Source organism: Podarcis erhardii (assembly GCF_964252035.2).
Source record: "Podarcis erhardii genome assembly, chromosome: 13".
Classification (NCBI taxonomy): Eukaryota; Metazoa; Chordata; class Lepidosauria; order Squamata; family Lacertidae; genus Podarcis; species Podarcis erhardii.
Window position 1 is genome coordinate 33,982,984 of NC_138502.1, and position 287,494 is coordinate 34,270,477.

The 287,494-nt window shown below is 47.2% G+C and overlaps 5 protein-coding genes and 1 long non-coding RNA gene across 10 annotated transcripts in view; 4 read left to right on the forward strand and 2 right to left on the reverse strand.

Moving 5' to 3' along the window:
- The first annotated feature begins 3,303 nt into the window (after positions 1 to 3,303).
- On the forward strand, positions 3,304 to 91,961 carry ITGA3 (integrin subunit alpha 3). 2 transcript variants are annotated; one of them, XR_014150686.1, is made up of 26 exons: positions 3,305 to 3,926; positions 51,867 to 51,994; positions 52,730 to 52,812; positions 57,642 to 57,891; positions 59,218 to 59,307; positions 59,630 to 59,837; positions 59,930 to 60,123; positions 61,133 to 61,221; positions 61,999 to 62,132; positions 66,119 to 66,205; positions 68,248 to 68,315; positions 69,707 to 69,843; positions 70,911 to 71,057; positions 73,688 to 73,785; positions 73,970 to 74,135; positions 75,171 to 75,239; positions 76,326 to 76,405; positions 77,394 to 77,471; positions 78,616 to 78,718; positions 79,829 to 80,011; positions 80,640 to 80,756; positions 81,953 to 82,066; positions 83,059 to 83,157; positions 84,262 to 84,387; positions 86,829 to 86,990; positions 90,564 to 90,703. XR_014150686.1 is itself a non-coding variant. In XM_081837652.1 (25 exons), exons 1-25 carry the CDS (start codon positions 3,697 to 3,699, stop codon positions 90,723 to 90,725), a joined length of 3,240 nt encoding a protein of 1,079 aa, XP_081693778.1. In that variant the 5' UTR covers positions 3,304 to 3,696; the 3' UTR covers positions 90,726 to 91,961. The 2 variants fall into 2 exon arrangements, 1 of the variants encoding a protein (XP_081693778.1); XM_081837652.1 differs by lacking the exon at positions 86,829 to 86,990 and having other exon boundaries at positions 3,304 to 3,926; positions 90,564 to 91,961.
- Positions 89,991 to 156,996, reverse strand: SAMD14 (sterile alpha motif domain containing 14). Of its 3 annotated transcripts, none has more exons than XM_081838070.1 (10): positions 156,307 to 156,987; positions 151,507 to 151,558; positions 143,888 to 144,024; positions 138,256 to 138,565; positions 136,608 to 136,695; positions 136,365 to 136,439; positions 134,128 to 134,287; positions 132,030 to 132,158; positions 130,759 to 130,914; positions 127,312 to 128,363 (listed from the first exon to the last, which is right to left on the reverse strand). In XM_081838070.1, the coding sequence occupies exons 2-10, from the start codon at positions 151,544 to 151,546 to the stop codon at positions 128,205 to 128,207; spliced, it is 1,254 nt and encodes a 417-aa protein (XP_081694196.1). In that variant the 5' UTR covers positions 151,547 to 151,558; positions 156,307 to 156,987; the 3' UTR covers positions 127,312 to 128,204. The 3 variants fall into 3 exon arrangements, with proteins under 3 accessions (XP_081694197.1, XP_081694196.1, XP_081694195.1); XM_081838069.1 differs by having other exon boundaries at positions 143,888 to 144,045; XM_081838071.1 differs by lacking the exons at positions 127,312 to 128,363; positions 130,759 to 130,914 and adding an exon at positions 89,991 to 90,086 and having other exon boundaries at positions 131,943 to 132,158; positions 143,888 to 144,045; positions 156,307 to 156,996.
- On the forward strand, positions 97,491 to 122,319 carry PDK2 (pyruvate dehydrogenase kinase 2). Of its 2 annotated transcripts, XM_081838077.1 has the most exons (12): positions 97,491 to 97,708; positions 101,885 to 102,026; positions 108,610 to 108,681; positions 109,353 to 109,537; positions 110,304 to 110,393; positions 112,438 to 112,515; positions 113,071 to 113,100; positions 115,690 to 115,766; positions 117,044 to 117,142; positions 117,763 to 117,870; positions 117,973 to 118,086; positions 120,427 to 122,319. In XM_081838077.1, exons 1-12 carry the CDS (start codon positions 97,588 to 97,590, stop codon positions 120,565 to 120,567), a joined length of 1,257 nt encoding a protein of 418 aa, XP_081694203.1. In that variant the 5' UTR covers positions 97,491 to 97,587; the 3' UTR covers positions 120,568 to 122,319. The 2 variants fall into 2 exon arrangements, with proteins under 2 accessions (XP_081694203.1, XP_081694204.1); XM_081838078.1 differs by lacking the exon at positions 113,071 to 113,100.
- LOC309328341 lies at positions 122,863 to 124,590 on the forward strand. The gene is made up of 2 exons (XR_014150795.1): positions 122,863 to 123,110; positions 123,154 to 124,590. It is a non-coding gene; the product is annotated as an uncharacterized lncRNA (long non-coding RNA).
- An 11,047-nt stretch (positions 156,997 to 168,043) lies between the features above and the next one.
- On the reverse strand, positions 168,044 to 251,739 carry PPP1R9B (protein phosphatase 1 regulatory subunit 9B). Its single transcript, XM_081837755.1, has 11 exons — positions 251,624 to 251,739; positions 249,548 to 251,496; positions 211,277 to 211,409; positions 207,747 to 207,867; positions 199,812 to 199,916; positions 194,397 to 194,532; positions 191,106 to 191,258; positions 184,993 to 185,046; positions 180,957 to 181,186; positions 177,075 to 177,171; positions 168,044 to 170,962 (listed from the first exon to the last, which is right to left on the reverse strand). Exons 2-11 carry the CDS (start codon positions 250,988 to 250,990, stop codon positions 170,909 to 170,911), a joined length of 2,526 nt encoding a protein of 841 aa, XP_081693881.1. The 5' UTR covers positions 250,991 to 251,496; positions 251,624 to 251,739; the 3' UTR covers positions 168,044 to 170,908.
- Positions 251,740 to 283,795: 32,056 nt separating this feature from the next.
- Positions 283,796 to 287,494, forward strand: part of SGCA (sarcoglycan alpha) — a 23,838-nt gene continuing 20,139 nt past the window's right edge. The window contains exons 1-2 of the mRNA XM_081838101.1: positions 283,796 to 283,850; positions 286,661 to 286,795. Coding sequence (XP_081694227.1) covers positions 283,811 to 283,850; positions 286,661 to 286,795 — 175 coding nt within the window. The 5' untranslated portion in view covers positions 283,796 to 283,810. The remainder of the gene's footprint in view (positions 283,851 to 286,660; positions 286,796 to 287,494) is intronic.

Sequence of the window (287,494 nt, forward strand, 5' to 3'; positions counted from 1 at the left end):
CCAGGGAATCCTCCACACCTGCCCGCCTCCTGTCCCCCAAAAACAGTACTTCTGTCTTGTCAGGATTCAACCTCAATCTGTTAGCCGCCATCCAACCATCTTGATTGATGCCCTGTTCACAATCCCTCCACTGCTAACGGGGAAAATCAAGGATTCTGCACCGAACCTCTGGAAGGCTCTACATTTTCTCCTGCCTCCATTTCCTCTTTTCTCTACTTGGAATCCCAAGATTATCAGGCAGAAAACATCCAGCAGCAATTAATGCATTCCATTCCTCAAACAGAAGAGCTTGCAATGATATGCAAGCAAATTTCCTGGGAACAACTTGTGGTTAAGAGCAGGGAAATGTAGATATTTCCCTTTTGGGTTTGAAAGTCCTTTTTTTTTTTTTTTTTTTTTGGCCACCCAAAAAAAAGGGTGGCCTGTGTCCTATCACAGACACAACTGGAAGCTGAAGCAAATTCTTTCCCCACCCCCGAAGTTCTCTGGTGTGAATTTCGAAGTTGATTGTTCTCCAGATATTCCCCGGTTGCTCAAATATTTGCTGTCTGTATTTGCCAATATGTGGACATGTGATATGTGTCGCTGGCTGCCTTGCTCCTATCGGCATCAGCGCTGACCACAGTTTGAAACACAGAGAGCGCAACAGTAGTCCGTTCCGAATGTAACCAGTTCATGGGTCACTAGAGCTTAGAGCACCTTTCTCAACCTTGGGTCCCCAGATGTTTTTGGCCTACATCTCCCATCATCCCTGACCACTGGTCCTGTGAGCTAGGGATCAGGGGAGTTGTAGGCCAGAAACATCTGGGGACCCAAGGTTGAGAACCACTGGCTTAGAGGGAAAGCACATGTACCTATTTACCGTATTTTTCGCTCTATAAGACGCACCAGGACACAAGTTTTTGGAGGAGGAAAACAAGAAAAAAAAATTCTGAATCTCAGAAGCCAGAACAGCAAGAGGGATCGCTGTGCAGCGAAAGCAGCAATCCCTCTTGCTGTTCTGGCTTCTGGGATAGCTGCGCAGCCTGCATTTGCTCCATAAGACGCACACACATTTCCCCTTACTTTTTAGGAGGGAAAAAGTGAGTCTTATAGAGCAAAAAATATGGAATTTAGCATATTTCTGTCTCGCTTTTCAGTGCAAGCGCTCACAAGGCTGCTTACAGTGGAAATGTTAAAACCCAAACAGCTGAGTGTTGGACATGTAAAGAAGTAGAGAGCACATTTTACCATATGTGGTGGACGTGAAAGGAGCTATGGACTTTTGGGAGATGATTTATAATGAGTTGAAAAAGATATTTAAAGCAACTATCCCCCCCAAACTAGAAGCTTCTTCTTCTTTTTACTAGAGATAACTGGAGCAGATATTCCCCCAAACCCAGATAAATCTATTTCTTTACACAACCATGGCAGCACGAATATTATATGCGCAAAAATGGCATTATGAGGTGCTCCCTACTGAAGAAGAATGGCAGCTGAAATTGATAGACTATGTAGACCAGGCAAGTTTGACGTGCAAAATTAGAGTTCAGAAAGAGACTGATCTTAAAGAAGATTGGAAAATATTTGCAGAATGCTTAAAAGCTCGGTGTAAAAATGTTAGAATGCAAATAGGATTTGAGTAAGAACAGCAGTGGAGGGTGAGCTTTTTGTTTTTTATGTGAGATAAGGTGAAGGTATAGAGTAACAATAATATGCAGCATAAATTGAAATTTTGAGGGAAACACGGAGGGATGAAGTCGTAGGTGGAATGACTGATTGCTAAATTTGAAATGTTGTTGAATTGTTTATTTGTTGAAAATTTACAAATAAAATTATAAAAAACAAAACAATTTAATGAACATACAATAAAAGCAGCAGGTTATAAACGTAACTTCACAAATCAGAATGAAAGCTCAATAAAAAACGACAGCCAATGTTTTCTAACCTTCCCACAAACTTGGTGCAAACAAACCAGTATGAATGCTTAGTAAACATACAACATCTTTGAACCAACCTGCAGAGTTTATGCAAATAAACCAGAACAAATGCTCAATTAGAAGGTCACCTGGAAATAACTTATATGTCACAATGATGAATCAGCTAAGGGGTGTGGTTTTGAAACTATGAAATCTATGAATTCGGAAGAATACATGTGCACACACAGAGAGCACTTTGAAATACAAACATCCGAAGTTGAAAGCCATCTTAAGGAGAACCAAACAGCATAGCTAGATTTTGATATACACACACACACATTTTAAAATCCACAGGTTAGAATCAGAGATTTGTAGAATTGGAAGGCACCCTGAGAATCATCTAGTCCAGGAATATGCAGCTGTCCCATGGGGGCATCGAACCTGCAACCTTGGCGTTATCAGCACCATGCTCAAACCAACTGAGCTATTCTGAGATGTGGGTGTCTGCTTGCCACATTTGAAAGCTGTGAACCTGAGGGAGGAACCAGCCTCTCTCTCACTTTAAGTTGTATGAAATTCCAGTGCAGTTTACTTGACTGGGGGAGGGCTGGCTCAGCAGGGATCAGTCCCGGAACCTCAAAACTAGAGAGCAAGTGAGGTGGAGTGGCTAGGATGTTGAACTTAGACCAGGGAGAAGCAGCTACTAAGCTCTGTTTTGCAACAAAGTTCACTGGGTGATTTGGGACCACTTTATTACCTCCTACCCTATAGGGTTGTTGTGACACTGGACTTGGGACAGGCAGAGAGTGAGATGAGCATCTTGGCGAAGGAACAGGATAGCAATGCAATAACAAAACAGACAAACCTCACAGCACCAATGGTAGGGCTTTCCCAGGGCTGACTGAGGGAAATGCAAGGGACATCTGGTAAAATATTTTGATCCAGTGATGGTTCTGAGTCAGGCAAACTTCTGCTTCCTTTAGATAAGCCCAGCGGTTTGCCCAGGAAAGCCGGCAAGTGCGCCAGAACCGGCTCTTGTTATTCCTCGCGCGGCGCCATAATAAAAACAAGGGCCCCTGAGTGCGTGCAGAGTGCATCCCCTTGCCCGCTGACTAAACGCAGCGCGCCCCAATACACCTGTGATTACGGAGAGATGCGCTTCGAGGGGAAAGCGTGCGCCTGGAAACCTCCAGGCAAATCTGTGTCTTTGTACCTTTAAGGTACTTTTTTTTATAAAAGAAAAAGAAAATACTAGCAAGAATGAAATCAGTTCCCCGGCCTTTTATCTGCCCTCGTCTTTGTTTGCGCGCTGGGCAGGTGTCCAACCTGTCCGGGGCCCCTTTAAGAACCAAGCGCTTGTCACTCCTGCTCGCTCCGACTGTTTCTTTTTCCCCCGGAAGAAAAGTGTAGCCAGAGCGGCTGCTCAGACTCTGTGCAAGGTGGGGAGGGAGGTAACCAAGCAAGCACGCGCGCGCCTCGCTTGTGCGATACCAGCCACAGAACCGGCTCCATCCGAGCCTTTTGCGCGTAGGGAAGAACCGGGTGGAGAGGAAGGAATCCCCGATCGCTAAGCAGGGAGGCTGCTGCTGCTGCTACAATCTGCAACATTCGCAAAGGAGATTGGAGAGAGGAGGAGGGCAAAACTCCAGGAACTGAAAGCAACAACAACAGCAAGCCGGGTTCCCCCCCCCCAGCCCCCAGCAAAACGAGCAAGCCACCCGCAAACTCCTTTGCAGAAGGGCGCAGCGGACTCCTGGGAAGCAAAAAAAGAAGGAGAAAGAAATCGGCGAAACACGACATGGGCGCTAGCCAGTTCCACCTTTGCAGACCCGCAGGACGCAAGAGCCAGCTTGGGAGGCAGAAAGCGCTCCTGCTGGCATGCGCCCTGTGGATTTCCCTCTGCGCCCCGAGATGCGCGGCTTTCAACCTGGACACGAAATTTCTGATCCACAAGAAAGGCAAGACCCCGGACAGCTACTTCGGACTCTCCGTGGCTCTGCACCATCACATGGACGGGCAACGATACCTGTAAGTGAAATAGCGTTGGGACGGGGAGCGTGCAGTGTTTGGTATTGTGAGAGGCGCCCTTTTCTCCGGAGCCTCCCACTCTCTTTCTGAACTTGAGGTTCAAACCGGAGGCATAAAATCTGCAGTAGTTAAGAGGGGAGCAGGCATTCGAATCACACAGAACTGTCATGCAAGCAGGGATCTGAGATTTAGAAAGCTGTCCGATATTTAAGCTGACATCCCTTTTCGTTCCTCCCTCAGGAAGCCCCATCTGAACTCTGTGGGACTTACTTTTGAGTAGACCTATGTTATACTGAGAGGCACACTCTTTTTCCCCTGCCCATTTTTGCCTAGAACAACAGGTTGGCAAAGCCCCCATTTCTGCGCTCATTCCCCCTCCTTGCCGCCAACAAAGTTTGGCAGTTCCCCAATCTGCTTTTAATTAAATGCCATATTCTTGATTCCTTCTCTTGGGAATGGAGATCTAGCATATTTTTGTGGTCTCTGGTTAGCAAAAGGGACTCTTATAATAAGTGTCTGTGAACTAATGGAGAAGTTACTTGCATCTACCCCCCCCCCCCACCCATGCGTGCTGCAATTCACATCTGTTTGTGCCATTCAGCTTGTCAGCTTTTTGGATTTAGCTGGAATTCATCTGTTCCTAAACTTGATGCCTGTTTGCGTGCGTTCGAGAGCAATTTATGCCCTATTGTGTTGGGGTTGTACCACATGTGGCCTGCTGCGTCCAACATCAATTGGCCCTTTCCTTCCGAAGCGAGATGTTGATTGAAACCAGGGAAGGGGCTGCAAATGTGATGGTTAATGCTGTTTGCTGACAGGAAATATATTCAGGGTCACTGAATATTGGTGGCCACCAGTAACACAAGACCGGCGGTTGCCAACATGCTGCTTGTGGGTGCCTATGAAGGTTTTCCCTGGTTGTCCGAAGGGTTTTTTCCACACAAATTAGGCTTGTAAGAAGCATTCCTTTGTAGCCAATATCATGTGTTGCAGAGTGTGCTTGGTTGTGGTTTGCAGATATGTCCACAGACCCAGAAAGATGGCAACTCTTGCAATTAAATTCAAGTCTACCCAGTGGCACATTGCAACCTAATCAGAAAATGCAGTGTTAGAAACTCGGATGAGCTAGGATCCAAAAAGCTTCTTAAACCAAGGTTACAGTTGCCAGAACAGAATGTCTAGTTTGGGGGTAAGATGGCTCTAAAGTCTTATTTTTACAAATGATGGATGACTGACAGTGATGGATTCTCAGTTAAACATCTGGCTAGTTCAGATGACCACCTTGAGCCAGGTTAAGAGCTCTGAGAACTTAGGGAAGAAAAGTCACTTTATCCAGGGACAGTTCACATGTACAGTGGTACCTCAGGTTAAGTACTTAATTCGTTCCGGAGGTCCGTTCTTAACCTGAAACTGTTCTTAACCTGAAGCACCACTTTAGCTAATGGTGCCTCCTGCTGCCGCCGCGCCGCCAGAGCACAATTTCTGTTCTCATCCTGAAGCAAAGTTCTTAATCCGAGGTTCTATTTCTGGGTTAGTGGAGTCTGTAACCAGAAGCGTATGTAACTTGAAGCGTATGTAACCTGAAGTACCACTGTATATCTGCTCCAAACTCTTTTTCTTAATGATGACTTCTGCTACTCAGGCTGCACAGAAAATGCATTTGGTTCCAAAAATTCATTCTGATTGTGCAGATAATATATAACTGATAGAATTCTACAGGATGGGGGCATGGGTGTGCAAAAAACAGTCCAGATTCAATGATCCCCAGGCATGCACCTTCCAGATGGTGGAGATGATATTTTATGTGAATTGCCCTGAGACCTTCGGGTATAGGGCGGTATATATAAAGTAAATAAATAAATGATAAAAATGTCAGGTGCCATCCTGGCACCCAGGCATCTTCACTTGGTTGCAAGTGGTCAAAAGCCAGGTGCAAAAGGCTCCTGGCACCTGGCTAATTTCGAACACCGACAGCACGTTGAGATACCTTACTGGGGAGCAGTGCAACTTTACTGCAACATACCCCTGAGCAGAATAAAAAGGGCAAATCAGAACTTAAGGTAAAGGTAAAGGAACCCCTGACCATTAGGTCTAGTCGTGACCGACTCTGGGGTTGCGGCACTCATCTTGGTTTATTGGCCGAGGGAGCCAGCATACAGCTTCCGGGTCAGATGGCCAGCATGACTAAGCCGCTTCTGGAGAACCAGAGCAATGCACAGAAATGCCGTTTACCTTCCCGCCGGAGTGGTACCTATTTATCTACTTGCACTTTGACGTGCTTTAGAACTGCTAGGTTGGCAGGAGCAGGGACCGAGCAACGGGAGCTCACCCCGTCATGGGGATCCGAACCACCAACCTTCTGATTGGCAAGTCCTAGGCTCTGTGGTTTAATGCACAGCACCACACTTAGGGACAAATCCTTACTGTCCCAAACCTGCTTAATTCAGAGCAGCACAGTTTTGTCTGGGATATGCATGTGAGGGCGAGGCTCCCTTAGTATTCAGTGTGCGTTTCCCTGGATGAGGCTCACTTCTTATGCCAGTGGCAGCAGATAACAGGTGCCAACCAAACCAGTGCAACATTCTGTTGGTTCACAAGAAGCCTTTTGAAACCCTATCCAGCAAGGATGCAGTACTAAATATTTAGTATGTATGTCATACCTTCTTCTTTTTTAATGGCATCAGATGGTTGCAGGAATGCTTTTATTTCTTCTAAGAAATTTATATCCCACTCAGTATTTATTTAAGTAAAAAGAAACCCAAGAAACTTCTTTTTTTAATTAAAAAAAATCCATAAAATATTTTATGCTATTATTTTCATTTATATGCCATTTTTTCCCTCTGTAAATTTGCACAAACGCAACAGTACCTCTGTTCAGAGAACTGCCCTGGTTGCCCATTTGCAATTTGGCCTAATTAAAGGTGTTATAACAATAACAATTATTATTATTAGGGGCCTGCCCATTTGTTTGGGTTTCCCCAGCCACTCGGGGCGGCTCCCAACCTCACTTCTCGCAGCAACCTCACTTCTCGCAGCGAAGGAACTGCCAAGAAGGCCCTTGGAGCTGGACCTCAGTGTTTGGGCTGAATGATGGGGGTGGAGACACTCCTTAAAGCCCTTAACAGCTTGGGACCAGTTTACTTGTGAGATCGCTTTACCCCATATAGGCCCATACGACCGCTTCAGTCTAAAGAACTGGCAGTGTTACAGGTGCCACATAATACTGATTCTGAACTTCTTGTTGTTGGCACCCATCTAAATAAATCCATACACAGTGGAATTCCCTGCCTCTTGACATTAGCCAACCACCTTCGCTGCTCTTTTCAACACCTGCTTAAAAAAAAATTTTTCTAGGCAAGCCTACCCAGACAGGCAGAAATCATTGTTGAAACACCTCAGTCTATTCCAGCTGGTTAAAATATATGTGCTCCACCAGGAATCTGGTGGCATTGTTGACGGGGGCAAGATCTGTCAAGATGGGCAGTTTAGGATGCATAGATGATCTTTGGCTCTGCTGGTGTTAAGTAACCAACCTGGCTTAGCCAAAAATACACCAGCATAACATAATAATAATAATAATAATAATAATAATAATAATAATAATAATATTTATACCCCCACCCATCTGGCTGAGCCGAGGCCAGTGCAAGATGCCCAAAATGGACATTCTGGGGGTGTGGTTTGGGCAGCACCGGGGGTGGGGAGGGCCGAATCCTAAGCTTGTTCTGCTCATTCAGATGATTGGCAGCCCTCCATAAAACACTATTTTAAAGGCATGTTCCCCCTCTTCCAGGCTTAGGCAGAGCAGCTGCAGCGGCTCCACAGCTGAACGGGATTTGGCTCTGGTGTACCTTTAGGGCAGTTTAACTTAACACCGGCTTGTATTACGCCAAGCTTCTTGTGTGCATAGGATTGCTTCCTATGTCTGGTCCACACTTCTCAAATGGGTAGTTATAAAAAATATTTAAAATAATAATATTTATTTATTTACCGCTCGTAGTTACGCAAAACTCTTAAGCGGTTTACAACACAGGCTAAAACACCTTAAGTAAACAGCAAACCAAAACAAAAAGGAGGGAATTTATACATTCGATGAAACGTAACTCAATAGAGCATCCTCGTCGGTGTCAAAATAAACATTGCCACATAAAAAAATCAGCTGCAAAAAAAATGCGAGGAAAATCCATAGTAAAAGGACTAAATCCAAGCATCCTCTAAAGATCAGGCAGCAAAATAATTAACAATGAAAATGAGCTTAAAAGTATAAATTTCAGCTTTTTTAAAATAACAAACCCCAAACCTGATTAGCAATGAAGCAAACTGACTCATTCTTCCCCACCACCATACATCAGTCAATCAATCGATCATCCCATTAAAATCACGAAGAAAACTTAAAAACAGTCACCGTTAAGAGCCATAAAAATAAAAAAAATAAAAACACAGAGGCAAGAGAGATATCAGCCTAGTGGCTCAAAAGCAGGCTGCCATGGAATAATGCAAGGAGGATAGCTCAGTTGGTTAGAGCTTGGTGCCATTAAGGCCAAGGTTGCAGGTTTGATGCCCGTATGGAACAGCTACATATTCCTGCATTCCGGGGGGTTGGACTAGATGATCCTCAGGGTCCCTTCCAATTCTGTGATTCTATATGAAGGGGCACATGCTGGATTTCCAAGAGCCATCCCCTTGGGGCATGTGAATTGGAAGCTCTTGGCTCTGTTCCCGCCTCCTTTTTTGCACGTGGCACACCCTGGCCTGCTTTATCCCTTTGAGTTTGTTCTTCAAAGCACATGCCTAGTCTTGCAGATGCTTCCCTGTGGTTTGCGCCTCCTCCTTCACTCACGCTGCCTGTCTGCCATGCAGAGAGAGTCATCTGGGTGGGGTGCAGGTACCTAGTGAGTTGGTAGTTTAGGGCTGTTTGAGGAGCAGCTGATCTAAGGTTCTGATCCTACGTTTACTTACTGGGCGGAAGGGGGGGCAATGGAGGAGAAATTTGAGTCAGTACACCTTTAAAGCCAGATCTAACAGATCCACGCTTTCTGGAACAATACGAGAACTGGAACGCAGCTCGTCTTTGAAACGTACATTTGTCTGAATTTTGCGGTGCTGTTTTCCAGCCCAAAGTATACAAAAGCGCATATGATAGTGTGCCCGAGAATGAGGATATTAGATACAGCAGCACATTCTATTCAGGAAAAATCGCTTGCGAAAATGTGCACATCAGTCTAAACTGTGTATGTTCATTAGCAGAATTCTGCGCTAAAACGCTAAGGACTTTTCCCCTCAGTGGAAAATTTCTGCAAATATGTGGAGAACCCGAAATGAAGGTTTGAAAAAATGAGAAACTGAGAGAATGGAAATGGATAGATCATTCCAGCCCTACCTGGGAGTAAGGCTTGTTAAACTCAATGGGACTTACTGCTGAGTAGTGGTTTCTTCTTGAAACAATGCTGAGCTGAATGGACCAGTGATTTAAAGCAGTTTTCTCTGCCCTTACGATATGAAACACCGCACAGTAAAGCATTGTATTAATTCTCTCTACATGGCTGGCAAACCTTACTGACTATCTGAGGCTGGCATTGAAAAATCTGAATTTTTCCTCCAGCCTTCCTAAGCAGTCTGTTCCTCTGGCTTTTGTTACCTGTCACCCACATATTGTGTGTGTGTGTGTGTGTGTAAATACACTTACAAAGCACTGAGACAAATTCCAGCCATGTGCAAAAGGTTAAATGGAAAGGTATTGCCCTAATGCACAAAGTACATATGCAAAGGTGATGGGGAAAAGCGAAATCAGTGGAAATTCTTCCCCCACAGAAGTCTATTTTCATATGCATTAATTATGCTTTTGTCTCATGTGGCTCGGCTCAGGATCAGCCAGAGAGCTTCATGGCTCAGAAAGATTCGGATCTGAGGCTTTGCAGTCCTTAACTGATCCGCTTGCTGTCTGGCGTGCTGTTTCCAAATCATTCTTGGAAAACCCCAAGCGGTTGTAGTTCCAGGAGCCCTAGAGCACAGCTCCCCGCCTCTCCCCATAGCCCGTCTCCCTTTCCTTCTAACTCTGGGTGTAGAAACCACTGTCTCCAAGAGGGAAGAAACAGGCAAATAAGCAACAATCGCTCCTACTAACACTCACTTACCGTATTGGCCCGAATATAAGCCACACCCGCAAATAAGCCGCACCTTTAAAATGGGGGGGGGGGAAGAATACCCAAATATAAGCCACTCCCTTAAAATTGGGTTACACGCTGAAAGTCGCTGTGGTTGGTAGAATTTTAACTCGGAGCCAATTTAAGCCTTTGATTTTCTAAGCCTGCAAAAGTTACCGTACAATCGCTGAAATCGCAAATCGCTATTCAGTTGGCTACAATTTCCGCAGGCACTCACACCCGTAAATGGCACATGAACAGTCTCAAGCTCAATAAAACATTTACCGTATGTCTGTTTAAGCAGCGATATCGTAAAAAGGCCAATTTTTGTAAGGTCACGAATTTAAGCTGCACTTTAACTTTTCATGGTTGGAATTTGGGGGGGAAAGTGAGGCTTATATTCAAGCCAATACGGTAACTTCATGGAAGTTCAGCAGCAGTTTAGTGGACATTTCCCCTAACTGACACACAATTGTATGCAATTTTGCCTAAGACAAGCATTCCTGCAAGGCGATTTCCCTGAATGTGATGCATATTTTTTTTTGCATGTCCTCGTCACTAGTATACACATTCAGGGTTGCCATATGTCCTCTTTTTCCAGGACACGTCCTCCTTTTCATGGGTAGAGTTGTCATAACGACCCATAGTTAAAAGTTGAAATTGTCCCAGGTGTCCTTCTTTTGCTCTTCAAAATATGGCAACCCTATTTTCTTTCACACTTCCCCACGGCAAATGCATCCCTGTACTTGTTAGTTTGCTGGAAAACTACATTGCAAAATTCGGACAGGTGTGAATTTTGAAAGACGGCCGTGGTTCAGGCCTTGTAGTGTTTCAGGAAGAGCGAATTGTGTAGTTTTGCCTTTAAACGTGGACCATATTGAATTGCTCCCCACTCCCTAGTGGAACAACCTTGAGCTTTTTCTGATTTTGATTTGACTTTCCTTCCTCCCCACCAGCCAATTTGAATGTTTTGATCCAGAGCGATGGCCCAAGTGTATTTCTGAGGCCCAAGAGTATCTCTTCATCCAGACCCAGCCGTGAATTGTTCATTTACAAACAGAGGCCTATCCTAGACCAGTCTCATCCTTGAGGGTCAAGGTGTGAGGTTCCCATGGACCTGTTAACATTCTTGTAGTTCTTTGATGGATTGGATAAATTCTACGGTGCTTTACAAAAGACCTTTTCAAACCACCGGATTTTTCCTCTTGATTAACTAACTCTCTCTCTTAGCTCAGGCCTCCGTTCCCATGGAGACGTGTATTATGTTGTTTAAGTGGCAGGGTTTTTTCCACACACCCCCTTCCTTACTTAGCCTTGGTATAAATCACGGCTACTTGCACTAATTCTAAATGTACTGATCTTCTAGATTGCGTTTCAGCCGGAGATCTGTTTGTGTTCTTCTGTTCTTACTGAGGCTGCGCAAGGATGGGTGAATCCGTCTGTTTCTGTTTTTCCAATCTTAAATTCAGCTTTCGACATTTGCACATAGGTTGGCGATTTTTATTTTGCAAAAAGGATTTCTCTTCATAAGCACATTCTTGTAGGCAATTTTGCCTGAAATAAACCCTTCGGAAAGAGATTCCGCTTACTAGAATGCATGAAAATGTATTTTATTTTCACTAATATATGCATTTATAGGTGCCCTTTGCCAGGGCCGGCCCACACATGAGGTAACATGAAGCAACTGCCTCAGGCGGCAGGATCCACAGGAGCAGCAGATCCCAATGCAGATCTTTATTCCACCCCCACCCCCATTCCTGATGTAGATCTTCACTCACTCCTTCTTCCCTGGCAGGGAGTGGGGACGCCATTTTGTGGTTTACCTCAGGTGCCAAAATGTCTTGGGCTAGCCCTGCCCTTTACGCTAGCATAGCTAGTTCCAGGACCCATTTCTAATCTGAACATACATTTAGGGGCCTATTTCTTAACCTTTTACCACATATTTGCATGATGGTAGCGCTCCTGTTGTGACCCACCATGGATCAGGCCGCAATCCAGTACTTGGAGACCAGCATGCTAGTAAGTCCAGTGCACTTTCTTTGACTGGAGAACTGCAATTCAAAATTCAGAGAAGTGACGATTTCAAAAAATGGCTGCGTTTTGGTTTGCATATTGTTTCAGAAAGAGAAAATTAGGTAAGTTCGTTTTTAAAGGCGATCTAAATCTATGCCATGTTTGGTGGGGAGTCCTGTTCCTCTGCCTTTAATAGTGGTCTTCCAGGCAAGCATTTATTAAAGCTTTTCCTGATTATATTATTATTATTGTTAGTAGTAGTAGTTTGCCCAAATGCCTGGGTTGCCCCAGCCACTCTGGGCAGCTTCCAACATAAACAAACATCAACATATCAGAACATTACAAGCGCCTTGATACAGGGCAGCCTTCAGATGTCTACAGGCAGTCGTATAATTATTTATCTCTTTGACATCTGATGGAAGGGCTTTCCATGGGGCGAGAAGGCCCTTTGCCTGGTTCCCTGTAACTTCGCTTCCCACAGTGAGGGAACCGCCAGAAGGCCCTCGGCGCTGGACCTCAGTGTCCGGGCTGAACGATGGGAGTGGAGGCGCCAATTCAGGTATACAGGACCGAGGCCATTTAGGACTTTAGAGGTCAGCATCAACACTTTGAATTGTGCTCGGAAACGTACTGGGAGGGGGAAGATGGAGAAAGATGTCACAAATTTCTGTGCATCAGGTGTTAATAATAATAATAATAATAATAATAATAATAATAATAATAATTTATTATTTATACCCCGCCCATCTGGCTGGGCCTCCCCAGCCACCCTGGGCGGCTTCCATAGAAAGCAAAAATACAATAAAATATCACACGTTAAAAACTTCCCTGAACAGGGCTGCCTTAAGATGTCTTTTGAATGTCAGGTAGTTGTTTATCGCTTTGACATCTGCTGGAAGGGCGTTCCACAGGGCGGGCGCCACTACAGAGAAGGCCCTCTGCCTGGTTCCCTGTAGCTTTACTTCTCGCAATGAGGGAACCTCCTGAAGGCCCTCGGAGCTGGACCTCAGCGTCCGGGCAGAATGATGGGGGTGGAGACGCTCCTTCAGGTATACTGGACCGAGGCCGTTTAGGGCTTTAAAGGTCAGCACCAACACTTTGAATTGTGCTCGGAAACGTACTGGGAGCCAATGTAGGTCTTTCAAGACCAGTGTTATATGGTCTCGGCGGCCACCCCCAGTCACCAGTCTAGCTGCTGCATTCTGGATTAGTTGTAGTTTCCGAGTCACCTTCAAAGGTAGCCCCACGTAGAGTGCATTGCAGTAGTCCAAGCGGGAGATAACCAGAGCATGCACCACTCTGGCGAGACAGTCCGCAGGCAGATAGGGTCTCAGCCTACGTACCTGATGGAGCTGGTAAACAGCTGCCCTGGACACAGATTTGACCTGTGCCTCCATGGACAGCTGTGAGTCCAAAATGACTCCCAGGCTGTGCACCTGGTCCTTCAAGGGCACAGTTACCCCATTCAGGGCCAGGGAATCCTCCACACCTGCCCGCCTCCTGTCCCCCAAAAACAGCACTTCTGTCTTGTCAGGATTCATCCTCAATCTGTTAGCCGCCATCCATCCTCCAACCGCCTCCAGACACTCACACAGGACCTTCACCGCCTTCACTGGTTCTGATTTAAAAGAGAGGTAGAGCTGGGTATCATCCGCATACTGATGAACACCCAGCCCAAACCTCCTGATGATCTCTCCCAGCGGCTGCATGTAAATGTTGAAAAGCATGGGGGAGAGGACAGAACCCTGAGGCACCCCACAAGTGAGAGCCCAGGGGTCTGAACACTCATCCCCCACCACCACTTTCTGAACACGGCCCAGGAGCAGAACCACTGTATGACAGTGCCCCTAGCTCCCAGCCCCTCAAGACGGTCCAGAAGGATGTTATGGTCGATGGTATCAAACGCCGCTGAGAGATCCAGCAGAACTAGGAAACAGCTCTCACCTTTGTCCCTAGCCCGCCGAAGATCATCAAAAGATCTGAAAAAGAAAGAAAAGTTATTTTATTAGACATCTGGCATTTAGGGGGCGGGGCATTTCCTCCGTGCACTTATTCTGAATCAGTTTGGTAGCAGTTTAATTCTGCAAAGTGCTCCATGGCCATAATTTCTTTCGGCCTTGTGACTCTTTTCCAATTTTGCGTAGGAAGCTACCTTATATCAAACCAGACCGTTAGTAAGCCCAACTCAAGATTGGCTGCTGCCCTCTCCAGGTTTTCAGACTGGGTTCCCAACTCCACCCTGGAGAATGAATATGGGATCTTCTGCATTCAAAGCAGCAGCGTGCAGTGAAATTTTTCATAGGGGAACAGTTAGGCCGGAAGCGCCAGCTTGTGAGGGTGATGGGGGAGAGGGTGACATCATGTGTGTGATGTCTCAATGTCCTGACATCAGAAGCATGAGCATCAAACCTTCCTCCCTATAATAATAATTATTATTTATACCCCTCCCATCTGGGTGGGTTTCCCCAGCCACTCTAGGCAACTCCCAACAGAATATTAAAAACACAACAAAACATCAAACATTAAAAACTTCCTTAAACAGGGCTGCCTTCTGATGTCTTCTAAAAGTCAGAGAGTTGTTTATTTCCTTGACATCTGATGGGAGGGTGTTCCACTGGGTGGGTGCCACTACTGAGAAGGCCCCCTGCCTGGTTCCCTATCACCTCACTTCTCGCAGTGAGGGAACCGCCAGAAGGCCCTCAGCGCTGGACCTCAGTGTCCGGGCTGAACGATGGGGGTGGAGACGCTCCTTCAGGTAAACTGGGCCGAGTCCATTTAAGGCTCCCTGGGATGGACAGAAGCTTTTCAGGGCTTCGGGAACATGGCACCAGGGGAACATTCATGGGGCTAGCCTAGTCCTCCTAGTCCACTGACTGCACACCACTGGTTCAAAGGCATGTGTTCTACTACTGATCTGTGAACTTTCTCGAAAGGGATGGAGCAAGTGCGGCTGGACATTCATGGCTCGCTCAGAATACGTGGATTGTTATTGAATCTGTTGCTGCTGCTGTTTAGTTCCAGGAGTAAGCCATGAAATAGTCAATGAGGAGCTTGCAGCCTTCCGGATTTTGCTGGCGAAACATTGGCCATGTTGTCTAATGCTGATGGGAGTTGAGAAGCCCAACAACATCCTGAGAGCCTTGGGTTCCCCATCCCCGGTTCAGAGCACACAAAATCCTGACAGCACTTCTGAGCATATGTGAAGCACCTTTCTGAGGCCACTGAAACAAGGCAGCCGGGCTCTGTGCATCTGGAATGAGCAGCGAAGCCTTCCAAAGCACATGGCAGGACTTCTAAAGAGCTGTGAGCTCCGGTCACCTCTCGGAGTTGAATTTTGCAATAGGCCTTGTTTGCTCACGCTGCGGTACCTACTAAAAAAAATAACAAACATATTAACACCACCAAGGCAATAACAGTGGGAGAGCGGGGGGGGGGGGGGGGATGAGAGGAGAGCCAGACTTCTTGGCTTTTGCATTTCTGAGACAGCTGGAGGGTCTCCCTCGCTCTCCTACCCCTTTGACAAGGATGTCTTGTGCCCTGGAGAGGATTTCTGACGGCAGCAGCTGCACGGCTCGGAAAGCATCTGTGGAGACATTCCAAAGATTCATTTGCAAAGCTCTTGATGAAGTTGAGGGCTTCTCTGTCGAAGGCAGTGGGCAATTCTGGTCCCCCCCTCGTTTTTCCTTCAAGAACAGCAGACCCCCCACCCTCACCCTGCAGCCTTTAGGTGAAAAAGGGGGGAAGAACAGCTGTGCGCTGTGGAACATGTGTCTGCATGTGGAAACACTGTGAGAAAGTTGGGGGATTTGATCTGCGAGCATTGTTTTAGGAAAGGGGCAGCCCCAGAGTTTAATTTCACCCACAGCTCACCCTTGAAATCAATTTTGAATGCACGGGGGTTTTGCTTTCTCCTAAAAATCCACAGCAAAGGGGCTTAGAACCCTAGAATCATAGACTTGTAGAGGGACCCTGAGGGTCAACTCATTCAACCCCCCAGCGGCACCTCTAAAGGCTTACACATTTATTGGAATCCATCCTTTACTAAAGGACTAGCGACAAGGGATATTTTGGCGACGGTTAAAAATGACGGGCCTAACCTATAGCTAAGGATAGGGGGAGAAATGTGATTCCGTTCCCATTTAATAGAATCATAGAATCATAAAATTGTAGAGTTGAGAGAGTCGTCTAGTCCTACCCCCCAGCAATGCAAACTTAACCCATTCACGCTTCCCAAAACAATGTTCAAATTGAAACACATAGGCCATCCTTTGAATTTTACACTTCTCCGAATTTTGTAATGCCCTTCTCCAGCCAAAAGCATCATGTGTGTATAAGTTAGTGCAATGGGTGCCTCTAAATGCACGTAACTAGTGAAATAACATACAAAAGCGCATTTCGTTAGGGGAAATTGCTTTGCAAAAAAAGAAGAAGTGCATATCAAGAGCAATTCACTGACAAATTTTGATGAGGACTTTACAAAACAAAACAGAGTATCAAACAGATGTGGAGATGTGCAGGAATGAATGTGAGACTGGAGAAATGAGAAACCGAGAGGAAGGGAAGGGGACATTTCTGCCCTTCCTTACTGAGCATGCTCTGCCAACCAGGTGATTGCTGGGAGATGAAGTTCCTTCTGGGTATTCGTAAAGGACTCTCCCCACCCTTGAGAAATGTAAAGTCCAAAGGGTAAGTCGGTTTGTTTGGAGAGTGCTGCTCTGCATCTGTCCTTTGCTCCCTCCCCCCACCCACTCCACAAATAATGCCTTTTCACCTTTGAGAAAGGGGTAAGGATGCTTTCTAAAGGCCGGTCTTCCGTAACGTCAGGGCCGGCCCACCCATGGGGCAAAGTGAGGCAAGCGCCGCAGGTGGCAGGATCCGCAGGGGGAGCAGATTTGACCTTCAAATAATGCATCGCCGGCTGCTGTCGCTGCCGTGGCAGTGGCAATGTCTGCAGTCCACTCCTTGGAGGACAGATCTTCTGTCTCTTGGGCAGCCCCCCCCCCCCGTGGCATAGCATGGATGGCCAGCACCCAGGGCCACACAGAGGGGGTGGGAGGGAAGCAGATGGAGTACCGATGGACATTCAACTGCCTAATGGCGCTTGCGTCGCCCAGGAAATCGCAGCCACAGAGATGAGAAAAGAAGAGTTGTTCTGTTGTCTGGAGAGGTCACTTCCTGGTCTGCATGGAGAAGCCATTTTCAATGGAGCCCAGCGACAGAAGCACGCAGCTATATTGAGGCAGCACTGGGCGTTGAAATTTTGTGCCCCCTAACAATTTTGCACCTGGGGCAACCATCCCTGTGCCCCCATGATATGCCTCCTCCCCAGTTTTGCATCTACAAAGGCCTCTTGATGAACAGAAGGTGCTGGTGGTCTCTTCGCACCCCAAGGGAGAAAATGTCAAGGGCTTCCCTTGGGGGTCTCCTGGGATCTGCAGCCACCTGGTTTGATTCAGAGCAGCCCCCCCCTCCCAGTGATAGCCTTTGATTCCCTCTTCAGCCATTTGGTAAGGATGATCTGATCCCCCGCCCTCCTCCATTGTTCCCGATGTAGATATTTATTCCCCCTTGTTCCTGATGTAGATCTTCCCTCAACCCTTTTCCACTGGTTTGCCTCAGATGCCAAAATGTCTTGGGCTGGCCCTGCCTACACCTGTGTGCCCAGGTGCATGACTGGCGCAAGTGTCTTCGACTGGACCAAGTAAATGGAGATCCATTGTGTGCATTTTTCAAGATAGCTATCCTGAATTCTGAACCTCGAAGCAGAATAGGGTTGGGCGATATATCAATATGTCGTCCAAAACCGGTTTGAAGTCCGCATCGTGATATTGGTTTCATCATTTTTGACCTGACAATATATCGCAAATCATGACATGTGTATGTGTGCATGCGCTATGCAAAAATCACAATGTGGGGAAAACCGTGAAGCCAGCCAATGCCTCTACATAACTCCATCCTTATTTCAGACATCATGCTATATCAGTATATCACAATATTCAGCTGGTGATCTATCATGATGTTGAAAACCAGGTATCACCCAGCCACTAAAACAGAACTTAAAATCCGCCGCTTTTTGCACAGATTCCTGAAAATTTCAGCTTTTGCATACAGCAGGTCGGGAGCAACACCCATAACATCTCTCGCACTATATAAGGCAGGGATTCAAAATCTATGGTGCTTCAGATGTTGTTGGACAGTGATGAATGGAGTTCCAATGCAGGAACATCTGAAGGGCAAATGGTTCCTCTCCTCTGGTATTATGAGTAAGCTACTTCCGCCTTCAGGAGGAGGTGGGGTTGTGGGCTTCATGGCCCCTCCATGCGCGGTGGGTGGGGATCAGCCCTGCACGATTAGGGGGGTTCCCAGCCATGCCACCCCCTAGCCGGCCAATTGGCTGACTTGGGGGCGTGGCCTGCCCTATACAGGCAGAACGCGGCTGGGGATCTCCCTCTTTGCCACCTGCCAGCTGTTCCGGTTTTCCCACCCACCCACCTATAAAGTTTTCGTTCTTTGACCTTGCTATGGACCTTGGTTGGTCGCCGTTGAGGGGCCTGGTAGGGATTTTTCCACTTGGCAAATTGGCACCAGCCACTTGGTTTTCGCCTATCTTGTAGAAATTGTCACGACTTCCTGGGTATTGGCGGTTAGGCATTGGTATAGTTCTGTAGATGGAAGAGGGGAGGAAGCGCCATCACCTGCCCCGCATATTGAAGGGTAGTCCGATAAAGGATTCTGGGGGGCGTGGCTCTGTCTGAAGCCTAGGGAGGTGAGGGCCTAAGGCACACCCCCTATTGGTGACCCCGGGGGGAGTTCCTAGTTGATGTGCATCAGCAGGACTCCCCCGACTGGTGGTTAACCCTTCCTGGACTTCAAGCGGACGGGCTGAAGTCAGATATAGTCAGTTAGGACCAATGCCAAAGCTAATACCACTCATCACCTGTAACCAATAAAGTTGTGGCCTTTTTTAGCCCATTAACCTTAATAATTGTGTTATGTGTCATTATTTCCACCTGGGGGGGGGGGAACTTGCCACACAATCTTGATTTCCTGTTCTATACAGCACTGAGCACATTGGGGCTGCTGATTAAACAAGGGGGTACAGTTTGAAAACGGGGGGGGGGGGGCAGCACAAATTTGCAGAGGCTGTGGCTTTTGCAGCATGTCTATGCAAAACCATGCCAGCTTTAAAGGCTAGACATTATTGTAAGGGGAAGCTTTTACGAGCAAGGATGGGACTGTGTGGCGGCCTGCATGTCTGCGGAGCTTTTTCCCCCTTCCAAAAACATTTATAGCTCCTGTAGCAGCAGCAATTGTTGGGTAACTTTAGGAAGCACATCTTGGGCTCCTTTCAGAAGATGTTTGCACTGACCTTTGCAAAATTGACAGAAACTTTCTGCTGTTTTTTTTTTTTTTTAAAAAAAGTTGCATCCTTCCTTGTTATGCTTCTTGGAAGGGGTCCCAGGTCAGAGAACAAAACAAAGGGAACAGGTGTTGGGGGTGGGGCTTCTTCAATGCAGCTTTGGATTAATGATAAAAGTCAATAAATGGGTGGCTTTTCTTAGTTGCTGTGATTCCTGGAAAGAGAGCTTTGAAGAGAGACTCCCTCGCCCCAAATCACCACCACAACGTTTTTCTCCTTAAGGAAGAGACTAGATTAGGGTTTTCGGATGACAGGGGAGCGGGAGGGAAGCCTTGATCAAAGTTCAGGTGTGCTGGCTAAAATTTTGAAATTCAAGAGGCTTAGCTGGCCTTGAAAGCTTCCCCCAGGTTGGAATATCTGAATCTAGGGGTGGCTATTCCTTTAGCTTTGGAACTGGTTTCTTTTTAACCCATAATTCCGTTCTGTTTCTGCATTAATCTGTGATTTATTTCTTTTGTTTAAAAACCCTGTTCGAATGCATATTCAGGTGCTTCTTTTGCTGCATTTGAGCCATCAACACCTGAGCAACATTCACAGAGGTGTGAAATCAGATGAGACAGCTAGGTTTTCCAGTCGCGCATTAGTCCGTGACATGCAGATTGGGTGTGTGTGTGCGTGTGTGCAGGAATTTGCAAATATCAAGTTTCTTAATCCTCCCAATTGAAACATCTACCCTGCACATCTCCTTGCCTATTTCTCATGACTATGAATCACTGCTTGCCCTTTGCATCCCTTCTTCTTCTTTTAAATATTTTTTATTAATTTTTTAACAACAAGAACAACAAATGTCACAATTCCAAAACAGGAGCTGTAAAACATCCAAATTGGAATGTTCATAATAGTAGGATGCACATTAAACGATTTGGTGTTCAGCCAATATTATATACCGTAGGTAAAGGTAAACGGACCCCCGACCATTAGGTCCATTCGTGACCAACTCTGGGGTTGCGGCACTCATCTCGCTTTATTGGCCGAGGGAGCCGGCGTACAGCTTCCGGGTCATGTGCCCAGCATGACTAAGCCACTTCTGGTGAACCTGAGCAGCACACGGAAACGCCGTTTACCTTCCCACCAGAGCGGTACCTATTTATCTACTTGCACTTTGATGTGCTTTCAAATTGCTAGGTTGGCAGGAGCAGGGACCGAGCAACGGGAGCTCACCCCGTCGCGGTGATCTGAACCGCCGACCTTCTGATCAGCAAGTCCTAGGCTCTGTGGTTTAACCCACAGCGCCCCCCCTGTCCCTCAGCGCTGCCCGCGTCCCTCAATATTATATATACAATTATAAAAAGATTGCGCCAGAGTACTCAAACTACAAATAATATATGCTAAATCACTAACATAGTACATACATTTAGTGCATAGTGCTAAACATAGTACAGCCCTCAACCAATCTGGAGGGCACCACGTTGGCAAAGGCTGCCCTAGTATCTCTTCCCTCCATTATTACCCAGGACCCCACACCGGCCTTGATATGGCCCAGTTTCTTGACTGCTCAGTTGGGCCACTGTTTCATGTCAATTTCACATCCATGCTGCGGCAAAACAGACAGCACATCTGGCTGTTTGAAAGTGGCATTGACCTCGCCGTAAATCCCGCTGGCTTCTTTTGACGCAGAATATTTGATTTAGGTTTGTTCCATTTGTAGCTTCGAATATGAGCCACGGCTTCAGTAGTCCTTTTGCAACACGCACCTGGTTTGCCTTAATTAAACCAGCGGAGGGGAGCTTCAGCAACTAAGCCCTGACAGAGCTCACCTTGGCTAGAGTCAACAGCCCATACTGTTGTGCTTTTTTGCACTTTTGTACCTTTGCTTATCTTAATTTATTTACGGTGCAATCTAGCCAAGGTGAAGAGCTCTTCTTCCCCCAGTTTTCAAGGAGAGATTTAAACCAGCACGTTAAGAGGATTAAAAAAATGCTTATCTTTGGACAGTTCACGCGCTTGCAGAGCAGCTCTTGCAAAACATATCAAGTCAGCTTATCAGCTAGATCTACCATTTTCTGCACATGTACATGGGCAAATGACTTGGAGCACTCCAATATCTTCTTTTGGAGTAATAATAATAATAATAATAATAATAATAATAATAATTTATTTATACCCCACCCATTTGGCTGGGTTTCCCCAGCCACTTTGGGTGGCTTCCAACAGAATATTAAAAACATGATAAAATGTCAAACATTAAAAACTTCCCTAAACAGGGCTGCCTTCAGATGTCTCCTAAAAGTCAGAGAGTTATTTATTTCCTTGACATCTGATGGTAGGGCATTCCACAGGGCGGGCGCCACTACTGAGAAGGCCCTCTCTGCCTGGTTCCCTGTAGCCTCACTTCTCACACTGAGGGAACCGCCAGAAGGCCCTCGGAGCTGGACTTCAGTGTCTGGGCCAAACGATGGGGGTGGAGATGCTCCTTCAGGTATACTGGGCCAAGGCGGTTTAGGGCTTCAAAGGTCAGCACCAACACTTTAATTGTGCACGTAAACATATTGAGAGCCAATGTAGGTCTTTCAGGGCCAGCGTTATATGGCCTCGGCGGCCGCCCCCAATCACCAGTCTAGCTGCTGCGTAGTGTTTTCCTTGAAGTATGTCGCAGAAGTTGCACACCATTTTCTTGAAACTGAAGCAGCCCTTCTGCTTTCAATGTTCCTAAATGTGCAGCTTGGGAGCATACAGAAACACTCCTCCCTGGTGATCTCCTAATGCGCTTTCTCCGGAGTGACCCCAGGAGCCAATCCTCGAGGGCGGACTCTTTTTCACTCTGACTGGCTCTAATCAGCACAAACGGTGAGAAGGCTTATTCTCAGTGGCAAAAGGATTCCCTTCCTTGCTCATTGGGCGGCACTTAGATTCTGGAGATGGTGGCATATCAGTGGTTGTTGGTGCCCGGGGCAGGCAGGTGCACACCAGACAAGGGGCACCAGCCCAGCCCTTGCTGCTGACGCCACTGGAGCAACCCCACCCACACCACAGCAAAGTGGGGCAGAGCTGAGCCACTTCCTTGCCTGTGCAGGGGGGGGGGCTTGGCAGACAGAGAGGAGCACTGGGCCAGGACACGCTGGGGGCACCTGGTTCATGCCCCCTCAAAAAATGTGCACTGTGGGCCACACACACACACCCCTGACACACGTGCACACACACCAATACTATGCCCCCTGGCTAGAGATTGGGACCCTGCAGGAGAAATAGTCATGGGTGTTGACCCCAGGCAACCCCGAACCGCTGCACCTATGGAACCAACCCTAATGCTTGGCGTGTTTGATGATATATGCAAATGTCTTGAGGTAGAAGCTGACACTGCCCACAGTCCAAATGTGTGTGGGATTCTAAGAAGGTAGACACAATAATAACTTTTCTTAACGTCCCTCCAAAATCTGTTTGACCCACTCCCTCTCCCCAACAAATCTTCACATCCTCAAATCCTCGCTCATCTTCCTTAGTAAATATACATATATTCGGCCTGGTGCTGTTTAGTTTACTTGAGTTTATTTATATGTCAGTTTTCTCCTTTGGAATGCGCTCAAAGGCGCTCGCCGTCGACCTCAAATAAACATCCACCCAACGTTTGGAAAACAATTCAATTAACAATTCATAATAGCATGTCAAACAAATGGAAATGAAGTCATCAATTCAATAAACATACCATAAATGTAATATTTACAAGGATGACATACAGTCCACTGCCTCATTTTATTTTTTTTAGTTCATGTTTACCTCACTTTCCCTCCATGGGGTTCAAAGAGACGTATGTGGCCCTTCATTTTATTCTCACAACAACCCTGCAAGTAGGATAGACTGAGAGATAATGAGTGGACCCGGTAGGCTTTGAAGCTCTAATTTGCAGTTCATTAATATTTAGCAATTGGATACAAAACTAAGATCTAAATTAGCAGCAATAAAATAAAATAAAATAGCAAAACCAACCCTTACTGCTATTGCTGGTTTTGGGATCCTTTAGCAGCCTGGACTTAAATATAGTTTGGGATCTTGCGAGGTTGGGGTCACACTGGGCTAAATCAGGCCTCTCCAATCCTGGTGCCCCTCCAAACATTTTGGACCACAACTCCCACCAGTCAGCTAGATGGTTCACAGCTGGCTCCCTCAACACTCTTCCAAGGAGGCATTTCATCAGATCCTGTTGGTGTTCCAGCCCAGTGCAGGTGGTCTGCCAATTATCCTGGTAGCATTCCCATTAATCCGCCATGATCCAATTGCAGGACTCAACGGCCAGCTGGCATGTTGTCAGGCAGTATCAAGCAGAGACCCTGATTCTTGTGGGAGGTCATGCAGGGACACGACAATTCCACCAGAGATGAGGAATCTTCCCATCTCGTTCGGAAAATCATTGTGTCAGGTGTGCATGCAGGAGCCAGGCCCTGTGACCAATAGGACTTTGCAAGACTGGGGCCTTCCTAAGTTTGTTCTGAAAAGGCAAGGTGCGGCCACACACGTGAGGTCGATTAGTAATTCACAGCACCTGGTGGCAAAAGCCGAGAAGGGATATAAGGTCAGCATTTCCCTTCGGCTCTTTGCCACAGCTACACGTTCCCTGCCTTGGGCTTCTTGCTTCCTGATCCTTGAACCTCGGCTTCTTGACTCCCTGCTTCTTGATCCTCAGACCCTTGACTTCTTGACCCCTTGCTTCCTGACACTCGGACCCTTGGCTTCTTGACTCCCGGCTCTCTGACCCCCCAGACTCTTGGCTCCTTGACTCCCAGGTTCTGGACCCCCATTCCTGCTCCCACCCCGCCATCTTGCCCACGGTCCTGACATCCCCTGCCGGGACTTTGATGACCCGTGAACCGGACCGTAGCACCTTGGTTCTTCCAGGCATCTGAATGTGGCCCTTGATGATGGGGCCTAGACAACAGGTCAGCAGGACAGCATGGATCTTGGGTAGAAATAGGAAGTGGCCTTGCAGTAAGCAGATAACTGGTCCACTGAGCTCAGCCTTGTCTGTAACCAGAGTGAGGAACCTGTGGTCCTCAGATGTTGTTGGACTGGAACTCCCATCATCCCTAGTTTGCAGGACCAGTGGTCAGGGATGGTGGCAGGTCTAGTCCATCTGGAGACCCAAATTTGAGAAACACTGTCCTCCATCTCTGGTCTGCATATGGTACGGCTGGTGGTATCACCCCAAAGTTTCAGCCAGGACCTTTTCAAAACATACCTGGAGATGCCAGGGATCAAATCTCTGCAAAGCATCAAATTGCATACTCAACTATGACCCAACCCAGTTGTTTTAAGTCACAAAACTTGTTGGGCTTGGAGCACCAGTGGCAGACGATGCCCATTGAGACTGGTGGGGTAGGAAGCACGGATCCCAACAGCAGGTGGCGCTGGAAGAAAAAGAAGAGTTTGGATTTGATATCCCGGCTTATCACTACCCTGAGGAGTCTCAAAGCGGGTGGCTAACAATCTCCTTTTCCCTTCTTCCCCCACAACAAACACTCTGTGAGGTGAGTGAGGCTGAGAGACTTCAGAGAAGTGAGACTAGCCCAAGGTCACCCAGCAGCTGCATGTGGAGGAACAGGGAATCGAACCCGGTTCACCAGATTATGAGTCCACTGCTCTTAACCACTACACCACACTGGCTCTAGAGCCAATGGTGGGCGGAACCAACTAATTCTATTTTTGCCCCCATTATCCTGCAGTACAAGGAGAACACTGAGGCTAAGGGCGAGGAAGCAGACAGCTGCAGCCACTCTCTGAACCTGTTGTAAGTAAGAAAACAGGTGGTCTTAGAGGAATCAAGATGGAAGTTGGTTGGGCAGCACCCCAGTTGTCCTAATGGACTGGCCTCCACTGCCTTGTAGGTCTTTTGCCGGCTGTCATTCTTACAGGGAATCGGCTGCCTCCCATGGGGCAGCCCAGAATCAGAGAAACAACAAGAGTTCTTACCAAGCAATTTATTCAATAATTCACAGAGAACGAAGAAGGAAAGCAGCCTTCCTAAAAATGGTGCTGCTCCAACTGAGCTCCTTTCCCCTCCCTTCCTAGCAACAGCACTTCCTATTACGGCGGCCACTAGGGGCTAATTGTCTCTGAGTCCTTTGCTCTTCCACTTTCAACACACGCCGGGTTCTGGGAGAAGGGGGGGTCAGAAATGCTCTCCCCGGTGATAACGTGTCAGCTGGCTGCTCAGTCTCTGTCTCCCCCTTCTCTTCTCCCAACACCTCCTATTCACCTGTCTCTGAGCTATGACCTTCCTCAAACCACTGCTGTAATTCAATACAGTGGTGCCTCGGGTTACAGACGCTTCAGGTTACAGACGCTTCAGGTTAGAGTCTGTTAACCCAGAAATAGTACCTCAGTTTGAGAACTTTGCTTCAGGATGAGAACAGAAATCAAGCAGCAGTGGGAGGCCATATTAGCTAAAGTGGTGCTTCAGGTTAAGAAAAGTTTCAGGTTCAGAACAGACCTCCAGAACGAATTAAGTTCTTAACCTGAGGTACCACTGTACTGCCTTCCTCTTCTCTGGGAAGTTCAGGAGGAGGGGCGGTGGTCTCCACCATTCCTCCTCAGTCTTAACACCCTCAATCCAGTCCCTGACACCGGCTTTCTGGGAATCTGTCTTCTTCCTTTTACAGATGCTTCAGGTTGCGTTTTTTCGGGTTACGGACCGCCGAAACCTGGAAGCACCGGAATGGGTTACTTCCGGATTTCGGCGGTCGTGCATGCGCAGAAGCACCGAATTGCAACCGTGCATGCGCAGACGCGCCGCTGCGGGTTGCGAACATGCATCCCGCACAGATCATGTTTGCAACCTGAGCGTCCTCTGTATGTTTCTTTACCGTTCTTCATGCTTCCTCCCTGCTTGGAAGTTCTAGGTAATGGAATGGTTTCTTTCTGACTTATGAACTCACCTGCTTGCACATGCCCGGGGAAACAGGTATCATTCCACTTCATTACTCTTAGGCTCCTTATTCATCATCATGACACACAGAGCAGCACAGGCGCCAGGCAGGAACGCTTCCAGCTTCAAGTTCCTTGGCAACCGCCGTGAGGCTCTTGGCTCAGAACTGCAGCATCAGCTGCTACTTATCATTGCAGGGTAGCAACGCGGGCCGCTGACACAGGTACCTGTTGAATTGGCCAGAGATTACCCATTTTACCTCACAACCCAAAGCCAGGCTTTGCTGAGTGGCAGGGCCACATCCACAGAGCATGCCAGCCGGGTGTCGAAGGTGGCAGGGGGACAGGCAAATTGCTGTACACACCAGTGCGAATCTCACCCGTGCTACTTCCACCTGCCTGGATTTTTTGGGTGCGTGGAGCACCCCAACACAAAGATGCTCCAAGGAAAACCCCGGAGACAAATTCCCACTCGGCAACGCTTGCAATAAGTCTTCCACCTTTATGTGTTAGCACAAAGGACACTGGGGTCCAGCTTCGAGGGTCTTCTGGCAGTTCCCTCACTGTGAGAAGTGAGGTTGCAGAGAACCAGGCAGAGGGCCTTCTCGGTGGTGGTGCCTGCCCTGTGGAACACCCTCCCACCAGATGTCAAGGAAATAAACAACTACCTGACTTTTAGGAGACATCTGAAGGCAGCCCTGTTTGGGGAAGTTTTTAATGTTTGATGTTTTATCGTGTTTTTAATATTCTGTTGGGAGCCACCCGGAGTGGCCGTGGAAACCCAGCCAGATGGGTGGGGTATAAATAATAAATTATTATTAAATATTATAAAGGGGGGTGGCTAATATGGCGCCCTGAGTGAGGAAAACATTTGGCACTCCCACCCACAACCACACTAAATATTTCTTTTTTTCACAAAAATTCCTTTTGGTGCAGTTGCTGTTTAAATGAATCTTCTCAGTAGGTAACTGTATAAATATAGGTATTATTATTATTATTATTATTATTATTATTATTATTATTATTTATTATTATTATTATTATTATTATTATTATATTTTGTGCTCCCTCAGCTCAGTGCCCTGCCCACCCTCCCCTAAATACAGTGCTATAATGACTTTGTGACAGACTCCCTCATAAAGGGACTGTGTATTAATTCATTCTCTTCAAAATGTGGTGAGCTAGTCCTGTTGAATTTTGAAAGCGCTTTCCTGTTCATTCTGCTGAGTGGGAGCTCCCCCAGTGTCCCGGCCTACCCGTGTCCCTAATATGGTTTCAGGTTATTTTAGTGATTTTTGGTGCTCTTAGCCATCTTACGGCTTCCACTTCATTTGCGTCCGGTCATGTGAAGATTACTTTATCTACCTATCATCCAGCAATCTTTCCATCTCTGCATCCGCCTATCTCAGGTTTCACATAGCTTGGCCTTTGCTTCCTGAGGAAACCACAGCCAAACCTGCTGCAAATTTAAAGCTCTCTAGAGTGCCCAAGCATTAGCATCATAGAAGGGACCCCGAGGGTCATCTAGTCCAACCCCCTGCAATGCAGGAATCTCAGCTAAAGCACCCATGGCAGATGGCCACCCAACCTCTGCTTAAAAACCTCCAAAGAGTCCACAACCTCCCGAGGGAGACCGTTCCACTGTCAAACAGCTCCCACTGCCAGAAAGTTCTTCCTGGAATCTCCTGACTTGTAACTTGAAGTCATTGGTTCGAGTCCTACCCTCCAGAGCAGGAGAAAACAAGCCTGTTCCCTCTTCCACTTATGTCCCTTAAGATATTTGAAGATAACTATCATATCTCCATATTAGAGTAGGAGCACCCCCTGTGTAGGGTGTGTGACCAGGATAAAGATGTATGCAGCTGTACATAATTTTAGCATTGAGCCTTGCACTTGCTGTGGTTTAGCCAGACACATGCATGTGGGTTAGAGAGAGATGCCCAAACCTTTCACCTGCATCCTCTGGTCTCTCACTGCATCTTCCCACTTCCTTTCTTGATGTGCTGCAGCAAGCCACAGAATTCTACAGTTGAGTGTAGTTTCTCATTACTGTATGAGCAAATTGGGGGGGGGGGCGGGCACATGCTGTGGTTGCCATGTCAGAACACAGCATCTTAAACCACTGTCTGAAAAACTTTTTAAAGGGTCTGGCTCATTCTAAGGCTAATAATATAGTCGTACCTTGGATCCCGAATGCCTTGCAAGTCGAAGTTTTGGCTCCCGAATGCCGCTAACCCAGAAGTGAGTGTTCCGGTTTGTGAATGCTCTTTGGAACCTAAACATCCGATGCAGCTTCCACGGCTTCCGATTGGCTGCAGGAGCTTCCTGCAGCCAATTGGAAGCCGTGCCTTGGTTTCCAAAGGTTTTGGAAGTCAAATGGACTTCCAGAACGGATTCTGTTTGACTTCCAAGGTACCACTGTAATAGCAACAACAACAACAACAATTTTATTATTTATACCCCGCTCATCTGTCTGGGTTTCCCCAGCCACTCTGGGAGGCTTATAAAAGGTAAAGGGACCCCTGACCATTAGATCCAGTCATGGCTGACTCTGGGGTTGCGGCGCTCATCTCGCTTTACTGGCTGAGGGAGCCAGCATACAGCTTCTGGGTCATGTGGCCAGCATGACGAAGCCGCTTCTGCCGCACGGAAACACCATTTACCTTCCCACTGTAGCGGTATCTATCTACTTGCACTTCGTGCTTTCAAACTGCTAGGTTGGCAGGAGCAGGGACCGAGCAACAGCAGCTCACCCCGTTGCTGGGATTCGAACCACCGACCTTCTGATTGCCAAGTCCTAGGCTCTGTGGTTTAACCCACAGCGCCACCCGCGTCCCATCTGGGAGGCTTACAACTTATCTAAAAACATAATAAAAATATCAGTCCTTAAAAACTTCCCTAAACAGGGCTGCCTTCAGATTAACAAGAATAATTTATAACAATAATAGTAACCAGGGCAGGCTCCAGAAGGTGGACATTTGCCCAGGCCCTAAGACCAGTAGAAACTCAATTGTCCTAACAGTCCTTTTCAAATTGCATAGGGAATACAGGAAGATAAGATGCAGCCTCAGAGATTTCTCAGTTTGTCTCTCACACCTCTTCCCAATCTTGGGGAGCACTGAGGACCCCCAAAATCTTGGAGCCAGGACTGCCAGTAACCATTATTTTCCAGCTTGGATATAACCAGAGGCACCGCTAGTAGTTAAAATATTTAAAATATTTGGGCTATGGACCTATAGACAGAAATTTACATCTATTCATATAAATTAGCATATGCATAGCTTATGTAAATTTAAAAGAGTAGAATTTAAACTTCACAAAAGCCAAACCCCCAAAATTCCCATTCAAGTCACCGCAGAGAAAGTCTTCCTTTAATTTTTCACCACACCCTAGATCAATTCCTTTTCAATTAATTCTCTCCTAATTAATTTCCTAATAGGTCCTGCTTCAGATCAGTTCCCCTTCAGCTACCTGCTGTCACCACCGTCAAATCATCGATAGATAAAGCCATGTGAAATTAATTTATTTTCCTCCAAATTAATATCCCACCAGCAACCCAGATCTCTCTCCCTCTCTTTCACATACACCTCATTCAATTATTCCCAAATGCATTAGCAATCCAGAACAACTTGATAAGCTTCAAAAAATATTTCTGCATTTTGCCCACCCTGGCAACAGCCCTGTAAACCATGGTGAGTTGAAGGATTTTGTGGTTAACTATAGTGCACTGAAGGGACGCGGGTGGTGCTGTGGGTTAAACAACGGAGCCTAGGATTTGCCGATCAGAAGTTCGGCGGTTCGAATCCCTGTGACGGGGTGAGCTCCCGTTGCTCGGTCCCTGCTCCTGCCCACCTAGCAGTTTGAAAGCATGTCAAAGTACAAGTAGATAAATAGGTACCGCTCCGGCGGGAAGGTAAACGGTGTTTCCGTGCGCTGCTCTGGTTCGCCAGAAGTGGCTCAGTCATGCTGGCCACATGACCCGGAAGCTGTACGCTGGCTCCCTCGGCCAATAAAGCGAGATGAGTGCCGCAACCCCAGAGTCGGCCACGACTGGACCTAACGGTCAGGGGTCCCTTTATCTTTGCACTGAGAAAGGAGGAAGGGGTTGGTGTGCCCAAGCAAAAGGCTCGTTCATATTTTGATATATTAAGCATCAATGTCTTCTCCTCTGGATCAATCATGGAGAAAAATATTGAAGCTTCCATGTACAGCAGTGAGTGGCCAAGAATGGAGATATCATTAATCTCTCTCCCCCCCCCCCCCCGGCTTCTTTACTAAAGCAGTTTTCTCAGTGCTTAAAATTGATTCTACTACTTAATATTTCTAAGGGAAAAAAATAGGGTGGGGTAAGTTGCATGACGTCTGAGCTCTTGGGTGCCCCAAGTGAGTAACAGCATTCACAAATGAGTAGAGACTTTGGTGGTTGGTTGTGAGAGTTCATGTGTGTGCTAGGGAGGGAGAGAACTGTCCATTTCTGTTTCTCTCCATTTCTCATTTCCCCCCAATCTTAAATTCAGTTCTCCACACTCCTGTAACAATTCACAATAAAACAAACAAACCAACAAACCGTCCTGAAAATCACCAGCGTTTTAGGTTGAATTTCTCCTAGAATGCAAGGCTGGATCTAGACAGCAAAGAAGCATTTCAGGAAAACACATTGTAAACCAGGCTTCTTCAAACTCAGCCCTCCAGATGTTTTGAGACTACAATTCCCATTATCCCTGACTACTGGCCCTGCTAGCTAGGGATCATGGGAGTTGTAGTCCAAAAACATCTGGAGGGCAGAGTTTGAGGAAGCCTGTTGTAAACTTTGTATGAGAAATCACGTTGGCAAAAGCGGAACTCCACAGTGCCGTCTGAGGTCACAGTGTTACCATGCATCTACAACACATATAAAATGTTTTTACCAATCTAGCTGAGTCCAAGGTTTGTATACAATTCTGCCTAATATGCACTCTCTTTTTTTTGCAAAGCCATTTCCCCTAAAATAATGCATTTCTGTGTGCTCCTTTCACAAACACATGCATTTTAATGCACACTTTGCAGCGATATATATGCATTTTGGCACATGTAGAGAACTGCATTGCAAAATTCAGAGGAGCGTGAATTTCAGAGTTGATATTATTGTTTCAGAAAGTGTGGATCTGGCAGATTCACCTTTCAGTAGGAACGAGATTGGATTTCTTCCCCCATCCCATGTGTGTGCCAGACACACAGAGGAAGGTCATTCCCATTTTGACCAATGAAAAAGTGAGGCTGCAAAGAAGCAATTTGCCCAAGGCCACCTTGCAAGTCCTTGACAGAGATGGCATTTGAAAACAGGTCCTTCACATACTACGAGACATCGTGTACACTCACACTGGTGGGACATGCTGCCTTCTCCTAGATTTCGCAGATTGAGGATGGAGAAAACATGAATCTTCTTGCCATTGTGGTGGGGACATTTGGACCCCCTCTCTCAACCCACAAACGAATAGGGGCAGGGGTTGTGATTCAGAAAGGCTGCTGGGTAGACCGAGTCCACTTTGTACCTGCACAGCTTAAGATCTCCCATACATCACATTCCCTTTGTTCTTCGGTCTTGCCCCTTCGGTCTGAACCGTGGGTGGTCCAGCTGGACAAGGAGTGCAAAGCCATAAAGGCACGGAGTTCTCTGGGAAGGAGCTAACGTGGAATGAAGCCAGCCTGCTGGTGCCAGCAGCCCAGAGCTGTTAATCTGGGGAAAGGAGGGAGCAACTCGGCTTTTCCCAGCTTTAGACCTTCGCAAGCAAGAGGAGCCTCCGTTGTCTCTTCTGTGTTGAGCATTGCCTCCCTCACCGTGAAGGCTCACTTCCTTTCCTTTTTTAAAAACATAATAATTTTTGTTTGATTTTACAAATATAAAATTATAACAATCCAAACTACATATCCATATTTAGAGATTCCTGCGAATCTCCAGACTTCCCGCCTTCCCCTCCATGGATCCCATTGTACACCTTCTCAGCTGCATATTATTTTGTAATCCATATTTTATATCTATCCATATTGTCCATAATACAGTCATACCTCATGTTACGTTTGCTTCAGGTTGCGCATTTTCAGGTTGCGTCCCGCGGCGACCCGGAAGTAACAGAACGGGTTACTTCTGGGTTTCGCCACTCATGCATGCGCAGACACGCAAAATGACATCAAGCGCATGCGCAAATGTGGAGAATCACGACCTGCGCACACGCAGAAGCGGGTTGCGTTCTGTTAAGGTTTCAAACGGGCCTCCGGAACGGATCCCGTTTGCAACCAGAGGTACCACTGTATTTGCTACATTACAAGTGTTATTAAAGGTAAAGGTAAAGGTACCCCTGACCATTAGGTCCAGTCGTGGCTGACTCTGGGGTTGCGGCGCTCATCTCGCTTTATTGGCCGAGGGAGCTGGAGTTTGTCCACAGACAGCTTCCAGGTCATGTGGCCAGCATGACTAAGCCACTTCTGGCGAACCAGAGCAGCACACGGAAACGCCGTTTACCTTCCTGTTTTTGAACTGCTAGGTTGGCAGGAGCAGGGACTGAGCAACGGCAGTTCACCCCATCGCTGGGATTCGATCCGCCAACCTTCTGATTGGCAAGTCCTAGGCTCAGTGGTTTAACCCACAGCGCCCCCCGCGTCCCATACAAGTGTTATTAGGATCCTGTTAATGTTTTCATCTGCTTACAGTGGTCTCCTAGATAAATTATAATCTCTCTCCCCCCCCCTCAATTCTTTATTGAAATTTTTATCTTCTTGGTTCCTGAGCTTTCCGGTCAGTTTTGTCATTTCAGCATAGGCCAACATCTTGGTTTCGCCATTCCTCTCTGGTCAGGACTTGGTCTCCTTTCCATCTCTGGGCTAGTAGCACCCATGCGGTTATCGTCACATACATAAAGAGTTCACTTCCAAGCAGTTTGCCACCTAGCAGCTGAGGTTTAGCAAAGTACAGACGAGCTGAAAATAACCTTGCAAAATTGCTTTGTTTTGATCTAACATGTTTGAAGCTGCTGATGGGAGGTGACTTCAACCCAGCTTTCTGCATGGCTAGGCTCTGCGGGCATCTTCCCCATGGGGAACTCAGCCTCAAAGCCAAATCTCTACCTGCCTCTCTCCTGACATCAGTCGTGAGACAGGTGGGCATGGTTTGGGGAATATGGCCTTGTGGACCACGTTGGGCCATGTGCCTGGTCAAATTTCTTTTAAAAAAAATTCATTTATTGCCTTTTTATCTCACCTTTCCTTCCAAGGAGTTCAAGGCAGTGTGCACAGTTCTCCTCCTCCCCATTTCTTCCTCACAACAACCTTGTGAGGTAGGTTAGGCCGAGAGACAGTGACTGGCCCAAGGTCATCCAGTGAGCTTCATGGCTGTGCGGGGATTCGAACCCCGTTTTCCCAGGTGCTAGCTCAGCACTCCAACTATTATGCCACACAGGCCGCAGGCTGGGGGTTCCCCACCTCTGCCCTAAACAGAGCTAGGCAAGAGACTTTGTAGAGGTGCTGACTGGCCTGATGTAATAATAATAATAATAATAATAATAATAATAATAATAATAATAATAATAATTTATTATTTATTATTTATACCCCGCCCATCTGGCTGGGCATCCCCAGCCACTCTGGGCGGCTTCCATAGAAACCAAAAATACAGTAAAATATCACACGTAAAAAACTTCCCTGAACTTCCCTTAAGATGTCTTATGAATGTCAGGTAGTTGTTTATCGCTTTGACATCTGCTGGAAGGGCGTTCCACAGGGCGGGCGCCACTACCGAGAAGGCCCTCTGCCTGGTTCCCTGTAGCTTTGCTTCTCGCAATGAGGGAACCTCCTGAAGGCCCTCGGAGCTGGACCTCAGCGTCCGGGCAGAATGATGGGGGTGGAGACGCTCCTTCAGGTATACTGGACCGAGGCCGTTTAGGGCTTTAAAGGTCAGCACCAACACTTTGAATTGTGCTCGGAAACGTACTGGGAGCCAATGTAGGTCTTTCAAGACCGGTGTTATATGGTCTCGGCGGCCACCCCCAGTCACCAGTCTAGCTTACACATTCTGGATTAGTTGTAGTTTCCGAGTCACCTTCAAAGGTAGCCCCATGTAGAGTGCATTGCAGTAGTCCAAGCGGGAGATAACCAGAGCATGCACCACTCTGGTGAGACAGTCCGCAGGCAGATAGGGTCTCAGCCTACGTACCTGATGGAGCTGGTAAACAGCTGCCCTGGACACAGATTTGACCTGTGCTTCCATGGACAGCTGTGAGTCCAAAATGACTCCCAGGCTGCGCACCTGGTCCTTCAGGGGCACAGTTACCCCATTCAGGACCAGGGAATCCTCCACACCTGCCCGCCTCCTGTCCCCCAAAAACAGTACTTCTGTCTTGTCAGGATTCAACCTCAATCTGTTAGCCGCCATCCATCCTCCAACCGCCTCCAGACACTCACACAGGACCTTCACCGCCTTCACTGGTTCTGATTTAAAAGAGAGGTAGAGCTGGGTATCATCCGCATACTGATGAACACCCAGCCCAAACCTCCTGATGATCTCTCCCAGCAGCTGCATGTAAATGTTGAAAAGCATGGGGGAGAGGACAGAACCCTGAGGCACCCCACAAGTGAGAGCCCAGGGGTCTGAACACTCATCCCCCACCACCACTTTCTGAACACGGCCCAGGAGGAAGGAGTGGAACCACTGTATGACAGTGCCCCCAGCTCCCAGCCCCTCAAGACGGTCCAGAAGGATGTTATGGTCGATGGTATCAAACACCGCTGAGAGATCCAGCAGAACTAGGAAACAGCTCTCACCTTTGTCCCTAGCCTGCCGGAGATCATCAACCAGTGCGACCAAGGCAGTTTCAGTCCCATGATGAGGCCTGAATCCCGACTGGAAGGGATCCAAATGGTCTGCTTCTTCCAGGCATGCCTGGAGTTGTTCAGCAACCACTCACTCAATCACCTTGCCCAAGAATGGAAGATTTGAGACTGGGCGATAGTTGGCCATCGTGGCCGCATCTAAAGATGGTTTTTTAAGAAGCGGTTTAATAACCGCCTCTTTTAGCGGGTCTGGGAAGGCTCCCTCACGGAGGGAAGCATTCACCACCCCACGAAGCCCATCGCCCAGTCCTTCCCGGCTAGCTTTTATAAGCCAGGATGGGCAAGGATCCAGGAGATAGGTGGTTGGTTTCACTCGTCCAAGCAGCCTGTCCACATCCTCGGAGGTAACAGATTGGAATTGATCCCACACAACTTGACTAGACAAAACTCTAGCACTCTCCCGCCCCGGCCCTGCTCCCACGGTGGAGTCTACTTCTTCCCGAATCTGAGCGATTTTATCTGCAAAAAAACTTTGCAAAATCATTGCAAAGTTTATTTTTAAATATTATTATTATTATTATTATTATTATTATTATTATTATTATTAATACCTCACCCATCTGGCTGGGATTCCCCAGCCACTCTGGGTGGTTTCCAACAAAATATTAAAATACAGTAATGCATCAAACATGTGGCGGCAGCGGGAGGCCCCATTAGCTAAAGTGGTACTTCAGGTTAAGAGCAGTTTCAGGTTAAGAACGGACCTCCGGAACAAATTGAGTACTTAACCCGAGCTACCACTGTACTGGACCGAGGACATTTAGGACTTTAAAGGTCAGCACCAACACTTGGAATTGTGCCCGGAAACGTACTGGGAGCCAATGTAGGTCTTTCAAGACCAGTGTTATATGGTCTCGGCGGCCGCCCCCAGTCACCAGTCTAGCCGCCACATTCTGGATTAGTTGTAGTTTCTGGGTCACCTTCAAAGGTAAGGCCTCTTCCCATCTCCCTACCTCAGAGCATCTGGGATTGGGGTCCCAGCAGAAGCTGCTGCTTTCAGGAGAACCCGAAGACTCCTCTCTCTCCACAAACTGAGCCCCGTTTTAACTGGACTGCCCAGCCTCAAAAGGGATTATTCTAGGCAGGATTTTGGGTCTCATTCAACAGAGGTCTGAAGGTTTAAATGAAATCTAGCAGGGCTCCTGTTTTTCAACCTCCCTAGCCTCGTTCATTGGGACATGGGTGGCACTGTGGGTTAAACCACAGAGCCTAGGACTTGCCGATCAGAAGGTCGGCGGTTCGAATCCCCGCAATGGGGTGAGCTCCCGTTGCTCGGACCCTGCTCCTGCCAACCTAGCAGTTCGAAGGCACATCAAAGTGCAAGTAGATAAATAGGTACTGCTCCGGCAGGAAGGTAAACGGCATTTCCGTGCGCTGCTCTGGTTCGCCAGAAGCGTCTTAGTCATGCTGGCCACATGACCCGGAAGCTGTCTGTGGACAAACTCCGGCTCCCTCGGCCAATAAAGCGAGATGAGCGCCACAACCCCAGAGTTGGCCACGACTGGACCTAATGGTCAGGGGTCCCTTTACCTTTACCCTCGTTCATGCCATGCCCACGCCCCAGGGCAGGACTTGGTGTATGGATCAATGAGAGTCAAGAGTGCAAGAAGGACACTGCTAGGACTTGGGCACCAGTTTCTCCTCTGTCCAGCCTGTCTTGTCCTGAAGAGCAGGTGCGGGGAGAGTTGAGGGGAAGAAGCAGAGCTGAACTGCTACCCTAAGGGTTCTTCAAGTCCTGGAAGGGGACTGAGCTCTCATCCTTCTGGACTGCTGGCAAAGAAGGGGCTTTTTCTGCTCCTGTGGGTTGACTAAGGAAGGTTCTCTTCGCAGCTTTCTATCCAATTAAAGTGGCAGCGTTGAGAGAGGGTCCCTGCCCTGCTCTGCTCTCGCTGTCCAGTCTCCTGCCTGTAATCTCCGTTTCGATCTTTCCTCCATTCCTCCTTAGCCAGAGCCAAGCTGCCTCTTTAAGCAGATGGGTTAATGGGAAATGACATTTGGCCAGAGTTTGGCTCTCTGAATGCCCGCCATCTCTCCCTCCCTCCCTCCCTCCCTCTCTCTCTCTCTCTCTCTCTCTCTCTCTCTCTCTCTCTCTCGATGCAACTCCCTGGCTGTGTTTACACTTGGCTTCTCTGGCACCAGTGCAGATCCCTTTTGGACTAGCTTTACAATCTCTGCCACTGCTGGCGCCAGGGGAAGAGGTGCCCATAGGGGGCACAGAGGACATCCCCCCCTCTCTCTCTCCTCCAGTCTGTCCTCCTGGTGCATTTTTGTGAGTGCTGAGCAAAACTTTGCCTAAAGTCGGGAGAGTAGAAATATATATACTGTATATATATTTGAAGGTGGTGGTGGTGGAAATGAGAGCATGTAAGTAACCTAGACGGCATCTTAAAAAGCAGAGACATCACTTTGCCAACAAAGGTCCGTATAGTTAAAGCTACGGTTTTCCCAGTAGTGATGTATGGAAGTGAGAGCTGGACCATAAAGAAGGCTGATTGCCGAAGAATTGATGCTTTTGAATTATGGTGCTGGAGGAGACTCTTGAGAGTCCCATGGACTGCAAGAAGATCAAACCTATCCATTCTGAAGGAAATCAGCCCTGAGTGCTCACTGGAAGGACAGATCCTGAAGCTGAGGCTCCAATACTTTGGCCACCTCATGAGAAGAGAAGACTCCCTGGAAAAGACCCTGATGTTGGGAAAGATGGAGGGCACAAGGAGAAGGGGACGACAGAGGACGAGATGGTTGGACAGTGTTCTCGAAGCTACCAGCATGAGTTTGACTAAACTGTGGGAGGCAGTGGAAAACAGGAGTGCCTGGCGTGCTCTGGTCCATGGGGTCACAAAGAGTCGGACCCGACTAAACGACTAAACAACAACAAAAGTAACCACACCCTGAAGATAATGCAAAGTCACACCCTCATTCTAAAAAAGGACAAGCAGAGAGAAGTGAATTTTGGAAGAGTAGGACATCTCTGTCCCCAGCCCCGCAGGCCACAGTGCGTCCAAGAGGCTGCAGGGAGGCTGGAGGGGAAATTCAACTGCCTTGTGCACCTTCACAACTCTCCATCGCTTCCACTGCTCCTGGCTTATATCATTACATCCACTTATAGCTTTCCTTTCCTGTGTGTCTGAGGGGGGAGGTTCTCTCCATGGGGCAGTGCATTCAAAGAAAAGGAAGAAATCTCACATCTTTGCCAAGCTCAGGCATTCTGTAAGATTATGATCTTGTGTGCTGGATTTTAAATTCCATAGCATCAGAGTCAGTGCAATGGGACCTAAAGGCCATCTCAGTACACTCCCTGTTAGGAAGCAGGTCTACACACACACACACACACACACACCACTTGCACTGTACTTTTAAAGCACTATGAGGCCACTTCATACAGTCATGGCTGTTAAGTTGTGGGTGAACCTATCAGACGACACAGCGATTCTTCAGACAGCTCTTGTTTATTCATAGGCCAGAACAGAACTGAACTGAAGGGTTCAGCCAACCTGCTTATATAGAGCTCCACTACAAAGCAACAGTAACAACTTTCTGTAACTATCCAATCACTGAATGTCACTTTCAATTCCTTATTTGCATATGTGGACTTGAGTGAAAACTATCTACAGTATCCCCCTGCTGGCTCAGGGTGAGAACTTCAGTACATAACAGTGGCTCCCCCAAAGAGTTCTGGGAAGTGCAGTTTGTTGAGGGTGCTGAGAATTGTTAGGAGACCCCTATCCCCACTCCCGGAGCTACAGTTCCCATAGTGCTTTAACAACCAACCCCTCTTCCCAGGGAACCATAGTTCTGCGGGGGCATCAGGCTGCCTCAGTGGGGCAAATGGGGGGGCAGAGCTTGCCCCACCAGCTCTGCAGCAACAGCCCAGCCCCACCAGCCCTCCTCCCCCTCTGTAGCCATTCTACCAGGCTGTCTCAGTGGGAAGCAGGCATCTTTCTATCAGCTTTGCCGAAAGCTGTGTCAGGTACCTCCTACCCCTGAACTGAGCCATTTGGCCAGTAGAAGAACAACTGTTTAGGAATCGGTGCCTGTGTTTGAAGTTTTCCTCCTCCCTCCGTGTCCCTTTCCTCTTGTGTGTCTGTCTGTTTGTTTTAAGCCTGTGGGCAGGGACTGTCTTCTTCACATTGTAAGCCACTCTATGTATAAGTGCCTTTTTGGCTGACTGGTGGGTTACAAATGCTATAAAGTATCTAAATAAGTTGGGATGCAGATTGAGAAATTCTAAATGTGGCGCTAGCAGCGTGGACCCTGGGGGCTATTTTCTTACAGTGCTGCAAGCGAGCGGCACTGTGTCTGTTCTGAATTAGCCACCCCTGAAGCCTGTCTCCTGATTTAGCACCAGGGAATTTTATTGATGGGAAATCCATTTTATCCTGTTCTTTGTCTTTTAGCTGTAGCAACCCTCAGTAGTGAAAGTGGAAGGAGAGAGGGTTGGTTTTAGCTGGCTGCTGACAAATTTCCAGGCACTAAGGACTTTGTTAGGAGGTATCCCAGGGGCCTGCAACTTAGAAGAGGGCTTGTCGTTGTCTTTTGCACTGGGCGTAGATTCCCCTGCTCCTTTCATCCCTTTTCAAATGTACAGACTTAAAAAAAAAATTGAAAAATTGCTCCCAGCTGGACTTGATGCAAACCACAGCACCCTAGTGTGCAAAGCAGAAACTAGGGTTGGTGGGAGTCATATAGTACGGTGGTTATAAGGTTGAACTAAGACCTAAGTATAGGGATGCGGGTGGCGCTGTGGGTTAAACCACAGAGCCTAGGACCTGCCGATCAGAAGGTCGGCGGTTCGAATCCCCACGACGGGGTGAGCTCCCGTTGCTCGGTCCCTGCTCCTGCCAACCTAGCAGTTCGAAAGCACATCAAAGTGCAAGTAGATAAATAGGTACCACTCCGGCGGGAAGGTAAACGGTGTTTCCGTGCGCTGCTCTGGTTTGCCAGAAGTGGCTTAGTCATGTTGGCCACATGACCCGGAAGCTGTGCGCCGGCTCCCTCAGCCAATAAAGCGAGATGAGCGCTTCAACCCCAGAGTCGGCCACAACTGGACCTAATGGTCAGGGGTCCCTTTACCTTTACCTTAAGACCTGAGTGACCAGGTACAAATCTCTCACTTGGCCATGAAGCTCACTGGGTGAGTGTGGGCCAGTCGCCGCCTCTCAGCCCAACCTACCTCACAAGGTTGTTGTGGGGATTAAAGGAGAAAGAGAATCATCCACACACACCCAAAAAGCCCCCAAATTTGGAGGGCACTAGGTGGGTGAAGGCAGCTCTGGAGAATTCTGCAGGGCTTCCCTGTTCCTTCCTTCCTTCCTTCCTTCCTTCCTTCCTTCCTTCCTTCCTTCCTTTCTTTCTTTCTTTCTTTCTCTTTTTAAAATTTTATTATTATTACTTGACATCCATATACAATCTTAAGGACATGTACAAAGAAAAGGTAAAACTGATAATGATAGTAATAACAACCTTCAATAATTATAATTATACTGTTAAATATTGATTTAAACTTGTGCTTGCACATGCTCTTTTCTTATAATTTCTAGCTAAAGAAAAAGAAACCAAAGTAAAAATCCAATAAACTAAATTATATCAAAACAGACTTCCTGTTATTTCCTGATGTTAAGTTACCACATTGAATGTACTTACACTTCTTACCTTACTCTTACTATAATTTCTAGTACTTTCTTATAACATATCGTGCCGTTTTTCCTTATTTAATAGTATTTGATTTACACAAGGGTCGTTCAAACGCTTCCCTAGATGTTATATCATTGGTATATTTTTTGTAGGTATTTCTTGAACATACCCCATTTTTGCGTAAATGATTGGTTTGTATTTCCCCTTAACCTATTTGTCAATTGAGCCATTTCTGCGTAGAACTTATTCTACCATTCCCTTACTGTTGGTACTTTCCCCCCTTTCCAGTTTGATGCAGTTAATGCCTGGAAGCTTGGGGCTCCGTTCTGGGTTAAGCTGACATTTGTGGCCTCCGTTGTACTTCCTCAGCCCCCTCCTTCCTTTGCAAGTCTCTCTGCGATGCACAAAAAGCCACATTTTTGACCCCGCAGCTACAGAAGCCCGAGGGCTGCTGATATATAAACGGAGGCAGGAGGAGGAGGAGAAAAAGTTCCTCTCCCTGATTCTGGCCTTGGGATTTTCATCTCCCTCCCCCTTCTTCCTCTTCCTTAACAGGGTGGGTTGGTACTATTGCTGGCACTCGCTCAAAGCCATTGTGTTTTGTCCCAATGACTTCCTTGTCATGCCAGTTGGACTTCCTGGAGCTGCCAGATTGACTGAGAGCAGAAAGCTGGGCTTGCCGAGAGACCACAGGCTTTATAAAAAGATACTATGTCCACTTATAGGTAAAGGTAAAGGGACCCCTGACCATTAGGTCCAGTCGTGGCCGACTCTGGGGTTGCGGCGCTCATCTCGCTTTATTGGCCGAGGGAGCTGGCGTACAGCTTCCGGGTCATGTGGCCAGCATGACTAAGCCGCTTCTGGCGAACCAGAGCAGCGCACGGAAACACCGTTTACCTTCCTGCCGGAGTGGTACCTATTTATCTACTTGCACTTTGAGGTGCTTTTGAACTGCTAGGTTGGCAGGAGCGGGGACCGAGCAACGGGAGCTCACCCCGTCACAGGGATTCGAATCGCCAACCTTCTGATCGGCAAGTCCTAGGCTCTGTGGTTTAACCCACAGTGCCACCCGCGTCCCAATGTCCACTTATAGTACTCTGGCAAACAAGTGGTTATTTCCCGATCCCAATTAAAATACAAGCCTAAAGCTTCAAGCTGCTTTCGCATGTGCTGAATTTTACTTTGTGTCCAGTCTGCTGGATGCAAGCCATGATCAATGGCCGCATTCTCGGCAGGTAATCCAAAAGCATCCCATCCCAGTGGATTTATCACCCCGGTTGAGAGTCACAGGACTGTCTCATGCAACACCTAGCCTACAGTTCTATAGCCTGACTGACAGCATGAAGCAGCTTTGCCCCTGAATCTCCCCAAAGTGGCTTGGTGTAGGCTAAGTGTGAGCCAGTGAGAGCCAGTGTGGTGTAGTGGTTAAGAGCTGTAGTCTCGTAATCTGGGGAACCGGGTTCGCTTCCCTGCTCCTCCACATGCAGCTGCTGGGTGACCTTGGGCTAGTCACGCTTCTCTGAAGTCTCTCAGCCTCACTCACCTCACAGAGTGTTTGTTGTGGGGGAGGAAGGGAAAGGAGAATGTTAGCCACTTTGAGACTCCTTCGGGTAGTGATAAAGCAGGATATCAAATCCAAACTCTTCTTCTCTCTTCTTCAATTGATCATGGCTTGCAGTGGCGCCCACCCTGTGGAACGCCCTCCCATCAGATGTCAAGGAAATAAGCAACTATCTGACTTTTAGAAGACACCTGAAGGCAGCCCTGTTTAGGGAAGTTTTTAATGTTTGATGTTTTATCATGTTTTTAATACAGTGGTACCTCAGGTTACGAACCCCTTGGGTTACAAACACTTTGGGTTACAGACTCCGCTAACCTGGAAGTAGTACCTCAGATTAAGAACTTTGCCCCAGAATGAGAACAGAAATCGTGCGGCAGCGGCAGGGGGAGGCCCCATTAGCTAAAGTGGTACCTCAGGTTAAGAAAGGTTTCAGGTTAAGAATGGACCTCCGGAACAAATTTAGTTCATAACCAGAGGTACCACTGTATTCTGTTTGGAGCTGCCCAGAGTCCAGCCAGATGGGCAGGTATAAATAAATTATTATCATTGTTGTTGTTGTTGTTGTTATCCATGCTTCCACTTGTCCTGCTGCTTTTTCCCTGTGGGAGAACCATTGTTTAGCGCTCAGTTGGAGCCAATCGCACTGGCTTGACTGCCGCGATTGAGGGGGCCGGCACCACATGAAGTGCACTTATGACAGCAGCACATCGCATGGTGTGTTCACGTCCCTCGCATGTGATGCGCAATGTGTGGGTGTGCATGCCGCATGGCTTGCGGGCATGACGTGACCAGGCTGCGCGGCATGCATGAGCGACATGAGCACGCCACATGACATGCTTGCATCATGCACGCATGTCACTAAAGAACATTGAGCGGGCCCGGTCCCCTCCTTCAAATTTGGGGGGTCCTTTCCCCTAGGCAAGCAGACAACCAGCAAAAATATGGATGAGCTCTTAGAGGGCTACAGGGGAAGGAGACCGGTTCAAATGTCCACCTGGCTCACCTTGGCGACGTTGCATTTTTTCAGCCTAACTCAAATCTCTCCACCTAAACCACAGGCCTGCTTTGAGCATGAAAGGAGTGACACCGACACCGCCACACAGGCACACACACACACAACCTTCTTGGAGGAAGGGCGTGACAGAAATGTGAAAGGGTGTGAAAGAAATGTGACAAAGGCCGCTTCCTGTCTGTCACGTCCCGGAGCTCGATAGCAGAACAATTTGTCTTAATAAAACAGTTTGTCTTGGCGCGGGGTCCGTTTTGACATCAAAGGATCCCAGTCTGATGACGGCCATCTTCGAGGGAGGGGCCCATAGTTTGGTGGCAGCGGAGCACATGCTCTGCATTGCAGAACGTCCTGGGTTTGAATTCTGCCATCTTCAGGCAGGGGTGAGAATTATCCCTGCCTAAGACCCCGGAGAAGGGACGCGGGTGGTGCTGTGGGTTAAACCACAGAGCCTAGGACTTGCCGATCACAAGGTCGGCGGTTCGAATCCCCACGACGGGGTGAGCTCCCATTGCTCGGTCCCTGCTCCTGCCAACCTAGCAGTTCGAAAGCACGTCAAAGTGCAAGTAGATAAATAGGTACCACTCTGGCGGGAAGGTAAACGGTGTTTCCGTGCGCTGCTCTGGTTTGCCAGAAGCAGCTTAGTCATGCTGGCCACGTGACCCGGAAGCTGTACGCCGGCTCCCTCGGCCAATAAAGCGAGATGAGCGCCACAACCCCAGAGTCGGTCACGACTGGACCTAATGGTCAGGGGTCCCTTTACCTTTTTACCTTTAAGACCCCGGAGAGTCAGTGGCAGACCTGGTTGGGAAATGGGTCTGATTTGGTTTGAGACCAAATGCTCCTGTTCTATTCAAACACCTGCATTTTTTATTTTATTTTTAAGCAATATAAAAGAGCTGACTTGAAAATATGGGCTTGTTCTGTACCATTTTCCTCCCCACTTTCCCTTGGCTGAGTTCTCCACCCATACATACTTCAGTCGGCAGAGCAGGAGACTCTTAATTTCAGGGTTGTGGGTTCAAGTTCCCTGCATTGCACGGGGTTGGGCTAGATGACACTTGTGGTCTCTTCCGATTCTATGATTCTAAATAAAAGGATTCTTGTTCGAAACTTTGCAAAGATGCTGCTGTTGCACTATTCTCTGCTAGTTACCTTCTTGCCTATGCCTGGAACCCCATCACGCAGGAATATTTATCTTACTTTGCAGCAGCACAACTGCCGGTGTGTTGCATGCCGCTGCTACATCTTTAATCCCAGTGTGGTGTAGTGGTTAAGAGCGGTAGACTCGTAATCTGGGGAACCGGGTTCGCGTCTCCGCTCCTCCACATGCAGCTGCTGGGTGACCTTGGGCCAGTCACATTTCTCTGAAGTCTCTCAGTTCCACTCACCTTGCAGGGTGTTTGTTGTGGGGAAGGAAGGGAAAGGAGAATGTTAGCTGCTTTGAGACTCCTTAAAGGGAGTGAAAGGCGGGATATCAAATCCAAACTCTTCTTCTTCTCCTTCTTTACCAGGATCCTGTTGGACTACAGTCCCCATCATCCCTGCCTATTGGTCATGCTTCATGAAGCTGATGGGAGCTGAATTCTAGCAACTTCTGGAAGGCTATAGGTTAGCTAGCCCTGCCACACACAAATATTACTATGATCCCTTTACCCCTTCTCCAGGTAGCCAAAACACATAGGGTCTTATGATACTGTCAGATTTAGAATTGTGGAGCTGGAAGGGACCCCAAGGGTCATCTAGTCCAACCCCCTGCAATGCAGGAATCTCAACTTAAGCATCCATGAGATCCAGCTCCGAGGGCCTTCTGGCGGTTCCCTCCCTGCGAGAAGCAAAGCTACAGGGAACCAGGTAGAGGGCCTTCTCAGTAGTGGCACCCGCCCTGTGGAACGCCCTCCCATCAGATGTCAAGGAGATAAACAACTACCTGATGTTTAGAAGACATCTGAAGTCAGCCCTGTTTAGGGAAGTTTTTAATGACTGATGTTTTAATGTATTTTTAATCTTTGTTGGAAGCCACCCAGAGTGGCTAGGGAAACCTAGCCAGATGGGTGGGGTACAAATAATTTATTATTATTATTATTATTATTATTATTACTACAAATGGCCATCCAACCTCCTGGGAAGGAGAGTCCACAGCCTCCCGAGGGAGACTGTTCCACTGTCAAACAACCCTTACTGTCAGAAAGTTCTTCCTCATGTTTAGTCGGAAACTCCTGTCTTGTAACCTGAAGCCATTGGCTGGAGTCCTGCCCTCCAGAGTAGGAGAAAACATGCTTGCTCCATATTCCATGTGATATTTGAAGATGGCTATCATATCTCCTCTCAGTCTCCTCTTTTCTAAGCTAACCCTACCCAGCTCCTTCAACCGTTCCTCATAAGGCTTGGTTTCCAGACCCTTGGTCATCTTGGTTGCCCTCCTCTGTGCACGTCCCAGCTTGTCAACCCCCTTCTTAAATTGTGGTGCCCAGAATTGAACACAGTATTCCATGTGTGGTCTGATGAAAGTAGAATAGAGTGGTACTATAACTTCCCTTCATCTGAACACTAAAAAGGTAAAGGTAAAGGACCCCTGGATGATTAAGTCCAGTCAAAGGCATCTATGGGGTTGTGGCGCTCAATTCACTTTTAGGCCAAAGGAGCCAGTGTTTGTCCACAGACAGTTTTCTGGGTCATGTGGCCAGCATGACTAAACCGCTACTGGTGCACGGAGGACCGTGACGAGTGCCAGAGCGCAGGGAAATGCTATTTACCTTCCTGCCAGTGGTGTAGCGTGGGTTGTCAGCACCCGGGGCAAGGCAAGTAATTTGCGCCCCCTAACCCATGGATTTGCGTCCCCTAACCCATGGATTTGTGCCCCCTAACCCTAACCCCTAGATGTTGTGCCTGGTGCGGCTGGCCCCCCCTGCACACCCCACGCTACGCCACTGCTTCCTGCCACGGTGGTACCTATTTATCTACTTCCACTGACATGCTTTCGAACTGCTAGGTTGGCAGGAGCTGGGACGGAGCTCACCCCATCACGGGGATTCGAACCGCAGACCTTCCGATCAGCAAGCCCAAGAGGCTCAGTGGTTTAGACCACAGCCCCACCCGCATCCAGCATCTGAACACTACACTTCTGTTGATGCAGCCTAGAATAGCATTAGTTCTTTTTTTGCTGCTGCTGCTGCATCACACTGTTGACTTGTGTTCAGATTCTGGTTAACTAAAACCCCAAGATCCTTTCCACATGTACTACAGCTGTACCTCGGAAATCAGACAAAATGCATTCTGGAAATCCATTCGACTTCCAAAACGTTCAGAAAATCATGGCACGGCTTCTGATTGGCTGCAGGAAGCTCCTGCAGCCAATCGGAAGCCTTGGAAGCTGTGTCAGACATTTGGGTTCCAAAGAATGTTCACAAAGTGGAACAATCACTTCCTGGTTTGCGGCATTTGGAAGCCAAAAAGTTCGACTCACAAGGCATTTGGGATCTAAAGTACGACTGTACTACTAATGGTGGTGCAAACGGATTTGGACCCCCCCCCCAAAAAAAACCCCAAATGCACTTCAAAGGGCTGCACCTGTGCTCCCCTCCCAGGTGTAGGAAGCAGCAGTTTTAGCATAGAGATACGCCGGGCAGACGTGTGATAAAATTGTGCCCTTCAGGCACTCTCTCTTACACACAGTCAGGATATAAGAGAGAAAATTACTAAGCGCTGGCAGGAGCAGGAGGGGAAGTTGCCGTTTGCAAATGATTCACGGATTGAGTCAGGACAGGTGAGAGATGCCTGCCACTCAGCTTCCGTTTCTTACCCATTCATTGTTGGGGGGCTAGGCTGGCTGGATGTGGCGTCCCTGCGGGAAGCCGAAAAGCATGCTTCATCTGATGACTCATGTACCTTTTATCTGGGAGGCAAAATATTTCCCGCACAAATCACATCTCTCGAGCACAAAGGGCACGATGATTCACAGAGGCAGCATCCGTATGTGAAGAGGTCTCTTGGCAAAGCTCGCCAGAGCTGTGCCGGGGGGGGGGGTCCTGGATTAATCCAAGGACATGGGCTTCCCCGCCCTTCTTATGTTTTGCCCTCTCTTTTACATGATCCTGTTTTTATACATGCAGCTCGAGTGCATATAATGATCTCGGTTTCATGATTATGACCTGGTGATAATATTGTGCATCGTGATAGCTGGTTTTGTTGTTGTTGTTTGGTCGTTTAGTCGTGTCCGACTCTTCGTGACCCCATGGACCAGAGCACGCCAGGCACTCCTGTCTTCCACTGCCTCCCGCAGTTTGGTCAAACTCATGCTGGTAGCTTTGAGAACACTGTCCAACCATCTCGTCCTCTGTCGTCCTCTTCTCCTTGTGCCCTCAATCTTTCCCAACATCAGGGTCTTTTCCAGGGAGTCTTCTCTTCTCATGAGGTGGCCAAAGTATTGGAGCCTCAGCTTCAGGATCTGTCCTTCCAGTGAGCACTCAGGGCTGATTTCCTTCAGAATGGATAGGTTTGATACTCTTCCAGTCCATAGGACCCTCAAGAGTCTCCTCCAGCACCACAGTTCAAAAGCATCAATTCTTCGGTGATCAGCCTTCTTTATGGTCCAGCTCTCGATAGCTGGTTTAGCTGGTGATGTATCACAATGTTGAAAACCAGATATCGTTCAGATATTGTTGGGCACTGAGCAGGTTCCTTTGCCATCGCAGTGAGAGCATCATCCCTCTGTCTTTGCTCCAGCTCCCCAATACTCTCTGCCTCCACTTTCTAGCCTAGCCCTTCAGTTCTAATCTCTCACATGTGAGCACTGGCACAAAAACACTCTTCCAATCTGCAGAGACGGCCATTTGTACAAACATCTCAGCCCATCTTCTGCCCCATCAGCTCCACATGACCTTAGGGGCAAGTCCACAAATGACTAAGGAATTTGTAAGGAAATTTCTAAGGAAAGGCTGGTACGTATCCCAAATATGGGGATGTTTCCTAAACTGAAAACAGTGGTGATGGTATTTTCTGGGTTCTTGAGGTGGTGATGTCAGAAATCCTTATTTGGCAACTTTCCTACGCTGCCCATTTAAACAAGTCAGGAATAGCTCAGTCGGTACAGAGTAAGACTCTTGATCTCAAAGATTCCTGCATTGCAGGGGGTTGGACTAGATGACCCTGGTGGTCCCTTCCAACTCTATGATTCTGTGAATGCCTATTTTGTCCTTGTAGATGCAGGTTGGCAGTAGGTACTGAACCTGTACCTAATAATGGAGCATCTAGTTGTACCTATTTACCTGGCAATATATTTTGCTCAGTTTGGCATGCAAACCAGGCCGTTGAGCTCCACAGTTAAACAATGCCCTGGGAGAATAAATACTTCTTGCTTATACAATGGTACCTCTGGTTAAGAACTTAATTCGTTCTGGAGGTCCGTTCTTAACCTGAAACTGTTCTTAACCTGAAGTACCGCTTTAGCTAATGGGGCCTCCTGCTGCCACTGCGCCGCTGCCATGCAATTTCTGTTTTCATCCTGAAGCAAAGTTCTTAACCCGAGGTAATATTTCTGGTTAGCGGAGTCTGTAACCTGAAGCATATGTAACCTGAGGTACCACTGTATATGGTTGCTGTCCTCAAGTAGTGATACATTCCAGAGATCTGGGAATTTGTTCCCTTTGGATAAGAGAGCACTGGAGAATTAAGAGGCCTTTGCAATGTTGCCTGACATATACAAGAATAGCCGACATGGAGGCATAAGGCAATTTTGGGACCCCATAGCAAATCCCCACAGAGAAAAGAGCCCAAATTCGGCATCTCCCACCTCTCGCCTTCCAATGTGCAGTGTGGGCAGTCTGATAAAGGTAAAGGGACCCCTGACCATTAGGTCCAGTCGTGGCTGACTCTGGGATTGCAGTGCTCATCTCGCTTTATTGGCTGAGGGAGCCAGCGTACAGCTTCCGGGTCATGTGGTCAGCATGACTAAGCCGCTTCTGGCAAACCAGAGCAGCGCACGGAAGCGCTGTTTACCTTCCCGCCGGAGTGGTACCTATTTATCTACTTGTACTTTGATGTGCTTTTGAACTGCTAGGTTGGCAGGAGCAGGGACCAAGCAACGGGCGCTCACCCCGTTGCGGGGATTCGAACCGCCGACCTTCTGATCAGCAAGTCCTAGGCTCTGTGGTTTAACCCACAGTGCCACCCGCGTCCCTGGGCAGCCTCGTAGCCCTCCCCTAAATCTCAGGGAGCCCCAACCATTTGGGATCCACTTGGAAATGTGATATGAGGCATGCAGCTGGAAGGGAAGGGGTTAGAAAATCGATTCATTCCATGTTTGTCCTTTTAGAAACAATACAAGAATGAAAATTCAGGTTGTCCTGCGAAATGTGCACTTCCCCAAATTTTGCAATGCGCTTTTCCAACCAAGTGTGTACATAGATGCATATACTTAGGGTGAAAGTTGCATTGATGTACGTGTTAGTGGAAAAAGCAGACAAAGAAGGACAATGAAGGACAATTGCTTTGCAGAAATGGGACTATCAGGAGAAACCTGCACTAAAATGCTAGTGAATTTTCACGAGGACTTCCCCAAAAAATTGCAAACCCATTAAGAAATGTGGAAGACTGAAACTAAGGTTGGTAAAATGAGAAATTGAGTGGAACCAGAAACGCAGTGGCTGGTCATGAAGTGGGTGCCATGGCAGTTTGGTAAGGACTAGTAACTTGCTCAAGAAATTGAGTACTGTGGAACTTTGGTTTTCAAACGTAATCCGGTCCAGAAGACTGTTTGAGTTCTGAAATGTTCAAAATCCAAGGCCCAGAGGGCGGTTTGCAAATCTAATAGAAAAAAATGAGAAAAATACAGTGGTACCTCAGCGGAAGCCGTTTGACTTCTGAGGCGTATTCGAAAACGGAAGCATTTACTTCCAAGTTTTCGGCATTTGGAAACTGAAATGTTAGTCAACGGAGACATTTGAAAACTGAGGTAGCACTTTAAAAGGCAGAGCCCCAGATACCAGCGCATATTTTTGGCCCATACGAAGCACACTAAAATGCTAATTCTACATCCAAACTGTCATTTACCTGTGCGCCCTCATGCATCAGTTCATACCCTCTCTAGTTCATATACATACATTCCATCCATCCATGGCTTTTGTGCTTAATGTTTTCCTCCCGCCTGCCACCTGCCACTGTGAAATGTTCCCTTGGTGTATTATTTTGCTTTCTTTCCTTTGTCTAGCGCGAGAGGCGCCTTGCCCACAACATTGAAAAAATACAGCTGTGTTTTTAGAGTGCGGTGGAACGCATGCCCCAGCTGCCTCTGTGCCAGGATGGAAGTAATATTTTGCTGGAATGGAAGAAGCCTCTCCTCACAGAGGACTAGCTACTTTGACAGGCTAGCTGATGCTGCTGTTGTTTCATGCCTGATCAAATTTGATATGAGTTTAAAGATTGAGGTGGGCAACCTCCGTCCCATGGGCCAAATATAGCACTCCAAGACATCTCCCTCTGGTACCTCAGGACTCTCCCCAACAGCCTCCCCTCGCTTACATCTCTTACCATTCCTTCTTCTTACCCTCCGTGAATGTTTTTTGCCTGCCGGGAATGTGGGTTGCTTTTAGAGCTTGATGTGTTTTTAATTTTGTGTTAGGGTTAATTTTTCTTTTTTTTACTTCCGTTACGAGCCACCTGGAGCTTTACCAAAGATCAGGAGGGATTAAAATGTTCTTTTTAAAAACAAATGCGGGGAGGGAGGAAGAGCAGGCAAAGCGTGTTGCTCCAAATGGCGGCAGTTTGGAGGTCAAGTCGCTGGTGTGAAGTGGTATTTGATTTCCAAAATAAGAAGTGCTGAGTTTCAACTTGCTTGGAAGTTCCGCTTTATGAGCCGGGAGCCGTTTCCTGGAAACACCAGTCACGGATCAGCAAGGAAGGAAAGGCACCCTGCTCTTACCCCAAAGCATTTTCGTCTCTCTCAAAACATGAACTGAGGTGGGATAGACCTAGCATTAAAAAAAAAAACACAACCCAAGATTTTGTTGTGATGAGCAGTTGCCCAAACTAAGCCCCAAAGTGATCAAGACGGGGAGTCCTTTGCGTGAAAAGCATACCATCTCTTCCAAATTACCGTATTTTTCGCTCTATAAGACGCACCAGACCACAAGACGCACATAGTTTTGGGAGGAGGAAAACAAGAAAAAAAATATTCTGAATCTCAGAAGCCAGAACAACAAGAGGGATCGCTATGCAGTGAAAGCAGCAATCCCTCTTGCTGTTCTGGCTTCTGGGATAGCTGCGCAGCCTGCATTTGCTCCATAAGACACACACACATTTCCCCTTACTTTTTAGGAGGGAAAAAGTGAGTCTTATAGAGCAAAAAATACGGTACATTGCAGCCGTGTTTTCTCATTGTGAGCAAGTGCTCCCCTTCCGCCAACTCTAATTCAACATTATTATTATTGATTCTCCCTTTCTTCAGGCTGCTTGCTGGAGCTCCTCGCGATACGGCTACAGGGATGGAGAACGCCACGCGAATGGGCGCCATGTATGCTTGCCCTCTGACAGCAGCCACTGATGACTGCGAGAGGGTGGACATCAAGGTGAAAAGTACGTGGGCATGTGCAAAGGAGAGCCCTCCCGCTAGATTCACAAAATGTTTAGGGGTATGAGTACCCCTACATCCCCCCCAGAAAAAAACCCTGATTATTATTATTGCAAATGAAGTGATAAACAGCAAGCCCTGATTATTCCTCTGCTGGTTCCTGTTAGGTTTCCAGATGAAACCTGCTTGAAGTTGCTTATCAATTATCAGGATATCTCTATGCTCTGTAGTGCCTACAGCTTTGATTACTGGTTTCAAACAAGATCCATTCATATGTGATTTTTATCTTCCTTCCTTCCTTCTCTCCTCTTATATACTGCTTATATTCCAGAACAACTTCCAAGCGGTTTATAACTATTAAATTAATCCGTAATTAAACTATACAATAGTATCTGTCTTTCTGCAGCTATGAAAACTGCATCCCTTTTTTTGTGTGAAGCCTAGATCTGAAGAACTTGTAGCCCTTCAGATGTTGGACCACAGTTTCCATGCTGGCTAGGGAGGTTGGAATCCCTGCATCATCTGGGTGGCCACAGATTCCCCACCTGTGCCTTAAAGGACCTGGCAATAATCCTTTGTACATTTATGGGGGAGGAAGTCCTATTCCACTCAACGGGACTTACTTCTGAGTAGGCATGCATAGGATTGCATGGCAGGGGTGTTTGGAACATGGTGGGAAGGTGGATCGTGTCCTAACTGCATTTCTCCCTCTTCCTTTTGCCCCTCTGTTCTTCCCGCAGGCGACCCCCACAGTAATATTGTTGAAGACATGTGGTTGGGGGTGACGATAGCAAGCCAGAGAGAGTCTTCAGGGAGAGTGATGGTGAGTAGTTTGTATTTATGGGGCAGGGAGCATTTCCATGGCAGGGATGGGGAACCCGGTGCTGCCTGGATGTTGTGGAGCTTCTTCTTTCGTGATCACTCGTAGCTGAGTAAGATTGTCTTCCATAAACACGGTTTTAAAAGTGAGTCTGTGACTGTGGAGGCCAATTCTGGATCCACACGTCCTTCCACAGTTGGGACATAGGTTTCTGGGCGGGAGTTGATCACGGTGTGGATTTGCTAAGCGTGCTTTTCTCTTAGCGCATTTCTCCCTTTTGTCCTGAATTCAAGCATCTTCAAAGCCCATGACACCTTTGGTAAAGGCTGTTCTTCAACTGGAGCGCTCGCAGGCCAGTGTTTCCCAGCTGTCAGTCTTTATACTACATTTTTAAGATTTGCCTTGAAAGAGTCTTTAAACCTCTTTTGTTGACCTCCAGCATTACGCTTACCATTTTAAAGTTTGGAATAGAGCAGTTGCTTTGGAAGACGATAATCAGGCATCCGCACAACATGACCAGTCCAAAGAAGTTGAAGTTTGACACTGGTGACCTTTCCTTCTTCCAGTACACTTCCTAGGTGATGTGCAAGATACCTTCCATCTGTTAAAATGCTATTAGTATGGCATGCCCAATCCAAGGTGGGTCAGAAGCTTTTGGCAAAACTACATGTTACACTTGGCATGAGGCTGTCACCCAAAAATGGCCCGCCAAATCCAGTTCCTTTCCTCTCCCCTGTTAAAATGAAGGATGACCCCTATTGGCATTTATTTTTCTCCCATATTTGCTCCATTGCATTGGTTCTCATGGGCATTATAGCTCTAAGGGTGGATTCAAAATGATAACACTGTTTTCACAGCTGGCTCCTATGATAGAATCAGGGGCTATAACATCCATGACAGAGGGCCATGGCATGTCTGCACATTCATGGCTGAAGACGGGAGATGGCACATCAACTTCATGAAATATTCTTCGCATTGATTTTAAATTGCATTTTAAAAAAATATTGTATTGTACAGTGGTACCTCGGGTTACATATGCTTCAGGTTACATATGCTTCAGGTTACACACTCCGCTAACCCAGAAATAGTACCTCAGGTTAAGAACTTTGCTTCAGGATGAGAACAGAAATCGTGCTCCGGTGGCATAGCTAAAATGGTGCTTCAGGTTAAGAACAGTTTCAGGTTAAGAACGGATCTCCAGAACGAATTAAGTTCTTAACCAGAGGTACCACTGTATTTCTTTTCTTTTTTTAATTTTAATTTTTATTATTAGTTTTATTAAATATTACAAGGTAAATAGAAAAGAAAAATCAAAACGAAGTCCATACATAGCAATATAAACACAGTCGTCTACATATTTACCAAATGCAGACTAAAGAAGAAGAAAAACAAAAGATAAAAGAAAAGAAAAAAGAAAGGGGGGGGGACTACTTTCCATAATCAATAGTACCAAATTTATACTTTAAACATTACATTTTTAAAATCCTAGTTAAAATATTATAAAAGACTTCCACCGCATTTACCACACGTCTCTTAATTTCTAGTTCACCTTTATATCTGTTCTTCAGTCACTTCCTTTCCTTAAGTTCTTTCATAGTCCATCAATTCTTTGTATTCTTTATATTCTTCACAAAGTTAGTCTAAGCACAACCAAACTTTCGTATTTGAGCCCTGCTTGCGTAAATATCTGTTTAGACAATCCCATAAAGATATAATAATAATAATAATAATAATAATAATAATAATAATAATAAATGTATTTTATTGTATTGTATTGTGTTGTATTGTATTTCATTGTATTGCGGTATACAACATATATACAATGCTGCACAATATACATGAAATAAAAGATGCAACCATAATACAACTAAAAATAATACAGCAACTCAGTGCATTACAAATTCCACAAGAGGTGGGAAAATCAATAAGTGGTCCACCAAGACCCTCTGTAATTTCCAAGTGGTCTGAGTGGGGGAGTTTGGGAGCCAGTGGGTCGGACCCACTAAGAACCCCACTTTTCTTTCCTGCTCCTTCCCAAATATTGCAAGCAGGAAAAATCTGTTGCTATGCACATCCATAAGATCTTCAGAAACCTGCTACTAACTGGCCCTCCGTTTACTGGTACATCTTAGATAACATCCTCCCGACTTCTGCCCCAAAGCCCTTTGCATCCTTGAATCTCTCCCGGTAGCTATTTTGATCCTCTGCTACATCAGCACCTTTAAATGGTTTAAAAACAAAGATAAAAACCCCCACCAATCTCCACTGGCATTTGCTGAAATTCAAGAAATAGCTTTGGGCAGTGGCAGCCAGACGGCCAGGCACCTTGGAGATCAGAATGCAGGTGCCAGTTCTTTTTTGCTTTATAAGAAAATGCCAGCGGTAATTCCTTTTCGGGTGGGTTTAAGTTTCTTGAGAAGCTTGCTGCCTCTATTCCATTCCTTTCCCTGGCTTATTGGATACGTTACTAGTTTTGTCATCCACTGTCTCCATTGTGGTCCCTTGCAGCTAATTTTATCCTGGGTTAGGCCAGGAATTTGTTTTCCTTGCCAATCACAAGTCCCAGAATAATCAATGCAAGGAAGGTTAAAGTTTCTCTGAGCATGTACAGAGCACTCTTGACAGCATCATGGAATTAGAAAGCATCCAGCGAAGAGCTTAATTTGAGCACAGGGTTCAGTCAGAATTAGCCTGTTTGCAATACCAGCGGTCAGCCTGGTAACATACAATGAGAGAAGAGAGGACCTGTAAGCATGCGCAGAGTGCCTATCCCTCACTACTGAATAATCACAGCCAGCTCAGGATGGGAGTTGGAAGTCATGGCCAGAGCCGTTCGATGGTCGGATTCCCTTGGAAGGTAGTGGGTTCTGGAGCTGCGAATAATAATAATAATAATAATAATAATAATAATAATAATACATTTTATTTATACCCCGCCCTCCCCAGCCAAGGACAGGCTCAGGGCGGCTAACAACCAATAATAAAAACAAGTTGAATGAATACAACTTAAAAACAAGATTAAAATACAACATTAAAACATTAAAACATTTAAATGACTATCAAACTTTGAAAAGCTGGTATCACTGAATCAAGTTCATAAACTTGTTGGATTAATTAAACTAATGTCAAGGCTTCAGAGAATCCTATCCCTTCCCATGGTGCAATGCCAAGAAGCAACAACAACAACAACAACAACAGGAATTCTTACCAAGTGGTTTATTCAATATTCACAGAGAGAGATGAAGGAATGCAGTCTCTCTTAGATAATGGTGTTGCTCCAAGGAAAGTCCCACCCTCTCAGTCCCTCCTATTCTACATCACCCTTGTGTTGGTTGATCTGTGTTTTCTGTCTCTGAGCTTTCTCTTCTACTACCCTCAATGCCCGCCTGGTCCTGGGAGAAGGGGGGTCAGGAATGTTCTCCAAGGACACTGAGTCTGTCGGCTGTCTCTCCCCTGGCGCTTTTTCTTATTCCTGCTGTTCCTCTCCCAATATTTCCAAGCTCCTCCCCTCTGCAGCCTCTGAACTATGCCCTTCGGCAAACCGCTGTTCTAAATCTATACTGTCCTCCTGTTCTCGGGAAGGTGCAGGAAGGGGGGGCGGGGAGTTCCCACCATTCCTCCTCAGTCCAGCCCCTGAGAACTAAATAGTTTTAACTGAATTCTGAATAAATGTGCAGTTGCCATATTTTTCCATGTATAAGGCTAGGTTTTCCCCCTCAAAAATAAGGGGGCGTCTTATACACAGATAGTGTCTCCCCCCATTTTCTTAAATCTGAGTCCCCCAAAATAGGGAGCATCTTATACATGCTTATAGATGGAAAAAATACAGTAATTGCTCCTGCTTTGAATTTTGTTGTGTCGTTATCTTCTTTAGTGAGTCGTGCAAACCGCTGTTCTGAATGATGCTCTTTATAGGGTAGGGGCCACTGGGAATGAATTTAGGGAACTAAGGGCATGGTGACCCAAAAATGTTTGGGAACCTTAGGCTATGGAAAGGTTTTCAGTGCTAAAGCTGAGTATGCACGGACCATGCATACATATCTCCAAAGTACCTGGAATCATGGGTATGGCATACCCTCCAACCGTCCCTATTTTCCTGGGACATTTCCAGAATTACAGAAGCCATCCAGGATTCTGATTTGATCCCAGAATGTCCTGGGGATGAGCTAGAGTGCCGTGTGAGCTAGAGTGCAGCAGTGCCGTGATCTTGCATGAGCCAGCTTACTCGCATGGCACCGACAGAAACACATCCCAATTGCCGTCAGGAGAATGACGAAGGCTATGGAGTGGACTTAGAAAGGCAGAAAGTGTCAGGAGTTCAGCCTACACTCAAGTAGGACCCTGGCAAAGATACATGCCCGACCGGCATGTTCTCTCCCTCCTGGTCGATCATTCGGGAGCTTCAAAAGCTTTCTTCTGCCCGAACATCACAGCAACTGGTGCCAACAGACACCGGCACACTTAGGGATCCACAGAGTTTGCACAACTTGCGTGACAGACCTCAGCAACTCGGCATTTTGGCTAATCTACTTTATTTACATATAAACACACACGGAGCACTGCAACATGGCTTTCTCTCTAGCATCAGACAAAAAGAGAAGAACAAAGGACAATAGACCCACTTCACGGAACACAGTAACACAACCTTCCTGTCTTCGTCACTTCCCACTCTGTGGAGTTAAAACATATACCGTCATGTGAATGACAACAATCCCATGACTGCAATCATGGAGCAGGAATTCTAACAGAAAGCGTGCCTTCAAGGAAAGGCCGGAGCCTCACCCCACCCCGTTTCGGCGCAAACTAAAGCCTTGTCCGCTTGACTTTGCTAGGCTTGTGCCCACCGGTACACCCGAGTTTTGTGGGCTGGCAATGAAGACCAGAGGCGCATGGTTGGGAAATGCTACGTCCACGGAAACAACCTCCAGCTGCAGGAGCAGGATGAATGGCAGCATTTCCACAACGAGATGTGCAACACCAACAGCGACTCGGACGTAACGGGCATGTGTCAGATGGGCATCAGCGGCGGCTTCACCGCCAACAGCATTTATTTCGGAGCCCCCGGTGCTTTCAACTGGCAAGGTTTGTGACACTTCCTCAGCCCTTCCTTCCTGTGTCGCCATGTAAATATGTGGCTTAATGGGTTAATTCAGCCAGAGACGAAACCAAGCAGGTGGGAAATTGCCAAAAGCACATTAATTCGCAGGCCGTGTACAGTCATACCTCAGAAGTCGAACAGGACCCCTTCCGGAAGTCCGTTTGATTTCCGAAACGTTTGACTTCCAAAGCGCAGCTTCTGATTCGCTGCTGGAAGCCAATCACCCCACACCTTGCAGAGATGGGCCGACGCTGCCGACGGGCCCTGCACCCCTTGGCAGCATCCAAAGGCCCTGACCCACTAGGTGCCGGGGTGGATTGCACCCTGTGGCTTGCAGAGTCAAGCCCAGGCTGCCAACAGGCCCAGCAATGGCAGCAGCAACAAGCAGCTCTGGCTTGCCCAGACCTACCCATTGCTATTCCACCACTGCACTTGCCTGACCTCGGGGTTCTGGATCACAGGCTCTACTGGTCAAAGTAGAGCCCTCTCCCACCAGAAACAAACCAGGACTGCTCCAAGAAAACGCACGTTTGTGATTGGCTAGGCAGATAGCCAGCCATTTTTTGGGGGGGGACATTTCCCCCTCCTTCACTTCTCACTTCCCTTTATGGCCCCCTGACCTTGTGCTATAGCCCCCCATTTACACATTTTTCATCTGTGGCCCCCTTGGAATATCCTGGGGGGGGCCAGGGGTCCATATGGGTGGGGAACACTGAACTAGACTGTTTTTTGGACTACAGTTCCCGTCATCCCTGACCACTGGTCCTGCTAGCTAGGGATGATGGGAGTTGTAGTCCAAAAAACGGCTGGAGATCCAGGTTTGGGAAACTCTGAACTAGAGATTTTTTTAAAAGAGAGAGAGAGAGAGAGAGAGAGAGAGAGAAGCAGACAAACTGAAACGGACAGAATCGCCCATCCCTAAATAAGCCCTGTCCCATCACATCTCTTCCTTGTGGTCAATGACCGGTGTTAAATAAGCCCCATTAAATTTAGTGGGATTTACTTCTGGGTGGACAAGGTCAGGAATGCAGCTTTACCTGGTAAACTAAATGATTAAATAAAAGCGGCCGCACAGAGCCCAGTTGAGGGGAAGACATGTGCTCTCCTTTTCTTCTGTGTTTAGAGCCCCTGAACCTCCGCACACACGTCTGGGTTCTGAAACACAGGGAATAGCATCCAGGCAGGATTCAAACCCAGGACCCCTCTCTCTGGAAAAGCAAGTGGCTCGATAGACACCGGGCAGAAGGAAGCGGTGGGTCTCTTTGTCTGTGTTGAGTTAAAATGTCACAACTTTCCTCTTTCTGGCACAGGAACCGATTACATGATCCTTCGAGGGGACCGGGAATGGGACCAGCAGGATTACTCGTATCCAGATCAGAAGTACAGCTACAGCTATTTGGGTAACTGCAACTGATATGGTTTTTCCTGGTCCGCTGCCCTGTTTGCCTGCCTACATCGCCCTTCTTTCCTCACTTGCATACAAACATGGTGGTAGGATCACCCCCCCAACCTAGCTAAGATTTCTTAATGCAGGAGTTTCCTGCAGCCAATCAGAAGCCATGCTTTGGTTTCTGAACGTTTTGGAAGTCAAACAGACTTCCGGAATAGATTCTATTTGACTTCCAAGGCATAGGACTGGAAGACAGTGAGTGAGAATTATGCTTTTGGAAAGGGGGTGATCAGGATAAGAAGGAACTCATGCACTTCCCCTCGTATCTATAGGCTACACAGTCGAAGCAAGAACTGAGGTTCTGCGCAAAAATGAGACCACCTTAGTCAGTGGAGCCCCTCGGTTTAACCACACGGGAGCCGTCTTCCTGATGGCAGCGGACAGCGCCACGACCCTTCAGGGGAAACTGATTATCTATGGGGAGCAAGTGGGCTCCTATTTTGGCAGTTCTATTGCTCTGGCTGACCTCAACAATGACGGGTGAGTCTGCTGGCCGGCAAAGCTAGTGGGAAGCAATGTCTCATTTGCCCAGCGGAGGGGCTGTGATCACACCTCTCTCTTCCTATCGGTAGGTGGCAGGACCTGATTGTCGGAGCACCCTACTACTTTGACCGGAAAGAGGAGAAGGGTGGGGCCGTCTACGTGTACATGAACCTGGGGGGAATGTTCCACAGCAGCCCCAACATCACACTGACAGGGCCCAGCAGCTCTGCCTTTGGCTTGGCTGTGGCCAACATCGGAGACGTCGATAAGGATGATTTCCAAGGTGGGGGGGGGCTTGCTCCTCCGACTGTTGCCCCCATGCATACATTACTGGAAATGCATTCTGTTAGGGGACATTGCTTTGCAACAATGTGTATTTTTGGGGAAAATGCATATAAAATGTATTTATACAGTGGTACGGTGGCGCTGTGGGTTAAACCACAGAGCCTAGGGCTTGCCGATCAGAAGGTCGGCGGTTCGAATCCCTGCAATGGGGTGAGCTCCCGTTGCTCGGTCCCTGCTCCTGCCAACCTAGCAGTTCGAAAGCACGTCCAACTGCAAGTAGATAAATAGGTATCGCTCTGGCGGGAAGGTAAACGGCGTTTCTGTGTACTGCTCTGGTTCGCCAGAAGCGGCTTAGTCATGCTGGCCACATGACCCGGAAGCTGTACGCCAGCTCCCTCGGCCAATAAAGCGAGATGAGCACCGCAACCCCAGAGTCGGCCACGACTGGACCTAATGGTCAGGGGTCCCTTTACCTTTACCTTTTACCTTGGTTCTCGAACTTAATCCGTTCCAGGAGTCCATTTGACTCCCAAAACAGTTCAGAAACCAAGGCGCAGCTTCTGATTGGCTGCAGGAACTACCTGCATTCAAGCAGAAGCAGTATCAGACGTCCGGCTTCTGGAAAACATTCGCAAAACGCAACACTTATTTCTGGGTTTGCGGAATTCGGGAGCCAATTTGTTCGGCGACTAAGCCGTTGGGGAACCAAGGACTACTGTAATTAGGAGGGAATCGTGGACATGGAGAACTGTAATCATAGAGAAAAGGTTTAGCTTTGCCCTCTCTCTGTTGTTCTCATTTTCTACATCCAGAAAGAGTTCATGAAATTGTTGTTGTTGTTTGGCCTAAGGAGAATATAGTTCTACACTTTGGAGGCTGTTGCTGGCAACGGGAGATTTTAGTGAGATTTGTTTTGAAGAGCAGCTGTAGGTTTCTTTTAGATGCCTCCTTTGGGAAGCCGACGAACGAGGCCACCTGACCCTTATCCTCCCTCCTTTCCTCCATAGATATCGCAGTTGGAGCTCCTTTTGAAGGTTCAGGGAAGGTCTACATCTACCACAGTGGTGCAGGAGGGCTTATTGATAAGCCCCAGCAGGTAAGCTCACCTTGCTTGTTCCTCTTCATCATTTTTCTCCTCCATGCTAGGCAAGGAAACTGCCTCTGATCGCATGCAATGCCTTCCCCACATTTTGCAGCTAATACAGCAAGCCTGCAGGCATTAGGAAGTCAGGGACTGGGTTTCAGCAGAGCTTGGCCCCACAACATGGATCCGCTGCAGGGGCTGCAGTTCTAGGCTAAGTGCCCATGATGGATCTGCACCATCCCCAGCTACAGAAGGGTCATAGCTCAGCGGTAGAGGACATATTTTGCATGCAGAAGGCTGTGAGTTCAATTCCCGGCATCTCCAGATAGGCCTGGGAAATAAGAACCATATATTTTTTGTACCCCACACATCTGACTGTGTAGCCCCAGCCACTCTGGATGGCTTCCAACAGAATATCCAAAAACACAACCTGTCTTTAAACAAAATCCCTGTCTAAAATTCTGGAGAGCTGTTTGCGTAGACCACTGTTGTTCGATCCAGGGTCCCCAGATGCTGTTGGACTACAACTCCCATCATCCTTGACTACGCTGGCTGGGGTTGTTGGGAGTTGTAGTCCAACAGGGTGTGGATGAAGAACACTGGTTGCAGGCAATCTCCGTTTGAAAGCAAGGTATAGCCTGGTGACATCAGTGGCAGTCCTGCTCTCTCCCACACCAACCCAACCTGCTTGGCCAAGGCACCATCAACCTTGAGGCACAGCTCACAACATAGATCTTTCTCCTTTTGATGGCTGCCATTCCTCCTCCCTCATTTGCTCCTCCTCTGCAGGTTATCAGCGGCGAAGACGTCGGACCCGGAATCAAGACCTTTGGCTATTCCTTCAGCGGCGGAATGGATGTGGACGGGAACTCTTACCCCGATCTCCTGGTGGGCACACTCTCAGAAAACATCCTACTGCTCAGGTGAGAGGAGACTTAAAGAGGGACAGATAATGTACTCCTGAGGGTCTACAGAATTCTTTGCCCTCATGGCTGATTTGTTCAAAGCCACTGCTGATGTTGGGGACTATTTGGGTTTATTATTGTGTAGTAATATCCACCTTCCTTCTGTGAGGAAGTCAGAATGGCATGAATATTGCTTAATAATAATAATAATAATAATAATAATAATAATAATAATAATAGTTTATTTATACCCCGCCAATCTGGCCGAGCTTCCCCAGCCACTCTGGGTGGCTTCCAACAAAATATTAAAATACAATAATGCATCAAACATTAAAAGCTTCCCTAAACAGGGCTGCCTTCAGATGTCTTCTAAAAGTCTGGTAGTTGTTGTTCTCTTTGACATCTGGTGGGAGGGCATTCCACAGGGAGGGCGCCACTACCAAGAAGGCCCTCTGCCTGGTTCCCTGTAACTTGGCTTCTCACAGTGAGGGAACCGCCAGAAGGCCCTCAGCGCTGGACCTCGGTGTCCGGGTAGAACAATGGGGGTGGAGACGCTCCTTCAGGTATACTGGACCGAGGCCGTTTAAGGCTTTAAAGGTCAGCACCAACATTCAATGAGGTGAGCTTCTTTTTTTTACTATTTCCACTAAAACAGTAATTGCATTTTATATGCATTATTGCACACACGATTGTACGTACTATAGGGACGTGAGTGGCGCTGTGGTCTAAACCACTGAGCCTCTTGGGCTTGCCAATCGGAAGGTTGGCAGTTCAAATCCCCGCAATGGGGTGAGCTCCCGTTGCTCTATCCCAGCTCCTGCCAACCTAGCAGTTCGAAGGCACACCAGTTCAAGTAGATAAATGGGTACCTCTGCACAGTGGCGTAGCGTGGGTTGTCAGCACCCGGGGCAAGGCAAGTAATTTGCGCTCCCTAACCCGTGGATTTTAGCACTTGAGTGCGAGCGCCCCCCCAGATGTTGCGCCCGGCCCCCCTGCACCCCCACGCTACTCCACTGCTTCAGGCCCCCCAATAAAACATTTGAGGGGGCCAGTCCCCCAGTTGATGGGCATTGCCAATGTGGTAAACTATGCAGGGCGGGGCTTACCTGCCTCCCCCCCCAATATCATACTGTATTCACGTTGGCACCCCTGATGAACTCAGCGGGGCTTACTTCTGCCCCACAAGCCTTTGCACCTCCGCGTCTCCTTTCCTCTCTATATGTAAGAGGGTGAAGGTCAGGCTGGCAGCGCGAATAAGGCCTCTCCCGCCACGACCTCCTGGTCTACAGGCAGGGCAAGAAAGTGCCTTTTCCTTGGGGGGGGGAGTCTTAAATTTCAAACCATTATTATTATTATTATTATTATGAATATCAAATGTGCGTGGTTTCTCTACCTCCACCGACGACTCGCCACGTGCGAGGAGGAAGGCGGGCTCCCTTCACCTCCCCGTTCCCTCAAGGGAAAGGGAAAACGACGTGAGGGAAAGCAACGCGGGACAGCGAGCGAGGTTCTCCCCAGAGCCTTTTCCCGCCGCCCCCTCGCAAGACAGCCCTGAAGCCGAGCGCGGAGTGAGGGGCGGGGCCCGGCAGAGTCTCGCTGCCCCCCAACGCCTCTCGAGGGGGCATGAGGGGCGCCGCGTCAAGGGCGCCCGTGGGCGCAGCGGCGGCTCCTGTCAGGGCACGAGGCGGGCGGGGGTCCCTCGCGCAGCTGCCGCCGCCGGCTGACCCCGCCTCACCCGGCGCCTCTCCCCCACCCCGTCCGCCCACCCATATCCCGCTCAGGAGGGACCGGTGGGCTGGCGAGCGCCTCACGGCACCAGCACCAGAGAGAGAGAGAAGTCCGCCTCCCGCCGCCGCCTTTTGTTAAACAGACATTTTAAATCGGTTTAAACTGCACACTAACCTAGCAGTAACACCTCCCCTCCCAAAACTGGGCTGGTCGGGTGTGGTTCTCTCCCGCGCTGAGCGCTGCGCTGGGCGGCCGCTGCATTGTCCCTCCCCCAGATAGTCCCTCCCTCGCTCTCTCTCTGCTCCCGCTCCGCACCGCAACGCGGGCAGCTCGGATTGGATTCGCACAGCCAACACTGTGAGAGAGAGTGAGTGAGCCAGGTAGGGGCAGAGAGCTGTGAGTGCGCCCCCCAAAATGTTGCGCCCGGTGCGGTTGGCACCCCCTGCACCCCCCACGCTACACCACTGCCTCTGCAGCAGGAAGGTAAACAGCGTTTCCGTGCACCAGAAGCTGTTTAGTCCTGCTGGCCGCATGACCCGGAAAGCTGTGTACAGACAAATGCCGGCTCCCTCGGCCTAAAAGCGAGATGAGCGCCACAACCCCTTTGACTGGACTTAACCTTCCAGGGGTCCTTTGCCTTTACCTTTTTACCTTACGTACGATATTACGCATGGATACATTCCAGGTTTCCTAAAGTAACCAGCGTATAAACAGATATGTACTATAACCACTTAGAAGCCAAACAAGAAACAAAACAAAAAAAAAACACCAAAAAAAAAACTGTATTAAAAATACTTCTGTTTTGCTACTTATACCATTTTGCCAAAGGTATATAGTACTGCATGGGACTTGATCTTTGTTATACAGTGGTACCTCGGGTTAAGTAATTCATTCCGGAGGTTCGTTCTTAATCTGAAACTGTTCTTAACCTGAAGCACCACTTTAGCTAATGGGGCCTCCCGCTGCCGCCACACCGCCACAACACGATCTCTGTTCTCATCCTAAAGCAAAGTTCTTAACCTGAGGTACTATTTCTGGGTTAGTGGATTCTGTAACCTGAAGCGTATGTAACCTGAGGTACCACTGTATATACTATATACGTTTATAACATTTGCATATAGTTAATCAGGCTGCTTTTTAAAACACTTGCCTGATGTGCAAACGTCAAGTTACAAGAAAGGAGATTTTGACGAATCATCAAGAAAAACTTTCTGACAGTAGGAGCTGTTTGACAGTGGAATGCAGACTTGCCTTCCTTGGAAGCCTTTAAGCAGAGGTTGGGTAGCATCTGTCATGGATGCTTTAGCTGAGATTCCTGATTTTCAGGGGGGTTGGACTTGATGACCCGTGGGTTCCCTTCCAATGCTACAGTCCTACGATTCTGTAAGCAGGTGCTTGATGCAAATGGCAGTCCAGTGCAACCAAAGCTCAATTAGTTCAGAACCACCAAATTCCATGTAAAATGGACTCCGCCTCAATCAATATGAACCTACCTGGACCCTGAGATCATCTTCTTCATGTGGCTCCTCCTTGAAAGGTACGGAGGGTGGCAACACAAGAACAGGGCCTTCTCTGCAGTGGCTCCCAGTCTGTGGAATGCTCTCCCCAGGGAAGTTCACCTGGCACCTTCATTGTACACCTTTAGGCACCAGACAAAAACATTCCTTTTTAACCAGGCCTTTGCTTGATCTGATTTGCATCCTATGCCCTTTTAAGATGTGTTTTGTTAGGGGGCGGGACTACTGGCTTGTTGTTTTAATTTTTGTTGTGTATTTTGTGGTTTTATATCTTGATTTTATTCTGTGAACTGCCCTGAGACCTCCGGGTATAGGGCCGTAAAGGTAAAGGTAAAGGGACCCCTGACCATTAGGTCCAGTCGTGACTGACTCTGGGGTTGCGGCACTCATCTCGCTAAGGGAGCCGGCGTACAGCTTCCGGGTCATGTGGCCAGCATGACAAAGCCGCTTCTGGCAAACCAGAGCAGCGCACGGAAATGCTGTTTACCTTCCCGCCGGAGCGGTACCTATTTATCTACTTGCACTTGACGTGCTTTCGAACTGCTAGGTTGGCAGGAGCAGGGACCGAGCAACGGGAGCTCACCCCGTGGCGGGGATTCGAACCGCCAACCTTCTGATCGGCAAGCCCTAGGCTCTGTGGTTTAACCCACAGCACCACCCGCGTCCCTATAGGGCGGTATATGAATTCAATTAATAATAATAATAATATCCTTAAACAGTACCCCACTCATTTCCCTTTTGTCTCATATCTCTTTGCAGAGCCCGTCCAGTGATCAACATCTTAGACAAGTCGTTCACGGTTACCCCGACCACATTGGACCCAAACAGCTGTAGCGAAGACTCTTGGTAAAAGCTTCCTTCTATGTTCTCTCCTCACCGTTTTTTCTCCCCACCCGCCTGCCCGAGTGCCAGGGCTCTTTGAAAGGCGTGCGAAGGCAGAAATGCGATGGAACTGGTTATATTTAGCCTAAGGAAAGGAAGATGAAAGGGGAGCACACTGCCAATTTTGAGCTTGTTTAAGGGGATGTCGGAAAGAATCAGGAGAACAATTGTTTGCCCTCCCTGCCGAGTGCGGGACAAGAAGTAGGAGTGTTTACACAAGAAAGGGCGGGATTCAGATTAAATGTGAATGAAGAAAACATCTGTCGCTAAGAGCAGTATAGCGCACTGGAGCAAGCTTTATAGACATGTGGCAGAGTTGCCTCCTTTGGATTATTTCAATAATAATAGTTATTAATAATAATAATTAATAAATAATAATTTGTATACCACCCTTTATCCGAAGATCACAGTCGACAACATAAAAATACAGAATGAAAACACAAAATACATAATAGAGGAAAAACAAACCAATAACACCCTCTGTCCCACAAACACATTTAAAAGATAATCATCATCAACATCATCATCATTTATACCCCACCCACCTGGCTGGGTTTCCCCAGCCATTCTGGGTGGCTCCCAACAGAATTAATGATAATGATAATGATGTCATAAAACATCAAACATTAAAAACTTTCCTGAACATAACTTGTTCAATCAGGCAAAGGCCTGGTTATAGAGAAACGTTTTTGCCTGGCACCTAAAGATATGTAATGAAGGAAAGGGTATGAATTGTGGATTAATAATAATAATAATAATAATGGAGTTCCCTCTCCTGCGGGGGAGAACTCCTGCTCTTTAAAAGAAAACTCCATGCCCCCGAAATACCACTTACTGCTCAAGAAAATTCATCACAGCCCTATAACAAGAGCATCCAAGGAATGCATTTCACTACAAAACATCTTTAGGCTGCCATTGTACACTGGGTGTTTAGAGTAGACCCTTCCAAGGCTGGTTGCTGTGGCTTCAGAATAGGTTTGTGCTTCTGCTCCTCCCTTTAAAAAGTGATCACTGCTCTGTTTTGGTTTGCCTGGAGGCAGTAGCAAACTGAGAAGTGCAGGTTCCTTTCTAAGAGTCACAACCGCGCCCCTTCTAAAATAATGCAATAATCTTATGGTTAAATAATAATAATAATAATAATAATAATAATAATAATAATAATAATAACAACAACAACAACTTGCGATGCAGTGCCACAATAAATGCAAATCTCCATGTGCTCAGAAAACATCCTACTGCTCAGGTGAGAGGAGACTTAAAGAGGGACAGTTAATGTACCCCCAGGCATCTGCAGAATTCTTTTCCCTCAAGGCTGACCTATCCAAAGCCACTGTTGATGTTTGGGATTATTTGGGTTTTTATTATTATTGTGTATGAATATCCACCTTCCTTCTGTGAGGAAGTCAGAATGGCATGCATATTGCTCCATAATAATAATAATAATAATTTATTATTTATACCCCGCCCATCTGGCTGGGCTTCCCCAGCCACTCTGGTCGGCTCCCAACAAAATATTAAAATACAGTAATGCATCAAACATTAAAAGCTTCCCTAAACAGGGCTGCCTTCAGATGTCTTCTAAAAGTCTGGTAGTTGTTGTTCCCTTTGACATCTGGTGGGAGGGCGTTCCACAGGGCGGGTGCCACTACCGAGAAGGCCCTCTGCCTGGTTCCCTGTAACCTCACTTCACACAATGAGGGAACCGCCAGAAGGCTCGGAGCTGGACCTCAGTGTCCGGGCTGAACGATGGGGGTGGAGACGCTTCTTCAGGTATACTGGGCTGAGGCTGTTTAGGGCTTTAAAGGTCAGCACCAACACTTTGAATTGTGCTCGGAAACGTACTGGGAGCCAATGTAGGTCTTTCAAGACCGGTGTTATGTGGTCTACACCCCTGCCTGGAGGAATCTGTGTTTACTCCCATCTCATCCTGCTCCAAGACTTCCAGGTCAATCACATTTCTCTCTTTCTTTCTCTCTCCTTTCCCTCCCTACCTCCCCGACTAACAGCATCAAGGTGCAGATCTGCTTCTCCTATTCCCAAAGTGCAGGAAACCCAACATACAAGGAAACCATAAGTGAGTAGAAGTTCCATTTGAGAGGGATTTTATTTTTCAGGAGAGAAGATCGGGGGCTCATCCTCTGACAGCCACGCAAGCTCTGAGCTTGAACTGTCGCTCCTAAATGTATGTGGGCATTCCAGATATGCCCAGAGGCACCTTCCTCTTTCAGTCTTGCCTTTTCCCGGGTTCAGGTTAAACCGTTACCAGCACTGCTTCGGGAGGAACAGCAGGGCAGAAATTGAAGGATAGATAAATATATAAATTGCACCCAGAGCTCATTTTCCGTTCTGGAGCTTTCTCAGAAATTCAACTTGAACCCAGCCCTTACCAGGGGCTTAGGCCCAGAATACAACAGCCGAGCTGAGGTGGAGGCAGAGTGAAGCAGATGCCTCAGGTGGCAGAATCCCATAGAGCACTGACCCCACGGGCACACAGCCTGCCCCTGCTTCCACTGGGGTCACGTGGCAGCGGTGGCTGCGGCTTCTGGCGAGATCTCGTGAGAGTTCTGCGAGATCTCACGAGATCTCGCCAGAAGCTGCCAAGTGATGGAGAAAACAATAATTTCATAAACTGTATCGTTTTGGTTATTCCGTTTTCTTTTCTACGGCTCACACTGAAAAGGCCTGTGCCTGCCTACTTTTTTACAGTACAGAACTGGTTGTTTTCAGGCACTGTATGTAACAAATGTCCCTAACAGAACACGGAAAAAACACAAACTGTTAGAATCTATAGCAGCTGTTGCACGCAAGAGAAGGGAATCATGTAGGCATGGTCGTTGTGATTAATCTTGAATTGCCGACAAAAGAGGATAGTGGGAGACATTTAATGAACAGGAAAATGAGCCAAAGTCTTATTAAAGACATTGAAAAATGATTTTAATCACAGGATGTTACAACCAGGGCTGATCCTGCAGACTAAAATGATATCGATTGGTTCAGAATGGTAACATTTGGTGGCAACTGCCGAGATTGCTGTAATCCTTTGACTGGAGAAATGAAATCACCAAGGGTGTAAGAAACATTGCTTTGCGTGCGATTCTTCCCCACCAACTCCTTATTTTTGAGGCCGTCCCTCTGCCTGTTTGTATTTCAATAAAGGCTTCTGTTTTCACTTGGAGCCTGCATCCTTTTCGATTGGGTTTCTGGGAGGGATACCTCCAATCGAGGAACCCCTTTTTAAATTTATCCAACACACGCTCCCCCGGTAAGCGAGGATTCGGCAGGATGGGGGGTGGAGACGACGGGAGCAGCGCTTTCCTGTTTTGCCTCAGGCGGCAAAATTGGACAGGCTGCTTCTAGGTGGATGGAGTGGGGTGCACATGTTCCTCAGTTTGCCTGCTGAGTCTTGGCAGTGCCTCCGGCCTGTTTTCCCCACCCTATCACTTCCCCCTCTGTGTCTCATTTCAGAATTGAACTACCTGGTGGAAGCTGACCGGGACCGCCGTCCTCCTCGGGTATATTTTGCCAGGACACAGTCCGCTGTCTACAAGGGACAGTTTTCCATGCCAAGGGAGAAGTGTCAGACCCTGGAAGTCCTCTTGCGGGTAAGGCGAGGGCAGTGGGCAATTTAAGTGATACATTTGGATGGCTGGGTGTGAGCGAAATATGGAATAATAATAATAATAATAATAATAATAATAATAATAATACAGTGGTGCCTCGCAAGACGAAAAGAATCTGTTCCGCGAGTCTCTTCGTCTAGCGGTTTTTTCATCTTGCGAAGCAAGCCCATTAGCGGATTAGCAGATTAGCGCTATTAGCGGCTTAGCGGCTTTTAGCGGCTTAGCGGATAAGCGGCTTAGCGGCTTAGAAAAAGGGGGGGAAAGTCGGAAAAACTCGCAAGACATTTTCATCTTGCGAAGCAAGCCCATAGAGAAATTCGTCTTGCGAAGCACCTCCAAAACGGAAAACCCTTTCGTCTAGCGGGTTTTTTGTCTTGCGAGGCATTTGTCTTACGGGGCACCACTGTAATAAAAATAATAATAATTTATTATTTATACCCCGCCCATCTGGCTGGGTTTCTCCAGCCACTCTGGGCTTAGTGGTGCATTGCGCCAGGGCACTGGCCTCTCAGGGGCGCCTCAGCAAGTGGGGGAGCTGTGTGCCTTTGCCAGCACCCTCCCCTTTCCCTGCACGCCCACCAGCTGCACCCCGCCAACCATAAGGCTAGCGGGCTTGCAGCTTCCCTCCCAAGCCTCCTCAGGAGGAGATTGATCCCCGCGGAGGCTTAGGATGGAAGCTGCGCCTCGCCAACCATATGTGTGGCGGGCGCGCAGCTTCCCTCCCAAGCCTCTGTGAGAATCACTCTCCTCACGAGGAGGCTTGGGAGGGTCTCAACTTCACTCCCAAACTTTTGCTGGGATTGCTCTCCCGCAGTGGCATGGGGGAGACTTGCGGGGGCCCCCCCATGGCTAGCAGTGCGCAGCTACGGCCACCCCAACACTATCCATGGTAATTTGGAGGTGCTAGGCCGATATTTGCACCCCAGCGCCGCATCTGCTAAAGTCGGCCTTGGAGATGACCCTCTGAGCTTTCAAATTCCTCGTCAGAGTACAATCACTCAGAATTGGGTGGAGGGCTTTTTGCAACGAACTCTTCCCTTGCCCTGCAGGCTGATATGCGGGATAAGCTGCACCCCATTGCGTTCTCCATGAACTATTCTCTTGCCGAGAAGCCCATGCGGTTCCAGTTGGGCCTGCGCTCGCTCGATGCGTTTCCTGTCTTGAACGAGGATCAGTCCCGTGAGAATCAGACTGAGGTGAGCGCCATGCAGTAATCCAAAGCATTTCCCCTCCCCCACTTTGCACAAGCTCATTCGCTGTTCAATTTCTTTGTTTCCTCCCCCTGCCTTCTGCCTTCTGCTGGGTTGCTCAGTGTGACGGGACAGCTCGCTTTTCCCATACTGCTCTTCTTTCTGCCCCTAGGATCTCCCCACTTTCTGCTAATTGCACCGACCTTTCAGTTATGCCGCAGGCGCTGCTCTATTTGCCAACATTCTTTTTTAAAAAATTTGTTTGTTTATTTATTTATTTATTTATTTAAATAATACAGCAAAAACAGAACACCAACAGAAAAAAAGAAATTTACAAAGGGGAAAACATTGAAAACAAATATACTTGTGGTACAGTATTCCCTCCACCCACCCGCAGCTTCCCTCCGCCACAATTAGACTTCTTTAAATTTCTATCTCCACATTTATCCTTGCATTCTCCAAATATGTCATTATTTGTCCTTCTTTGATCTCTTTTCTTTTCCAGTTCACACATATACTTTACATTTTTATTGTAAGCATATTAGCATATCTTTCTTAGAACAATACTTTAACGTATAATCTTTGAAACATTTCCATTCCTTTTTAAATTTTTGATTTGACTGATACCTTATAATTGATATTAGTTTTGCCAGTTCTATTTGCCAACATTCCTTTTGCTGGCTCCTTCCCCCTCATCAGTTAGAATGTCTGTGCACATTCCTAAATTTGGTCCAGCAGCTTAAGTTTAAGCAAACTGCAGGTCGGGGTCTCTTGCAAACGGGTAACACATGCACACTAAGGTGAGTTATGTGCATGCACACCCATATGTACAAACGCATACAAATATCTATGAGAAATCGTCTCTGGTTTCTCATAATCAGCCTTCATAGATCCAGCATCCAATTTGCCCTCTGGCACCATCTGGTGGGAAAGCCTGTTCACCATCATTTTAAAGACAAAATAAAATAACATCCTGAAAAATGAGTTGCCGGTGGACTAGTTTGCTGTGATGCTGGCATTTGTGCAGTCGTTGTGCGATGACTTTGACATGTGCTCGTGTTTCGCATCAAATATGTCAAGTGGGCCAGCCAAAATTTGGGAGACCCTTCACAGCGCAATATTTATTTTGTTTGGACGGTTTATATCCCGCCATTCAGTTGACTGATCTTCAAGATGGCTTGCAAGTAAGCTTAGGGCCCCAATCTCTTGGGAGTCCCCAAAAAATGTAAAGGAAAAAAAAACTGGATATACATTTCCAAAACAAATAAAACGAAACCTACATATAGCAACAGTGTTTTGTGTTGTGTAGATTCCTGTGATGTAAGTAATGGGCCTCGCCTGCTAGCCTGCTCCCTAAAATATCACTGGTTTGCTCATTTCTATATATAGGGTGCCTACATTCTTCATGGGCTGGCTGCATGGCAACATGTGCAAATGGCTTGAGATACCTATTAGGTCCATAAATTACCATAGAGCATATATTCAACACAAAAAGCAGTGACAATTTGTTGTTGACAAAGGACATATAAAGGGCCCCATTACCTTCAGTAGCTTAGGGCCTCATCAAACCTCAGTCTGGCCCTGCTTGCAACATATTGCCATTTACACCACCCACACATCCCAGCAGCTCTTAGTTCTCTCGATGATTGATGGGGTCACAGTGGCCATCACAACTACTCTAGGTGAATCCTGGCTTTGGAGAGACTGGCTGGCTTGCTCCGAAATAACATGGTGGTTCCATTCACTGATACACCTCTCACCTCTGTGGCACACATACAAACATTCTTACCTAAAGATTGAGAAATAGTTTTTGTTGACCTTTTGCAGGTTTGGATGGAATGGTTAAGCCCAAGATGCGGCTTAGCTCTGGGTAGCTCAGAGGCAGCCATTTTTCCTCTTAGTCCCCAAACACCTGCTCGCTCCATTGTTCATGCTTGGTGATGGTTTGGCTTAGTGCTATGTGTGAACCAAGGAGCCAATCAGGGACTAATCTACACCGGTCAGTTAAAACGTTAAAACGCGTTATAAAAATGTAACACCAGAGGGTGCTGTGGAGCAGCGATCGATCATCAATGTAAAGTTGCATTGAGAACTAGACTACTTTTTATATATATACCGCTTTCCAGATCATTGTAGATCCAGCCCAGGGTGGTAGGACTGCATGGGAAGCCTCTTAAGCCAGCTGGTTAGATCAGCTACACCATGCCGGTGTGCCTTGTTCACATAAAGCAATGGAGCAAGTCGAAATATTATGGTAGTACAAGTGGCACGTTGGTTGTCAAACTTAATCCGTTCCGGGAGTCCGTTCGACTCCCGGAACCATTCGAAAACCAAGGCGTGGCTTCTGATTGGCTGCAGGAGCTTTCTGGACTTAATTGTAAGCTGCGTCAAATGTTCAACTTCCAAAAAACGTTCACAAACCGGAACGCTCACTTCCAGGTTTGCAGCGTTCAGAAGCCGATTTGTTCGGGAGCCAAGCCGTTTGACAACCAAGGTACCACTGTATATAGATTATTATTGTATGTATAGGTACTAGTTTGATACATTCTGTGGTTTACTGGTATATAATTGTTGGTACAGAAATGAAAAAAACCCCAAATCGATTGTAACAATAGCAACAACTCTACCACTTTCAGATTCAGTTCAAGAAGCAATGTGGAACAGACAACAAATGCAACAGCAACCTGAAGATTAAAGCTGTCTTTTTAAATGACCAGAACCAGAAGTTGCCCAGGTGAGAAATACGTTCCCTTTGCACCCTCACTGGCTCGCCACTAGGGGCAGCAGCACACAGACTTTGCACGTCTGACGTTCTTTCCCTGGCACCTCCAGAGAGATAACTAGGAGGTGGGTGGGTGGACAGCCCTGCTCTGCCTCTGGTCACCCCTCCCCCATCTGTGCCATCTCCCCCAATGCAGGCGGAATGGGATGCAGGTGTTGCAGTACAGCCGAGATGTCAAGAAGCTGAACCTGGGCATCAGCGTCACAAATATACCGTCATCACCCACGAATGGAGAAGATGCTCATGAGGCTTTTCTCAACATCACATTCCCGCCCTCTCTGCTGCCTTCCTCTGTTCGGCCGGTGAGAGACCCCCCTCCTTTTAAATATAAAAATAAGGAGAATATATATATAATTTTTTTAAACCCAAAAACAATTATAAAGCAATAAAGTGATTCAAAAAGAAAAAAGTACACAAAACACTGTAAAGAGGAATACACACACACACACACACACACACACACACACACACAAAGATGCCCTAATCCAGGCACAGGCAAACTTGGCCCTCCAGAAGTTTTGGGACTACAACTCCCATCATCCCTAGCTAACAGGACCAGTGGTGAGTGGCATAGAATAATAGTATTCAGCTGTTAGGTAGGTTCATCTGGCAACCTGCCTAAGGCCATCCAAGGACTGGGAAGGAGGGTTTGGATTGGGGTAAGTGGGGAAAACCTTGGACCTTCCATACACTGCCCCATCATCCTTGGCCATGGCTTGATGGGTGTCACGAATGAGCCAGCTCCCAGGGATGGTTTGCAGCCAGCTGAAGAAAGCAGCCAGGAGCAGAGAGGGTTAACTGCCATGCAGGATGAGCATTGGCTAGTGCCAACTCCCCCACCCCCTTGGAATGCCGGCTGATAAGGGAATGGCCGAGAGCAGGCTAGAACGCATTCAAAGAACAAACAGGCGGGAAAGAGACAGCCTCTCAGAGAATGGGGAAGAGGCGGGAGCTGACACACTGAGTCCGAGGTTTCGCCGAATGGGAGGGCTGCAAGATAGGAAGCAAAACAAAAGACGTATGAAGCAAAAGTTCAGTTGCTTCTGGTCATGCCGGAAGCAGTCTTCAGAAGGGTCATCTTGATTGATGATGGCGGAGGCTGTGTTAAAGGCGTCCAGAGCTATCTGTTTGCTTTGACAATAAAGCATCCTGTTTAGTTAACTACGCTCACTGTGTTATCAAGCCGGGAACTGGACTCCTGACAGTGGAGCTGGTGGAAGTTGCCCCTGTCTGAGCGCAACATTTGCTGCACCACGTCGAGTCTGCTCTTGTACAGAAGCGTCAAATTGCCGACGAAATAAGGCAATATTCAGCAAGGTGGCCTTTTCTTTCTTCAGAGCGGCACCTGCAGGTTCGAGGAGACGGTGATATGTGAGCTCGGCAACCCTTTCAAAATGGACCAGCGGGTGAGTTGTTTTGGGTCCAGGTGCTCCAGAAAGGCAAGGGTTCCAAAGTGGGAGACCCAAACTGTGATGTCTCATCCAGCACAAAAGATGTGTTCAGGCCTTGGCCCCCTTAGTGACCCTTGGGACTTGGAAATAACAAAACACGGGAACCTTTGACCTGCTCCCAGCCTGCATTCACATTTAAAGCACTCTCTCGCCCACACAGAGAATCCCAGGGACTGTGGTTTGCTAAGGGGGCTGGGGAATCATAATTCCGTGAGGGGTAAACTACATTGCTTAGAATCCTTTGAGTGGGAAGCCCTGTGCTCTAAATGGGTGTTCAATGTTTTCTCAATGTATGGTGTGGGTGTTCATATTTTCTGGGGTAAACGACAATTTCCAGGATTCTTGGCAGGAGGGGGGTGTCTTTTAAATGTATCGTGTGTATGCAGCCCCAGTGTGCCATTGAGGAAGAGCAGACATACGGTACCAGATTCAGATCACATGTAATTATTCCTCAGGAATGATTTTTGTAGATGGGGAATATGCAGAAGAAACAATTTTGAGGAGATAAGGAAGGTGTTTGTAGAATTTGTACTGCTAAAACGGAAAGGGTTCAAACCATCGCAAGAGGTGTTGAAATTTTGGGAGCTTGGATACTTACAATGGAATGGTCTCAGTGGTGGGGTGCACATCTTTATTTTTATTTATTTATGTGGTTGTATTTTTTTAAAGGAATGGTTTTCGTTTGTTCCCGCAACATTTTTGCACCTTACCCATCCGATCAAAAAAGCACAATAGTTTAAAACCTATCAAATCCCATCAAAGTATCACCCATCAGTGGTAACAGAGTACTATACCACACAATGGGTAAAATAAAAACCACTCCCTTTTATATTTAAAGAGTGCTGCTGAGCGCGGGGTGAGGGAAGATAAATGAATATCTACTAAGAGGGAGTTCCATATGTAGGGTGTTGCTGCTGCAGTGTTAGGTTTATATCCCCTTATTTGATCAGTATTTGAAATGCTGGTTCTTCTGATTTGCTTCTGCAACCTGCAGCAAAGCATGCTGGGTAACCAGCTTGTGCACTCTTGCCTCCTTTCCAGGCAGAGCTGACTATCACGTTTGAAGTTACTGGAGTTACGCTAAACACTCAAGATGTCACCGTGCAGGTGGAGCCTTCCACGTGAGTCTTCTCCCCGGAGCTAAATAGTTGTGGTTGGAAATGGGAACCTGCATCAGGAAGCCCAGTCAGTACTAGTGTACTTTGGTATAGCAGTTCGAAAGCACGCCAGTGCAAGTAGATAAATAGGTACCGCCGTGGCAGGAAGGTAAACGGCATTTCCATGAGTTCTGGTTTCCGTCACAGTGTTCCATTGTGCCAGAAGTGGTTTAGTCATGCTGGCCACATGACCCGGAAAGCTGTCTGTGGACAAACGCTGGCTCCCTCAGCCTGAAAGCGAAATGAGTGCCACAACCCCATACTCGCCTTTGACTGGACTTAACCGTCCAGGGGTCCTCCACCTTCACCTTTACCTTTTACTTGGGTATTGACTGAAGGGCTGCAGGGCCAATCCACCCATGTGGCAAGGTGAGGCGACCGCCTTGGGCGGCAAAATCCACATGAGCCACACAAGGAACGCGTCGCCCACTGTTGCTCCATTGCTGTGGTGGCAGCGACGGCTTTGGTGCACTCCTTGGAGGCTGGATCTGTCACCTCCTCGGCAACCCCCAAAATACAGAAGGTTCTTGGAGAATAGGAGGTGCTTCCAGTCTTCTCCTAAATGGCAGGGGGTGTCCTCTGGGGTCTCCTAGGGTCTGCACCCACCTGACATGATTCAGGGTGGGTCCCTTTCCCTGCAACAACCTTTGAGTCTCACTCCAAACATCTGGCAAGGTTGAGTTGATTCCCCGACTTGTTCCCAATGTAGCTCTTCACTCACTCCTTCTTCCCTGGTAGGTAGGATGCCATTTTGTGGTTTGCCGCAAAGTCTTGGGCCAACCCTAGAAGGACTGGTGTGGGTAGGGACCTCTGTGTGGACTCACCCGACATGGCCTGGGGCTTCTCGCGTGACTCTACTGAGGATGGAAGGGACACTGTTTTGGTTGACTGCTAAGCATCCCATCTGAGAGGCTCCGACTGACCTCTCTGAACGATGTATTGTCTCTCATAGGATCAGCTATCAAGAAGATCTCGCACCCGTGTCGGCAGTCCTGTTGGTAGACTACACCATTGATGCTTCCCTGAGCATGTGCGTATCCACCGCAATGTTTGACGTGGGTTTAAAAAAGAAGCGATACAATCAAATCTTGGTTCTGGAATGTAATCTGTTCTGGAAGACTGTTCGACTTCCAAAACATTCGACAACCGAAAACTGAAAGCGGAAGCCTCAATACAATAGGGAAACTCAAAACGGATTCCGCGTCCGACAGTCGGCTTCTGAAAATCATTCAAAAACCAGAGCACTGACCTCCAGGTTTTTGGCGTTCAGGAGCCAAAACGTACAATAACGGAGGCATTTGGGAACCAAGGTTTGAGTGTATACAAATGCCTCTCAAGATGAGATTGTAAAGTGGGGTGTGTGTTATGCTGAGACCTCTACCTCCTTATAACAAAACCAGGGAGCTTCCAGACTGCCGCAATTACCCATGCCATCAAACTCACTTCGGACACACACATACACAAATAAGTTGTGTAGTTCTTCATCTTCCTTGACATCTGATGGGAGGGTGTTCCACAGGGCGGGTGCCACTAGCAAGAAGGCCCTCTGCCACTCTGGGTGGCTCCCAACATAATGTTAAAAACACGATAACACATCAAACATTAAAAACTTCCCTAAACAGGGCTGCCTTCAGATGTTTTCTAAAAGTCAGATAGCTGTTTATTTCCTTGACAACTGATGGGAGGGCGTTCCACAGGGTGGGTGCCACTACCAAAAAGGCCCTCTGCCTGGTTCCCTGCAGTGAGGGAACCGCCAGAAGGCCCTCAGTGCTGGACCTCAGTGTTCGGGCTGAACGATGGGGGTGGAGAAGCTCCTTCAGGTATACTGGACCGAGGCCATTTAGGGCTTTAAGGTCAGCACCACCACTTTGAATTGTGCTCGGAAACGTACTGGGCACCTACTCTTGACTCTCATGGTTCCCCATATTGTTTTATGATGTTGCTTGAGTTCCCAGGATTCCACGATTAGCAGATTTGGTAGTGGAATAGGCCTGACAGCAGTATAAATCTACATTGCAGACATTTCCTAAATGAATTCTAACAGGTTACACTTCCCATTGACTAAATTAGGAAAGTGTGACCCACTCATCCAAGTTGTGAACAGAGCCTGGTTCCTCACTTTGTAAACTTTTCCATCCTTCTCACCTCTCACTGTGTTCCTCTCTCCATGGCAGAGTCAACCGCTGGCTCCAGACGCATTTCAGTGGGACAGTCATGGGCGAGTCAGCCATGAAGCATGAGGAAGACGTAGGCAGTCCCATCGAATTTGACTTCCAGGTAAGGATCTTCCTTGAGAGGTGAGGCTAATACTCTTAAAAATTGAAGCATAGAATCACAAAGTTGGAAGGGACCACAAGGATCATCTAGTCCTGGAATCCCATCTTCTACCAACTGAGGTATCCCAGAATTGCTTCTGAGTCTCTTCATGGTTAAAACCCACATGGGCTTGTTTACTTGAGCTGGATTCCATAGGGGGCCATTGATCCCTTGTCTAGAAAGCAACGAAAACACAATCCAGGATTGAATCCATCCCAATGCGATTTGTTAATTTGTAGAGTTGAGAGTACAAGCACAAGACAGAGGGTTCCTGAAGGGCATGTGTGTCGGCTTATTTCTCCCAGTGCAAAATGTTAAGCCAAATATTTGAAAAGATCTCTTCCTGTTTGTGCCTGAAAGAGAAGGCTGAAATGGATTCTTGACATTTCCCCCCAAATCTGTTCTTCCAAGATACTTTGGGAAGGGCAATAGATCTGTGGTTGAGAATCAGTCCTGCATGCGACCTATATAGGGCACTATATAAATTTAATAAATAGTAATGAAATAATAATAATCCTTGACATCTCCAGGTAGGGATAGGATAGACCTCAATCTGAAAACCTGGAGAATGGTTGCCAGTCAGCCTGGACTGAACTGGATTCACCAACTCAGTATAAGGCAAATTCCTTTATGCTCTTACACCTTGACCTTGATTTTTGAAACTGTTGTATTGGCACTGATTTATTACACCTTGTCTTCCCAAATATGTTTGGCTCTTTTATCTTTTATTTTGGCTGTGAGTTTTGCCATTTCTGGATAGTCCATTTATTTTTGAAGCTTACCTCCTTGGTTGGTACTTCTCCTTCTTTCCATTTCTGAGTGTACAGGATTCTGGCTGGTGTTGCCACACAGACACACCAACAGTTTAACTATCTTTTTAGCTGAAATTGAATAATCTTGACACCGAGTGTGTTTTATAAACTCCTGTCCTGTCCCCACGCTTTTGCCTAGGGTTTTCTTCAGGGCGACCTCTGCTCTGCTGCTCTCCGAGTTGTCCTTCTTTGTACTGTTTCTACCACAACCTGAGGTTGAAAAGGGGCTTCAGCTTGTCACCTTGCCTTTGACTTTCAGGTGACCACGAAAGGCGAGTCTTTAGGATCCTCGGGAACAATCACGCTAGGCTTCGAATGGCCTTATGAGGCCAGCAATGGGAAATGGCTGCTGTACCCAACTCAGATCCTGGTGAAAAGGAGTGGGAACGAGAGTCGGCTCTGCGTACCCCCCGGGGAAGTCATCAACAACCGCAACCTCACAGTGAGTCTGATCTCCAGCGTGAGCCCTTTCTCCCTTCTGCATTCTCTCTCTTTTTCTTTGTACCCTTTTCAATGGGCTACACCTTCCACCTTGGCCTGCCACCATGTACTGTGTATAGCTATTTCTACTAGCTATACCTGGGATGCAGGTGGATCTGTGGTCTAAACCACTGAGCCTCTTGGACTTGCCGATCAGAAGGTCGGCGGTTCGAATCCCCACAACGGGGTGAGCTCTCATTGCTCTGTACCAGCTCCTGCCAACCTAGCAGTTCTAAAGCACACTAGTGCAAGTAGATAAATAGATATTGCTGTGGCGGGAAGGTAAACGGCATTTCTGTGAGCTCTGGTTTCCGTCACGGTGTTCTGTTGTGCCAGAACCAGTTTAGTCATTCCAGCCACACGACCCGGAAAGCTGTCAGTGGACAAATGGCGGCTCCCTTGGCCTGTAAGCGAGATGAGCGCTGCAACCCCATAGTCACCTTTGACTGGACTTAACCGTCCAGGGATTCTTTACCTTTACTAGCTATACCAGTGGTTCTCAAGTTGTGTTGTGCGACAGGAGAGGATAGTCTTCTTGAGTACATCCTTTTTCAGGAAGAGAAAGCTGACCAGTTCTTCTCCTTTCCCAGCTACACGACTGGAGCAGGACCTCAGCACGGAGGAAGCGCGATCTGCAAACATCTCCAAAGCCTGAGCTTCCCGTCACCTTGCCAGCTTCCAAGAAAGCCAAGTCGGAAACGTTACTGGTGAGCATTTTGGCCATCTTGTGTCATTTCCACTTCTGCTGAGGAGGGCTTTTCAGGAGCAGGTATGTCGCAACCTGGAAACTATGGTTAAACAGCTTCAGGAACAAGCCATATTCTGGAACCATTAACCATTGTTTCCTCATTTGGGCGATACAAGAAACCATGGTTAGCTGAAGACTTCCTGGTTTGTTTGCTCAGCCAGCATGAAGAGAGGGGTGAGTCAGCTGCATCCATGGGCACAAATCTTTGTCAGATCAGAGCTTATTAAATCAAGTTATGACCATCCAAATCTAGTCAGTGAGTGGTTGGGTGGGAGTGGTACATTTTTTCAGGCAGGAAATAGCTTAGTAGTTCTAGGGATCTGGGCACCCTTTTCAGCTCTGGACTATTTTCAGATATAATCTTCAATTGGACTATATCCCCATGTCCTATAGGGCAACTGGGGAAAAAAATGCAAATGTTTCAGATTGTACCTATGGGAAGGCCTCCAAATTAATAACCGGCCATTTATTCCTACACCACACCTCCAGATCATAGAATCATAGTGTTATGTATCTGGTGGGTCCTGTGTTTGCCTGAGTCTGGACTAAGGATTATGAGCCCCTCTATTCCAATTCAATACATTAGATCCAATCACAGAACATTTCAGGATTTGGGCCTCTGCCATTGGCCCTTAAACTCTAAGTCATGATTGGCAACTTGGAAGTTTAGACAGCCAATCACGTTGGGAGTGGGAGTGGCCCAGGCCTTCAGGAATGTATATAAGCAGTTGCTTTGCCCCTGTTGTCCAGTTCTGTTAGTTCAATAAAGGTTCTTGCTGTTATCTCTGTGTGTTGCCTTGTGGGAACCCACCTACATTTCACATAGAATTGTAGAGTTGGAAAGGAACACAAGTCATGTAGTCCAACCCCCTGCAATGCAGGAATCTTTTCCCCAATGTAGGGCTCACACCCCTGACCCTGAGATTAAGAGTCTCAACCTCTACCATCTGAGCTACTGCATTTGGTTTAGGAAGAAAGGTGGGGGGACCTAAGAGAGATGTACAAAAGAGTCCCTGGTGGTGTGGAGAGACTTGTAGTTTTCCTGGGCTGTAGCTCAATGGTAATGTTCCCAGGTCCAATCCCCGCTGTCATCTCATGGTAGGGCTGGGATTGTCACCTGTCTGAAATATCCCACCCCCCTTCCTTTGTTTCCAGAGCTGTTCCAAAGGAACATGTCGCTGTATCTGGTTCGAGTGCCCCTTGTGGGATGCTGCAGATGTGACAAACGTGATCGTTCGTGCCCGGGTCTGGAACAGCACGTTCATCGAGGTAAACGCTTGTTCTGTCCCCTTGCAAGGATTTTCTCTGGTTAACGAGAGAGGGAATGTTCTTGTCAGGCAACTGCCCCCCCCCCCCCCCCGGCAGTTGATAAGAGATCAAATGAAAGAACGCCTTACCAGTTAGAATCTTTAATAATCACAGCTAGAGAACAAAGACCTCCTAGAAATGGCGGTGCTCCCAATTAAGGATCACACTCCCCCCATCCCTATTAATCTACGTCACTTCTATGTCTTGTAATCTGAGTTTGTAGCCTCTGCACTTTCTGTTCTGACACTTTCTGAGCTCTCTGGGAATTTGGGGGAGGCGGGTGGATTCTGTCCAGAGACTGTGAATCTGTTAACTCTCTCTCTCCCCCAGTCTTTCTTCTCCTAGCTGTTCCCCATCCAGTATTTCCCAGCTTCTGCCTTCTGAACTATGCCCCTCTGCAAACCACTGTTCCAAATCTATACTGTCCTCCTGCTCCTGGGAATATTCAGGATCAGGATCAGGGGAGGGGGAGATTCCCACTATTCTTCCTCAGTGCAGCCCTCCTCTTCATGGTCCCTGACAGTTCTGGAACATTCCAGAACATCCACTTTGCGCAATTTAAAGTGGGTGAAAAGGCATCCTTCTCCCTAGTACAACAAACCCACTATGAAAAAACACACAAACTGAGACTTGTGGCTTAGAAAGTGACTGGGATGAACGAATGATGGGTAGGGAAGATTCATAAAAGCAAATCAGGTTGAATGCAGGACGGATGCTGGTCGCCGTATAACTGCCCTGTAAACAAACCGAAACAAATTTCGCAATAACGACAGAATGTAATCTAACCTCCAAGTGAGCTGTTTGTCAGCAAATCAGGATGTTCAGTGAAAGGGTCTCTCATTCGAAGGCATCTTCCTGTGTTCAGTGAGTGGGAGTACATTGAAAAAAGAGTTTATGTTGCTGCTTTTTGATATGCCCGCTCTTTCCTATCCACCCCCCCCATGGAAATGTAGGACTACAACAACTTTGACCGCGTGAAGGTGGATGGGAAAGCCACGCTGTTTCTCAGGACAAACTCCTCCACCATCAACATGAAAAACGACACTGTGTGGGTGAGTGAGACTGGATTTGTTGGGTGAGGAAACTTCAGAAAGTCCCGAGGTCCAACTATCAATCCCAATGGAAGGCCTCCCAGTCGCCATTCCTTTCTCTCTCCCAGTTAAACTCCCATAATTAGCAAACTCCGTCAGTTCTTCTTGAGCAGCAGCTTTGTTAATTCAAATGAAATCAATTTATTTTCAAAGCAAACAAAGCTGCCCTCACATCCCCGTCTGTAAACTCAGGCCTAGGCATGGGATGGTTTGCCCAATGTTGATGAATTAATCAACCCAGATGAGAATACGAGGCCTGAGCTAGGAGCATTTGAACCCCACTGTCTACCTCAGGTGTGGCCATGTTGATCTCCACACACCAGGTCGATGACGTTTTAGGGGGTGAAACTTAATTTTTGCACATTTCTTCAGTGGGGATGGGAACCTTAAAAATATATTTTTGGGCGTGAGGAATTCAAATCTGCCCTTGTTTTTATGACTGGACAACAATCAGCTTGGTAAATCAACATTTGATGAAGGAGCACGTGAACTGCTCTCGGGAAAACCAAAGAATTTCCCCTTCTGACAATTCAGGTAATGCTAAATAATAACAGTATGGTAATAAATAATAATATCAGTACAGTGGTACCTCAGATTACATACGCTTCAGGTTACAGACTCCGCTAACCCAGAAATATTACCTCAGGTTAAGAACTTTGCTTCAGGATGAGAACAGAAATCGTGTTCCAGCGGCATGGCAGCAGCAGGAGGCCCCATTAGCTAAAGTGGTGCTTCAGGTTAAGAACAGTTTCAGGTTCAGAACGGACCTCCAGAACGAATTAAGTACTTAACCCAAGGTACCACTGTACATCATATAACCACAAGTACTTGGCAATCATTTTTTTTTAATGATTTCTGTGCAACTTGACACACATTTTACTTACCAAGCAAAAGTAAATTATACTCATTTAAACCAAAATACCTTTCGAATTCCCAAGTCACGTTACACCCCTCGTTTGGGGAAGTTGAAAGTTGAAAAATTCAGCGCTGAGTCAGTGTCCCCTCCATTCTGCCCTTCCTCCCTTGAGGCAAACCCATCTCTCCCCTTTCCCCCCCTTCCTTCAGTTCTCGGTGACCATCGACTCTGAGCTGATCGAGGAGCAACCAACCGAGATTGAGCTCTGGCTGGTGCTGGTTGCCGTGGCAGCTGGACTTCTGCTTTTGGGCGTCATCGTCTTACTGCTGTGGAAGGTGAGAAGAGGAGGTTTTTTGAAATTGGAGAGCAAGAGTTGACAGGCTAGAAACAGCAGCTCCTTCCTTTCCTCTCTCTTGGCCCCCATATTTGTAGAGAGACACTCTCAAAACTGCTTCTGCAAAGCCAACCCGGGCCGCACAAAAGAGAAGAAATCACGCAGCAACCCACACAATTTTCTGTGGCAAGCTCAAATGCCTTAGCGGTATTTTCGGGGCTGATATAAATATGCTATAGGCGGGCTGGCCTCGCTGGAGAACAAAATGTTCAGGCATTCAGCCATCGCAGAAAAAACAAACAAACTAGCCAAGCCAGTTTGAAATGGACCAGGCAGGAAGTTAACTGCTTCCCGCCCCAGCTTTATCCAGAAGTGATGTAATCTGCTCTGACTTGGGTGCTTGCATTTAGCTTGTGCAGTTAATATTGGAGAACAGCCAAGCAGCTCATTGTATCTGTGGGATGCTTGCTATAGCCCTTTTTGTCACCATAGAGAAACCGGTTGGACTGGGAGGAAAACTATATTTAGAACCTGATTAACCAAGGCATCAGCTGAGTATTTGGGATCCTTTGGTGCATACCTCAAGATAAGATGATAACAGTAGTCATCTGTATTATGGTCGGTCCTTCACCAACTCATTGAGAGATTAGATAGATAGATAGATAGATAGATAGATAGATAGATAGACAGACAGATAGATATGATTTTTAAAAATATAAACATACGGCAAAAAACAATTCAAGATCCAAATATCAAGATTGCTCTGAATATCTTAACTTCCCCCCATCCCCTCCATGGGTCCTAGTGGTAATATTTACAACTGCATATCAATACTATCCAAGTTTTATCCTTCCAAATTATCCATACTTTCGTTAGTTTACAAGTGTGGTTAAAATCCTGCTAATGTTTTAACCTGCTTACAATGATCTTGTAAATAGATTGTAAACTTTTCCCATTTTTAAAAAAGTTCTTGTCCTCTTGATTTCTGAGCTTCCCAGTTAATTTTGCCATTTCAGCATAGTCCATCAACTTGGTTTGCCATTCTTCTCTGGTCAGGGTTGTTTCTTCCTTCTATCTCTGGGCTAATAGCATCCATGCGGCTGTAGTTGCGTACATAAACAGTCTTTTTTGGTCCTTTGGTATCTCGGTACCTGTAATTCTTAATAAGAAGGCTTCTGGTTTTTTAACAAAAGTTATTTTAAATATTTTTTTCATTTCATTATATATCATCTCCAAGTATTTTTTTATTATTTTACACGCCCACCACATATGATAATAGGTACCATCTTTTTCTTTACATGACCAGCGGGTATCTGAACTTGTTCTTAAGCAGTTTACTTCGTTGTTGCATGGAGCATGCTGCGTACTGCCTGTGTGCCTGACCCTTTTCAGAAATTCCTTAGTTGTTGGCATCCGTCTGTCTCAGGAGACAATGGAGTGCACCTCCAGGGGTGAAGTCAAACTGCTGCATTAGCAGTACCAAAATGACCTTCCCGGGGCGCAAGCCTAAATTGGTCTGTTTTTCCAGAGCAATTCCAACCATTACCTTGTCATTGAGGGAATGTGTGTTTTCAAGCCTCCCTCTGCTTGTATTGGTTCCCAGAAAGAAATAAAAAATGGATTCATACCTCCTGTTCCTAAAGTACCAAATGCAGATTAAAAATGTGGAGACAGTCATGGCTTACAGAGCACTTCCAAAGCTAAGTCTCCACTAGTTCTGTGTTGCATTCCAACTCCCAGAAATAACTGGCCATATTCAAGTAGGAAGTTTCACCAGCCCAGCTGAAGTGGCAAAAAGCATCTCATTTACTCTAGTGACAATTGAACACAGGAAAACAACCACCGCCCGAGAGGATGTTTTCCTGCTCCTCCCTATGGCTTAATATCTTTGTGTGCTGCAAATTCAGCATCCAAGATGCTCAAAATATAGAAGGTGAATCCTGGAAGTGCTCTCCAACTGTGGTTGCCTGTATTGGCTGCTGGGGAAAGCTCTCCTCCGGAAGATCACTACAGGCAAGATGGGTCATGAATATACCTGCACCTTTCTTAAGAGGGTAGCATGGAAGTTGACCTTTGGTTCTGTGCAGGTGAATGCAAGGGAACGCTTGAAGTTTTGACCACTGCATGTGGCATCCTTGGGGCACCAGATTCGCCATTTTCTCAGTGGTGTCAGCCCACTTATCAATTCTGCTTGATATTTTTTTGCCTTGGAATTGTAGCCTTGCGGAGGAGCCCACAGCAGCCCCAGATTGTGTGCATTTGGCAACCCCCAAAACTATCACTCTTGGCGCCTGGCAATAAAAGGAGACCAATCCCATCTGCATGTTAAAAGTTATATCCTTTGCAACAAAGGGGCTGGAACGCATGAGCTGGTCGTCTCCCCAACCCATTGCGCATTGTTTCCTTGTTGTGCTTGACCTCTGACCCCCTGCTTCCTCATAGTGCGGCTTCTTCCGGCGGGCAAGCACACGAGCCATGTACGAGGCCAAGGGCCAGAAAGCCATGATGAAGATCCAGCCATCTGAAACTAAGCGGCTGACCGACAGCTACTAGCTCCTGTCTCAGGGGGAGGGGAAACTGCCCACCCCTTGGCCCTGTCTCTTGGTAAATCAAGCTCTTGCAGCAGGTCTACTCCTCTTGTTCACTGTCTCTGTCCACCTCTCCACTTCTTAATCCTTCCCACAAGACCCTGGCGTTGAGAGCTGTGTCCTAGTGCTGGTTCAGGGAAAGTGAACTTTATACTGTTAGAGTTACAGTCAAACCTCGGTTCTCGAACAGCACCGTTTTCGAACGTTTTGGCTCCCGAACGGTGACAACATGGAAGTAAATGTTCCAGTTTTCGAACGTTTTTTGGAACCCAAACGTCCAACGCAGCTTGAGTGCAGGAAGCTCTTGCGACCAATCGGAAGCCGTGCCTTGGTTGTCAAACATTTCAGAAGTCGAACGGGCTTCCTGAATGGATTATGTTTGACAACCAAAGTTTGACTGTATATGGGACTAAGCGCTGGCCCATTTAAACGAACGGGCCAACTTACGTCCGCTCCACTCACAGAGCACAACTAATAACCACAATAATCACTATTCTTAGCCACTCCCCACCTGGGGGCAAGTGGGGCTGTGCTGCACCTCCTGCCCACCCGCACAGGGGGGAGCCCAGTTGGCCAAAGTGGCCCTTGCCAGATGAATCCCTTGCCCATCTCCCTCCATCCACTCTCACTCACAGTCTGGGGAGTGCACCTAGCAGCCAGGCCAAGCTGGGGCCCAGAGACCCCCGGCGTTTGGCAGGGAAGAATTGGGAGCTGGGAACAGCAACCCCCCTGATGTGTCTGGGCAGGATGGGTGTAGGGGTGCCTGGTTCACGCCCCTTCAAAATTGTGTGCCAGGGGCTACAGCCCCCTTGGCCGCCCACTACACTATGCCCCTGTATGGGGAGGAATGGTTAAGCATCCCCACCACACCTCTGCTGCTCTGATCAAATTCAGAGATGCCCCTGCCTCTTTTTAAAGCTTTTTTCAAAAGGAAATCTGATTATGACTCTCCTGTGTGACTGGGCCCTAAGCCTTGGCTTTATTCTAATGAGCTACTGTGGGTGCTCCTGCTTCAGAGCCCTCTTTCGGCGCAGGAGGAACTGCAGGTGTGCAACACGGAGCCTTGCGATTGGGAGGTAGTACAAAGCCCCTGGATTGGCTGTGCCCAGTAGGAAAACCAAGAGCCTACCCTTGTTGTCTATGGGGCAGAGAATTCTGCCTGTTCCTTTCCCACCTCCCAACTCTGACTATCGAAGGCAAAGACCCTGAGATAAGAGTCTGGATTTGCAGGTGGCAGAGAAGCACATCTGGCCTCAGCCCTTGTCCAGACATTTCTCTCAGCATCCAACATCTGAGGTGTCCAGATTTCCAAAACCAGCCCTCTCAACACCAGTTAGCACCAGGCACTGCAGGCCCTCCCTCTCTTAGTTGTCTTCAAGGCATGTTCCTCACAAATTGCGCTTAATGCTCTCCCCCAGGTGTCTCCAGGTGTCATGTCTGCTGGCCTCTTTGTTTTACCTGTCCGTCTCACTAACCCAAATGTGTTTCTTTTCCTAGGCTTTAAGAACCACCTATGTTTCAGGTGGCTTCTGAGGTGGCACCTCCTCACTCTGACAAGGGACTTTCCTCTTTCTCTCTCTTTACCCTCAATTTTCTTTCCGTTCACTAGGCCATTCATTCCAAGTGACCCGTTCTGAGGTGGTGCTGAGTTGGCGACACTGGCGGGAGTTGACTTTGATACAGGAGAATGCTCTAATACAGGATTTCCCAAATCTTGGGTCTCTAGATGTTTTTGGACTACAACTCCCATCATCCCTAGCTAGCAGGACGAGTGGACATGGATGATGGGAATTGTAGTCCAGAAACAGCTGGAGACCCAAGTTTGGGAAACCGTGCTCTAATATATACCCAGATTGGTAGCTCACCCTCACATATTTTGAGTTGTTACACACACACACACACACACACACACACACACACACAGAGTTTTGCTATAGAATCATGGCAAGTGTCAAAGATCAGTGGCAATTCCCGGTGTTAAACCATTTAATCCATCGTGCCTTCGCCACACCACCGCTGAAGGACAACATAAAAAAGAATTAGCAAAACTTTGAACCAAGTTTCGAACTAATTTTGAACCAACCTTTTGGTTGCCGAGTCACCATTTTGTTGGCTCTCACTCAGAAAACAACATGGCGGGCCACATCACTGCCGCCTTTTCCTCCCCAAGCTGCAAAAATAGTCTTACCTTAGGGCTGTCTATGGCAAACAACTACTCCCAACACATGAGAGGGGATAATGAGATCATTCTTTTTCTCAATTTCGATTGAAGCTGGTTTAGAGGTAAAAAAGGGTAAAGGACCCCTGGATGGTTAAGTCCAGTCAAAGGCGACTATGGGGTTGTGGTGCTCATCTCCAGGGGCGCCGACTTATAAAAAATATTGGGGGGGCGGGGGCCCATACCGACTTATAAAAAATATTGGGGGGGCCCAAGACCTCCAAACCGCTGCTGCTGGGGGAACGAAAGGGGCGAGCCCCAGGCTGCCCCGACCTTAAGTGAACCTGTGAGGGCTGTGTGGGCGGTGAATATTAATGAGCTAGGGGGAATCCCCGCTTCTCGCGGGGCTGACACCAGCCCCGCGAGATTGTTGATGGGTCGAGAGCCCGCAACCCCACCCCCTCTCTAGATCGGGAGTGGCTTTGTTTTAACTCATTACTGAATGTATTTTAAAAGGTAACTATCGTCAAACAAGGAAAATAAAAAAATACCAACATAATTTTGTGATTTTACAAAGCATAATATAACTAATAATTTTTGAGGGGGCTCGGGCCCCCTCAGGCCCCATGGAGTCGGCGCCTATGCTCATCTCGCTATCAGGCCGAGGGAGCCGGCGTTTGTCCACAGACAGCTTTCTGGGTCATGCGGCCAGCATGACTAAACCGCTTCTGGTGTAACAGGACACTGTGACAGAAACCAGAGTGCACGGAAACACAGTTTACCTTCCCGCCACAGTGGTACCTATCTATCTACTTGCACTGTCGTGCTTTTGAACTGCTAGGTTGGCAGGAGCTGGGACAGAGCAATGGGAGCTTACCCTGTCGCGGCGATTTGAACCACCAACCTTCTGATCGGCAAGCCCAAGAGGCTCAGTGGTTTAAACCACAGCATCACCTATGTTTGGGGCATAGCTGTCAACTTTTCCCTTTTCTTGCAAGGAATCCTATTTGGAATAAGGGAATTTCCCTTAAAAAAGGGAAAAGTTGACAGCTATGGTTTGGGGCAGAGGTTTAGTTTGGGGCAGAGGGACACATCAAAATGCAACCTTTCATAAGAACCGACAAAACAGAAACAGGTTGTGGTGAATACTGTGTGCACACGACTTCCCAAACCACTGGAGGCAGATTAGAGTGTGTACAAAACCCTTGTTTCTCCATTTTGGAAACTGATTTTGAGCCTTTTCAGCCTGTCAGCCGCCACAGGAAACTGGTCCGATGAACTGGCCTTCTCCGCTACCTCCCCGCTACCCTCTCGCCTTCTCTTTCGCCTTGCCTGTACTCTCCATAGCGTCCCTTTGCTTAAATCCCCAACTTCGGTCAACGTGTCCCACCACTAATGCATCTCTTTTCCCCTCCCTCTCTCCCCGAACAGTGCAACTTTTTCAAGCGGACCCGCTACTACCGAATCATGCCCAAATACCACGCCATCCGGATCCGGCAGGAGGAGCGCTACCAGCCGGCCGGCGGCTTCCTGGCTCCGAGGCACAAGAAGCAGTGGGTCACAAGCTGGCAGGAGACGGGGAGTTACTACTGATGCTTGACTTCCTCTCCCCCACCCCTTCCACCCTCGCCAGCTGCTTCACTCCCTTCTGGACTTGACGTTGAACCAACGACAAAACTGCTATTGAAACCCTAAGTTACGTGACCCAGGTCGGTGACCACGACCCAAGAGCTTTCTCTGGACGCAGCGATCGTAGGGAGGGGATGTCCTCTGCTGGGATGAGGGGTGGAGAAGCTTTTTCAGTCTTTGTGGGGCAGCCTGGTGGGGCCCGAGGCAAAAAATGGACAGAGCGACAGGTGCGATTCTCACCTTTGTGCAACAGGCTGTGTTCAAAAGCTGGAGGCCTCCTAACTCTCCATCCTGGTTCAAGGACATCTGCCAGCTAGGAAAGGGACTGAGGAGATGAGGGAGGCTGTGTCCCAGTGAAAGTCTGGAGGGGTCTGCATTTGGCACCTGGGCTTGAGTCCCTTTACCCTCACCCCCCTGAAATACAAAGCTCAAAGGGGCAGCTTTTTCACTTACACCAGTTATTTATTTCCCCACCCACAAACACCACCACCAGGGTCCCGAGGACAGCATTTCTGTGAGGTATGACAATCAGCTTAGCTTCATTCTGGACAGATCGACCCAAGTCAGCTGTGTTGAAGTTGTCTTGGTAACCGAAACACAAAGACATCTCTCTCTCTCTCTCTCTCTCTCTCTCTCTCTCTTTCTTTCTCTCAGCTGTGGCTTCTCAGATGCCATTGTTGTTCCACACGACCACTGCTTCTTGCATTTACACTCCGCTTTCCCTCCGGAAGGGACGCGGGTGGCGCTGTGGGTTAAACCACAAAGCCTAGGACTTGCCGATCAGAAGGTCGGCGGTTCAAACCTTGCGATAGGGTGAGCTCCCATTGCTCTGTCCCTGCTCCTGCCAACCTAGCAGTTCGAAAGCACGTCAAAGTGCAAGTAGATAAATAGGTACTGCTCTGGCGGGAAGGTAAACGGCATTTCCGTGCACTGCTCTGGTTTGCCAGAAGTGGCTTAGTCATGCTGGCCACATGACCCGGAAGCTGAACGCCGGCTCCCTTGGCCAATAAAGCGAGATGAGCGCCGCAACCCCAAAGTCGGTCAAGACTGTACCTAATGGCCAGGGGTCCCTTTACCTTTAGCTTCCCTCCAGAAGGCACGGAGCAATTTCCAAATGGCTCTTAGTCCACCTCCCATCAGAGGTGTACCTAGGGGTTGGTGAAAGCAGCCCCCACCAGGAATGCAGGCCCAGGGTCCTCCCACAAAAACCACCTATGAGACTAGACTGTGTGACATATATGTGACGCACTGCCACTGTTGCGGTGAGATCAAACGCAGGAGAAGATCCCCATGCTTCATGCACTGTAGAACAAAGGCTTACGATTATTATTATTATTGCCTTTCCTCCTCGCTTTGCCCTCACTCCACACACTTTTGAGTACACGGGTTTCTAAAATGTAGCAATTTCTAATGTGGCAATTGCTTTAAAGTGATTTCTTTTTTTCTTGTGGGGGGAGTGGATACGCAGACACAGCTCCTTGTCGAGGGCGCAAGGGGTCCCAGGTACGCTTCTCACTCCCATCCCAGCAGCTTACAGAGTCATGCCAGCTTAGTGGTGAGACCGTCTCATAGAATCGTAGAATTGGGACTCCGGGGGGTCATCTAATCCAGTGTTTCCCAACCTTGGGCCTCCAGCTGTTTTTGAACAACAATTCCCATCATCCCTAACCTCTGGTCTTGCTAGCTAGGGATGATGGGAGTTGTAGTCCAAAAACAGCTGGAGGCCCAAGGTTGGGAAACACTGAAACCCCCTCCAGTGCAGGAATCTTTTGCCCAGTGTGGGGCCCTGAGATTGAGCATCTTGTACTCTACCAACTGGGCAACCAGAAGGTTCCTCTTACGCAGACGTTGGAAACATAGGAAGCTGCCTTGTATTGAGTCAGATCCTCGGTCTATCTAGGTCTGTATTGTCTACACTGACTGGCAGCAGCTGCCCAGTTTCAGAGAAGCGTCTTTCTCAGCTGCACCTGGAGGTGAGGTTTGAACCAGGCACCTTCTGCAGACACTTGTGCAAATCCTCTTGTGCATGGACAGTCACATGTGCAATGGTGTGAGTTAGCTTGGCTAATGCAGATGCGAACAAGCAAGCTTTCGTGTACTTTTCGCCGATAGCATTATCTTTGATGTTTACACTTTCTTTCTCCTCCCCCTTTGGTTCATTTTTTTTATCGCTGACAAACCAGGGATTCCGACATCCTTCCTTTGGGGCCTTGCTAAAGATGACACCCATCTATCTTAATTCTCTTCCCTCCGACACATGCACCCAGGGCCTTGTTATAGACATTACACTCAACGCAAGCCATCTCGGCACATGTACAAGTGTTTGTGTGAAAGACTGGACGCAACTTGTTGATTTGTACAGCTCAGCTGTTGCACGCATAGGCTGCAGGGGGGTGCCAAGTTGAATACAATATTGTGGGCGCCCAGGTAAGCCCCACCCTGCATAATTGATCATATGATGCAGTGCACACACCTCATTTGAATGGGAATGCCAATCAACTTTGCAGGGGCCCGGCCCCCCATATATTTTATTGTGGGGACCAAAGCCCCCACAGCCCCTAGGAATTGGCTCCAATGATAGACTTACAGTACACTTACTGAATTTGAGTAACTATGAATGTACAAATCAGCTACTTACATACACCGATTGTACACTTGTTGGATGTAATGTGGGAACGTCCCTAGACTAAGCATAATTTGGAGAGAAGGTTGAACGGACTTCAGTCCCTGTGCTATGGCTTCAGCTGCCTCCTTCCCCAACTCCATATTGCTATACCGCAAAAACACTGGATGTATTGCCACTGGAGCTCTGACCATGCCAAAAACTACTGATCCTTTTTTAATCACTATGTCGTTTCTTGTATCCCCTCCACGATTCTTTGGAGGGAGAGAATGTGGTTTTTACTACTTACTGCAGTCCAGCTTCTTAAGGAGCACAAAGGAGACTTCTGAGCTTGAAAGGCGGGGAGTGGGCAGAAATATTATGATTCCTTTCGAAACCCCTTTCTGCTCATTCTGTCGGAAAAGATGTGAAGCCACTTTCTGCACTTTGGGGAATGCCAGGGCAGGCTTTGTGTCTGAGGAGGCCCTGGGCAATGTACTCTTTGGTGGGTTCTCTCCTCGATCTGCGAGCCCCAGTTGGCTTACCTCTGGGGCAGGGATTGTTCTCAAGCCAGCGGACCAGATCCTGGGTTCCCCCACTCCCGCCAACCCACTCAGACAGGTGGGTGAGGCCACTTACCTGTCAGTCACCAGATATCACCATGGCATCAGGTGACCCGTTTTTCGTAGCGTGGCTTGTGTTCGAGTTACATTGCCAAGGAAAACCCAAGCCGGGCTTGACGTCACAGCTGATCAGCTGGTTTCAAGTCATGCTTCCCAAAGGGATCTGTGCTGTGGAGTTCAGGCTTGATCAGTAGCACCTAGCAAGCCCCGCAGCAAAGCTCATCCCAGTGTGCTTGAAGTCAGCACCTGCCAGCTGATCGGTGCTGGGAGCAAACACCCCTTGCTAAGGAGCTACTGGGAGCACACTTCAATGCCCCTCTATTATGTCCTCAGGGGTGCGGCTGGTGGGCATAGTTTGGGGGTCAAATTGGGACCCAAGCTGGACCTAGTTAGGCCCAGGAAGTTGCCCACTCCTAGTTTACTTCTGGGTGACCATGCTACAAGTAATATGGGGAGCTGGGTCTAGCCACCAACTTAATTCCTCACAGTGCCCCACAGGAACACAATGCCATGAATATTATGTGAAGTGTAAATGGTAACTAGAGCTGCTTTGAGTGCCTGGGCAGGTTTTTTGTTTAATGAAGAGTTCCAGAGGAAGTGTCATTCATGGGCCCTACTGAGGCGCTAGCTGCCCCAGGATGCTGGTGGTCTTGGCCTAAACAATTGGCCCTGGAAGGTGTGTTAGTAATAAGGGTGTCTCTCTCTCCCAAAACTGACCAGCTGCAGCCAGTTCATGGGGACGGGGTGTTTATGAATGCCAAGAATGGGCAAGCTTAAAGCTCCCGTTTCAGACATTACTCAGTGCTCAGGAGAAAGGATGGGATGGTAGGGACAGCCTGCATTTCAGTGGAATACAGCAAGGCAGAACGAGACTTGCTCCCCGCTTCTCCCCCACTGCCCAGCCGCCATTTTGAATCCTGAGGAAAAGTTGGCCTCGTATGCTCCACGTTCTGCATCAGAAAGGGGCAGGGTTTGAGGGCAACTGCTTCTGCGATTGGGCAGCACAGCCGCCTGTCTTGCCAAGAAGTAGGTGCCCATGGGAGTTCAGTCCGCGATGCTTTCATTTCAAAATGTCCCTTGCCCGCGTCTGACTCGGAGAACTTACTGAAGCTGGATTTGGGGTTCTTTATAAAAGCATGTTTCCATTTTCAGGTTTCATATCTAAATATCCAAAGTGTTGACCTGTTCGTAAGACACAGTTCCTCACTGTTTTACAAGTGTGGTTGGAACCAAAGGACACTACTGATCTGGGCTGCAAAAAAAAGGGGGAGAGAAAATCTGAAATATCCCCTTCCACACATCACAGTTAAGGAAACTACGGTTGGGTTGAATATCAGAGAATGAGCACACCCCCTCTGCCCTCTGCCCACCCTCATTTCCCAGCTGTATATTAAATTATTAAGAATGTACTTAACTATATCTATGTGTATATAAATATATATATATTTGTTGCTCACTGGAATTTACCACTGTTTATGGTACTGGAGGTCTGGAATCATTGTGCCTTGGTTGTAAATAAGCTTGAGTGGCTATTTTATTTTATGAATAAAGAAATGACTCTGATTTGTAACTTGTGGCTTCCGGTTTTTGTTTTAATTTAATGAATGAGAATCCCCAAGCTCACTTCAGCAGCCTCTGATTTATGTTTGCGCATTCAAAGGAAGGCAGAGTTTGCTGAAAAAGTGTGGTTTTGCTGGCGATGGCTTGAGGTACACAGAAGTATTCCATGAACGCAGGATAGCACCCCTGTTTTGAGTTGATCGCCTCTAAACTGGGGCTCCCAGTGAGAAGGCAATTTGGACAAAGGGCTTAGCCAATCCGTATAGCCCAGCCAACACACCCAGATCAAATAGAACCAGGGTAAACAATCCTGGCTCTCCCTGTAAATCTGGGAAATGGTAATGGTCTTTAGCACATAGGTAAAAAAAGGTAAAGGACCCCTGGACAGTTAAGTCCATTCAAAGGCAACTATGGGTTTGCGGAGCTCATCTTGCTTCCAGGCCGAGGCAGCCAGCATTTGTCCACAGACAGCTTTCTGGGTCATGTGGCCAGCATGACTAAACAGCTTCTGGCACAACGGGACACTATGACAGAAACCAGAGCGCACGGAAACGCTGTTTACCTTCCTGACGGAGTACATAATTATCTACCTGCACTGGCGTGCTTTCGAACTGCTAGGTTGGCAGGAGCTGGGGCAAAGCAACGGGAGCTCACCGCATTGCGGGGATTCGAACCGCCAACCTTCTGATCAGCAAGTCCTAGGCTCTGTGGTTTAGACCACAGCGCCACCCACGTCCCTTTAGCACTTAAGCCTGTGTGTCTCTCATTTTCATAGCTGTCAACTTTTCCCTTTTCTTGTGAGGAATCTTATTGGGAATAAGGAAATTTCCCTTAAAAAAGGAAAATGTTGACAGCTATGCATTTTAGATATCGGTGCATAGTATCTAAAAAGCTCTCTTGGGGCCCCCCAAAACATTTAAAGGAAAAATAACTGGATGTACGAGACACGGGTGGCGCTATGGGTTAAACCAGAGCCTAGGACTTGCTGATCAGAAGGTCGTGGTTCGAATCCCCGCGATGGGATGAACTCCCGTTGCTCAGTCCCTGCTCCTGCCAACCTAGCAGTTCGAAAGCACGTCAAAGTGCAAGTAGATAAATAGGCGGGAAGGTAAACAGCGTTTCCGTGCGCTGCTCTGGTTCGCCAGAAGCGGCTTAGTCATGCTCGCCACATGACCCGGAAGCTGTGCGCCAGCTCCCTCGGCCAATAAAGCGAGATAAGCGCCGTAACCCCAGAGTTGGCCACGACTGGACCTAATGGTCGGGGTCCCTTTACCTAACTGGATGTACATTTTCAAAATATAAGATAAAAAACAAGTAAAATAAAACCTACATACAGCAACAGTGTTCTGTGTTGCCTAGGCTCCTAAGTAAGTATGATGTAAGGCCTGCTAGCCTGCTCCCTAAAATATGCATTTCTATAGATAGGGTGCCTGCATTCTGCATGTGCAAATGGCTTTAGATACCTATTAGGGTCCATAAATTACCATATAGCATATATTCAAGCCAAAAAACAGAGACAATTTGTTGTTGACAAAGGACAGCTGGACATACCAAGGGCCCCATTGCTTTCAGTAGCTTAGGGCCTCATCAAACCTAAATCCGGCCCTGAATATAATAAATGTAAGAAGCGACAAAAATGCAATTACAAATCGGACGACTTCTAGAACAGCACCTTACGACGACGGCAACAATAACAGGCAGAAAAAAGGAAGGGTTAAATCGGCGTGTCTCAAGGGGGGGGGGCGCACCGGAGCCTCCCCCTTCCTTTTCCACGTGGTGCGATCGCCTTCCCATTGGCCGGCCACGTCTTGTTTTTTTTCCGCCGCGGCCGCCCGTCAGAGTGGGTGGGCGGTCCCACGCCTCGGATTGGCCGGGAGCAGGTGAGGGCGGGGCTGTGCCTTTCCGGGGTTGGCGGCTCCTCCAGGGCTGTTGCCAGTCGCTCTCTGAGCCGCCCGAGAGTGCGGGTCGGCTCTTGCAAGGCGGGAGGGCCGCTGAGTTGGCCTGCCGGGGCCTGGCTGGTGCCAGTGCAGCCGCCGCCGCGATGCGCCTCCTGCGCTGCCTGCTGAAGGGCCATTCGGCGCTGGCCGGGGCGCCCAAGTACATCGAGCACTTCAGCAAGTTCTCGCCGTCCCCGCTTTCCATGAAGCAGTTCCTGGACTTCGGTGCGTGGACGGGCAGAGGGAGGCGGGCAGGCAGGGGAAGGAGGCGCATTGACCCACCAGCCGGGTCTCCCTGCTGTCTCCAAAAATAACAAGCCAATCCGCACAAATGTGTGTTTAAATCTCTTTGCATATGCTCTGTTGCTACTTAAACAACAGCGACAGACAAGAAGTTTTTTTAATGGTAAACAAAAGGGGTGGGAAGCTTTGGTTGCGTTTCTTCTTTGCTTTTGCTCCATAGATTATTATTATTTTTTAATGGTGAATTTTGAGGGAGGGGGAGTTTTGGAGCACATTCCTGTCTTGCGAGTGCAAGGAATGACCTGATTTGAGGGGGGTGGGGACTTGCTCCCAGGTAAGTGCATGTAGAGTTGTAGCCACTGGTTGCTGCGTTGTTTTTCTTAGCTGCCTTGGGTGTTTTGTAGGTGGGAAAGTGGGATAATAAGCATGATCTAGGGAAGCGAGAACCGGCTGTCCCCCACCCTCCTGCGCCCAGCTAAACTGGATTAAGGACCCGCTTCTCCTTTTGCCTCCCTAACCTTGTTAAGCCCATCCCCTGCCCTTGGGACTTCATCAAAGTTGAGTTATTCTGTTTCAGGTGTTCTGAACAGGTTTGACATGGTGGTGGTCTTGTGCAAGTGTGAGTAGAAGCAAGTCCTGTTGAGTTGAGTGGAATTGGCTGCCAGGTCAGTTTGCCTACAGAATTGCCACCTGGTAGATCAGTTGTGGATCAAACAGTTCAGTGTAACCAGGTGAATCATGAGATGACCTCAGAACACCCCTCCTCTGCGTAAATATACCAAGTAACACTTTAATCTGGCTCTCTGAACAGCATTCCCTATTTACCTATGGAGGAATGTCCGGCAGCCGGAACAGGTGATCTTTCCTCCTGTTTGTTTGTGTGTGAGAGAGAAGATTGGGAGCAGAGCTCACTTTGTGTGCAAAAGGTCTCGGGTTCAGTGACATCTCCAGTTAAAAGTTTATATAAGTAGATAAACATTCCTATGCACATGCAACTCCCCACCCCGCCGCCATAAGCGTGCAGGCACCCAACGTTCCTCAAATTTAGCCTGTTCTTTGCCTCCCGTGCAGTCCAGTAAATCTCTTCCGCCTGCGTGCTCCCATGCCTTTAACACACACACACCCATTTCCACAGCTAGATACTTCAGGCTGATCTCTGTGCTTCCACAAGTCACAGAGTGCACTTCCATAAGTAAATATGTCCTGTGTGTCTCAGATAAATGTAGTAACCCCCAAAAGGGGTCTGCATTGTTCCCGTTTCTGTATGTAAACATTCTGTTTTGTAAAGGGTTCTTGTGCCCTTCGTTGCCAATCCATTGCCATGTTTCTGAGAAATTTGTGGTGTGCAGAAGGCTCTGCTTAAATGCGGGACCAGTGTTTCCTGGGGGCTAAAAGTGTATATATATGAACTAGGGAATTGCTGCATTCACCCCTCTACTCCCCCCCCCCCCAATTGTCATTTGGTTCAGCAGTTTTACCTGCAGGGGGCTAGTATAGTTTCAATGCTGCTAAATGACCCAAATCTGAGTGGTGACAGCATCACCTTGTCCCTCTATCCACAAGGTTGCAAGTCAAACACCTGGATTAAATCTGGGCAGGTACAACTTGTAAAGTTCTGTTCCCAACAGTGCCCCTTTTGCCAGGATTTGCTCACTCGTCCACCTGGATTGACATCTCCCCAGACACACTGCTTTTTTGAAAGGACATCAGAGATGAATGAGAGGGAGCGGGCAGGACGGACAATATTTCAAAGTTCCCTGATGACAGAAGCGGTTCTTGTGAATTGCAAAGAGCTTGCCTCCTCGCTCTGGGTTTATGCTGCTGAGTTGGGAGGGGGGGGGAGTTTTGTGTGATGCCCTCTGAAGGATATGAAGGACAAGCGGTGCTGATTGGGGGATCCTCAGCGTCAAGACCTCCCTTAGCCCCACTTGCCAGTGGGTTTTTTGGCCAGTTCCCCCCTCCCTCCGTTTTCCCTGCAGTGCTTCATTCTTTTCAAAACAGCGGGGCTAAATAAAGAACTCCGCACTCTTTGCCTCAGTAGTAAACGGAAACATGCACAATGGATTCCTTGTCTCCCTTTCCAGCAGTTGCTTGCACAGCTCAGCTTGCTGCTTAGTTCTTTGACCTGTGTGCAGGTTTTCTTCGGGGGAGAGTTTGGATGGAAGGGGTGGGGGCGGTGGGGAAAACCTTTGGATGTATGGGGCCCAGCTTGCCTTCTCCTACATCCTCTGCTTGCTTTTCTGTCTCCTCTGTTTGCTGAACAGCTCCCTGTTTCCCTCTCCTTGCCCAGCGCTCTCACCTTGGGTTCCTCCTCCTTTTTTTGACAGCATAAATTGCTTCCACACATCTGCTTCAGTAATAAACACATCACGTTCCTGCTGTCTGCAGACCTTCCTCCTGTTAGTAGAGAAATACCCTGTTTCCATACGGTTTGATTTATAGAATTCAGAGGTGGCAGGGCTTGGAAATAACACCATCCAATCCTGTGTGTGTTTTTGGAAAGCTGGTTCCCCACCCCCACCCCGTGCTTCTTACTAATGCATTACAGTGGTTTCTGCTTTTCTTTTTTTTAAGCTCTCAAGACTTTTGTAAAATAAGCCGGGTATTTTCTTTTTAACCACCTTGGATTTCAAGGTCAAGCTGCGCCACCGAAAACAAATTCCAGCAGTTGCATGTGAGGGATTAAGGCCTGCTATGCTAATTCATTTGCCTGGGAGTAAGACGCGGGTGGCGCTGTGGTCTAAGCCACTGAGCCTCTTGGGCTTGCTGATCAGAAGGTTGGTAGTTCGAATCCCTGCGACAGGTTGAGCTCCCGTTGCTCTGTCCCAGCTCCTGCCAACCTAGCAGTTCAAGTAGATAAATAGGTACCGCTCCGGCGGGAAGGTAAATGGTGTTTCCGCATGCTTCTCTGGTTTCGCCAGAAGCAGCTTACTCATGCTGGCCACATAACCCGGAAAAAGTGTCTGCGGACAAACGTCAGCTCCCTTGGCCAGTAAAGCGAGATGAGCATCACAACCCCAGAGTCGTCTGCGACTGGACTTAACTGTCGGGGGTGCTTTACCTTTTAGGATCCTTTGAACTGAAGAAGACTTACTTACGAGTAGATGTGGTTAGGTTTGTGCTGCTTTTCTCCGTTCCTGCGCTTCCATCTACCCCAGTAAGGGAAAGCATTGAAATCCAAGGTAATCCATAGCAGATGTTGGAAATCCACCCCAGAAATGGAGCAGTAGCACCTGGGTGGATGGATTTGTCGGCAGCTGAAATGGCAAAGTGTGTGGCTATACAATATCTTGGCGCTTGAATCTATCATTTGGTTTCTAAATCTTGAGCAGAAACTTGCCCCCCTTTTCTTTGCAGTTTGTTCTCTGCAATCATGAGTCTAGCAACTTTCAAGGAGCAGAGCCTGAGCAGCTAGCTTATTCCGTGTTTGTTATCTTACTCCAACATAGCAAAAGCAACAGAGAGCTGTTAAGACACCTTAAATACTAAGAGCGTCACCTGAGCTTTCCCTGATGAGAACCTTTGTCATCATTAAGTATGGAGGGGACAGTGAAGGAAGATATATAATTTGTGTGTGTTTGTGTGTGCGCATGCATGCATGTTGCGCTTGTAATACTGTAGGTACATGGGAACATAGTTAATTGCAGGATCTGGAACAGGCATTGGCAAACTCAGCCCTCCAGATGTATTGGGACTACAACTCCCATCATCCCTGACCACTGGTCCTGTTAGCTAGGGATGATGGGAGTTGTAGTCCAAAACATCTGGAGGGCCAAGTTTGCCGCTGACTGATCTGGATCTTACAAGGCTAGAATTTTATAGATTATGCTCTGATTAGGGGGCCTTCGTTGGGGATCGCAGGCTGGTTTGCAATAACCTTCCAGAGTGGCACCTGGGATCCTGACCAGGGTTCAAATCCCCACCCGACATAAAGCCTTGGGCCGGTCGCTGCCTCTCAGTCTAACCTACCTCACAGGGTTGTTGTGGGGGCTATTTGAGGAGAGGGAGAACCCATGCATAACACCTTGAGCTCCTGGAGGAAAAAAAAAAAGAAGGGATAGAAACGCAGCAGTCAAATAAATAAATATTGGCTGGCGTAACCTTTTCCATGGGGCGTGCACCAGAACAGCTGATAGCAGGGTGTGTGGTTTTTTTCAGGATCCAGCAATGCCTGCGAGAAGACGTCGTTCACTTTCCTCCGCCAAGAACTCCCTGTCCGGCTGGCAAACATCATGAAGGAAATAAACCTTCTCCCAGACCGTGTGCTCGGCACCCCTTCCGTTCAGCTGGTGCAGAGCTGGTTAGTCCCTTCCGTTTATTTAGATGCTTATGGGCAGATAAAATCACAATATATATAAAAAAAACACCATACACAATAAAAACAAGAGCAAAAACGAACTAATAATACGCTCCCTCCCACAGCACATTTAAAAGTGCATCGGATGTCAGTCACCCTACCTGAAGAGGAACAATTGCTGCCTGGCACCTAAAGGTGTATGATGAAGGTGCCAGCCAAAACTCCCTGGGGAGAGCATTCCATAGACAGGGAGCCACTGCAGAAAAGGCCCTGTTCTTGTGTTGCCGCCCTCCAGTCCTCTCATGGAGGAGACACACGAAGATGGGCCTCGGAGGATGATCAGAGGTTCCTTTATTATACAGCCTGCCAAACCAAAGTGACTTTCCAGCCCTGGAGGGGATGTTACTCAGCTGGAGGGATAGGTCTTCTGGCTCGATATAAGGCAGTTTGACAGTGCCTGGCACCCTTTAGCAGTTGCCTGGGGGCTTCTCATTCACAGGGCTCTTTTACAGAGCCATTCTGCACAAGTCTACTCAGAAATGTAAACTCGGTGTTCGTCCTCTGTGGCCCTTCTTCATGTGCCTCCTCTGTGTAAGGTCTGGATCTGGTAACATGAGAAGGGTCTTCTCTGTAGTGGCTCCTCATTTGTGGAATGCTCTCCGCAGGGAGGCCTGCCTGGCGCCTTCATTATATAGTTTTAACCTCTGGGCAAAAATGTTCCTCTTCAACCAGGCCTTTGGCTGATTAATACTCTACAGCCTTTTAAATATGTCTGCGCAAACTGAGGTTTTCTTTTTTTAAAAAAAATAATATTTATTACTTTTAAACACTACAAAAAAAAGGGAAAGAGAAAAGAAGAAAAAAGAAAACAATACAATACAATGTATAAACATTACACAACACAACACTAACACAATAAACTAAACAAAACCAAACAAAAACAATTTAAAACACACATCTTACCATTTCAATATCTTATCTTTCATTCACTTGTTTCAACGACCTCCTCACACCTCCCTTTTTGTATTCTACTTCTATTAATTGTTTCAGCAAATCCTTTCCATCTTCCTCTATTTTCTGTCATCTTCCTCTATTTTCTGTCATCTTCCTCTATTTTCTGAGGTTTTCTTCTTGTTGTTGTTTTGGTTTAATTATTTTCTTGTGTTTTGTCTTGTATTTTATTCTGTCAATCGCCCTGAGATCTTTTGATGAAGGGTGGCATATAAATTCAATTAAATCAATCAATCAGTCAGTCAGTCAAACAATCAGTCAATCAGTCCTGTTCAGTTCAAAGGGGTTTACTCTAGGGTAACCCTGTGTAGAAGGGATGCGGGTGGCGCTAAAGGGTTAAACCACAGAGCCTAGGACTTGCTGATCGGCGGTTCGAATCCCCGCAACAGGGTCAGCTCCCGTTGCTCGGTCCCTGCTCTTGACCACCTAGCAGTTCAAAAGCACGTCAAAGTGCAAGTAGATAGGTACCGCTCCGGCGGGAAGGTAAACGGCGTTTCCATGAGCTGCTCTGGTTCACCAGAAGCAGCTTAATCATGCTGGCCACATGACCTGGAAGCTGTGCGTCGGCTCCCTCAGCCAATAAAGCGAGATGAGCGCCGCAACCCCAGAGTCGTCCGTGACTGGACCTAATGGTCAGGGGTCCCTTTACCTTTACCTTTTAACCCTGTGTAGAATTGTCATCTTGGCATCCAAAAACCAAAGCAGAGAAACTTTTCTCTTCGGGGCTTGTCTTTTTGTATATCATGACTCACACACAGAGTTTTAAAAAGATGTACAGTGGTACTTCGGGTTACAGACGCTTCAGGTTACAGACTCCGCTAACCCAGAAATAGTACCTCGGGTTAAGAACTTTGCTTCAGGATGAGAACAGAAATCATGCGGCAGCGGGAGGCCCCATTAGCTAAAGTGGTACCTCAGGTTAAGAACAGTTTCAGGTTAAGAACGGAACTCCAGAATGAATTAAGTTATTAACCTGAGGTACCACTGTACAGACTGTGCTTCCTTGCGTTTTGTGGCCACCTGTGCCGAACTGTTCACGAGTTTGTCTTTCCAGCCATTGTTTGTGTGCGTTTAAAAAATCATCTCGCTCTTATCTGTGTAGGCCAGGGATAGCGACCCTGTGAGCTTCCAGATGTTATTGGACTCCAACTCCCATCAGCCCCAGTTAGCAAAGCCCAGTGCTCGGGCCACGACATCTGGAGGGCCACGGGGGGTCTCTATTTCTGCTATAGGTCCAGGAAAACCCTTCTAAGTGTGGGTTTTGCTGGCCATCACTGAAGGTTGACAGACAAGAGTGGTTTATCCGAGAGGCAGTGGAAGTAAGTTCATAAGGAAAAGTAGCCTGTGATGAATGCAGCCACAACTGGTTAGCTCCTGATCTAAACCCCACCCTGCTAATCCCCTCTACCTCCCCGCCACCCGCCTTTAGCATGACATGAACACTTTATGCAAACATTGCAGTCCACAAGAGCTTAAAGGTAAAGGGACCCCTGACCATTAAGTCCAGTCATGACCGACTCTGGGGTTGCGACACTCATCTCACTTTATTGGCTGAGGAAGCCGGCATACAGCTTCCGGGTCACGTGGCCAGCATGACTAAGCCGCTCCTGGCGAACCAGAGCAGCGCATGGAAACGGCGTTTACCTTCCCCGCCAGAGTGGTACCTATTTATCTACTTGCACTTTGACGTGCTTTCGAACTGCTAGGTTGGCAGGAGCTGGGACCGAACAACAGGAGCTCACCCCGTCACGGGGATTTGAACCGCCGACCTTCTGATCGGCAAGTCCTAGGCTCTGTGGTTTAACCCACAGCGCCACCCGCATCCCTCCACAAGAGCTTACGTTTCAATAATTGAGTTGTCAAGGTGCTCTCCCCCCCCCACCCTTTTGCCTTGGAAGCACACAGGCTTTTTGCAATCTCTCAAACTGAAAATAGGGCTGCCGTTCTTTTCTCTTTTTTGGTGGTAAGGGGGCAGCTCTGAGTTAGAAGGACCGGTGGTTTTGGTGGAGATCAGGGAGCTGTTATGTGAGAAAAACAAGAAACAGCAGAGGGAGCCACAGATGTTGCTGGACTACAGCTCCCATCATCCCCTGAATTACAACTCACATCAGCTGTGCTGGCATCCTGCTGTCAGGGGACTGGCTGCTTGGGGCCATGTAGAGGGGTTTAGGAATAATGATTTGGATAACACAGTGTTTTTCTTGCCCTGATCTGCAAAAGTGTGTCTGTGTCTCAGAGTGGAAATAGGTTCTAAGCAGGGTGGATTTGATTTAAATCACGATTTAAATCACTAGTCATTAAGACTTGATTTAAATCACTAGTCAGTAAGACTTGATTTAAATCACTAGTCATTAAGACTCGATTTAAATCATTTTTTTACAGATAGACTCACTCTTGCTAGTATAATCTTAATATTTACAACCAGATGAAGGTTTCATTTTTGGAATAATAAATTCTCAGAGTAGTTTTTACAGTTATATCAAAAATTACTGATTTGGTTATACTGTTAGAAATACATAGACAGATAATTATGAAATTATTTTCAGGTTTAATAAGTTAGCTGTTTATATTTGGACAACTTTTCTGCTGTACTTTATTGGAAGGAGAAAAACAATCATTTCCTTAATAACAATTTAAACAATTTATTTAACTAAAACAGTAACATTATAGCATATGTATCCATGTTTGTTAACTGATGTGGTTAAACATTGTTGTTTTTTTAAAAAACAGACTGAGTTTTAGCACACATGAAAAACTTAAATACTTATTCCCTGATGAATAGCCTCTGGACTATAATGTAACTTAAATAGAAAACTATCTTTAGAAAGATTTTTCCTCCAAAAGCATTTTATTTTAAAAATACAATTTAAATTTTAAAAATCTGATTATTTTTTTTTTAAAAAATCATTGATTTTTATCCACCCTGGTTCTAAGGAGGGATGTGGCATGTCTCAATGGGGCTGAGGAGGGATTGTCATGTAGTTTGTGCTCTAAAACACTTTCAGCAGCTGTGAGCCTTTGGGTGGGTGAACCTGGCGGCTGACTCTTAAGAAATACAGTGGTACCTCGGGTTAAGAACTTAATTCGTTCTGGAGGTCCGTTCTTAACCTGAAACTGTTCTTAACCTGAGGTACCATTTTAGCTAATGGGGCCTCCTGCTGCCGCCAGCCCGCCGGAGCACGATTTCTGTTCTCATCCTGAGGTAAAGTTCTTCACCTGAGGTGCTATTACTGGGTTAGTGGAGTCTGTAACCTGAAGCGTTTTTAACCTGAAGCGTCTGTACCCTGAGGTACCACTGTAAACATACAAGGGAACAGGTGAGGTCTGTGCTTGGAACCTGATGCCGCAATAAATCTGTTGGCCTTTAAAGCATCCATCGCCAACCCGGTACCCTCCACATGCAACTGCCAGCAGCCTCAGCCAGCAGAACGGATGGGCATTTCTGTCCAGGTACATCAGGAGGGGGGCAGGTTGGCAAAGGATGCTTCACAGTGCCACAACACTCTGTTTTGTTTTCTTGCTGTGGCACACTCACCCTACGCGTCCTCAGAAAAGTGTAGCACCTTGTCAGATTCGGTTCTCGAGGAAGGAAGATGCTTGGCCGATTGCATGCCTGAGTCTTTTAACTTCTCTTTCCCTCATTCCCCTCCCCCCCCCTTTTTTAGGAAAGGGTTTTGGTTTGGTTTTCACTTCGCCTGAAGGTGCCGCTGCTTTTAAGCGGCTTGCACGAACTTTGTCCTACTTTGAGGGAAGCACGTGATGAGGGACTGTTTGTTTGCTTCGCTTCGCCCTGTTCTCAACATCCCTTCGCAGTTGCCGGAGAAACGCGGCGTAGGAAAACCGCGATTCCCCCACTGCAGAGCAAAGCGGCAAGTTGATTGTAGCAAACCCTCTCTCCCTCCCTGCACCCACCCAGTGCCCAAGCTGGCGTTGAAACCTGCCTGTTTCCTTATCAGCGCCTCCCTGCTACACTTTGTTATTAACAAATATGCTTCTTTCCTTCCATGCAGCCATCTCTCTTTCTCTCTCCACCCCCCACTTTTGTTTTAAAAGTTCCATTTGATTTCCCACAGATCAAAACCTGAAGGAGAGATGCAGGTGGAATATAGGTGATGCCTTTGTGCATGCACATTCACACAAACACAAATACAGTCATACCTCAGGTTACAGCTGCTTCAGGTTGTGTTTTTTCGGGTTGCGGACCGCCGATACCCAGAAGTACCAGAGTGGGTTACTTCTGGGTTTTGGCGGTCGTGCATGCGCAGAAGCACTAGATTGTTCTTTGCGCATGCGCAGAAGCACTGAATCTTAACCTGCGCGTGTGCAGACGCGGGTCGCGAACTCTGTGGGTTGTGAACTTGCATCCCACACGGATCACGTTTGCAACCCGAGCGTCCACTGTACGCATTTACAGTGGTACCTCGGGTTACATATGCTTCAGGTTGCAGATGCCTCAGGTTACAGACTCCACTAACCCAGAAATAGTACCTCGGGTTAAGAACTTTGCTTCAGGATGAAAGCAGAAATCGTGCTCCTGCGGTGTGGAGGCAGTGGGAGGCCCCATTAGCTAAAGTGGTGCTTCAGGTTAAGAACAGTTTCAGGTTAAGAACGGACCTCCAGAATGAATTAAGTACTTAACCCGAGGTACCACTGTATCAATATATGCATAGAATCAACAAATCTTAGAATTGTAGCGTTGGAAAGGACCATGAGGGTCATGCAAGTCCACCCCCTCCCCTGCAAGGCAGGAATCTTTTGCCGAGCGTGGGGCTCAAATCTACAGCCCTGAGTGTAGCTCAGTCAGTAGCGTACGAGACTCTTGATCTCAGGGTTGGGGGTTTGAGCCCCATGTGGGGCAAAAGATTCCTGCATTGCAGAGGGTTGGACTTGAGGACCCTCACAATCCCTTCCATCTCTATGATTCTTTGATTCTGTGGTCTAAATATATGTGTCTCTCCTTTAGCCTCTTGCCCTAACACTAATAATAATAATAATAATAATAAGAAGAAGAAGAAGAAGAAGAAGAAGAAGAAGAATTTATTTTTATACCCCACCCACCTGGTTGGGTTTCCCAAACCACTCTGGGCAGCTCCCAACAGAATATTAAAAACACCACCTCACATTAAGAACTTCCCTAAACAGGACTGGCTTCAGATGTCTTCTAAAAGTCAGATAGTTGTTCATTTACTTGACATCTGATGGGAGGGCATTCCACAGGGCGGGTGCCACTACCAAGAACGCCCTCCGCCTGGATCCCTGCAACCTCATTTCTCACAGGGAGGGCACGGCCAGAAGGCCCTTGGAGCTGGACCTCAGTGTCTGGGCTGAATGATGGCGGTGGAGACACTCCTTTGGGTATACTGGGTTGAGGCCATTTAGGGCATTAAAGGTCAGCACCAACACTTGGAATTGTGCTCGGAAATGTACTGGGAGCCAATGTAGGTCTTTCAGGACCGGTCTTATGTGGTCTCGGCGGTCTTCACATACCCAGTCCATGAAGGCTGCAGGCAACTCTTCACAAACTTCTTCTCCATCCAAGTAGTCCCTACTCTTCTTTCTTTCTTCCTTCTACCAGGTACGTGCAGAGCTTGCTGGACATCATGGTGTTCCTGGACAAAGACCCTGAGGACCAAGGGACGTTGGGACAGTGAGTTTGGGTTTTGGGGGGGAGGGAGGAGGCTGTTGAGCACAGCGCATACAAGAACCCCACCTCAGAGCATCACTGCAAAGCCACTTTTTATGTGACATCTTTCCTGCATGGAGAATGTCAACAATCTTGTCTGGAGTTGTTGCAGTATTGGGCTTTGGTCTGCTCTCACTGGAACGTGACTTGGGAATTCAAAATAATATTTTGGTTAAATCAATATAATTTAGCTTTGCTTGGGAAGCAAAAGGTTTGTAAAATTGCATAGAAATCATTCAAAATGATTGACAAGTACTTGCAGTTATGTGTTAATATTTTCAGAAGGTAAAATTAAAATCTGAAAGCGGTTTTATGTGCATCTTCATCAGACATAGACCTACCACAAAAATAATAGCAGATTGTTATTCCTCACGCCCCAAAAAACATATTTTAAAGACCCCTCATAGAAGAAATCTGCAGAAATTATGTTTAACACCCCCCACCGGCCAATGAGATGCCCTAATGGGGCAGAGTGTGTGATTTTCCTCTAGCACACAGTGAAGAGTAGGAGACCTGGGCCCTTGCCTAGTCAGAAAAATTTGAAGGACGTTGTCCCGCTCTCAGACAGAAGACCTACCTCCCGTTTTTGAGATTTATTCTTCTCCCCTCCTCCTTTGTGGCCTGTCTCCTACCAGATTCACAAACGCCCTGGTCACAATCCGTAACCGCCACAACGACGTGGTCCCCACCATGGCGCAGGGTGTGATCGAGTACAAAGAAGCTTATGGGGACGACCCCGTCACCAACCAAAACATCCAGTACTTCCTTGACCGCTTCTACCTGAGCCGCATTTCCATCCGCATGTTGATTAACCAGCACAGTGAGTTCAGTGGCAGCCATCTTGGATTCCTGTCCAACCCTAAACCTCCTTGTTCCTGGTCTGTAACACTGCTTCTGCAATTCCTTTTTCTTTTTCAATACAAATCTAAAGTTGTCTCCCCACCCTGTTTTTCGCAGCAGTTTCCTTCTTTCCCCTTCTTGCTGTATCATAGTAGTGGTGCTGTAGTCTAAACCACTGAGCCTCTTGGGCTTGCCAGTCAGAAGGTTGGCGGTTCGAATCCCCGCGATGGAGTAAGCTCCCGTTGCTCTGTCCCATCTCCTGCCAACCTAGCACTTCGGAAGCACACCAGTGGAAGTAGATAAAGAGGTACCGCTGTGGCGGGAAGGTAAACGGCATTTCCGTGTGCTCTTGTTTCTGTCCTGGTGTCCCGTTCTGCCAGAAGCGGTTTAGTCCTGTTGGCCACACAACCCGGAAAGCTGTCTGTGGACAAACACTGGCTCCCTTGGCCTGAAAGCAAGATGAGCGCCACAACCCCATAGTTGCCTTTGACTGGACTTAACCACCAGGGGTCCTTTACCTTTACTTTTTACCTACATACTTCCCAATCCTTTACTTAAAACAGTTTAAATTTTTATTCTTCTGCATACCCTGGGGCCTGTCACTGCCTCGAAGTGAAGTCGCCCATGCGTGGGGCAGCCCGACCCCCGTTCCTGGTGTTCCAGGATCTCCTCATTCCTGTCCTGTCATGGTTACCACATGCCATGGTTTCTGCCTTTGTTTACTTCACCCTTTCCCCCCCTTACAGCCTTGATTTTCGACGGCAGCACCAACCCGGCCCACCCCAAGCACATCGGCAGCATCGATCCCAACTGCAACGTCTCAGACGTGGTCAGAGGTCGGTGGGCTTTTATCTTCTGCGTCTCCCCCCCCTTCCTGAAAATGAATGAACTGCAGCTAAAATGCAGTGGAACCTCGGTTTTTGAACGTCTCCGTTGACAAACATTTTGGTTTTCAAACACTGTACGGTGGTACCTCGGGTTGCATACGCTTCAGGTTACAGACTCCGCTAACCCAGAAATAGTACCTCGGGTTAATAACTTTGCTTCAGGATGAGAACAGAAATCGTGCTCCGGCGTCGCGGTGGCAGCAGGAGGCCCCATTAGCTAAAGCGGTGCTTCAGGTTAAGAACAGTTTCAGGTTAAGAACGGACCTCCGGAATGAATTAAGTACTTAACCCGAGGTACCACTGTAAACCCGGAAGTAAATGCTTCAGGCTTTGAACACGCCTCAGAAGTTGAACATGCCCTGCGGCTTCCGCATTGTGTTTTTCATATTGAGGCTTCCATTTTGAATTTTTGAATATTCCGGAACTCGAATGGTCTTCCAGAACGGATTACATTTGGAAACTGAGGTACCACTGTATTATATTCATTTTTCACATGGTCTAGTCCTTCCCCTGCTCACCCCCCTAATATTCTTAGGGAAGGTCTCTTCTCTTCAGAGAGCAGCTGGAAGTAGGGGAGGAAAACGGTCCTTGTTTCCTTTCACTCTGCAGTTTTCATCTGAAATCTTTGGCGCAGTACTGCGCCCAGAGTTCAGAAACTCACCTCGTTAATGAAATTCCCTGTCGCAAAATGTGCCTAGAACAATGGGAGTTTCAAACACGGCCCTCACCTGAGGGCAGTGAGGGGGATTGCCACATGAGAACAGGCCATTTCAGGAGTCTGTGGAATTCTCTGGCGCCGTCCTTGTCGATGATTTCCTTGTTGTCGATTTCCACACCAAGCGAAGACTTTTCCTGTTTATCCAAGGCCTTGGGTCTATTAATGTTGCCTCATTTGCAACAGTCTTCAAGGGCAGCCCCACATGCAATGCTTGGTAGTAGTCTAACCTGCAGGTTACCAGGGGCACAGACAACCGAAGCCAGGCAGTTCTTTCATAGCTGAGTTTGAGTGTTCCCAAAGAGCAATTCAAAGGGAAATATCAAGAGAAGCGGAGGGAGAGTCCTCCGTGGCAAAGAAGCAGAAGCGATACAACTCACATTGCCTCCTGTTTCTCTTTTATTACTTGACGAATGGTGATTTTATTTCTTGGGGGGGCAGCTGGGACTTTAAGGGGAAGATCAGGAAAAAAATACTCCCTAATCCCATCTCCTAGCAGCCATTCCTGGTAATTCATACCAGCGTGCAGCAAAACCATTATGTTAAAAGAGTTCCAAAAGCAGACTGGGCTAATTAGATCTAAAGACTTGTTAAAACAAGATTTTGAGTCATCTACCAGACTGAAGCGGGACACGGGTGGCGCTGTGGGTTAAACCACAAGAGCCTAGGACTTGCCGATCAGAAGGTTGGCGGTTCGAATCCCCACGACGGGGTGAGCTCCCGTTGCTCGGGCCCTGCTCCTGCCAACCTAACAGTTCGAAAGCACATCAAATGCAAGTAGATAAATAGGTACCACTCCGGCGGGAAGGTAAAGGGCATTTCCGTGCGCTGCTCTGGTTCGCCAGAAGCGGCTTAGTCATACTGGCCACATGACCCGGAAGCTCTATGACGGCTCCCTCAGCCAGTAAGGCGAGATGAGCACCGCAACCCCAGAGTCCTCCATAATTAGACCTAATGGTCAGGGGTCCCTTTACCTTTACTGGAGACTGACTAATTGATAAAACGAAGATGGACAATCAGAATTATGAAATTAGAACCAACAAGCAAGAAAGCAAAATGTAAATAAAAGATATTACCTCAAGAAACCAGAACATGAGGAATCCCTGGAAATTATTTAATTTGGAATTTATAATTGGTGATAAATGTATATGAATTGATCTGATTTGTTAATAATTGGAAGATTTTTACTGGAAAATGAATACAAATTATAATTATTATTATTTAGCATACTGTGCTCCTGCAGCAACCTAAAATGTTGGGTCTCTCTTCCTGCCGCAGATGCTTACGACATGTCCAAGCTGTTGTGTGACAAATACTACATGGCTTCTCCCGACCTGGAGATCCAGGAAGTGAACGGTGAGTCCTGCAGAGCTAGAAGGCAGGGCAGCAAGATTGAAAAGAGGGTTCATTCAAACTCAGGGTGATAAAGGAAACATGGGTGCTCCGGTGGTGTCTAGGCCAAGAGCTGGTGGGCATCGATGAAGGCCGTTGTCCTAACTCTGCTTTACCTGGGAGCAAGCCTGTCGTACTCAGCAGAGCTTACTTCTAAGTAGATATGATCAGTACTGTGCTTGCAGGCCAGCTGTGGAAGGTCCTCTCGACTGCAGACAGGTTTCGCAAGGCTTCCTGATAAACAGAGGTGTTCCTCCTCCACCTGAATATGAGGCTCATAATCATAAACGTTGCAGAGACGGGACCTTAATTTACGCTGGAGTGTAATTTTGGGGAAATGGGCTTCGTAATAGCATTCTGATGGGTGGAAAATGCCCCAGGGTAGTCTGTTTCTGTTTTGGACTTCGAAACTTTCTCTCCAGGCTTCTCTTTTTAAATGAAATAAAAGAGAGAAAGTCCATCCTTTCAGCTTGTAGAGGAACTCTTGGCCTCATTCATTTCCTCCCCCTTTTAATTCAGCCTCTGGAACAGGACCTCAACCGTGGCCTAGTAAGTAAATCATTCAGTCAGCAGGCTGTCCTGAAGGTTAGCATTGTGGCTCAGTGGCTAAAGCTTTGCTAGAATCCCGGCTTCCTTCCTTGTGGCTTTTTTTTTATCGCCTCCTAAACCAAACGATAGCAGCTCCCGTCCCTTTACTTGGCAGCATGGCATGGAGAATTCAACAGGTGCAGCTCTTTGCAATGTGGAAATCGGAGTAATGGGAAATCCTAGTTAACGGACAACTTAGAGTAGATGCTTAACTTATCTCTTTCATCAAGACTTAGGGGCATGTTTGCATTTTTATTTTTTTGCATTCAGGACTGAATCGGTTCAATAAGGATATTGAATAAGGATATTTTGCACTTCTCCAGCATTTTCTAATAAATACAGAGCAGCCTTTGGGACAGAACGCAAATACTGATCTTGAATTAATAAAAGACAGAAAAACACAAGCTCTAGTTTGCTATTTTTCAGTGGTCATTTGCAGTCAAACAATCTCCCCCTCACAATTATGCAGCCCATCGTGTTCATTCTGGAAGGAAGGAAGAGCCCTACAATTTATTAACAATAGGTCTCTTTTTCCTGGGTCTGTGGTGGGAGATAAGCAAGATAAACTAGACAGGGGCAGATAGTGGTTCTGCTTCTCAGGTATCACCAAGGGATAAACAAACCACTTTCATCGCCCATGTATTAAAGCATCCAAGTTCCACTAACTAACAGCAGGCAACCCCGATTCACGTAGGAGAAGTCTGTCAAAAACTATGAAGCTACAGTGGCTAAATTGAGCGAGCTTCCATGTTCATGAGCAGTATACCCCGGATTTGAGTTTGAATGGTAGGGCTGTTGCAGTCATGCTTGGCTTGTGGGCTTTCCAAAGTCATCTGTTCGGCCCACGATGTTGGATTGGAGGGATCTTTGGTCTGTTTCAGCAGGACTCTGCCCAGGATGGTAAAAGCATTTAGCTCACAAGTGGACCTTCCCAACCATTCAATAGTATTTGGGGGGGAGGGAGAGTCCAGCTCATGAACAGGGAACACATATCAGCACACAATTGATATCAGACAGCCAAACGGTTGCATTCTGCCACTGAATAAATGTGCATAACCTCCAACGCTGCTTTATATTAGCTTGCAAAAATCTGATGGTTCTACAGCAACTAGAATTACGTACAGTAGTATGTTGGTTTTTGAATAGTCTAGTTCTCAAACGTTTTGGCTCCCAAACGCTGCAAACCCGGAAGTGAGTGTTCCAGTTTGCGGACTATTTTGGAAAGCCGAACGTCCGATGAGGCTTCTGTGGCTTCCAATTGGCTGCAGGAGCCAGTGGTTTCCGAACGTTTTGGAAGTCGAATGGACTTCCAGAACAGATTCCGTTCGACTTCTGAGCAGGGCCGAATTTAGGTTTGATGAGGCCCTAAGCTACTGAAGGCAATGGGGCCCTTTATATGTCCAGCTGTCCTTTGTCAGCAACAAATTGTAGCTGTTTTTTGTGTTGAATATATGCTATATGGTAATTTATGGACCTAATAGTTCCATACACAACACAAAACACTGTTGCTGTATGTAGGTTTTATTTTATATGTTTTTTATCTTATATTTTGGAAATGTACATCTTGTTGTTTTTTTCCTGTAATTTTTTGGGGGGCTCCCAAGATAGTGGGGCTCTAAGCTATAGCTTGTTTAGCTTATATGTAAATCCGGCACTGCTTCCGAGGTATGGCTGTAGAAGCATTTGGGGATTGTGCTTGTGGGAAATGGGAGCAGTTTTGTGCATGTCAAAGTGTGTGTGGGGTGGGGTGGGGAGGACTTGTGAAGAGCAATAGAAACGCTGACATGTCAGCCGATAAAGGTAAAGGGACCCCTGACCATTAGGTCCAGTCGTGGCTGACTCTGAGGTTGCAGCGCTCATCTCGCTTTATTGGCCGAGGGAGCCGGCGTACAGCTTCCGGGTCATGTGGCCAGCATGACTAAGCCGCTTCTGGCGAACCAGAGCAGCACACGGAAACGCCGTTTACCTTCCCGCCAGAGCGGTACCTATTTATCTACTTGCACTTTGACGTGCTTTCAAACTGTTAGGTTGGCAGGAGCAGGGACCGAGCAACGGGAGCTCACCCCGTCGTGGGGATTCAAACCGCCGGCCTCCTGATTGGCAAGCCCTAGGCTCTGTGGTTTAGACCACAGCGCCACCAGCGTCCCAATGTCAGCCTGATGGGGAGCTAAAAGAAGGAAGTCTTGGAGGGCTCCTAGCCAGCCAGGGAGCCAACCAAGGAGCCAGGGGAAAGGCTTCGGGGAGCAGGGAAATGCAAGGAGTCTCCTCTGCTTGTGAGGCCTTCTCTGCTTGGTTGAGTAGCTGAGGCGTCCTGTATTTTGGCATGACGGCATTGGGGGTGTGGCGTCTTGGGGGCAGCACCTGACATGAGCCAGAACATCTAACCTTGAACATGGAATCTGTGTGGCTAAAGCAGCATTTCTGAAAACTGGCAGGTAAATGCAGCAGGAAGCATGGACGATTTGCACGTGGCGGGTTGGTGGAAGGGAAGGTAGAGAATAGCAGTCATTTTGCTTTTAGTGACCTCTCCTCTCCTCTCCTGCTTCCTAGCTAACCACCCTGACCAGTCCATCCACATGGTCTATGTCCCGTCTCACCTGTACCACATGCTCTTCGAGCTGTTCAAGGTAATTCTTCCCTGCGGTTTTGATAGTAATAATAATACCTGAAGGAGCGTCTCCATTATTCAGCCCAGACACAGAGGTCCAGCGCTGAGGCCTTCTGGCGGTTCCCTCCTAGTGAGAAGTGAGGTTACAGGGAAGCAGGCAGAGGGCCTTCTCGGTGGTGGCGCCCTCCCTGTGGAACACCCTCCCATCAGATGTCGAGGAAATAAACAGCTCTCTTACCTTTAGAAGACATCTGAAGGCAGCCCTGTTTAGGGAAGTTTTTAATGATTGATGTTTTATCGCTTTTTAAATTATTGTTAATATTTTGTTGGGAGTTGCCCAGAGTGGCTGGAGAAACGCAGCCAGATGGGCAGGGTATAAATAATAATAATTTATCTATTTATTACAGTCCAATAATAGCCTCATTATAACAATGCCAAATTATAATACAATTACTAATACCAGTCATTGGAAGTCCCTCTTTTCGTCGCATATTCTGGCAAGGGAAGTAGTCTTGTTACTTTTGATAAATCAAAATCACACTTAGGAGATTCATAACCATTTTTTTAAAATTCTCAAACACACATGTCTCTTTAATACAATAAATATTACTGAGCAAACAAGCAATTGGAGGAAACCAATTGCTGGAGGATTTCCAGTGGAATCCTAATCCCTTCATGGATCCATAACGAGTTGTTGGAACGGGCCTGTTTGAGTTACCTTGATGGCAGTCGGCCATTTTCCCACCCGCATTCCTTTCCTTGTCGTCCTTAATGGCCGACTGCTGAGGTACATTCTAACTGCAGGAAGCAAATATGTGGCAGTTGGGTGTTCCCTTTTAGGGGCGTGAAGCTTAATTCTTCCAAATTTATTCAGCGAAGGGTCTTAAAAAATATGCTTCTGGGTGTGAGGAATTCCATTCTTCTGTTACTTTTGTGGTTGGACAGTGTTTAGCTTGCTAAGTCTAGGTTTGATGAAGAATCACCTAAGCTGCTTTTAGAAAACCAAGTAATTTTGATTTTACCTTCTGAAAATGCCAGGTCATGCTAACTAATAATAATATATAACTGCAAGTACTTGGGGATCATTTTTAATGATTTCTCTGCAATTTTACCTGCAGTTTACTTACCGAGCAACGCTAAATAATATTAATTCAACCAAAGTGTCTTTTGAATGCCCAAATCTTGTTGCAACATTTTTTGGAATTTGAAAGCTGAAATATTCAACCCAGTGGGGCAGGGAGGTCTGGTTTAGAAAAATCTGGCTAAGGGAGACCTCGTTTTTCCGTTGTCTTCCAGAACGCCATGAGAGCCACCGTAGAAAGCCACGAGTCCAGCCTCACGTTACCGCCCATCAAGGTGATGGTGTCCCTGGGCCAAGAAGACCTCTCCATCAGGGTAAGCAGGGAGACTGGGAAGGGAGGAGTTTCAGAAGGAAATCGTTCAGAAAGAGTGGCTGCCGGGACCACATAACACCAGTCCTGAGAGATCTGCATTGTCTCCCAGTACGTTCCTGAGCACAATTCAAAGTGTTGGTGCTGACCTTTGAAGCCCTAAACGGCCTTGGTCCTGTATACCTGAAGGAGCGTCTCCACCCCCATCATTCACTGAGGTCCAGCGCCGAAGGCTTTCTGGAGGTTCCCTCATTGCGAGAAGTGTGGTTACAGGGAACCAGGCAGAGGGCCTTCTTGGTAGTGGCACCCGCCCTGTGGAACGCCCTCCCCATCAGATGTCAAGAAAATAAGCAGCTATCTTATCTTTAAAAGACATCTAAAGGCAGCCCTGTTTAGGGAAGTTTTTAATATCTAATGCTGTATTGTTTTTAACACTCGATTGGGAGCTGCCCGGAGTGGCGGGGTATAAATAATAAACTCAGCCAGATGGGTGGGGTATAATTTTATTATTATTATTATTATTATTATCATCATCATCATCATCATCATCATCATCTAGCAGCAGTAACTGCCCCCCCTACCCCATCACAATTGATGCTATTTCCCCTCCCTGTCTTGGAACAGATGAGCGACCGCGGAGGTGGGGTCCCTCTGCGCAAGATAGAGCGGCTCTTCAGCTATATGTATTCCACAGCACCCAAGCCAGAGTTGGGGACCGGAGGGACGCCCCTGGTATGTGCTCTTAACTGGGCCCAGAGTGGTGGGAGGGAAAAAGAGAGAGAGAGAAGACCATTTACTAACCACACTCCTGTCCTTTCCTCCTGCTAAAACCAGGCTGGCTTTGGGTACGGCTTGCCAATTTCCAGACTCTACGCCAAGTATTTCCAAGGTGACCTTCAGCTCTTCTCCATGGAGGGGTTTGGGACTGATGCTGTCATCTATTTGAAGGTGAGTTGGTCTCGTCCTTTGTCTTCCTTCCCCCACCCCGCAAATGTGACTTCCTTCTTTTGGGTGCTCACCTAGTTTCTTCACATACCGACCCATTGAGGAGCTGTTCCTTTCCTGCTTCTCAGGAGAGATGAACGTTATAATAATCATAATAATACTTTATTATTTATGCACGTCAGAGTGCAAGTAGATAAATAGGTACCGCTCTGGCGGGAAGGTAAACGGCGTTTCCGTGTGCTGCTCTGGTTCGCCAGAAGCGACTTAGTCATGCTGGCCACATGACCCGGAAGCTGTACGCCAGTTCCCTCAGCCAATAAAGCGAGATGAGCACCGCAACCCCAGAGTCGGTCACGACTGGACTAATGGTCAGGGGTCCCTTTACCTTTACCTTACATCTGGCTGGGTTTCCCCAGCCACTCTGGGCTGCTTCGAACAGAATATTAAAATACAATAGTCTATTAAACATTAAAAGCTTCCCTAAACAGGGCTGCCTTCAGATGTCTTCTAAAAGTCTGGTAGTTGTTGTTCTCTTTGACATCTGGTGGGAGGGCGTTCCACAGGGCGAGTGCCACTACCGAGAAGGCCCTCTGCCTGGTTCCCTGTAACTTGGCTTCTCGCAACGAGGGAACCACCAGATGGCCCTTGGAGCTGGATCTCAGTTCCTTTTAACACGCTTGTCTTTTTGTGGATCTCTCCGCAAGAGGCTGTAGTTGCCGTTATTATCATTATCAGTTTGGTTTCTTTACCCCTCTGTTCATCGTAAGGTCCCAGGGCACAGGTTGCCACAATTTAAAATCCAGTATTAAAAGCAGATTGAAACAATATTTCTCAATCAGGTAATTTTTTTAAACCACAAGGAAGCAGTGGATTGGTTAACACGGCCAGGTAATGAAAAGCGTAACACACGTTCGAAACGAAAGCTTAGGGATGTTTGCTCTGCAGGCCATCTGCTTTGGAGCAGCTCAGCTGAGCCAAGGCCCAAGGACTTGTGCACCTTATGCTCCTGAGGTCATTTGCCTTGGAACAAAACCAAGGGCAGAGAGTCCACGAGTGACATCAGTTGGGTCATTGCCTCATAGTGCCTATGAAAGTGGGCGTGGTAGGGAAAGCCACTTCCGAGGACTCGTAATCTTACTAGTTAGGTGGTGGCTTAAAGGATGGGCGTTAACTTTGCCACACGTGTTACAGTGAGGGGGGGAGGTATTTGATCCCCTGCTAAATTTGCCCGTTTGCGTAATTTTAATGGTAGGCTAATTGTAGCTGTGAGAGACAGAATAACAATATTTTACTGGAATTTAGTCTTGTAGCCCAGTCCAGCCTTGTGCATGTCTACAATCTTGTCCCTGACATCCTTGGACAACTCTTTGGTCTTGGTCATGGTGGCTACTTTGGAATCTGCTGGATTGATTGCTTCTGTCGACGGCTGTCTTTTTTACAGGTACTGTAACGAGCTGGGATTACAGGTAAGACCTCTTCCTTACAGCAGGTGCTTCTAATCTCAGCTCGTTACATACAGTGAAGATACCAGGTAGCCTGACATCTGGCTGGTTGATAGGGGATCAAATACTTATTTCACTCATTATAGTGCACATCAGTCTCTGACTTTTGTCTTCTGGGTTTCTGGGGTTTTTTCCTGTTGTTGTTCTGTCTCTCACAGCTGCAATAAACCTACCATAAAAATGATGGGCTGGTCATTTCTTCATCAGGGGACGAACGAGCAAATTTAGCAGGGGATCAAATACTTCCCCCCCTCACTGTACTTTCTTCCGAAAGCCCTGAAGTGTCACTGGGAATTCCAAAAGAAGCCCGGGCGAAGAGGACCTTTGTTTTGGGTGCATGTTTGGGTTAGGAGAACCTCTACGGGAGTTTTTGTGACCCTTCTTCAGCCGTTGACTCTGTACAAGAACTCCATGAGTCTCCTGTTGCTATTAAAATAGGGACTGTGGGAAGGCTGTTAACTTTTTCTGTCTCTCCCTCCCCACACATACCTTACAAAAACACACACACACACCCCAAAGATACAACCTGGCAGTGGAAAAATCTATACTGCTACAATGCCCATCTCCCTGAGCCAGTTTGGCCAGTGGCTGAGGATCATGGGAGTTGTAGTCCAGCATCTGCAGGGCACCACACTGGCTCTCCCTTTTGGAGTGAGCTCCCCAACTTGCAGGGCCCACAGTGGTCACCTGGTGGTCCCTGTGGGCACTGCCAGGTACAGGGGGTTGAACGCACGGTGAATTGGGCACTTACAGCCCCAGAGCCGCCATTTGCGGCGCGTTGGCCGTGCACCTGGCCCTGCCAGGAGCCCCTCATCCCACACTGCTTTTGTCCCTTTCCCAGGCCTTGTCAACAGACTCTGTCGAGCGGCTTCCGGTGTACAACAAATCGGCTTGGCGCCACTACCAGACCATCCAGGAAGCCGACGACTGGTGCGTGCCCAGTACAGAGCCCAAGAACACCTCCACGTACAGGGTGACCTAAGACGGAGACTTCTGCTCGCTCGAGGGAACGGTGTCTCGACGCCCGGCCTCATCGACGGAGGCACTGAAACTTTGGGGCGGGAAAGAGAAACACGGGATGATCATCACCAGCACAAACCCACCTCGTTCTGCAAGAGCTCGTGGTTGGCCTGGCCTGGAGCCTGGCAGCTTCTCAGATTCGATTTTTGGAAGTACGTAGCCTAGATCTCCTTCACAAATATTGCCGCAGCCCCGCATGGAACTTCTTCTCCTTCTCCTTGCCCCTCAGAACTGCCCTCTGGCCTAGCCAATTGGAGTTTGCCTTCCACGAGTGGTTTGGATCATACTTAAGTGTTTTGCACACCATCTATTATTATTATTATTATTATTATTATTATTATTATTATTATACCTTAAAATGGAAGAGCTTAAAGGATTGGGCACTTAAGATTTAGAGAAGAGTCAGAAAAGGATGGCAGAGCAGCTGGCGCATGTGGGGTGTGTTCGTTTCCTGACATGGCGGACAGAGGGGAAGTGTCACCTACAGGCAGATAAACCTATTGAAACGAGCAGGCAAGCTTGAGAAAATTCAAGGCCGCCTGGGTTGCTTCTCAACGCAAGCAGAAGAGGGAGGGCAGCTTCTGGTACACAGAAACCCTTGCATTACATTCTGTACCTTTCCCAATGTGTATGACTCCCCAGCTAGGGAGGACGTGACATGAAAAAGAGGCCGTTTGAACTGCGGGTTGGGTAGGTGGGAGATGAGTACCCAGACTAGGGGCAGACAGACTGTAGGTGTGCAGTGGGATCTGTGCCAGCCTTGGAAGGAGATCTCAGAATTTCACTGGTGGCTCCCTACTCAGTCGGCTTGTCCACCCACCATTGGCTGAAATGGTTCCATGGCTGAGCGCAGATCTGCTCCCAGTGAGGCTGATGCTGACATGCTTCCCTTCGTGGTGGGGAAAAAAATCCTGCGCACCCTGTTTTCTGCGAGCCAAAGCGTTGCCCCCGAACGGGGTGGGCAGTTTGGGGGAGCCTTGCAATGCCAGAATTCCCACGTGATGCTTGCAGGAGCCACACGGAGCTGCTAGGTCGCTTGAGGCGCTGTAGCAAAGCCTTGTGGGAAAAACATGGCGGCGTAAGCAACTGGGCCTAGTTCAGTGGGTTGTGGTGGGTGAGGGAGAGGCTGGGGTGGGGAGTGTTGAGGGCTTCCCCCTTCAACTCCGGTGGAGCAAGTGGGGGTCTCTGCCCAGAGAAGAAAAGGATTGTCTCCTTGACTATGGTGTGTGGAAGTGATAGGCAGGAGTCGCTGTTTGCAGTATTGGTGCCCAGTTTGGGAGGTGCAAAGACCTCCTCTGCCATTCCTCCTTCCTTCTCCTGTAGCTCCTGCCAGGGTCCCTCATTTCTGGTCCTCATTCGAAGCAAATGGGAGTGGTGATGGGTTTGTGGGCAAAGCGTCCCCATCCGACTCCTGCCATTGCTTTCCATTTCGATCGCTTCCCCAATTCATCTAAGCAGGAATCGCCTGCGCCCCTCCCCCAAATTCTTCTGATCTCACCTTGTGGCTCCCCAAGCAACTGCCAGCCAGCCTTTGCTTGGAACCTCCTGCATGGCACGCTCTCGAATTGTCTGGAAGTTTCCATGTACATATATATATAGATAGATAGATCTATTTTATTCTCTGGGTGGAACCACGGACACACAAAAACGGCCGCAGTATTCTTTGCTCGCTGACGAACCATCGGGGGAAAGAACCATTAAATTTTAAACCCTACCTCCCTGGTTGTGTGACGCGTTGCTTCATTGTGGATTGACCTTTTGGTGTTGGGTTTTCGTCGCCCCACGTTTACTGACTTTTTAAGGAATTGTAGAATAGAAGAATGCTCCGTTAGAGTCTTGGTTCACCCCCTTTTGCTTTTGAAGCTCAGATTTGGATTCTGTCCCTGAAATGCCCTTGGCTAGCAAGATGCAGGTCATTGGACAGATTCTTGGTCACTGGTTCCTGTAATGGCGCTTTCCCCTTCTCTTTGGTTTTTGAAAGAAGCAGCCGCTAGGGTTGTCGTGTGAGAAACACAACATTATACCTCAAGCTGCATGTTCTTATCACTTTCCTCTGTGCTTCGTGGCTCGAGGAGCTGCAGAGTGAGGGCTCCATTAGGTGTGGCAGAAAGTGGCAACAATCCTGACTGTAAGGCTTGCAAAAATGGCACCACCTATTCACCGTCCGTGTGTGTGTGTGTGTGTGTGTGTGTGTGTGTGTGTGTGTGAGAGAGAGAGAGAGAGAGAGAGAGAGAGAGAGAGAGAGAGAGATATGAATGTATTAAGCATTGGCTCAAACCATGGTTATGTTTGAGTAATCAAAATCATCTCTCCGAAAGTCTTCCCATGTGGTAGAGCATCGTACAGTGGTACCTCGGGTTACAGATGCTTCATGTTACATACGCTTCAGGTTACAGACTCCACTAACCCAGAAATAGTACCTCAGGTTAAGAACTTTGCTTTAGGATGAGAACAGAAATCGTGCGGCAGCAGCGGGAGGCCCCATTAGCTAAAGTGGTACCTCAGGTTAAGAACAGACCTCTGGAATGAATTAAGTTCTTAACCCGAGGTTAAGAACAGTTTCAGGTTAAGAACGGACCTCCAGAATGAATAAAGTTCTTAACCCGAGGTACCACTGTAAAGGCTTTTGGAGCGATGATGTTGATATACCCTGATGCCACGTGGTGGACCTTTTCATGAAAAATGGTTTACAAATTGTTTTAAGAGGATGAATGATGTTACAGTCAAACCTTGGTTCCTGAACGGCTCCATTTTGGAACATTTCGGCTCCTGAACGCCAAAAACCCAGTAGTAAATGCTTCGGTTTTCAAACTTTTTTGGAAGCCAAACGTCTGACACGGCTTCTGCTTGAGTGCAAGAAGCTCTTGCAACCAATCGGAAGCCGCGCCTTGGTTGTTGAACGGTTTGGAAGCCGAATGGGCTTCTGGAATGGATCACGTTCGACAACCAAGGTTTGGCTGTGTATATTGATCCAAGCAGGCATTGGGAACACACACAGGCACAATGCAAGTGAACAAAAGGCCTGTCCAGTAACACACGAGAGCCACTGGGGCTTGCCGGCTTCTCTGGACACCTGTGATTGTTCCGTTGGCAAGAAACACAAAAATACATGCAAGTATAAATACCCACCCCTGTTATCTTAGAGACTGAGATCATATGGCCTTTCCAATGACGTCGGACTACTTTGGCTTTAGCTGACATTAGCAACGGCCAGGAATGACTGGCGTTGGAAGCCCAGCACCATCTTGAAGGACACGCTGTCTCCCATCCTGCTTAGAAACCGGGACAGTTTGATGATGCAACATTCGGGCATGCAGAAAGATCCATGCCATTGATATCCCATATAGTTGGGCTCCTTCGGTGAGGATTGAGTTACGGATTTGTGCTTTGCTTTTGTCATCCCGTGGAGAAGAAAATAAAAACTCCCCATGGGAAAGGGGCTGTTCCTTCCATGGACGTCTACTCTGTCCACCGTCTCTTTTCAGGCCTCTCTGACCCAAGGGGCAGTACACTTCAGTCATCGGGACACCCTCAGGAATCGATGTCCCATCAGCAAGCTGCCAGGTATGGCTTCCCTTGTTTCAATTTTTTTTATTCTGGAGCAAAGTCACTGAAGAGCACCCAGTCTTGGCACGTTCTTCCTGGTGACGTGGGCAAGCTGATGAAGCATTTTAGGGAGTGTCCTTGAAAAGGGACTCCTCCTTTCCTGTCCTTTCTTTGGATGCCGAAGGACGCTCTGCAAGGGCAGGCTTCTGAGACGCAATGTACCCAGTGCAAAGGCCCTGTTGTGTCTCCTCCCACGACCACTGGTCCCAAGGTGTGTCTTGAGTTGGTGCTTTGAGTCCCTTTGATCCGTTGGAGCTCTTTCCTGTTCCCTGCAGCTTTGGCTTCTGTTCTCTGCAGACGCCAAACTCCCAGTGTCATATGCATGGAATTATATTTTTTTTTTAAAAAAAAAGCTGAGTCCTCTTATTCAGCCAGAAAAGCTCTTGTGTTTGTGCTCCTTTATTGCATGGAGTTGTGTTCTAAGAATGAATAACCATGGAACGTGCTCCGCATGTGTGGACATCCCTCTGTGGACTATTGTGCCTTGAGCTTTGAAGAAATAATAGATCCAAATTACCACATTTTTGGGGGGACTCAGTTTTAAGAAAATGGGGAGAGATGGCCCCATGTATAAGACACCCCCTAATTTTAGACATTATTTTTTAGGGGAGGGGACCAGACTTACACATGGAAAAATACAGTATCTTTCCACATATTGCGGGTTCAAGGTGTGACAGTCTGTGTGGGTAGGATCCTAGAAGCTAAAAGGCACACACTTATCCATTGTAGAATCATGGTTCAGTCCAACCCGCTGCAATGCAGGATTCTCAGCATCCATGACAGATGGCCACCCAACTTACGCGATCAACTTATTTCTACTTTTCAGCACTTGCAACTGGTGAGATCATCGAGTGAGATCACAGCAGCCCAGGCAGTGACAACTTGTGCCTGTCATGTGTCTTTAAAAACACATATGTGAAATTTTTCATATATAAATCACACCGCAGCCTGACATTTCCAGCTCTAAAAATAAAGCAGGCTGGAATTCACACTGTGATGTAGGGACAGGAGTCTGTGTCCTTGCTATGAGTTCATAGGGAAACACAAGACCTAAGCTAATAATAACAACAATCATAATATTTATATCTGGCTGGGTTGCTAAAACAAAGACTTTGCTAATACTCTTGGTGGGCATGATCTGCAGAGTCTTGAAGAGACGAGACTTAACTGTTAGAAAAAGGGCATTGTTTGCAACACTTTAAAAATCTAGGTTTCTAGTCCTCATTGCAGCCAGGAGAATTCTTTTTGAAGGTGTGATGATAGGAGTAGGAGCAGAGAAGGGAGGCCCAGAAATTCTCCAGCAATATCCTAAAATTAAAACTCGGCGCATCAATGTTCAGAACGCTTTAAGAGGCAGAACCTGCCCATCAACTGGATATGGGGTGAGAAACCACCTGGGGACTGGCAGCTTGTGAAGCATTGCATAAGGGACTTTTGATAGGTGTCAGTCACCAGATGTCAGATAACTTGACAAGGGGGCTGTCCCACCCAGCTGCTGAAGTTGATGCACAGAGATGAGAGAAGATAAGGACCTGGCCCATCAAGGTAAAAACAACCGCCCGCCCCATCCATGATGTAGTTAAGGTTAGGTAAAGGTAAAAAGATCTAGAAAATGCGTACAAGAAAACATAGCTAGAGTTATGAGGTCCTGAAGACAACTGCAGCCATTTGAAACACTGAGGTGGTGAGAGAAAGGCCAGAGAGGGCGAGTGGATATTTGGAATGAATAATAATAATAAAGTTTCCCCTCCCATTTCTCTTCAAGCTCCTGAAAAGACTTTTCGAGCTTTGCTCTTCTGCTTTGAAAAGGCTCTTTGCTACATTTGCATGTACCTGTGTAATGTGCTCTACGTGGGGCTACCTTTGAAGGTGACCCAGAAACTACAACTAATCCAGAATGCGGCAGCTAGACTGGTGACTGGGAGCGGCCACCAAGACCATATAGACACCGGTCCTGAAAGACCTACATTGACTCCCAGTACGTTTCCAAGCACAATTCAAAGTGTTGGTGCTGACCTTTAATGCCCTAAACGGCCTCAGCCCAGTATACCTGAAGGAGTGTCTCCACCCCCATCGTTCAGCCCAGACACTGAGGTCCAGCTCCGAGGGCCTTCTGGCGGTTCCCTCACTGCAGGGAACAAGGCAGAGGGCCTTATCGACAGTGGCGCCCGCCCTGTGGAACGCCCTCCCATCAGATGTCAAGGAAATAAACAACTATCTGACTTTTAGAAGACATCTAAAGGCAGCCCTGTTTAGAGAAGTTTGTAATGTTTGATTTTTTTACTGTGTTCTTAATGTTCTGTTGGGAGCCGCCCCGAGTGGCTGGGGAAAACCAGACAGATGGGTGGGGTATAAATAATAAATTATTATTATGATTGATTAATTGATTGGATGATTGGCCGGCCTCTATGCCTGACTAATCTGTGCCAACTTTTCCATTGCAAACCTTTTAAAATTGGAGTAGCCAACCCTGAGTGATTTTTCTTGCCACCCTCTGCCCTCCGCACTAAATAACTCAGCAGTTTCAATGACGGGAAAGGAAAACAATAAAATAAAACTGGAGACGGCACTTTCTGTTTTGCTGCCCCTACCCTGCCACTGGAGAGCTGGACCATAAAGAAGGCTGATCGCCGAAGAATTGATGCTTTTGAATTATGGTGCTGGAGGAGACTCTTGAGAGTCCCATGGACTGCAGGAAGATCAAACCTATCCATTCTTAAGGAAATCAGCCCTGAGTGCTCACTGGAAGGACAGATCCTGAAGCTGAGGCTCCAGTACTTTGGCCACCTCATGAGAAGAGAAGACTCCCTGGGAAAGACCCTGATGTTGGGAAAGATGGAGGGCACAAGGAGAAGGGGACGACAGAGGACAAGATGGTTGGACAGTGTTCTAGAAGCTACGAACATGAGTTTGACCAAGCTGTGGGAGGCAGTGGAAGACAGGAGTACCTGGCATGGCAGTCCATGGGGTCACGAAGAGTCGGACATGACTAAACAACAACAACACCCCGCCACTTCCCCTTCAATGCAAAATAATAATAATAATAATAATAATAATAATAATAATAATAATAATAATAATAATAGGAGCACATCCTGGGAACAATTTAAAACTTTCTTTTATTTCTTGTGGTTCCTCATTGTGTATTCACCAGACATCTGTGGCTCTCTCACACAGTTCTTCCTCTCGGCTGAGCCTGCCCCTGCCTCCCCCTGCCCCCTTTCTCCGCAATGCAGGTCGCCAGGTAGGTGGAGCGGGGGTGGGGAAGCAGTCAGGCCTGAGTAGACCTGATACAGAACCCGTTCAGGAGGGAGGATGCAGGGCTGGGGAGTGGGGAGAGACAGACAAGGTAGTGGTGCTGTGCATTCATCTCGTCCTTTTCCGTTTGGGGTAATCGTGTGTGAGTGTGTTTGTGCGCACAAGTGTACCTGTGGCTTGTGTCTCTTGAGGCAGCCGTGGCCCGCCTCGCAGGAACGAGGCGGTGTGAGGGGACACCCAAACTGCACCGATCCGGCACGGACACATCCGGGCCGCTGGAGGGAACGGAATGGAGTCGACGGGAGATGTGATCGGAAGGTGTTCGCCGGTCGTGGATTCGGTTCGCATCTGCGCCACCGCCCTTCCCGCATCAGGAGGGCTCGTGGGCCCACTGAACATGCGGTTGGACTGTCCAGGCGATGAAAGGGGGTGAGGTTGCCACTGGGCAGAGGTATCGCCTTCTCCGTGGCCCAACTCGGCCATTGGCGGTGCTGTCCGGCTGCCACCGCCATCTCCGTCATGCCCGGTTCCACAGCAGGTTCAGCCCCCACCCAAACCCTTAACCTTTGCCGGCAGTGCGCTGCCTGCTTCTGGTCCCTCCCCCGTCCGTTTCCTAGTTTGCAGATGATCCATCCCACCCCACCCTAGAAATGCTCCATGGGTGAAGAGGGTGTGAGCCCCGTGCGCCTGGAAGCGGCCACCCCCGTATTTCCCGCCCCCCACACTCCGTTTAGCTTAGCTCTTCTTCTGTTCCAGTTCCCGCTCTTTCTTCTTCTGCTTCTTCTGCTTCTCTACTTTCTCCTGAGCTTTCCTCTCCTTCTCGACGGCCGCGTTTAGCTCCTTCAGCTTCCTCTTCAGGAGGGAACGGTCGTGAGAGTTGCTGACGCCGAGAGCCTGCAGGGACGTGGCGGGAGAATTTGGAACATGCAAAGTTCAGAAGTTTGTGTCCTCAGCGCGCGCACGCACACACACACACACTCACGCACACACACAAACAAATATCCACATAGGTGCCAACTTCCTGGGGCCCTGGGTGCCCGAGCACCCACAAAATTCCACACAAATATCCCCATAGGTGCCAACTTCCTGGGGCCCTGGGTGCCCAAGCACCCACAAAATTCCACACAAATATCCCCATAGGTGCCAACTTCCTGGGGCCCTGGGTGCCCGAGCACCACAAAATTCCCCATGAAGGGGCTGGGCACCCACAAATTTCAGTGCACACTGCAAGGCACCCATGGCCCCAGGCACCCACAGTCATGGGCCCAAGTTGGCACTCCTGAATATCAGCAATAGCATCGCTTTCTGTATCTCCGTTCTTCCTGCAGTGGAGGTCAGGGCTCAGACACCACCTTCACAGAAAAGGTTCTTAAGCTGGCTGACTAGGCAGTAAGCTGAGGTCAGACACTCAAATGTGCGTCAAGGGCACTTCGCAGCCAAATGAATGAACATGGCAGGTAGTTAAGTCTCTCTTGTTGAAGATAACCCTGCCACTTCTGCAGCTCTGAATAACTACGCACAACAATCTAGCGTCTAGACCATTCCCTGGTCCACACTCTATGGAGCAGTTACAGCAACAGGGGGCCACTCTCCCTCCACCGGTTTATGTACCTCCCCTGAGGAGCTGAGACTAGGCCTGAGTGGAAACTTCCTCTGCTCCTCCCTCTTCAGTCCCCTCCTGGTTCTGGGGAAATGGTGCAGGAGAGGGTGGGGAAGCACCTGGGTCCTTCCTTTGCCTGACCTGCCTCTTCTTCCCCTTCTTCCAACCTATCCTGTGCTCAACCCTCCAGCTCTGAAACTTCCCCTGCCTCTGATTTCCCCCCAAATCAATGACCCCTTTTCCCAAGTCAGACTCCAGTCCTCCTTCCCAGTGGCCTGTCAGTCTCTGACATTATGGTACACCTGCTCTTCTTTCTCCTTTCTCATCCTAGAGTGCCATCTTGTCAAAAGAAGAATCCTATACTCAACCCCTGGCTTCAATGGTTTAAAAAAATCAAATGGCAGGTGTTGAAAAAGCTGAGACCCTGTGACAGTCCCTGCTGGTACGGCTGGCCAAGGGTATCCACAGTGATACCCATCCCGATTTTTTGAATGATGACTCTCATAACCCCGAGCCAGTGTTTCCAGCAGGGATGATGGCATCATCCTGGCTACGGCTGGAACAGACAGCACTGGGTTACATGGACAAATATTCCAGACAAAACAGCTTCATGTACTCCTAGGATTCCTTGCCCGTTGAAAGTTCCTGAGTTCATTTTAATTCTGCAGGTGCCGTCCTAAATAACTTTTGCCACCTTTTTTTGCAGTGTCTGCAAAAGTTAATTAGGTGCTCGCTAGTAAACACTAAAAAAAATAGGTTCTGTGTATCTGTATCAAACCTTATCTGCAAGGGGGATATTATTATTATTATTATTATTATTATTATTATTATTATTATTATTTTATTTGTTGAATTTATATACCGCCCTATACCCGGAGGTCTCACGGCAGTTCACATAAAAGGATCACAGTATATAAAATAAAAATAAAAGCAATAATCCAATAATACCTCCCCCCCCCCCAAAGAGCCACATTTTAAAAGGGCATAGGATGTAAATTGGATCAACCAAAGGCCAGGTTAAAGAGGAACATTTTTGCCTGGCGCCTAAAGGGGTGTAATGAAGGCACCAGGTGAACTTCCCTGGGGAGAGCATTCCACCGACGGGGAGCCACTGCAGAGAAGGCCCTGTTCTCGTGTTGCCACCCTTCTGACCTCTTGAGGAGGAGGCACACGAAGGAGGGCCTCAGAAGATGATCTCAGGGTCCGGATAGGTTCATATGGAAAGAGTCGGTCCTTGAGGTATTGCAGTCCTGAGCCGTTTAAGGCTTTATAGGTCAAAACCAGCACTGTGAATTGGGCCCAGAAACTAATTGGTAGCCAGTGCAGTTGGACCAGGATTGGTGTAATATGCTCAAGCCGTCTTGCTCCGGTGAGCAACCTGGCCACACCAGCTGAAGTCTCCGAACCGCTTTCAAAGGCAGCCCTACGTATAACACATTGCAGTAATCTAACCTTGAGGTTACCAGAGCATAGGCAACAGTGGTTAGGCTACCCCTAGCGACCATGTCAGAGCCAAACCCACCTTAGTGGTATAAACCAGCGGCTCACCAGCCACCCACTGGTCAAAGAAAGAACCCCAAAGCTCTCTGCAGTCCACTAAAGCAGAAAAGCATTGCCACCCCGCCAGCAGAGATTGCAAAGCAGGAGTGTGGCTGGGATGCAAACCCCCTCACCCCTCTTTTCCGTCACCTTCAGCTTGGTTCCATCGAGGAGGAGCAGCTGCTGGCCGTCCACTTCCTGGGCGGCAAATTCTGCCATGTATTGCTCCAGGTTCAAGCTCTCCAACCACTGTCCCACTTTCTGACTGCTCCACGTCGAAGCTGCACTCAGAGGCTCATCCAGGAACTGCAGAGAGGATTATGAGAGTATACAATGAATGATGATGATGATGATGATAATCAGTGTTGCTGTTGTTTTCTGGGGTACTCAGGGGTACATAGTATCGGCACCTTTTTCTGCTAGAAGAAAAACACTAATAATAATAATAATAATAATGCATCTTGATGTTTTTGTTTTTACTTATTTATTAAATTCAGGACCCACAACCCCGATGGAATGCACTGGAACTCAGTTCCGGCACCTCTCAGGTGGGCACCATTGTCATTCTAAGAGAATGATGAATTCTGGCACTATTTTTCCAAAAAACCAGCACTGATTAAATTTATCCATCTGAGGATCGCAGGGCGGTTTACAGTATAAAAGGAGAGACCACCATCCAGCTTGGGCTGTCGTCGGTAGCGAGTGGTGTATTCTGACCATGCTCAGAGGCCTTGATTCTTTTATTAGTTGTTCACATGGTTCAGCAGTGGTGAGCCTTTGCGAGTGGTGTATTCTGCCCATACTCAGAGGCCCTGATTATTTTATTAGTTGTTCACATGGTTCAGCAGTGGTGAGCCTTTGCTGAAGATATCGGCTCTCAGAACAGCAGGTTGAGCCAAAGATAGGTGCATTCAGGATCCAAGAGAAAAAAGTTACTAGTCCTCATTAAAGGGCAGACTGGAGGGAGGTAAAAAGGTAAAGGACCCCTGAACAGTTAAGTCTAGTCAAAGGTGACAATGGGGTTGCAGCACTCATCTCGCTTTCAGGCCGAGGGAGCCGGTGTTTGTCCACATACAGCTTTCCAGATCATGTGGCCAGCATGACTAAACTGCTTCTGGTGCAGTGGAACACTGTGATGGAAACCAGAGCAGCGCACGGAAATGCCATTTACCTCCCCGCCACAGTGGTACCTATTTGTTTACTTGCACTGGTGTGCTTTCAAACTGCTAGGCTCGGATAGAGCAACTGGAGCTCACCCCGTCGTGGGGATTTGAAGCGCTGACCTTCTGATCAGGCAAGCCCAAGAGGCTCAGCAGTTTAGACCACAGCTCCACCCACGTCCCTGGCGGAGATATCGGTGGCATTGCGCAGATGGTTCTAAAGACCCAGGTGACCAAGGCATCACTTGCCAGGGGACTTACCTCATCAGACGACTGGGACAGGGTGTGGTAGGGGTAGGAGCACTTTGTCGTCTCAGGATGAGCTCCACTCAGGGTCTTGGGGCTGCTGCTACTGCTGGGAGGGGTGGAGTCATCACTCAGGGTAGATTCCTGTTGGGAGGACAGAGAAGGGTTAAGGAAAACTCCTGCAAGGCGACTCTGAGCCTGGCCCTTTTTGACCAGGCCGGGGGGGGGGGGGGCTGACTGACTCCAGCTACAAAGGCTGCTTCAGCTACCTATGGTTCCTAGCAGAAAACATCGGGGTGAGATATCAATTAGGGGTTGCTGCTGGAGTCAAGGTTCATTTTGGGATATGTGTTCTAGTTTGCTACTTATCCACATCTTATTCTTTATTGTTAGCTCTTGCTATCGGCGAGTGTTTTACTGAATATTTATTCATAGGAGCCTAGGACCCTCGTACCTATGGGACCGCCTCTCCTGGTATGCCCCGCGGAGGACCTTAAGGTCCATAAATAGCTATAATCTAGAAGTCCTGAGCCCTAAGGAAGTCAGATTAGCCTCAACAAGGGCCAGGGCCCTCTCAACACTGGCTCCGACCTCGTGGAACGCTCTGTCTCATGAGACCAGGGCCCTGCGGGATCTGATTTCTTTCTGCAGGGCCTGTAAGACAGAGCTGTTCCGCCTGGCCTTTGGCTTGGAACCAGCCTGATCCCCTCCCCCTCTTTCTTTTTCGTTCTGTGACGGAACCCCTATTTGGGGACTTCCCTGGCTTTTTTCTTTTTTCTGGCCCACGTAGGACCAGTCTGGATAGTTGGCCTTGGTGAAGATTGGATGTTTTCTCACCCCAAAACAGATTTTGATCTGGGCTTCCACTGAAATGAGGCTGCATTTTAAGTTGTACTTTAATCCTGTTTTTAAGTTGTATTTTCATCAATTGTTTTTATAGTTGATGTTAGCCGCCCTGGGCCCGGTCTCGGCCGGGGAGGGCGGGGTGTGTGTGTGTGTAGTGTGTGTGTGTGTGTGTATAATATTGTTTATATTTGCATTACTGTTTATAAATGTTGCGGTAGATTGCAATTCTTACAAAATTAGCTGGTTGTTTTGATGGCATGCGGTACATTGAGCATGGTTTACTGCAGAAAAGTGGCATGTGGACAAACAATTATTGTACCAGAGGCGGGGGGGGGGGGGACACACACGGACACACCAGTCTTATGCAGGAATAACACCACTCATGCGGGGGTTATATTCTGGAGGCCTGGACACATATGCGAAAATCATGCAAGAGGTTAATAGGCCTCTAAATGCCTGTTCCTTTTTGCTCTTACTCCTGCTCTCTCTCTACACACAACTCTCCCCTCAGCTAAAACTGCTGCGCTACTCCATAAGCCAGTTGCTAGTCGGGGAGGCTGAGCAGCCTAAATAAAGCCCCACGGGGCACTTCTGGTCTCTTTGGGCTTCTGCTGCCTTCATTGACATCCTCTCTGGGTTCCAGGGAGGATGTCCTCTCAAGCACAAGGACTCTCCGGCTCTCCATTTCCTGGTTTGAACCTATTTATTTCCCAGTGCCACGCGTATACGTGGTTGCACACGAGTTGATCACGTGTAACCGGGGGGGGGGGGGGAGCGACGACACACAACGCCTGCGTGCACCAATTGTATGCAAATCTGGGTCTCCTCATTTGGCATTGAATTTCCCCGTTTCCAATAACCCAGCTCACGCTCACTAGGAAAAGCTGCCCTTTCTCAGCCTCACCAAAACAGCAGAAGCTGTCAGTGGTGTAGTGTGGGTTGTCAGTGCCCGGGGCAGTGCGGAGAGGGTGGGTGGGAGGGAAAAGGACGGAGTACACATGCACATTCAACTGCCTAGTAGCACCAACAGCACCCAGGAAGTTGTCTGGAAAGGTCCCTTCCTGGTTTGCACAGAGAAGCTGTTTTCAACGGAGCCCAGTGGCTGTTTTGAGGCAGCACCGGGTGCTGACATTTTGTGCCCCCTAACAATCTTGCACCTGGGGCAACTGCCCCTGTGACCCCCTACACACACGCTACACCACTGCCAACCATGCCCTAGTATGGGGCTTAGGGTACCAGCCCATTACCCATCAGACGGACTCATAACCTGCGAGGCAGACTTCTTGCGGCTGAAGGCCTCGTTCTTGGGGGAGGAGGTGGGGGAGGCAGTGCTTCCTGAGGAGGCGGAGCCTTTGCCGCTGTCCGTGAACCAAGAGAAAGGCATGAAGGTGGAGGCAGAAGAGCGGCTGGGGCCCTCCATCAGCTCCCTGCAGGAAAGGGGGACAGGTATAAACAGCAAGGAAATGGGGTTGCAAAGCTGACAATATAACTTGCGATAAGAAAAATCTGGGGAGGTTGCGGGATTTAAAAAGAGACTCCCACTGGAATACTGACATAGGTAAAGGGACCCCTGACCATTAGGTCCAGTTGTGACTGACTCTGGGGTTGCGGTGCTCATCTCGCTTTATTGGCCGAGGGAGCCGGCGTACAGCTTCCGGGTCATGTGGCCAGCATGATTAAGCCGCTTCTGGCGAACCAGAACAGCGCACGAAAACGCCGTTTACCTTCCCGCCGGAGCGGTACCTATTTAACTACTTGCACTTTCACGTGCTTTCGAACTGCTAGGTTGGCAGGAGCAGGGACCGAGCAACGGGAGCTCACCCCGTTGCGGGGATTCGAACCGCCAACCTTCTGATCTGATCGGCAAGTCCTAGGCTCTGTGGTTTAACCCACAGCGCCACCCGTGTCCTTTGTGCAATACTGGGATCAGAACTAAGTACTAAGGTGCTGGAAAAGCAGTATTGGAAACAATTTCAGTCACGCAAGTGAGAAATGATAAATAATCCGAACTGATACTTAATCATTATACAGTGGAACCTTGGTTCTCAAACATAATCCATTCAACTCCTGAAACTGTTCAGAAACCAAAGCGCGGCTTCTGATTGGCTGCAGGAAACTCCTGCAGCCAATCGGAAGCTGCGTTGGACATTCAGCTTCCAAAAAACGTTTGCAAACTGGACCAGTCACTTCTGGGTTTGCGGCGTTTGGGAGCCGATTTGTTCGACAACTAAGCCATTCAGGAACCAAGGTACCACTGTAGTGTTAAAAGAACCAATAAATTGTGTGGTATTTTGTTGCATTTAGCTATATTTCCTTATTCTATCTGTACAAGATTCACTTAAAAAATAAATCTTAATTTTTATTTATTTTTATTGTGATCAGGATGGGGAGCATGAATCCAAATATGAAACATGGTCAGAGACGGATTAGTTTCACACATATGCCTCAACATAGTTGTGAAATTTCCAGGAAAACGAGCCCTAATTCAGTGATTCCCAAACTCTCCCCCCAGATTTAAGTTTCATGAGGCCCTAAGCTACTGAAGGTAATGGGGCCCTTTATATGTCCAGCTGTCCTTTGTCAACAACAAATTGTCACTGGGTTTTTTTGTGTTGAATATATGCTATATGGTAATTTATGGACCTAATAGGTATCTAAAGCCATTTGCACATAACAGAATATGTATTTTATCAAAGTAATTATTGAAATGAAATACAGTTAAGAAGTATATTAATACTGAAATAATTATTAAACTCTAGCCTAAAATGATTTTTTATTCATAACAAAATAATGCAAACACATTGGTATTTCGCAATAACAAAAGTTCCTTTAGAAACGCAATGTACAAAGACTCATAATCTAGTCTCTAGAAACTTGCTATAACATGAAATAATAATAGGTGTAAGTATATGATGCAAACTACTACTAATTATGAATAGCAGAATGTAGGCACCCTATATATATAAATGAGCAGACCAGTGATATTTTAGGGAGCAGGCCAGCAGGCGGGGCCCATTACTTACATCATAGGGGCCTACACAACACAAAACACTGTTGCTGTATGTAGGTTTTACTTGATTTGTTTTTTATCTTATATTATGGAAATGTACATCCAGTTTTTTCCCCTTTAAATTTTGTGGGGGCCTAAGCTATAGCTTGTTTAGCTTTGACGTAAATCCGGCGCTGCTCCCACTGTTTGGGGACTACAATTCCCATCATCCCTGACCACTGGACCTGCTAGCTAAGGATAATGGGAGCTCTAGTCCAAAAAGACTGCTAGAGACCCAAGTTTGGGAAAACCTGTAAAAGCTATCACTAGGGGCATCTTATTCAGACACAATTGCATGGCACTTTTTCGGGTAGATGTTTGTGACGCCCCTCTATTATGTGTGTGTGTGTGTGCGCGCGCGCGCATGTCTGTGTATCACCCACCTTCCACATAATTTACAGGGTTCCACGAGAAATCAATTTGAGAGGAGCCTCAGGAAATTGCCAATTACTTACCTGTTGCCCATGGAGAGCCGATTGCCCCCTTTTTCTTTCCTGCTCTTCCCAGAAGATGCCCTTCTGAGGGTGACCCTGTGCATCGGGAAAAGGACAATTAGGCACATGTGGAAAAACCAGGTGCAGATCTGAGATATGTAGAAAGCACACAAGCAGAGCGGGCTGTGAAAGAGACTCCAAAGATACAAAATGAATCAGTGTGGTCCACTCCTTGTCTCTGAATAGCCAGCTTTCAAGACTCACCCTAAATCCAGAAACTTCCGTCGGGTTTTCTTGTCGAGACCGATAGTTGGGCTTGCAGGATCTGGCGGGCTCGTGTCCCGGCTGTCATCTAGAAGGGGAAACGGGGAGGTGAAAGGGAACAGTGTTTAATTTCTGAAATGAGAAGTGCTTAGGCCAAAGCCTGATACACACATAATGTAGGGATTTTAACCACTTTTGAATTAGCCTAAGGGGGCCTGTGTTTTCTGACTGCTGTATGGAAAAGCACATGAACCTGACCTTTGAAGAGTTTGTAAGTAACCATTTTTAGCTTTCCAAATGTGCGGTCTTTTTCTGTACTAGGGAAAATGGAAGACTGGGAGGACCTTAGAAGAGCATATTTTAAAGGCACAGTAGCCTATATTTACATGCTTTGCTTTGTTGCATATTTTGTGATTTTAAATATTTACTGGGGTTCTTTCACCAAAGATTTCTTGCACCCAAAGCTGGATCTTGGCATCCGGGGAATTCTCCTTTTTATATTCCCCCCCCTCACAACCAACTTTCTGCACATGCTCAAGAGCTCCGTTGTTTTTACTAATATTTCCCGTGTTCTGCGCATATGGCCTGGGGTTGGAAAACTAAGCTCTGAAATCAAGCCCTGGCTGAAATGAAGCCTTGGAAAGATGTGCAAGGAATATTATTCAAGAGCAAATATTTTACAATTTAGTGTATTCATTTAAATAACGTTAAAATATCAATGACTTCCCTTCTTTTCTTTCCATGGTTCATTTTGCATAACATAAGTCTCTGCATATTTTACGTAAACTTCAGTGGCACTGTGGTCTAAATCACAGAGCCTAGGGCTTACCGATAGAAAGGTCTGTGGTTCAGATCCCCGTGACGGGGTGAGCTCCCGTTGCTCGGTCCCTGCTCCTGCCAAACCAGCAGTTCAAAAGCACGTCAAAGTGCAAGTAGATAAATAGGTACCGCTCCGGCGGGAAGGTAAATGGCATTTCTGTGCGCTGCTCTGGTTTCGCCAGAAGTGGCTTAGTCATGCTGGCCACATGACCTGGAAGCTGTCTGCGGACAAACGCCGGCTCCCTCGGCCTATACAGCGAGATGAGTGCGCAACCCCAGAGTCGTCCGCGACTGGACCTAACGGTCAGGGGTACCTTTACCTTTTATTCCATTATTACATCCATCAAAACTTATTTACACTGTTGAATTTATCTTAATGCTGCCAACGTTTTCAAGTGTACACAATTTCCCCCATATATGCAGTAAACATTTTCCAATCTTCTTTAAACTTATGTGCTTCTTGTTCTCCTATTCTATATGTTAGTTCCGCAAGCTGCACATATTCCGTCAGTTTAAGTTGCCATTCTTCTTTAGTTGGAACTTCGCTCATTTTCAATTTTTGGGCTAACGAAACAGGGGCCGCAATAGTGGCATACAGAAATAACATTTTTTTTGAGGTTATTGTGTGTTTACTTTCTTTAAGAACTTACAGGAGGATGGAGGCATAACCTTTTCTGCATCAAATCAATCTAGGGAGAGCTGCAGGTAGGTTTGTGCATCTGCAGACAGGTTATGTGCCCTTTAGGCACTTCTTTCCTCAATGATGACATGTGTTGTGGCAAGGTCTATGGTTTCCCCCAGCCCCAAGCTGCCCAGAGCCCCTGCTTACCTTCACTGTGCCTCTCCCTGCGTGCATAGATGGGTGAGCTGTCTGAACTGTGGCAGGACTTGGGTGAGGAGCTGGTGGGGGTGCCCCCTAAGGCCTCCTGGGAGGAGGTGTTGGTCAGAGGTCGGTAACGGATGAGGGGCGACGACGGCTGCTCTTCCTGCTCCACCGACCTCCGAACTGTCGGGGCATCAAAGGAGAACTCGCCGGCGCGAGTGAAGGGCGAGGAACCGGAGAGAGGAGATGAGGCCTGGAGGGAACCATGGAGAGGAGACCTCAGGCGGTGGAGAGGGCTTCCACAGCTATCACCCGCCTGCAAGGAGAAGCAGATAGAAAAGAACCCAGCTGCCTGGGCATTCAGACTGCAGACGGACTTGCATGCCCAGTGGACCAGGAGGGGGGACTCAGAGGACAACAACTGACCACCTAACCATCCATGGGAACAATAGTAATAGTAATACAGTGGTACCTCGGGTTACAGGCGCTTCAGGTTGCATACGCTTCAGGTTACAGACTCCGCTAACCCAGAAATAGTACCTCGGGTTAAGAACTTTGCTTCAGGATGAGAACAGAAATCGTGCTCCGGCAGCGCGGTAGCAGCAGGAGGCCCCGTTAGCTAAAGTGGTGCTTCAGGTTAAGAACAGTTTCAGGTTAAGAACGGACCTCCAGAATGAATTAAGTAATTAACCCGAGGTAGCACTGTAATAATGATAATGATGATAATGATAATGATAATGGTACAGTGGTACCTCTGGCTGAGAATGGGATCCATTCCGGAGGACCGTTTGCAACATAAAAAAGAGCGCAATCTGAAGCGCCATATCTGCACAGGTGCGCGGCATGATTTGGCGTTTGTGTGAATGCGCAAGCGCGATTTAGTCCTTCTGTGCATGCACGAGCGGCGAAACCCAGAAGCAACACTTTCTGATACTTCCAGGTTGCCGTTACAGATAGGTAGCCGTGTTGGTCTGTCATGGTCAAAACAAAATAAAAAAATTCCTTCCAGTAGCACCTTAAAGACCAACTGAGTTAGTTCTAGGTATGAGCTTTCGTGTGCATGCACACTTCTTCAGATACACACCTCGGGTACCCTGTGTATCTGAAGAAGTGTGCATGCACACGAAAGCTCATACCTAGAACTAACTCAGTTGGTCTTTAAGGTGCTACTGGAAGGAATTCCAGGTTGCCGTGGAACGTAACCTGAAAGAACGTAACATGAAGCAAACGTAACATGAGGTATGACTGTAATATTCATTCATTCATTCATTCATACCCCGCCCATCTGGTTGGGTTTCCCCAGCCACTCTGGACAGCTCCCAATAGAATATTAAAAACACGATAAAACATCAAACATTAAAAACTTCCCTAAACAGGGCTGTCTTCAGATGTTTTCTGAAAGTCAGACAGTTGTTTATTTCCTTGACATATGATGGGAGGTCGTTCCACAGGGCAGGTGCGACTACCAAGAAGGCCCTCTGCCTGGTTCCCTGCAACCTCACTTCTCACAGGGAGGAAACCACCAGAAGGCCCTCAGCACTGGACCTCAGTCTCTGGGCCGAACGATGGGGATGGAGATGCTCCTTCAGGTGTACTGGGCCAAGGCTGTTAGGGCTTTAAAGGTCAGCACCAACACTTTGAATTGTGCTCGAAACCTACTGGGAGCCAATGTAGGGCTTTCAGGACTGGTGTTATGTGGTCTCGGTGGCCGCTCCCAGTCACCAGTCTAGCTGCCGCATTCTGGAGTATTTGTAGTCTCCAGGTTACCTTGAAAGGTAGCCCCACATAGAGTGCATTGCAGTAGTCCAAGCAGGAGATAACCAGAGCATGCACCACTCTGGCGACGCAGTGTGGGCAGGTAGGATCTCAGCCTGCGTAGCAGATGGAGCTGATAGACGGCTGCCCTGGACATAGAATTGACCTGCGCCTCCATGGACAGCTGTGAGTCCAAAATGACTCCCAAGATAGCGTCTTGAAAATGCCCAATAGTCTGGAAAAGCAGATGCCGTTTGCGATCTTGGTTGGAGAGAGGCCAATACAGCACCCAGTAAACCAGGTGAGAACAGGATTCTGGACTAGATGGGCCATTTGTCCTGATCCGCAGGCTCCTTTTATGTTCTTAGTCTTTGGGCAGGGAACTAGCATTCAGTAGGATTCAGATATACACTAGCATCGTCCAGAATTGCTACTGACTCATTGCGAGTTTGTGGGCAAGGCATTATCTCTCAGCCTCAGTTCCTCAGTCTAGAAAATGGGAATACTGTGGCCTAGTCACTGGACTAGGATGAGGAAAGACATAAGACCCCCAACAAGATCAGCCCATTAAGTCCAGCATCCCAGTGACCAACCACAACAAGGACAAGAGGACAATAACGTTTTCCTTCTGTTAGGCCTCAGAAATGGGGATCCCACGGCATACGGCCTCTGAATCAAGAAGGTGCCTATAGCCATCGCGACCTGTAGTCATGGGTGGACTCATCCTCCAGGAATTGGCCCAATCTGCTTTTAAAAAGCCATCTAAACAAGTGGCCCTCAAGTACAATCTGCAATTTGCAAAACAGAGATGAAAACGCTAATGGGCCCTAATTGTAGTGATGCTCTGAACAGCCCCTCCAGATCTTTCATGAGAGATTTCATCTGGGGGTGGAGTAGAGTGAGTAGAATTATGGGGACAGAAGGTGGCTACGAGCAGGATTAAACACATTCGCTGCTGGGTGTAAATAACAGGATAAATACAATCTATGAGCACCTTCCCTACAGAAAGTGCACAGCAGCAACACTAATTTGGAAATTAGGGAGGCTTAGGGCTGGTCCATCCACAATGTATCTCTATAGAACTGTTATAGCTTAAAAACCGGCACCTGAATGGGTGAACTGGCCCCACTGGGGATTCTGTTATTGGAGTGATTAATAGTCTATCTGTGATATTATATGTAGGAATAAATGAAAAGTCAGACCAATGGCTTATCCAGTTTAGAACCTTGTTTAACCATGGCAAACTGGATGAAAGTTACTTATTTTCCTTTTGTTTAAAAGCATTTGTATACTGCTTAATGTTTAAAACTAAGCGATCCACGACACAGAAGCAAAACAATGTCATGGAAACAAGAACACAACATGAAACTAGTAAAATGGTTGTGTCAAGGCATATAAAACGAGAACTCAGGTACTTAATGAACCCTCAAACTTTCACCTGGGCAAAAAGGTCTATTTTCCACGAGTGATCTGAAACAACTGGTAGGCTGCTGCTTCACATAGCAGTGAAAAGGGCATCCCATAATCCAAGGCAAATAGTGTGAAATGCCAACTTTTGGGTCACTGCCCCATGGTATTCTGTAAGGTGTGGTACCACAAGTGCCTTTTGCCCAGGTGATCGTCAACCTGTTCAGACCCAGAACCCACTTTTAACCCAAACATGCGTCTGGGGACCCCTTTTCTTAACCCCAGTGTGCCAACCTGAATAAAATCAAATAAAATAGGGGAGGCAGCTAAGCCTTGCCTTGCATAGTCAATCACAAGAGGCAGCACACATGCACCATTTGAATGGCAATGCCCATCAACTTTAGCCTCCCCCCTCAAATATTTTATTGGGGGGAACAAAGGGACCTCAGCCCCCAGGAGTTGGCTCCTATCCTTTCACCCTAGATTTGCATGCTGGCAGTGCTCCTGCTGCGCCCCACCTTAGATCTGTCCGCAACCCCCCAGTGGGCCTGCCAGTGACCTTCCAGGTCCACCCAGGGGTGGGGAGTCTTCTAGGCAACATGATTTGATCCCTTGATGTTTCAGCCACCAGGAGATGAACAGGCATCTCTGAAAGCCCAAACCAAGGAGGTGATGCTTAGGATCCAGGTGGTGCATGGGTTTACCTGTGAGCTCAGGGCAGACCCTCCAAGTGTCCCTATTTTCAAGGGACAGTCACAGATTTACAGAAGCTGTCCCAGTTTCTGATTTTATTCCGGAATGTCTCACTTTTCCTTAGGAAGTCCCTATTTTCGTCAGAGAAATGTTGGAGTGTATGGAAGAGACCAGTGCCGGATTTACATATAAGCTAAACAAGCTATAGCTTAGGGTCCCACTCTCTTGGGGGCCCCCAAAAAATTTAAAGGAAAAAAACCTGGATGTACATTTCCAAAATATAAGATAAAAAGCAAATCAAATAAAACCTGCATACAGCAACAGTGTTTTGTGTTGTGTAGGCTCCTGGGATGTAAGTAATGGGCCCTGCCTGCTAGCCTGCTCCCTAAAATATCACTGGTTTGCTCATTTCTATATATAGGGTGCCTACATTCTCCATGGACTGGTTGCTTGGCAAAATGTGCAAATGGCTTGAGATACCTATTAGGTCCATAAATTACCATATAGGATATATTCAACACAAAAAACAGCGGCAAATTGTTGTTGACAAAGGACAGCTGGACAAATAAAGGGCCCCATTACCTTCAGTAGCTTAGGGCCTCATCAAACCTAAATCCGGCCCTGGGAGATGCTGCCGCCACTGAGGCCCAGCCCCACAGCGGAGGGTGGGGGGTGGGGGTTGAGGAAGGTCCGTTGCAGGGTGGATTTGATTTAAATCAAATCGATTTAAATCACGATTTAAATCACAAGTCAGTAAGACTGATTTAAATCATTATTATTTTTACAGAAAGACTCATTCTTGCTGGTATAATCTTAATATTAATATTTACAACCGGAGGAAGGTTTCATTTTTGGAAAGATAAATTTTCAGAGTTCTTTTTACAGTTATATCAAAACTTACTGAGTTGGTTATACCATTAGAAATACATGGGCAGATAATCATGAAATTATTGTGAGGTTTAATACGTTAATTATTTATATTTGGACAACTTTTATGCTGTACTTTGTTGGAAGGAGTAAAACAATCATCTCCTCAATAACAATTTAAACAATTCATTTAACTGAAACAATAGCATCATAGCATATGTATCCTTGTTTGTTAACTGATGTGGTTAAACATTTTATTTATTTATTTTTAAAGCTTAGACTGAATTTTAGCACACATGGAAAAACTTAAAACAAATCCTTATTTCCTGATGAACAGCCTTTGGACTATAAAGTAACTTCAATAGAAAACTATCTTTAGAAAGATTTTTCCTCCAATAGCGTTTTATTTTTTAAAAAATCTGATTTAAATTTTAAAAATCTGATTTAAATAAAAAAAATCTGATTTAAATTTTAAAAATATGAAATTATTTTTATTTTTAAAATTCATTGATTTTTATCCACCTTGGTCCATTGGTGGAGTGAGTGAGAAATATCCCTGTTTTCATCTGTGGGATGTTGGAGGGTCTGAAAGCGAGAGTAATGCATAGGGAGATATTTGGTGGGGCATCGGCTGGGCATTGACTGTTATGTACTGAAGTTCTCACCCTGGGCCGGCAGGGGGATACTGTAGATAGTTTTCACTCAGGTAGGTCCACATATGCAAATAAGGAATTGAAAGTGACCTTCAGTGATTGGCTAGTTAAAGAAAGTGGTTACTGTTACGTTGTAGTGGAGCTCTATATAAGCAGGCTGGCTGAACCCTTCAGTTCAGTTCTGTTCTGGCTTGGGAATAAACAAGAACTGTTTGAAGAATCGCTGTGTCGTCTGATATGTTCACCCACAACTTAACACTGACCTTTTTCTCCAGGATATCATCCCCTTCTGTGGAGCTGACACTGTCTCTCAACCGGGACCTGGAAGGGCGCTGCCGCCTGCCTTTGGCGGAGAGCTGGGCTCGGGCCTTCTGCAAGCTGCTGTCCAGCCTCTGGGTCTCTGGAATCACATCATTAAAATCTGGGGGTGAAAGAGAGAAACGGGAAGGGGGGCAGAGCGGTGGCAGGCGAGGAAAAGCGAGCGTGAGAGGAAGAGGTCGGCGTAGAAGCGGCCGGGGGGGGGCGGCCGCGGGAGGAAGGATGGAGTGCGGAGAGGGCAAGATGCAACGTAAAGGAAGGAAGGAGGGAAGCGGGGAGGGGGCAAACGAGTGAAATTCAAGCCCCACCGAGCGGGGGGGGGACACACAGAAAAGGGGTGGTGGAATGGAGGGCAAGAAGGGAAGGAGACACACAGAGAGAGCATTCAGAGAAGAGAAGAGCACAGTCGTCATTCAGAAGTATCCTTTCAAAGACATGACCACCCAGAACAGAACAGGCTACCTATAGGGCGGGCATCCTATTACACCTATTGGCCTGGGAGACCTTCGAAATGTCCCTATTTTCCAGGGACAGTCCCGGATTTACAGAAGCCATCCCAGTTTCTGATTTGATCCTGGAATGTCCCGCTTTTCCTTAGAACGCCCCTATGTTCATCGAAGAAATTTCAGAGGGTATGGAGTTATGCGACCCCCAAGCTAAGGAGATAAGTAACTAGACAACCTTTAGAAGACACCTGATGTTCCACCTTGCCTTTGGTTTGGAGTTAGTCTGACCCTTATGTTTCCCTCCCCTTACGGTTTTGATCTATGGGCTACTTTTAAAATGAGGCTGCATTTTAAACTGCAATTTAACCTGTCATTTAAATTGGGTTTTCCGCCCCTTCCTATTATGTTTTTATTGTAATTTTACTGGTGTTAGCCACTCTGAGTCCGGCTCTGGCCAGGGAGGGCGGGGTATAAATAAAATTATTATTATTATTATTATTATTATTATTATTATTATTATTATTAATTATTTATCAGATAAATGTTGGAGGGTTTACATGTGGAGACTTGTTTAACTTGCCCCTGCCACAGGGCTGGGTGACCCCGTTGAAGTGAGGAAATCTCAGCTCTTCCAATTTTGATTTAAAAACTATGCTCCGTCCACACCTCATTTTACACACAAACAAGGAAGGCAGCGTGCTGAAGCAACATAGTTTGGCTGTCAGGACCCCTTTTCAAAATGGCACCCTGCATGTGTTTTAGAAACGGCAGCAACTGAATGGAAAGGGCAGCAAGTTGCTGCTGTTATTGCTGCTGTTATTACTCCTCTTCCTATAGGATTTTTCCGCCTCAGGTGGCAAAAGAACTAGACCTTAGGTAAGGGCACCATTTGTGTTCTGCCTCAAGCAGCAAAATGTCTTGGGTCTGAAGCACTGGGCTGACAGAATGTCTTGTGGGGTTTTTTTACAAAAAGTTTTCTTATCATTTTTTTACAGTCGGTGTTTTAGACTCCACTGCTTCTGATTTATTTTTTATTGCGAGCCTTCCCAAACGTGCCGAGGATTACAAATGTCCCAACTAAGTAATAAAGTGCACTGTATTTCAGTTTAAATTATAATAATTCTTTCTAAATTTTCTTCTATTCCTATAGATCTACATATGCAAATTTTATGCAAATCTATGCCACCTTTCATTCATGTGAAAGCTAGCGGTGGAGGAAACTACAACTAATCCAGAATGCAGCAGCTAGACTGGTGATTGGGAGCGGCCGATGAGACTATATAACACCGGTCCTGAAAGACCTACATTGGCTCCCAGTGCATTTCCGAGCACAATTCCAAGTGTTGGTGCTGACCTTTAAATCCCTAAACGGCCTCAGCCCAGTATACCTGAAGAAGTGTTTCCACCCCCATCGTTCAGCCTGGACACTGAGGTCCAGCTCCGAGGGCCTTCTGGCGGTTCCATCCCTGCGAGAAGTAAAGCTACAGGGAACCAGGCAGAGGGCCTTCTCGGTAGTGGCGCCAGCCCTGTGGAATGCCCTCCCATCAGATGTCAAGGAAATAAACAACTATCTGACTTTTAGAAGACATCTGAAGGCAGTCCTGTTTCAGGAAGCTTTTACTATCTGGTGTTTTATTGCATTATTATTATTATTATCATTATCATTATTATTATTATTATTATTATTATTATTATTTAGTATCTAGTGCAAATCGACTGTCAAATATGAGTATCAAGCAGTCAAATACCAGATGTGACACAAACACACTCCGTTCTCAAAGAAGCATTTACCCGCTCTTAATACAGACATCTTATTTCTACTCAGAAGTAAGTTCTGTCGAGTTCAATGGGGCAAATTCCCAGCTCGGTGTGTATGGAGTTGCAGTCCAAGCCACACACAGAGAGTCATATTTCTTTTTCATTCATTTTTTTCCCCTTCAGACACAGTAGTACATGAGAGCTGTACATTGACACATATGTACACCTCTGTATTTCTCACACATATTTTTACTTTTGTTGCTGCTGAACACAAACACTTTTTTGCTCTCTTTCTTCCTCCCCACCCCCCTTGCAAATATACATTCAGCATCTTTCAGGGAGGAACGCTATAGGTGTGTGTGTGTGATTTAGTAGGGGGAAATGGCCGCTGAAGAAAGGTTAAGCACCTTCCCTCTGTGCCACTTTTGCAATCATGTCCTTCTGAAGTGGCTTTTAAAGCAAACAAACGTAGCTGTCAGATTACAGTTCCCCAGGTTTGCAGTCAGTTTGACCGCGGACTTCGGCCCCGCCGTGCGCAGATTTCAGTTCTGAGACTAAACCATTTATCCGTACATACCTCTCTCTTTCACACAAACAGACACCCACACATGCTTGCCTGGTCCCTCAAATGCTCCAATTATGCCCACACACCAACGGTACGGTAGTCCTATCTCCCTGGCCATTTCCAACGCATGTTTGCGCCATCTCCCAACAGCGCCTTCGCTGCATACAGAACAGCCTCATGAATTAATCAGATCCGCTAGGCATCTCGAGGCAGGAAGAGCGAGGGGCTTGCTTGTTTCTGTGAGTGTGTGTGTCGCTGTGTGTGTAGCCATGTGTGCGGTGAGGTGTCTCCCGGGAGCAAAAAGTCAGCCACTGCTTAATTGACTACACAGGGATGCCGGGAGTGGGAAATGAGGAACAACGGTATCGGGAGGCATGAAACATCAACAAGCAAAGTTGGAGAGGTGGCAGAGAACATGTGCTTGCACATACAAGACAAAACACAATACTGCTTAGTTTTAGAAAGGGCTCGGGTGCATGGATGCTCTCAGCCATAGGGCACCTGCTCCCCATATCCCAGCTGCGTCGAGGCTGGTTGTAGCGGTGCAGGTGGCGCTGTGGTCTAAACCACTGAGCTTCTTGGGATTGCCAATCAGAAGGTTGGTGGTTCGAATCTGCACAACAGGGTGAACTCCCGTTGCTCGGTCCCAGCTCCTGCCAACCTAGCAGTTCGAAAGCACGCCAGTGCAAGTAGATAAATAGGTACCACTGTGGCGGGAAGGTAAACAGCATTTCCATGCGCTCTGGTTTCCGTCACAGTGTTCCATTGCACCAGAAGCGGTTTAGTCATGCTGGCCACATGACCTGGAAATCTGTCTGTGGACAAACGCCGGCTCCCATGGCCTGAAAGCGAGATGAGCGCTACAACCCCATAGTCACCTTTGACTGGACTTAACCGTCCAGGGGTCCTTTACCTTTTTTTACCTGTAGGTTACTCTACAAAGAGAGTTTTCTGCACATGCTCGGAGATGCACTCGTAATGCAGCCCCTTACATGAAATACGCATGCGTGCATATGCAGAAATCTAAATTGGGCATAGATTTGAAAAAGCTGGGGAAAATCTGGCTCTGGATGAATAATAGGATGAGGAATAGAAGAATGTGGAGCAAATGTAGCTTTTTGCACTGCCTGGATTCAGCTTGCCCTCATTGCAACCGGATATTCTGAATTGTTTACCATGAGCATTGCCACGATTGTTCAGGTGGGAAGAAAAGCATCACTGTACAATCTGAGTGACTGGGTGAGTCAGCCCTCTCCAGCACTCATTTCCATCCAATCATAGCTTTCAGGATATAAAACTTTCCAAGGTGGCACAGGAGTAAAATTAACATGCAAGAATGAAACATACAGCATGGAAAGGTAAGTCCCAATGAGTTTTTATCGGTGTTTGACGTCATGGAGGGAGGTGACACATTCATATTTTATTTAAGTAATTTTTAGCCTGCACTGCAGCCAAAAAAGGTTTCCTTCCAGAACGGCTTACAGGGTGATTTTTTTAAAAAGAGGGAGAAAGACTGCCCTCGAGATTACAATCTGAAAAACCATGGCACAAAAGGAAATTGGATTGGTGAGGGAGGAGGAAACAGGCATGCTCAGGTATAAGTTAATGCCTGGATTCTTAACTACAATTTCTTAACTAATATTAGCATATTATAGCCATGTTTTGGTTGTAGGTGCTGAGAGCCTAACCTCCATCCTCTTTCCATTCCTTCTAAATCATGCCACCCAGAAAGTTTTTGCACAGTGAGTTTCCAAATGAACCGCTGTGATTCAGAATGAGTAAGGCTACCCTTTTCCCCTACAATGTTTGCACTGCTTTGTGACTCTTTAAAGAGTTTTATTCATTTTGTTTTAGTTCTTTAATTGCCCATTGAACAGTTTTAAGAGGGAAGTCTCAACTAACCATTTTTTAAAGTGCCAGAAAAATGCAGACAACTATCCCCCTCCGCGTGACGGGGTGAGCTCCCCTTGCTCGGTCCCTGCTCCTGCCAACCCAGCAGTTCAAAAGCATGTCAAAGTGCAAGTAGATATATAGGTACTGCTCCGGCAGGAAGGTAAACGGCGTTTCCGTGCGCTGCTCTGGTTCGCCAATAGCAGCTTATTCATGCTGGCCACACAGTGGCGTAGCGTGGGGGGTGCAGGGGGGGCCGGCCGCACTGGGTGCAACATCTGGGGGTTAGGGTTAGGGGGCACAAATCCACAGGTTAGGGGGCGCAAATCCACGGGTTAGGGGGCGCAAATTACTTGCCTTGCCCCGGGTGCTGACAACCCACGCTACGCCACTGTGGCCACATGACCCGGAAGCTGTACGCCGGCTCCCTTGGCCAATAAAGTGAGATGAGTGCTGCAACCCCAGAGTCGGTCATGACTGGACCTAATGGTCAGGGGTCTCTTTACCTTTTATCCCCCTCCCACTTGGTTAAAGTTTCATTTATCTACATTCATTTAATGTTTCGTTGAAAATAAAGGGGGGAAATCATTTTAAGGTTCCACTCCACTTTCTATCTAAAGCTAGTGGGGATGTGGTATAGTGGTTAAAGTGCTGGGAAGGATGAGCACTGGGAAGACATGGGTTCAAATCCCCAACTCACTGTGAAGCTCACTGAGTGACCTTGAGCCAGCTGTTTTCTCTTGGCCTATAACCCACCTCACAGGGTTGTTGTGAAAATAAAATGGGTGGCGGGAAGCAGGCATGCCACCCTGAGCTTCTAATGGTGATGGGGGACTTAAGATATATACAGTGGTACCTCAGGTTAAGAACTTAATTCGTTCTGGAGGTCAGTTCTTAACCTGAAACTGTTCTTAACCTGAGGTACCGCTTTAGCTAATGGGGCCTCCCACTGCCGCCACGTGATTTCTGTTCTCATCCTGAGGTCAAGTTCTTAACCCGAGGTACTATTTCTGGGTTAGCGGAGTCTGTAACCTGAAGCGTCTGTAACCCGAAGTACCACTGTATAGATGTACTAAAATAATATGGCACTGCTAGTAATAAGGTTAAATAGGAATATGTAAAAATGGATTGATATTAGATGAAAATATAAAGCTATAATATGTGAAGATAAAGAACTAAGATAAAACAAAGAGGGTAAGGATTTGCTGAATTAACTATTTGAACTCGAATACAAAAAAGGGAGGTGTGCGGAAGTCATGAAAATAAGTAAATGAATTGTAAGATATAGAAAGAGGGACTTATTTTTAACTGTTTTTATTCTTTTTGTAATTTGCATTTTTTGTTTTTTCTTTTTATTATTTTTGTATCCTTTTTCCTATTGAAATCTTAATAAATATTATTTAAAAAAATAAAAATAAAATAATATGGCACTGCTATTTCCCCCAACTCATATCTAGCACGTGTTCAGGGTGGGCGAAGCCATAGAGCGCATGCTTTGACTGCAGAAGGCCCCAACTTCAATCTCACAGCATCTCCACTTTAAAAGATCAGGTAGCAGGTAATGAGAAGGATTTTCTCTTGCCTGAGTTCATAAAGAAGAGCTGGGGAACTGCAGACCCCCAAGCGCAGTCCCATCAGCTCCAGCCAGCATGGCCAATGGTTAGAGGTGATGGGAGGAGCTTGCAACCCCATTTATGTTCCAGTTGTGTCTTAACATGCCAAATGGTCAGGATATGAGTATTTGAAAAGGAAGAAGGGGGCATCGCACAAGGAATAAATTCTTCTGGGTCATGCTAGAACGTGCAGAAAGTGACACCCCCCCCCCCAGATTCAAGACGCAGATGAGAAGCTAGGATGGTGACCCCAAGCCCTGCCTCTCTGCCTCCTCCCCCAGACGCCAGGTTTGTAAGCTCAAAAGCACAGAAATGGAAAATGCCCAGCAGGCAGCAATGGGCACCATGCCAGCAGCATCAAATTCTTCATCCAACAATGAGTGTGGCTGAGCGTTGGCATTTTGTTTTGGGTCATTTTGCTCCATCCTTACCCCCCAATAGCTTGGTTTGTAGCTGTGTTTAGAGTTAATTCACACTGCGCTCAGGGCAGAGCCTGCAATTTAAAATCTAGGGCCCTGGATGAACGTTGTGCTCTGTGTGTTTGCTTGGGAAACTGCCTCAGTCCCTGCAAGGAGTCACTGCACACAGGCTTTTGAACCACAGTGTAATAGAATACGTGCCGCCAATGAGAGAACAATTCATGGGAATTGTGTGTCTCCAATTTGCCATCTCTATGGGGGCCTTATGAAAGGGACACAGGTGGCGCTGTGGGTTAAACCACAGAGCCTATGGCTTGCCGATTAGAAGGTTTGAATCCCCGCGACGGAGTGAGCTCCCGTTGCTCGGTCCCTGCTCCTGCCAACCAAGCAGTTTGAAAGCACATCAAAGTGCAAGTAGATAAATAGGTACCACTCCGGCGGGAAGGTAAATGGCATTTCCGTGCGCTGCTCTGGTTTGCCAGAAGTGGCATGACCCGGAAGCTGTATGCCGGCTCCCTCAGCCAATAAAGCGAGATAAGCGCCACAACCCCAGAGTCATCCGAGACTGGACCTAACGGTCAGGGGTCCTTTTACCTTTTTATGGGGGCCTTATGAATGTGAGAGTGTCTCTGAGCACATGCAGAATGCCACGTTATTTTTGTTATTGTTTAAACGTCTATCCCGCCCTTCATCCGAAGGTCACAGTGCAGTTTGCAATATAAAAAGAACCCCCCCCCCCAAAAAAACCTCCACCCTCCCACCAACATGCCACCTGTGGTGAGGGTCCTAGGAGGTTTACAAATACTTCTTTTTAGGCGCAACCTCTGGGTGGTGCAGGGATCGGGAGAGGCCGGGGAGGAATAAGGAGCTTACCGAAAACCTCATCCGCATCTTGGAGTTTGGAGGAAGACATAATGAAGTAAATCTGTGAAGGAAGAGAGAGAGGGAGAAAGAGAAACAGTTGTCAGTCTTTACAACTGGCATGAGGAATCTCTAGACCTCCCTGTCTGGCACATGGGAGTCCCTATAAGTCACACCTCCTATCCAACCCTTTCCCATGCCCCTCCCAACTGGAATGTCTTCTTCAATTGGGATACAGTGGTACCTTCGTTCTCAAACTTAATCCGTTCCAGAAGTCCGTTCCAAAACCAAAGCATTCCAAAAACAAGGTACACTTTCCCATAGAAAGTAATGCAAAACTGAACAATCCATTCCAGACTTTTAAAAACAAGCCCTAAAATAGCAATTTCACATGAATTTTACTCTCTAAGGAGACCATTGATCCACAAAATGAAAGCAATAAACAATGTACTGCAGTCACATACACAATATCAATCAATCAGGAGCTGAACTGGGTCCCACATGGTCACAAAAACAAAACAAAAAAACCTCAAAAACACAAAATAAATAGCAAAAACAGACAGACCTGAGCATAACACTCTAAACAGAAGTGTGGCAGTCAGAATGGAGCACGTTCGGCTTCTGAAAAAAAGTTCGCAAACCGGAACAGTTACTTCCGGGTTTGCAGTGATTCAGTTCTAAGCTGTTTGAGTACCAGGGTGTTTGAGAACCAAGGTACCACTGTAGTGCCTTGTGAGACAGCCTGCCTTCTGCCTTCTGCCCCTGCGTGCTGCTTCTGCTTTTCAGCTGCTGGGGCAGGACAGGAAGGGAGGGAAGCAGGGACTCACACTTATTGGCCAAATGGATCTGAATAAGGCACCTTAATGGATTTGATTGCTTTTGCTGCTGCCGTCCCTGGAGAACATACTCTGTGTGTTCACAACACGCCATCACTCAACAGGGCCTGACCAATAGCAAACAGCCGGCTGCCTGCCTAGTCAACATCTCTGGTATCCACCAGCCTTGGGTTGGGGCAGGGGAGAAAATAATTCAAACCTCCTCATCTAATCCCACCCTCTGCCTTGACGCAAAAGTTGCGTCCATTTCCTAGGGCTGACGGGGGGAAACCAAAGAAATGGTGAAAATACAATTCTGTGTCCAGGGCAGCCGCCTACTAGCTCCATCTAGTACACAGGCTGAGACCCTACCTGCCCACAGACTGTCTCGCCAGAGTGGTGCATGCTCTGGTTATCTCCCACTTGGACTACTGCAATGCGCTCTACGTGGGGCTACCTTTGAAGGTGACCCGGAAACGACAACTAATCCAGAATGCGGCAGCTAGACTGGAGCCTGGGAGTGGCCGGCAAGACCACATAACACTGATCCTGAAAGACCTACATTGGCTCCCAGTACATTTCCGAGCACAATTCGAAGTATTGTTGCTGACCTTTAAAGCCCTAAATGGCCTCAACCCTGTATACCTGTATACCTCCATCCCCATCGTTCAGCCCGGACACTGAGGTCCAGCTGGCGGTTCCCTCACTGTGAGAAGTGAGGTTACAAGGAACCAGGCAGAGGACTTTCTCGGTAGTGGTGCCCACCCTGTGGAACACCCTCCCACCAGATGTCAAGGAAATAAACAACTATCTGACTTTTAGAAAACATCCAAAGAGAGCCTTGTTTAGGTAAGTTCTTAAAGTTTGGTGTTTTATTGTGTTTTTAATATTCTGTTGGGAGTTGCCCAGAGTGGCTGTGGAAACCCAGCCAGATGGGTGGGGTATAAATAAATTATTATTATTATTATTAGATGTGAACTATTGCTTAGGCCTGTCTACCAGCAACTTTGACCTACCAGTAACTTTGGGTGGGGTAGGAGAAAAGATTTGTTTAACTACACAGGAATCTGCTTTATACTGAGTCACATAGTACACATAGAACCATAGAACCTAGCTCAGAAGGTTCTTGCATTGCCTATCTTAGGTTTCAGGCAGAGGACACCCCCAGGCCTACATGGAGAAGCTGGGGGTTAAACCTGGGTCCTTCTGCGTGCAAACCAAGATGCTCTACTATGGCCTTCAACCACAGAGCAATATATCATTGTGTTTTCTGATGGCCTGGATAGCAAAAAGTTGTAGCATGCGCAACACCACCCATGTCCCAAGCTGCATTTTTGTTCTCATCCATCATGTCCCAGCTGCACTTTTGCAAAAAAGGGGGTGTATTTTAGATCTGCCTGACATTATAAAGGCCAAGCTAGCTTATCTGACGTATTCTTTCCAAGCCATGAAGGATAGGTAAAGGTAAAGGGACTCCTGACCATTAGGTCCAGTCGTGGCCGGCTCTGGGGTTGCGGCGCTCATCTCCCTTTATTGGCCGAGGGAGCCGGCGTACAGCTTCTGGGTCATGTGGCCAGCATGACTAAGCCGCTTCTGGCTAACCAGAGCAGCGCACGGAAATGCCATTTACCTTCCCGCCGGAACGGTACCCAGTGGCGTACGTGGGTTGTCAGCACCCGGGGCAAGGCAAGTAATTTGCACCCCCTAACCCATGGATTTGTGCTCCCTAACCCGTGGATTTGCATCCCCTAACCCCCAGATGTTGCGCCCGGTGTGGCCGGCCCCCCTGCACCCCCCACGCTACACCACTGACGGTACCTATTTATCTACTTGCACTTTGACGTGCTTCCGAACTGCTAGGTTGGCACCGAGCAATGGGAGCTCACCCCGTCGCGCGGAGTCGAACCACCGACCTTTTGATCGGCAAGTCCTAGGCTCAGTGGTTTAACCCACAGCATCACCTGTGTCCCTAAGCCATGAAGGATATAAACAAGTAAATAACCACTGCAGGTTTTTATCAAAATGCCCATTCTTTTGGTGCATATGAACTTCATACCCGTCCCAGTCCAGAAAACAAATGAAGCAGCCTGTTGTTTCCAAAGAGAAACACTGCTAAAATTGCATGTAGTTGGAACATGTGGAGGGAGACCTTTTATGGGAAATATGCAAAGATCTGCACATGCAGTATCCCCCAGAAATTGCCTTTTGTCCCAAGAGGCATCTTGTACAGGGCACAGCTGCTTCTAGATGTGCTCGCAAAAGCTCACGTTAGCACATTTGCAGGGTCAGTTTTCCCTTTAGAGGTGCAGAGCTTCTGATTATTATTCACTTCCTTCCCAGGCGCCTGACAGAGGGAGATTCAGGAGGAGGAAATGGGGAGGAAAAAGCAGAGAGGGATGGAAGAGCTTGTGGAAACGCCTGTGTGCATGAAAACAAAAGAGGAGGGGGAAGAAGGGATTCAGAAAAGAGTAGGTCTGCAGAGATGGAGAATGGAGGATGAGAAGAAGGGGGAATTGATGCATAGGCCGAAGGTCCTTGATTCATGCAATAGCACTCAAGACACGTGAAAAACGGTAACCGGGCCAGGATCACACCCAAGGCCTAGATCTGTGCTGCCAGCCCTCTTCTAACTCAGCGCACAGCAGCATTAAACAACCCGACCCTTTTCTTGCAAATAAGGAAAAGCGATGTGCTATCCAAAAGTAAGAGCCTCATTTTTGTGTTGCATTTCTCTGTTCCACCCTTCCGCGTAGCTCACATCAACAGTTCAGCCTCACAACAACCCTGGATGGTAGATTAAGCTAAGAGAGGGAAAGAGGGAGATATTGAAAAGGCCCCCCAGCGGGGACCCAAACCTGCTTTCCCTACACCTAAGCCAAACATTGTAGGCAATGCACCATGTCTTCCTAACCCTCTGAATTCACAGTGACATGCGGGGGGGGGGGGGCAGCGATTAGCTGCTCAGAATCTCTTCCAGGGTTGAAGAAAGGCAACAGAACGAAGGAAAAGGGGGAGAGGAAATCCACCCACAAATTGGATTTTAAAAACACAGTGTGCAATGGCTAGTGTTGAAGGCCAGGAAAGGGGCTTGAATAAATGGCAGTGGAACCCTCAGCACACTTACTAGGGAGTAAACAGAACAAGGCTTGTTTTTGAGCAAACATGCTTAGAATTGCACTGTAAATAATAATAATAAATCACGCACACACCATGACACACAGGCAAAGGCCCACCCTATAGACTAGCGTAAAGAATAACAGGAAAGAGAAAGAAAGGAAAGGGAAAAAACACAAAGTAGGAAGGCAATTCAAAATACTGTCCACATCTCAGGTAAGGGCATAGTTTTAGGATTATACTAATGAGGTCGATGAAAGGAGAATTTCCAAATATTCTCTATACTGCAGAAATGATGATAAAATACTGGTGTGAATGTCCAGACCTGCAGGGCTATGCATGGGGACTCCCAAATATGCAAAAAAGAAAACGAAAACATGTCCCTGTCCCTGGGCCACCACAATAATAAGAGGCCGGGAATCAACGAAGGCAAATTTCCTTGTGTTTCCCATTCTGATCCGACATGCGGGAAATCCTGCAGCCAGCCAGCCTTTCCCAGTGAGAGCAGAAAGGAAGAAAAAAGGGGGAAGAGATATTTCGCAGGGCCAAAAGGGCAAGTGAGATAATAATGGTGATGTTGATGGTCATGGGAAATCTCCAGCGAGCGACGATGCAGCAGCATCAGCAGCAGCCCAGATCCAAGGCAAGGAAAAGGAGGAAGGAGGAATGATAGAAAGATGAGCGTCAAGAGAAAGTGAGCCGCTGAATTCAAGGGCCTGCATTATCACTCATTCGTGATTCCCCCCCCCCTGTAAACAGCACTGCTTCCAATTCTTAGCAGCCCCCCCCCACTTTCGCTGTTAAGGACTCTCTCAAAGTCCGGGTGGGGCGAGGGGAAATTGAAATGGATAAAACCCACCAAGGAAGGGCGAGCGTGGCTTACCTGGCGCGCGGAGGCATCCTCAGCAAACGCCTAAAGGTCTCCTACAAATCCCACGCCCGGCTGCCAGGGCCATTTTCCTTTGCCTGCCATTCCCTTCTCTGTTAGTCTCCCACCGGTCGTTCTCCCGATGCTTTATCTTCTGGTCCTTGCGATGTTTGCCTCAAAAAATAATAATAATAATAATAAAAAATCAAAGCATCATCGGGAGGCGAAGCCGGAGGAGAGAAGGAGGGAGAAACACAGACAGGTTGCAACTACTTTGCGGTGCTGGATTTTTTTTTCTGTGAGGCTCCTCGGTTTTGGTTTTTTTCAAAGGGACCTGTGAATTCGCCAAACTGGGATTGGGATGGTCCCAGGGAGATAGGGGGAGGGGAGGAGGCGGGGAGGAACTGGAACCCGGAAGCAGCAGCAGCAGCAGCTTGGCTGGAAGTCATCCGGAGCAAGGCGCGCTCACTGCGCTGCTTTTCCTGAAATCCCCGCCCAGATGCTCTCGCTTGGCTCGGCTCCTGTGTATTCCCAGGAGCCCGGGATGCGATCTGACGACGCGAGGCTCGCCTGCCTCCTGAGGGCAGCAGGGAAGGGGAAGGAATAAAGGGGCGGGATGGAGGGGAAAGAGATGGGAAAGGGGTGAGGGTGCAAGGAGACGAAAGCGCAGGGAAAGGTTGCAGAGTCTTCGCGCTGACATGCCCTCCAACGTTTCTCCGATGAAAAGAGGAGCCTCCTGTTCCATCATCATCATCATCATCATCATCATCATACTATCTATACCCCCACCAATCTGACTGGGTTGCCCAAGCCATTTTAGACACCTTCCAACACATATAAAAACATAATAAAACATTAAACTTTTTTTTTTTTAACTTCCCTGTACAGTGGCACCTTGGGTTACAGACGCTTCAGGTTACAGACTCGGCTAACCCAGAAATAGTACCTCGGTTTAGGAACTTTGCTTCAGGATGAGAACAGAAATCGTGCTGCAGCGGTGCAGCAGCAGCAGCTGGAGGCCCCATTAGCTCAGGTTAAGAACAGTTTCAGGTTAAGAACGGACCTCCAGAATTAATTAAGTTCTTAACCCGAGGTACCACTGTGTGTGCCTTCAGATGTCTTGGCTCAGGGGTCACATAACTCCATAACCTCCAACATTTCTCCGATGAAAATAGGGACATCCTAAGGAAAAGTGGGACATTCCGGGATCAAATCAGAAACTGGGACGGCTTCTGTAAATCTGTGACTGTCCCTTGAAAATAGGGACACTTGGAGGGTCTGCCCTGAGCTCACAGGTAAACCCATGCACCACCTGGATCCTAAGCATCACCTCCTTGGTTTGGGCTTTCAGAGATGCCTGTTCATCTCCTGGTGGCTGAAACATCAAGGGATCAAATCATGTTGCCTAGAAGACTCCCCACCCCTGGGTGGACCTGGAAGGTCACTGGCAGGCCCACTGGGGGGTTGCGGCCAGATCTAAGGTGGGGCACAGCAGGAGCACTGCCAGCATGCAAATCTAGGGTGAAAGGATAGGAGCCAACTCTTAGGGGCTGAGGTCCCTTGGCTCCCCCCAACAAAATATTTATTGGGGGGCAAAGTTGATGGGCATTGCCATTCAAATGGTGCATGTGTGCTGCCTCTTGTGATTGACTATGCAAGGCAAGGCTTAGCTGCCTCCCCTATTTTATTTGATTTTATTCAGGTTGGCACACTGGGGTTAAGAAAAGGGGTCCCCAGACGCATGTTTGGGTTAAAAGTGGGTTCTGGGTCTGAACAGGTTGACGATCACCTGGGCAAAAGGCACTTGTGGTACCACACCTTACAGAATATCATAGGGCAGTGACCCAAAAGTTGGCATTTCACACTATTTCCCTTGGATTATGGGATGCCCTTTTCACTGCTATGTGAAACAGCAGCCACCAGTTTCAGATCACTCGTAAAAACATACTTTTTTGGCCAGGGGAAAGTTTGAGCTTTGTTAATGTGTTTGAAGTACCCAGGTTCCTGTTTTATATGCCTTGACGCTACCATTTTACTAGTTTCATGTTGTGTTTTTGCTTCCATGACATTGTTTTGCTTCTATGTTGTGCATCGCTTAGTTTTAAACATTAAGAAGTATATAAATGCTTTTAAATAAAAGAAAAATAAGTAACTTTCATCTGGTTTGCCATTGTTAAACAAGGTTCTAAACTGGATAAGCCATTGGTCTGACTTTTCATTTATTCCTACATATAATATCGCAGATAGACCATTAATCACTCCAATAACAGAATCCCCAGTGGGGCCAGTTCACCCATTCAGGTGCCGGTTCTTAAGTTATTACAGTTCTATAGAGATACATTGTGGATGGACCAGCCCTAAGCCTCCCTAATTTCCAAATTAGTGTTGCTGCTGTGCATTTTCTGTAGGGAAGGTGCTCATAGATTGTATTTATCCTGTTAGTTACACCCAGGCAGCGAATGTGTTTAATCCTGCTCGTAGCCGCCTTCTGTCCCCATAATTCTACTCACTCCACTCCACCCCCAGATGAAATCTCTCATGAAAGATCTGGAGGGGCTGTTCAGAGCATCACTACAATTAGGGCCCATTAGCGTTTTCATCTCTGTTTTGCAAATTGCAGATTGTACTTGAGGGCCACTTGCTTAGATGGCTTTTTAAAAGCAGATTGGGCCAATTCCTGGAGGATGAGTCCATCCATGACTACAGGTCGCGATGGCTATAGGCACCTTCTTGATTCAGAGGCCGTATGCCGTGGGATCCCCATTTCTGTGGCCTAACAGAAGGAGAACGTTATTGTCCTCTTGTCCTTGTTGTGGGCTTCCCACCGGCTTGTGGTTGGTCACTGTGAGAACTAGGATGCTGGACTTAATGGGCTGATCTTGCTGGGTGTCATATATCTTTCTTCATCATGGTCCAGTGAGATAGGCCACCGTATTCCCATTTTCCAGACTGAGGAACTGAGGCTGAGAGATAATGCCTTGCCCACAACCTCGCAATGAGTGCCTAAAAATTCTGGACAACACTAGGGTATATCTGAATGCAGCTCAGCTGGTAGAGCATGAGAGCCTTAATCTTAAGGTCATGGGTTTGAGCCCCACGTCGGGCAAAAGATTCCTGCATTGCAGGGGTGTTTGGACTAGAAGACCCTTGAGGTCCTTTCCAGCTCTATGATTCTATAGTTGTCACTGTCTTTGTTCCACTGCTTTAATGTTCGTGCTTTTTAATGGTTTGTTTCAGTGTATATTTTAATTAACAGTGTTTTAATGTCATTGCATGCTTTTGTTGCTTTGGAGTGTTTCTCCCCCTCTTCCCTCTTCAACTTTCCCCATGCTTTCTGTAACATCCAGCTTGATGTTTTGGCATACCCAAATGCTTTCTCACATGGGTTTTGGAATCCATCTTGACAAGACACAACACAACACCCCCACCTTCTCTTGTATTTAACCTACTTCTCTCTCTATTGTGCCTTATGAATATAAGGTAAACAATTCAGAGGTCGAAAATAACTTGTATGCTTATCTCAAGATGAATAGATTATGTGACAACCTCTCCTTAGCAGATTGATTATTTGGCCTATTAATTCCTTGCTCTGATCATACAGAGATTATCCCCCATAATTATTCTTGCTTCCCTAAGATGAAGGAACTGAGATACCCACCTCCTCCAAACTGAGACTTGAACTCAAGTTCTTCCAGCACCTTCCTGGAGCGGCTGGCTCTTGGGAATGAAAAACTGGGCATGAGAATTAAGGTAAGAATTTGCTGGTGATGGGGAGAATAGCTGGTGCTGAATGGACAGCTCCAAGAAAACCGCTCAACCAGCTTGCAGAAGAGGATAAAAAGGAAACTCGTCTTGCGGGCTGACGTTGTTGATTTACATTTAAGTAATTTGTTAAAAAGGTAAAGGGACCCCTGGCCATTAGGTACAGTCGTGGCCAACTCTGGGGTTGTGGCGCTCATTTCGCTTTATTGGCCAAGGGAGCCGGTGTACAGCTTCTGGGTCATGTGGCCAGCAGGACTAAGCTCTGGCGAACCAGAGCAGTGCACAGAAACGCCGTTTATCCTCCTGCCGGAGCGGTACCTATTTATCTACTTGCACCTTGATGTGCTTTTGAACTGGTAGGTTGGCAGGAGCAGGGGCCGAGCAAGGGGAGCTCACCCTGTTGCGGGGATTCGAACCGCCAACCTTCTGATCAGCAAGTCCTAGGCTCTGTGGTTTAACCCACAGCACCACCCGCGTCCCTAGTATTTTGTTACATGCAGTTAAATATTCTAAACAAAAAAAGGCAGAATCCCAGACAGAGAGGGAAGATACAATCTGATTCCCACGGTGTTCAGCCAATCTGAGAGGTCCATTGTTTCACTTTGAGACATGTTTCAGTTTCTGACCAATCCGGTACAGATCTTTGAGGTTCACCTCTTGCAGAGTTTTTAATTAAAATGCAAAGGTGGGTAAATGACAAAAAACCACCTTTTCTTTAAAAATGTGGATTCTCCAGGATATCCAAATAGGTGAGACTTCTGGCTAATCTAATCAGCCATTATCCGCTAGAGAGCTGCTCGCCTGGGCATTTAGAAAAACACCACAAGATCAAAGAAATATTTTGTAAGGATATGTGTGAAACCAGGGTCATCTCTGCTGGCTACAACTAATTGAAATGGGATTTAAAAGTCCTGATGTAGCAGATATTAAAATATAACGCATTCAATTGGCTCTGCTTTATTAGTCCTTAAGGTGCTGCCATGCTCTTGTTTTGTTTTATTATAATTTCTGCTGCAACAGAGGAGCTGATATGAATATAAGACAATTCCCATATGTAGATGACACAACTTTGATGGCAGAAAGTGAGGAGGAATTAAACAACCTCTTAATGAGGGTGAAAGAGGAGAGCGGAAAATATGGTCTGAAGCTCAACATCAAAAAAACGAAGATCATGGCCACTGGGCCCATCACCTCCTGGCAAATAGAAGGGGAAGAAATGGAGGCAGTGAGAGATTTTACTTTCTTGGGCTCCATGATCACTGCAGATGGTGACAGCAGTCACGAAATTAAAAGACGCCTGCTTCTTGGGAGAAAAGCAATGACAAACCTAGACAGCATCTTAAAAAGCAGAGACATCACCTTGCCGACAAAGATCCATATAGTTAAAGCTATGGTTTTCCCAGTAGTGATGTATGGAAGTGAGAGCTGGACCATAAAGAAGACTGATGGCCAAAGAATTGATGCTGGAGGAGACTCTTGAGAGTCCCATGGACTGCAAGAAGATCAAACCTATCCATTCTTAAGGAAATCAGCCCTGAGTGCTCACTGGAAGGACAGATCCTGAAGCTAAGGCTCCAATACTTTGGCCACCTCATGACAAGAGAAGACTCCCTGGAAAAGACTCTGATGCTGGGAAAGATGGAGGGCACAAGGAGAAGGGGACGACAGAGGATGAGATGGTTGGACAGTGTTCTCGAAGCTACCAGCATGAGTTTGACCTAACTGCGGGACGCAGTGGAAGAGTGCCTGGTGTGCTCTGGTCCATGGGGTCACGAACAGTCGGACATGACTAAATTACTAAACAACAACAAAAAATATGGGCAGGGCTTTTTGTCAGCTGGAACTCACAGGAACTCAGTTCTGGCACCTCTCAGGTGCGCGCTATTGCCATTCTAAGAGAACAAGGGCGGAGTTCATGGTGAGTTCCGGCACCTCTTTTTCTAGAAAAATAGCAGTGTATATAGGAAACAACGTCACAGAGGCATTAGCTAGAAACCCTCCATTGATCTGACAGTGCTGAATAGGCCCCACTGAATGCTGTATTATATATACATGCTGAAAAGCTACAATGAGTTCCAGCAGTAAAACAGATGGGTGTTCAGGTCGAAAGACGTGATTTCATTCCACCCTGGGCTCCCATTTGAGAGGAACAATAGTATAAAAATAAAGTCAATAAATAATGAACATAAAATAAATACGTTTGAGGAGTGTTCTGTTAACACTGAGTGACCATCACAGTGCAATAGCAAAACTAGTAGCGACAGATAAGTCTCAGGCAACTCTGAAATTATTAATTTAAGAACAACTGATTGCTTTTAACTGTTTTTTGAAAGGCAACTTTAAACTGTTTTTAGAAATTTTCACTGTATTGTTTTAGTATTGACATGTTTACCGCCTGGGGCTCCTTTGGAGAAAGGGTAGTATAAATGTCATTTTTTTAAAAAATCAAGAGGGAGGGAGAGGTCCAACCTTTTCCTTCTCTACCTAGTCTCAGGAATTGGAGAGGAAAGATAACTCTGGCAACTAGGAGGTCCTGTAGCACATCACATTAGGCTAGTTTGGGCCCAGGGGTCTCTAGTTGCTGACCTACAATCGAATTAATGTGTGACATTTTAATGTATTTTTAATCTTTGTTGGAAGTCACCCAGAGAGGCTGGGGAAACCCAGCCAGATGGACGGGGTACAAAAAATTATTATTATTATTATTATTATTATTATTATTATTATTATTATTCAGTGTTCGTTCTGAGCCAAGATGACCATATCAGAGGCCTATCCATCTTCTACATTAAACCCTCCAAGAGGGAAACGCCGTTTACCTTCCTGCCGGAGCGGTACCTATTTATCTACTTGCACTTTGACGTGCTTTCGAACTGCTAGGTTGGCAGAAGCAGGGACCGAGCAATGGGAGCTCACCCCGTCGCAGGGAATCGAACCGCCGACCTTTTGATCGGCAAGTCCTAGGCTCTGTGGTGTAACCCACAGCTCCACCCGCATCCCTCCTTCAGCCTTTACCCTGCTATTATTAGGAATGGTCTCCTCAAACCTTTTTATCAGCCTCACAGGTCTGCTCTAAGCCCTTGCCAAGGTCACTTCCAGAAGTGAGATTCTTCCGAGGGGTTGCAAGGGGGATGAGGAGGCAGCCCGTCAGATTTCAGACCCTGCCCCCCTCTGTGTGCGCTAAGAGGAGGTGGAGAGGAGTCTGCCTCCTTAAGTTTGACCTACATAAGACCTGCATTGTTTATAATGTGTCAAATGACTATTGTTCTAGGGAGACCCGCCATCTGTTTCACATCCGGACCTGGGTAAACAGTTCTAGTCAGTATATTAATAGGATTGGTGTTGCGATTACAGGTAAATTAGGAAGATGTCGATTTAGCCCAGCGTGGTCTGCTCTGACAGAAGCTTTCCAGGGTCGCTGGCAGCAAAAGGTCTTTCCCATTACCACTCAATCCTTTCTGAAGAGGGGATGCCAGGGACTGGGGAGCCATGCAGAGTGGCTGGGGAAACCCAGCCAGATGAGTGGGGTATTATTATTATTATTATTAAACATGGAACTTTGTTCATGCAAATGGCTTACATGACCACTGCATCTATCTTATACAACACACGATTCACATGTGGGGGTTCCAGGTTCAAATCTCCAATCTCCAATATCTCATGAATGAGAAAGGCTTCAGGAGACCTCCTGCCAGTCAAAGTCTCTTCTTCTTCAGCGAACACTCATAGCTGAGTAAGATTGTCTTCCATGAATACATTCTTAACAGTGAGTCTGTAAGTGACTGTGGAAGCCAATTCTGGATCCACACACCCTTCCATAGTGGGGACATAGGTTTCCAGACAGGAGTTGATCAAGGTGGTAAAAGGTAAAGTAAAGGGACCATTAGGTCCAGTCATGACCGACTCTGGGGTTGCGGCACTCATCTCGCTTTATTGGCCGAGGGAGCCGGCGTACAGCTTCCAGGTCATGTGACCAGCATGACTAAGCTGCTTCTGGTGAACCAGAGCAGTGCACGGAAACGTTGTTTACCTTCCTGCTGGAGCGGTACCTATTTATCTTCTTGCACTTTGATGTGCTTTCGACCTGCTAGGTTGGCAGGAGCAGGGACTGAGTGACGGGAGCTCACCCCGTTGCGGGGATTCAAACCACCGACCTTCTGATCAGCAAGTCCTAGGCTCTGTGGTTTAACCCACAACGCCACCCGCGTCCCAAGGCGAGGGTTTTCCAAACATGCCTTCCTCTTAGCACAGTGGTGTCCAAACTTTTTTCAAAGAGGGCCAGATTTGATGAAGTGAAGGGCCGTGGGGGCCGACCAAAGTTGTTGACCTTTTTTAGGATTGACGTTAGGCCCCCGAAACAGACTTTGGACATGCCTGTCTTAGCACGTTTCTCCCTTTCGTCCTGAGTTTGAGCATCTTCAAAGTCCGTGACACCTTTGGTAAAGCCTGTTCTCCAACTGGAGCGCTCGCAGGCCAGTGTCTCCCAGTTGTCGGTGTTTTTCATTTGGTTAATAGCTGCACACAACTCTCCCAGATTTGGAGATACTGCAAGCTCATCTCTAATTTGTTTTCGTGGAATTTGTGAGAGGACATCAGCAGCTATGGGGGAGGTTGCGGTTAAGGAGATGCTCTTTCCAGCACAATGCAATAGCGTTTGGGTTAAATCAGGGGTAGGCAACCTAAGGCCCGGGGGCCGGATGCGGCCCAATCGCCTTCTCAATCCAGCCTGCAGGTGGTCCGGGAATTAGCGTGTTTCTACATGAGTAGAATGTGTGCTTTATTATAAAATGCACCTCTGGGTTATTTGTGGGGCATAGCAATTCGTTCATTTTTTCTCTCCAAAATATAGTCTGGCCCACCACATGGTCTGAGGGACGGTGGACCAGCCCATGGCTGAAAAAGGTTGCTGACCCCTGGGTTAAATGATTGACAAATAATATTAGAAACAACATCAGGAACCCAGTAATCTTGATGCACTTCCACCGTGAGCGTTCTTCTCGTGTTACAGCCCTGCTAGTGTTGGAATTAAGTCACAGAGGTGATGTGAGAGAGCTTGACCGGAGTCCAGAACCAGAGAAAGCTACCCTCAACACTGCCTCCTGGACTATGGCGGGAATGGTCTTCATAGGAGGCTCTGTCCCTATTTTAGCCCAAGCATTTTGGTCAGTTGTTATGCCTAGGTTGTACTCCTATGCCTGGCTCTCTCTATTTGCATTTCCCATCCTACAGTCAATCAGCAATTTATAAATAAAAGAATAACTCTTCAATTATGAAGCAGATTGGATCGAACGATGTTCAAAAGCCGTCGTGCGGCACAGACTAGTCCCTTCCCTGAATAAGCTTTTAAGGAATGTCATAATCTGTAGCAGCTGAAACCAGGAAAAACTGGAGCTTGTCACATAAGGCATTGGATTTATGGGTCTCCATCTATCCATAAAGTTTCTGATTCTGTATAACCCTTCTGTATAACACCCCACCCTCTCTCTTTTTTAAAAGGCAACCAGTTTAACATGGTTATCCTGCAACTGGGTTTTTTGTTATGGGGAAATAATGGCTAGCTGTGCCATGCCCTGTATTTTGAGAACATTCCCTTCTAAAGCCAATGGTGCAATGTGTTATAGTAGAAGACATTTCTCAAGATCAACAGCCACCTGTGCAGCAGGAGCTCTCCATGATGGTTTGATTGCACTTATTCCTAAAGAAATTGGACGTACCTGGTGTAGTGGCTAGGAGATATTTCGCTATATCGTCCAAAACTGCTTTGAAGTCCATATCGTAATATTGGTTTCATAATTCCTGACCTGGCAATATATTATGAATCATGATGTGTGTGTGTGCTATGCAAGAAAACCACAACGTGTTTAGCTGGTGATATATCACAATGTTGAACACCAGATATTGCCCAGCCCTACTGTTCACCTCAAAAGCATTTACATACATAGTAAAGGTAAAGGGACCCCTGACCATTAGGTCCAGTCGTGGCAGACTCTGGGGTTGCAGAGCTCATCTTGCTTTATTGGCCGAGGGAGCTGGTGTACAGCTTCTGGGTCATGTGGCCAGCATGACTAAGCCGCTTCTGGTGAACCAGAGCAGCGCACGGAAACGCCGCTTACCTTCTCGCCGGAGTGGTACCTATTTATCTACTTGCACTTTGACGTGCTTTTGAACTGCTAAGTTGGCAGGAGCAGGGACTGAGCAACGGGAGCTCACCCCATCGCGGGGATTCGAACTGCCGACCTTCTGATTGGCAAGTCCTAGGCTCTATGGTTTAACCCACAGCACCACCCGCATCCCATTTACATACATACATACCTATATATATGGAAGGGCTGCCTTGAAGAAGCAGTGGACAGCCATAGCTCTGCCCCCCCATCCCGACTCCCCCAAGAGCACATAGTGGCGTTTGAAAAACTGAACAGGGTGGAAACAAAGACCTGCAGTTTATCTGATATGACCGGATGATAGGACAATTGGAATACAAAACCAGGAACAATACGTACATACATACATACATATATATATTATATATATACATACACATTTATACCTGTGTAAAGGAGATTAAATTAAAATTTAAGATGATCTTTTAAAAAACTCATTTGTTTTTCAGAACATTACATCTGCGTGTCATTCTCCACCCCCATGCTCTGATCCTGCACCCATTTACTGTTTACAGTACACTGTACACCTCTTGAACCGACCTTTTTTTTTGGGGGGGGGGTGCAAAATCTGTTTCATCCTCTATGTAACCCAGGATGGCGGTGGCGTGGAGACACCTTGTCATCTAGAGAATCATTCCTTGCAGCCCTCGCGGGGTAAAGGGATGGGAGGAGAATTCACTGGCAGCTGGCCAGTTTTGCCTGCCTCTGTGGTCACCACCACTAACAGTCTGGAAGCGCTGCGTTTGGCAGGTGTAATGACAGCGTGTTGCAGTGAGCAAATGGCGAGCTGGAGACCCGTGCCCGTTTCAGATGACGTCACTGCGTCACGAAATGGCCAAGCCTTTTGTGGACTCTGCCAACATGGAACACAAGAATTCACATTCCGTAAAGGGTGTGTGTGTGCATGTGTGAATGAGAGAGCTGCTTGCCTCCAGAAGTAGGGCTGCGTTTCAGGGCGTACACACACAATTTGACCACTGAGGTTTAAAGGAGATGGGGAAGCAGTCAAACCCCCTGAAACACATTGCCCAGCTCTGGGATAAAGGACACAACATGTCACCTTTTAATTTTGGACTGTTGGATCCAGGATATTTGCCATGCCCAGGTTGTCTACTCCCAGATCATGATATGTGGATTAGAATCCCCACTCCAGTCCACAGAAACATACCCTGGAAAACCGACCCATCATTTTATCACAGTATTTAATACTCTGGGGGAGTACAAATGGATTGTGAAAGCGCATGAAGGCAAATCTACCCACATTACGTTGTCTTGAGTGGGACACATTCTGCACATCATTGCCATGAACTGTTTTCGTCCCGTGATAAGACAAAACAGGGAACTGTGAATTCAAAGTTATGAAGGAAACATGGGAGACGTCTATCCTGAAGTTATCCTCATTATGGGATCCGGACATTTCTGGGCTAGGTCCATCGAAATTGGAGGAAAGACTAGTTTGAAGTTCAAAATGAACCCCTTCGGTGCTCCTTCCCCCATCCAAAGCTGTCATGCAGACTGCTGAAATTTACACTGAGTTTCTGTCTGAATCGCAGCAAGAGACACTGGGATGAGCAAAGGATGTCTTTCTTCCAAAGCAGCCACTATTAAAGCCCACAAAAAGTAAACAATAAAAGGGGTGGGAACCTCTCGAGTCAACAGGAGGAAAACAAACACCCTGTTGTTCTCCCCCCCCCCCCCCACTTTCCTTCAAAGGGGACAAGACAACAGTATTTTCTACTCCCTTCACAAATTCCAGTTTAGAGGTGAAAACCCAAAGGCATAGCCTTTCCCGGCAGAATACTGCTTTAAACCAAACAAAACATACAGGCTTTTGTATCGGCATTATTTTGGCTCTTTTTGAGGGGGCAGGGGGAAGCAACTTTTCCCAGCAACTGCTTTACAAAAAGTACGTCCAGTTCCACTTTACATAGACGGTCCACAGCAGCCTTAGCTAATGGCCACGCCGGAAAAATAATACTGTCAAAAAGTTTGTAGATGATGCAGTAGGCGGAGTCCTGCTTGAGTGGGTAGAGGAAACGTCACCCGATTTGCATCGTTTCTTTAAATATAAAACTGAATCTAGGTTAATAAATATATCTCTCAAACAGCTGAAAGAGGACCAGTGAATGTCTATGTGACGCATCTCCAACCATCTCAGTTTATAACAGCCTTCCCCAAGCAGGTGCAATCCAGGTATTTTGGACAACGCTCAGCATCCCTGACCATTGGCCATGTTGGCTGGGGATGATGGAAGCTATAGTCCAAACATCAGGAAGGCACCAGGTTGGGAGAGGCCCCCAATGGGACCCGATTGTATTATTTCCAAGTTGGGTTGAGCAATGTGGTACTCTTGGCCAAGCTCCAGGGCATGAATGAATCATGGTGGCCAAAAACCATGCCCAAGGACAGGGATAGGGAAAGGTCAGAGAAGCCAAAATGCAGGCAAAGGAAGCCTCCAAAGTGTTTACACAAAGCTTCACCTTGCCATATTTAAGGTAAGATGTTTTCTGACTTTCCCCCTTAAGAAGCTGATTCCAACACTACACACAACACACAGATGTTGCCATCAGGCCAAACTGCATCCTTCTGGTGCCATGGATGCTGATACAGAAAGAAACTCCCTATAAGTTTGGTGCCATACAGAGAGCACCGTTCCAACATCTTGGCCCTCTGGGCAAAGTGCAGCTCCGCGGAAGTGTTGTTTTGGTGCCTCTGTGTATGTCAGCGTAATGTTTTGGCTTGGGCCCTGATGCCTGGGTTAGGTTGTAAAAGCATGGGCAGCGCAGGAGCTGCAGCCAGTGACTTCTACTCTTGTCAGATTAAATAGACAAGGAAGAAAGAAGCTGCAAAACCCTCTGGCACCTTAGAGATGAACAGCTTTTGTGACTCGCTGCCGGCACCTGTTATGAAGGCTTGCACGGTAAAACATCCCCCACCTGTCCAGTTTACCACCAAGGTGACCCAGCGCTTTCTGGCTACTAATAACAATCTCAACTATTTCTCTAGAAAGGGGCATATAATGCGGAAGGCAAGGCGCTGACTGGCTGGCCACTGCAGCAACAGTTAGGACGCCGTTGTGTTGCTTCCGAGAGGAATTCCCTGCGAGCTAGAGATGCCATGTAAAAACCCCCAAACTAAATGCACCCATGCAGCTCAATCACTGGAAATGGGGGTGATGTGAAACAAAGGGACATCTACAATGGTCCAGTGTTTTGTCCTGGGACAAAGGTTGACCTCATAAATTAAGGAACAAAGAAGGAACCAGGCAATACCTCTTATAATCTAATGATCTTAGAGACTTAGAGACTGGGTCCTCATTACCTGTGCGTCTAAGGCACTCGTGCCTCTTTTTTTAACTTTTGCTGTCCCCCGGCTGTAAGCACACCCACTTCCACAACAAACCCTGGTATTGACAACAGCAAAGCAGAACCCTGTCAAGGTGTTGGGCTTCCGAAAAGGTGCTGCCCTTCACAGCTTTCTTCCAGTCAAATGCAGAATGGCTGGTGCAGAACCATGAAACTGAAGGCTTGCTCAAGAGCGGGACCAATTATTTCTTCCCTGCTCAGTTCCATGTTTTTTCTCTCCAAAGTCTCTAGCTTCAGCTCCTGGCTCGATACCTTTGATGCGTTTGCTCCCGGCTCTTAGGTTTTAATACTCAGCTCCCTTGGGAGGGTCCAGTTCATAAACCTCCTGGGCGTTGATTCCCAGAAATTCTCCAAGACAAACGTGAATAAAAATGCAGTGAGGAGGGGAAAGAAACAAGGCGAATGCTCTTTTCCTGGTTGTAAAAAGTCAGCAGTAGCGTCTATTCAGATGCCGACAGGGGTTTCAGAGGCCGGAGCCTCTCCTCAGTCGCAAAGGTGGCGACTGGCAAAATCGCCTGCGGAAACCCTCCTTAAAAAACACAGACATATTTCCCACCATCGCACGAAACATAGAGAAGAATGGATTCCATATTGTCCAAAAGGATGGAAAATTAAAGGCAAGATCATCCAGCCCTCCCCACCCTCACCAAATCCCAACAATAAGACCCCCCCACTCCCAACCCCTTAACCCCTCACTCAAAAGTTTAAGATTCAGGAAAGAAAACAAAAAGAGATAGAGAGAGCTGGTCTCACTTCTTGCCAGCAGAGTCCTGCTGCGTTCCAGTTTTGTCCCCTGCGTCCACGTGAAGACAGTCTCGATCCTGATCTGCAATGGCTGGTGCAAGGTTCTCATCAGGCAGAGAGGACAGGGGACACAAATGGCCGGACACACGGGACCACCGCCTCCCCACCCTCCACGGTTTGTCGATCCAGTTGACACAAGACGCACACCGGACATGGAAAACTGACAAGTGATTCACCACCCTTGTCAAGGTGTCTGGGTTTCGCCTCTGCGGCCCACTTTGACCTTCGCCATCCCGCCTGACCCGTCCACCCGGCCTTTGTCTCTCCCTCACCCTCAAGAGAAGGCAAGGCCGTTGGCTACTCTCGCTTGCCGTAGTTCTTCTGGCTGTGTTGGGGTCTTAACACTTCCCTGCTGGGAAAACCGGGCAGGGGATGAGGGAAGAATAAAAGAGTGGAGAACGGGCAGGAGGCATTTCTAAACAGGTCCCTTGCAAATGATAGTAGTAGTAGTAGTAGTAATAGTAATGAGAAGAATTAATTGCTCTGGTTGGTTTATATGTGTGTTTTTTTCTGCTCTCTCTTTTTTTAAGTCGGGTTGGAATTTTTCAAAGTCTGCAGCTTCGCCTCCAGTTCAGAGATCTGAAAAACACACAACAGAAAGGGGGTGAAGAGGAGATTTCCAGGTAGAGAAATAGCGGGGGGGGGGGGAGAGAGAGATGGGAAGACACTAGGGAAGGTGACATGGTGGAAATTGGCTGGCTGGCTGAGTGCCATTAACAGCGACGGGAAAGGGCTGGTGGAGAAGAAGGCTGTGAAAAAGCGGAATGAAGGGGCACGCCAAAGGAGAATTGTATGGATATAAATGGTGGTGGTGGCGGCGGCGGCGGGGGGGGGGCCCTCATTAACACAGCTTCTGAACGTTTAGGCTTGCAGTCTGCTCCACGTCCATTTTGAGACGGGTTCCTCTGCTCTGAGTTCAGCAAAAGGCCGCGCAGCGTAAACTGTGCAGATCCAGTTAAAAGGTGCATATGCCAGATAAGCTTTGTATAATCAGCTCTGCTTCTGGGAACCGAACGTTGCTGCACTTTCTGTATTGTAAGCTGCATGGGTATAATAATAATAATAATAATAATAATAATAATAATAATAATAATAATAATAATAATTTATTATTTATACCCCACCCATCCGGCTGAGTTTCCCCAGCCACTCTGGGTGGCTTCCAATCGAGCGTTAAAAACAATACAGCATTAAATATTAAAAACTTCCCTAAACAGGGCTTCCTTCAGATGTCTTTTAAAGATAAGATAGCTGCTTATTTCCTTCACATCTGAAGGGAGGGCGTTCCACAGGGCGGGCACCACTACCAAGAAGGCCCTCTGCCTAGTTCCCTGTAACCTCACTTCTCGCAGTGAGGGAACTGCCAGATGGCCCTTGGCGCTGGATTTCAGTGTCCGGGCTGAATGATGGGGGTGGAGACGCCCCTTCAGGTATACTGGGCCGAGGCCATTAGGGCTTTAAAAGTATATTTAATGAAACACATGAATAATGAATAGTTAAAACTAAATAAGGAAATGAAACGACCGAAGGCTCAAAGGGCGAATCAGAGGTGGAAAGAGAGGAAGGAAATCTGTGCTGAAATTTGGGTTTCCTACTTGCCAGAACTGTGCTCCTTTATAATACCAGAGATGTTAAATCTCTCTCTCTCTGTGTGTATCTGACATTCCTTGAAAACTGGTTAAATGTGACCTCAGTCCTCAGAACCGTGGACAGTGAGACTGTGTCAGAGTGGGACTCTGGGATCAAATGTCTAGGAGTCCACTCAGCGGAATAAGAAGGAAGGGCCCCAAAATGCAACACTACAGGATTTTCACATTTTGAAGTAATACAAAGATAGCTCAGTTGGTTAGAGCGTGGTGCTGATAACGGCAAGGTTGCAGGTTTGATCCCCATAAGAGACAGCTTCATATTCCGGAATTGCGAGGGGCTGGACTAGATGGTCCTCAGGGTCTCTTCCAACTCTACAATTCCATGTTACTTTCTAAAGAGCCCTCAGCCCCTGATTGTTCAGTTGAAAATCACCTAATTGCACCGCTGTGGAACCAGCAGAAGGCCACACACACAGTACTGTGTTCTATTGATAAAACAGTGCTTAATCCACATCCATGATGCAAATCCATGATGGTTTGGTTTTTTTACATGTGCAGCTGGTAAAAAAACACGTGCATCCACAAACCCCACACATCTGTCTTTTGTATGCCTAGGAAAAGGTAAAGGTAAAGGACCCCTGGACGGTTAGGCCCAGTCAAAGGCAACTATGGGGTTGTGGCGCTCATCTCGCTTTCAGGCTAAGGGAGCCGGCGTTTGTCTGCAGACAGCTTTCCAGGTGATGTAGCCAGCATGACTAAACCACTTCTGGAGCAACAGGACACTGTGATGGAAACCAGAGTGCACGGAAATGCCGTTTACCTTCCTGCCATAGTGATACTTATCTATCTACTTGCACTGGCGTGCTTTTGAACTGCTAGGTTGGCAGGAGCTGGGACAGAGCAACAGGAGCTCACCCTGTCGTGGGGATTCAAATGGCCAACCTCCTGACTGGCAAGCCCAAGAGGCTCAGTGGTTTAGACCAAAGTGCCACCCGCGCCCCTTTCTTATGTCTAACAAAACAGACTAGCACACACAAATCAGTTTCTGCACCCAAACTGGAATAGGGCAATTTTAGGACAGAGTTGCTAATTTCAATGAATCACCTCTCGAACAACCTTGCTTAGCCTGATCATGTTAGATATGTCTCTAGAGTGAACCATAAAACAGATACATATCTAACCTTTCAAAGCTGACACAGGCTTGAGGTTCCAAGACTAAAATGATATTCATTCCCCAACGAGGAATTAAGTGCATCCATCTCCCATAATGGGAAGCGGGTGGCGTTGTGGGTTAAACTACAGAGCCTAGGACTTGCCGATCAGAAGGTCGGCGGTTCGAATCCCCGCGACGGGGTGAGCTCCCGTTGCTCAGTCCCTGCTCCTGCCAACCTAGCAGTTTGAAAGCACATCAAAGTGCAAGTAGATAAATAGGTATCGCTCCGGTGGGAAGGTAAACGGCGTTTCCGTGTGCTGCTCTGGTTCGCCAGAAGCGGTTTAGTCATGCTGGCCACATGACCCGGAAGCTGTATGCCGGCTCCCTCAGCCAGTAAAGAGAGATGAGCACCGCAACCCCAGAGTTGGTCATGACTGGACCTAATGGTCAGGGGTCCCTTTACCTTTACCTCTCACAATGTTGTGCTCAATTGCACCCTGCAGAAACCAAACTTCTTAATGGTTACTGCAATTGGTCGTTTTCTTTGAGACATCTTTCAATGTGCCAGTTTCAACCTACCAAGTTCTAACTGGCTTGGCCAAACCTGAGGACTATCTCTCTTTTCCTCACAGTAACTAAGATTTGCTGTAGGTGCCCTCTTGGTATTACTAGCCATGTGTCACATCAAGGCATTTATTGATGGCTCCTCTCCACTTTAGTACTGTTTCCCTTGGAGAGGAACAGCAACTTCTAGAAACCCTTCCTATTTGAGTTGGCTTTTGGGGGGAGCCAGGGTCAGTTAGGTAGAGAGGTAAGATACATCAGCTGATACCTGGCTCAAGCTTTTGGAATACAAGCCTTTGGCTTTGCATTTAACTAACTGATTAACTAAGCTATCCCATTAGAGCTTGGTTTGTGCAGAAGTGAGAATCAGAGAGCAAGCTGCCTTGGAAACAGCTCTTTCATTATGCAAATGCACGCATTCCTTCCTTCCCAAAGATTCCTACCACTGTCTCCCTTTCAAGGCAACCTTTCAAGAACCACTGTGCCTAATTGTGAAAAGGCGGCAGATCGGAAAGAAGGGGAAAGTTGGCCGGGAGCAGTTCCAGGAGAAATCAGTGGGGTGATGGGGGTGAAGTAATGGTTGGGGAATGAGAGCTGATGGACATGGCTGAGAAAATAAACATGGCAGAAGCCTTCGGCCTGATGCTTGGGTCAAATCAAAGGTATAACACATTTGCTGATGGGGACAGTGCCCTGATGTGGTCAGGCTGCTGTTCAGCAGACTAGTTCGCCATACTTTTATTCATTAGAGAGAGCCCAGGACAAATTCAGACACAGTCAGCAGAAGGCATCCTAAGATAATAGGGCGATCACAATTAAGGTAAAGGGGAAGTGATGGCTTGATAGGCTCTATTCGCAGCTGTATTTTGTAAAGCAGGGAAGGCCTGAGACAGCCAGCCTTCTCAAGGACAGCAGCTCAGGATTTGCACCACTTTCCTGGCTGTGTGTGTGTGTGTGTGTGTGTGTGTGTGTGCCTTGTCTTGCCTGTGTTCAGCCACATCAGCCTGTCGTCAGCACCTTTCTGCAGCGTCCTCTCCACCTGGGACTCTACAAATGCATGTGCTGATTTGCCCAGGGTGCCACCAATTAAGGTAGGAGGGAGGTGAGGTGGCAAACTGCACTGGCTCCCAGTGGAGTACAGGGTCAGGTTTCAGGTGCTGGTTTTGACCTTTAAAACCCTAGGCAGCCTAGGACCCATGTACTTTCCTGGTATGCCCCACGGAGGACCTTAAGGTCCACAAATAACAACACTTTGGAGGTCCCGAGCTTCAAGGAGGTTAGATTGGTTTCAACTAGGGCCAGGGCCTTTTCAGCACTGGCCCCGACGTAGTGGAACGCTCTGTCACAAGAGACTAGGGCCCTGCGGGACTTGACATCTTTCCGCAGGGCCCAGTGGCGTAGCGTGGGGGGTGCAGGGGGGTGCCGGCCGCACCGGGCGCAACATCTGGGGGTTAGGGTTAGGGATAGGGTTAGGGGGCGCAAATCCAGGGTTAGGGGGCGCAAATTACTTGCCTTGCCCCGGGTGCTGACAACCCACACTACGCCACTGGCAGGGCCTGCAAGACAGAGCTGTTCCGCCTGGCCTTTGGTTTGGACTCAGTCTGACCCTTATATTTCCCTCCCCTTATGGTCTTGATTTATCAGCTATTTTAAAATGAGGCTGCATTTTAAATTGCATTTTAACCTGTATTTTAAATTGTTGTTGTTTTTTCTCCCTCTCTTTTCCCCCTATTATGTTTTTACTGTGATTTTATTTTATTGGTGTTAGCTGCCCTGAGCCTGGCTCTGGCCAGGGAGGGCGGGGTATAAATAAAATTTATTATGATTATATTATAATTATTATAAAGCAGATTGTACCACATCAGACAATGTGGGAGGCTGCCAATGCTGAATGTTCCCTTATGCTAAAAACTCACAAATATAAGGTTCCTCCTTGCTGTGCTAAATTTCTGTTTGCAGGGAGAGGTTGGTGGTTACCCCTCCGCCCGAACTGTCTCATGGCCTTGCTTTTTCCATCCACCACAGTCGTGGCAATTGCTGCCTAGTGCCCTAGCCATGTAGAATGTGGTTTGTGCTGCCTATTCTCCGTCGAGTGGCAGGCCGCAGCCATGTAGGAGTGAAATGACTGTGCAAAGCACAATGCGGTCCTGGCAAAATGTGCACCTCTGCTTATTCTGGGCCCTGTGCAGGTGATCCTCAGTCTTTCCTTAAGAGCCTGGCACTTTGTAAATGCTGAAGAGCAGCAGTGGTGGCAGGGCTCAAATGCACGTGCTAGCTTGGTCTACCCCAATAGAGATGAATGGCGCAGGGGTGTGTGTGTGTTGCGTTCAGTGTTCTGTGCAAAGAAGAGGAGCACACTGAGACCTGCTGCTGTGATTTGGGTTTTGGAGGGGGCTTCTAGGAGCTGCAGTACAAGTGATGTCCTCCAGAGGGAGCATGGGGAGCCTCCTGGATGTTGGAAGAGAGCGATTCTACGTTGCTCTCCGATCAGTGTAGCCGCAGTACAGAAACCCAGGTGCATTCACACACACACACACACACACACACACACACACACACACACACACACACACAGAATGCACACATTTAACACACAGAGGCATGGGAACAACCTGACGAGTCTGACATGATCCACTGCCTGATGTAGGAACCAGGGTGTGGAAGGGATCTGCAACTGGCCAAGCGAGGAGAGATATAGATTTGACACGAGACCTGTTGCAGGATCAAGTGAAGGCCCAACGCCCATGCATACGTGGTGGAGAGACAGTGTTCGATCTAGGATCAAGTGTCTGCAAACTAAACAGAACACTTAAGAGATCCCTGTAGATCTGGGATGCGGAATCCCGGTGTGTTTTTCACATCACAGGATCTGGGGGAGGTGGGCGAGCATGGGCTTGTAAAGATCCACTTTGTCCTGGTGGAAGTTTCAACGAGACTCTGTAGAAAGGACACCCCGGCCACCAGTGCCCCCCAAAAATCTGAGTGCGATATAGGTGTGGAATTCTCAACGTGGAATTCAAAAAGACCAGAGCCTTCTCACCCCCCTGCCTTTGAGCAGCAGGATCTGCTTAATGAGTGATCCAGCACTTGACACAAGGTCCTACAAGACTCAAGCATTGATGCCCAACTCTAAAGGAGTTCAGAAAGATGGGAGTGTCCCTCTGCCCCCCCAACCCTTCCTCTACCCACGTCAATAACCAGGCCCCTTCCAAGTGCAGACATCTCACATGTATCCCTGAGCTGAACTGAACCAAGGCCTCTCCAGTCACAGCAAAGCCCTTTCTTTCTTTCTTTCTTTCTTTCTTTCTTTCTTTCTTTCTTTCTTTCTTTCTTTCTTTTCCTCGGGGGCTCAAGGCAAACCCCCAGTGCTGTCCTTGATGCCCACCTTCTCCTGCAACTTGTCCACTTCCTCCTTGTGGGCCAGCTCAGACTCCTCCTGGATGCGGCGCTGAGCTGTCTCCTTCTTCAGGAACTCAATCTCTCTGTAAGAGGGGGAGAGCCAGAGTCAGAAGCACTCCTTAATAATAATCATAGAATCATAGAATCATAGAGTTGGAAGAGACCACAAGGGCCATCGAGTCCAACCCCCTGCCAAGCAGGAAACACCATCAGAGCACTCCTGACATATGGTTGTCAAGCCTCTGCTTAAAGACCTCCAAAGAAGGAGACTCCACCACACTCCTTGGCAGCAAATTCCACTGTCGAACAGCTCTTACTGTCAGGAAGTTCTTCCTAATGTTTAGGTGGAATCTTCTTTCTTGTAGTTTGGAACCATTGCTCCGTGTCCGCTTCGCTGGAGCAGCAGAAAACAACCTTTCTCCCTCCTCTATGTGACATCCTTTTATATATTTGAACATGGCTATCATATCACCCCTTAACCTCCTCTTTTATTTTATTTTTTATTTTATTTATACCCCACCCTCCCTGGCCAGAGCCGGGCTCAGCACGGCTAACACCAATAAAATCACAGTAAAAACATAATAGGGAGAAAAGAGAGGGGGGGGGGAACCAATTTAAAATACAGGTCAAAATGCAATTTAAAATGCAGCCTGATTTTAAAGTAGCTGATAAATCAAGACCATAAGGGGAGGGAAACATAAGGGTTAGACCAAGTCCAAACCAAAGGCCAGGCGGAACAGCTCTGTTTTGCAGGCCCTGTGCAAAGATGTCAAGTCCCGCAGGGCCCTAGTCTCTTGTGACAGAGCATTCCACCATGTCGGGGCCAGTGCTGAAAAGGCCCTGGCCCTCAGTTGAAACCAATCTAACCTCCTTGAGGCTCCGGACCTCCAAAGTGTTGTTATTTGTGGACCTTAAGGTCCTCCGCGGGGCATACCAGGAGAGGCGGTCCCGTAGGTCCTTAAAGCAAGGATGGGCAACCAGTGGCCTCCGTGCATGTTGGGACTCCAAATCCCACCAGCCCCAGTCAGTATGGACCAGGGATGGTCAGGGATGAGGTGAGCTGCAGCCCAGCAATATCTAGCTATCCTCAAGGCTCCCCATTCCTGCCTCCAGAGGGAGCTGGTTAAGAGGCAAGCAGGGGGAGTCTCCTGGATGTTGGGAAATGTTGGAAATCTAACCTTAGGGCCATCAGAAGAGTTTAGAAGAAGAAGAGTTTGGATTTAACATCCCGCTTTATCACTACCCTGAGGAGTCTCAAAGCGGCTAACGTTCTCCTTTCCCTTCCTCCCCCACAACAAACACTCTGTGAGGTGAGTGAGGCTGAGAGACTTCAGAGAAGTGTGACTAGCCCAAGGTCACCCAGCAGCTGCATGTGGAGGAGCGGGGAAGCGAACCCGGTTCACCAGATTACGAGACTACCCTCTTAACCACTACACCACACTGGCTCTTGTTCAGATCGGTTGGAAGCTGCCCAGAGTGGCAGGGGCAACACAGTCAGATGGGCAACATATGATGATGATATTACTACATATGTAGCAGGACATAGCAGAGGTAAAGGTAAGGGACCCCTGGACAGTTAAGTCCAGTCAAAGGCAACTATGAGGTTGCAGCGCACATCTCGCTTCAGGCCGAGGGAGCCGGTGCTTGTCCACAGACAGCTTTCCGGGTCATGTGGATAGCATGACTAAACTTCTGGCACTACAGAACACCGTGACAAAAACCAGAGTGTACGGAAACGCTGTTTACCTCCCCGCCGCAGCAGTACCTATTCATCTACTAGTACTGTTGTGCTTTCGAACTGCTAGGTTGGCAGCAGCTGGGACAGAGCAACGGGAGCTCACCACGTCATGGGGATTCGAACCACCAACCTTCCGATCAGCAAGCCCAAGAGGCTCAGTGCTTTAGACCACAGTGCCACCCACACCTCAGAATGCTGAATAGCAGAATGCTGAGTTGGCAAAGTAAATTGGTCCATTTTAGGCTAGAGGTGGGAGACGCCCTTTTCATATGCTTTCTCCATGTTAAAAAAAACAAACAAACTCCTCCTTGGAAGTACAAGAACAAGCATAACTAGCCTACCAAAGAGAAAGATTCTTATTCTCCCTTCTCAACTAGTTTTATTTGCAGGCAAGCTTTTACATGGGGAAGCATTCAAAACATCATTCCACACCTATAGTTTAAAGAGGTTCAGTCCATTCCACCACCTCAGGATTCTCCCACCTTGTTCACACCAGGGTCCTATTCTCCTGAAATAGTCCAAGCGCTCTCATGACAATCTTGCAGTACTTAAGGGTAGTAGACCAGTGGGGTTTAAATTTAGCTGAAGCCAATAATGAAATGTCCTACACCAAATCTGTAATTCAGCGGAGGGGAGATTAGCCTCCAAGCGCAATGAAGCATTTGGAAAACAGGATGGAACAGGAAAAAAAAATGCCTTAGGAATTTAAGATTGAACAACTTCTGTAGATTCAAGGTGAGTGCCTGTCCAAATCTGAGCCCCATATAATATAACTGTGCTAGGGGTTTAGCTTTAAACACTTCAAGGGCTGATGGTATGGGACTGCCACCTTTTGTATGGAAAAAGCGTGTCAGAATTTTGACGCTTTGAGATGCTTTTTCCTGTTTAATTTATATATAAATGATATTGTCCAGAGTTTAACACCCCCAGAGTATAATGGCCCTAAATTGGCCAGAAAAGCCATCCTCTATACCAGTGATGGCCAAACTCGGCCCTCCAGCTGTTTTGGGACTGCAGTTCCCATCACCCCTGACCACTGGTCCTGTTAGCTAGGGATGATGGGAGTTGTAGTCCCAAAACAGCTGGAGGGCGAAGTTTGGCCATCACTGCTCTATACAGTGGAACTTTGGTTCACGAATGAAATCTATTCGGCTTCTGAAACTTTCGAAAACTGAGGCATGGCTTCCCATTGGTTGCAAGAGCTTCTTGCACTCAGCGGAAGCCACGTTGCACGTTCAGGTTCTGAAAAACGTTTGAAAATGGAAGCATTTACTTCTGTGTTTTCGGTGTTTGGGAACCGAAACGTACGAGAGCGGAGGTGTTCGGGAACCGATGTTCCACTGTGTTATTATACAAAAACGATGCAGTACTTCTGTCTCAAACAAAAGTGGGCCTAAAAAGGTTGATGAGGGCATTCTCCCTTACAATTCTATGTGTGATGGCCTAGGACTCGGGCTCAGACTCGGAACCAGAGGAGACTCAATCTGCACTGGATCCTTTGCCTCAGGCATCATCTGAACCTAGTCTGGGGCCTGATCCTGAAGAGTCCCAGTCTGCACAGGTTCCCCTGCAACAAACACCAGCTGGGCCGAGTCAGGGGCCTGAGCCTGCCCTGGCTCCAGATGCGGGGATTACCTCATTGCCTTCAGCTGGGCCATCACTTACAGCTGCTCCACTACCGGTTGGGTCAGGGGAGGCTGAGGTGGCCCCTGGGTCTAGTAACCCACCGACGTCTCCCGAGCTGCAGAGACTAAGGTCTGAGAGAAGGAGAGACCTGAGTATTCGCAGGAGGAGTGCTCGCCTTCGGGCGAAACAGGGAGGTGAGTCACCAGGGGATCAGGACCGGCCGCTACCCCGACAAAGATAAAAGGCTGTTGGACCCCGCCCCAGGTGGCGGGAGCAGCATTGCTGTATGCTAGATCCTGTACCTGTCCTTGCCTGGTTTCCTGCCTCGTGTCCTGCCTTGGCCCTGTCGGACTGACTCCCAGCAGAACCTATGGATTCTGGACTGGTCCTGGACCGCATTTCACGGGTTACCCCCCGGCCCAGCACACTATGGTTCCATGATTCTTAGCAGGCATGCATATCATTGTGCTTTACAGGACAGGGATCTGGAAAGGGAGTCCTTACTTCTGCTGATACTCCTTGATGAGCCTTTTGGCTTTGCTGTACTTCCTCTCCAGAGTCTGGTACTGGGCTTGGGTCTCTTTCAAGTGCTCGTCCACAGCCTGGCACAAGTTCTGGGCTTCCATCCAGTATCCCTCCAGCTTCTCCATCCGTTCCTTGTTCTCCTCCACGCTCTGTTCTAGCTGGGCTTTCTCGAGGCGCCAGCGGGATTTCTCTTGCTCGATGGACTGCAGCTGAGGGAAGACAGAGCGAGGGAGAGGCTTACTCATTTTCTCAGAAGCGAACTAAATCGGCGCACTGCTTTGAGATGTAATTAAAACAAAACGGACGGTGAACATAAAGATTTGACAGACTATGAAAGAATCTAAGGAAGGGAAATGATTGAAGAACAGATGTAAAAGCGAGTAAGATAACTAAGAGACGTGTGGTGAATGTGGTGGAAGCCTTTTATAATATTTTAACTAAGAATTATATATTGTAATGTTTGAAGCACGAATTTGGTAATATTATTGGTTATGAAAAGTATTTTTTTCTTTTTCCTTTATCATTTGTCTTGTTTTTTAGTTTGTATTTTGGAAAATATGTATATAAATGTGTTTATAGTGTTATGTATTGTTCTTTGTTTATCTTTCTTTTTCTTTTTTTGTAAAATTCAGTAATTTTTTTAAAAAAAACAAAAAATAAAACAAAACTGACGGCAGCGACGTAGCTAAGAGCCATCTCAGCGAAAGGCAGAAATTGACACAAAAAGCAGCAGCAAACATATAAGGAGTAGAAATTGCAGGAAGGTGCTCAGCTGAGCAACTGGGGCAGCAACCGAGGAGGCCCTGTTTCCTGCGGAGGTCAATCAAGCCTCCCTCCAATGAGGCTGGATTTGATTTAAATCAAATCAATCGAAATCACAATTTAAATCACTAGTCAGTAAGACTTGATTTAAATCGTGTTTGTTTTTTTTACAGAAAAACTCATTCTTGCTGGTATAATCTTACAACCAGATGAAGGTTTCATTTTTGGAATAATAAATTTTCAGAGTGGTTTTTACAGTTATATAAAAAATTACTGATTTGGTTATACTCTTAGAAATACATAGACGGATAATTATGAAATTATTGTGAGCTTTAATAAGTTAACTGTTTATATTTGGACAACTTTTCTGCTGTATTTTATTGGAAGGAGAAAAACAATCACTTCCTTAATAACAATTTGAACCATTTATTTAACTAAAACAATAACATTATAGCATATGTACCCATGTTTGTTAACTGATGTGCTTAAACATAAACAAAAAACAAAACAAAAAAACCTTAGACTGAGTTTTAGCATACATGAAAAACTTAAAACAAATCCTTATTTCCTTATAGCCTTTGGACTATAATGTAACCTAAATAGAAAACTATCTTTGGAAATATTTTTCCTCCAAAAGCATTTCATTTTAAAAATCTGATTTAAATCAAAAAAATCCAATTTAAATAAAAAAATCCAATTTAAATTTAATAAAATCCAATTTAAATTTTAAAAAACCTTTTTTTAAAAAAACACACACACACACACATTGATTTTTATCTACCCTTCCTCCAATGCTCCTTGCAGTCTCCTTTTCTTGGCAGAAACAGATATATCTCACAGTGCTTCTGGCAAGCAAGGATGGGAGGTGAGGTGAGATGAGATAAGACAGGCAGTTTTGCTAGGCTGGGCAGCATTCCCGGAAAGGTAGATGCCAGGAAGCTACCTTGTGGGTGGCCCCTGGCATATTTAAGTCTCCAGACCTAAACAGCTCAGGGCAAGGGATGGGATTTTTCAAAAACCTTTGCTTCTGCACACATTTCTCCCTAAGGACATCTACACACCATGCAGTTAAAGCACATGGCTTCCCCCAAAGAATCCTAGGAACTGTAGTTGACCGCTACAGTTCCCAGCACCCTTAGCACCCTACAGTTCCCAATATTCCTCGTTTGCTTTAAATGCATGGCTGTTTGCCTTCTTGCTCCTTGAGCTTGTCAAGAAGCAAGCTATTGCCCCCCCCACGAGAAACACAAACAATTCTCGCACATTATATAAGCCTTTAGTGAAGGTAAAGGGACCCCTGACCATTAGGTCCAGTCGTGACTGATTCTGGGGTTGCGGCGCTCATCTCGCTTTATTGGCCGAGGGAGCCGGCGTACAGCTTCCAGGTCATGTGGCCAGCATGACTAAGCCGCTTCTGGTGAACCAGAGCAATGCATGGAAACGTCGTTTACCTTCCTGCCGGAGTGGTACCTATTTATCTACTTGCCCTTTGTGCTTTCGAATTGCTAGGTTGGCAGAAGCAGGGACTGAACAACGGGAGCTCACCCCGTCGCGGGGATTCGAACCGCCAACCTTCTGATCGGCAAGTCCTAGGCTCTGTGGTTTAACCCACAGTGCCACCCGCGTCCCTATATATGCCTTTACTGTAGGCATAATATACCCTTATTAAAAGCAGACGCATTCCAGGTTTCCCAAAGTTAAACGGCACATAAAAATGTGAAGGCGACTTTATAAAAACACACTTAAGTATTCATGCTTAGAAAATTATGCTATGGAAATGTAGTGCCGCCTGGAGTTTCCCATACCTATTATACCTATAATATTCTTATTTTGTGTGTGCATCGTTTTCCATCTAATTAGCTGTTTAAGCACACGCACAGCAATGCACAAGTGGTTGGAAAATAAGCAGGTACTTGATGGTCTGATGTGGTCAGAGCTGACAAAAACTCCGCATTACAGTATTTTTCGTGTATACCACGCCCCTGTGTATAAGATGCCCCCTATTTTGGGGGACTCCAAATAAAGAAAATGGGGGGAGATTGCCCAGAGTTACTGAGCTTTTTTTGGGGGGGGGATTGCCCATAGTTGTTGAGATTTTTTGGGGGGGTGGCCCAGAATTGTTCAGGTTTTTTTTTAGGGTGGATTGCCAAAAGTTGCTTACCCTCCAGCTATCGTCTGTCCCCGTGCCGGCAGAAGCCACCAATCACCCGCCCTATTTCCGCAGCGACAGCCAATCAACCCCAGCCCTTGCCGAAGCCACCAATAACCTGAGGCTGACAATCTCCAGCTCGTGGCAGCAACCAATCACACTCCCCCCCTATGCACTATTATCCACGTATACGATGACCCCCAATTTTTATCATACAGTGGTACCTCTGGTTACGTACTTAATTCATTCCAGAGGTCCATTCTTAACCTGAAACTGTTCTTAACCTGAAGCACCACTTTAGCTAATGGGGCCTCCTGCTGCCGCCGTGCCGCCAGAGCACGATTTCTGTTCTCATCCTGAAGCAAAGTTCTTAACCCGAGGTACTATTTCTGGGTTAGCGGAGTCTGTAACCTGAAGTGTATGTAACCTGAAGCGTATGTAACCCGAGGTACCACTGTACTTTTTAAATTAAAAAAAAACCCTCGTCTAATACAGTGGTATCTCTGGTTGCAAACGGGATCCGTTCCGGAGGCCCATTCACAACATGAATAGAATGCGACCCGCAGTGGCGCAAATGCGTGGGTCGTGATTCGCCAGTTCTGCACATGCGTGTGATGTCATTTTGTGTGTCGCGTCTGCACATGCGCGAGCGCGAGCGGCGATACCCGGAAGTAACCCTTTCCGGTACTTCCAGGTTGCTGCGGGACGCAGCCTGAAAAAACGTATCATGAAGCTAATGTAACATGAGGTATGACTGGACATGGAAAAGTACGGTAACTCCATTTGATAAGGATTCCTCCACCATCCCTAGCAAGGACAGTCAAACCAACTGCCAAAATATTAGATCCATTCAAGCATTTTATTTCAGGCACATCACTTTGGTCTCATCCTTCCTCCAAGATACTCAGGGTGGCTTTTATGGGGCTGTTTCTATTTTATCTTTGCAAGAGAAGAATCTCGGGATTGTGACCATGAGGGTGGGGCAGGGCCTCCCCGCTCCAAACCCTACGAAAACAGATTAAAAATAGCCCTGCTATTAAAAGAAGAAGCTCTTACAGATTTGGGCAAGTCTCCAAGGGGAGGGAAAGGGATCTCATAGCTTACCTTCCTTTTCAGCTGCTGTATTTCAGCCTCGGTCACGGCATGCTTGATCTGGAGCTGCCAAAAGAGAAGAACAGAGAGTTCAGGGCGGGGAAACCTTTTCCAGGCTGAGGGCCACATTCCCAGCTGCGCAGCCTTCCGGGGGCCACTGCAGTGGGTGGAGCCAGAGTCAAAAGCGGAACACAGAAGCAAATGTAAATCCAGCCTCTGTCCCTTACATTCCATTCCCTTTATCCAATAGCTGCCGCTTTATCAATTCCTGCCCATACATTTACAAAACAATATCATCTACCTCTAAAGAACAAAAGGTTAAAGCTATGGTTTTCCCAGTAGTGATGTATGGAAGTGAGAGCTGGACCATAAAGAAGGCTGATCGCCGAAGAATTGATGCTTTTGAATTATGGTGCTGGAGGAGACTCTTGAGAGTCCCGTGGACTGCAGGAAGATCAAACCTCTCCATTCTGAAGGAAATCAGCCCTGAGGGCTCACTGGAAGGACAGATCCTGAAGCTGAGGCTCCAATACTTTGGCCACCTCATGAGAAGAGAAGACTCCCTGGAAAAGACCCTGATGTTGGGAAAGAGGGAGGGCACAAGGAGAAGGGGACGACAGAGGACGAGATGGTTGGACAGTGTTCTCGAAGCTACCAGCATGAGTTTGACCAAACTGCGGGAGGCAGTGGAAGACAGGAGTGCCTGGCGTGCTCTGGTCCATGGGGTCACGAAAAGTCAGACACGACTAAACGACTAAACGACAACAACAACAAAGAACAAAAGAGGTTACACCCCGCACCGCCTGTCTATTTTAAATCATTACTTAGTATTTTTATATTAATTTCCCTTTATTATCATCTTGCACGTGTAACTTTTCTTTCTCCCCCCCCCCAATAATTTTTATTTGATTTTACAGACATGAATTTATAACCATATCAAATACACATCATCTAATGAGATTTCTCTGAATCTCGAGACTTCCTCTCTGGCAAGGACTCTTTCTTCTTTCCATTTCTGGGCTGCATGTGTAACTTTTCAAATAATAATAATAACAAAAATCCTACTCTCTATCCTAAAGAGATCCCTTAATCTGGTTTTGTCTGATTCCTATTTCCCAACAACTATCGCTTTATCAATACAAAAACCAAAAGAAATTACCGTATTTTTCGCTCTATAACACGCACCCAACCATAACACGCACGTAGTTTTTAGAGGAGGAAAATCCGTAGGCATGCCACCCATAGGTATTCCCTCCATAACACGCACAGACATTTCCCCTTACTTTCTAGGAGGAAAAAAGTGAGTGTTATGGTGCAAAAAATATGGTACATACTCCCCTGCCTATCTATTTCAGATCATTTATTATTTCTCTCTTATTTTTCCCTTCTTTTCTTCTTGCGTGTGCCGCTGTCTGTATCCTCTTTCCTCATTCATTAGTTGAGATCACCTTCTGAGGGCCTCCTTCATGTGCCTCCTTCCTTGAGAGGCCCGGAGAGTGGCAACACAAGAACGGGGCCTTCTCCGCAGTGGCTCCCCGTCTATGGAATGCTCTCCCCAGGGAAGTTCGCCTGACGCCTTCATTATACACCTTTAGGCACCAGGCAAAAACATTCCTTTTAAACCAGGCCCTTGGTTGACCTGATCAATATCCTGTAACCTTTTAAAATGTGGCTCTTGGGGGGGCATGTTATTGGGTTATTGATTTTATTTTGATTTTATATGTTGTGATCTTTTTTTGTGAACTGCCCTGAGACCTCTGGGTATAGGGTGGTTGTTGTTGTTTAGTCGTTTAGTCGTGTCCGACTCTTCGTGTACCCATGGACCAGAGCACGCCAGGCACTCCTGTCTTCCACTGCCTCCCGCAGTTTGGTCAAACTCATGCTGGTAGTTTTGAGAACACTGTCCAACCATCTCGTCCTCTGTCGTCCCCTTCTCCTTGTGCCCTCCATCTTTCCCAGCATCAGGGTCTTTTCCAGGGAGTTTCCTCTTCTCATGAGGTGGCCAAAGTATTAGAGCCTCAGCTTCAGGATCTGTCCTTCCAGTGAGCACTCAGGGCTGATTTCCTTCAGAATAGGTTTGATCTTCTTGCAGTCCATGGGACTCTCAAGAGTCTCCTCCAGCACCATAATTCAAAAGCATCCATTCTTTGGCGATCAGCCTTCTTTATGGTCCAGCTCTCACTTCCATACATCACTACTGGGAAAACCATAGCTTTAACTATATGGACCTTTCTTGACAAGGTGATGTCTCTGCTTTTTAAAATGCTGTCTAGGGTGGTACATAAACTTAATAATAATAATAATAATAATAATAATAATAATAATAATAAACAATAATGGCTGGGTGGGTAAGTGAGTGAAAAAGGACACGTTAAGACCTGAGCTGGGGGGTTGTGATTAGGTATGTGCACATTACCAGGTTGTTGTTTTTTTTGGGGGGGGGGGGCTAAAGGGCCATACCCAGACCTTTGCCATCTTTATTATCTCCCCCAAAGCTGGCTGCTATTATTTCCCTACACCCCTAAACCCTTTGATTTGGCTCCAGCCAACTTTCTTCATCTTCTTGCCCCATGCTATCTACCCATAACTCCGAGAATTTTCTTTATTTCTTTTGTTCCTCCACTTCCCCCGGGAAAACCCGCTCTTTACCACTGAATCGGAACAAACGTCCGCACAAACCCCGGCTGACTTTGTTATGATTCAGCGGTTTTTCCCGGCGGGAAATCAGGGCGAAAGAAAAGCCTCTTGGACCCACACCTAGGATGGAGCAAGGGAAAAAGAGTGTGAACAAGCCAAAAACTGGCAGCGGTACTCCAGGATTTCAAGCTTACCGGGAGATGCTGGGGACTGAAACCCAGGTCCTTTTGCTTGCAAGGCAGATAGTCTGCCAGTGAGCTATGGCCCTTCTGCGTCTGTCTGTCTGTCTGTCTGTCTGTCTGTCTGTCTGTCTGTGTGTCTCTTGAAATCCAGCACAGCATGTCAGCAAGCCAGCACTGGGGCTGGCTTGATTCTAGGTGCCTAAATGGAAGCTTGCTGACACACATTCCAGGGTCAACTAGAGGCCACTACCCACATTACAGAAGAAGCAGAGACATTAAAATTTAGCGCCTCCCAGGCTGCCTTTCTCTTGTCTTTAATTGCCACTTACACACTGCAGAAGACAGCAAGGGAGAGTTAGAGCTGCCTGCGGCTGTTCATTACACTTGGCCCCATATATTTATGGGGGGTGGGTTGAGGGAGGAAACGGGTAACTTCCTCACATGCCGCTGGGCAGAAGCAGACGTACGGAAAACGCAAGAAGGTACCAACACTGGAAGAATGGCAGATGAAGATGATGGATTTTTCGGAGCTAGCTGACCTGACTGGAAGAGTCCATGACCAGGAGGAGGAGGAGAACCAGGAAGAATGGACGAAATTAAATGACTATTTAGTTAAATATGTTAAGTTAAATTGATTGGAAAAAGCTTGCAAATACCGGATAGGCTTAGGCTTCAAATATGTAATGCGATAATATGTTTAATGCTGAATTGGGAAGAAAGGAAGATGTTAAGTGACCAGGTTAATTTTATAAGAATATTGATTTGGAAAACCGTTAAAATGATATACAGTGGTACCTCGGGTTAAGTACTTAATTCGTTCCAGAGGTCTGTTCTTAACCTGAAGCACCACTTTAGCTAATGGGGCCTCCTGCTGCTGCCGCGCCGCCGGAGCACAAGTTCTGTTCTCATCCTGAAGCAAAGTTCTTAACCTGAAGCACTATTTCTGGGTTAGCGGAGTCTGTAACCTGAAGCGTATGTAACCTGAAGCGTATGTAACCCGAGGTACCACTGTACACTGAAATCCAACCAGGGGGATACGTGGAAGTCACTTAACAATGTTAATTGGATTAGTTTTAATAAGGTTATGATTTATGTGTGTTTGTTTATTTGTTTGTGTGTTTAATTTTTTATGAAAATCAATAAAAAGAATTGGAAAACAAAGAAGCAGATGTATGAAGCTTAACGTTTGCTAGCTTCCACAACAGCTACGCACAAAGCAGCCTCCAGCGAGGTGCCTGAAAGGGATTCCTCCCCCTGGCAAGGATGTGGAGGGGGCTGCCGTTTTAGGAGACTTGTATCACACATGCAGCAGCCGTGTGACATCGTGGTTTCTGTGCAGCTGAGCTAAAAGCAGAGGGGAGCAGCTCCCATCAAGCGTGATGCTCTATACTTAGAGACAAGAACAGAGGGCTGCGTCGGCCACTAGGGGTCAGCCGAGACGTGCAGCCGTGGGCCAGGGATATGAAAAGCATAGAGGCACCGATTTCTCACAAACCGCACATAAAACACAAGGAGCCTCGTGGCAGCTTGGCCATCACCACTTCCTTCCTTTCCACGCTCACTGGCCTTGTTTCCTTCCCACCTCACCGCCTGAAGGTTTAACTGATTCCCCCTTGCTGGGCTGTGCAGCTCGACACAACCCATTCTCTTCTTTCCCTATGTTTCAACGCAACATTTCTATGGTTCTGTGATTTCAAGGGGTGCCAGAACTGCCATAAGTAGAAGCCCAATGGTGTTCCTCCTTCAAACACACATTCCAAGCACGACTTCTCTCAAAGATCTGGGGAACTGTAGTTTACTCCCTCATAGTGCTACTATTCCCAGCACCCTTAACAAACTGTGGTTCCCAGAATTCTTTGCAGAGAAGTCATGCGCTTTACATGTGTGAGGTGTGTGTCATTTGCAGGTGCATCCCTAAAAAAACCCACCATAAAAGAGAGATATGTTTACCAAGACTGGGAAAATACTATGGCCATGTCATGGCATAACCTTGCTCCCAGATTAGACCATTCCCATGGAGAAAATCCCACCCACTCCAAAGGTTAATATCTTTGGCCAAATCTCTTTGCCCCCATCACAAAAATCTCCAGTGCTGCTTTGCTCCCACTTCCTGCAACCTATGAAAATAAACTGAATTCATGCGACAAGCTCTTATCTCTCAAGCCACTGTGACTGCTATGTGGTCACTAAAGCAAACTGCATTTTTAAAGTCGGTTTTTAATTGTTTAGTCAGTTAACTGGTTGAAGACTGTACCCTACTCCTTATATCTGCTTCCTGGATCCTCTTGGTTCTCTAACCTGAGCTAGGAAATGGGATCAGCTGGCAGTTGTGGCCTGCCACTGTCTTACCTAGTTTTTGCCAATTGTGTCTCATTCCTTACGAAGTCTGATTTTTCTGGTCTCCCACCCCTCTTGCTTCTGGAGAATGTTTATTTTTAAACCCAGACTCGGCATTCGTGCAGCTGCGGGCAATGTTAAATTTGCATGCGTTTAAAATATATTAGCAGATTCAACTGCCTTTCCCCAACAACACCACTCCCTTCTGAGAAGCAAAGTGCACATATGCACAACCCATGTGCTCAAGTGCTTCTGCAGCCACCTCCGCAACTCAGCAGACAGCACCCTTCCCTGTTTGTTTGAGTCAAAGAGCAAAGGTTTTCAGTTCCCTAAGCTTCAGGTAAAGGTAAAGGGAACCCTGACCATTAGGTCCAGTCATGGCCGACTCTGGGGTTGCGGCGCTCATCTTGCTTTATTGGCTGAGGGAGCCGGCGTACAGCTTCCGGGTCATGTGCCCACCATGACTCAGCCGCTTCTGACGAACCAGAGCAGCGCACGGAAATGCCATTTACCTTCCCGCTGGAGTGGTACCTATTTATCTACTTGTACTTTGACATGCTTTCGAACTGCTACATGGGCAGGAGCTGGGACCGAGCAACGGGAGCTCACCCTGTCGTCAGGATTCGAACCGCCAACCTTCTGATCGGCAAGTCCTAGGCTCTGTGGTTTAACCCACAGCACCACCCGTGTCCCTTAAGCTGCAGGTAGCTGGGGCCATTTCTGTGGTGTGCTTAGAAACAAGGAAAGGTTCCACGGATGTGTTCATTAGTCATGTGATACTTCCATCAGCCACAGAAGCCACTGTATCCCTTTTAGGTCCCCAGTGAGGAACATGTGGCCTTTCGGAGATTGTTGGACTTCACTCCCCATCATCACAGTCCTGCTGGCTGAGACTGATGGGAGCTGGGAGCCCAACAACACTGAAAAGCTTACAGGTTCCTTATCCTTGCTTTTTAGGCCTTTCCTTACCTCCTTAAATTTATGCACCAGCTTTTCAGGGTCCATCTCAACTGGAGACAGCATGTCTTCGTTTTCAGCCAGCTCAAAGACCTCAATGGCCATCTCGCTGCTGGGGAACATGGGACTCATCTCCTCGTCTTCGTCTGTGGCGTATTCACCCGTCTGCAAATTGCAAAACAGGCAAGCTTTATGGTTTGGCTTTTAAAGTTAACATCAATGCTGGACAGAACCAAGTGTGTGTTCAGATAGCACCCTGAGACCCAGCAAGAGGGGAAAACAGCAAAAGGTCTTGTGGAACCTAAAAAACCAAGGTAATCATTATGGCATAAGCTTTTGTATTTGCTTTGTTGTTGGTTATAAATCCCACATCAGCAATGCCGTCAAGCCTTCCCACTTCTGATGCCAGATTTGTGATTACAGTGGTACCTCGGGTTACATACACTTCAGGTTACATACGCTTCAGGTTACAGACTCCACTGACCCAGAAATAGTGCTTCAGGTTAAGAACTTTGCTTCAGGATAAGAACAGAAATCGGGCTCCGGCAGTGTGGCAGCAGCAGGAGGCCCCATTAGCTAAAGTGGTGCTTCAGGTTAAGAACAGTTTCAGGTTAAGAACGGACCTCCGGAACAAATTAAGTACTTAACCTGAGGTACCACTCTATTCTTCTTTGATTGGACTACAGTGGTGCCTTTGGATACAAACGGGATCCGTTCCGGAGCCCTGTTCGCATCCAGAAGCAAACATAACTAGTGATGGCACGTCTGTGCATGTGCGTGTCGCTTTTTGCCGCTTCTGCGCATGCGCGTAATGTCATTTTGAGCGTCTGTGCATGCGCGAGCAGCAAAACCTGGAAGTAACACACCCGTTACTTCTGGGTTGCCACGGAGCGCAACTCGAACACGCTCAACATGAAGCATATTCAACCCGAGGTATGACTGTACAGTCTATGAAAACTTGTGCCACAATGCAATAGTTGAGTCTTTAAGGCACCACAAATACTCTTTGCTGTTTCTGCTGCAAAACAGACTTTACACAGCTACGCGTCTGGAAACTTAACAAAGAGAGAGAGATGTAAAAGTGAGTCATGCTTTCAGTTTTCACATGGCTCGAGTAATACCGAAAAGGGATGCATGGAGGAAATGTACAAGCTAATTCCACACCAGGGGACTTGCACATCTTCCCAAAGCCACTCTCTTTTCAAATGTTACCATGTAAAAACAGCAAGTGGAGCTTGCTTGTACTTCCTCTCTCCCAGCATCGAGAGAATGTCTGAAACCATACACATAAACGCAGCAGGCTTAAAACATTAGGAGTAGCCAGAGGAGGAGACACCAATGGCCCTTCTATGATCTCCAGCACAAATATTCCTTTGGTATTCAATGTCTTGATACAAGAAAGAAGGCTGATTGTTCCCCTGCCTCCAACCGTGGCCAGCCAGGGACCTCCATGAAACTTCCAACAGGCTGGTTCAGTGGAGAAAGCCATTCTCTATATTGTTTGTACCTAGCAGGTATCCGGCTGTTGGGAATGGAGGTTCCATTCTTAGCTCTCATGGTCAATAGCCAATGACAGACCTGCCTTCTGTTAGCAGGTACAGTGGTACCTGGGGTTAAGAACCTAATTCATTCTGAAGGTCCGTTCTTAACCTGAAACTGTTCTTAACCTGAGGTACCACTTTAGCTAATGGGGCCTCCTGCTGCCGCCACGCGATTTCTGTTCTTAATCCGAGGTACTATTTCTGGGTTAGCAGAGTCTGTAACCTGAAGCTTCTGTAACCTGAGCTACCACTGTATTGTCAAAAGCAGAATGCACTTTGGTTTGCTTACCCTGAGACAGTTAACTTCATGCTGACCTAGGCCTTACAGCAAACAATCTGAACTGTAATGTGCTACAGAATTTTGCGATGACTGGCAGCAGGGCTGTCTTACCCATAGGCACTAGGGGTGCGGGGCACCCGAACGCCGGGCTCTCAGGGATGCCAGGCCGAGAGTCTGGGGCCTGAGAGTTGAATCCAGGGAAGAGCTCACCTGTCGGTTGGAGTGCCGCGGCGGGCTCTTCTGCTGCGGGTGGCTCTGCGCCGCGAATTCGGGGGCAACCAAGCCAGTGAGATGTTGAGGCGGTTGGCAAGCCCTCCTGTGCAGCTGGGACTGGGCAAACTGGGGGTGTGTATCAGGTGGTTCTTTGCACCCCGGCGCTACATATGCTTAAGACAGCCCTGACTGGCAGAGATGGTTGCCAACCCTCTAGCACCCATTCAGCTAGTACATTGGCCTCCGCTGGAGACAAGCGTAATTCTCTGCTACCACTTTAAAAGAAACCAAAGCTTATCCATTTAAGGATGGCACACGGGAATCTGAATTATTATTATTTCTTCCAAAGACTGGTTTCGGACATGGGTAGCAAGCATGACAAGAGGCCTGGGAATATGAGTGGAAGAAGGGACAAAGGGGACTTTGGGCAGTCAGCTTACAAAAAAATTGGGGAGGGGGAGAGACAGAGAGAGGGTGGGAAAGAGGGAAGTGGCTGGAAGAATAGGACAGGGATGGAAGGCTGCTCTTCCGGGCACAAGGAGCAACAGGGCAGAGGGATGGGAAGGGAGAGGCACGGAGGAGACATGGAAGGGGAGATGAAGGAGCAGACAGCAGACAGCTTTAAAGATGAACTAGAAACTTAAGAAGGGCTCCAATTGTGTGCGAAAAGGTAGGCAAGGCTTGATGCAATCAATTTGTTCTGTTTCTTTATTCAGGGCCCCTCCTGACTGGCATTTTGTGGGTTTTTATTTCACGTTTCGCAACATGTCCTTGACACAATAATAGCGCATTAATGGCGGGTTTATGCTGGACCATTCACGCACCACCCTGCTTTTTTAGTTGCTCCCCCAGTGCAGCCACATTGCTGCTGTTTGAAGAGGCTACAGAGTGACAGAAGCCAGGACCAGACGAAAAAGCCACCTCAGAACACCTGTGGTATGAAAAGTGACAGGAAATGCAGCGATCGTAAAAGAAGCTTCATGACTGTGCCAAAACCTTTGCCAGACACAGAGCAGTATTGAAAGCGGGACTGTGCAGGGCCGCCCCAATAACAGCACAATAAATTGCCGTGAATGCACAATGAAAAGAATTTGTCCGGAGTAGGCCTCGGTTTCAGCCAAAAACGTAGCCATCACAAAGAGTCAGCAAGGGAACCACAACTTCCTCTGGCTGTTCAGAGTGTTGACAAGAGGACCGAGGAGGGGAATCGGGGCGCCGTGTCCTTTTCCTCCTCTCCCCAACAGGCTGAGAGAAACCCGTCCCACTTACTTCTTCGTCCTCCTCGGTGTACTGGGTATACCTCTGCTCCATCATTTCCCGCTGCCATCGTTCCTGCTCCAGTGTCTGTTGGATGAGTTGAGCCACCTCGCTCTGCTCGCCTGGCTTCTCTCTCCCAATCAGGAACCTAAGGAAAATGAAAGAGGTGGGAGAGAGGGGGATAAGAGTATGGATCTCAAAGAAGTGGGTCAACACACCAGGAGTTATGCGGCCAGGCTATATATATATACACATATATGCACTGGGCTCAGAAAGATCCCAGTACAATCAGTTTCTGAGCCGTGATACAATTGGAACGGATTTGCTTATTTTGTGCAATCAATTCTTCTACGGTCATGCAATGAGGACAAGGAAGTATGCCGAGGACTGAAGTCCTCTCATCCCACTAAGTGGAAGCCCTATCCCGCCACCATTTTTGAGGGCTATAATACATAGCTGTCAACGTTTCCCTTTTTTTTAAGGGAAATTCCCTTATTCCGAATAGGATTCCTCGCAAGAAAAGGGAAAAGTTGACAGCTATGCTATAATAGCTGTGCTGTGGGGGAATCTGTGATTAGATATTTTGGCGTTTTTAAACTTAAAAGCAGTTGCCAGAGCTCCCTGATTTTGATCGGGAGAGTGTTGCTGTTGAGGGAGGGGAGGTTAAACTCTTCCTCATTTCCCCTCATCTAACTCTCTCACCACCTAAGTTCCAACGGGGTGGGGTGGGGTGGGGGATATAGATATTGTATTGTGTCTGTTTTTCTCCCACAGCAGGACTTATGGCATCTTTGGGTGTGTGGGATTTTGGTTGAGGAAATCATGCCAAAGGGTTAAAAACCCCTCCAACCAGAGCCACTGATTCACTAACAATTGGGAGTCCCACTGCCACAGTCCTCTAGACCAGGGGTCAGCAAACTTTTCCAGCAGGGGGCTGGTCCACTGTCCCTCAGATCTTGTGGGGGCCCGGACTATATTTTGAACAAAAGAAATGAACAAATTCCTATGCCCCACAAATAACCCAGAGGTGCATTTTAAATAAAAGGGCACATTCTACTCATGTAAAAACACACTGATTCCTGGACCGTCTGCGGGCCGGATTTAGAAGGCGGTTGGGCCAGATCTGGCCCCCAGGCCTTAGTTTGCCTACCCATGCTCTAGACCAGCGGTTCTCAACCTGTGGGTCCCCAGATGTTGTTGGACTACAACTCCCATCATCCCTGAGCTCTGGCCTTCCTAACTAGGGGAGATGGGAGTTGTAGTTCAACAACATCTGGGGACCCACAGGCTGAGAGAGGCTGCTCTAGACAGATCTTCTGCTTTGGGTTTTTTTAAAAAATTAAGATCAGTATATAAATAAACAAATCTTTCTTATTTTATCTATTGGGTCCCCAATATTTGACAAGTTGCTACCCATTGTTTTTAGGCTTGGGGGAAGAGAGAGTTGTTGCAATCAACTAACCAAGGAGGCCGTGGGTATATGTCCCATGGATACAGAACCAGAAAGCCATACAGATTTCAGTCTTAGCCTGAGGCCCACCACAGCCCATGTCTGCAAGCGATGCTCAACGACAAGGCTCAGAAACTGTTTGTGATGGGGAAAGTATAATGACGAGTGCCCCTGAGCATGCACAGAGTGCATTTCTTTCCCAAGTGGACAGCTACTACATCCAGTTAAAGGTAAAGGTAAAGGAACCCCTGACCATTAGGTCCAGTCGCGGATGACTCTGGGGTTGCGGCACTCTTCTCGCTTTATTGGCCGAGGAAGCCGGCATACAGCTTCCGGGTCTTGTGGCCAGCATGACTAAGCCGCTTCTGGCGAACCAGAGCAATGCACAGAAATGCCGTTTACCCTCCCGCTGGAGTGGTACCTATTTATCTACTTGCACTTTGATGTGCTTTCGAACTGCTAAGTTGGCAGGAGCAGGGACCGAGCAACGGGAGCTCACCCCCTCATGGGTATTCGAACCGCCGGCCTTCAGATTGGCAAGTCCTAGGCTCTGTGGTTTAACCCACAGCGCCACCCACGTCCCTTACTACATCCAGTTGCCTGCTCCCAAATGGGATCAGGACTAGGGCTTCTAGATGAGAGGAAGTGACTTCCTGACACAACTCGCATCCCCGGGGGGCGGAAGGAGATTCTATTCAACATCCATGACACGGTCTTATTTTCTGGAAGGTTTGCTAACTCTCGTTTCCTGAAAGTGACATTTAGGCATGGGTCTTGTGTTTGTGTAACCTGAGTTTACGCGGCACAGTGTCAAGGGGTGTGTGTGGTGTGTGGTTTTTTTTAGCAGTGATAAAAAAATATATGGGCCGGAGCACCAGTTAAATGGAATACCAAATCATTTAACTGGTTAACAGGGCCTTTCTATCTGGGAAAGCAGAATGGTGCCTGTGGAGTATGGAGGAAACTAGTTGCCTAGCAACACATTCTCGTAGTTGAGGTTCCCGTCGCTTGGGAACCGATCAGCACTCAAATCTCGGAGGAATGGGTTAGGTTCTAGGTGTAACCCCCCCAAAAAACTGCACTGCCCTTTTTGTTGAAGGAACCAGAGAGGGCCCACATGTGGCCCCTCTCTCTCTCTCTCTCTCTCTCTCTCTCTCTCTCTCTGTGTGTGTGTGTGTGTGTGTGACAGAGGTTTTCTGGCTTGATTTCCATTCTTTCAAAAGCCACCGATGCAAGGATCCTGGGATGGGGCCAAACCTCTCATTCTTAATGCTGCCAGGAAAAGTCAGGCCAAATGCCTCTGGTGAGATTTAAAAGAGAGAGAAAAAGGGGGGGGGGCACAGTATAGATAAAAGGACACAAACAGAAGAACCACAGCTGACAGGATAATTCAACAGCCCACAGCCCTATGGTCTCCCTCACTCGCACAAATACACATTTCCATTGAGCCGAACCCTTGTTTCGTTTCGTAGAAATAAAACGGGCATGACATTGGACACTTTCCCATGGTGCACTTTCCCATGGTGCATCGGGGCACATTCTGGGGAGCAATGGGCACTGCTCCCTAGTTTAAAATGGAACCAGATGCTGACTGGGCAATGCTGCCAGCCACTGCCCATTTCCTAGGAAGCCAAAGGCCTGTTCGCAGACTCCCTTCCACTTGCACTTCCGCTTCCGCTTCCGCTTTCTTTTCTCTCCCTCCTCTTTTCTTCGGGGATTTTGAAGGAGAAAAGGAATGCAGAGTTGGTGGTGAGCATGAGGGGCAGTTGTTGTTGTTGTTTAGTCGTTTAGTCATGTCCGACTCTTCGTGACCCCATGGACCAGAACACTCCAGGCACTCCTGTCTTCCACTGCCTCCGGCAGTTTGGTCAAACTCATGCTAGTAGCTTTGAGAACACTGTCCAACCATCTCATCCTCTGTCGTCCCCTTCTCCTTGTGCCCTCCATCTTTCCCAACATCAGGGTCTTTTCCAGGGAGTCTTCTCTTCTCATGAGGTGGCCAAAGTATTGGAGCCTCAACTTCATGATCTGTCCTTCCAGTGAGCACTCAGGGCTGATTTCCTTAAGAATGGATAAGTTTGAGCTTCTTGCAGTCCATGGGACTCTCAAGAGTCTCCTCCAACACCATAGTTCAAAAGCATCAACTCTGAGGGGCAGTAGAGAAGTAAAAAAACCTGCCATTTTCACATCATGCGTTTGCATGTCGTGGTTTACTGCAAAAGAGCAGCGTGTTAGTTCATGCGATGAACCCAAAGGGGCCAGCTTTGTGTGATGTATGAATGCAGGGTCCCTATCTGTTGGTCCCAAACCAGCCAGACTTTGCAGGCTAATTTTAAAACCCTGTTTTACAATATTGGCTTGTTTGGAGGGTAACAAACTAGGATTGTGGGTTCACACTAGCACTGTTTGTGTGAAGGGAGAAGTGAAGTTGAAGCCAATGGCCTGCTTTTTCAGTGAGGTCAGAAATCCCATACCCTCCAACATTTTCCCGGTGAAAATAGGCTCTTCCTATTCAGTACCCTCCAACATTTCTCTAATGAAAACAGAGATGTCCCCTTCAATATTTCTCTGATGAAAATAGGGACGTCTTAAGGAAAAGCGGGACATTCTGGGATAAGATCAGAAACTGTGGTGGCTTCTGTAAATCTGAGACTGTCCCTGGAAAATAGTGACACTTGGCGGGTCTGAAATCCTCCCTCACTGTAATGTGCGAATCTAGCCAGTATGTGTCCTCTTAACATACAAGAGTTTATAAAGAACAAGTGTTTCAGAGTCTTGGTGCCCCCTGGCTCTTCAAGTAATGCTATCAAATTGGCAGAACGTCAGGCAACATTTAACTTTCTGTTGAGGTTGAGGGAGATTTGCCAGAGAGGCAGGAAAAAGGAGATACGAATTGGGCACTCAGACCTGGAAGGAACAGCAAAAGTGAGGAGAGCCACTTGACCAGGAAATGAAATGAGGAGTGTTGAACCAGGACTTTAAGAGGCTGAGATGCATATTTGAAACCTGGCAGAACTGAAGTAGGCTTTTGCATGCAGGTACAAGTACCCGCTGAGAATATGCTTTGAAATATTCATTTAAAAGAAATATACCTTTAAAAGACAGCATAATAAGCAGAAATTCCAAAGGTGCTGGCTGTCTCCCATTATACAGCCGTGATGGGGAAAAGCCAAACCAGTTCAACTTCTGTGTATCACAAACTTAAAGACACAGCTGCCCCTGCCTCTTCCTCTGTTTTTAACCCTGTGCAGCTTGTTCTCTGCTTTCAAAATGCCACAAAAGGGAGACTTCAAGCTATATTTTAGCACCTTGAAAACAACAACGAGAACAACAGCAGCTAAGTGACAGGTAGCAATTTAACAGGAAAAGCCTCCATCTGTTGGACTTGTGTCTGGCAGAAGGCATTTAGAAACTCGGTAGCCCCTCCAGAGGAAAGAAGAAAAAGAAAAGATGTGAACTCTGCCGGGGGGGGGGGGGAATGTCATCATCGTCTAGGTTCTTTTATACACTTTGGCATGATTAGCTGAAAGCACTGCAATGAAAGGGAGCTTCTAACCTTGCCTGCTTTATTTGGTTCTTTAAAATCCATTCCTATGCATTTCTTTCCCTGCTGCTTCACACACAGAGCATTCTATCAACTTCATTTGGGAGCAAGAAATATCTCCACTAAGAAGGTAGCCCCTTGATGTAATGAACTCACCAAGGCAATACAGTCCTATATCTGCCCAACTCTACATAAATAAGAGAAGAAGCAGTACCACGGCTGCTAGGAAAACCTTCCAGCTGCCATCTTACACCCACAACCATTTCACGGCAAACAAAATGACTGCTCCGAGAACAATTTCCCACAATGCATCAGAGAGCTCTCTCTGAGGCGATACTTCTGCTCTTCTCTATATGTGTTTTTCTTCCCCAGACAGACAAACAAAACAAATTCTGGTCCCATCACAAAACTGGGGTGCACACCGTTCCCCTACCGGACTCTACCCTTGGTATTCCTCAGCACGGAGGCAGCAAAGCTTTGGGTCACACCCACCAGACTGGTGCCATCCACCTCGACGATAAGGTCGTTTACCTGGATCCTGAGGGGAAAAAAGAATGGAGAAAGTTAGACGGGGACTGACCATTCAGTTGCAGTATATATGTGTGCAAAGCCAAAGGAAAGGCCTTCTGCATTCTTTAACTATCGGAAAGCACATCTGTGCCAAACTTGCACATACAGCGGCACCTCAGTTCTTGAACATAATCCATTCTGGAACACCGTTTGGGTTCTGAAACGTTCAGAAACCGAGGCACAAAGTTGGCTGTCTGCAAATTCAATTGGGAAAACTGAAAAACACACAGCAGAAGCCGTTCGACTCCTGAGGCATATTTGAAAATGGAAGCATTCAAAAACCGAAACGTTCGTCAACGGAGATGGTTCGAAAACCGAGGTACCACTGTATTTTTAAAACCCAGCAAGCATCGTGGAAGTTGGCCACGTTCTCATTTGCGGAGAAAATGGAAGACGTGGGGCTTTTTTAAATCAATCTGCAATACTGTGGTTGTTTTTTATCAATCAGTTCTTTAACACTTTCCCTTATATGAAGGACTTCATACTCTTTTACTTAGTTGCCAGTAAGTTAGAATGCAACATAGCGACATAACTTGCCCAAGGTAATATTTGCTTTCCTCTGTTCAAAACCAACATTTTTTTCACTATAACACACACATACCCCCAATCCCCATACACAGCTCTCTCTCTATGTGACTTTAAGGCACTGAGAAGGACATTTCTATCGCTCTTTGCATTCATGCCACTACAATTCACAATGCGAGGGCAGAATTGCCACCACCGGGCCACTCTTGTTAGAGGGGGCGGTCTGGATGAGCCTGCATAGGCCTCAAGAAGTAATTTCTATGGGAAAACAGAAACACTACTGTCAGGGGCTCAGGAGCTGAGGCACAGGGAAGATGGGAGATGGAGAGCGAGGGGGAGGAATCCGAGGGCAGTGTAGGAGGAGACAGTGGTCCGAGGGATTCCATGAGCCTCTCCAGCGAATCGGAAGATTCACAGAAGGGAGCGCCAGTGGCCAGGGGTAGGGGGGTCCCAAGGGGAACGCCCCAGGAGCAAGGGGGGAGCAGGGACTCCCAGAGTAGTAGTTGGAAATCAGGACCAGCTTCCCCACCAGAGCAGAGTGGGGGGGGGAAGGGTCCCAGGCATCGGGACCAGTACTTCCCCCACCAGGGAGAGAAGACGAGGCAGAGCTGACCACGCCTCCCTCGGAGAATCGTACAACGGAGGGGAGGTCAGATCCGGCTAGTGTCCCGGAAGAGGGAAGCAGTGACAGAAGTAGTGTAACGGTTAGGAGAAAGGTCACTGGGTTGGCGCGAGAGGCAAGTTCAAATGTACAGGACCGCGGGACAGCAGAGAGTGAGGATTGGGATATGGGTCCTAAAGCACGCCGGAGGCAGGGGGAGGAGCTAAGCGACTCAGCGTCGGAAGAGTCCAGGAAGGGCAATGCCCCAGAGGGCAGGAGGACCCAGAGGAGGAGAGAGCAGTGCAGAAGGTGGAGCAGGGCTAGGATCTTAAACTGGTGTGGAAGGGGAAGTGATTCAGATAGGACTTCGCCGATCTAGAGTCAAGACGTAGGGCTGCACGCTCTGGCTTTAAAATGGAAATTATACTTCAATAAAGACTTTTGTACATAATATCAGCCTGGCGTTGGTCCTCTGTGAGCTGGGACCTAGAGGCAGCCCTGACAACTACTTTTTTCCAAGATTAAACAGAGAAGAAGAAAAATAAAGCAGATGAGCAGGTGGAAAAGAAAACCCAGGCAGGTCAGTTTTAAAAGAGAGCAGGTGGGGTCCACACATTGTTTGACCAGAGGTAAAAAAAAAGCAAAAACAAGAACATCTTGAGCATGTGAAAGATCCTTTGCCAGACGTAACTTGGTGAGCGGTTTCTGTAATCTTACCAAGCGTTCTCCCATGAATACCCCCTGTTTATATTTCACTGGTGCCCCTGGAACTGGGCAGGCAGCCATGTTTGTTGCTATGACAGCGAGCGGCAGCCCTGCTGGCATTTCGCACCAGAGTTGCTTCTCCTCTCCCCCACCGCCACCCCTTCATTTCTCTCCCCCCCCACCCCACATTTCAATTCTGTGAGAAAACACACAGGGAGCGTTAAGGCGTTCAGTTCCAGCAAAGAGACAGTGGTTGCTTCTTGATTTAAATTGGTGGCCTGGGATGGGTACGGGCTGGTTAAAGATCTATTGTAACATTCTGTGTTGTATATATTTACTTCAGCTTCTGCCCCTTCACAAAACTTCATGATGGGGAACGGCACATTTAAAAGGCTAAAATACTGCTTAAAAACTTGGAGCGAGCAATCAATGAAAAGCATGCCAGCCCTGAAGCATTTCGACCTTAGCCCCTAAAAGCCCGTTCCAATTAGGTTAACAGCATATAGCAGGATTGGAGAACGTCCAGCCCAAATTTGGCCTGCGAAGCTGTTTTCCCCAAAGCATGCCTGCCTGACCCATATACAGTGGTACCTCGGGTTAAGAACTTAATTCGTTCCGGAGGTCCGTTCTTAACCTGAAACGGTTCTTAACCTAAGATACCACTTTAGCTAATGGGGCCTCCTGCTGCCACCGCACGATTTCTGTCCTCATCCTGAAGCAAAGTTCTTAACGTGAGGTACTATTTCTGGGTTAGCAGAGTCTGTAAGCTGAAGCGTCTGTAACCCGAGCTACCACTGTAAACATAGCACTGCAGAGCTGGGACCACAACGGTCATCTAGTCCAACCCCTTTCAACACGGGAATCTCTTGCCCAACGTGGGGCTCGAACTCATTACCCTGAGATTTAGAGCCTCATGTCATATGTGATGTCAGGATTGACTGTGCAACCAAGTTCTCCGTTGCAAACTTGATCGTGCAGCGAATCCCTGCAGGAAGCAGGTTTGAAATCGCTGCCAGTGGGGATGGTATTTCGAGCCTGCCGGATTGGCTGCGAGTTCGAGTTCCCCACGCGGATTGCACCTGTCGGGCCAAGGACACAAGAAGAAGAGCCTTGCTGGGCCAGACCAAAATCCAGCATCCTGTTCTCAGAGTGGCCAACCAGATGTCTGTGGGGAAGCCTACGAGCCAGGACATGGGTGCAACAGCAGGATTGAATTGAGAGAGATCCAGAGGATCGATTCGCCAATGGAAAGGCCTAACTACCGCTTAAAAGAATCTGAGAGCAAACGATTGAAACGTTTTGCAGGAGGAGGGAATCATTTATTTATCATATACTGGAGCACCGCAGAAAGACACGCCAGAGTGCTCCATCTGCTTTTCGACTGTGCTGGGACCTGACAGGGTCTGCTTTGTTTTGAATTCTGCTTATTCAGCCTTGCGTTTAAGCCAATAGCCGCAGGTGACAAGAAATCACATGCAGGCAAGTGAGGAGGCTGGTGGAGGAGAATAGATGAAGTGCCCTGTCCACAGCTGTCAGCTTACAGATTTGAAAATAAGGGACCAGCAGCCTTGAAAATAAGGGATCGGCAGCCAAAATAAGGGATTTTGCTTAGCTTATGCAGGTCGGGGCTGCCGTCGTCCTGGCACGAGGAGTTCCATTGTACAAATAATATATTATTATTATTATTATTATTATTATTATTATTATTATTATTATTCCATTGGCCCTTCCCCGCCCAAGAGAGAGGGAGGGAGGAAGAGAGACTCTCACCCGTGAGCCCGGCATGAGGCCGTTGCGGCGCCGCGGTGGCCGCTGAAGCGCCACCCTTCTGCGTCCCTCCCCATCCCCTTCTCTTCCTCCTCCCTTAGGCCACCTCCTCAGCCGCCTCCGGCTTCCCCTGGCAGTGCGGCGGAAGTCTCGCAAGAGAGGGGCTCCCTGCCTGCCCGCCGCCACCCGTTTCCTCACAATGCGCCTGAGGGGGAAAAGGGAGAGACGGGGACCTGGCAGCTTGTGCGTGTGCTCTCTTGAGGTGGAAGACCCTGAGCCGCTGCTTCCCTCCTGAGCCGGGTGAGCATGAAACCCGGGAAATTTAAGGGACATCATCAATCCGGGACAGCAGCGGGACACAGGGCTGGGATAAGGGAGTTTCCCGCCAAATAAGGGACGGTTGACAGCTATGGCCCTGTCCCTATCAGGCTGTCAGAGGAGAGAAGTCCTTCCTCTGAGCGTTGCACAGAAATGCAGTGTGCCCCTGATGGAAGGCCCTGCTCATCTCTGCCTCTTTTGTACCTCTGATTGCCCTTTGCCCCTTCATCACAGTTCCTCGTTCTCGTGATCCCTGAGGGTATTTTTTTTTAGCTTTTCTATGAAAACAAGCCAAGTTGAGGGGGAGCAGGGGAGGGTGAAAGGCATGGAGGAAGTTTCCAAAATGATCCTTGCGCAGTTCTAGAACTCAGGGCCACCCAATCCCATCCCTTGGCAGTGGGTCCCGAGTTCAGAACAGGAAGAAGTTCTTCACACAGCTAAGCCTGCGGACCTCTCTGCTACAAGGTGCGCAATGACGAACGACTGGACGCGTTCCAGTGGCGAAATCAACAGATATGACAGGAAAACGGACCCCTTGCATTCAGTAATGGTGTTATGCCTCTGATTAACAGCTGATGGGTATAAACAGTGGAAACTGGATGACACTGCTTGACAGAGACTTGGAGCATCTAACAGGCTCCCTTTGGAAGTTTGGGGCTGATTCAGAAAGGCAGCAATAATTTACAATGCTCCTTGTCTATTTCACAGCTGAGGTGATTTTAATCTGTTTTAATATTATAACTTTTATATGTTTTAAAATTATGGTCGTGATTTTTTTCTTGATTTTATTGTTAACTGCTCTGAGGTTCTTTGCAATCAAGCAGTGCATAAATTATATGAAATGAATGAATAAAATGAAAATAAATAAATATCCATGTAACTACCTTTCTATAATATCAAATCCCACACCTTGTGATTACTCAAACACAAAACGCATCACAAATGCCATAACTCATTATCTCATTGCTGTCAACCCATGGGATTCTTTATTCCCTGTACAAGGCCATAGTCTTTAAGGTTTTAATTGCTCTCTTCATACTACAGATCTTCCAGCGGTGATTTCACCTCAAACTATTTTGGGCAGAGAGTGAATCCTGCAATGGCAGGTGTAATCCCAGCAATTAAAAATAGCACAGTAAGGTGTGTACAGTTTGACTTCCTTTAATACGAAAATGTTTCCAGGGTTCAAAGCTAAACCGAAGCAGGTTACACTGCTCAGGAGATGATTAATCAGAAACATGCCTTTTTAATTTTCACTGGGTAAACAAAATTATAAATCATAGGACATGATCCAACTGTTATTTCAATAAGTGTTCCCCTAGTTGTGACCTACCGTATTGAGATCAAGCATCTCTGCTACGTTGTGGTCACGTATAACAAAGCCACCCAAATCCATTCTTCTTTCCAAAACACTTTTGGAAGGGGGAAATTAAAAATGGAGGCAGGGGGTGCAGTTTAAGAGAAAAACAATTGGCAGGTGAAGGGTTAACCCTCCAGAAAACTGTCAACAATGGATAAGGTGCTGCTGCAACAGAGCATGCTCTCTGCCATCTTAAAAATTAGCTCGGGGGGGGGGGGGAAAGGTTGGCTCTTCATTGCAGAATAGTACGAGAATTGTTGCTTCGACATATCATTGTTTTATGATATGTTCGGGTCTGTTATGAAACCGGGAAAGCAGTTGGTTAAATAACCCTGCCTTCCGCAAAAACATTCCATCTCTTTATTTATTTCTTCTGGAAACAAACATGCAGCCCTCAACGCATTTATAAGGGAATCAAGTCAGTAACTCAGTAAACTGCCCTTCAACTCGGTGCTTAGGATCACACTGAAAGACTCTGAGAGCCTGGCCACAAACTAACGCTCCCTGCATGAGAGCATCCCCACCATGCGAAAGTTTTTGCCTGCTGAGAATTCTGTTTGCTCTCCCATGAACAAGCCAAGAAAGTTGGAGGGAACAGAAAAACCACAGGCATATATATACACACGCACACAAGATGGTGAAGGAAGAGACTCATGTCACATCAAAACACCGTACATTTAAAGCATGCTGCTTTCCCCATAGAATGGGAGAGCTGGGAATTGTAGCTCGGCGAAGGGCCAAACTACAGTTCCCAGGATTCTTGGGGGACAACAACAATGTGCTTTAAAGGTGTTTCATATGTACAATGTTTGTGTGGCCTCTGGAGGCCTTTCCTCTCCGTTCTTTGTCTCTCCTTTGCAGATTGTTATCCCTACTGCGTCCGTTCCCAGTTCCTAAGGAAAGTTAGGAATTTTCTGAGCAGAGGGGTAAAGAACGGATGCAGAAAGACAGAAAGAAGCTCCTTCTTCACTCTGTGTATGTGTGACATTTATCCCCTCCAGCTTTCTCTGCCTGTTGAAGAGGAAGGGGGAAAGTACTTCATAATTTTCAGCAGAATTGTCCGCTCTCGTGCGGTGAGCGTAACATGTTTGAACATCGAGTATAATCTGAATGCTCCCTCTCCTCCCATGTTTCACTTCCAAAAACAGATAAGCACTCATCATCCACCTGCCTTCTCCATTTCTTTCCCAATGTCTTTGTTTTCTCTGTTTTTAGTTGTTCTTATCTGTCAGCCGCCTTGAGTCCCAAAAAGGCGGGGTATGTATGATTGCTTGCAAGTATCCCTTCACCCAGAGCTGGTTTTCCCAAACTTGGGTCTCCAGCTGTTTTGGGACTACAATCAGTGCTGGTTTTACATATGAAACAAGCTATAGCTTAGGGCCCCACTTTCTTGGGGGCCCCCAAAAAATTGAAAGGAAGAAAAAAATGTATTTCACTATTAATATACTTCTTAATTGTAATTCAGTTCAACAATTACTTTGATAAAATACATATTCTGTTATGTGCAAATGGCTTTAGATACCTATTAGGTCCATAAATTACCATATAGCATACCGTATTTTTCGCTCCATAAGACACACTTTTTTCCTCCTAAAAAGTAAGGGGGAATGTCTGTGCGTCTTATGGAGCGAATGCATGGTCCCTGGAGCTGAATTGCCCAGGGGCTAAAAGCAGATTGTGCTTTTTTTTTTTTTGAAAGAAGGAAGGGGGTGTTGAAACAAAGCTGCTGAGCAGCTGATTGGCAAGTGATTGGGAGGGAGATAAGGGATGCTAGCGATAAAGGAGGCTGCCTGGGAGTGAGTGGGGAGGTAAAAGCCCATGGATCCTCAGGATTTTTGCATTGGGTCACCCCAAATTCACCATCAGATCACATAGCATGTTCATGGCTACAGCCTGCACCCATCCACTGTTTTGTGGGGCCGCAATGGCACAAAAACATGGTTACAAAGCACGGATCCACATGGATCCTCGGGATTTTTGCATTGGGCTACCCCAAAGTCACTGTCAAATCACATATCATGTCTGTGGCCACAGCATGACCCACAAAAATCATACACCCACTGTTTCGTTCAGAATATTATTTTTCTTGTTTTCCTCCTCTAAAAACTAGGTGCGTCTTATGGTTGGGTGCGTCTTATGGAGCGAAGAATACGGTGTATTCAACACAAAAAACAGTGACAATCTGTTGTTGACAAAGGACAGCTGGACATATAAAGGGCACCATTACCTTCAGCAGCTTAGGGCCTCATCAAACCTAAATCCGGCCCTGACTACAATTCCTATCCCACTGGTCCTGCTAGCTAGGGATGATGGGAGTTGTAGTGCAGCAACAGCTGGAGACCCAAGTTTGGGAAGCGCTGACCCAGAGGCATGGAAGGCTTGCCTATGGTAACTTGATAAGCACAGGAGAAACACGTCACAACACAGCTAGCAGGGTTTTTCTTTCCCCTGCTCCCAGTACCCCCTTCTGTGAGTCAAAGTTAGGGCGTTTGCAGTGGGTTCAATGCCAACCAGAGACTGACCTGCCATCTCGGTGAGCTGCTCCTCCTTCTGTCACCGTCTTGACAAAGATACCAAGTTTTTCTAGGCCCATATCAGCACCGGCTCCCATCCCGATGATGCTGATTCCGAGCCCCTCAGAATCTGAACGAGGGAAAACAAAGGGTGATTTTCTTAAGAACACCAGGTTCCAGAGGAGTTACCAGAATTAGTTCACAGGGCAAGTTACAGCCCTGGACAGCATATTGCAACAAATACAACAGAAAAGCACAAGGATAAGTCAATAAAAACTCCTTTGAACTACTAAGTCAGACAATCACAGTGCTTTTCACACTGTAGACGTAAACTAATAGCAGGGGAAACGGGTGGAAATTTCTCTGCTCGCACTGCGGTGCACCCTGAACATGGACAAGAAGATCCAAGCATCGCCCATGAAATTAGAAGAAAAGAAGAAGATGAAGAAGAAGAGGAGGAGGAGGAGTTTGGATTTGATATCCTGCTTTATCACTACCTGAAGGAGTCTCAAAGTGGCTAACATTCTCCTTTCCCTTCCTCCCCCACAGCAAACACTCTGTGAGGTGAGTGGGGCTGAGAGACTTCAGAGAAGTGTGACTAGCCCAAGGTCACCCAGCAGCTGCATGTGGAGGAGTGGGGAAGCGAACCCGGTTCACCAGATTACGAGTCCACCGCTCTTAACCACTGCACCACACCAAGAAAACCAGGACATGCAAGTTAGGGACGGTTGATGTATCAGTGCTTCAGGTCCTAAGGATTAACGTTCTTTGTGGTAGGATGGAGGAAACATTGCATTAAAGGCCTTTTCCTTATTTGTTGTTTATTTCCCGGGTTGTTTACTTTCCATGCTTCGACCACATCCCAGTTTCTATGAAAAATTAGCTGTTAAGGTAAGAAGAAAACCCAAAAGGATAGGGCAAGGTTGGTGTAACAGGTAGCCAGGCTCTAAATACAATCCTCCTGAGTGGGGGGGGGGAGGGGGGCTTAAGGGAGCATCCCAGGGGTATGAGGACACCTTCTTGAATAACTACCCAAATAACTAATGCAGTTTGTCTTCGTAGGGATGCAGCTGCTATTTGCTTGAGGCCTAATAGATTTTCAATTCCTACAATTTCCAGAGGAGTATACTCATGTGAGCCTGCTGCAGCGAAAAAAGCAAAGAGGCACCTCGAAGATTAACCAATTTTATCATGGTGTAACACAGAGGTCAGCAACCTAAGGCCCATGGGCCAGTTTGGGCCCATGAGCTTCCTGGAACTGGCCCACGGCCGTTCCGTGGATCGGCGTGGGAATTCCGTGCTCCCCCCCCCACCCCGCAATGCCTTTTTTCCCCTCACCACGGGGACCGACTTCCAGGTCGGAAGAGGACTGGAAATATTGTGTGTGCATGTGCACGGGCGCTCCTTACCCAGAGGAGTGCCCGTGCGCATGCGTGTACGCTATTTCCGGTGCACTTCCGACCCGGAAGAGCGCCAGAAATAGCTTGAGCGCCTCCACAGGCACGCATGTTCTGGCCCACTGAGAGGTCTGCCGGGGAGTGGAGCGGACCAGCCTCAAAAAACGACCCCTGGCGGAAGGTTTCGTAGGGCTGGGTGATATATCGATATATCACTTGGAACCGGTTTGAAGTCCGTATCGTGATATCAGTTTCATAATTTTAGACCTGGCAATATATTGCGAATCATGATATGTGTGTGTGCCATGCTCAAATCATGGTGCAGGAAAAACCGTGAAGCCAGCGGATGCCTCTACACAGCTCCATCCTTATCTCAGGCATTGTGATATACAGGTATGTTGCAATGTTTAGCTGGTGATATGCCACAAAGTTGAAAACCAGATCTCGCCCAGCCCTAGACTTCAGCTCACTTCGTCAGATGCATGGAGTGTGATCCTCAGTTGTCAGGTTTTATGTACAAACACAAACACCCCCCCGCCCATACAGGTGGAAAAGCTTTGCTGCTAACACAGCTGTGATCATTCCTCCTGAGGAACAGTTTGGCCAGTATGGTCAAGGTGTTAGTTACCTCAAGAACAGATAACTTCACAACTCCATTACAGTGGTACCTTGGTTCTCAAACGCCTTGGTTCTCAAACAACTCGGAACCCAAACACTGCAAACCCAGAAGTGTTCTAGTTTGCAAACTTTTTTTGGAAGCTGAACGTGCTCCATTTTGAGTGTTACGCTTCCGTTTTGAGTGTTATGCTGAGGTCTATCTGTTCTTGCTATTTATTTTGTGTTTTTGTTGCTCTCTCTTTTTGTTTTGTGTGGAACCCAGTTCAGCTACTGATTGATTGATTGATTGATTGATTGATTGATTGTGTGACTGTAGTACATTGCTTATTGCTTTCATTTTACGGATCCATGGTCTCGTTAGATAGTAAAATTCACGTTATATTACTGTGCTAGGGGTTGTTTTTAAAAGTCTGGGACAGATTAATCCGTTCTGCATTGCTTTCTATGGGAAAGAGCACCTTGGTTTTGGTATGCTTTGGTTTTGGAACGGACTTCTGGAACGGATTAAGTTTGAGAACCAAGGTACCACTGTAGTCCACAAGCTGCCACTAGGCTGCCCATTATGCCACTGGGCTCAAGGTATTTATTTTAGCATTCAAAGCCCTATACAACTTGGAGCCAATTGTGTTCCTCCGATGGGACACAGTTTAGAGTCCCATACGCTTAGATATGCTTGACATCAACTAGATACTAGGATTTTAGTTTTGCGGCTCCAGCTCTATGGAATCAGCTCTTGATCTCCTTTCATTTTTACTCTTAGGCAGCTATCAAATAACTTCTCTCTCTCTCTCCAATGGCTTTCCCTGAAGAGTGACTCAGCCATTTTACATTGTATACCACAGGACACCTGAGTTTTTAAGATCTGCTTTTCAGATGGTTATGCACATTTTTGCTACCTATTTTGTTGCTTTTAAAATATTTCCGTTGCACGCACTGCTTCGAAATCACTTTTTTTGGGAGACAGTTTGTAAATCCTTAAACAAACAAACAAATAAATAAATAAATAAAGAAGGGAGGGAGGGAGGGAATGTAAAGGCTGGTGTTAATGACAATGGAATGCAAAATACTGTCTGGGACAATTTAATTAGAATGTAAATGTATGCAAAATTACCCTTCTCAGCAGCAGTAGCTGGTGATAACACAGTAATCTCAGCATCCCTGAGTAAATCAGAGCTTAAATGTATGTGGAATGAACACGGCCGTGACACTTCACAGCGGCAGCGGAGGGTGACAACAAAATCATCTGAACATTAGCACTTGCAGTGGAGCTAGGAAACCATTGTCGCTATTCAGGCCCAAATCGAAAGAAATGAACTATTGGGTGCGTTTCAATTCAGTGGCCAGGCCATCCCTCAGCTGAAAATCTCTGACAAAGACCTTCCTGGTTAATGTGTGTGTGAATGTAAAGAAACACCTTACTTTCCAACACATTCCCCAGCTGGCTGAATTAACAAATAGGCTCCCACCTTCTCCACTCCAGAAAAACCATTTTTACCTCACATCCCTACCAGATTTCTCCATTACCTTTATCTAGTTCCACGGGAAAGAGGTCTAGCCTCTCCACGCGCTTCTCGAGTTCATACTCTGCCGAGGCAGCCATGGGATCGACATCTTCGTTCCGCCGGTCATATTCCTCGTTGGAATAGGTGCTAAAAACCTGGACAGAGAGAGAAAAGATATGAACACAATGGCACAATGGAACACCGTAACGGAAGCCAGAGCGCACAGAAATGCTGTTTACCTTCCCGCCGCAGTGGTACCTATTTATCTACTTGCACTGGTGTGCTTTCGAACTGCTAGGTTGGCAGGAGCTGGGACAGAGCAATGGGAGCTCACTCCGTCACCAGGATTTGAACCGCCGACCTTCCAATCGGCAAGCTCAAGAGGCTCAGTGGTTTAGATCACAGCACCAGCTGTGACCCTGGACTAGATAGGACACTGGCCTGATCCAGCAACACTCTTCTTATATTCAATTCTCTCTTCTTATGTACACACACACACACACACACACACACACACATTGTCTGTTAAGAAAAGCACTTCCCTTTGTCAAATTCTGTGCTGCGACAGGGAAGTCTCTTTCTCCATGTACAGCGCGGAAAACACAACTTAGGAAGTCAGGAAGAGATCACAGGAAGGGAAATTCAAGACACTGAACAATGGAGAAGGGAGCTGATTTTGGTGTACTTTGGATGGGATTTGGAGGGAGACCTTAGTGACAGCTAAAGCAAGAAGCGTTCAAAATCCTACGCCAAGTCTTTCCCAGAGTAGATGGGTCACCCGGATATCATTCTTAGTGAGCAAGGCCTCATTGTTGTGGCCTTTCAGTGGCTTTCGACAAACAGGGCTTGATCCCTCGTTCTGCCATCTCATATGGCCAAACTGGCTCTCACTTCTTACCTTATAAATCAGAATCCACATTTATATATCCTCTCATATTCACACGAAACAGTCCTTATCCCTGGGATGAATTTGTAATGAATCTGTTCAGTATTTAACCTTTCAAACTCCCCACTCCCATCGTTCTAGAATTGAGATATGCTTTTATTGCAAGCTGACCTCTGGGTCTGCCATACCAAAAGTGCTGGTATATGCTTAAATAAAATTTGTAACTTGTCCTTAATTTGAGCAATACCGGATAAATGGCGTTAATTCGGTTTGACGTGGTACATTGATTCGGTAAAGTGACTAGTTGTTTGAACGCAAGGTGAATTCAGTTTGCAGCGCTTTGACTGCTGCAATGCACTCTACGTGGAGCTACCTGTGAAGGTAACTCGGAAACTACAACTAATCCAGAATGCAGCTGCCAGACTGGTGACTGAGTGCGGCCGCTGGGACCATATAACACCGGTCCTGAAAGACCTACGTCGGTTCCCAGTACGTTTCCAAGCACAATTCAAAGTGTTAGAATTTGAGCTGAGGTAGAAAAATGGTGAACAACTCTCTTTGCTGCAACATTTGTTTTTAGGTAGACATACAACCTTACTAAAACTTTGGACATCTGAATTGTTTTATATGGCTCAGCAATTGCTTCTCTAACCAAGGACCAAAATTAAAGGCTTAAAAATAACCCAAGAAGTTTCTTCTCCAGCTGATAGGAGTATCATTCTAGTTGCCTTCTCTTTGTTTTATTGGCTAGATCCACTTCCCTAAATTACTTCATTCATCGGTTTAAAACATTGAAAGGCTGGGGCAGGCTAGTTTCTTGCCGAATGAATGAGCAGAATTCGCGTTTACACCATTTTGCCTCATTTCTCTCGTTGTAGAAGGCAAGAGGCTTGCAAATGCAAGGGTTATGAACCCATGGTATCACTCATGAGTTTGTTTGTTTTTGTTTGTTTGTCGCAGGGCTCCTTTGCCCTCTGAACAGGCAAAACCTTAGTTACCAGAAAGCCCCATGTAATCATGAATAAGTGATATCTCTTCTCTTCTTTTGCCCCCTCGCATCCATCTGTAATTACAACACGAAATTAACTGATGGCATCACTTCCCCAGCAGCTCTGTGCTCGCCTTGATGTGAGTTGCCAACATCGCAGACAGTTGACACCTGAGCACAGATGCAGGGAGGTCACCCCAATCAACCCCTCTGGATGATTACAACTGAGACTTGTCTCCATGGCCCAGGTTTGCTGTTTCACTGCACAATTTAGAAACACAGAGTAAATGAATACCCCACCGGGTACGATATTTAGACCATTCTGTGTAAGCCACAGGTTGCCAACCCGGTGCCTGCGGGCACCAATATGCCTTTCAGTACCTCTACTGCAGCTCATGAAAGTTCTCCGAAAATATTCTCTCGGAAATCCCCTTTTATGTATTCAGTGGGTTCTGTGTTTGCCTGAGCTTGAGTCTTGACTAAGGATTCTGAGCCCCTTTGTTCTGATTCGATACATGATATCCAATCACAGAACCTTTCAGGATTTGGGCCTCTGCCATTGGCCCTTAAACTCTGAGTCATGATTCGCAGCTTGGAAGTTTAGACAGCCAATCACGTTAGGAGTGGGAGTGGCCCGGGCCTTCAGAAATGTATATAAGCTGTTGCTTTGCCCCTGTTGTTCAGTTCTGTTAGTTCAATAAAAGTTATTGATGTTATCACTGTGTCTTGACTCGAGGGAACCCACCTACACTTCACACTTCACCCACCATGCATGAGACTGCTTGCTCTTTCCGGTCGGCATCTCCTATACTTAACATGCCTTGCTCAACATGCCCACTTGACCTTCTGTTCTGAACAGAGACGCAAAGAGCATGTGGGTGCCTGTTTTCTATTGAGAGCTGCAACAGTACCGTCCAATGCCCTTTTAAAGTGTCTGTGTGGGAGGGAGCGTTATTGGGTTATTTCTATTTTGTGTTTTTAGATCATAATTGTATCCTGTGAACCGCCCTGAGACCTGCGGGTATAGGGCAGAATACAAATTTAATAAATAACAACAACATTTTGTCTTCCTGTCTCTTTTTCTGCTCTTTTAAATGTGGCAGCCATTTTATGTCATGCCGCATCCCCTACGTCAGCCATTTTGTGAATGGTGCCCACGGAACTGCCTCAAAATTTCAAATGTACCCAACTGGCCAAACAAACAAACAAACCTCCTGACCTCTCCAGGCATTGCAAGGAGGAGTTAAATGAGCATGTGGAGGGATGGGAGTGGGAACCAGGACCTCAATCTTTTGCTGTTACTTGAATAGTCCTCATTCCCCTTTCTTCCTTAAATGCTCTCTCTTGGGGCCATTCCAAGGCATTTCGCCATCTAAGGCAAAGCACAAGACCAAGTTCTCCCTGATCCACGTACAGAACCTGAGTTGATTCATAGGGCAACCTTAATTGACTTGAACGTTACTTCAACACAGGTAACAAGACAGCACCCTCCACTAGTTTAGGAGATGAACGGCAAGCCGACTGGCACAACATACACAAAGCAAATGAAATACCGTGAAAATCAGTGAAACAAGGTTTGTAGCCGGCATCGCGTTAAGGCTTTGTTTATTTCTAGGTTTTTCTAATTTTTTCCTTAAACTTTGTGATTTTTGTTACAGTATTTAGTTTAATTCTATAAGGTAATTTTTAGTCGATTACTTCTCGTTTCAGGGATTTTCACAGTATTTCATTTGTTTTGTGTAGTTTTCAGTTCTGTGACTGCCTTTTTTCTACTGACTGGCACAACATAGCTCTTTCCTCCAATGCCTCATTGCCACTCCCCAACCCCCAATATTGGACCACCTGAGGCAGCAGCTTCACGCTGCCTAATGGCAGGGCCGGCCCCAAACCTCTCCTACATTAGTTCACCCTTTCCTGCCTTCCTTTCCTAGATCAAAGGACGAATTCTTTCCCTTTAGCTTTCTCACTCTTTCCCCTTGACTTCGGAAAGCTCACGTCTCCGCCCCGCCCCGCCAAACACACGCTTTGAGCCCTCCGCAGATCCCGATTTAGCTGCCATCCCTGTACGTACGCTTCCCCACTTAGGAGATTCATCCCTGCCCCTTTGCAACTTCCATCCTCTTCCGCCTCCAATCCTCTCAGGCTCGCTCTATCCTGTAATCAAAGCCGCAAAGGCTGTCACAGCCAGAGACAGAAAGCACAAAAACACCCCGCTCCCAAAGCCCACGGTGGCATCAATTAAGCTGCCAGGGTAGCCGTTCGGCCTGCCCCTGCCTTGCCTTTGCACCCACCACCTGCGATGCCTAGTCAAGGACAGGGAGTGGGGGGTCCCCACCCCACTCAGTCCCATCTATGGATACAAAGGAACACGGAAAATAAAATAGGAGGAAAACACATGCTTTCTGAGCTCGTGTGTGGGAAGAAAATGGAAGTTTGGAATAAATATGAGTCCTGATTAGCCCCGTCCCCCCTTCCTCTCAGGGTTTAGTAAAACCCTCAGCAGATCCTTTGGGCTCAGAAAATTATTACTCAAAATAGACCTGTCAGGAGATTAAAACACAGCTGGGAGAGGGAGCGCAAGTGCTTTAGGCGCATTCATGGAATTCCCCCCTAGATCGCCTGTTTTTGAACTGTACCCATTGTACAGAAATTGACAACAGGAGAGCAAAAATGGATTCTACGTGCCCTAATGGTGGCCAAGGGACCAATACTGATGAATTGGAAGAATAAAGATATGGTTCCTCTTAATCAATGGTTTGACAGTACGACAACTTTGGCAGCATATGAACGGACAGCTTGGATAAATACAATGATATCTGGAATGAAGTTACACAGAATATATTAGTTTGTTGACAATTACGTGTGTATTTGGCTAAAAAGAATATTCACATCTGTATATTATTGCACAACAGTATTTTTCTTTTCTTTTTTCCACTCTCACTCTACCTTTTCATAAATGAAATTCTTCTAATGAAATATCAATAATAAGAAGAAAAATCCTATTTTTCCTTAGAAAACGATGGGTTTTCCTTTTTCATCCTTCTAGACTGTCATTTTCCTCTCCACTCCCATGTCAAGGGCACTCTTGCCTATACATATGTGGTCTGGAAGGAATTCCCTCTCTTGTCAGAATGGGTGATAGTCACCTTTATTTCATCATTTCATTCTCTAATAATACATAGCTGGGCTCACTTATGTGAGCCATCTCTTTACACAGTCTGAGGGGCTTCCGGATGCAACAAAGCCACTTCCGACCTAGGGAGGTAGTGGTGTTGTGGGCTTCACGCCCCCAACACACACACGGGGAATCCTCGGCCGCGTCATCCCCTGGCCAACCAATCGGCTGGCCCAGGGGGTGTGGCCTGCGCCATTTAAGGCAGGCGCGGCCAGGGATCTCCCTCTTTGGCCGCTCAGCTGCTTCGGTTTCCCACCCACCCGCCCTTCAAGGTTCCTCTTTTGACCTTGCTATGGGCATCGGTTGGTCGCCGTTAAGGGGCCTGGTAGGAATTTTTTCCACTTGGCAAATTGGCACCAGTCACTTGGTTTTTCACTTACCTCGTAGCAAATCATCACAACTTTGGTATGGGAATTGTTATGTAGATGGCTGGGGGGGGGGGAGTGCCATCACCTCCCCCGGATATTGAAGGGTAGTCCGATAAAGGATTCCGGGGGCGTGACCCTGTACGAAGCCTATGGAGGTGTGGGCCTAAGGCACGCCCCTGAGCGGTGACCCGGGGGGAGTTCCTAGTTGATGTGCATCAGCAGGGCTCCCCCTGCTGGTGTTAACCCTTCCCACTCTTCAAGCCAACAGGCTGAAGCTGGATAGTCGGTTAGGACCAATGCCTAAGCCAATACCACTCATCACCTGTAACCAATAAAGTTGTGGCCAATTATAGCCCATTAACCTAAAATAACGGTGTCATGTGTCTTTATTCCTACTGGGGGGAGGCGGGAACTCGCCACGCAATACCTTCTCTGCTCAAGTGGTCAACAATACAGCACCCACCAGTACATTCTGCTGTGCCCACAACAGGTTTCAGTAAATATCCCCTCAAAAATCCACAATGCATGAGAGATTGTTGGCTCTTGTTGTTCAGTTCGTGTTCTCTCCTACACTGAACACATCCTCTTAAACATGACCAACCTTCACCGGATGCCAGGATTTGCTGCCCACCCTCTCATCTGTTCCAAACACAACATGTACAGCTAATGTATGAGGAGGGGCACAAGCTATAGCTCTGGGCCCCACTCTCTTTGGGGGCCCCAAAATTTTTTAAAGAGAAACAAAACTGGATGTACGTTTCCAAAACATAAGATAAAAATCAAATCAAATAAAACCTACATACAGCAACAGTGTTTTGTGTTTGGTAGGCTCCTATGATGTAAGTAATGGGCCCTGCCTGCTAGCCTGCTCCCTAAAATATCACTGGTTTGCTCATTTCTATATACTGTATGGTGGTACCTTGTTTCTCAAACTTAATCCATTCCGGAAGTCTATTCCAAAACCAATTTCACTATTAATATACTGTACTTCTTCTTAATTGTATTTCAGTGCATCAATTACTTTGATAAAATACCTATTTTGTTATGTGCAAATGGCTTCAGATACCTATTAGGTCCATACATTGCCATATAGCATATATTCAACAACAAAAAACAGCGACAATTTGTTGTTGACAAAGGACAGCAGAACATATAAAGGCCCCGTTACCTTCAGTAGCTTAGGGCCTCATCAAACCTAAATCTGGCCCTGTGTGCATGTAGGTCTCTTCTCTGCTCTTTCAGAGGTGGCATATTGCGTTATTCCAGGCCCTCACGGCAGCCATTTTCTGTTACACCATATCCCCATAACCACTATTTTCGTGACTGGCGCCCAGGGCACTTTCTTAAAAATTCCAAATGTGCATACTGACCCAAAGATATTGGAGTCCCTCATCTCAGCTTCTTGCCTTGCCTGTTGCCTCAGGCAGCAAAGGGCTGCCCTCACCTACAGCACATTGCTGGCAGATACTCAACACTGGTTTGCCACTGTGGGCTGAGGTGGGTCAGGGAGAACCCTGTTGAGGCAGCTGCCACATGTAAGGGCATCTGTTGATTCTCCACTTTATAGACTCAGATGAAGGTGGATGGGTCCAGCAAAGGAACCATCTCAGGCTCAGCCCCAGATCTGAGGGACACAGTGCGATGGCCACCCTTCTACCTTGCAAAGCCTCAAAGGTGGCATGTGGTGGGCAGTGTACACTGGGTGGCCAGCGAGCACCATTTAAATTTTCCTCACAACATAGAATAGTTTCAGGGAATTTGCAGAGAATGCCCCCTTCCCCTGCCCAGTGGAGCTGGCATCAACAGCAGGCCTTGCCAAGGTACCCCAGGAACTGCCTCAGGGTGTTTCGTGCTGTTATGTACTGAGTTGAATAGGATCCAAACTGCAGCAGTCTGATTGGTCCTAGAACAATAGGATCCAAAAGGCGGCAGTCTGATTGGTCCTAGAACAATAGGATTCAGAATGCAGCAGTCTGATTGGTCCTAGAACAATGCAGCAGTATGATTGGTTGGCAGGAACTACCCAATCATGCTCCAGATAGAAGTGAATCCACAACCTGATTGGCTTACAGTAGAATTCCGGAATTAGCCAATCATGTGCAGCCCATTGTGTAAATAATGTATATAAAGCAGATACTTTGAGGGGACTTTCATTCATTCCTCCTCACCACTATGAGCTGAATAAAGAGCATGAAATCACTTTGCGACTCTGAGTATATTTCACGTGCCAATGCCAGGCCTAGCCCTGAACCTTGCATATGCAGTCGACACTGGGAAACTGGGAGCAATCCTTTAAATTTCCCACAATGCCTTGTTGTACATTGAAAGAAAACTTTATGAAAATGATGTACCAATGGTATTTGACTCCTACTGTTATCAAAAATGTATATACCTGCTGGAAATGTAAAGAAAAAGAAGGTGCCTTTTTTCATATGTGGTGGACTTGTAAGGTAAAAAAAGCTTTCTAGGAGATGATATACAGTGTATCTCGAGTTAAGTACTTAATTCGTTCCGGAGGTCCGTACTTAACCTGAAACTGTTCTTAACCTGAAGCACCGCTTTAGCTAATGGGGCCTCCCACTGCCACCGCGCCGCCGGAGCACGATTTCTGTTCTCATCCTGAAGCAAAGTTCTTAACCTGAAGCACTATTTCTGGGTTAGCGGAGTCTGTAACCTGAAGCGTATGTAACCCGAGGTACCACTGTATAATGAAATGGAAAAATGCTTAGAATAACGTTTGTGAAGAAACCAGAAGCTTTTCTATTAGGAATTACAGGTACCGACATTCCAAAGGAGCAGAAAAGACTTTTCATGTATGGAACAACAGCCACCCAGATGCTACTAGCCCGAGTTGGAGAGAAGACAAAGTCCCTATCAGAGGGGAATGGCAAACCAAGCTGATGGACTACACTGAGATAGCAAAGCTGACTGGAAAACTCAGAAACCAAGAGGAGAAAAACTTTATAAAAGAATGGGGGGGGGATTATAAGTTACCTAGGAGACCACTGTAAGCAGATGGAAACAAGAGCAGGAGAGAAAGATCTTGACTCACTTGTGGTGAAAGAAATACTATGGGTAATATGGTTTGATATAAGAATTGGAGTATGGATGAATATGTAGTTGCAGATGCTTAGAATAAGATTCCAAGGAAGGGATGGGGGGAAGTCTCGAGCATAGGCGCCGACTCCATGGGGCCTGAGGGGGCCCGAGCCCCCTCAAAAATTCGTTTGGGGGGCTCCGCCCCCCCAATAATTTAAGAAAATTATTAGTTATATTATGCTTTGTAAAATCACAAAATTATGTTGGTATTTTTTATTTTCCTTGTTTGACGATAGTTACCTTTTAAAATACATTCAGTAATGAGTTAAAACAAAGCCACTCCCGATCTAGAGAGGGGGTGGGGTTGCGGGCTCTCGACCCATCAACAATCTCGCGGGGCTGGCGTCAGCCCCGCGAGAAGCGGGGATTCCCCCTAGCTCATTAATATTCACCGCCCACTGCGGCAGCCAATCGGCTGCCGCAAAGGGCGGGCCCTCACAGGTTCACTTAAGGTCGGGGCAGCCCGGGGCTCGCCCCTTTCGTTCCCCCAGCAGCAGCGGTTTGGAGGTCTTGGCCCCCCCCAATATTTTTTATAAGTCGGTATGGGCCCCCACCCCCCAATATTTTTTATAAGTCGGCGCCCCTGGTCTCAAGAGTCAAAGAATCTCTTTATACAGATATGTTTTTACTAGTTTGTGTTTATTTGTACTTTGTATTTGTAAAACGAATAAAAAGGAATTGGTATATATATATATATGTGTGTGTGTGTGTGTGTGTGTGTGTGTGTATTTCCCACAATGCCCTTGTGCATTGTGAAGGGCATCGTGGGAAAACACCATGGCTCATGACTACGTTTAGGGCTTACCTGCGCATTCTCTGCGCTCACTTGAAGTTCACGTTTGTCAGCTCATATATACGCTGCCTGCTCATATGAATTTGTGCAATGGATGAAAAGAGAAATGATGCAGTACCAACACTTCTGTGAATGGGGCACGTCTGTGTCTTGTTTCCTTGTTCTGTGTCAGGATGGGAGGAGCCCGAGGGCCACATTCCCCTCTGGGCAGCCTCCCAGGAGCCACATGCCATGTGAATTTTGCTTTTGTACCTTAGGCTGATTTCTTCACACACAAACAAACACATAATCTGTTAAGTTGTGGATGAACATATCAGACGACACAGCGATTCTTCAAACAGCCCTTGTTTATTCACAGGCCAGAACAGAACTGAACTGAAGGCTTCAGCCAGCCTGCTTATATAGAGCTCCACTACAACGCAACAGTAACCATTTTCTGTAACTATCCAATCACTGAACATCACTTTCAATTCCTTATTTGCATAAGTGGACCTGAGTGAAAACTATCTACAGTATCCCCCTGCTGGCCCAGGGTGAGAACATAACACAATCCTTCATCCAGGCAAGCAAGAAGCATTCTCAGAATTCAGGGACACATTCCAGCCCGGCTAAAACACTCACCCCTGCTCTGTTGCCACATAATGTGATCTGCTTTACTGAGTCTGGTCCTTCCTTGTAAAGGTAAAAAGGTCAAGGACCCCAGGATGGTTAAGTCCAGTCAAAGGCGACTATGGGGTTGCGACGCTCATCTCTCTTTCAGGCCGAGGGAGCCGGCATTTGTCCACAGACAGCTTTCCGGGTCATGTGGCCAGCATGACTAAAGCGCTTCTGGCGCAATGCAACACTGTGATGTAAACCAGAGCGCAAGGAAATGCCGTTTACCTTCCCGCCACAGCGGTACCTATTTACAGTGGTTGCGAACGTAATTCGTTTCGGAGGTCCGTTCTTAACCTGAAACCATTCTTAACCTGAGGTACCACTTTAGCTAATGGGGCCTTCCACTGCCGCACAATTTCTGTTCTCATCCTGAGGTAATGTTCTTAACCTGAGGTACTACGCCCGGGTTAGTGGAGTCTGTAACCCAAAGTGTTTGTAACCCAAAGTGTTTGTAACCCAAAGTGTTTGTAACCCGAGGTACCACTGTATCTACTTGCACTGGTGCGCTTTCAAACTGGTGGTTGGCAGGAGCTGGGACAGAGCAACGGGAGCTCACCCCGTCGCGGGGATTCGACTGCTCACACAAGCAGCTCTTAAACACACACAGCACCAGTTCAATTCAGGGAGCACAGGTACACTAATGGCTATTGTGTTGGACAAATGGACCCTCTGTATTTAGAGGTAATCTACCTCCGAGGACCAGGCGCCGGGCAGAAGCAGCAACTCCAAGGTGGCGACCTCCTTTGCGCCTTGCTTGGAAGCTTCCCAGAGGCTGGTTGCTATTGGAAACCGAATGCTGAGCGAGATGGATCTGGTGGAAATCCAGCAAGGCAATTACTGAGTTCTTAACATTTATTGCATAGCTCAGCCCCCTAGACATAGCAGGGAAGTAAGTGTCTGGCATAGCAGGAACCCAGACCAGACCAAGCAGTTTGGACATCACTGCAGAAAGCTGCTTTCGGCTTTTATGTGCTCTGCGTAGTCATGATATGGGTGGAATTTTCACACTTGCTGCGAAAAGACGGCTTGCCAAGGAGGTACCCCAAAGCCCGAGAATCTTGCAGAAACAGACTGGTTGGGATTATAGACTCAAAGATTCAGAAGCTGCGCCCACCCATTCCCTCTCTGGCACACTCCCTGCAAATTAACAATAGGCAGCTTCCTTTGTTGTGTTGTTTTCAGCACCTGCTAAGAAAACTTCTTTGTTTAGGCAAGGCTACCCAGAAATACAGTGGTACCTCGGGTTAAGAACTTAATTCGTTCCGGAGGTCCGTTCTTAACCTGAAATGGTTCTTAACACGAGGTACCACTTTAGCTAATGGGGCCTCCTGCTCCCAGCGCACGATTTCTGTTCTCATCCTGAAGCAAAGTTCTTAACCCGAGATACTATTTCTGGGTTAGCGGAGTCTGTAACCTGAAGTGTCTGTAACCTGAGTTACCACTGTATAATGTTAATACATAATTTTAACCTGTCATTTTATTGTGTCTATTTTATTTAAAACTCCTGGTTTCACATTTCAAATCTTGTGCAACTTTCGATTTTATTGGTACGTTTTAATGGATGTTTAAAATGTAACGTGCCCTGCTTGAGAGGTTTTGGATACAAATCTTGTTAACTAAAAATAAATGAAAGAAAAAATCTTACCCGTCACAGACCAGCCCCTCCCTTCTGCATTTTATCCTTTAAAATTCCCCATGATGGTGTACAGTTGTACCTTGGAAGTCAAATGCCTTGTGAGATTAACATTTTGGTTCCCGAACACTGCAAACCTGGAAGTAACTGTTCTGCTTTGTGAACATTCTTTGGAACCCAAATGTCCGTCGCACCTTCCAATTGTCTGCAGGAGCTTCCTGCAGACAATCGCAAGCTGCGTCTTGGTTTCCGAATGTTTTGGAAGTCGAACGGACTTCCGGAATGGATTCCGTTCGACTTCCGAGGTACGACTGTACTATGAACAGAGAGAATTGGGAAAAGGAGGTTGCAGAGCCAATGGCAAAAAGTATAAAAACAGATGGGCTGACAATTCAACTCTGGCTATCTAAAGACATGAACGTAAGAAGAGAGTGCTGGATCAGGCCAAGGCCCATCTAGTCCAACAATCTGTTCTCCTGGTGGCCTATGGGGAGCCTGCAAGCAGAATCTGAATGCAACAGAACAGCCCCTGCAGGGGATTCCCAGCAACTGTAAATCAGAGGCATACTACCTCAAACTGTAGAGGCAGAATATAGCCACTCTGGTAATAATAATAATAATAATAATAATAATAATAATAATAATAATAATAATTTATATGCCATTCATCTAACTGGATTACCCTAGCCACTCTGGACAGCTCCCACCAAATTAAAACACAATAAGACATCAAACATTAAACATTAAACATTAAACATTAAAAACTTCCCTATACAGGGCTGCCTTCAGATGTCTTCTGAAAGTCAGATAGTTGTTTATTTCCTTGACATCTGGATGGGCGCCACTACCGAGAAGGCCCTCTGCCTGGTTCCCTGTAACTTTGCTTCTTGCAATGAGAGAACCGCCAGAAGTGTCCAGGCTGAATGTGTCTGGATCTCAGCGTCTGGGCTGAATGATGGGGTTAGAGATGCTCCTTCAGGTATGCAGGGTCAAAGCTGCTTAGGGCTTCAAATTAGGTCAGCACCAACACTTTGAATTGTGCTTGGAAATGCACTGGGACCCAATGTAGATCCTTTGAGATCCTTAGTAGCCTTAGTGGCTAGGGAAACCCAGCTAGATGGGCGGGATATAAATAATAAAATTATTGTTGCTGTTGCTGTTGTTATTGTTGTTTCTGCCTAATTCTCCGTGAATTTGTCTGATCCTCTTTTAAAGCCATCTGAAGTGGTGGCCATGACCCATGACAGGCCTCAGGGAAAAGGGGGGGGGGGGAGAGAGAGAGATGTAATTTTAAACTGATAATATTCTTCATAAACAAGTGACTTCCCGTCTCTTCCATTTTGTACCAATAAACTTACTGCCTATATTCATCATCTTTTTATTTATAATGTTTTCTTATATATCAATTTTCCTTTTAGAATTGTTATCCACAGAAACTACTAAAAATCCTTCTTTTTTCCCTCCCCCCCTTTTTCCGCTTTCTTCTTCTTCCTTGTGTACAGCAATGTTTGCCAATCTATGATAATAACAATCACGAACCTACTTTGAAAATAAGAATATGTATAATTGCAAGATGTAAAGTTATGATGCAAAGATATACTTGTGAGTATTAAAGGAATAATAATAATAATAATAATAATAATAATAATAATAATAATAGACAGGCCTCAGGGAAAATCTCGACATCTCAAAGGTGGAAGCGAAAGTAGCCAGATGTCTCTCCAAACCCCCTTGGGGTGGAAGAGGCCTGGTCTTTGCTGCATCCGGTCAGTCTGGAATGGCCTCGTGCTCCATCTCTTGTCCTCCACCCCCATCCTGACAGATGACTCCTCTCGCCTTTCCCTGGAACAGCGAAGAACTGAGCCGAGCTGTACCAAAAAATTCTGCCCACTCACAAGCTGCCAAGCCCCGGGAAGGAGTGTGCCAACCTGCCAAGCAGTGCCATGACTCAGCAGGCACACATATGGTGGAAGTCACGCCTGCGAGCTAACGGAGGCCAGGACATCTTCAGGAATCCAGACCAGGATTCCTACCCAACGGCACTGAGGTGGCAAAACAAGAACCGGGGCACCCACATACATACACACAAATATTGTGGGTGCTTAGCACCCACAATGCGGGGTTCTGATGTGACTTCCGATTTCTACTGGAAGTTGGGTCAGGGATCTCACCTCCCAGATGACGTCAGAGGCCCTGCCAGGCCTCCAAATGCGATTTCTGGTAGAAACGGGAAGTTGCGCAGGAGCTCTCATAAGGCCTCAGACTTAATAATACAGCTATACCTTGGGTTGAAGTAGCTTCGGGATAAGTATTTTCGGGTTGCATGCTGCGGCGACCTGGAAGTAACGGAGCGTGTTACTTCTGGGTTTCGCTGCTCACGCATATGCAGATGGTCAAAATGACGTCACGCGCATGCATGGAAGCTGCGAATCATGACCCGTGCACGTGCTGATGCGTAGAGCGTTCACTTCTGGATGCAAACGGGGCTCCGGAACAGATCCCGTTCGCATCCAGAGGTACCACTGTAATAATAATAATAATAATAATAATAATAATAATAATAATAATAATAATAATTTATTTATACCCTGCCCATCTGGCTGGGGTTCCCCAGCCACTCTGGGCGGATTCCAACAAAATATTAAAATACAGTAATGCATCAAACATTAAAAGCTTCCCTAAACAGGGCTGGCTTCAGATGTCTTCCAAAAGTCTGGTAGTTGTTGTTCTCTTTGACATCTGGTGGGAGGGCATTCCACAGGCGGGTGCCACTACCGAGAAGGCCCTCTGCCTGGTTCCCTGTAACTTGGCTTCTCGTAGTGAGGGAACCACCAGAAGGCCCTCGGCGCTGGACCTCAGTGTCCAGGTAGACCCTAAGAGGCCTCAGAAGCGCCGCTGTGCCACCGACACAACGTGATGTCATGACATCACGTTACATCATGGGCACCATTGGACACCCATAACCTGAGGCTCAAGTCAGCATCCCTGAATGCCACTCATTAGTGATGCCTCTGCAACTGGGTGCAAAATGCATGGAATTAAAGAACAGGGCACCTCTGAGCGCCTGTTGAGCCGAGTAATCCGTTTGCAGATCTGAAAAAGAGTTCTCCGCCCTTTTACGTGAAAGTCTGTTCTTAGTAAGCTTTCTTCGTTTCAAGTAGCCTAATTTAGGTGGGGAAGTTGGCTTGTTGTTGCTATTGTTAAACAGCTGGAGAAACCCATGCCCTAAACGCCCTCGTTCCAGTATACCTGAAGGAGCGCCTCCACCCCCATCGTTCTACCCGGACACTGAGGTCCAGCGCCGAGGGCCTTCTGGTGGTTCCCTCCCTGCGAGAAGCGAGGTTACAAGGAACCAGGCAGAGGGCCTTCTTGGTAGTGGCACCCGCACTGTGGAACGCCCTCCCACCAGAATGTCAAAGAGAACAACAACTACCAGACTTTTAGAAGACATCTGAAGGCAGCCCTGTTTAGGGAAGCTTTTAATGTTTGATGCATTACTGTATTTTAATATTTTGTTGGAAGCCGCCCAGAGTGGCTGGGGAAGCCCAGCCAGATGGGCAGGGTATAAATAATAAATTATTATTACTTTTATTATTATTACTACTGCAAACTACCTGGAGATCTACCTTCTGCGAGGAACAGGTGGATCCTTCCATCTCACTTTCTCTTTTTTCCTGCCTTTACTTCTCCACATTCTGACATCAGTTTGCAACTGTTAAAAAACAGAAATTTGCACTAAAATACTGCACTCACGAAGACATGTCAGTATTTTAGTGCAAATTTCTCCTAAGAGACAAATTTGCCTAATATATGCATTTCTGCAAGCAGTTTACCCTACTATGCAATGCGTCTTTGTTATTTTTACTAGAAGATTCATTTCTATGCACGCTTTACTTAGTAGATGCATTTCTGCACGCATTATTTAGGTTTATGTCTTAGCCTTTTCTTCTCCTGAAGATATTCAGCTAGATAGCAGAGGTTTGGGATCAGAATTTTCCTTCTCCTAAACTCTATCTGCCCCTCACTTCCTCCTACAACTTGTGAAGAAGATGCCTTCTTGACTGCTGGACCCACTATTGGTCTCTTCCGCTCAATCTGCCTGAGCCTGTCTTTGCATGCAGAGGAATATATATATATATAAAGCACACATATACACAGATGCTGAAGCAACCATTTGTTCAACTTTGGTATAATCAGACGCTACAGGAAGCCCTGGCACAGCCTTAGTCATTGCATTTTCGTGGCTGATAAGTGTTTTTGCAACGCAGCACTCAGACAAAATGGGAAGCAGTGGCAGGTGTGAGGGCGGAAGTTGCTTGCTTACTTAGAAACTTACTCTGCTTTTTCAACATTTGCTTCTCGGTCAACACAATGACCCGCCTGCACTGCAAACAACAACAACACTTTGATGATACAGCCATCAAATGTTTGGTGCTTCATTGGATGTCCAAGTGTTACGAGCGAGAAAACAACATTTCTCTCTTCACCTTCTCCACCAGAGTCCCTGCACCTGTGCAAACTCAGATCCCCACACCCGTCCCGAACCTCATCCCCAAGCATGCACTTTGCATGTGACTGTGGCATCCCTTATGCTGCAACGTAATAGGCGGAATGGGACGCGGGTGGCGCTGTGGGTTAAACCACAGAGCCTAGGACTTGCCGATCAGAAGGTCGGCGGTTCAAATCCCTGCGATGGAGTGAGCTCCCGTTGCTCGGTCCCTTCTCCTGCCAACCTAGCAGTTCGAAAGCACGTCAAAGTGCAAGTAGATAAATAGGTACCGCTCCGGCGGGAAGGTAAACGGCATTTCCGTGCACTGCTCTGGTTCGCCAGAAGCGGCTTAGTCATGCTGGCCACATGACCCAGAAGCTGTACGCCGGCTCCCTCGGCCAATAAAGCGAGATGAGCGCCACAACCCCAGAATCGTCCGCAACTGGACCTAATGGTCAGGGGTCCCTTTACCTTTAAGAGGCAGAAAACCTTGAATGGCGCCTGCCAAGGAACCAGAGGAAATTGCTTCACCTTGCAAGATGTAGCGTGTCTTATCAAGGGTTAGTGAGATACTGAAAACAAAATAGAAAAGGGAGGTGCACCATTCACAGCTCACGCCAGCAATACTGCTGGCCTTGCACTATGACAGTTGAAAAGTTATTTTATATCCCATGTGGGTGAGTTAGATCTGTTAGATAATACTTTATTCGGCTATAAGCCCACAAGACCCATGTGGGTGACCTTTCAGGACCTTCATCCTCCAGCAGCACTAGCAGAACCCCCATTCCTGGTTTCCTTTTGCACACCAGCTTTGCTTTGGGAAGAGACAATATCCCTAAATGAAGCAGCTGAGTCTGAACTGGACCTGTGTACTCGAATGATGAAGCAGCACAGGAGGGGGCGGGCAAAGTGAGGCAGGATTTTACTTGTGCATAACCTAGACAAAAGGATGGAGGAGGGAGTATCGATCTCAGCCAGCTGTCCATGCGTAGATGCTCCAATAATACTGCTAATTCCCCTGCCCCTGCCCCCCACTTGCTGCCCTGCACACCATCTCTTGTAAACAAGCCACGGTCAGTTTCAATTCAAATCACCAGAGAGGCATCCTTTCGCCGTTTCCCATGGACGCGGTTTGCAAAGACAGCAGCCATAATCTCCTACACAGGAAAAGCGGCCCTGTTGCATTGCCCCGAATGTCCCATTTGCATGGGAAATGGGGAGAACAAAATATACCATCCAGCCCAGATACTGAGGTCCAGCTCTGAGGACCTTCTAGAGCAGGGGTCAGCAAACTTTTTCAGCAGGGGGCCAGTTCACTGTCCCTCAGACCTTGTGGGGGGGCAGATGATATGGGGGAGGAGAATGAATTCCTATGCCCCACAAATAACCCAGAGATGCATTTTAAATAAAAACACACATTCTACTCATGTAAAAACACCAGACAGGCCCCACAAATAAGCGAGAGATGCATTTTAAATAAAAGGACACATTCTACTCATGTAAAAACATGCTGATTCCTGGACCGTCCGCGGGCCGGATTTAGAAGGTGATTGGGCCGGATCTGGCCCCTGGGCCTTAGTTTGCCTACCCATGTTCTAGCGATTCCCTTACTTTGAGACATGAAGCTACAGGGAACCAGGCAGAGGGCCTTTTCAGTAGTGGCACCTGCCCTGTGGAACGCCCTCCTACCAGATACCAAACAGATAAACAACTATCAAACTTTCAGAAGACATCTGAAGGCAGCCCTGTTCAGGAAAGTTTTTAACAGTTGATGTTTTACTGTGTTTTTAATATTTTGTTGGGAGCTGCCCAGAGTGGCTCGGCAACCCAGTCAGATAGGCAGCATATGAATAACAAAATTATAATTGTATCTGGTGGCTCTGATCAGGAATCCATTTAACTATCACAGCTCATCAAGCTGCACCTAGCCTTATTATGGACTATTAAGTCTGCTTTGAATGCTAGGGTTGTCCCAGGGACAACTGAGGTAACTATCAAGGAGAGAGTGCTTCTGAGCATGAGAGGAGTGCCCCGTAGATATCCACAAACAAGCTGTAACAGCATGGACAGAGATGGATTTAGGGCAGCATGACCGGTTCCCTCGCACTGGGCGCCAAGCCAAAGCGGGCACCACAGGGCGTCACAACCATGACATGCTGCATGCGCAGAAGAGAAGGCAAGAGGAGGCGGGTGGCAAATTTTGCCCTTGCACAGGGCACCATTGAAATTTGAGAGACCAAAGTCTGCCCCTGCCGTGCCATGGACTCGGGGGGTGAGGGCTTTAAGATCAGAGGGTTTGTGATTTGCAGGCAAGTCTGATCCGGGCACCTCCCGTTTCCGACAAATCAGTCGCTTGACCCAAATGGAGAACTTGTTGTTAAATGCCAAGGCTGAGCTTTGAAATGGGAGGCCACAATCAACAGACTGCCTCTGGGCGTAGACAGAGTTTGTTTTCAACACACACACACACACACACACACACACACACACACACAAGACCACCTCTGCACCCTGGGAGTAAGTAAACTGTGTGCAGAGGACGTGCCTTCTTTCTTTAGATGCCTGAGCCCCCACCCTGCAGCACCATAGCTCAGTGGCAGAGCAACTGCCTTGCATACAGAAGGTTGTGGGTTCAAGCCCTGGCATCTCCAGGTATGGCAGGGAGAGAGCTTGGTCTGAAACCCTGGAGAGCCATTGCCAGTCTGAGTAATAATAATAATAATTTATTATTTATACCCTGCCCATCTGGCTGGGTTTCCCCAGCCACTCTGGGTGGCTTCCAGCAGAATGTTAAAAACACGATAAAACATCAAACATTAAAAACTTCCCTAAACAAGGCTGCCTTCAGATGTCTTCTAAAAGTCAGAGAGTTGTTCATTTCCTTAACATCTGGTGGGAGGGAGTTCCACAGGGCAAGCGCCACTACCGAGAAGGCCCTCTGCCTGGTTCTCTGCAACCTCACTTCTCGCAGGGAGGCAACTGCCAGAAGGCCCTCAGAGCTAGACCTCAGTGTCCGGGCAGAACGATGGGGGTGGAGACGCTTCTTCAGCTATACTGGACCGAGGCTGTTTAGGGCCTTAAAGGTCAGCACCAACACTTTGAATTGTGCTCAGAAACGTACTGGGAGCCAATGTAGGTCTTTCAGGACTGGTGTTATGTGAACTCGGCAGCCGCTCCCAGTCACCAGTCTCACTGCCGCATTCTGGATTAGTTGTAGCTTCCAGGTCACCTTCAAAGGTAGCCCCACGTAGAGCGCATTGCAATAGACAATTCTAAGCTATGGTGTGGCTCAATATAAGGCAAGTATGAATCACAATGGACCCTCATGCACAAAGTAGGGAGAGAGTCAAAAGGACTAGTACCACGTTTCGTGGTGTTTGTGTGTCCCAACACCACCACCTTCTCTTTGTACATCCAGCAAAACCATGGCACAACGTTACAGATAGCATGCATAGTTTGGAAACAGAAAACAAGGTTCTCCTTTCACAGCGATCTCCCGCTCCTCCTCCACCCCATTACCCCTTCTTATCTGCCTTCCCTGCTCTTGAGAATTCCTATTGTTGCCATTTCCCTCTGCACAAAATGAACTTCATGGCACTTCTTCGCGTACAGCACCTGCCCCCTCTGCTTTGGGAGGCGAAAGAGAAACGGCTTCGTCCATCTCTCAACAGCCCCCTCCCCCCATTGTACCACGTCCCCACTCCCCACCTGATCTCCATGGGCCCCTCTATCTGAGCACCCCCCACCTCATCCATCTTGAGCTACAACAAATGCCACAGACATGGGAGCAGTGAGCAAGGTGGAGAAGGCGGAGAGAGGGTCAGTTGCAAGGTCACAATTATACCAGCAACCTGAATGGTTCAGCTATTGGTCTTGTCCCCATGCTTCAAGTCTGCTTAAAACAAAATTTAAAAAGTGTAAAGTAGCGTAGGTATCTGTATAAACTCATTCTTCACCTTTTCACACACACAGTATTATGAGCATGTTAACAACCTCTGTAAAACTGCTCCAGGGAGTTGGTGTTGTCACAGATGCTGGCCAATAAGTAGCTTTGATGGCGGTCTGTTCCTCATCTTATAAACGTACAGTGCATTGTTTTACTGCAAGAGTGAATGACGTAGAAAAGGGGTCTTGGCACTGCACAAAATGTTTTCAAACTGTATCCCCTGCTCTTCAAATGCTGCATTTGGCCTTCACTATTCTGCTGATCAGTCTATGCTTTAGTCAAGCACGGCAGAGAAATCTCTTCTCCTAAGCATCATGGATGGGACAATGAAGCTGATTAATGGGTAATTAGTTGCAACAAGATGCCATTTGGCAGGCCAAACATACCTGGGAATCTCTCTGCTTTATCAGGGTGGCAGCTGAAGACAGTCTCCAGGTTTACATTTGTAAGAAGAGTTTTGCTTTGCTATGTGCGGAGCTGATCAAAATTTCAGTGACCTGAACAAAATCCATATTACGGGGTCACAAGGTGTTTGCTGCTAGACAGATCATGACCCAGTTCACATGAGCCTATCTTGGCTTACATTAGCTTCGTGCAGCACCCCCTCCTTCCTCCCTTTTCTCAATACACCAGAAATAAACCCAGAGCTCTTTAAGTAACCATAGTTTCATTTTACATCCAAACCAGGACTCTATGGTTATAAGCCTCGGAAGAAGCCAGAATCTCAAAGGATCTTGTAATGGTTCTAGGGGTTGCTCGTGCGTAAAACAGCGCCACACCTGGCTGGGTTGCCTGAGTGAACCTCTTCTGTCCGGACAGCCACTCACCCGTGGCTGTCTCAATCGCTGGCAGAATCCGTCAGTGGGCGTTTCTTGAACTTCTTCCAGCAAAGAAGCTCTTTGACGCCTAGTCTCCTCCTACTCTCCCTGCGCGGAAGCCTTCTGCGCAAGGAGGGTGTGGGCAGCGGAGGACCCTTACTCTCTCCGCTGGTCCCTGGCAAGGAGTCATGGGACCGCCTCGCCGATTCCCCCATCTGCCCCCCTTCTCCACTGGTGCTACGCTGATTCCCTTCACCAGAAGATGGGCTGCCTTTCCCCATCCCGGGACGCTCTCTGGGACCCTCTCTCCCTCCGGCCCTGATGGCAGTTCCCTGACAGATCTTCAAACTGTGTGTGTGTGTGTGTTATTATCATGGCTTGTTTTGAGGCTGATAACCACAGTTTCCCAGTTCAGACGAAACAGGAAACTATGGTTAATTGAAGGCTGCACCAAGGCACACCAAGAAGAGAGGAGGGAAGGGGTGGCATGTTTACATCTTGGCTTATTAAGCCGAGATATAATAATCCGAACTGGGCAAATAACTGAGCAGACCGCAGATTTATAAAGAAAGCTCACATCCAAAGGACTGAACGACCAGTTTCATCATTCCGGCCAGGTTCTGGATTTGTGAAACAACAGTGCCTTCCTCCCCAAGCTAAACTACTTTTGAAACTCAGGTGAGTCTGCATCTAGGATATGGTGGGAGTCTGTTATTTTAAAAAGAAAGGCTCCCTTCGGCTTCGGCTTGAAGTAGCTGCCTGGATCTCAGTCAACAAGATTATTTCAAGGACACCACAAGCTACTAGGGAAAGGAGCTGACCAGATGCTAGAGCATATGCCTTGCTTGTAAAACGTCCTCAGTTATACCCCCAGTATCTCCAAGCCTGGCTGCGAAAGACTCTCCTGCGTGGAAACCTGGAAACTTTCTGCCGGCCAGGATCAACGATGCTGAGCTAGATGGACCAAATCGCCTAGTAACTTGGTAGAAAGCAGCTTCCTGGCATAGGGGCCAACTCTATGGGGATCAGACCCCTTCAGCATCCCCCCAAAAAATTTGCTCCCCCAACTGACGGTGCTGAAAGCTCTCTCAAAGGTGCGTGCGTTCAGAGAAAAGCATATTCTATTTTCCCTCCCCATCAAGGTCCTTTGCCGCTGCCACTGTGTGACAGAGCAAGTAAGGCACCCGATTGCCCACTCGCCCCCCTCTCTCCAGGGGTGAACTCCTTCCTAACCTCCGATAGCCTTGGCATAAACCTAATGCCCCGCGAGCCCCCCGCCACAGAGGGGACTTGTCTGCCGCTTGCTGGCATCTAGGCAGTGAGACGAAGGTGCAGTGTGAGGGCTGTTCCTGCCATTGTCCCCCGGCAAGCCCCCTGGCTCAGCTTCTCGGCGCCAGACCCAGCCCAGACAGCAATGCCTCTCATGCCCAGAGCCTGACTGCCTGGGCCTTGAAGACCAGAAGAGAGAGGAAGGCAGCACAGCCTCACACTCGGCTGTGCTCGCTTGGCTCCAGCCTCCCTCGCTCCCTCCGTCCTTCTAGTGAACTTGCAGCAGGGAACAGCCCCCCCCCCATTCTATTCAAGTTGCCGCCACAACATCCTGGGTTCCTGTGACCCACAGATTACCACAGAGCGCGCAAGACACATGACATCTGGTACACAGGATGAGACCCTACCTGCCCCCAAGACTGTCTTGCCAGAGTGGGGCATGCTCTGGTTATCTCCTACTTGGACTACTGCAATGCACTCTACGTGGGGCTACCTTTGAAGGTGACTCGGAAACTACAACTAATCCAGAATGCGGCAGTGAGACTGGTGACTGGGAGTGGCCGCCAAGACCATAGAACACCAGTCCTCAAAGACCTACATTGGCTTCCAATACGTTTCCGAGCACAATTCAAAGTGTTGGTGCTGACCTTTAAAGCTCTAAATGGCCTCGATCCAGTATACCTGAAGGAGCGTCTCCACCCCCATCGTTCTGCCCGAACACTGAGGTCCAGCTCTAAGGGCCTTCTGGCAGTTCCCTCACTGTGAGAAGTGAGGTTGCAGGGAACCAGACAGAGAGCCTTCTCAGTAGTGGTGCCCGCCCTGTGGAACGCCCTCCCATCAGATGTCAAGGACATAAACAACTCTCTGACTTTTAGAAGACATCTGAAGGCAGCCCTGTTTAGGGAAGTTTTTAATGTTTGATCTTTTATCATGTCTTTAATATTCTGTTGGGAGCTGCTCAGAGTGGCTGGGGAAACCCAGCCAGGTTTGCTGGGTATAAATAAAATATTATTATTATTATTATTATTATTATTATTATTACTCCTGAACTGTGGTGCCTCCACACCTTGGTGACGACCGATCAAGTGGTCAAAAGCAATGTGGCTAGAGGTGGCGGGTGCCTAGGAGAAACAGCAAAAGGATTAACCCCCGCAAACATCTGCTGTTTCAAGCCTTCAGATGCCCTCCCAAGGGGGGCTCTGCAACAAAAATGTCATTCTGACCTAAGTCTCTGCATAGCAACTAAAAAGCAGCATCTTTTCTCCACAACACTAACTCAGAAATACGATTATTTAAAGAAAGAAAACTTGCCCTTTGTCTTTCTGAAAGCTCTTTCAAAGCTGTGCGTGTTCAGAAAAAAAAGCATATTCTATTTTCCCTCCCCTTCACAGTCTGTGGCAGCATCAGGGCAGGATTTTTTGGGGGAAAGACTGGAATCCCACAAAGCAAAACGAGCAGGAGCCCCAACCCAAACAACAACAACCACACAGTAGGGCTGGCTCAGCACATGTTGAAGTCAATGAAATAATGCCCAGATGGGGTCCATTCACACATCACCCCATTTTTGCATAAGAACTCAATGCACCAATTTATATACAGTGGTGCCCCGCAAGACGAACGCCTCGGAAGACGAAAAACTCACTAGACGAAGGAGTTTTTCGTTTTCTTAGCCGCTTCACAAGACGCATCTCCCTATGGGCTTGCTTCGCAAAACAAAGCTTGCCCCGCAAGCTCCGGGGATAGCGGGGAAGTGCAGCGCGCCTTCCCCTCTGTCCCCGGAGATTGCGGGGCAGGCAACGGGGAGAAGCAATCTTCTCCCCACTGCCCCTTGCTTTAAACAGGTCCGGGGACAGAGGGGAAGGCACGAGCCTTCCCCTCTGTCCCCGGACGGTCTCCCTAGGAACGCATTGATTGATTTTCAATGCATTCCTATGGGAAACCGTGCTTCGCAAGACGAAAAACTCGCAAGAAGAAAAAACTTGCGGAACGAATTAATTTCGTCTTGCAAGGCACCACTGTATACAGTAGCAAATATGGGGACTGTGTCTAGAGTTGAGATACGATACATCTGACTGTAGTGGAGAAGAGGGCAGGTATGGCCTGCATCCCTGCTCATTCTGTGCTCCTAACTGTTGATGGGAAAATCCAAGATCCCTGGCAGTTCTCCCTTCTCATTGTCCTTCCAGCCAGACTTAGACAGGGCAGTTCTTGCAACAGAGGACTGTCCTCTGTAAGGTAGGGCATCTTCAAAGGGGACCGGGAGGGCATTCGAGTGCAGGGTCTAAAATTACCTAACCGCAGTGCTATTCACAATCAGCAAAGGCACGCTGTCCCTTTCCGCAGGGTTGGATAGAGGGCTGCCAGCTCCCTTTCGGACCGCTGACCTTCCTGAAACCAAGGTGTGTTGTGTGTGTGTGTTTTAACTCCTTTCACAACTGAGGAAGACGAAAGGCTGGCATGGTTCTGTGTCCAGACAGAGAGCAAGCAGTGGTGAACTGAGGAGCCTGTTGGACCAGGAAACCTGGGACAGCAGGGTTTGACTCCCCACTTGGCTGTGCAGCTCACTGGGTGACCTTGGGCTGATCGCTGCCTTTCAGTCTAACCCATGGGTAAGCAAACTAAGGCTCGGGGGCTGGATCTGGCCCAATTGCCTTCTAAATCCGGCCCACGGACAGTCTGGGAATCAGGGTGTTTTTACATGAGTAGAATGTGTCCTTTTATTTAAAATGCATCTCTGGGTTATTTGTGGGGCATAGGAATTCGTTCATATTTTTTTCCAAAATATAGTCTGGCCCCCCACAAGGTCTGAGGGACAGTGGACTGTCCATGCTGTACCATCTGAGCAGTGTAATAACAAAACAAAAAAACCCCAAATATCGCCATGAAATCCTCAAAAAGCTATGGGTAGGCTGTGTGTGTGTTGATGCTCCTACTTGTCCGATGGTGCTGAGAGCCGCTTTGCCGTTTGTTACAGGAACCGAAACTGAAATACAAGTCAGAAAACAGGAAGACGTTGCCCCCGCCTAGGGCTTCTGTGGAAATTTTCATCTCCAGAGCTGCCCTGTGACATTTTGCAGCCTGACACAGAAACTCCAAGCAGCATGTCACCCAAGGTTACTGCTGGTAGCTGTTGGTAGGATAGCAACGCTCACCTGACCTCCTAGCACTGGTGTCACTGTGACTTACTGGGAGGGAGAGGGGGCAAGGCGGTGGTGAGGCTGACATGGTGCAAATGCATTGGTGGAGCCAACCCAAAGTTCCAGTATAGTGTGTTTGCACCATACTGGCCTCGCTGCTATCGTGTTCCTCTCCCTCTTGGTAAACTGCAGCAGGGCTGCTGCTGGGAAGTCAGGTGAATGAAGGAACCCCGTGTCATGGCTGGGTGCAAAGGAACGGTGGGAGGAACCAGCTGGGGAACCCCCAAGGGAAGAAGGCTCAGAGCCCAGGGAGTAGGGGTGGGACAACAACAACAACAATATTTATACCCAGCCCATCTGGCTGGGCTTCCCCAGCCACTCTGGGCGGCTTGCAGCACATGTCAGAACATACTAAAACATCAAACATTAAAATACTTCCTTATACAGGGCTGCCTTCAGACATCTTCTAAAAGTCTGATAGCTGTTTACTTCCTTGACATCTGAAGAGAGGGTGTTCCACAGGGAGGGCACCACTACCGAGAAGGCCATGTTCAGAGGGAGCAGAATGGGAGGACGTGTCAGAAGTTGAAGAGGTAACAGGGTTTTGTGAGCAGGAAGGAGCTGTGGCAGAGGGCAGTTCAGAATCAGAGGCAGGAGCAGAGACTGGAGAGGAGGGGGGCAAGAGGCAGAGATCTGTCCGGCTGCTGAAGAAGCCAGGGGGGTCTCCCCCTCCTGCTGTGACCAGCTCTCCTCTGTCTGGTCTTCCCAGAACCCGAAGAGGAATGAAGAGGGCAGAGCAAATAGAGATAAGACAAAGGAGTCTCAGATTGCTTGGGAAGGAACTGGGGGAGAAGGCGACTCAAAGAGCTTGGGGGGGCAAGAGCAACAAGTGAGTTTCTGTGCTGACTAGGCCCTTTTTTTGTTTGTGTCTTTGAATAAAGAGTTAACTTCACTGACGCTGTGTGTGACTTCTTACTGGCCTGCTCCTGGCTCCCACCCACTTGACACCCCGCCGGTCACTGCTGTCTGCTGCATGTGTGCCGACATACGCCTGTGTTAATTTACACAAAGCACAACTCACTGAGAAGTGCTCTGGTGAAAGTTCGGTTGAAATGAGCAGGAGCCCATTGCCAGCTGACCCTTCCTTGATCCTTGATGGGTTGTGCAAATTGGGACATCTGAGCAGATGGGGTCAAACTGAGCCTGCCTCACTCATGCTTCTGCCCTTAACATCACCTCAAAGTCCCAAGTCGAAACATCCCAAGGAAGATGATGATGATGATGATGATGAAGAAGAAGAAGAAGAGCTGGATAAAGGTGAAAGAAAGGACAACCAAATTTGATCAGGGAGGGAGCTGGGACCATTCCCTGAGAAGGAAAAGTTATAACGGTTGGGTCTTTTTAGTTTAGGGGAAAGACAGTGAAAGGGGTGGAACGGGAGAGATAGTGCATAAAAATTATGCACAGTATTGAGCAAATGAGGGGAGGGAGGGAGGGAAGGAGAAAGAGGGAGAGAGAAGAGAGAAGAGAGAGAGAGAGAGAGAGATGGAAGTCCTCAGCCCCCCCCCACCTGCTCTCATAATGCTACGACTTGTGGTTACCCAATGAAATTGATTGACGGGAAGTTCAGGACAGACAAAAGGAAGCACTTCTTTGCACAGCATGCAATTAATTTGTCGAATTCATTGCCGCACAATACGGTGCCAGCCAACATCTCGGATGGCTTTAAAACGGAAGTGGGGATGCTGAGGCCCTGGGGACGTGGTCAAACTCCAACTCCCATCAGCCCCAGCCAGTAGTCGAACAACATTTGGATGTCTGCAAGGTCCATCCGTCCTGTCCCCCCCGATCTATGCGTTCTGCCTGGATTACTTTGTTTTCTATCTTCTCTAGAGCGGTCCTCCAAGACCTAGCAGCCCGTCCTCGCAAGCATTGTGGACCCTTGCAGTCCATCCTCCTTGGGGGCAGAGGTACCATTCCCCTGCTGCCAGGCCTTGTGGACACCTGTCGGGCTGCCTGCTTTATAGGCAAACAGCACACCCTCTTCCCCATCAGCCCCTCTGATCTTGAATTCTTGTTAGGCTGTTTGTCACAGGACACGGGTCTCTCCTCCTTCCAGACTTATATACCCTTCCCTTGACCATCCAGATCGAGGGAAGTGGAGAGCAGCTAAAGCTGGCCAGCAGGAACGGGAAAAGGGGCTATTGTCTAATAATTTGCGCTGTTTGGCTTATCCCCAGTGCACAAAGAGTCCACCTGATGCTACGTTGCAAGGCTGAGCAGATGGCCCATCAGCCTGAAAATGGGGGCCACCTAGGAAGAGGATAACCCAGCATCCTCTCCTGGGGTGGGGGGGCGTGGGAGGATTATAGCAGCAGGGGGCTAACGACAGCAGACAATAACACCACTCCAGGGAACCTTGTGGGCCAGCATAGCATGGGAGAGGACTGCACTGCGCAGGACATGCGGCTCAGTTCCAATTTCCTTACACGAACGTGATAGGGCCGGACCAATTTTGCTCCTGAAAACTATCCTCAAAAAAACAGTAGTGGGTGGCTTTGTGGGGGCTGCCCTACCGAAACGAGGAGGCGGCAGGGAGGGTGGCACAGTGCGGTCCCGGCAGCAGGAACTCCGGATCGGCTCTGCTGATGCGTCTGCACTGCACTCATCTCGCTGCCACCACGTCCCTCCCAATAAGCAGCCGTGATCTGCCCAAATGCAATTCTGTTTTTAAACACAGGATAAGGAGTCTCTATAGGAGTATATTGTATTTTAAAATGGGGTTTCAGACTTTTTAGGGGGTTTTGAATGCCTTATGTAGATTTTTCAATTTCATTGTTCTGTATGGGACAATGACAATAAAGATATTGTATCGTATCGTATCGATCCGCCTGCCAGGACAGGTAAGCGCCTTCTCCCCACCTGGCTGTCCGCTATCGCTCGCAATTCTCATTTGCCAATTCTGCCAATTCTGCTGTAAACGGCTGCATGTTTGCCAGCTGTCGTCAACACCCCACCCTATCTGATTTCATTGTTTTGGTATCTTGCAGGTTGATATTTGACAGTGATCCGTCGCTGACGTGCAGCGGTATTTAGCATCTCACCCTGCTGATAGCTGGTATATGAAGGCGGATGCTGAACTGTCTTCGGCAAAGGCTTTCTACTTTGGTTTACCTTCCAAGGAACCCTGGCCCCCGTTACCAGACTCAGAATAAGCACCCAGCACCCTTGGGCAGCTGCCATGACCCTGGCAGCTTGACATGACCCAACCACACACATCTAGGATTGGTGATGTGCCATTTTAAATATTCCACAAAACGGGCTGCCTCTTTATCCTTTGCATCAACCAACTTGGATGGCTTTGAAAACAAGTTGGACAGATTCACAGAGGCTAGCGCTATCATTGGCTACTAGCTATGACAACAATATTTGCTCCACTATGAGACTCATGTTCTGCTAGTAGATAGCCCATAAGCATCTTTTGGGGCACTGGACTAGGTAGACCTTTGGTCTGATCCAGCAAGGCTCTTATGCTCATAACATGAAGGGAATCTTGAGATTTCTGGTTCCATGGAGTGGGAGGGATGGACCGTTGTAATAATAATAATAATAATAATAATAATAATAATAATAATACACTGCCCATCTGACTGAGTGGCCTCAGCCACTCTGTGTAGCTTCCAACCAATTATAAAACCACAGTAAAACACCACACATTAAAAACTTCCCTAAACATCTGAGGGGAGGGCATTCCGCAGGGTGGGTGCCACTACCAAGAAGGCCCTCTGCCTGGTTCCCTGTAACCTCACAGTGAGGGAGCCTCCAGAAGGGCTCTTAGAGCTGGACCTCAGTGAATGATGGGGGTGGAGACACTCCTTCAGGTATACAGGGCCGAGGCCATTTAGGGCTTTAAATATCAGCATTTAAACTTTGAATTGTGTTTGGAAACATACTGAGAGCCAATGTAGATCCTTTAGGACCTGTGTTATATGGTCCTGGCAGCCACTCCCAGACACCAGTCTACCTGCCGCATTCTGGATTAGTTGTAATTTCCGAGTCACCTTCAAAGGTAGCCCCAATTAGAGCTCATTGATGTATTCCAAACAGGGACTGGGAAATCTGGATTTATTTCCCAGATCTACCTTGGAACTGTTATAGATCCTTGAAATTACTGCAGTTTTTCAACCTCAGTTTTCCCCCTGTAAAATATGGAGTTTTGTATAGGAATATAACGTACCGAAAACGCTCTGAAACTGGAATGTCTTTGCTTCCCCGCACATCAGTCGCTGAGCAAATGTGTAATTATGACATGTTCACAAATGTTCTAACTGATCAGGGGGAAGCTGACAGCAATGGAATATTATCCCCATCAGTGCAGGTTCCTGTCAGGAAAGTGAAAAGATAGGCCCGGCTAGTGAGGAAATGTTACACAGCATCTGGGAATTGTTGGGGCTGCGAGCTGTTGGGAGAAGAAAGGGTGTTGACAAAGGAAGAGAAGCTGGAAAAGGTGCAGAATTTGGCACAACTGCTGAAAGCAGAATTTCAAATCAAACTGCCCATCCCTGAAGAGAGCCAAAGTGTGATGTCGTGATCACACCAGGCTTGAATCAAATCCCTACTCAGCTATGACCTTGCCCATTTGCTCTCTCTTTCTCCTTGCCTACCTCACAGGGTTGTTGTGAGGAGAAAGGGGAAGGTGACTATGGAAGCCGCTCATGAACGAGTAAGAGTAATGAATTCATTTTTGACCAGCTCTTCATTTGAGCCAAGACTCTGCTTCAGAATCTGAATTCAGCAACAAGAGCTCAACTACAGTGGTACCTCTGGTTAAGAACTTAATTCGTTCTGGAGATCCGTTCTTAACCTGAAACCGTTCTTAACCTGAGGTACCACTATAGCTAATAGGGCCTCTCGCTGCCGCCGCAGCACGATTTCTATTCTCATCCTGAGGTAAAGTTCTTAACCCAAAGTACTACTTCTGGGTTAGCGGAGTCTGTAACCTGAAGTGTCTGTAACCCGAGGTGTCTGTAACCCGAGGTAGCACTGTAGTTGCAAAAAAACAACAAAAAACTTCTGAAGCAAGCCAGAGCATCAGTCAGAAGCTTCATGGTAACGTCTGATTATAAGTTAGCATGAGAGGCTGTAATGTTTAATTGCATCCTCTTTCCACTGAAGCTTTCATCAGAGACTAAAACCCACCACCCCGCCCCTGACACTGGGGTTGACTAAAGGACATACCACTGAGTAGATCTCATATGCACACAGGCAGGCTAGCTTCCTCTTTCCCCCTTCTGCAGAAGTCGCAAAACATATTTAAAGATGGCTTTCCCTTTCAGTTTGGACCTTAAAAGAAGCAGGAAGCTTCCCTTTCAGGGTGATGCATTTTCCACTAGCAAACATGTGCCAACTCATCTCGTATACTTGTCTCAACTTTGAAACCTGCTTTGGCTCTTGTATGCCAGACGAGAAAACACTGCGTTTCCACATGTGAGGAAAAATAAAATCTTAAAGATGAGACTCTTAATCTCAGGGTCGTGGGTTCGAGCCTAACATCAGGCAAAAGATTACTGCATTGCTTGGGGTTAGACTAGATGAACCTTGGGGTGCCTTCAAACTCTTCAATTCTATGATTGATTATATGTTTCGGAAAGTTGTTTCGCCATCCGCTTGGATGCCTCTTATGATATCACAACCAAATTTTGCATGAAAGTTCCAGGGACCAAGGAGCAGGGTTGTTGGTTTTTTTGTCAATGTTTGGATACAAAGGGGCGCCATTTTGAATCAAGATGGTGGACTGAACCTTCCAAAGCTGGTTTGAAACACCGATTTCAAAACTGCGCTGTTTTTGTTGCTTAGTATTCCCGAGCAAAGCCAGGTATGTGGCTGCTAGTATGAAACAAAGCAGGAACCTTCCCTCCTAACCACAAGATCTGAACCAAGGTTGCAGGTTCGATCCCTGTATGGACCAGCTGCATATTCCTGCATTGCAGGGGGTTGGACTAGATGATCCTCAGGGTCCCTTCCAACTCTACAGTTCTATGATTCTGTGACTTTCTCATAGCTCTATGATTCTATGAATCTAGTTTATTAAATTAAGCTGTTTTTCACAGGAGTGATTTGCCCCCTGCCATTGCGACCTTCCTTGGTGTAGTGCCACTGCTGGGAATACACTCCCTGAAAGAATGTCTCCTTCCTCCTGGGTGGCACATTTGGGGCTACACCTAAAGAGCTGCCTTTCCCTATTATGAACCTGCCTGGATGCTGAGAACATCACCTGGGGCTCTTCTGTGAACACCACATCCCAGGGAACTTCAGAAGGTGGTGAGGAGAGACTGGGCCTTCTCTGTAGTGGCCCCCTGTTTCTGCAATGCTCTCCCCCGGAATGCCTGCCTGTTGCCAACCTTGTCATTGTTTCAGTGCCATGAAAATAACATTTTTATTTTCCCAGGCACTTGGGAAGCACAAATGCTGCTGTAGTGTTAGATCTGTTTTTAATATCCTATCTGATTTTATCATTGGTGATTGTTTTTTACTCAGCTATAAATGACTTTGTGGTATTTTTAGTGGGAAGCAATATATTGTTGTTGTTATTTAAATTTGCCCTTCATCCACAGCTCTCAGGGCAGTTCACAACATAAAATCACAACATGAAAACACACAACATACATAATAAAAACAAAAACAGACCAATAACCCCAGCCCCATCCCACAACACATTTAAAAGGGCATCGGATGGCAATCAGCCCAAGGCCTGGTTGAAGAGGAACATTTTCGCCTGGTGCCTAATTGTGTATAATGACGGCACCAGCCGAGTCTCCCTGGGGAGAGCATGCCACAAATGGGGAGCCAACACAGAAAAGGCCCAGTTCTTCTCTTTCCACCTCTGGGCAGAGGAGGTATGCGAAGAAGGGCCTCAGATGATGGTTGCAGAGTCTGGGTCAGTTCATATGGAGAAAGGCTGTCCTTGAGGTATGGTGATCCTGAGCCATTTAAAGCTTGATAGGTCAAAACCAGCACTTTGAACTGGGCCCAAAAAAACTAATTGGCAGGCAGTGCAATTGGGCCAGGATCAGTGTAATATGTTCAAACCGCCTTGCCCCAGTGAGCGATGTAATAAACCTGCATCTAAACCATTGGCAATGAAGCTCTCCAAGCTAATATACAGTCAACTGTTGGGAGGGCACAGGCTGGAGCAGGAATATGACGAGCTGCTCTTCGTACAGACCACAGTTCATCTTCAGAACTAGCTTGAATAAAAGAAGACAGGAACAGATTCCTCACCACCATAGGGGCTGGGACCAGCGGCATTTCCTTTCAAGGTAGGATTCACCGTGAACCAAATCTCTTCATCCACTAACACAGGCGTAGGAAACCTCAGCCCCAAGAGCCAAAAACATCCTTCCCATCTCTTTCTGACTCTCTAAACTCTCTCCAGGCCTCACCCCTTGCTGGCCCTGCTTCATAGTGAAGTGTTTTTGCCTGGCTGGGATGTGTCCTTGAGCGCTGATTGTGCCTTTTGCTGGTCTGCTCGGAGGTTATAGAGGAGCATGTGAGTGTGTGCAGAAACTAGCCTACTGCATAAAGGTGAAATTTGCATTCATTGCCCCACCAGTTTAATGATGAAGATGATGATGATTTATTGCTCATACCCCGCCCATCTGGCCGGGCTTCCCCAACCACTGTAGGTGGCTTCCAACAGAATGTTAAAAACACAACAAAACATCAAACATTAAAAACTTCCCTAAACAGGGCTGCCTTCAGGTGTCTTCAGATAGTTGTTTATTTCCTTCACATCTGATGGGAGGGTGTTCCACAGGGCAGGCACCACTACCAAGAAGGCCCTCTGTCTAGTTCCCTGTAACTTCACTTCTCGCAGTGAGGGAACTATCAAAAGGCCCTTGGAGCTGGACCTCAGTGGAGGTGGAGATGCTCCTTCAGATATACTGGGCCGAGGCCGTTTAGGGCTTTAAAGGTCAGCACCAACACTTTGAATTGTGCTTGGAAACGTACTGGGAGCCAATGTAAGTGTTTCAGGACCAGTGTTATGTGGTCTCGGCGGCCGCTCCCATTCACCAGTCTAGCTGCCACATTCTGGATTAGTTGTAGTTTCCAGGTCACCTTCAAAGGTAGCCCCACGTAGAGCGCATTGGAGTAGTCTAAGCGGGAGATAACCAGAGCATGCACCATTCTGGTGAGACAGTCTGCGGGCAGGTAGGGTCTCAGCCTGCGTACCAGATGGAGCTGGTAGGTGGCTGCCCTGGATACAGAATTGACCTGCACCTCTGTTCCCACCCGCCACTGGCCCAGAGCCCCTGGAAAGCTGGAAATGTGGCCCTTGAGCTAAGAATAGTTCCTTCCCCCCTGCACTAACCTATCAGCAGAGACCCAAAGGGGACGAGGGGCGAATCCAGGCCAAGCCCACCAAGCAGGAGAAACAGGAAAAAGACCAAAGAAGACCCACCCTTCAGGGTCACCAGCAACGGGGGAGGTTTCCTTCCCAGCCACACATGCGGCAAATGTCGTGCCTTCTGTTCGGCACAAGGTTCGCCCACGGAGTCTCCCTAAAAGGAATTTCACGAGCACAAAAGACTTGCCAGGCATCCTGCTGCTTTCCATGGAAGTCCTCGCTGCCTAAGACGCCTCGCTGCCCGGGGAGCAACAACAATCGCTGCCCCCAACTCCAGAGAAGGACAAAATGCACCGTCCCCCAAAGGCTGACCAGGTTTACATTTTGCTACCTGAGACAGAACATCCCGCAAGCACCTCTCCTAGGGAGCAAAAAATACCACAAAAGTAACCATGCCTGAGGCATCTGATTCAGTCTGGCCAATGACAGAGCCGGCCTTGCCAATGTCTCAGACTAGGTCAAGGTTACCTGCTTTATCTCCCTGAGGAACATTTTTGTTTTCTTGTTGTGTTGGCATTTGGCAGATTTAATTGTTCTCAGCTCTCTTCCATGGTTAAAACACATAAAGCAAGACAGCTCTGTTCACATGTAAATTGCGGTGGCCCCTCTTTTGGAGTTGGTGATCAGGGATCTTAAAACCCCAGGGTCTTAAAATCTGACCCTTGAGCCTATAAGCTAGTGCATTCTGTCAGCTCCCAGGGACCTGAACTCTCTTATGGCAGCCTGACTGGAGTAATGCTTCCTCTTCTGCCAGCGAACAGTCCCATATGCCATGACCTGGTGCCAGGATGTTGGCTAAGACAGAACAATGCCAGAAGGCCAAAGAACATAAGAAAAGCCTGTTGGATCAGGTCCACGCCAGCATCCTGTTCTCACAGTAGCCACCCAGATGCCTGTGGGGAAACTCGCGAGGCCTGAGCAGAAGATCACTCTCCCTTCCTGTAGTCTCCATCAATTGGTACAGTCATACCTCGGGTTACAGGAACTTCAGGTTGCGTTTTTTCGGGTTACAGACCCGCCAAAACCCAGAAATATCGGAACAGGTTACTTCTGTGTTTCAGCGTGAAATTGCACTTTGCGCATGCACAGAAGCACCGAATCACAACATGTGCAGAAGCAGCGCTGCAGGTTGCGAACGTGCCTCCCGCATGGATCACATTTGCAACCTGAGCATCCACTGTATTCAGAAGTATTACTGCCTCCAGGCGTCGAGGGCAGAGCAGAGTCATCATGGCGAGTAGCCACTGACAGCCCTCTCTCCTCCAAGAATTTGTCCAATCTTTTAAATTCACACAAATTGGTGAATCTGAATCCCTCCTGAGGGAGGGAGTTCCACAGAGTAACAATGCACTCTGAGAAGCTAAGAGCTTTGCTTCATCACATCAAAGGTCTGTCTAGCCCAGCATCCTGACCCCACAGCAGCCATCTAGATTCCTATGGAAAGAGCACGGCTGCAACATCGCTCTCCCGTTCCTGTTAACTTATTGGTGCAGGGCACCTTCTTCGCAGCGTTAGAAACTCAGGATATATATAAGGTAGGCGCCCCATGGCATCTTAAACCTACGTAGGTTACGGTCACCACAATGGAATGTCTGGGGCTGGACTAGATGGCCCTTGGGTTCCCTTCCAATGCTACAATTCCATGATGCTATGATCTCGACAACATTGATGGGCTGTAGCTTAGTTCGGCAACAATTCACTTGTCCCAGAATGCAAGAAGGAGAATCACACACAGGGGGAACAGAATTGGTATTAACTGTAGACCAAGGCAGAGGTTTCCTAAACTGTGGTTGATAGCCTGGCACCCAGAAAACTCTACATAGTCACAACCGGACTCACCCCTGGTAAATTTTGAACACTGCTTCTTTGCCCCTGCCATCTGCTCGTGGGACATTCACCCATGTTCCTACGTTCTAATCTCTCTCCAGACATATTCCCTTTTTGTTCCAACTACCCAAAGAACTCAAAACGACCTGTGTTTCTCCCCCTTTATCTTCATGACAACCTAGCGAGGTGGGTTAGGCTGAGAGATGGGGGACAGACCCAGGAAGCTTTGCAGCCGAACAGGGATTTCAACCAGGGTCTTGCTGGCCCGGCTGCAACCCACTAACCACTACAACACACCAACCATTAAGTGGAGATATCATGGGCAACCTGAGTTAATGATCCATGTTGAATCCTATCTCAGAACTTGAAAACGTTGGCCTGATTGACCATCTCCTTCTATCCAGGTGTATGACCTCATGGGCACACGCCAGAGGGCTGTCATGTCCCCCTGTCTCAGGTTCCCAGCGCTGGCCTGAACATGGATCTCATTCGGATGACAAACCTGTCAACCCACTGGAGGGGAGACCCTTCAGCAACAGCCCCTTCTACACTGACCAGGCCTGAAGATGTAGCTCTTGCATATGAAGATGATCCCCATGTAGAATCTCCTGTGACTGAAGAACAGGCTACAGGCCCTTTAAATATTGCCAACAGCTCTCTAGGGTCGGGGCAGGGGGGCAGAGCTACTGGAAAGTCAAACCCTGCTGTCCTTTCAAAGGCTTCAGATGACCCTAAGCCTTCTGCTGAGACAACATCTCCCCAAGCTCAGCACGCAGGGCCTAGTCGGAGCTGTCCGTGGTCCTGATTTGCCTCGCCTTACCACACCCCTGGACCAGGCTCTGGTTATTGATTGCCCCTCTCCCTGTGGGCCCCAGTCCCCAGCAGAACAGGAGAGCTGCCATTCATTTCCCTCATCTGGGGAAGACTAGAGAGTCTTCCTGCCTCCAGATTCACCCCTGGCAAAGCTGGCCTTTTGCAGGGGACAAAACCGAGCCAACTGTTTGGGAATGATGGTCAGTACGCCTTTGATCCTTGCAAGGTGTTGAAGAGCGGAAAGGTAGCCAATCGATAGCAACTCCGAGAGGGAATAAGGGGCATTGGGGCAGCAGGAGGGCTAGAAAGGAACAGATGGCGATGAGCCATCTCCCTGAATTTGTGTCGGTGACATCTCTCTCCCCAGCCCACCCCTCCCCTCTCCCTCCTTCTTCCAGAAACATGCAGCCCCCAGCTGAGGTGGGATGGAGTGTGAGAAACGGAGATTTCACATCCAATGTGTTATCCCCTTTACTACCAGCAGCCAGACAGAAACGGGTTCATTAATAATCCCTCCCTTGCCCTGAGCGTTCCATAAAAGCAGTGGTTTTGCAAAAAAAAGGGGGGAGGGATGAATGGTTTCTCCCTCTTCCACCCCCAGACTGCTTTGCAATATCAAGTCACCTCAGCAGCATCTCCCTGTCTGCCGAAATCTCAGGCTAGGGAACGGTCTCCTTCAACCCCACCCATTCCCTGATTTTCCACCCTAGACAAATATTCTTTCTCTCTCCCTAGGATTCTACAATGGAAAGGGGGGGGAAAGGGGAGGATTGAGTGAGAATAGGGGCGGGGGCACTCCAAAACACTGTCACTATCTGCCATGATACTGTCTGGCCTATTGGTCCTAAAACCACCTTTGCACAGATAGTCTTGAGTCCTGTGGATCTGCCTCAGTGAGAGGCCAGCCCTGTTAAAAGCAGCAACCAGACCCCTTTTCTTCTGCCCCTAGCCCTTAGGATGAGAATTTTGCTTTGCTGTTCTTGAAGAGAACCTTCCCTCCGGTGTTTCCAGAGCTCCCAAAGTTCAAAATAAAAATACATATATGCAAAAGGGGGACACACAACCCCTTTCCTGTTGGTCTGTAGTTCTCAAGTAATGGTTTGCTATAGGCTTTTCGATATCGAGGCCTCATTGGAAATCTTCCTGAGGAGAGGGTTGGTGTGGGGAGAAAGCCCATCTTTAGGCCTGGTCCTCCCCAACAGGCCAGTGGGTTGTGGGAGGCTGTGCCATGACTGGGCCAATCCAGATGGCAGGTTAATGCAGCTCCACACAAACAAGCGCATGTCTTTTTAACCCCTTTCCTTTCATGTAGAAATCTAGCTGATCAGGAAGAAGGTGGAGCTTCATGCCTTCTCCTTGGCATGGCATGTACAGGGAACATATTTATCAAACGCAAGGTAATTTTTGGATGGAGGAGCCACCCCATCAAGCAAACTCAGCTTGCAGCCTTTGTGGAGGTACAATCGAGATACAGGGACTCAGAAAGCCACCTTACACTGGGTGAGACCTCTGACCATCTTCCTCAGTATTGTCTACACTGACTGGCAGCAGCCCCCCAGGATTTCAGGCAGGGGTCTCTCCTACCTGTCAAAGTCACGGGCTGCACCTGAGACCTCTTGCATGCAAAGCAGATACACTATCCCTGAGCTGTGGCCCTTCCCCACCTCATAAGCTACATGTGAGAACTAGGCCAAACCCGGATAGGCCAAACTGAGGGGTAGCTCAGTTGGTAGAGCATGAGACTCTTAATCTCAGGGTTGTGGGTTTGAGCCCCATATTGGACAAAATATTCCTGCACTGCAGAGCATTGGACGAGATCATTCCCTTGGTTCCTTCCAACTCTAAAATGATTTGAAGATTCTAGCTCGGAAAACTCACTGACAGTGACCCCCAGCAGCCGACGGACTTCCCAGACCCAAGAACAGCTGAGCCTTGCCAAGCCCAGTCATACGTCCTACCTGCTCAGAACATCTCATGCCTTGGCCTACCTGGATGGGAGCAGTGCTGAAATGGATCTTGCGGTTGGGGGCGGCCTCCTCCTCTTCCGACAGCCCGGCGATCTCCATGCAGCTGGATTCCGGCGCGTACAGCCCATCAGCGTCTTCGTCTTCGTCCAGCCCGCTCCCTCCCGAATCCTCCCCCAGCCCGCTGTAGGCACTGATGTCCACCAGGTCGGCCTCAGAAAAGTCCTCTCTCTTCGACTCGTCACACAAGTCATTCTCCTCCGGCCCTTCCGCCTTGGCCCCTTCCTCGCCGAAAGCGTCCGCCAGAGGGTCTGGCGTCTCCAGGTGCCTCTCGCCACCCGGCCGGCCATTCTCCAAGGCGGCATGCACCGTGACCTCGGCCTGGATCACCTCTGCCCGGTTCGCCTCGCCAAGCCCCTTGGAAGCGGCTTTGCTGCGCTCTTCGGCAACTGCCGCCGCCACTGCCACCTCGGCCGCCTCAAACTCCTGCTCTGAGTCCCCACTCTCCTCCACTTCCACGGGCTTGATCTTGCGCACCTCCTGGACCTTCTGGGGACGCAGGCCTCCTGTGTTGCCATCCCCCGGCTTTGCCGCTGCCCCTCCGCCAGCAGGAAGCTTGGCCTGGCTCTTGTCAGCCTCGGGCAGCCTGCCTCTCGCCTGGAGAGCAGTAGGCCCCTCGCTACTACTACTACTACTTCTCCCTTCTGGGGCCTGAAGGAAAACCCTGGGCCTCTTGGGGATGATCTTGGAGTTGAGGGGCCCAACTTTCCCAGGGGCCTTGTGGAGGTTGTTCCTCAAGTCGGCCTTCTCAAAGACGGCGCTGAGCTGGCTGACGGTGGGCGACACGGCCTCAGTGTCCAGCTTGTCCAAGGACTCGGTGCTGCCGTTGAACCTCACCACCACGTCCAGCTTCCTGTCCTGGAACCCGGCCCTCTCCTTCCTCAGCAGAAGCTTGTTGCTGGTCTCCTTCTCCTGAAGGCTCCTCTCAAAGATCTTCCTCGTCTCCTGCAGCTTGGAGAGCGGTTTGTCCGTCTTGGAGTCGAAGCGGCTCACCCTCTCGGACACGCTGGTGCCCAGCTTCAGAAGGGCGCTGTGGTCCACGTTTTCGTTCAGGCTGCTGGCCCGGGGCAAGGACAGCCGCACGGGCTTCTCCTTCATCTTGGCCAGGTCCATGGCACCCTCCCCGGCGGGGCCCGCCGTCCCCATCTGCAGGAACATGTTCTTGATCCGGTGGACGTTGGAGCCATACTTCTTGTTCCGGGCTTTCTTGGCCTCCTCGCTCTCGGCGTTGCCAAGGGCATCCTTGGTGGCTTTCAAGGCCTGGATGCCAGCTTCGTAGGCGTTCCGGTGAGGCGAGGCACTCCGTAGGCTCCCTCCTCCACTGCCGCCGTTGTTGCCGCCGCCACCACCACTGCCACTGCTGCTGCTACTGCCACCAGGACTATTCTGGGGCTCAGTCTTCATCATGGTTCAGCGAATCTTCGGGTGTCCTGGACACCACATAGCCCCACGTTTGGTCCTCTTTCCACGCGCCCACCCTTCCTCCGATCCCCCCTCCGAACTGCCTCTTCCCAGACGAGCTGCGGCAGCGGATTCACATCGCGAGAAACAAGGGATGGAGGGGAAGGGGGGGGGGGCTAATGCACGCTTCTCCTTCTTCCTCCTACAACACGGCGTTCATTGTGTCAGGGAAATGTGGTCAGCGGGGGCGGAGGAGAGAACGTTTCCAAAAGAAGAGAGGCTTCTTTTCCTTACCGATGGTTACAGGGAAGCGCGACCCTTCAGGCTCGGATCAGCTCAGGCCCACTGTCGCCGGCTGCTCGGATGCGTTACGCCTCCCCTTCATCCCTTTGCCTCCCTCTCTTCTTCTTCGTCTTCTTCCTCCTCCTCCTGTTTCTGGTCGCTCTCTCAGTCTTTGCAGCCCGATGGTGGTGGAGACCCGGCGCTTCTGCGAACGGCGCAGCCTGTCGCTCCTAAAAAAATAAATTAAAAATAATAATGATAAGGTTGGGGGGAAGAGAGGAGGGGAGAGAGAGAAGGGAGGGGGGGGCAAACCCGAGAGAAATTTCCCGCTGGGTCTTAAAGAGATCAGCTTCTCACCCCTCTCTCGCGCGCCTTGTCCACCCCCCTTTTTTCTGCTGTGGCAGGAAAGGAAGCTAAACGGCAGCCGGCGACGCGCTCTTCTTCCTCCTCCCCCTGCGCGTCCGCGCCGCCCTCCGCCCCCCTCGCCATTGAAAGAGAGAAAAACCCACTGAACTCATCCACCCCCTTGCAACAGGGAGGGAGGCAGGCGCGGCCATCCTATCCCTTCCCCGCCCCCTCCCCGACCGACGGATTATTAAAAGAAATAACAGCAAGCGACGCAATCCAACCCCTTCTTCCGCGCGTTTTTGCGCTAAAATGCGTAAAGCAACGCGCGCCCTGCACTTGCTCCGAAACAGGATCAAGCGCGGCCGGGGAGATTTGCCACCCTGATCCCTAGCGCGCAGTTGGGGACGTGCAACCCCGGGATCCGGCTGCAGATTGTTGGGGGGGGGGGCCGGGACAGATACATCGGAGAGGAGAGAGCGCCCCGGGATCTTTGGCGGTGTTGCAAAAGCCGCAGGGACGGAAAGGGGACCTTTACGAGGCCGAACTGGAAATGTCACAAAATTAGGAGGAAGCTGGCTCGCTATTGTTTGGTGAATTTTTAGCTGTCCCTAATATAACGGTAGTGCTTCACCATGGGATATTGGGGGGGGGGGTTAATTCTCATGGGCCAACTCTTCTCCCCATTATTGCAAATATGCAACTGCTTAGCTAGGTGCTTTAAAAAAAAAAAAGCAAATAAAAATATAAATATATAATGTGCCTCAACTAGTGAGAAAATATGATTTGTACTGAGGACCTCCATTCATAAGACAGCTATTCTAATTAGTGTAAATGAAAATTTAGATTCTTTACAACGTCTTGAAAGGACCTGAAGCCCAGTTTAGGCGCATTTTGCTACGGGGAATTTCATTAGTGCGAGCAGTTTCTGAGCACTGGACGTAGTACCACGCCTAAGATTTCAGATGAAAACTGCAGAGTGGAAGGAAAGGAGGGCCTTTTTCTACCTCCCCACTTCCAGCTACTCTCTGAAAACTAGAGAAGAGACCCTCTTAAGAACATTGGGAGGGTGGGCAGGGGAAGGACCAGACCATATGAAAAATGAACATAACATTTTATCTGCAGTTCATTCATTTTTCAGCTTTGTGTTCTTGTTGTTGTTTAGTCGTTTAGTCGTGTCTGACTCTTCGTGACCCCATGGGCCAGAGCACATGTTCTTATATACGTATAAAAAAGTGCACCTAGACATTCCGTTGTTGTGCCCATAACCCTAGGCTTAAGGTGCCATTTAGCTCCTAGCTATCATATCTCAGTTTCTAACACTGCTGAAATCACCAGCTGCTCTAACACAGTTTGCCATGTATTGTCCTACTCCAAAATAGGCCAATGTAGCTAGCTTGTTTGGGATGCAGGTGGCACTGTGGGTTAAACCACAGAGCCTAGGACTTGCCGATCAGAAGGTCGGTGGTTCGAATCCCTGCGACAGGGTGAGCTCCCGTTGCTCGGTCCCTGCTCCTGCCAGCCTAGCAGTTTGAAAGCACGTCAAAGTGCAAGTACATAAATAGGTACTGCTCCGGCGGGAAGGTAAACGGCGTTTCTGTGCACTGCTCTGGTTCGCCAGAAGTGGCTTAGTCATGCTGGCCACATGACCCAGAAGCTGTACGCCGGCTCCCTCAGCCAATAAAGCGAGATGAGCGCCACAACCCCAGATTCGGTCACAACTGGACCTAATGGCCAGGGGTCCCTTTACCTTTACCTTTAGCTAGCTTGTTTGGACAGTGGCAAACTGAGCTGATCCCAGTTTTTAACTGCTGTATGTTTATCATGGACAATCCATTATCGAGAGCTTAGAATAGCAATGCTGATTGACAGCGCACTGTTTCTCAACTGTTTGCTTGTTCATTCTCACAACCCCCCTGTGAGGTAGGCTGTGGGCAGCTTAGGGCAGGAAGGGGGCTTGGGAGTACAGTGTGGGTTTTATTAAGTGACTACCATCCCCCGCAAAACGGCAAAAAAAAAAAAAAACCACCAAAAAAAACAACAATGGAAAATTGTTTCTGCCACTGTGATTTTGTGATTTTGACTTTTGTGTAGTTTTTAATGCATTTATAGATAGATAGATAGATAGATAGATAGATAGTCCAGTGCTTTGGTAATAAATGTTTTTATTCAATTGCAGCAAATAGGTATTTTTTTTAAAAAAATAAATACATTGAGCATTGACTGATAAATCTGAAATTACTCACAGCATGGTGCCATGAAAGCGGCTTCAAGTGGCCTCTGCATGGAGAGAGTTTCTTTTGAAATAGCCTCCAGTTACCTCATAGACAATTACCTTTTTCAAACAAACAAACCCCAAACCCCATTATTGTATGCATGTGGTCAGGGACGGATCTAGGTTTGATGAGGCCCTAGGCTGCAGAAGGTAATGGGGCCCTTTATATGTCCAGCTGTCCTTTGTCAACAACAAATTGTCACTGTTTTTTGTGTGAATATGTGCTATATGGTAATTTACGGACCTAATAGGTATTTAAAGCCATTTGCACATGTTGCCAGGCAACCAGTCCATGCAGAATGTAGGCACCCTATATATAGAAATGAGCAAACCAGTGATGTTTTAAGGAGCAGGCTAGCAGCAGGGCCCATTACTTACATCATAGGAGCCTACACAACACAAAACACTGTTGCTGTATGTAAGTTTTATTTGATTTGTTTTTTATCTTATACCGGTATTTTAGAAATGTACATCCAGTGGTTTTTCCCCTTTAATTTCCGCTGGCAGTAGGGGTACAATATGGGCATGTCTTTAAGTTAACATCTTACATTAAAAACCTGACCGTACCAAACTATCGAAGGCTTTTCACCAAAGCCAGACTAAATGTCTTTCCTTCTGCAGTGTTGGATGGCAGGCTGAGAGGTGTTCCCTACCAGGACAGACTTTGCTCGTGTGCTCAAGACATCAATTCCATAAAACATATTTTGTTGCACTGTGCAAAATATGAGGAAGCCAGGGCTGAACTGATACTACCCTTGCTGGTACATTTCCCGGGAAAATCAGAGGCTCACTATGTCAGGTTACTATTTGAAGACCGGACAAATGCTAGAACATTAGCAGTGGCAAAGTTTTTATCGGTGGTTGCAAGAACCAATGATCCCTATAGTCTGAACAAAATGCTTGTTTAACCTGGAGGTAAAGGTAAAGGTACCCCTGCCCGTACGGGCCAGTCTTGACAGACTCTAGGGTTGTGCGCTCATCTCACTCTATAGGCCGGGAGCCAGCGCTGTCCGCAGACACTTCCGGGTCATGTGGCCAGCGTGACAAGCTGCATCTGGCGAGCCAGCGCAGCACACGGAACGCTGTTTACCTTCCCGCTGGTAAACGGTCCCTATTTATCTACTTGCACCTGGGGGTGCTTTCGAAGTGCTAGGTTGGCAGGCGCTGGGACCGAACGACGGGAGCGCACCCCACCATGGGGATTCGAACCGCCAACCATGCGATCGGCAAGTCCCCCACCTGGAGGTAGGCTGTATGAATTGTGTATTGCTTTGTAACGATTTGTTGGGTCTCTGGACCGTAATAAAGATTGTTGTTGTTATTTTTCGGTTTATTAGTCACTTCCCATTTACGGTGCTTCCGAGAGACTTAAACAAATTTAAGAGCATAAACCAGGCATAGGCAAACTCGGCCCTCCAGAAGTTTTGGGACTACAACTTCCATCATCCCTGACCACTGGTCCTGTTAGCTAGGGATGATGGGAGTTGTAGTTCCAAAACATCTGGAGGACCAAGTTTGCCTATGCCTGGCATAAAGCATAACAAAGGAGCAATACGTCATGATTTTTAAAAAATCCAATGACCCAGTAAAACAGCAAGAAAAACATGCAATCCATCGACAGCAAAATCAGCATTATCTGCCAAATGTCTGGGAGAATATGCAGCTAGAGGATCCTCGCCAGCGGCCATAGGCTGTACCTATGTTCTGCTTAGAGAAGACCTATTTAAATTAACGGACCTACATTTGTTAGGTCCATTCATTTCAATGGGTCTCCTCTGAGTATTATTGGATACAACCAATCGGGCATCCTTTCTATTTCACTGCCTTTTCACATATTAAGGAGCAGCAGAGCCAAGTTTCCCACTGAAGGTAGATACATTCATTAGGCTGCGGTTCACCAACAAGAAAATTTGTAAATGTATGTTGCAATCAGTTCCCCCTTTTAGGAACTTCCAAGGGCAGCTGTTCTGCAACTTCTCTTAACACAACAAACAATACAAGCAACACGCAGACCAGTATACTAGATAGCACTGTAATTCTTATTGATTAATATACATGATTTAGTAACAAAAACAAAATGTGTGCACTTGTAAATTCTCTAATATATTTGAAAACAATTGAACACACGTCTGTCAATCTTCGAAAGTCCGCAGAAGTATAAGAAGTCTATGGTTGAAACAAAGTAATAGATGCTATCCTGCGGGCTAAGAAGTAAAACTTTTCTTAGGAGTTCATGGTGCCGAAGTAGTAGGTGAATAACAACGGACAGTGATGCCGGATAATCTGACTGTTTCGCTGGAATCTTCTTCAGCACAACCCATAGATTAGAAAAATGCACAAGGAGCAGTGGTCATGTGGATATGTAACCAGTGCTCACAGGGGTTTGTTGCAACACGGGGGTTTGTTGTTCTGTACTGCAACTTCTTAAAAAGCAGAGACATCACCTTGCCAACAAAAGTCCGTATAGTTAAAGCTATGGTTTTCCCAGTAGTGATGTATGGAAGTGAGAGCTGGACCATCAAGAAGGCTGATCGCCGAAGAATTGATGCTTTTGAATTATGGTGTTGGAGGAGAGTCCCATAGACTGCAAGAAGATCAAACCTCTCCATTCTTAAGGAAATCAGCCCTGAGTGCTCACTGGAAGGACAGATCCTGAAGCTGAGGCTCCAATACTTTGGCCACCTCATGAGAAGAAAAGACTCCCTGGAAAAGACCCTGATGTTGGGAAAGATGGAGGGCACAAGGAGAAGGGGAGGACAGAGGATGAGATGGTTGGATAGTGTTCTCAAAGCTACCAGCATGAGTTTGACTAAACTGCGGGAGGCAGTGGAAGACAGGAGTGCCTGGCATGCTCTGGTCCATGGGGTCACGAAGAGACGGACACGACTAAATGACTAAACAACAACAACACTGCAACTTCTCTTGGCAGCTTCTCCTATGACTGCACTGATTTTAGTGACACCACCTCCCGAGTGCTGAACCTCAGTTGACTTTTCTGTAGTTTATACCCATTGCCCAGTCTTTTCCCAACCTGGGTGCCCTCCAAATGCTTTGGAACTACAACTCCCATCAGCCCCTGGGATCAGCACATGCTGGCTGGGGCTGATGGAGGTTGTAGTCCCAAACAACTGGAGGTTTGGGAAAAGCTGTGATCCTCAAGTGAAAGCCAGCCATGTGTGGAAGCAGGCTGCCGTGACAAGCAGAGCAAGTATACTCCATACATTTAAATCAACCTACACAAACCCCTGCGAAGAATCCTGGGAACTTTAGTTTATCCTCACAGAACTACAATTCCCAGCACCCTGAAACTATAGTTCCTATACTTCTTTGGAGGGGGGCTTTAAATATATGGTGTGTACGCAACCCCCAGTGTACAAGAGCCTGTTTATGAAGAGAGGGGAAGGGTTATTAATGGTTTGCTGAGCCCAGTGGCGTAGCGTGGGTTGTCAGCACCCGGGGCAAGGCAAGTAATTTGCGCCCCCTAACGCGTGGATTTGCGCCCCCTAACCCTAACCCCCAGATGTTGCGCCCGGTGCGGCCGGCCCCCCCTGCACCCCCCACGCTACGCCACTGGTTTGCTCCTAAGGATCACAGCGCAACCCAAGTTTGCACCGTTTCCCCACGAGCTGAAGAAAACTGATGCAGGCAGCAGCTTCCCTTCAGCTCGTCCAGCAAGCTCTGGGGATCTGGTCGTTGCTTCTTGTTGGGAAAATATCGATCCCCAACAGCACGGGGATTGTGCGACGTGGCCAAAGCAAGCAAGCAAACAAGCAAGCAAGCGAGCCCCCGGTCAGCCACGGAAGCGCCCATCACCCCCGAGGCTATGCAGAGATGATGAGGGCGCAAGGACCCTGCGGGAAATTCCTTAGCAAAGCTTCCCTCCCAGGCTACGCGGTTTCCTGCATCTTTTCCCCGTTTTTTGGCGTGTGCGCAAAGCACTCCTCTTTCCCGTTTCCTCTTTTGCCGTCAGTCTTATCAGCTGCTCTTATCAGCTGCTGCAGATTCTACAACGAGAGTGGAGGAGGACGCATCAATTTTCTCCATACACACGAGCTGGAGCCAGTTATTTTGGCTGCCTACACCTTTAAAGCACAATTTAAGCACATTCCTCCAACTCTCCCTACCCCGAAAGAATTCTGGGCGCTGTAGTTTGCTAAGGGTCGCTGGGAATAGTAACCCCGTGAAGGGTAAACTACAATTCCCAGAATTCTTTGAAGGAAAGGCTCTGCTTGATTGGGGAGGTGGTTAGGGCTCCTTCTTCTATAGCTCTCAAAGCTCAGAGGGGCCTGAATGTTCACCTCCCTCTGTTTCCACGATGCTTTTGGAAGCAGCTTTTCTCTGCGGCGAAGTGGAAGGCACTCTGCGCGTGCTCAGAGGCACTCGCTTCTAAATTACTGTTTCATAAGTACCGGGTGCCTTGAGATTGGGGACGAGAGTGATGTGGAAATGGGAAAGGCACAGAACTTGTAGGTTTGGCCACTTGCGTAATTTCTCCCTCTCTGCCACATGGCCTCTGGTTACAGTTGTACCTCGGTTTACAAACTTAATCCATTCCAGAAGTCTGTTCTTAAACTGAAACCGTTCTTAAACCGAGGCGCGCTTTCCCTAATGAGGCTTCCCACCGCCAGTGCCCTTCCACCGTTCGGATTCCGTTCTTAGACTGAGGTAAAGTTCGCAAACCGGGACACTACTTCCGGTTTTGCGGAGTTCGTAAACCAATTCATTCATAAACAGGGCTGTTCTTAAACCGAGGTACCACCGTATATTCCCCTGGTGTGCCTCACATCCTTTTCCCCGCTGGCCCCGCTCTCCTTCCTGCCATTTCCCACTACAGTGGTACCTCAGGTTACGTACTTAATTAGTTCCAGAGGTCCGTTCTTAACCTGAAACTGTTCTTAACCTGAAGCACCACTTTAGCTAATGGGGCCTCCTGCTGCTGCCATGCCACTGCCGTGCGATTTCTGTTCTCATCCTGAAGCAAAGTTCTTAACCCGAGGTATTATTTCTGGGTTAGAGGAATCTGTAACCTGAAGCGTATGTAACCCAAGGTACCACTGTACTGTATGTTTCTCTTCTTACATAAAGGTCTGCTCAAAATTCTGCAAAAAAAAACCCCAAAAGAGTGACAATGTGATTGCCGTGCAAAAAAATCCCCAGGTGGGTGGAACTCATGTATCGCAAGCCCCTGCTGCACACATTGCACAGGAAATGTGAAAGAGGAAATGCAAACCGCAGATGCTTTCACTGGCACTTCCTCCCTCTGCTGCCGCTTCTTGAACACCCAAAGCCACAGCAGACACACATGACGGGGAAAGACTCCATGTGACAGAGGGAGAAGCTGCCATTTCTCAAAGCTACGGCTGGTGCCTTCCCAATTTACACCTCACTGAGGACTAGGAGCATAAGTAGAGCCTAGTGGCTTAGATGTGACCGAGGACACAGGCGGGCATGGAATCTGAGTAATATACATGTGCAAATTTAGAAACCATCACAACCATTTTAATAGATATGCAAACAATACACCATGCATACTCCCCAGGCCCCCTGCCAACATTACTCTGATGAAAATAGGGATGTCTCAATACATAATGATAATTTTACTATTTATACCACACACATCTTACTGGGTTAAGAACAGTTTCAGGTTAAGAACAGACCTCCAGAATGAATTAAGTTCTTAACCTGAGGTACCACTGTATTTGAAGCTGCCCAGAGTGGCTGGGGCAATTATGGGCGTTGCTGGACTCATCCGCCCCAACCAGCATAGCCAAGGGTCATGATTGATGGGAGCTGATGGGAGCTCTAGTCTAGCAGGGGATGCAGGTGGCGCTGTGGGTTAAACCACAGAGCCTAGGTCTTGCCAATCAGAAGGTCGGTGGTTTGAATCCCTGCAACGGGGTAAGCTCCCGTTGCTCGGTCCCAGCTCCTGCCAACCTAGCAGTTTGAAAGCACGTCAAAGTGCAAGTAGATAAATAGGTACCACTCTGGCGGGAAGGTAAACGGCGTTTCCATGAACTGCTCTGGTTCGCCAGAAGTGGCTTAGTCATGCTGGCCACATGACCCGAAAGCTGTACGTCGGCTCCCTTGGCCAGTAAAGCGAGATGAGTGCCGCAACCCCAGAGTGGTCCGCGACTGGACCTAATGGTCAGGAGTCCCTTTACCTTTAAGGAAAAGTGGGACAATCAGAAACCGGGATGGCTTCTCTAAATCAGAGACATCCCTGGAAAATAGGGACACTTGGAGGGTCTGTACATCTTTCACTAGCAGGGAAGGTTTTGACCATATGACCTCTCTGCTATCTTCTGAATTGTCCTCTGCAAAGTAGGCCACCCAAACTGCATCATGAATGCAAAGGCTTGCTGGGTAGAAACCACCCCTTAAAGTTTTGCACCCTGCCTGGAGTCCCCTATTGCATCCTGCGCACTCACACGCAACGACGTCTCTGGCGGTGCAGCAGTGTGCAGACAGCGTCCTGCTGCTAAACGTGGGCAGTTCCGTGGCAGCCGACTGTGTGTTCAACCTCCGCATGAGCTTGTAGGTCATGAGGGGAAATACCTGGGCACAAGGCTCCTAGAATAGCCTTACGTTAGGATTTAGGTGTGCTAATCCAGGCCTGGAATAGAACGGTGCTGCGTGGAAGGGGACCCGCCCACCTGGGGCTGTTACCTGTAATACACCTGCCTCTGCCGCAGGGCTAGCTGGCTATTTGTAGCAGGGTCTTACGGAGGAAATATTGACCCATATTGACTTTCCAGGAAAGCACCGTCTTAATACAGGTAGGTAGGTGTTGGAGGTTTAACGTCAAAAATACCTGATTGAGGCTTATGATGCGAGACATATATTATTTTCGGTCTGAAGTGGTTGTGTCTTGTCGGAATCCTTGATATTTACAGGTGTCTGGGTACAATTTAATAATAATAATAATAATAATAATAATAATAATAATAATAATAATAATTTATTTATACCCACCCATCTGGGCAGCTCCCAACATAATACTGAAAACACAATAAAACATCACACATGAAAAACTTCCCTAAACTGGAGAGAGGAGCTGAGGGAAGACTGGGGGCGGGGTGGGAGGGAGGGGTTTTCTTGGGGAGGGGGGAGTGGAAAATGGGGGGGTGAAGATGATATGTTTTTGCTCATTTGTTATGTTGAAATTCTTAATAAAAAATTATTTATAAAAAAAACAACTTCCCTAAACGGAGTTGCCGTCAGATGTCTTCTGAAAGTCAGATAGTTGTTTATTTCCTTGACATCTGATGAGAGGGCGTTCCACAGGGCGGGTGCCACTACCGAGAAGGCCCTCTGCCTGGTTCCCTGTAACTTGGCTTCTTGCAGTGAGGGAAGCACCAGAAGGCCCTCAGAGCTGGACCTCAGTGTCCGGGCTGAACAATGGGGATGGAGATGTCCTTCAGCTTTACTATATCGCTCTCCTATGAGAACTAATGCAGGGCAACAAAGGTGGGTTGTGCATCTCCTACCATCCCCTTGAGCCTGGAAGAATGAACATCTAAAATGCAATAGTCTGAAGACTTCTCTGCCCTTGCTACATCTGAACGTTTCCCCTGTCAATGGCAATCTTCTGTGGACACCTGTTCAGACATCTTGTACTGATTTAAACATTAAAAATGGGAGCATTTACAATTATTGTGTCTTCTTCTTCTTCTTCTTCTTCTTCTTCTTCTTCTTCTTCTTCTTCACATTTGACTCCCACCTTTCCTCCAATAAGCTCAAGGTGGCTTACCTAATTCTCTTGCCTTCCCATTTCATCCTCACAACCAGTGCTTTTTTTCTTTAAGAATGTTGAGGGGTACAGTGGTACCTCTGCTTATGAACTTAATTCGTTCCGGAGGTCCATTCTTAACCTGAAACCATTCTTAACCTGAGGTACCACTTTAGCTAATGGGGCCTCCTGCTGCCACCACACCACTGCGGCACGATTTCTGTTCTCATCCTGAGGTAAAGTTCTTAACCTGAGGTACTATTTCTGGGTTGGCGGAGCCTGTAATCCAAAGTGTTTGTAACCTGAGGTGTTTGTAACCCACAGTACCACTGTACTCTCATTTTGACTCAAGAAAATCATCATTTTATAGTTCAAATCAGGAAAAATAAATACAGTAAATGGACAAAAGTAAAAAGATTCGCAAAATGTTTAGGGGTATGCGTACCCCTGTGTCCCCCCAGAAAAAAGCACAGCTCACAACAACCAGGTAGGCTAGGTTCGGCTGAGGGGCTGGCTCAAGGTCACTGTTATGCGCTGAAGTTCTCACCCTGGGCCAGCAGGTGGATACTGTAGATAGTTTTCACTCAGGTCCACATATGCAAATAAGGAATTGAAAGTGACGTCCAGTGATTGGATAGTTACAGAAAGTGGTTACTGTTGCGTTGTAGTGGAGCTCTATATAAGCAGGTTGGCTGAACCCTTCAGCCAAGTTCTGTTCTGGGCCTGTGAATAAACAAGAGCTGTTTGAAGAATCGCTGTGTCGTCTGATATATTCACCCACAACTTAACAGTCAGCACCCAGTGAGTTTCATGGTCGAGTGGGGGATTCGAACCCTGATCTCCTAGGTCCTAGTCTGACACCCTAACCCCCACACCAGTGTTGCTTTCTGTATTGCTTTCCCCTTACTCCAACCCTCTCTTGTTTTTCTTTCTCTTTGTTAGATTCTCTATTAAAAAAGCAATATTAATATTATTTTTATTTTTTAAAAAGGAGGAAATACCCTTCAGCGCAGGGCAAGAAGAGAAGCTGGAATCTAAACACTGAGTCAGCAGCTCTGATTCATCTGTCCACCCACCAATGATATGTTGCTGTGAAGAAGAGGAGGGGGGGTGAATTTTAATGCCAAACTCTTGGCTATTACTGTCTCGTAATAATTGGTTTCCATACAATTTGATAAAGAGCAGGGGTATTCATCCCGTGTTGTCATAGGCAGTCTCCCCTAAAGTCTCTCCTTGACTTTTTAGCAATTCTTCTTTATATTTTTAAATAGAGTTCAGATGAAATTTGGAGGAATACACAGACACACACACACACACACACACACAGAGAGAGAGAGAGAGAGAGAACATCAAAAACTAATAGTAGATATTTGGGTTTCAAAATTAAATGCTATACAGTAATGTTTTCTTTAATATGTTAGATTTGCATTCATAAGCTGCTTTTCCACAAAGAGGACTTTAAAGTGACTTAAAAGAAGCTAAAGCCCAACTTGCAGCAACTGCGGTCTTAAAATATCAAAATTGCAAACTGAGAAACAGAGAGAACTGTAGCATAGTTGTCGACGAGACGCCAGAATGCTGCAAGAGAATGGCTTGAGGCCTAAGGTTTAGCAAACTAAGGGCAGGACCATTGGTTTTTAAGCATTTGAAATGCCACATACACTTGGATAGAGACAAATGTAGTGCAAGCAAATTATGAAGTTTAATAAGATGCATGAATATAGTAAAGGTAAAGGGACCCCTGACCATTAGGTCCAGTCATGGCCAACTCTGGTGTTGCGGCACTCATCTCTCTTTACTGGCCAAGGGAGCCGGCGTACAGCTTCCGGGTCATGTGGCCAGCATGACTAAGCCGCTTCTGACAAACCAGAGCAGCACACGGAAACGCCGTGTACCTTCCCGCCGGAGCAGTACCTATTTATCTACTTGCACTTTGACGTGCTTTCGAACTGCTAGGTTGGCAGGAGCTGGGACCGAGCAATGGGAGCTCACCCTGTTGCAGGGATTCGAACCACCGACCTTCTGATCGGCAAGCCCTAGGCTCTGTGGTTTAACCCACAGCGCCACCTGCATCCCCTGCTAGACTAGAGCTCCCATCAGCTCCCATCAGTCATGACCCTTGGCTATGCTGGTTGGGGCGGATGAGTCCAGCAACGCCCAGAGCGCAACAGGTCTCTCAACGCTGCTACGTAAAACAGTCCTCATTGTTGGCATCTGCAGCCAACAAAAAAAGGAGGAACATGCCCTCCCAGCATCACCCACCATCCAGGTTCTCTAAGGAAGAGTACACAGTGTTCCCAATCCGTCGCCCAAACCATCTGCGCGGAGGACAGGCATGAAAAAAAAGAAAATCTCCATGGAGTTTTCTGCACAAGCTGTGCCAGGCAAAGTGAAGTAGTGTAATTATTTTAAGAAGCGGAAGAGGCACGGGGTTGCTTCTAGGTTCGTTGTGGCAACTGAGATCTCTGTGTTGTGAAGGAACCTGGGCACAACAAAACATCCCCTGGCTACAGCGGCCCAAGCACCAGCTGTTTCGCCTGCCCCTTCTGCCCTTCCACATTTCTTTTAAAATGTTCTCCCTTTATATTTCTCTATTTAGTGCCGGCCCACCCATGAGGCAAGATGAGGCAGCCGCCTCGGACAGCAGGATCCACAAAGGCAGCAGACCCCGATGTAGATTTTTATCCCCTTGCCCTTGTTCCTGATGTAGATCTTCACTTACCTCTTCTCCCCTGGTTGGGAGGGAAGAACCATTTTGCGGCTCGCTTCAGGTGCCAAAATATCTTGGGCCAGCCCTACCTATATCTATACCGATAGCTAGAGAGAAAGATCTGGAAACTTGCAAAGAGGATCCTTTGAAATGTGTCCTGAATTCGTATCTGTACATTAATCGTCATCAGCATATGTTAAGCAAGTCGTAAGGATCTAGCAATGTGTGTGGGGAGAGAAAGAAGAATTTCTAAACATTGAAACAATGCCGCCGCCACCTGGAAAACATTGTGGAGAAGTACAGAAGAAGCAGAATATCCCACATTTTAAATTTTGTTGGAGGTAACTTACATAAGAGGATGGATCCCTGCTGCTGCGCCAGACTGATGACCTGTTCAGTCCCACATCGTGTTTCCCATGGGTGGCGCTGTGGTCTAAACCACCGAGATTCTTGGGCTTGCTGATTGGAAGGTTGGCGGTTTGAATCCCTGTCGCGGACTGAGCTCCCGTTGCTCTGTCCCAGCTCCTGCCAATCTAGGAGTTTGAAAGCATGCCAGTGCAAGTAGATAAATAGGTACCACTCCGGCGGGAAGTAAACGGCGTTTCCATGCACTCTGGTTTCCATCATGGTATCTCACTGCACCGGAAACAGTTTGGTCATCCTGGCCACATGCCCCGAAATCTGTCTGTGGACAAATGCCGGCTCCCTCGGCCTGAAAGCGAGATGAGTGCCGCAACCCCAGAGTCGCCTTTGAATGGACTTAACCGTCCAGGGGTCCTTTACCTTTACCTTTTTTGCCTCTGGGAATCCTACAAGCAGGACAGCAGTGAGGGCCTTTAAGTCTGGAGGCAGAGGACAGCCATCATTTCCAATAGTCTCTTGTTCTCCATCAACATTGTCTCACATCCTCTTTCAAAGTCATCTAACCCCACATTTTCGAATAAGCAGGCAGAGGATATGAGGCCTATTTAAATCTCCAAATTATGATTGACTTATAATGTGAAAAACATCTTTCAGGTCCATCAATGGCCATCAACTATAAGGGATCATCAATGAGGGGCAGAATTTAAGAACGATGTGTTTGAAGAGGGTGAAGCTTGCCCCCACCCACTCTGGCACCATCTTTAAAAGGAACATAAGGTAGGGTTGAGGGACGCGGGTGGCGCTGTGGGTTAAACCACAGATCCTAGGACTTGCCGGTCAGAAGGTCGGTGGTTCGAATCCCCACAACGGGGTGAGCTCTCATTGCTCAGTCCCTGCTCCTGCCAACCTAGCAGTTCGAAAGCACGTCAAAGTGCAAGTAGATAAATAGGTACCGCTCCAGCGGGAAGGTAAATGGCGTTTCCGTGCGCTGCTCTGGTTTGCCAGAAGTGGCTTAGTCATGCTGGCCACATGACCCGGAAGCTGTACGCCGGCTCCCTCGCCCAATAAAGTGAGATGAGCGCCACAACCCCAGAGTTGGCCATGACTGGACCTAATGGTCAGGGGCCCCTTTACCTTTTTAAGGTAGGGTTCCCATATTTCAAAAAGTAAAAACCAGGAGAGCTCAAAATTGTTGAGCTTTTCCCATGGTTTTTCTATTGGCTTGCCTAAGATCCAGAACAAAGCGTCATCTTTCAGAACTTTACCTATGTCACACCTGGTGTCTGAGTTCAACGCTGTTCAACCTTGTTCGCTAGAAAGGTTGGCTTTAAATGTTCAAAGGTGCTAAGATGCTAGGAAATAATTCATAGTGTTAAAGGACATCAGAGCCCCACTAACAAGTTCAACATCAGAAGTAGACATGCACCAATGGAGCGATACTTGCCCCCATTCCCCCTCTTCACTGCCAATTGGAAATTCCAAAAGCATGCAAAAGACAGAAAGAAAAATTGAAACGGTGTAAGTCCCCGCTGTCTGTGGTATTAATTCACTGAACTTGTTTCAAACAGTGGTCAAAGCAGAGATGCTCTGACGTTATCGTGCAGATGAAACTTTTGGTTCGGGAGTCTCTGAATTCTCCGAAGGCTACTGTCTCCAGCTGAGTACATTAGGAACAGAACACACATTATCCTGTGGCAATCTCACAGTGTAATAGACCAGACCGGTCTATACTTTGTGCTAAAAGCAACAGTGTGCACCAAGCAAAACCCAATCTGGCACCCATTTCCAAATTCAACACCCAAATGCTACATTCATTTAATGGACTATCTTGTGCAAGTGAAAATATATTTGCTATGTGGTCTGATGGTAAATGATGTGACGGTCGGGGCCCCTCAATATTCCTCAGCCCGCCGGGGCCCGCCAGTCCTTCCCGCAGCTAGCAGTAGGCTGCACTTACTTGAGGACTTCAGAGCCTGTTGGGGATCTTCATGGCCAATTGGGGATCTGAACCCTAGCTTCCCAGGTCCTAGTCCAGTACGTACTCTAACCACCACAGCACCTGTGGCCCTTCTGCAAGAAGGTAAAGGTAAAGGATCCCTGGTCGGTTAAGTCCAGTCAAAGGCGACTATGGGGTTGCTGCGCTCATCTTGCTTTCAGGCCAAGGGAGCCGGCGTTTGTCCGCAGACAGCTTTCTGGATCATGTGGCCTGCATGACTAAACTGCTTCTGGTGCAACGGAACACCGTGACGGAAACCAGAGCACACAGAAACACCGTTTACTTTCCCACCACAGTGGTACCTATTTATCTACTTGCACTGGTTTGCTTCCGAACTGCTAGGTTGGCAGGACTTGGGACAGAGCAATGGGAGCTCACCCCATCACATGGTTTCAAACTGCCAACCTTCTGATTGGCAAGCCCAAGAGGCTCAGTGGTTTAGACCACAGCACCACCCGCATCCCTCCGCAGGAATCATGGAATACACATGGGTTAGGCTACGGCAGGGGTGTTTTCTCCAGATAGACAATAACCCTTTGTGCAGATTTTCTTGCGAGAAACCCGCCAACTTATTTTCACATGCCAATGCAAGCAAAAACAAAACAAAGCAAAAACCCCCCAAAACTCATGGCAAACCAGGACAGCCTATCCCAAACAAATTTCTGGTTAATCTGTCACCTCACTTCCCACTTCCCAGACTGCTTTCTCTTCTTCTGCAAACCAAGACTAGCCAAGAAGACTCCTGCAAGATTTGGGGGAAGCCATGCATCAGTGAAAAACAAACAAAAAAACAAGACTGCACATCCATCAGATGCAAAAAAAAAACCACACAAAAAACCTCAGTGTATTGAGACAGTCGGGGGGCGGGCGGGGCGGGGAGGATGTAGAGATGAAAGGGCCAAGATAAACGGCGGCGGCCCACAATTAATTATTCATCAAGTTATTAATAGCCATGATAGTTCCTTTGCCAGGGCGATCCCACCCCCAGGGAGACAGAGAAGCTTCTGTTTAAATAACCGAACCCCTCCCCAAATCAAACTTATTCTGCTCCTAACCCAGCAAGGCTGTGGAAGAAGGAACTCTGTGATACTGATACTTGTGAGTGTTCTGAGGTGTGAAAAGCGCATGTAGATTATTTGAGCTTTGTTAATTGTAACCAGGGAATAAATGCATCCACAGCGCAGAGATTAGAACATCCCAAGCTGTGAATTGATTTGGCTCTGAGAGACCTGAACCAAGGCTTTTTTCAGCAACATCCAGCAAATGCATACGAAATCAGGTTCCTACTTTGTTGATCTCCTGTATGGGCTGCTTGGCTAGAGGCTGCTGGACCAGTGAGGTGTGATGGGATGCTGGGAGGTAAAACTACGTCTCGTACTGCAATGAATGCTGAACAAAAACAAAAACCCAAGCAGCTGAGCCACTAGCTTGCAAAATCTCCAGAGGTTGTTTTTAGTAAAGGGCATGTTGCTAGACATCAGAGTTGAAGTTACAGAGGTCAGTGGCTCAGTTCTGACATCACACCTGACTATAGCTTGCAATCAAGCCATAATCATGTTAACGGAGAAATCCGAGGGCTCCCTTGGACAAAAAGCAAGGACACCAACCAGGAAAATTGGAACAAAACAGCAGCCAGTAGGCTTGGTCTTTATTGAAGACTGTCACAACAGGACTCCCACCTGCCACAAGGTGGAACAAGATGGAAGCCCTGAACAAAAGAGCCACCCAACTTTTATTAGCTGTGGGTTAAACCACAGAGCCTAGGACTTGCTGATCAGAAGGTTGGAGGTTTGAATCCCTGCGACGGGGTGAGCTCCCATTGCTCGGTCCCTGCTCCTGCCAACCTAGCAGTTCAAAAGCACGTCAAAGTGCAAGTAGATAAATAGGTACCACTCCAGCGGGAAGGTAAACGCCGTTTCCGTGCACTGCTCTGGTTCGCCAGAAGCTGCTTAGTCATGCTGGCCACATGACCCAGAAGCTGTATGCCGGCTCCCTCGGCCAGTAAAGCGAGATGAGCGCTGCAACCCCAGAGTCGGTCATGACTGGACCTAATGGTCAGGGGTCCCTTTACCTTTCTCTTTAATCCCCATGTTACACTCCCCAAACTACACCACTAATACATCATGGTTACAGCATGAAAGGGAAGGTCTGGTGGCAGTAATCTGAGCATCCTGGACCCTGCCCCATGGTTCTCCTTGCCCTCAACCAAACACCCATCAAGTGTAACGAAATATATTTACATTTTCCTGTTTCCCAGCCAAGTTAATCACACCATTTTGTCTTCATCTGGGTTTGTTATTTCTGAAATGGCTACCTGTCTGGCACTCAGGTATCAGGATGCCAGGAATTATCACTCAGGCAGAGGGGCTGCTGAGTAGCTGAGCTCACATGTCTATATGAATTTCTGAAGTTTTCCCTGTGAGCCAGTACATAGTTACATTTATCAGTGAATTACATTTGGTATCGTGCAGCAAAGGCCCTTTGAATAGATAGGAAGAAAATGTGATGAAGTGTTTTGTGGGGATAAATCACAAAAGTCACAAAAGTGATTGTGCTGATTTTGGCAGTGGGCTGCATGTGCATGATATCTGCTGGAGGGGTAACCATCTCCCCAACCTATACATAAATTCCTGCAACAATCAGAAACCCTGGTTTGAAATGGTTTCTGCTAACTATTGTTTGGTGAGATGTTTGAACGGACAAGCCATAGCTACAACTTTTAAAGGTTCCAAGAATGAAGTAAAAAAGTTTGGAGAGCTGGACTGATAGGATTTGGAGGCAGTGGCGCTGTGGGTTAAACCACTGAGCCTAGGGCTTGCTGATCAGAAGGTCGGCGGTTCGAATCCCCGCAATGGAGTGAGCTCCCATTGCTCGGTCCCTGCTCCTGCCAACCTAGCAGTTCGAAAGCACGTCAAAGTGCAAGTAGATAAATAGGTACCGCCCCGGCGGGAAGGTAAACGGCGTTTCCGTGCGCTGCTCTGGTTTGCCAGAAATGGATTAGTCATGCTGGCCACATGACCTGGAAGCTGTACGCCGGCTCCCTCGGCCAATAAAGTGAGATGAGCACTGCAACCCCAGAGTCAGTCACGACTGGACCTAATGCTCAGGGGTCCCTTTACCTTTACCTAGATACAGACAACGACCAATTGATGAATGTCCAATTGACGCATGACCATGTATGCACACATCACGGCGACCTGGGAGTGGCCCGAAAAGGGAGAGTAACGGGTGTGTGCGCGTGTGTGTGCGTGTATGTGCGTAATAAGAGGGCATAACCATCACACATGATGACATGGAATGTAACCCCTGTGCAATTCAGGGCATGCCTGTAGCTTGAAACAACAGTATGTTCTGTATGTTCTGAAGTTCAAGTTATCATGTGGTTTGTAAAGTATAGTTAGTGCAAACCATGGTTTGGAGTGGTGTTGGAACTGAATCAACACCTCTGGTTTTTAGGTGCTATTTTGGTACAGGGACAAAAAACAACAACGTGATTATGTACCAACATCAAATTTTGAGTGATGCAGCCAAGATTGGGCATGGCTTCTGATGGCGGGAGGTGAAGGTCCTTTCCAAGCTTGCTCCTGTCTGAAATCCTATCTAGCTTTTGACGGAAACTGGCTTGACTTACAAAATGTATCCAGCTTGCAGGATCTGGTGTTCCACTGGCACAGAATTCTCATTGTCTCAGAGATCACGCAGAGTTGCTTGCAACAATTCAAAGGGCAAAAGAAAGCGTGATTTAGAAACTCTTGCAACTCTGAGAACAAAACACTTACTGTATTGAGTGCTTGCAATCATTCAGGGGGCTTGAATTTAGTCGCATTCATCAAATTTTGGGTTGGGCGCACAGAGGGACTGCAATGGCTACCAGGGGGTGGGAGACTGTGAGGAGACAGCCCCCCCCCCCAAAGAAGGAGTTCAAGCTCCCTTTTAGTCTTCCTCTGCCTGGGAGCTTGTAATGGTGTCTCACAGTGGCAGAATACAGGAAACAGCCCCCCCCTCCATCCTCTTTCTTTGCCTTTTTCGCTTGCGGCTGCCAACGTTTCATGCCCACTCATCAATGAAAATCTCTGCTTCGCCGCGCACACAGAGTCACCCCCCCTCCCACTGCTGTAATTCTAATACCCATTTTTGAAGCATGCTACCTAAGCGGTTTCCCCTTTAGGCAACACAGCAAGTGTGCTAAGGAGAGAGAGAGAGAGAGAGAGAGAGAGAGAGAGAGAGAGAGAGAGAGAGATTGGTGTGTTGTCTCTGAAGGCTGCTGCACAGACAACCCTTTTCAGACATGGGGGTAGTAAAATTCCTGCTACGCAGATGCGCAAGGGTACCCAAATGCATATAAAAACACAAAGTGTCCACACACAAACACACTTATTTAATTATATGTTTTGCAATTTAAAATACACAATTTTACATCCTTAAAATATCAATGACTTCCCTTCTTCCCTTTCCATGCTTCATTTTACATATCATTAACAACAACAACAACAACAACTTATTATTTGTACTTCGCCCATCTGACTGGGTTTTCCCAGTCACTCTGGGCAGCTCCCAACAGAATATTACAACAGAATAAAACATCAAACATTAAAAGCTTCCCTAAACAGGGCTGCCTTCAGATGTCTTCTAAAAGTCAGATAGTTGTTTATTTCCTTGACATCTGATGGGAGGGCATTCCACAGGGCAGGTGCCACTACCAAGAAGGCCCTCTGCCTGGTTCCTTGTAACCTCACTTCTCACAGTGAGGGAACCACCAGAAGGCCCTTGGAGCTGGATCTCAGTGTGGAGGTGGAGATGCTCTTTCTGGTATACTGGGCCATTTAGGGATTTAGAGGTCAGTACCAACACTTTGAATTGTGCTCAGAAACATACTGGGAGCCAATGTAGGTCTTTCAGGATCAGTGTTAAATGGTCTTGGTGGCCACTCCCAGTCACCAGTCTAGCTGCTGCATCCTGGGTTAGTTGTAGTTTCTGGCTCACCTTCAAAGGTAGGCGCAGGTAGAGTGCATTGCAGTAGTCCAAGCGGGAGATAACCAGAGCATGCACCACTCTGGCGAGACAGTTTGCAGGCAGATAGGGTCTCAGCCTGCGTCCCAGATGGAGCTGGTAAACAGCTGCCCTGGACACAGAATTGACCTGCGCCTCCATGGACAGCTGTGAGCCCAAAATGACTCAAAGGCTGCACACCTGGTCCTTCAATGGCACAGTTACCCCATTCAGGACCAGGGAGTCCTCCACACCTGCCCACCCCATGTCCCCCAGAAACAGCACTTCTGTCTTGTCAGGATTCAACCTCAATCTGTTAGCTGCCATCCATCCTTCAACCGCCTCCAGGCACTCACACAGGACCTTCATAAATCCCTGCATATTTTACAAAAACTAAACCATTCAGTATTCCATTATTGCATCCATCAAAACTTATTCATACTGTTGAATTTATCTTCATGCTGCCAGCATTTTCAGCTGTACACAATTATTTCCCATATATTCAATAAACGTTTTCCAATCTTCTTTAAACGTATGTTCTTCTTGTTCTCTTCTTCTATATGTTTAGTCTGCAAGTTGTGCATATTCTGTCAACTTAAGTTGCCATTCTTCTTTGGTTGGGACCTAGCTTGTTTCCATTTTGAGGCTAACGAAACACGGGGCTCAGTTGTTGCATACATAAATGCAACACTTATTTATGTTGAGTGTCTATTTTGTTGAATGAATGAATGAATTGAGTTTATTACGGTCATAGACCAGAGAAACATAAAACAACAATAGTTTACAAAGGGAATAATGGTGTCAATTTAAAAAATTGTAAAATTATACATAAAAAGCAACACATATGCACACACACACACACACACACACACACACATATATACACATTTATGCACTGCAATATATGTATAGGCTTAAAAGATAAGGGGGCTTGTCCAGGGGTCAAGTCTTTTACTTTTTTACAGCTAATGCCCTCCGCTTGATCGCAGCCGCAGAAAATTTGGCCACTTTCAGTGTTACTTCTGGGTTTTTATCTCCTAGTAGAATTTTCAGCCGCTGAAGTTCAGATCGACCTGGAAATTTCTGAACGATGGGGGAGATAAACAGTGACCTAATATCCCCGTAAAGGTCGCAGTGTAGCAACACATGTGAAGCCGTTTCCACCTCTTTCAGACCACATGGGCAAACTCGTTCAACATAGGGTTTGCCCTCGTATCTGCCCTTTAGTAAGGCAGATGGCAGTACATCAAATCTGGTAAGGGTAAATGCCCGCCTGTATTTTGCGATTTGTAGATCCAGCAAATATGGTGTTAGATTAAACCCTTTTCCATAATCTTGGATAGCTGGATATTTATCTATCTTGCTCATATGATCCTGAAGCTCTACATCTCCTATTCGCTGGCTCACCATCCTTTTAGCCTTTTCAAAACCTGAGGCTATAAGTTCTTGTGAGGAAAGCCCCAGGCCCTTCAATTTTTCATAAAGCGACAATCTCCATTTAGACTGGAACGGGTCTAATAGAGTCAATGGAGCCACTCCCACTGGGAAAAATATGAGTTTTAGCCAGAGGTGAATCTTCAAGATCCATATCCTGGCATTAATAGAGAGTTGACCTACCTCCAGCCTAATGGCTGCGTTGGAAACGCAGGTAGGTAACCCTAGTAGGGAGCGGTAAAATTTAGTTTGTACAGATTCCGGGGACTTAAGTTTTTGACAATTAAATATCTGGGTGCCATACATCAGTTGTGGAAGTATTTTTGCGACAAAGACCTGGGAGGCAGCAGGAACATATTGACCTCCTTTTCTGTAGAAGAATCTTATGATAGCTCTAGAAGATCTTTGCGCATTTGCAATGGAATTCTTAATCTGATGGCACCAAGATCCCTTCTCGTCAAAGATTATTCCAAGGTATCTAAAAGATGTTACTTGCTCAATAGGTTGGTTATTAATTTTCCATTTATGTCGGAGTTTTCTCTTGGAGAACACCATAATTTTTGATTTAGTGTAATTTATTATTAGGTCTTCAGCTTCGCAATACTCTGTAAGAGCTCGTAAAAGTTTTCTTAGGCCCACACAAGAGAAGGAAATAAGTGCCGCATCATCTGCGTACAAAAGGACTGGAATTGGTATATTATTTAGGTTTGGGGGGTGAGTACTTGCTTCCTCCATCTTTCCGACTAAGGAGTTTATATAGAAATTAAATAGAATAGGGGCAAGAACACAGCCTTGCTTGACACCATGGAAACTTTGGATTTCCTTTGATAGGTTCCCATAACGGTCGCATCTAACACGGATCCGAGTATTTTCATGTAATCTACGGATAAGAAGCAAAAGACGTCTGTCGATGTTTGTGGCATTTAATTTTTCCCAAAGTCTGTGCCGGGGTATCAAATCGAAAGCTGATTTGAAGTCTATAAAGGCTACATAGAGGGAGCCTCCTTTCTTTGAGGTGTATTTCTCCACTAGATGTTGCAATACCAGTCCTTGGTCTAGAGTTGATCTATGTGCCCTGAAACCAGCCTGGGCTTCCTTAAGGATGTGCTCCCGTTCCAGCCAGTCCGCAAACTTTTCACGTAAGTGAGTTGCATAGAGTTTGCTGATGATGCTTAAGAGACTGATTGGTCTGTAATTGGCTGGATCAAGTTTACAGCCTTTCTTGAATATGGGAACGATGATTGCCAATCCCCAGTCCTCTGGTATTATTGCTGTTTGATCTATGCTGGTGAATAGGCTGGCAAGGACTGGGGCCCACCAGTCAATATTGGCTTTAAGAAGCTCAGGAGAGATATTATCTGCTCCCGGGGCTTTTCTGTGTTTGAGTGCCTGAATAAGCCTCCTGACCTCCGCAACCGACACCGGAGGCCACTCGTCACCTGCCTCACACTGTGTTAGTGGCTGTGTCAAAGGCAGAGCTGAATATGAAGATTGGAAAAATGCCTCCCAAGTCCCTGCAGGTATAGTATACTCCACTTCTGAGGAGGTAGATCGCACTCCATTTGCTACCATTCTCCAGAAGGTGGCCGAGTCTCTCTCTCTGGATGCATCTATTAGGCATTTCCATTCTCTTTTCTGTGCCTGGAGTTTTTTGTTTTTGATCAGGATTTTATAATTTCGTTTATCTTCAAACCAGACCGTGGGGAGTTGGGGTAAGTTGGCAGATCTATAATTCTTGTATTTTTTCAGTAAGTTTAGCTTCATGTCCTGACATTCTTGATCAAACCAGGGTTTGGAGTTTTTATATACTGAGGATTGCCTACTTTTGTTGCATCTTCAAACACATGTCCAGAGATATCTGCCTCAGTTTTCTTTGATGAAAGTAGGGATATCAATTTATTATTATTATTATTATTATTATTATTATTATTATTATTATTATTATTATTATTATTATTATACCCCACCCATCTGACCTGCAGTTCAAAGTGGCATGGTCCAGGAAGAAGTTCCCACCAAAGAACAAAGGATAAGATGGACTATGTGGAATTTGCAAAGTTAACAGCTAAAATAAGAGAACCTAATGATTGTTTTGTGGTGGAATTGAAGCCCCTTTCAGACTAGCAAAAGAAATATTATAGTATGATGAATTTGCGAGCAGGATTCGAACCAGGAGCAACAGAAGGAATTAGGGATTATTGTATTATTGTTATGGTATATGAGAGAGATGTGCAGCAAGGGGGAGAAATAAAAAAACGCCATGAAAAATAGGGTCAGAGGTCAACAAAACAAATGAAAAATATATTATGTGTTGGAATGTACGGTATATGTGATTTTTTTTTGAAAATTTGATAAAATGCAACGGAAAAAACAAAACAAAATGGTACAGCCCAGATATATCCTCAGTTGTGGTTTGCAAGGACTAAAAGATCAAGTCTGTAGTTTCTTGAATTCCTCCAGGAGAAGCAATTGCCTCTGGAATTCTTCATTTCCTGATTTGGATGAAATAGAGAATGGGCATGGGGAGAAGAGGGACGGCAAAACAAAGCCCTCAAGCACATTCACTTCATAAGATGTAACCTTAAATTAAAAACAAAGATCAAAAACAAGCCTTGTCCATGTGCAAACCAGGACAAGCCTCGTCTTTCTCTGGACAATGCTAGGCAACCTTCTGCCACATGAATTTATTATTCTACCCCAAAATCTGGGTTGGGGGTGGATGATGTTGTTCTGTTATATCAGGGGCAGGTGTTTGGGAACACTATGACAGAGGGAAGTGGAGGTGAAAGATAGGGAGATATCCCATGATAAGCAAGAGAGATACAGTTGCATTTTTCAGCTGAATTTGGGGGGAAACCGCTGGAAGCATCTGTTGTGTTGAGCTACTTCAATTGCATTTGTTTGATTTGCTCATTGCAAACAGCTGAAAGCCTGTAAATTTCGATAATACAGTGGTACCTCAGGTTAAGTACTTAATTCATTCCGGAGGTCCGTTCTTAACCTGAAACTGTTCTTAACCTGAGGTACCACTTTATTTTTATTTTTTCTAGATAATATTTATTCAAATTTTAAAGATTACAAAGAGAAACAATAAAAAACAATAAAAATAAAAATAAAAAAGACATAAGAAATACAAACAAACAATTAAAAAAAAAACAGATCAAACCTTAACATAGCTTTCTTTCCTTTACTTGTTTCCTTGACCTCCTCACACCTCCCTTTTTTGTATTCTAGTTCAGTTAGATGTTTCAGCAAATCCTTTCCAGCTTTGTTTTTATCCTAATAATTTATCTTAATAGACTGTAATTCTCGTCTTTCACCAATTAATAAATCAATTTTAACCTAGTCCTTTATATCATTTCTGCTAAAACCACATTACTTCACTCCAACAACCTTCTAACATTCCTTAATTTTGCAATGTTTCTGTAAATAAACTTTAAATTTTTTCCAATCTTCTTCCACCGACCTGAGGTACCACTTTAGCTAATGGGGCCTCCTGCCGCCGCCGCGCGATTTCTGTTCTCATCCTGAGGTAAAGTTCTTAACCCGAGGTACTATTTCCGGGTTAGCAGAGTCTGTAACCTGAAGTGTCTGTAACCTGAAGTGTCTGTAACCCGAGGTCCCAGTGTAAACCTTTTGCAACTGTAGCAGACAAGAGCACTCGAGACAGGTTCAAAGCAAAGTAGGTGAGGGAGGTGGCAGAGGATGGATTTGTGGCATGGTGAAAGTCCCAAGGGCCAGCTGAAGAGATTTGGAGGGCTGCATTCAGGCCAGAGTTTCCACGCCCCTGGTTTAGAGCACCATTTGCTCAAAGTCAGTGATTTCAACCAATTCCTGAAACAAATAGGTAACCCAAGCTAATGGTACGGTATTCAATCCGAAAATTTGGCCCACCAGAACATCATGGCAGCTGCATTTTGTACGAATGGAAGTACCCGGCCTGGTTTTAAAGGCAGACAGACACATGTTGTTTTTTAACGATGCTCGCCCCCCCCCCCCCGCATCAAGTGGACCAGACGGTCCGTTGAAAAATAGCTTTCCGGAAAGAATGGTTCTGGAATAGTTTGTCTTGTGTCAAACTAAGGCTCACGTATAGCACTCACTTGCTCAGCGCACAGTTTTGAGGAGGGATGGCAACCTCTATAGCTGAACGGTTAGCTGTTGATCTGAAGGTGGGGTTTCTTGTGTGGGAAGGGGGAGATCATCCTTGCAACTTTCCCCACATTGTCCAAGCAGCATTACTAGCAACCAAATGGCTTCCCTGCATTTCCCACCCAGCCCCATTTAATCTGGATTTACCCTTTCCACAGCAAACCCAGTAGATCCCACCCAAAAAACCCATTGCCAATTTCCTGCCTGTGATATCTGAGTGACCCGGTTATGATATTAATCCCCTATCAGGAAGCACCCTTAGTTAGCCTTACTTAATACAAGGCAAATTTTAATTTGCAGAGTGCTTTGGGTTGTGTTTTGCACAACGGTAATCTCACTATCTTCCTCCCTGCATTTAATACAGGGGTCAGCAAACTTTTTCAGCAGGGGGCCGGTCCACTGTCCCTCAGACCTTGGGGGGGGGGGCAGACTATATTTTGGGGAAAAAAATGAACAAATTCCTGTTCCCCACAAATAACACAGAGATTCATTTTAAATAAAAGCACACATTCTACTCATGTAAAAACACGCTGATTCCCAGACTGTCCGCAGGCTGGATTTAGAAGGCGATTGGGCCTAATCCAGCCCCTGGGCCTTAGTTTGCCTACCCATGGCTTAATATTTTCATGCCTCTGCTTTGAGCACTTAATTGGAGGCAGTTTGCAACGTCAATGCGATTCCAACAATAAAATCACACCGCAGTGGTTAACTCAATATATTATAGAACAGTTTAAATCATAATGGCCGAGAGATGGCAGCTACAGATCAGAACGTCCCCATCAGTGCCCTTTATTTATTTCAGGTGTGGGGAACCTTTGTTTTTTTTTTTTTTTAAATATTTTTATTAAGTTTATGAAATACAGAAAAAAGAGATAAAGACAAAAATAAAATAAAGTAGAGAGATTACAAATTTCCACAATCCTTTTTTCCAGCACATCTATTGGACTTCCCCACATCCTCCAAACCCTGCATTCTCTGTAATACAAAACATCAGCAATTTGTTAACTTATTTCAAAGCTTATTGTATCTTTCATTTTATCATGTTGCCTAATTTCAAAACTGTTGTAACCCAAATCTTATACGTTTTAGCTTAAACATAATAAAGTTATTTCATTATTCCACCTCTGACTTCTTGTACCTTAATTTCCATTTCATTAATTTACAATTGCTGAAGCTAGAATTTCTAAAAAGTGCATTTTTTAACATTCATACAACTTGTAATGTTTTTTCAAATAGTCTTTAAATTTTTCCCAGTCCTCCTCGATTGTTTCTTCTCCCAAGTCTCGGATTCTGCCAGTCATTTCGGCCAGTTCCATATAGTCCATCAACTGCGTCTGCCATTCCTCCAGCGTGGGTAAATCTTGTGTCTTCCAATGCTTAGCAATCAGGATCCTTGCTGCAGTGGTAGTATACATAAAAAAAATTCTATCTTTCTTAAGTACTCTCTGGTCTACAATGCCCAGAAGAAAGGCCTCCGTTTTCTTAGGTGTGGGGAACCTTTGAAGCAGATGTTGCTGGACTACAACTATCATCCCTGGCCTTGCTGTCTCAAACGCTTATGCCTAACTGGATTTTTGTTGTCGTTCCATTTCTCCATCTGCAGAAGAGAGAGCAGATGCCTTTAGAACTGCACACAGCCTCACTGGCGAGATCAGTCAGCGGTGATCACTGTCATTCGCCTTAAAAACAAAACAAAAAACCCAGCAGATCTGTTCTCTTGCTCACACACAGCAGGACGAAACCAGTACTGCTCTCTTCCTGTAAAGGTCGGCCGTTATCTCTGAACGCAGCCTGCCTGCACTGGGACATGCTGACATTCCTCCTTAAGGGAGAAGAGGAAACTTGCTGACCTAAATATGACAGCTTGCGGGTCATGGAAGGTGCTTTGGGGACTGGGGGGGTCAGAGCTGTGGTCTTCGGTGGGAGAGGTGTGAAGCAGTAGGGCATCAAGATGAGTTTTACATGCGCTGCATGCTCTAATTGGTTCCAGTGCAACTGCCTCCTCTGTGCATATATGGAAACCCATCTCCTCCTCAAGCTCTTTTTTTAATAAAAAAATTCCTGATTCTTTGTCTTTTTTATCAATCTTTATTATGGTCCAGAGACCCAACAAATCATTACAAAGCAATACACAATTCATACAGCCTACCTCCAGGTTAAACAAGCATTTTGTTCAGAATATAGGGATCATTTGTTCTTGCAACCACCGAGAAAAACTTTGCCACTGCTAATGTTCTAGCATTTGTCTGGTCTTCCAATAGGAACCTAACATAGCGAGCCTCTGATTTCCCCAGGAAAGGTACCAGCAAGGGTAGTATCAGTTCAGCCCTGGCTTGCTCATATTTTGGACAATGCAACAAAATATGTTTTATGGAATCGATGTCTTGAGCACACGGATTCTTTGTCTTTTCCTGCTTTCAGATACCATCCTAGAAAGAAACCCAAAGCAGCAAGCACCTGCTCAGATCCCACCAGCAAGATCAGTTCCATCAAGGCCTGCAGTTAAGACTGAATTAATTTTTTAAAAAATGAAAGAAAGGGCAATGGAACTCAAGTTGTTCCTGGAGCAAGCCACTTCTCCCATTTGGGGGACTCCCCCCTCCTTCCCACATGTTGGAGGGCAAATACTGTGGTTACCCCACGGTGAAGGAAAAGCACTTTGTGCATGCTCAGATGTAGGTGAGTGCAGCGGTGGACCTACATTCTGGGAGCCCTGGAGCTTGAACTGTTTGGGGACCCCTTCACAACCAGCAATGAGGTCTGGGATGCAGGTGGCGCTGTGGTCTAAACCACTGAGCCTCTTGGGCTTGCTGATCAGAAGGTCGGCAGTTCAAATCCCTGTGACAGGGTAAGCTCCTGTTGTTCAGTCCTATCTCCTGCCAACCTAGCAGTTCGAAAGCACGCCAGTGCAAGTAGATAAATACCGGTAGGTATCGCTGCAGTGGGAAGCTAAATGGCATTTCTGTGCACTCTGGTTTTCGTCACGGTGTTCCGTTGCACCAGAAGCAGTTTAGTCCTGCTGGCCACATGACCCAGAAAGCTGTCTGTGGGCAAATGTCGGCTCCCTTGGCCTGAAAGCGAGATGAGCGCCGCAACCCCATAGTCGCCTTTGACTGGACTTAACCGTCCAGCGGTCCTTTACCTTTTTAAAAAAACCACTGTTATCTTCTCCAATGGGGTTGTTCCACAACAAATCACCACACCTTTACAACATCTGTGCTACTGACTCTCAAACTTCGGGATTGTTGAAACAGAGACAACAAAAAATGAACCAAATTGAGTTGTGCAACTCAAATTGGGTCTACTAGACCCAAAGTTTTTAAGCAATGAAAGTCGCTTCTGGGGCTCATCTGGGATCAGGGACCCTGAAGCTTAAGCTTTGTTAGTTTCATAGTAGATTCACCTCTGCATGAGTGGCACAGCAGCAAAACACAGCTCACTTGGAAGAGCATGAGACTCTTACTCTCAGGATCGTGAGTTTGAGCCCCACATGAGGTGAAATATTCTTGCATTGCAGGGGGTTGGATTAAAAGATCCTAGAGGTTCCTTGCAGCTCTATGATCATATGGGTCTTGGGGTCCAATCCTCCAGTAAAGTGTCATCCGTTTCCTATTTTGTGCTTTAAAGCCTGGATAGCTCACTTGGTTAGAGCGTGGTGCTGATAACGCCAAGGTTGCAGGTTTGATCCCTGTATGGGGCAGCTGCATATTCCTGCATTGCACGGGGTTGGACTAGATGACCCCTAGGGTTCCTTCCAACTCTACAATTCTGTGATTCTAAGGAAGACCCTTGAACATGGGATAGAGCAGCTGGTTACTTATCACTAAAGAAAGCCCACATAAGCAGACACAGATTTGCACAAGAGGATTGCAAAGCCTAATTTACATGCGCAGATCCAAATTTAGACGTTATTACTATGATTTAAATAGAAGTTCAGTACATCACACCACAGCGGGGGAGGACTGTCGATTGGGTTTCCTGTGTGCCTGTCCATTCTGGTGGGCAACTTCAAGGTCCCCTCCTGCTCTCTGCTCTGCATCTTTAAACCCTACTTGGATAGAAAGCCCTTCAAACATCAGACCCCTTCAAACAGAGGAGTGCCGTCTGAAAGCCCTTGAAAATAAGAGGACTGCAATCTGTTAAGTCGGATATGGGGACACCCCTGCCGTGTGACGTGGCTCAGTTTGAGCACAGGAGCCGCTGGACCCGACTCACGAAACCATCACTTTGCTGCCATGGTGACCCCACTCAGAAACATGTCGCATGATCAGAAAAGAACAGCATGCGCAGAGTGCTTCTGAGGATGCGCGCTGAGCTGGCAGCTGCCCCAAACCCCACCCGACCAGAGGGGTGACTTCTAGAAAGATCCCGGGTCTCAAAACCATCTTAAAAAAAAAAGAAATCAGCCAGGGTGCTTTGGCATGTAAGCACCAGGAAGTGTAACTCTCTGCAGCCTCCACCAAGCCGTCACACGGAGACTCAAGACATCAGGAGACAGTTACACGAAAGGCATTTTTAGCTGGTTGTCCCTCTGTGTCAGGTGTCCTTGATTGTCGGGGATGGCCTAGATTTGAAACAGATCTTTCCAGCTCCTCCCTCTCTTCGTCATTCCTCTTGCAATGTCCCTGGCTTTCCAAATCTTTCCTTCTTCAGCTCAATTTGCTGGTCTGCTCTCTCTCTCTCTCTTTTACAAATATGAATTTATAACATTCCAAATGCATATCCATATACAGTTGTACCTCAGGTTAAGAACTTAATTCGTTCCAGAGGTCCACTTTAGCTAATGGGGCCTCCCGCTGCCGCCATGCAATTTCTGTTCTCATCCTGAAGCAAAGTTCTTAACCTGAGGTACTATTTCTGGGTTAGCAGAGTCTGTAACCTGAAGCGTCTGTAACCCAAGGTATCACTGTATACAGAGACTACTCTGAATCTCGAGACTTCCCCCCATCCCCTCCACGGGTCCTATTGTCAATATTTACAACTGCATATTATTCCACATTCTATATTTTATGTCAACCCATATTGACCATAGAATCCATTCTTAAGGAAATCAGCCCTGAGTGCTCTCTGGAAGGACAGATCCTGAAGCTGAGGCTCCAATACTTTGACCACCTCATGAGAAGAGAAGACTCCCTGGAAAAGACCCTGATGTTGGGAAAGATTGAGGGCACAAGAAGAAAGGGACGACAGAGGACGAGATGGTTGGATAGTGTTCTTGAAGCTACCAGCTTCTGGCAAACCAGAGCAGCGCTTGGAAATGCCGTTTACCTTCCCGCCGGAGCAGTACCTATTTATCTACTTGCACTTTGACGTGCTTTCGAACTGCTAGGTTGGCAGGAGCTGGGACCGAGCAACGGGCGCTCACCCCGTCGCGGGGATTCGAACCGCCGACCTTCTGATCAGCAAGTCCTAGGCTCTGTGGTTTAACTCACAGCGCCCACCGCGTCCCCTTTTCAAAGTGTTACGTTACTGCAAATTTCTCCTAACACATTTTTTAATACATTTTTGGGTGGATAATGTACACGGTTTGGCAAGCAGTTCTCCTTCAGACAATGCATTTTTAACATTATTTTCACTCACACACGGATTTTTGTACCATTGGTTGGAGAACTGCATCGCAAAATTCAGATGAGTGTGAATTTTGAAGGGTGGCTGTGTTTCGCTTCCCACATTGTTTCATAAAGTGCAAATTTGATCAATTTGTCTTTAAATGAGGACTGGATTCAATTTCTCCTTCATCCATAGTGACAGCCATCATTTCAGAAGAGGTCTGTACTCTTCACTCTCACACGGGGGAAAAAAAACGTTTGTCTGCAGACAGCTTCTGGGTCATGTGGCCAGCAGGACTAAACCGCTTCTGGCGAACCAGAGCAGCGCACGGAAATGCCGTTTACCTTCCCGCCGGAGTGGTACCTATTTATCTACTTGCATTTTGACGTGCTTTCAAACTGCTAGGTTGGCAGGAGCAGGGACTGAGAAACAGGAGCTCACCTCGTTGCGGGGATTTGAACGGCCGACCTTCTGATCAGCAAGTCCTAGGCTCTGTGGTTTAACCCACAGCGCCACCCGCATCCCTGTCAGGTGTTTTAGGTAGGTGATATTTCCAGCCCTAACTGGAGATGTCGAGAATCAAACCTGGGACTTGCTGCAGAAGGCAGATGCTCTACCCCTGAGTTACATCCTTTCCTTCTAGCCAAGGTGCACCCCTGTCTTGTCTGGATTAACCCCCCACTTGCCAGGCTTCATACAGCCTGTATTATTTATTCTACCTTGCTGTGTTATATCGTCATGATATTAACCATGCAAGTGGCTTCTACAGGGGTGGCTGGTGCAGTCTGTATCCTGCAGTTTTGCTCAGCAATGGGACCATCTCGTGGCCTGCTGTTTTGGCAGTCTTGCAGTGCCCCCTTGAGGCAGTGACAGGGCCTGATGCTCGGGACTCTACTGACACCCATTCTCCTCACCCCCTCTGTCTGACACAAGGCGCGCACACCCTCCCACTGCCTGTGATCGCAACCTGCCTCTGTCGATCAAAACTTTCCTCTCGAAAGATGGCAGGACAGCGCCTGATTGTGAGCTGCTTCCTTGCAGGCAAGTTTCTGGATTTTATATGGGAGCATACAGGAATCTGCTGTGCAGCAGAGGGTCTCTGTGTGTTTGTGTGCCCTTATATTTAGGATCCACTTATAGGAATTGGAATGGGAATGCCATAGGACCTGTTTTAAGACAGGATGAGTAGCCACGGGAAGAGATGTTGGTCAGACACTGTATCAAAGGCTATTTCAAACTTTTTTTGAAGAAGAAGAAGAGCTCCACTCTGTTCAAGAAAGAAGTAGCCACATGTATGTTTTTCACCCCGCTGTGTGTCTTTTGGTACAATTTTTAGCAGGACCCGTGTGCCTAAAATTCTTGGGGACCAGGAAGTTTGCCTGCTTTTTCTTGCTGTCTCTGTTTTGCAACGCCTTCTAATTTTAGTCTCAGGCTGCAGCCCCTTTTGTTTGCCGCTTGGCGCAGAGACAGCTGTTGCCATATTTGTGAGGGAGACCAGGGGACCATGCCACAGCAGTGGCAAAATCTTTTTAAAATGCTTTTGGTTGCATTTCAAAAGAATGCCCTTTGCAGCAGCAGCTGGCGCACCAACTTTAAGTAAGGACCCAGGAATGGAAACAAAACAAAACAAAACTGAGGAGTAATGCGGTTTCACAATCTTGTTAAAGAATACATGTTAATCGCACACGTGGCGTTTCTCATAACCAAGTAGGTAACTTTAGCAGAATCGACTGGTACGTGTAGGATCTTTTCATAGTGCAGCATGGGTCACAGGGGTAGTTACTTGAGAAAAGGGCTTAAGAAAGGGGAACCAAAGAAAACTACTTGAAAATGATTTACAGATGGTATTTAACTTGCTAAGTTGTATAAGACTGAATCAGATAAGTGCTGGAGATGCAAAGAGGTTGAAGGAAAGTTCTTTCATATGTGGTGAACTTGTAAAAGGGTAAAAGAGTATTGGGAAATGATCCATAATGAATTGGAAAAAGATGTTCAAAAGTGCTCCCCCCCCAAACAAAACAAAACAAAACCCAGAGTCCTTTCTGTTGGGGATAATTCAGACTGAAATTTCCAGGTGTCAAAAATGGTTCTTTATGTATACCACTACTGCGGCCCATGTTTTGTTAGCCCCAAAATGGAAAACAAGTGAGGTCCCAACCAAAGACGAATGACAACTTAAGTTGACAGAATATGCACAACTCGCAGAGTTAACATATAGAAGAAGAAAGCAAGAAGAGCATATGTTTAGGGGAGATTGGAAAAGGTTTATTGAATATATGAGAAATAACTGTGTACAGCTGAAACGTTGGCAGCATTAAGATAAATTCAACAGTATAAATAAATTATGATGGATGTAATAACGGAATACAGTGGTATCTCGGGTTACAGACACTTCAGGTTACAGACTCTGCTAACCCAGAAATAGTACCTCGGGTTAAGAACTTTGCTTCAGGATGAGAACAGAAATTGTTCTCCGGCAGCACGGCGGCAACAGGAGGCCCCATTAGCTAAAGTGGTACCTCAGGTTAAGAACAGTTTCAGGTTAAGTACGGACCTCCGGAATGAATTAAGTTCTTAACCCGAGATACTACTGTACTGAATTGTATAGTTTTTGTAAAATATGCAGGGATTTATGATATGCAAAATGAACCATGGAAAGAGAAGAAGGGAAGTCATTGATATCTTAAGGCTGTAAAAATGAGTACCGTATTTTTTGCTCTATAAGACTCACTTTTTCCCTCCTAAAAAGTAAGGGGAAATGTGTGTGCATCTTATGGAGTGAATGCAGGCTGCGCAGCTATCCCAGAAGCCAGAACAGCAAGAGGGATCGCTGCTTTCACTGCGCAGCGATCCCTCTTGCTGTTCTGGCATCTGGGATTCAGAATATTTTTTTTTCTTGTTTTCCTCCTCCAAAAACTAGGTGCGTCTTATGGTCTGGTGCGTCTTATAGAGCGAAAAAATATGGCACTTTAAATTATAAAACATATATATCTATATCTATCTATCTATCTATCTATCTATCTATCTATCTATCTATGAACCAAGATATATAGAAGTTGTTGTGCTTGACAAGACCCTGAACTACCCTGCTGCATTGTGTGAGGTGTGGTGGCAAGATATAAATGTTATTAAATCAGACTGCAAATGAGCTTTGCTATTGCAAGGAAGTGACAATTTCTCTCCAGGGACAATACTGTAAAAGAAAAGGAAAAACCTGTTGTCTTGGGTATAAAAGAAGCAAAGGGTAAGAAAAATCTACAGCCTTAGCAGCATGTAGATGTCCCAACCCTATTAAGGCCAGGAAGAAGAAAAAGGAAACAGCCATCATTTGAATAGCAGAATCAGAGAACAAAACACATGAGGTGAAGAATGAATCAAAGGCCAATTTGGTTTGACACATGTGCAGTTTGAAAGCTTGCCCCCAGCTTTATTTTATTTTAGGGATTTCTGTCTCGCCCCTCAAAAGGCCCCCAGGGCAGCTTACGAAAAGTTAAAATAATGGGGAAATTAAAACAACTTGCAAAACGCTACAGTATAATGGTATAAAGGCAGTTGGTGGAAATGAAAAGCAAGCACAGCACAATAATGTCAATTTACAGAGGACTGAGAAACCATTTGCCCGGTGAAGAAGCATTCTGGGCGTTACAAGCTCAGCCAAGTCATGTTCCAAAGCGGCTAATTACCAACTTCGACGACTCTTTCGGGCTTCCCAGCAATGCTAAGCTTCGTCTTGGGCTGTGCAAAAACCCTCAGTTTGCTGAAAAGCAAAAGGCAGTGCAGAACATTGAGAGTTTGTCTTTTGTGTCATACGAATCCGGATTCTGGACCTAATCTTCTTTGCTCTGTCTTAGGGCTCTTCTTCAGCCGGGGCCTGGCTGTCAGCCTCCCTGTCCTCAATCTCTATGCCGTGGTTGGGGAGATCTTTGTCCACGAGTTTGAAATAGACGACTTTAAGGATGCCTTTCCCTCCTCCATGGACGAAAATGGTAAGGGACAAGGAGCAGTTTCCTTTCAATCCATCCCAGGCACAGTTAAATACAGTGGTACATCGCAAGACGAAATTAATTCGTTCTGCGAGTTTTTTCGTCTTGCGATTTTTTTCGTCTTGCGAAGCACGGATTTTGGAAAAGCTTCAAAAATCACCAAAGTCTTCAAAAACCTCAAAAAAGGCTACCACACCGCGTGCTATAGGTTGCTCCTCGAAGTCAAGTCGCAACTGCACCCCCTGAATGCACAGTTTTAAGAAAAAGGAAACAAACTTGCGAGACAAAGGAAACAAACTTGCAAGACGTTTTCGTCTTGCGAAGCAAGCCCATAGGGAAATCCGTCTTGCGAAGCAACTCAAAAAACGAAAAACTCTTTCGTCTTGCGAGTTTTTCGTCTTACGAGGCATTCGTCTTGTGAGGTACCACTGTACATTAAGCCAACAAATTTCATACGTAACATATATGTTGCTGTGATTAACAAAACAAATTTATTATTATTATTATTATTATTATTATTATTATTATTCATGGGGCCAGCTGCTCTGCTTTGTCAATCACAGTAGTATATTATTTCAGCTGAATCTTAAGAGGGATCTGCAGCAAGCTTGTGTGAAGTGCTCTTTGATGCCAAGACTACAAAAGAACAGGTCCCTGCCCCGGGAGCTTACAATCTAAAACGTTCGGTTTCTGAACGCTGGA

Excerpts from the sequence above, each read along its gene's own strand:
- PPP1R9B (XM_081837755.1), bottom strand. The coding sequence starts at position 250,990 with ATGATGAAGACTGAGCCCCAGAATAGTCCTGGTGGCAGTAGCAGCAGC. Across the intron at positions 194,533-199,811 it reads AATACCAAGGGTAGAGTCCG|GTTCCTGATTGGGAGAGAGA; the intron begins GTAGGGGAACGG and ends CATTTTCCTTAG. Across the intron at positions 191,259-194,396 it reads ACACCGAGGAGGACGAAGAA|ACGGGTGAATACGCCACAGA; the intron begins GTAAGTGGGACG and ends TGCAATTTGCAG.
- ITGA3 (XM_081837652.1), top strand. The coding sequence starts at position 3,697 with ATGGGCGCTAGCCAGTTCCACCTTTGCAGACCCGCAGGACGCAAGAGC. Across the intron at positions 60,124-61,132 it reads CGATAAGGATGATTTCCAAG|ATATCGCAGTTGGAGCTCCT; the intron begins GTGGGGGGGGGC and ends TTTCCTCCATAG. Across the intron at positions 82,067-83,058 it reads GGAACAGCACGTTCATCGAG|GACTACAACAACTTTGACCG; the intron begins GTAAACGCTTGT and ends ATGGAAATGTAG.
- SAMD14 (XM_081838069.1), bottom strand. The coding sequence starts at position 151,546 with ATGTCTTCCTCCAAACTCCAAGATGCGGATGAGGTTTTCG. Across the intron at positions 144,046-151,506 it reads AGATGCGGATGAGGTTTTCG|ATTTTAATGATGTGATTCCA; the intron begins GTAAGCTCCTTA and ends TTTCACCCCCAG. Across the intron at positions 130,915-132,029 it reads TGTCCCAGTCGTCTGATGAG|TTCCTGGATGAGCCTCTGAG; the intron begins GTAAGTCCCCTG and ends TCCTCTCTGCAG.
- PDK2 (XM_081838077.1), top strand. The coding sequence starts at position 97,588 with ATGCGCCTCCTGCGCTGCCTGCTGAAGGGCCATTCGGCGCTGGCCGGG. Across the intron at positions 112,516-113,070 it reads GGAGATCCAGGAAGTGAACG|CCTCTGGAACAGGACCTCAA; the intron begins GTGAGTCCTGCA and ends CTTTTAATTCAG. Across the intron at positions 113,101-115,689 it reads AGGACCTCAACCGTGGCCTA|CTAACCACCCTGACCAGTCC; the intron begins GTAAGTAAATCA and ends CCTGCTTCCTAG.